The 288358-nt window shown below is 44.0% G+C and overlaps 5 protein-coding genes, 2 long non-coding RNA genes and 1 pseudogene across 12 annotated transcripts; 6 read left to right on the top strand and 2 right to left on the bottom strand.

The window, feature by feature from the left end:
* Positions 1-57745: 57745 nt before the first annotated feature.
* Positions 57746-146077, top strand: LOC120054786 (single-stranded DNA-binding protein 3). Its single transcript, XM_039002409.1, has 18 exons — positions 57746-57801; positions 65376-65448; positions 73435-73496; positions 85932-86016; positions 130764-130853; positions 136822-136905; positions 138475-138534; positions 138619-138685; positions 138774-138841; positions 139484-139548; positions 139771-139813; positions 139935-139970; positions 140100-140154; positions 141164-141234; positions 141348-141426; positions 141952-141980; positions 142216-142317; positions 142673-146077. Exons 1-18 carry the CDS (start codon positions 57746-57748, stop codon positions 142700-142702), a joined length of 1155 nt encoding a protein of 384 aa, XP_038858337.1. The 3' UTR covers positions 142703-146077.
* A 1801-nt stretch (positions 146078-147878) lies between these two features.
* LOC120054785 (peptidyl-prolyl cis-trans isomerase FKBP8-like) lies at positions 147879-160921 on the top strand. Of its 3 annotated transcripts, none has more exons than XR_005477639.1 (9): positions 147879-148025; positions 148653-148899; positions 149007-149176; positions 149388-149476; positions 152600-152820; positions 157818-157990; positions 158064-158141; positions 158224-158341; positions 159585-159696. XR_005477639.1 is itself a non-coding variant. In XM_039002406.1 (9 exons), exons 2-9 carry the CDS (start codon positions 148653-148655, stop codon positions 160010-160012), a joined length of 1200 nt encoding a protein of 399 aa, XP_038858334.1. In that variant the 5' UTR covers positions 147882-148025; the 3' UTR covers positions 160013-160921. The 3 variants fall into 3 exon arrangements, 2 of the variants coding, with proteins under 2 accessions (XP_038858335.1, XP_038858334.1); XM_039002406.1 differs by lacking the exon at positions 158224-158341 and adding an exon at positions 159926-160921 and having other exon boundaries at positions 147882-148025; positions 159585-159719; XM_039002407.1 differs by lacking the exon at positions 158224-158341 and having other exon boundaries at positions 147880-148025; positions 159518-159702.
* Positions 160922-161832: 911 nt separating this feature from the next.
* LOC120054784 (RNA polymerase II elongation factor ELL-like) lies at positions 161833-211094 on the top strand. Of its 2 annotated transcripts, XM_039002404.1 has the most exons (12): positions 161833-162017; positions 187250-187294; positions 198573-198694; positions 201668-201831; positions 203036-203286; positions 203601-203725; positions 205226-205340; positions 206708-207299; positions 209471-209537; positions 209697-209868; positions 210087-210131; positions 210217-211094. In XM_039002404.1, exons 1-12 carry the CDS (start codon positions 161883-161885, stop codon positions 210334-210336), a joined length of 1953 nt encoding a protein of 650 aa, XP_038858332.1. In that variant the 5' UTR covers positions 161833-161882; the 3' UTR covers positions 210337-211094. The 2 variants fall into 2 exon arrangements, with proteins under 2 accessions (XP_038858332.1, XP_038858333.1); XM_039002405.1 differs by lacking the exon at positions 187250-187294.
* Positions 211095-214372: 3278 nt separating this feature from the next.
* LOC120054783 lies at positions 214373-222175 on the bottom strand. The gene is made up of 3 exons (XR_005477638.1): positions 221642-222175; positions 215773-215830; positions 214373-215659 (listed from the first exon to the last, which is right to left on the bottom strand). It is a non-coding gene; the product is annotated as an uncharacterized LOC120054783 (long non-coding RNA).
* Positions 221806-252062, top strand: LOC120054782 (histone-lysine N-methyltransferase, H3 lysine-79 specific-like). Of its 3 annotated transcripts, none has more exons than XM_039002401.1 (29): positions 221806-222216; positions 232323-232366; positions 232487-232561; positions 232981-233044; positions 233237-233465; positions 233606-233700; positions 233809-233871; positions 233971-234026; positions 234166-234248; positions 234675-234743; positions 238010-238116; positions 238981-239022; positions 239193-239279; positions 239391-239613; positions 239788-239901; positions 240009-240100; positions 240389-240490; positions 240602-240739; positions 240871-240996; positions 241167-241582; positions 242832-242937; positions 243051-243200; positions 243553-243595; positions 243717-244276; positions 245019-245221; positions 245324-245397; positions 245516-246181; positions 246933-247628; positions 247916-252062. In XM_039002401.1, exons 1-28 carry the CDS (start codon positions 222136-222138, stop codon positions 247487-247489), a joined length of 4665 nt encoding a protein of 1554 aa, XP_038858329.1. In that variant the 5' UTR covers positions 221806-222135; the 3' UTR covers positions 247490-247628; positions 247916-252062. The 3 variants fall into 3 exon arrangements, with proteins under 3 accessions (XP_038858329.1, XP_038858330.1, XP_038858331.1); XM_039002402.1 differs by having other exon boundaries at positions 221834-222216; positions 234169-234248; XM_039002403.1 differs by lacking the exon at positions 246933-247628 and having other exon boundaries at positions 221834-222216.
* A 1423-nt stretch (positions 252063-253485) lies between these two features.
* LOC120054780 (muellerian-inhibiting factor-like) lies at positions 253486-256842 on the top strand. The gene is made up of 7 exons (XM_039002399.1): positions 253486-253701; positions 254068-254394; positions 254497-254666; positions 254976-255087; positions 255166-255274; positions 255380-255813; positions 255906-256842. The coding sequence occupies exons 1-7, from the start codon at positions 253569-253571 to the stop codon at positions 256325-256327; spliced, it is 1707 nt and encodes a 568-aa protein (XP_038858327.1). The 5' UTR covers positions 253486-253568; the 3' UTR covers positions 256328-256842.
* On the bottom strand, positions 256416-258526 carry LOC120054781. The gene is made up of 6 exons (XR_005477637.1): positions 258433-258526; positions 258015-258135; positions 257582-257623; positions 257351-257485; positions 257179-257264; positions 256416-257054 (listed from the first exon to the last, which is right to left on the bottom strand). It is a non-coding gene; the product is annotated as an uncharacterized LOC120054781 (long non-coding RNA).
* An 8099-nt stretch (positions 258527-266625) lies between these two features.
* Positions 266626-271539, top strand: LOC120054779 (annotated as a pseudogene).
* Positions 271540-288358: the final 16819 nt, after the last annotated feature.

Here is a 288358-nt window from a genome sequence, read left to right as displayed (position 1 = left end):
AATTTATCATCTAGTAGGCTTTGATTAAATTTCCAATATCCTCACCCACGTGGAAATTCTGTAAGAGTAATATATATGCCAATTATGTGATGATCCGACCGCATTCTGTCCCCTATCAACACTTTTTAAACTTTTGGTGCCAGAGAGAATGGTATAAGAATGTAGTCAAGACGACTAGCTTGATTAAGCTTCCGCCATGTATATCTCACTAGGTCAGGGTATTTAAGTCTCCATATATCCACTAATTCCAATAAATCCATGACATTCATGATTTCCTTAAGTGCCTGAGGGTGAAAGTTTGTAGTGTGATTTCCTTTCCGGTCCATAGAGGTATTTAAGACTGTATTAAAATCTCCCACCATAATAATAGAGTCTAGTGTTGCTTGTAGAGTTGATCAATTTGTAACGGCTTTCGTCTTCCTCCTCGTCTGAAGAGGAGAAGTTAGAAGGATTGGAGGACCAATGTGCAGCGTGGTAATTGTTCATCTTGTTTAATAAAAGTGAACACTCAAAATACAAAAAAACAACAAATGTGAAAAACCGAAACAGTTCTGTCTGGTGCAGACACACGAAGACTGAAGACAACCACCCACAAAACCCAACACAAAACAGGCTACCTAAATATGGTGCCCAATCAGGGACAACTGCCTCTGATTGAGAACCATATCAGGCCAAACACAGAAGTAGCAAAACATAGAAATACAAACATAGACTGCCCACCCCAACTCACGCCCTGACCATACTAAATAAAGACAAAACAAAGGAAATAAAGGTCAGAACGTGACACAATTCTTACATATATTTTCAAAGAAGCTTGGATCATCATTATTCGGACCGTATAAGTTAATAAGCCATATCTGTTTATTGTCCAATAATATATTTAAAATAATCCATCTACCTTGAGGATCTGTTTGGACAATTTGCACATTTGGATCAAAATTATTGTCAATTAAAACCATCACCCCTTTTGAATTTCTTTGCCCATGGGAGAAGTATATTTCGCCCCCCCCCAGTTCTTTTTCCACAAAACTTCATCTAAAACTGTTGAATGGGTTTCCTGTAAACAATAGATATTATATTCCTTCTCTTTTAGCCAGGTAAATACTGATTGTCTTTTCTTATTATCTGCTAGGCCATTACAATTGTAACTGGCTATACTTATTTCACCACTTACCATAATGAGACACAACTTTCAATTATTTTTATCAACATATATGTTTGTAAACATACCATTAAAAAGTAACATGATGATTGAGTGTCTATATAGCTGTACCATGACATTTGCATTTCTATTAAGTAAACCTCCAATTGGTGACCACTTTTTTATTGATCTAGTCAATGGTGCTTCCTGCTTTAATTTTTGCTTGTAAGCAGGAATCAGGAGGACAGAATTATGGTCAGATTTGTCAAATGGAGGGCGAGGGAGAGCTTTGTATGCGTCTCTGTGTGTGGAGTAAAGGTGGTCCAGAGTTTTTTTCCCCTCTGGTTGCACATTTAAAATGCTAATAGAAATTTGGTAAAACGGATTTAAATTTCCCTGCATTAAAGTCCCCGGCCACTAGGAGTACCACCTCTGGGTGAACGTTTTCTTGTTTGCTTATGGCGTAATACAGCTCATTCAATGCTGTCTTAGTGCCAGCCTCAGTCTGTGATGGTGTGTAGTAAACAGCTATGAAAAATACAGATGAAAACTCTCTAGGTAGATAGTGTGGTCTACAGCTTATCATGACATATTCTACCTCAGGCGAGCAATAGCTCGAAACTTCCTTAGATATCGTGCATCAGCTGTTATTTACAAATATACATAGTCCACTGCCCCTTGTCTTACCAGACGCCGCTGTTATATCCTGCCGGTACAGCGTATAACCAGCCAGCTGTATGTTGATATTGTCGTCGTTCAGCCACAACTCCGTGAAGCATAAGATATTACAGTTTTGAATGTCCCGTTGGTAGTTTAATCTTCCGCGTAGGTCATCAATTTTATTCTCTAAAGATTGCACGGGGGGTCAATTCGATCGCCTAAGAATCCTCAGACGCAGCCCCTCCTTTTTCTTCACCTCCTCTTCACGCAAATCATGGGGATCTGGGCCTGTTCCCGAGAAAGCAGTATATCATTCACGTCGGGCTCGTCAGACTCGTTAATGGAAAAAAAGGATTCTGCCAGTCCGTGGTGAGTAATTGCAGTCCTGATGTCATTTTCATAAGAGACGTTAGCGGCATCATTATGCACAAAATAAGTATATATTTTTTTACAAACAGCGCAAATAAACAAACAAAGAAACATAATCGGTTGGGGACACGTAAAACATAAGTCTTCTTCTCCGGCGCCATTGTTACATCTCTCTGTATTTTGCTCAATTAATTTTCCATCGATCCTGACTAGTCTCCCAGTCTCTGCCACTGAAACACATCCCCACAGCATGATGCTGCCACCACCATGCTTCACCGTAGGTATGGTATTGGCTAGGTGATGAGTGGTACCTGGCTTCCTCCAGACTTGATGCTTGGCATTCAGGCCAAAGAGTTCAATCATGGTTTCATCAGACCAGAGAATCTTGCTCATGGTCTGAGAGTCCTTTAGGTGCCTTTTGGCAAACTCCAACCGGGCTGTCATGTGCCAATTACTGAGGAGTGGCTTCTATCTGGCCACTCTAGTATAAAGGCCTGATTGGTAGAGTGCTGCAGAGATGGTTGTCCTTCTGGAAGGTTCTCCCATCTCCACAGAGGAACTCTGGAGCTCTGTCAGATTGACCATCGGGTTCTTGGTCAACTCCCTGACCAAGGCTCTTCTCCCTCGATTGCTTAGTTTGACCGGGCGGCCAGCTCTAGGAAGAATCTTGGTGGATCCAAACTTCTTCCATTTAAGAGTGATGGAGGCCATTGTGTTCTTGGGGACCTTCAATGCTGCAGATTTTTTTTTGTACCCTTCCCCAGACAAGCATGTCTCGGAGCTCTACGGACAATTCCTTCGACCTCTTGGCTTGGTTTTTGCTCTGAGATGCACTGTCAACTGTGGGACCTTATACAGACAGGCGTGTTTCTTTCCAGATCATGTCCAATCAATTGAATTTACCACAGGTGGACAAGTTGTAGAAACATCTCAAGGATGATCAATGCAAAGGGTCTGAATATTTAAGTAAATAAGGTATTTCTGGTGTTTATTTTTTTTATAAATTAGCAGACATTTTCTAAAAACCTGTTTTCACTTTGTCATTATGGGGTATTGTGTGTAGAGTAATTGTCACGTTCCTGACCTGTTTTCTGTTAGTTTTTGTATGTGTTAGTTGGTCAGGACGTGAGTTTGGGTGGGCAGTCTATGTTTTCTGTTTCTATGTTGGTTTTGGGTACCTGATATGGTTCTCAATTAGAGGCAGGTGGTTTTCATCTCCTCTGATTGAGAATCATATTAAGGTAGGTGTTTTCACACTGTTTGTTTGTGGGTGGTTGTCTTCCGTGTCAGTACATGTTACCACACGGGACTGTTTCGGTTTGTCTGTTCCTGTTCGTGTGTTCTTCGTTTCATGTAAGTTTGTAAGTTTAGGTCTGTTTAGTTCGTTTTGTTATTTTGTATTTCTAAAGTGTTATTTCGTGTTTCGTCGTTTTTGTCTAATAAATTCATTATGTCAACATACCTCGCTGCGTGTTGGTCTGATCCATGCTCCTCCTCATCCGAGGAGGAGGAATATGACGACGATCGTTACAGAACCACCCACCAAACCCAGATCAAGCAGCGGGTTAACGGACAGCAACGACAGCAGCAGTGGGTCAAGGAGGATTGGACATGGGAAGAGATTCTGGACGGAGAAGAACCCTGGGCAGAGCCAGAGGAGTGTCGCCGTCCCAAGGCGGAGCTGGAGGCATCTAAAGCGGAGAGGCGACGATATGAGGAGGCAGCACGGAAGCAAGGCTGGAAGCCCGCAAGTACAACCCAAAAATGTCTTGGGGGGGGGGGGGGGCTAAAGGGTAGTGTGGCGAAGTCAGGTAGGAGACCTGCGCCAACTTCCCGGGCTTACCGTGGAGAGCGAGAGTACGGGCAGACACCGTGTTACGCAGTAGAGCGCACGGTGTCTCCTGTACGTGTGCATAGCCCGGTGCGGGTTATTCCACCTCCCCGCACTGGTAGGGCTAGATTGAGCATTGAGCCAAGTGCCATGAAGCCGGCTCTACATATCTGGCCACCAGTACGTCTCCTTGGGCCGGCTTACATGGCACCAGCCTTACGCATGGTGTCCCCGGTTTGCCTACATAGCCCGGTGCGGGTTATTCCACCTCCCCGCACTGGTCAGGCGATGGGGAGCATACAACCAGGTAGGGTTGGGCAGGTTCAGTGCTCAAGGGAGCCAGTACGCCTACACGGTCCGGTATATCCGGCGCCACCTTCCCGCCCCAGCTCAGTACCACCAGTGCCTGCACCACGCACCAAGCCTCATGTGCGTCCTCAGAGCCCTGTACTCACTGTTCCTCCTCCACGCACTCTCCCTGTGGTGCGTGTCTCCAGCCCAGTGCCTCCAGTTCCGGCACCACGCACCAGGCCTACTGTGCGCCTCAGCGGGTCAGAGTCGGCCGTCTGCCCAATGCCGCCTGTACTGCGCGTCTGCCCAGCGCCGTCTGAGCCATCCGTCTGCCCAGCGCCATCTGAGCCATCCGTCTGCCCAGCGCCGTCTGAGCCATCCGTCTGCCCAGCGCCGTCTGAGCCATCTGTCTGCCCAGCGCCGTCTGAGCCATCTGTCTGCCCAGCGCCGTCTGAGCCATCCGTCTGCCCAGCGCCGTCTGAGCCATCCGTCTGCCCAGCGCCGTCTGAGCCATCCGTCTGCCCAGCGCCGTCTGAACCATCCGTCTGCCCAGCGCCGTCTGAACCATCCGTCTGCCCAGCGCCTTCTGAGCCATCCGTCTGCCCAGCGCCTTCTGAGCCATCCGTCTGCCCAGCGCCTTCTGAGCCATCCGTCTGCCCAGCGCCTTCTGAGCCATCCGTCTGCCCAGCGCCTTCTGAGCCATCCGTCTGCCCAGCGCCTTCTGAGCCATCCGTCTGCCACGAGCCATTAGAGCCGCCCGTCTGTCCCGAGCCATTAGAGCCGTCCGTCAGTCAGGAGCCGCTAGAGCCGTCCGTCAGTCAGGAGCTGCCAGAGCCGCCAGCCAGTCAGGAGCTGCCAGAGCCGCCAGCCAGTCAGGAGCTGCCAGAGCCGCCAGCCAGTCAGGAGCTGCCAGAGCTGCCTTACAGTCATGAGCTGCCTTACAGTCATGAGCTGCCCTACAGTCATGAGCTGCCCTACAGTCATGAGCTGCCCTACAGTCATGAGCTGCCCTACAGTCATGAGCTGCCCTACAGTCATGAGCTGCCCTACAGTCATGAGCTGCCACCCAGTCTGGAGCTGCCACCCAGTCCGGAGCTGCCACCCAGTCCGGAGCTGCCACCCAGTCCGGAGCTGCCACCCAGTCCGGAGCTGCCATTAGTACAGAGTTGTCCCTCTGTCCGGAGCTACCTCTCTGTCCGGAGCTACCTCTCTGTCCGGAGCTACCTCTCTGTCCTGAGCTACCTCTCTGTCCTGAGCTACCTCTCTGGCCTGAGCTACCTCTCTGGCCTGAGCTACCTCTCGTTCCTGAGTTGTCTCCTCTATGTAGGAGGGGCCTTAGTGAAGGTTCCTGGACCATGGTCGGGGGCGAGGGTCGCCACTCAAAGGACGCTAAGGAGGGGGACAAAGACAGTGGTGGAGTGGTGTCCTCGTCCACCGCCGGAGCCGCCACCGCGGACAGATGCCCACCCAGACCCTCCCCTTGAGTTGTAGGGGTGCGCCCGGAGTTCGCACCTTGAGGGGGGGGTTCTGTCACGTTCCTGACCTGTTTTCTGTTAGTTTTTGTATGTGTTAGTTGGTCAGGACGTGAGTTTGGGTGGGCAGTCTATGTTTTCTGTTTCTATGTTGGTTTTGGGTACCTGATATGGTTCTCAATTAGAGGCAGGTGGTTTTCATCTCCTCTGATTGAGAATCATATTAAGGTAGGTGTTTTCACACTGTTTGTTTGTGGGTGGTTGTCTTCCGTGTCAGTACATGTTACCACACGGGACTGTTTCGGTTTGTCTGTTCCTGTTCGTGTGTTCTTCGTTTCATGTAAGTTCGTAAGTTTAGGTCTGTTTAGTTCGTTTTGTTATTTTGTATTTCTAAAGTGTTATTTCGTGTTTCGTCGTTTTTGTCTAATAAATTCATTATGTCAACATACCTCGCTGCGTGTTGGTCTGATCCATGCTCCTCCTCATCCGAGGAGGAGGAATATGACGACGATCGTTACAGTAATGAGGAAATGTTTTTATTTAATACATTTTAGAATAAGGCTGTAACATAACAAAATGTGGAAAAAGTGAAGGGGTCTGTGTACTTTCCGAATGCATTGTATGTCTGTCTGCAGTGTATGCAAATAGATTAGACAAGTGGTTAGGCATTTTCAACACACAAATGTTTATTTAAAAAACTAGAAGAGAAGTAGTACATTTTTCCTCAACCCTCAACCATGAAATACTATTATGCATGTTGTTGATGTTAGTTCTATGTGTGCAGTTAAGGGCAAGGCGTGATGCTTTGTTTTGAGCCAGCTGCAACTTTTCTAGGTATTTCTTTGCTGCACCTGACCATATTACTGGACAGTAATCAAAATGGGACAAGATCAGAGCCGGAACATCTAGTACAGTTGATCTTTGTGTCAAAAACGCATAACATATTTTTATAACAGACATACCCCTCCCCATCTTCACATTACTTTGTCAATATGATTTGGCCATGATAACTGAATGTCCAATGTTACTCCTAGGAGTTCAACTTCTTTAACTTGTTCAATGGACACAACCTTTATGCACAACTCCAGTTGAAGTTTAGGTCTAAGAGAATGCTTTGCACCAATGTATTTCAGACCAGTTTATTGTTAATTACACATTCTGACACTGACTGTGACTCCTTGCTAAGAGGCTCGGTGAGCGCACTGGCTGTAGGTGCTGATGTGTAGAGTGTGCAATCATCAGCATACATAGTAATTTTAGCTTCTTGTAAGACAAGTGGCAAATAATTTGTAAAAATAGAGAAGAGTAATGGTCCAAGGCAACAGCCATGAGGGATACCGCACTGTACATATCTGATGTTAGAGAAGCTTCCATTAAAAAATACTCTGAGTTCTATTGCATAAGTAACTCCCCAACCATTTAATGACAGGTAATGTAAAGCCATAACAATTGAGATTTTTCAATAACAAATTATGATTAATAACATCAAAGGCTACACTGAAATCTAACAATACAGCTCCAACTATCTTATTATCCATTTATTTTAGCCAATCATCAGTGATCTGAGACAGTGCAGTACAAGTTGAGTGCCCTTCCCTATATGCATGCTGAAAGTCAGTAGTACTCTTTTTTTTTTAAACAGCATTGTATTTGTTCAAACACAATTTTCTCCATCAGCTTACTAACAGGCAGCAAACTGATTGGTCGTCTGTTAGAGCCAGCAAAGGCTGCTTCACTATTTTTAGGTAGTAGAATTACTTTAGCTTCCTCCCACCCCTGTGAACACACACACTCCCTTAGGCTTTGGTTAAAGAAATGACAAATAGGGGAGGCAATACAGTCTGCTACCATTCTCAATAGTTTTTCATCTAGGTTGTCTATACCTGGTGGCTTATCATTAATGATGATCATTTCAATGACCATTCCACACAAACTTGACCAAATTCAAAACGGAAATCCTTCTCTTTCATTATTAGATCTTCAATACACAAATATGATGGTTCACTGTTCAATGTTGTAATTTAAAGTTTGTCCACTTTACCGGTGAAATAGTCATTGAAATTATTGGTTATATCAAAAGGTTTTGTTATGAATGACCCATCAACTTCAATGAACGATGAAGATTAATTTGGTTTTCTGTCCATAATATAATTTAAGGTGCTCCAAAGTCTACCATAATTTTTTTAATGTATTTTATCTCATTTTGGTAATATAATTTCTGATTTTTCTTTTGTTAAGTTTAGTCACAAAATGTCTCAATTTACAGTATGTCAACCAATCAGCTGAGCAGCCTGACTTGTTTGCCACTTTTCTTTGCATAATTTCAAGGTGTGTACAGCAGTAGTTATGTAGGATGTTAGATGATACTGCACTGTTGGAGCTAGAAGCACAACTATTTCACTACACCCGCAATAACATCTGCTAAATGTGTACAGTATGCAACCAATGAAATTGAATTTGATTGAATTTGATGAGCATCTGAAAAAAACTACTATTTGTGCATTTTTCCAGACAGTCTACTTAGTTAGCCTCTTTGCCTTTTCTCAGAAAAGTATTGGACCCAAACCAAGTGCCGCCTGAGATCTGACAATACATCATGCCACAGATCTCCCCTAAGGAACTAATAGCTCTGTAGGAATAAATATCAGATTGTCAACATAGACAAGCAATAAGAGTTTGAATAATCATCTAATTAAGCATTATATTGAATGGAAACAACAGAAGAGTTGATCAAGACAAAGGTCCCTATGGCTGCTGGAGGGAATAAAAAGAAGGTAAAGGACATCCTGCAGTAATCATCAGGGCTATGGACAGAACCTGAACAGTTGGAGGAATGCAGAAGGAGAGAAGGGGGAAAGAGAGGGACAGAGAGAGAGAGAGAAGAGGGGTGTAATGGCTGGACAGCAGCAGTGGTAACAACATTTTGTAGCAGCTCCCTCACTCTGCATCCCCAGGGAATGCTCAGGCCACTCAGGTGACAGAATGGGTTTATAATTACAACCATACAACCTGCTAGTGGAGCTACCACACACACACATGGACCCCCACGGACATACACACACACACACACACACACACACACACACACACACACACACACACACACACACACACACACACACACACACACACACACACACACACACACACACACGAACACACACACAAACGCAACACATGTACACGCACACACACACATACACACACACACATACAGAGACACACCCAAATGCACGCATACAGACACGCACCCACAGGCATGCACACACGCAGATGGAAACAGCACACACACCTACTTAACAATTCATTAATAAATTGCAATTCCAGAACAAGACACAACACAGGGGTCCTATTTCGGGGGTTTGGCTGATGTCTCCACTGATATAACGATATACTGTAACACTGCTACCTTGTACTACTGTGAGCCAAGAAAGTGTTTTGCATCTCACACAAAACATTTCACTATTATAACAGTGTTATAACATAATAATATCAAATCATAAAATGATATTGCTTTGGGAAAGACAACATTACAACAAAATAATTACAGTATTACAATGATCATGACAAATGTACTCAAAAATAGTATGACTGCGAATTACTGTGTGGTTTAATTGGAAAGTGCTTTGTTGATATGCGATAATTGTTAATATCATTATTCTGTGGTGGTCTGGTCATGATAAAAGCATGAAAGGTCAAACCTGGAATATGATAAAAAATCTATAATTCAGGGGAAATCTGCACTTCGGTATCAGATAAGAGCAATGCAAAAGCCCAGAGAATGGTACGTGGCAAAGAACAGCGCTTGACAATTACATTTAATCATATGATCTTTGAAATATACTTTTTGACTGTTCGAAAGGTTGAAGAACCCTTTTAATGATGAATGGTGTTTTTTGCCATTGAGATGCCCCTTGCCTCTCTCTCGCAGCTGTAAAACGGGGACACCTCTTTTGAGGTGTAACAACGTGCATCTGAATGAATTCTCTTGCAACCCCCCTCTCCTCACTCTACTCCCTCCCTCCCTCCCTCCCTCCCTCCCTCCCTCCCTCCCTCCCTCCCTCTCTCTCTCTCTCTCTCTCTCTCTCCTTCTTCTCTCTCTGTTCTGATCCTAAGCCACCACCCATTCTAAATCCAGCCTGCATCTCTGTGCCTGAAAAAAGCCATAAACACGCCAGATTAGGTCAGAGCTGGTTTCATAACCACTTCATGACCTCTTTACTCGCTCTCTCTCTCTCTCTCTTCTCTCTCTTCTCCTTCTCTTCTCTCCGCGCTCCCTCTCTTCACACTGTTCAGCCGTTATATAGCGTCCCCACGCTCCTTTACAAGGCTCCCTGTATTTCTTCTGTCTTTCTTCTTTTCCTCAATCTCTAGCTGAGCCCGTTCTCTCCCTGTAGGCCACAGCAGTCCCAGTCCAGATTAGAAGTGGTGGCCCAGAGTGGCACTGGGGTTCTGTTCTGCTGCAGGCCTAATTTGTTACTCAGAATGAATAAAATACCTATTGTCTGTGATCGACAGAAAGAAGAATAAGACCATAGAAATGAACCTATAGACTTGAGCTTCTAATGAAGACAGTTTAAAATATGATCTAGTCAGGGTTATTGGCATTTTACAACTACACTCGCCAGTGCAATCTCCTTTATGATATCTAGGTCATATTCTATGTGCCTGTGAAGGGATGTGTAAGGGTTGGCCCAGCAATAGGAGGCTTGGAAGCATTAGAGCAGAGGCAGTGGTATGGAGACACTATGCTGCATATGTCGGCTCAATCGGAAATTACATTCAAATGTCAGGCGCACTATGAATTATAACGCGATCTTCTGCGGTCTAGATTGAATCTAGCCCTTAACCCCCTAGAGTCGATTGACACACCTGTGCGTCACACTGTGACATCGTTTTGAATATTGAATAGGTCCACATGTGTTTATGCTTATCGTTTCCTGTATACTGTCCATAATGTCTAGGAACACCATCATATATATACCGTATATATTTATATTCCAGACTTATTTTGGGGATTTACGGAAAGACAGAATGGCGCCGGAGGAGATGGCTGTCGTTTTAAGTCTTCTAACCAAATGTGCTATTGTGTGTGTTTTTTCGCGTTATTTGTAACTTATTTTGTACATAACGCTTCTGCCACCGTCTCTTATGATCGAAAATAGCTTCTAGATATCAGGACAGCGATTACTCACCTTGTATTGGGGTGCCTTGTAAGGATCCGACGGCGAGTGGGAAATCTTCCTCTATCATCAGTCCTGTTAGCCAACGTACAATCATTGGATAACAAAATAGACGAGCTACGATCACGAATATACTACCAACGGGACATTAAAAACTGTAATATCTTATGTTTCGCCGAGTCGTGACTGAACGATGACATGAATAACATACAGCTGGCGGGGTTTATGCTGCATCGACAAGATAGAACAGCCGCCTGTTGTGACAAGATAGAACAGCCACACTCTCCGATTGGAGTAAGATTTTTAAACAGGTCAACATAAACAAGGCTGCAGGGCCAGACGGGTTACCAGGACGTGTACTCCGAGCATGCGCTGACCAACTGGCAAGTGTCTTCACTGACATTTTCAACCTGTCCCTGACTGAGCCTGTAATACCAACATGTTTCAAGCAGACCACCATAGTCCCTGTGCCCAAGAACACTAAGGTAACCTGCTTAATGACTACTGACCCGTTGCACTCACGTCTGTAGCGATGAAGTGCTTGGAAAGGCTAGTCATGTCTCACATCAACACAATTATCCCAGAAACCCTAGACCCACTCCAGGTGGTAAGGATAGGTAACAACACATCCGCCACACTGACCCTCAACACAGGGGCCCCTCAGGGGTGCGTGCTCGGTCCCCTCCTGTACTCCCTGTTCACTCATGACTGTGTGGCCAGGCACGACTCCAACACCATCATTAAATTTGCCGATGACACAACAGTGGTAGGCCTGATCACCGACAACGATGAGACAGCCTATAGGGAGGAGGTCATAGACCTGGCTGTGTGGTGCCAGGATAACAATCTCTCCCTCAACGTGATCAAGACAAAGGAGATGATTGTGGACTACAGGAAAAGGAGGACTGAACACCCCCCCATTCTCATCGACGGGGCTGCAGTGGAGCAGGTTGAGAGCTCTTTGGTGTCCACATCACCAACAAACTATCATGGTCCAAACACACCAAGACAGTCGTGAAGAGGGCAAGACAAAGCCTATTCCCCCTCAGGAGACTGAAAAGATTTGGCATGGGTCCTCAGATCCTCAAAAAGATCTACAGCTGCACCATCGAGAGCATCATGACTGCTTGCATCACTGCCGGGTATGGAAACTGCTCGGCCTCCGACAGCAAGGCACTACAGAGGGTAGTGCGTATGGCCCAGTACATCACTGGGGCCAAGCTTCCTGCCATCCAGGACCTCTATACCAGGCAGTGTCAGAGGAAGGCCCTATAAATTGTCAAAGACTCCAGCCACCCTAGTCATAGACTGTTCTCTCTGCTACCACACAACAAGTGGTACCGGAGCATCGAGTCTAGGTCCAAGAGGCTTCTAAACAGCTTCTACCCGGAAGCCATAAGACTCCTGAACAGCTAATCAAATGGCTACCCAGACTATTTGCATTGTCCCCTCCCCCTCATCTGTTACGCTGCTGTTATTCTCTGTTATTATCTATGCATAGTCACTTTAACTCTACCTATATGTACATATTACCTCAATTACCTCGACTAATTGGTGCCCCCACACATTGACTCTGTACCGGTACCCCCTGTGTATAGCCTCACTACTGTTATTTTACTTATTTTTTACCTAACACTTATTTTTCTTAAAACTGCATTGTTGGTTAAGGGCTTGTAAGTAAGCATTTCAGTGTAAGGTGTTGTATTCAGCGCATGTGACGAATAAAATGTGATTTGATTGGTTTTGTATTGTTAGGTATTACTGCACTGTTGGCGCTAGGAACATAAGCATGTCGCTACACCCGTGATAACATCTGCAAAATATGTGTATGCGACCAATAATAAATTAGATTTTGAAGTGGCTGCAGCTCAATCTCCTCTTTCCACCGATATAAAGTTTGCGCCTATTCCATACAGGGGCTTGTGAAAGCAGCCAATTTCTATACATGAGAGGATCCGGACCAGAAAGTCATCACAAACTTGTCTGTATAACCCAATCCGTGTAAGCTACAAACTAATAAGTTACCACCATCGAACGATGAGCCTCTCACGACATCCAGAAGCCTTTTCCACAAATAACGTGACCAAACATAGGTCTACATTTTTTATCTTTAACATATAGGATGGTCTGTTTTGCCATGTACAAATGTGATATTCAATGTGTTTCTATGGGCTTTAGTAGTAAAGGCCAAATTCAATGTTTCAACAAATAATGTTTTAATATATATATTTTTAAACTTAGAGGTCCTAAAATTCCAAATCAAATGGCTAAATGATACATTTTATGACCATCTTAAAACAATTCCATATGTTAGCTTAGTAGATATTATGGGTCTAGGCCATGTCCATTTGGCTTCGGCCCTAAAAGTTACATGATTCCTCATCAAAGCTTTCCCATGGTCTGCCCAAAGATTCTTTTAACTAGACCAGAGACTGTCGTTTCCAACAGGAGCAAATTAATCATAGTGGGCAGAACAAGCAAGGAGGTGGGCAGAGCTAAGCACGAGCTAGTGAGATCCTATTGGTGCGCTCTAGTGTATATTTGCATATTTCCATTAGGGAACGCCTACTCTGTGAAGTGCGCATGTGCAATAAACAACACCATTTAAAAAACATTGGCACAGGGTAAAGTCTACAAAACGCAGTCCACTCTGTTTGTTACAGATTCTAGTTTTGGAAACAGAAAACTTATGGAGATCAAATGTTTCATCGATGAGAAGATTAGCAGAATTTCAGCCAAAATCCATCTTCTCCCACTGCGCTTCCTCTCATCACCATATTTGGTAGTGAGTGTAAACACCAACCAGATGCTTTACGTTTATACATCCGGTGAAATATCTGTCTCGTTGTTCTATCTGTGGTGCCTGTGGAGCTCTACTCCAGCCTTTATGTAGCCGTAGCTCCTACTGAAGATAAAAAACCAAGGATAGCTAATCCAATCAAATAAAGATATTAAAGGACAAATAACAATCTCCAAAACATAATATCAGGTACCGTAAATGAATCAAAGTAAATGATAATGAAAACAATTCAACTTAAGGGTACTAACACAGTAAAATAGGATAAATTCCAAACTATTCATAAATCCCCACTTCCTTCCAGACTACTTTACCACTCTTGGTTTGAACCCCGGGAACCCCTCTAATCAAATCAAAGCAAATCAAATTTTATTGGTGACATACACATATTTAGCAGATGTTATAGTGAAATTCTTGTGTTCCTAGCTCCAACAGTGCAGTAGTATCTAACAGTTCAGTAGTATCTAAAAACAATTCACAACAATACACACAAATCTAAAAGTAAAAGAATGGAATTATGAAATATGTAAATATTAGATTAGAGCAATGTCAGAGTGGCATTGACTAAAAATACAGTACAATAGAATACAGTATATACATATGAGAAGAGTAAAGCAGTATGTAAACATTATTTAAACATTATTAAAGTGACTAGTGTTCCATTATTATAGTGGTCAGTGATTCCAAGTCTATGTATATACAATTTCTCTTGGACTCTCTCAACTCAGATTAGCCATGTCCTATTTGAACAGACAAGTGTCAAGTGAGTTTCAATGGCGACAACAAACAATTTTGATTTCAATGTTTTACAATACACTTCATCATGTTTCAGAATATAAAAAGTATCAGTGTCTTTCTTATAAACATCGCCCGATCCCACCTAGGCAGGTTGAATACCTATGTGAGAATGTTGTTCATCAACTACAGCTCTGCTTTCAACACCATAGTGCCCTCCAAGCTTGTCACTAAGCTCAGGGCCCTGGGTCTAAACTCCTCCCTGTACAACTGGGTCTTAGACTTCCTGACGAGCCGACAACAGGTGGTGAGGATACCAACAACACCTCCTCCACACTGATTCTCAACACGGGTGCCCCCCAGGGGTGTGTGCTCAACCCCCTCCTGTACTCCCTGTTCACCCATGACTGCGTGGCTATACATGACTCAACAATGAGACAGCCTACAGTGAGGAGGTTAGAGCCCTAGTGCCAGGAAAATAACCTCTACCTAAATGTTTAAAAAAACTAAGTAGCTGATCGTGGACTACAGGAGACAGAAGAGGGAGCACGCCTCCATTCACGTCGACGAGGCCACAGTGGAGAGGGTCAAAAGCTTCAAGTTCCTTGGCGTGCACATCACTGAGAACCTGAAATGGTCCCACCATACCGACACCCTGGTGAAGAAGGTGCAATAGCGCCTCTTCATCTTCAGGCGGCTGAAGAAATTTGATATGGCCCCTAAGACCCTCACAAACTTCTACAGATGCACAATTGAGAGCATTCTGTTGGGCTGCATCACCGCCTGGTATGGAAATTACATCGCCCTCAACCACATTGAGGCACGCTGCCTGCGCTCCAGGACATTTACAGCACCCTGTGTCAAATGAAGGCCAAGAAGATCAGACCCCCGAGCCACGGTCTGTTCACTCTACTGCCTTCTAGCAGACAGAGACGGTATAGGTTCATCAACGCCGGGACCAAGAGACTGAAAAGCGCTTCTATCTCCAGGTCATCAGACTAGCTGGCTACCTGCTCGGTACTCTGCCCTGCACCCTGAGACTAATGCCCCATGTATATAGAGTCATTGAATGCTGGTCATCTCATATTATGTTTCTATATTGTTGTTTACTCACTGTGTAAGTACTGTATATACTGTATTCTCGACCTAGCCCATTCTAATATACCTACTACTGTACATACCATTTTATTTCCAGAATATATACTGTCTATATACACACCATATTAATATTCTGGATGCTGACACATTGTCATGATCGTTTGAATGATTGGACCAAGGCGCAGAAGAAAAACGAAACGTGACGTTCTGGGCTGCTCACAGACAGCTACACAAAACATAGTCAAGATCCCACAAAGCACAAAGGGGAAAATGGCTGCCTAAATATGATCCCCAATAAGAGACAACGACAAACAGCTGCCTCTGATTGGGAACCATACCTGGTCAACATAGAAACATAATCCCCTAGATGACCCACCTCCAGTCACACCCCGACCTAACCAACATAGAGAATAACAGGCTCTCTATGGTCAGGGTGTGACATTACCCCCCCCCCCCCCAAAGGTGCGGACTCCGACCGCAAAACCTGACTCAATAGGGGAGGGTCCGGGTGGGCATCTACCATCGGGGGCGGCTCCGGTGTGGGGCGCTTTGCCGGATGCTCCGGACCGTGGATCGTCGCCGGGGGCTCCGGACCGTGGATCGTCGCTGGAGGAACCGGACCGTGGGTCGTCGCCGGGGGCTCCGGACCGTGGATCTTCGCCGGAGGAACCGGACCGTGGGTCGTCGCCGGAGGCACCAGACCGTGGATCGTTGCCGGAGGAACTGGATCGTGGGTCGTCGCCGGCGGCTCCGGACCGTGGGTCGTCACCGGAGGCTCCGGACCATAGATCGTCGCCGGGGACTCCGGACCGTGGATCGTCGCCGGAGGCACCTGACCGTGGATCGTCGCCGGAGGAACCGGACCGTGGGTCGTCGCCGGGGACTCCGAACCGTGGGAACCCTCGCAGGAGGCTCTGGACTGAGAATCCCCGCTGGAGGCTCTGGACTGAGAATCCCCGCTGGAGGCTCCGGACCGCAGACCGTCGCTGGAGGCTCCGGACCGCAGACCGTCGCTGGCGGCACCTGACCGTGGATCGTCGCCGGAGGAACCGGACCGTGGGTCGTCGCCGGGGACTCCGAACCGTGGAAACCCTCGCAGGAGGCTCTGGACTGAGAATCCCCGCTGGAGGCTCCGGACCGCAGACCGTCGCTGGCGGCTCCGGACCGCCGATCGTCGCAGGAGGTTCCGGACCGTCTCAGGAGGTTCCGGACCGTCTCAGGAGGTTCCGGACTGGGGAACGTTGCCGGAAGCTCTGGACTGGGAACTGTCGCCGGAAGCTCTGGACTGGGAACTGTCGCAGGAAGCTCTGGACTGGGAACTGTCGCCGGAAGCTCTGGACTGGGAACTGTCGCCCGGAAGCTTGGTGCGTGGGGCCGGTGGTACCGGGCTGGTGACACGCACCTCAGGACGAGCGCGAGGAGCAAGCACAGGACGTACTGGACTGTGGAGGCGCACTGGAGGCCTGATGCGTGGGGCCGGTACAGGTGGCACCGGGCTGGTGACACGCACCTCAGGGCGAGTACGGGGAGGAGGCACAGGACGGACCTGACTGGTGGTACCGGGCTGGTGACACGCACCTCAGGACGAGCGCGAGGAGCAAGCACAGAACGTACTGGGTTGTGAAGGTGCACTGGAGACCTGGTGCGTATAGCCAGCATCAATTGTTCCGGAACTTTAACACACTTCTCAGGACGAGTACGGGGAGCTGACTCAGGTGGCACCAAACTGACAATACGTTCCTTTATTCCAAATCCGTGCATCCTCCACCAACTCAACAACTCTCCCATTTCTCTCTCCTCCAAAATTCTCCTTCTTCTCCCAGACTGGCTCTGGTTCACTCCTCGGCTCCGCCGACTGCTCCATGTGCCCCCCCCCCCCCCCCCCCCAAAAAATGATTGGGGTTTCTGTGGCCTTCCTCCCCGACTTTGTCACTGTCCCTCCTTCGCAGGCTCCATGGCAGGCTCTTCTCTCCTGCCATTATGTCGTCCCAAGTCCAGGATGTTCTCTCCCTAATCTCCTCCAAAGACCAGGATGCCATTACCTCCCGGGCACGCTGCTTGGTCCGTTGTTGGTGGGATCTTCTGTCACGATCGTTTGAATGATTGGACCAAGGCGCAGCGTGTGTAGAATTCAACATGTTTAATAAATAATAAACTCACCAAACAAAACAGAAGAAAAACGAAACGTGACGTTCTGGGCTGCTCACAGACAGCTACACAAAACATAGTCAAGATCCCACAAAGCACAAAGGGGAAAATGGCTGCCTAAATATGATCCCCAATCAGAGACAACGACAAACAGCTGCCTCTGATTGGGAACCATACCTGGTCAACATAGACACATAATCCCCTAGATGACCCACCACTTGTCACACCCCGACCTAACCAACATAGAGAATAACAGGCTCTCTATGGTCAGGGTGTGACACACATGCTCACTCTATATCTACTCAAGATTGTTAATTTGACCCGTTCTGTCATTTCTTAATTTCTTGTTTAGATTTTTTGATTATTTGTGTATTTCTATTGTATTTACAAGACATTCTACTGCACTGTTGGAGCTAGTAACACAAGACATTTGTAACGTCCGTCTTCCTCCTCGTCTGAGGAGGAGCAAGGATCGGACCAATATGCAGCGTGGTATGTATCCATATTTTATTTCTTTAAGCGACGTAATGAAGAACACTTAAACAAAATACAAAATAACAAAACGACGTGAACAGACCTGAACTTGAGAACATAAAACATGAACGCACGAACAGGAAGGAACAAACGAACGAACGAAACGAAACAGTACCGTGTGGCGAACAAACACAGACACAGCAACAATCACCCACAAACAAACAGTGAGAACAGCCTACCTTAATATGGTTCTCAATCAGAGGAAACGTAAAAGACCTGCCCCTGATTGAGAACCATATCAGGCTAGTTGACAATGAACCCAACATAGAAACACATAACATAGAATGCCCACCCAGCTCACGTCCTGACCAACTAAACAAGACAGAACAAAGGAAATAAGGTCAGGAACGTGACAACATTATTCTGCCCTGTTGGTGCTAGTAACACAAGACATTCTACTGCCCTGTTGGAGGTAGTAACATAAGACATTCTACTGTACTGTTGGAGCTAGTAACATAAGACATTCTACTGCGCTGTTGGAGCTAGTAACACAATACATTCTACTGCACTGTTGGAGCTAGTAACATAAGACATTCTGCTGCGCTGTTGGAGCTAGTAACACAATACATTCTACTGCACTGTTGGAGCTAGTAACACAAGACATTCTTCTGCCCTGTTGGTGCTAGTAACACAAGACATTCTACCGCACTGTTGGAGCTAGTAACACAAGACATTCTGCTGCACTGTTGGAGCTAGTAACACAAGACATTCTACTGTACTGTTGGAGCTAGTAACACAATACATTCTACTGCACTGTTGGAGCTAGTAACACAATACATTCTACTGCACTGTTGGAGCTAGTAACACAAGACATTCTACTGCACTGTTAGACCTAGTAACACAAGACATTCTGCTGCACTGTTGGAGCTAGTAACACAAGACATTCTACTGCGCTGTTGGAGCTAGTAACACAAGACATTCTACTGCACTGTTGGAGCTAGTAACACAAGACATTCTACTGCACTGTTGGAGCTAGTAACACAAGACATTCTGCTGCACTGTTGGAGCTAGTAACACAAGACATTCTACTGCCCTGTTGGTGCTAGTAACACAAGACATTCTACCGCACTGTTGGAGCTAGTAACACAAGACATTCTTCTGCCCTGTTGGTGCTAGTAACACAAGACATTCTGCTGCACTGTTGGAGCTAGTAACACAAGACATTCTACTGTACTGTTAGAGCTAGTAACACAAGACATTCTACTGCACTGTTGGAGCTAGTAACACAAGACATTCTACTGCCCTGTTGGAGCTAGTAACACAAGACATTCTACTGTACTGTTGGAGCTAGTAACACAAGACATTCTACTGCACTGTTGGAGCTAGTAACACAAGACATTCTACTGTACTGTTGGAGCTAGTAACACAAGACATTCTACTGCACTGTTGGAGCTAGTAACACAAGACATTCTACTGCGCTGTTGGAGCTAGTAACACAAGACATTCTACTGCACTGTTGGAGCTAGTAACACAAGTTATTCTACTGCACTGTTGGAGCTCGTAACACAAGCAGCTATTACACCTGCAAACCTGTGTACGCGACCAATAAACTTTGATTCTCTAAGATATAACAACAAACAATCTGCGTGAGCATGCACTCACCACAATGAATGCATGCCAGTAGGCCTTTCCCGACTACAAACAAACATTCCAAAATGGCCATGGAATAAAGAGCGTGGATTCATGGATTATGTGTGTAGTGCTACACTACACATGTATTTTCGCCAACATGTCATCTTATGTGGATCAAGATGGCGCCGACAGAGATGGTCGCCTCGCTTCAGGTCCTTAGAAAACGATGCAGTTTTTGTTTTTGTATGTATTATTTCTTACATTGTTAGCCCAGAAAATCTCAAGTGTTATTACATAAAGCCGGGAAGAACTATTGGATATAAAAGCGATGTCAACTTACCATCATTACGACCAGGAATACGTCTATCCTCAGGTCAACACAACGCTGGTCTGACCAATCGGATTCCACGCTTCAAGATTGCTTCGATCACGTGGACTGGGATGTGTTCCAGATAGCCTCAGACAATATCATTGATGTATACGCTGACTCGGTGAGCGAGTTTATTAGCAAGTGCATCGGAGATTTCGTACCCTCTGTGACCATTAAAATCTTCCCTAACCAGAAACCGTGGATTGATGGCAGCATTCGCGCGAAACTGAAAGCGCGAACCATCGCTTTTAATCATGGCAAGGCGACCGGAAACACGACCGAATAAAAACAGTGTAGCTATTCCCTCCGCAAGGCAATCAAACAAGCAAAGCTCAGTATAGAGACAAAGTAGAGTCGCAATTCAACGGCTCTAACATGAGAGGTATGTGGCAGGGTCTACAGTCAATCACGGATTACAAAAAGAAAACCAGCCCCGTCGCGGACACCGACGTCCTGCTCCCAGACAAATTAAACAACTTCTTTGCTCACTTTGAGGACAATACAGTGCCACTGACACGGCCCACTACCAAAGCCTGTGGGCTCTCCTTCTCCGTGGCCAACGTGAGTAAAACATTTAAACGCGTTGACCCTCGCAAGGCTGCTGGCCCACAAGGCATCCCTAGCCGCGTCCTCAGAGCAGCTGGCTGGTGTGTTTACGTACATATTCAACCAATGCCTATCCCAGTCTGTTGTCCCCACATGCTTCAAGATGGCCACCATTGTTCCTGTTCCCAAGAAAGCTCAGGTAACTGAACTAAATGACTATCGCCCCATAGCACTCACTTCTGTCATCATGAAGTGCATTGAGAGACTAGTCAAGGACCATATCGCCTCCACCCTACCTGATACCCTAGACCCACTCCAATTTGCTTACCACCCCAATAGGTCCACTGACGATGCAATCGCCATCACACTGCACACTGCCCTATCCCATCTGGACAAGAGGAATACCCATGTAAGAATGCTGTTCATTGACTACAGCTCAGAATTTAACACCATAGTACCCTCCAAACTCGTCATGAAGCTTGAGACCCTGGGTCTCGACCCCGCCCTGTGCAACTGGGTCCTGGACTTTCTGACGGGCCGCCCCTAGGTGGTGAAGGTAGGAAACAACATCTCCACCCCGCTGATCCTAGACACTGGGGCCCCACAAGGGTGCGTTCTCAGCCCTCTCCTGTACTCCCTGTTCACCCATGACTGTGTGGCCATGCACGCCTCCAACTCAATCATCAAGTTTGCAGACGACACTACAGTGGTAGGCCTGATTACCAACAACGACGAGACATCCTACAGGGAGGAGGTGAGGGCCCTCGGAGTGTGGTGTCAGGAAAATAACCCCTCACTCAACATCAACAAAACAAAGGAGATGATCGTGGACTTCAGGAAACAGCAGAGGGAGCACCCCCCCATCCACATTGATGGGACAGTAGTGGAGAAGGTGGAAAGTTTTAAGTTCCTCGGCGTACACATCACGGACAAACTGAAAGGGTCCACCCACACAGACAGCGTGGTGAAGAAGGCGCAACAGCGCCTCTTCAACCTCAGGAGGCTGAAGAAATGTGGCTTGCCATCTAAAACACTCACAAACTTTTACAGATGCACAATCGAGGGCATCCTGTCGGGCTGTATCCTCGCCTGGTACGGCAATTCAAATCAAATCAAATGTATTTATATAGCCATTCTTACATCAGCTGATATCTCAAAGTGCTGTACAGAAACCCAGCCTAAAACCCCAAACAGCAAGCAATGCAGGTGTAGAAGCACGGTGGCTAGGAAAAACTCCCTAGAAAGGCCAGAACCTAGGAAGAAACCTAGAGAGGAACCAGGCTATGAGGGGTGGCCAGTCCTCTTCTGGCTGTGCCGGGTGGAGATTATAACAGAACATGGCCAAGATGTTCAAATGTTCATGGATGACCAGCAGGGTCAAATAATAATAATCACAATGGTTGTCGAGGGTGCAACAGGTCAGCACCTCAGGAGTAAATGTCAGTTGGCTTTCATAGCCGATCATTCAGAGTATCTCTACCGCTCCTGCTGTCTCTAGAGAGTTGAAAACAGCAGGTCTGGGACAGGTAGCATGTCCGGTGAACAGGTCAGGATTCCATAGCCGTAGGCAGAACAGTTGAAACTGGAGCAGCAGCACGGCCAGGTGGACTGGTGACAGCAAGGAGTCATCAGGCCAGGTAGTCCTGAGCCATGGTCCAAGGGCTCAGGTCATCAGAAAGAGAGAAAGAAAGAAATAATTAGAGAGAGCATACTTAAATTCACACAGGACACCGGATAAGGCAGGAGAAATACTCCAGATATAACAGACTGACCCTAGCCCCCCGACACATAAACTACTGCCGCATAAATACTGGAGGCTGAGACAGGAGGGGTCCGGAGACACTGTGGCCCCGTCCGACGATACCCCCGGACAGGGCCAAACAGGCAGGATATAACCCCACCCACTTTGCCAAAGCACAGCCCCCACACCACTAGAGGGATATCTTCAACCACCAACTTACCATCCTGAGACAAGGCCGAGTATAGCCCACAAAGATCTCCGCCACGGCACAACCCAATTGCACCGCCCTCAACCGCAAGGCTCTCCAGAGGGTAGTGCGGTCTGCACAACGCATCACCGGGGGCAAACTACCTGCCCTCCAGGACACCTACAGCACCCGATGTCACAGGAAGGCCAAAAAGACCATCAAGGACAACAACCACCTTGAGCCACTGCCTGTTCACCCCGCTATCATCCTGAAGGCGAGGTCAGTACAGGTGCATCAAAGCTGGGACCGAGAGACTGAAAAACAGCTTCTATCTCAAGGCCATCAGACTGTTAAACAGCCATCAATAACATAAAGAGGCTGCTGCCAACATACAGACTCAAATCTCTGGCCACTTAAATAAACAGACTTAATAAAGATATCACTAGTCACTAAAAATAACGCCACTTTAATAATGTTTACATATCCTACATTACTCATCTCATATGTATATCCTGTATTCTACACCATCTACTGCATCTTGCCTATGCTGCACGCATTCGCTCATCCATATATTTATATGTACATATTCTTATTCATCCCTTTACATTGTGTGTATTTGTGTGTATAAGGTAGTTGATGTGAATTTGTTAGATTACTTGTTAGATTTTACTGCATAGTCGGAACTAGAAGCACAAGCATTTCGCTACACTCGCACTAACATCTGCTAACCATGTGTATGTGACCAATAACATTTGATTTGATTTGATTTATGTGTGCCGGAATGATGTTACTGAGATAGACATGAAGGATTTGACTCAGGTGTGTGTGTAACTGCTTTGGTAGGCCTACTCTTTCTCTATAGGGCACGGCTAGCCCTGTGACATGATATTTTTAAAACCTTGAGGTCAAAAGGAAACTGCATTGACATCTGAACCAAATCATGTTAGTGAACAAATTATAAGAAATTAAGACCATATTTAAAGCAATTAAATTGTATGATAAAACCAAATAAGCTTCACTCAGCCACATTATCAACCCCAGGCCTGTAGTCCTAAGTGTGTGTGTGTGCGAGCATGGAAGTGTGTGTGGACATGCTCCTGTTTGTGTGTGTGTCTCAGTGAACATGGATAAACACTGTGCCATATCCTCCAGCAGAAGCCATCTTACTAAAGCTGCAGAGAGTAGAGTAGAGCCCAGATGAGTAGGGGGGTGGGGAAGTGGAGGAGGGGGGAGGGCGGAGGGGGAGGGGAGGGGGAGGATAGTCGCTGGAGAGGAGAGAAAGGAGCATAAGCATTTACAGGCTGCAATTATGTGTAATTTTCCAACGGCAGCGAAATTAGAGCCACCAAACAAAACAAGGAGGCAAATTTACTCCCCGGATTAGCTTGTCATTGACACGTGATACATGCCAGGGGAGAGAAAAGAGGAGACATTACTAATGCAAATATTGACAAACAGTGGCATCTGGAGACAGGTTGGGCAGGCAGGTGAGGCACACGGCCAGGGAGGCTGGGAGGGCGTGATGGGGAGGAGCTATATGCGGTACGCGGCACTCCACGGTTGCCATGGCACCACAGCCTAATGTCACTGCAGGGCAACAACTGGGCTGGTCTCATTGGTTGGGTAGACCTCAATGTCGTGGAGTACAGGTATACGTTGTTGAGGGTCAATTCACTATTTAGACTGCCCAGCTCCAAACAATCACAAAACTCCACACAAGTGAGTATACATTCAAATGAACACCAGGTGTATTTGATCCTTAAATGGACTTTAACTCTGTGACTTCCAGACAATGAAAAGCTCAGTGCAGCAGTGTGTATACGGTTAATTTACCAGTGCCATGGTGTCAGAGTGGAGCGCTCCATCCATCCAGCCCAGAGCCACCACTCTGGGCAGCACACAGTGGTTAGAGGTTACGTTTTCAATGACATCAGGATGGGAGTCATAAAAGCAGCAGTGAGCGGCATGTAAATAATCCCATCAAAAGGAAACAACATCACAACCTCTGTTTAATCCGTAATTACCCTGGCTACACCCCTCAAATTCTGCCCCCTTTGGCAGTGTTAATTAGCTAGCACAGTGCTAACGAGTAGCCAGAGGTAGGCTACACCACTGCACAGGCTCGTCGGCTGGAGCACTATTGGGCTGAGCATTGCTACTTTACATTGACGTCTATGGAGTCTGTCTGCCGAGAAGGCCTCTCACCCTCAGACATTCACCCTCAGACATTCAGTGCCCAAAAAAGTAATTTACAGGAGGAAAATCCTGAATAAACATAGGTGTTCTTTTAGAAGTAGAGAGAAGTACACCTCTCCCTGGCTGAGGACAAACTGTTCGCTGTTCTCCTCAAATGGATTGGGTTTTTAGACCAGGACTGTCGGGAAATTTAGGCAATGTTGTTGCCATCGGTCTGAGGATGACTCTACTTTGGTCCAACTTGTAGTTCTCTAGGTTCATCCCTGCTCTCCGCTGAGTGTCTTTGTCTCCTTTTGCATCTGAGGCTGCATATTCTTGCAAGTTTAATAAGATTCATGGTTGTAGGGCCTCATTTCTATCTGCTATTGCATTTGTCACCAACCGAATCTAAAATTGGTTTTGTTCCTATATCTTATGAAACTAGTGAAAGTGTACAGTAACATGGTTTGTAGCATAATGCACCTTCAGAGGTATACATAGGATCTCATATGGTACTGTTAGGTACCTTTTGGGGTACATATTCAGATAATCAAGTATAATGACAAATGTTTGTACCCAATCATTTTAATATAGATGTACAATAATCACACATATATTGGAGGTGTGGCTTAGTAGTGGTGTGACTTTCAATTCGCCACCCGTGAGTGGAAGTGTTGTACCAGATTAAGTGGCCTATGGTTAATATGATTATCAGTACTTTTTTTATGAGTGTGGCATGGAATTCTGCAGGTTCTGACATGGTGTTATAAAAGTACTGATAATATGCTAATATCAGAAAGCTCCGTAGTTGTCAACTAGTTCAACCAGAACAGGCTGGACTAGTTGGGCTAGGAGCATCAATACTGCAGCCAAGGCTAGTTACTTGATTATCTAATAGCTTTTCACTACTCCAGTAATAGATGTACAGTACAGTAACGTTGGTAACATTACAGTGCCCTTATTAATGTATAATTATTCCAAAAAAGTACAAGTATTGTTACACAGTACTTACACTGTACTCCTAACCCTAACCCTAGCTTCATGTCCATGTCCCAGTTTCTCCCTAACCCTAGGCTCAACCCTACAATACTTGTTACACTGTACATAATTACACAGTAATAAGGACACTGTAATGTAAAGTGAAACCGTAAAGTGAACATACAGTACCTGTACTAATATATGAGGATGGGTGGACTTTGTAGTGATTAGGGTTGTCTAACTGCACATTTACATGCAGAACTATGTTGCAGCTGATTTGCTAACGGTTACGGCTAGATACTCAATAAGCTGTGTGTGCAAGATATTTATGGATGTGTTGTATAGGGACAATAAAGCTCCACAGGTTATGTGAATGAGAACCTGTGACCATCCAGGTCTGCCAGGGGATCAGTGTCTGGATGTTCCTCCTCCACTGTGAACACAGACAGATCTGCTGAAGCCCAGGAAAACAATCCCATTGGCCAAGGGCATTGAGGCAGCACTGTGTCACAAATGATTCACCCCATTTCAGACCTCCACACACCATTTATCCCCCTGTTCTTCAACCCTATCTCTTTTTGGTTAAAGTTCTTCCTGTGGTCGTGCATTTTGTGCAGATCTAAATATTGTCTACATGAATGGAAATATAGACTGACGTTCCCCACAACACAAAGTGAGGAAATGTTGCCGTTATGGCATTGCTGTTGTGTACTACCAAGGTTTATTCTGGATCCAACTCAGTTTAAAACTGTTCAGGATGATGTGAATCAAATTAAATAAAATCAAACTTTATTTGTCACATGAGCCAAATACAAGTGTAGACCTTACCGTAAAATGCTTACTTCCAAGCCCTTAACCAACAGTGCAGTACAAGAAAATATTGACCAAATAAATAAAGTAAAAATAATTAAAGTAACACAATAAAATAACAATAACGAGGCTATATACAGGGGGTACCGGTACTGAGTCAGTGTGCGGGGGTACAGGTTAGTTGAGGTAATTTGTACATGTAGGTAGGGGTGAAGTGATGATGGCATAATAGTATGACAATTCAATAGTGCATGCACTCGCAAAAAAAAATCACTAAGGATGGCCCACTCGCTTTTGACAATCATTTCAGAAAGCCTTGTGAGAGAGAACTGTCACGATCGTCTTTAGGTGAAAGAGAGGACCAAGGCGCAGCGTGATATAAATACATCTTCTATTTATTTGAAGATGAAACGAACACTAATACAAACTAGACAAAACAACCGTGAAGCTAACAAACGAAAGTGCAGACACACGCTACTAACATCAAACATAGACAATTACCCACAACCTACCTAATGCCTATGGCTGCCTAAATATGACTCTCAATCAGAGACAACGATAGACAGCTGTTTCTAATTGAGAACCAATCCAGGCAACCATAGACTTACATAAACACCTACACTGAACACAACCCCATGAACTCTACCAAAACCCCCTAGACAATACACACACCCTAGACTAGACAAAAAACACACAAACATCCCCCATGTCACACCCTGACCAAACTAAAATAATAAAGAAAACAAAGATAACTAAGGCCAGGGCGTGACAAGAACTGGATTTATTTTTTAAATTCTATAGCCCATATTCTAGCCGCGATCCAAAATGGACTAAATGATCTTGATATGAATTTTAAAAACTACAACCCCCCCCCCCCAAAATATGGTAAACAATTATGGTTGGATTCATATTGTTTTAGGCAGTGACCCGTGAAGGCAGAGAAGTGACTGATGTCTAATCCTATCCGGTTGTGCCTTTTCATTGCCACTCAGTTTGGGGAATGTAGGGGAACCATGCAATTATTTTTGATTTATTTACTTGGACACTTCCAGACATACTGAGTTGATTTCGTCGCTCGTGGCCCAGACATCTTCGCTCGTGGCCCAGGAGGTTTGTGTCCTCATTATTGTTACTACGCTAATCTACACTGAACAAAAATGTAAGCGCAACATGCAACAATTTCAACGATTTTACTGAGTTACAGTTCATATAAAGAAATCAGTCAATTGAAATGAATTCGTTAGGCCCTAATCTATGGATTTCACATGACTGGGAATACAAATATGCACCTGTTGGTCACAGACACCTTTAAAGAAAGGTAGGGGTGTGGATCATAAAACCAGTCAGCATCTGTTGTGACCACCATTTGCCTCATGCAGTGTTACACATCTCCATCACATAGAGTTGATCAGGCTGTTGAGTGTGGCCTGTGGAATGTTGTCCCATTCCTTTTCAATGGCTGTGTGAAGTTGCTGGATATTGACGGAAACTGAACACGCTGTCGTACACGTCAATCCAGAACATCCCAAACATGCACAATGGGTGACATGTCTGGTGAGTACGCACGCCATGGAAGAACTGGGACATTTTCCGCTTCCAGCAATTGTGTACAGATCCTTGCAACATGGGGCCGTGCATTATCATGCTGAAACATGAGGTGATGGCGGCGGATGAATGACAGGACAATGGGTCTCTGGATCTCATCACGGTATCTCTGTGCATTCAAATTGCCATCGATAAAATGCAATTGTGTTTGTTGTCCATAGCTTATGCCTACCCATACCATAACCCCAACGCTACCATGGGGCACTCTGTTCACAACGTTGACATCAGCAAAACCACCTGCCATCTGCTCAGTACAGCTGAAACTGAGATTCGTCCGTGAAGAGCATACTTCTCCAGCATGCCAGTGGCCAGTGAGCATTTGCCCACTGAAGTCGGTTACGACGCCGAACTGCAATCAGGTCAAGACCCTGCTGAGGACGACAAGCATGCAGATGAGCTTCCCTGAGATGGTTTCTGACAGTTTGTGCAGAAATTCTTCAGTTGTGCAAATCAACAGTTTCATCAGCTGTCCAGGTGACGGGTCTCAGGCGATCTCGCAGGTGAAGAAGCTGGATGTGGAGGTCCTGGGCTGGCGTGTTTACCCGTGGTTGTAACGTCCTTCGTCGGGCGAAAGAGAGGAGGACCAAGATGCAGCGTGGTAAGTGTCCATAATGTTTTAATAATAAAACTGAACACTGAAACAAAACAATAAACCGACAAACGAACAGTCCTGAAAGGTGAAACACAAAAACACTAAACAGGAAATAACCACCCACGAAACCCAGGTGGAAAAAAGCTACCTAAGTATGATTCTCAATCAGAGACAACTAACGACACCTGCCTCTGATTGAGAATCATACCAGGCCAAACGAAAAAACCAACATAGACAAACGAACATAGATAACCCACCCAACTCACACCCTGACCATAGTTTGCTTTGTATGTGTCTATGTTAGTTGCTTGTGTCAGCACATTTCTTATATAGCTTCACGTTCGTTGTTCGTTTATTGTTTTGTATAGTTTGTTCAGTGTTCTCTGTTTATTAAATTCATGATGAACACATACCACGCTGCATTTTGGTCCTCCGATCCTTCCAACTACTCCTCCTCAGACGAGGAGGAAGACGAACGTGACAGTGGTCTGCGTATGAGGCCGGTTGGATGTACTGCCAAATTCTCTAAAACGACGTTCCAGGTATCTTATGGTAGAGAAATTAACATTCAATTATCTGGCAACAGCTCTGGTGGACATTCCTGCAGTCAGCATGGCAAATGCACACTCTTTCAAAAATGTCACATTTTAGAGTGTCCTTTTATTCTCCCCAGCACAAGGTGCACCTGTGTAATGATCATGCTGTTTATTCAGCTTCTTTATATGCCACACCTGTCAGGTGGCTGGATTATCTTGGCAAAGGAGAAATGCTCACTAACAGGGATGTAAACAAATATATGCACATTCTTTTACATATATATACAGTACCAGTCAAAGGTTTGGGCACACCTATTCATTCAATGTTTTTTCTTTATTTGTACTATTTTCTACATTGTAGAACAATAGCAAAGACATCAAAACTATGATGTAACACAAATGGAATCATGTAGTAACCAAAAAAGTGTTAAACAAATCAAAATATATTTTAGATTTGAGATTCTTCAAAGTAGCCACCCTTTGCCTTGATGACAGCTTTGCACACTCTTGGCATTCTCTCAACCAGCTTCACCTGGAATGCTTTTCCAACAGTCTTGATGGAGTTCCCACATATGCGGAGCACTTGTTGGCTGCTTTTCCTTTACTCTGCAGTCCAATTCATCCCATACAATCTCAATTGGGTTGAGGTCGGGTGATTGTGGAGGCCAGGTCATCTGATGCAGCACTCCATCACTCTCCTTCTTGGTCAAATAGCCCTTACACAGCCTGGAGGTGTGTTGGGTAATTGTCCTGTTGAAAAACAAATGATAGTCCCATGAAGCGCAAACCAGATGGGATGGCATATCGCTGCAGAATGCTGTGGCAGCCATGCTGGTTAAGTGTGCCTTGAATCCTAAATAAATCACAGACAGTGTCACCAGCAAAGCACCACCACACCATCACACATCGTCCTCCATGCTTCACGGTGGGAACCACACATGCAGAAATCATCCGTTCACCTACTCTGCACCTCACAAAGACACAGTGGTTGGAACCAAAAATCAAAAAAAAAATAATAATCTCAAATCAGACTTAAGGACAGATTTCCACCGGTCCAATGCCCGTTCCTCGTGTTTCCTGGCCCCAGCAAGTCTCTACGTCTTATTGGTGTCCTTTAGAAGTGGTTCATTGCAGCAATTCGACTATGAAGGACTGATTCACGCAATCTCCTCTGAACAGTTGATGTTGAGATGTGTCTGTTACTTGAACTAGAACCTGAATACTGTAAGTCTCCATCATTAGAAACTGTGGAAACTTGGTCTGGGTGGGTATGAAGGGGAGACTGAGTTTGTGTGTGTGTGTGTGATCTCACAGGAATGCCCCTTAACCATTCATGGCCTCTCACTTAATGTAGTGTAAGCCACCAGATCTCCATGGGTCAAAATCTCTCTCTCTCTCTCTCTCTCACTCTCTCTCTCTCTCTCTCTCTCTCTCTCTCTCTCTCTCTCTCTCTCTCTCTCTCTCTCTCTCTCACCCACTCCTCTCTCTCCCTCCATCTCCATCTCTCTCCCTCTCCATACCCCACATCAGCAGTAAGTTGACACAGCTCCTTCAGTACAGGGAGCACGTGTGATTTTTGGTGTTGTACACTGAAAACCACATTGGACCCAAGCGTTTTCAGGAGATGGCTGCTGAGGCGTTGGCGTCTGCATCCATGCCTCTGCCACCGTGGTTTCGATGCGCCTCTTTGTTCCAGCTAATTGCTCATCATCATCTCTGCCAGCTCCCAGCCCCCATCCTCCATCCTCCACCCTCCACCCTCCACCCCCCACCCTTTATCCTCTAGCCCCCACTCTCCACCCTCCATCCCCCATCCTCCATCCTCCACCCTCCACCCCCCACCCTTTACCCTCTAGCCCCCACTCTCCACCCTCCAGCCCACACCCTCCACGCTCCAGCCCGCACCCTCCACCCTCCAACCCACACCCTCCACCATCCAGCCCCCACCCCCCATCCTCCACCCTCCATCTCCCACCCCCCATCCTCCACCCTCCATCTCCCACCCCCCATCCTCCACCCTCCAGCCCCCACCCTCCACTCTCCAGCCCCCACTCTCCATCATCCAGCCCCGACCCTCCATCCTCCACTTTCCAGCTCCCATCCTCTACCATCTTGCCCCCATTCTCCACTCTCCAGCCCCCACCTTCCACCATCCAGCCACCATCCTCCACCATCCAGCCCCCACCCTCCAGCCCCCATCCTCCACCATCCAGCCCCTACCCTCCAGCCCCCATCCTCCACCATCCAGCCTCCACCCTCCAGCCCCCACACTCCACCATCCAGCATCCAGCCTCCAGCCCCCACCATCCAGCCTCCAGCCCCCAGCATCCAGCCCCCATCCTCCACCCTCCAACCCCAGCTAACAAGGCAGTTCAGTTACTGAGGGGCAGTTCATCATGCATGGGGGGGGGGGGGGGGGCTTAGTGATCACCTCTGTGAATATACTCACTGATCTAACTAACCTAGTTAACAGTGACCCAAGACACATCATACAGTACTGTATGAAAGATGTTGCAGAAAGCCACCAATATGTTTATAAAATATTAAAGGTATGTGGTCTGATGTGTTCAGCACCCAGTGATTTGTCATTAGTAGAGAACAGGGAGTGCTGGGTTAACGACCCTATATTCATATTCATTGGAATCCACTGGTCGTCTGAGTCACAAAAGCCTGTAGAAAAGTAATTTAGAGACCCCATGCCAAAGACTGACCAGTATTCCTCCAGCGCCTAATCAAAATGGCTCTTGAGAGTCAGCAATGTGCCATTACACAGGAGCAGTAATTGTTATATTTCATTCTGAACACAGTGTCATTGTGGTGCTGATGCTGTTTTCAGGCAGAGGTGAAGAATAGGTGTGTGTGTGTGTGTGTGTGTGTGTGTGTGTGTGTGTGTGTGTGTGTGTGTGTGTGTGTGTGTGTGTGTGTGTGTGTGTGTGTGTGTGTGTGTGTGTGTGTGTGTGTGTGTGCGCACGCGCCGTGTGTGTGCGCACGCGCCGTGTGCGTGTTCTCGAGCCACAACTAGTGATAAATATGCATGGCACATCTACTGTCTGTACTTAGGCAAAATAGATTGCATTGCTGGTGTGCAGAACATCTATCATTTCAGTCTGTGATTAATAGCTGTCCTGGGGATGACTGCTGCAAACTCCAGCCACATAGAGCCAGGCAAAAAGATAGACAACAGCAAATAACCTCCACGGTCAGGGGGCTGGGAACATTAGGCAAAGTTCAAACATCTCTCAATGTGTCCTGTGGATCTGTGGTATTTGTGTGTTTATAAGATATTGGAATTCAAAGTTGTAAGGGATTATGTGACTCACTATTGTTAAACAGAGATTCCCCCATTTCATATTTACGTATAGGGACATTAAGGTTTATATTTTACCCTTCTTTCTTTTCCTTTTTTGGTGTCTTTTTAGAGTAACAAAACATTGAGGCATCTGATAGATACATTTTTAGTGCTATGTTTATGTGGTCTAAATTGATATAGAATTGTTCATGCTAGATTTGATCTACAGCAAACCGGGAACATTCCCAGGACATTAGCTAACATTCCTATTAAGTTCTAGTTAGGGTTTTATCTGACATTAGGATGATAACGTCCCACAAACATTCAAAGAATGATCACCAAGGCCTCCCGGGTGGCGCAGTGGTCTAAGGCCCAGCATCGCAGTGCTAGTTGTGCCACCAGAGATTCTGGGTTCGAGCCCAGGCTCTGTCGCAGCTGGCCACGACAGGGAGGTCCATGGGGCAACGCACAATTAGCCCAGCGTCGTCCGGGTTAGGGAGGGTTTGGCCGGCAGGGATATCCTTGTCTCATCATGCGCTAATCTATACTCCTGTGGCGGGCCGGGCGCAGTGCAAGCTGACCAGGTCGCCAGGTGTACGGTGTTTACTCTGACACATTGGTGCGGCTGGCTTCTGGGTTGGATGTGCATTGTGTCAAGAAGCAGTGCGGCTAGGTTGGGTTGTGTTGTGTTTCAGAGGATGCATGGCTCTCGACCTTCGCATCTCTCGAGTCTGTACGGGAGTTGCAGCGATGAAACAAGACTGTAACTACTACCAATTGGGGAGATAAAGGGGGTAAAATAAAATAAAAAAGAATGATCACCGTTCTTTCTCGAAAATGTTTTAACTGAAATATCCTTGGAATGTTCATTACACAGGAGCAGTAATTGTTATATTTCATTCTGAACACAGTGTCATTGTGGTGCTGATGCTGTTTTCAGGCAGAGGTGAAGAATAACTAGTGTGTGGAGTTTAGTGAACTAACATTCACTAAAATGTTGTTCACAACATCAGAAAAATATGTTCATTTAACATTCTTGCAACATCAGATGAAATCTTTCTCCACCCTAATACCAACATTTTTCTCCACCCTAATACCAACATTTTTCTCCACCCTACCAACATTTTTCTCCACCCTAATACCAACATTTTTCTCCACCCTAATACCAACATTTTTCTCCACCCTACCAACATTTTTCTCCACCCTACCAACATTTTTCTCCACCCTAATACCAACATTTTTCTCCACCCTAATACCAACATTTTTCTCCACCCTAATACCAACATTTTTCTCCACCCTACCAACATTTTTCTCCACCCTAATACCAACATTTTTCTCCACCCTAATCAAAACAACTTGAAAGATTTTGTGTTTTAGGGGGAATGTTCTTACACCTTTCCCACAACTTAATTTAATATTCTGAGTACATTAATGGTTTGCTGGGTATAGACTTGTTATCACCTAGAGTATAAACTGGTTATCGACCTCCGCCATTATAATATTACTGTCATCATGTAAATTTCTGTCATGCAATTCCCAAAACGGAGCGCTCTCCAGTCAGTCAGTTTCATTTGTCCATTCAGCATGTCACTACGGGCGGGTGAGGTTCATTTGAGTGCTTACCATCTGGCCTGGAGGTGACACGGTTAAAGGCAAACAAAGGGCACAATGCAAATAATGTAAATAGCCTTCTTCTTGCCCGTCTTTGTGACACAAGTCACTGGTTATTATCTGCCTCAGAATTATGTGTGTATGCTAATGAGCAGCCATGTGGATATGTAGGTCACATCAACCTATTTTCCACAAGGCTTCCACCCCCCTCCTCCTCCTCCTCCTCTACATAACACAGATACAGTACACACACACACACACACACACACGTGCACACACATACACACACACACACATACTAGCGCACACTCCGCACAATCACACGAACAACCACACACACATACACATGCAAATACACACACACCAGAGGAGGCTGGTGAGAGGAGCTATAGGAGGATGGGCTCATTGTATTGGCTGGAATGGAACTGTATCAAACACATCAATCCACATGTCTGACTCCGTTCCATTAATTCCATTCCAGCCATTACAATGAGCTCGTCCTCCTATAGCTTCTCCCACCAGCCTCCTCTGACACACACACACACACAAACACACGTACACACACGTACACACACACACAGTCAGACGCAAGCCCCTAAAACCTCTCCTTATTCCCTTGCTTCCTCAGATACCCATCAGTTCCACTGATGCTGGAGCAATGACTACCTTTCTGGCACACACCAGGATGCTTTCACACAGAGCAAAAAAAACACTCTTGTGAAGCCTCCACCCCAGCGTGGGGCCCAGTGTTGCTGGTCCCACGGCTTCCCATGGTGTTATCTCAGCTTTCACTTTTTACTTTTCAAATCCTCGCAATGAGACGAGAGCATATTCCCATAGCCCTACTTTTACCTCCCTGATTTATGTTATGAATGTGTCTGTAAGAGGAAAGGGTTCATATGAAAGGTTGTTTCCTGCAGAGTAACTACTGTAGATACAGAAGCTGCTTTTGTCATTTGAGCACCGAGCACAGATAAAGTACACTACATGACCAAAAGTATGTGGTCACCTGCTCATCGAACATCTCATTCCAAAATCATGGGCATTAATATGGAGTTGGTTTCCCCTCCGCTACAATAACAGCCTCCACTCTTCTGGGAAGGCTTTCCACTAGATGTTGGAACATTGCTGCGGGGACTTGCTTCCATTCAGCCACAAGAGCATTAGTGAGGTCGGGCACTGATGTTGGGCGATTAGGCCTGGCTCGCAGTCAGCATTCCAATTCATTCCTAAGGTGTTCGATGGGGTTGAGGCCAGGGCTCTGTGCTGCCAGTCAAGTTCTTTCACACCGATCTCGACATACCATTTCTGTATGGGGGCATTGTCATGCTGAAACAGGAAAGGGCCTTCCCCAAACTGTTGCCACAGAGTTGGAAGCACAAAATCGTCAAAAATGTTATTGTATGCCGTATCATTAAGATTTCCCTTCACTGGAGCTAAGGGGCCTGCCTGATCCATGTAAAACAGCCCCAGACCATTATTCCTCCTCCACCAAACTTTACAGTTGGCACCATGCATTCGGGCAGGAAGCGTTCTCCTGGCATCTGCCAGGAGATGGTGAAGTGTGATTCATCACTCCAGAGAACGCATTTCCACTGCTCTAGAGTCCAATGGCGGCGAGATTTAGACCACTCCAGCCGATGCTTGGCATTGCATATGGTGATCTTAGACTTGTGTGCAGCTGCTCGGCCATGGAAACCCAATAACAACACTTACAGTTGACCGGGGCAGCTCTAGCAGGGCAGAAATTTGACGAACTGACTTGATTCCAAGGTGGCATCCTATGATTGTGCCACGTTTAAAGTCACTAAGCTCTTCAGTAAGGCCATTCTACTGCCAATGTTTGTCTATGGAGATTGCATGGCCATGTGCTCGATTTTATACACCTGTCAGCAATGGGTGTGGCTGAAATAGCTGAATCCACAAATTTGAAGGGGTGTCCACATAGTTTTGTATTTATATTGTATATCCATGCAATGGTCTGTGTAAGATGCTGGTCTTATCCTTGAATTCTATTTGTGGATGTATTTTGTTTAATCTTTTTTTTTTTTAAACACCCCACAGTCTGGACCACAAAGCGCAACTGTCATCCGGTTGTGTAGGTGTTTGTAAAAAATTGCTGTTTACTTTAAAGAGCATTAGTCATATCAGAGCTCTGGCTGGATAATAATGTTGCTTGCTTCCCTCCCAGCCTTTCATACCGTCCTTTTGTTGACCCCCGCTTTGCATCACATGCACTTTAGTCAAGTTAGTCCAGTACAAACAGCGGATGACTTCTGTACACCAAACAGCAGCCATCTCTTCCCATTGTCTTCACTACTGTTTTCATACACAAACATGTATTTCAAAAAAAAAATGTCAATGTTGGTCATGTGTGTACTGAACAGCAATCTACCATTCAAAAGTTTTCAAAATATCCACCTAGGCAATGTAGAGTATGTGCTATTATTGTATGTGTACTGTAATAAGCCGTGTAAGGATGTATGTAGGACATGTTCCTGGTCCATGCAATAACATAAAAAACATGAATATAATACCATACAGACTTGATTGAAGCTGAGAATGACCCCTGACTGTTTGTATGGGATGGATGGGTTACAGTATATACTGGTGAACAGTGAGGATGAATGGTAGAGGCAGAGTGACAATTTAATACCAGTGCTCTCTGTAGGACAGTAGTAACAGACAAGAGTCTATCCTTGACTCCCTGGTGTGACAACCCCCATTATCCGTCTGCTAAAAACCGGAATCTGGAAACCCTTCCCACTTCACACACACACACACACACACACACACACACACACACACACACACACACACACACACACACACACACACACACACACACACACACACACACACACACACACACACACACACACACACACACACACACACACCCTTCCGGGCACTGGGAGGTCATAGCACTCTATGCTGGCAGCAGTGTATAGGGCGCATGGGAGACAAGCAGTAGAGACAGCCATGGTGGTGGGGAATGTATGCACGCGCTTGTGTGGGCACGTGTGCTGGCAAGTGTGGTCATGTGTATGTTTTGGAAGAGAGAGGGTCAGAAACAGAGAAAGAGTCAGGGAGGGAGGGAGGAAAAGAAAGGGTGTGCAGAGAGAGAAAGAAGGGGGAAACTTGGCACCATTCACATCTTGTGGGTTCTACAGAGGCATTTTGGATGCTGGTTGCCTTTTTGCCAATGATGCAATTTACCATGCCTCTGTGCCTACCATGCTACATGTTTTACCAGCGCTCCTTATCAGACTCTGACTGCGGTTTGCCATGGCCCTCCAGGTCCGGCTTATGTGCGTCTGAGCATTTCGGCAGCACAAAGCTTATTAAAGGAACAGGCAAAGCCACAAACGCTGCCACATTCAGAGCTGCTATTGTGGTCTGCTTTCTGTGAGCATTGAGATGGTAATTCCACTCTGTCTGAGAGAAGAAATGCCAATATACTTGGGGGAGCAGCCTGGAATAGTCTAATGGTTAATGGCTTTTGAGCAGGCATGGGACATGTACACTGTATGGAGCAGGAAGTCTGTTTGCAGTCCCCATCTAACACAGGGGCAGGAAGCCGCAATGGAAAACACTGGAAATTCTTCCTCCCAAATATCACAGAAAATAACGAGGGTCTTTTGGCATCATTACTGCAATGTTTCCTGAGAGCAGCCAAAGTAGCAGTCCATATGGTGTTATTCACTCTCTCCAACAAACAAACCAAACTATCTCTCCGAAACCCCATCTCTCCTTTCCTCTGCTCTCCTCTCCTTCTCCATACTCCTATAGTAAACTGATTGGAAAACGGCAGTGGAATACAGTCATCAATAACATGAACCTCCTTCCTCTGACTGTGAGAGGGTAGAACCTCTCACTAACACACAGTGTTATGCGCATCTGTGTGTGTGTGTATGTCTTTGTGCATGCGTGTTTTTGTGTGCATGTCTGTGCTTCTCTGTGTGTGTGTGTGTGTGTGTGTGTGTGTGTGTGTGTGTGTGTGTGTGTGTGTGTGTGTGTGTGTGTGTGTGTGTGTGTGTGTGTGTGTGTGTGTGTGTGTGTGTGTGTGTGTGTGTGTGTGTGTGCGTGCGTGCGTGCGTGCGTGCGTGCATGCCACATGTGTGTATATGTGTTTGTGCATGCATGTATGCAAGTGTGTGTGTGTGCTGTGGTGGAGCTGTGGCACTTCCCACAGAAAGAAAACACATGAGAACATTACCACTGCTGCGGCTGCCTCTCTGCGCCTCTCCCCGGTCCGGCTCTTTTTGCCTCTTAAAGGAACAGGCGGCCGCTTGGCGAGCAAGTGGAGGAGCTACCGTGACACCCAGCACTCTGTACCACAGCACGCAGTACACAGTGTGCCAAGCAGCTCCCAGGCCTCCTGTTCTAGACACCACAGTGCCAATGGCTTTCACATGGAGGGGGCGGATGGACAGGCGATGTTTAGAGTGAGGTGCCACAGATGAACTTGGTGACCAAGACAAACCAGAGAATCAAATCAAATCAACCCAAGAGGAGGGGAAGACTGGTCCACATCTGGGTTTATAGGCTGCATCATGGTATTATATAAGACATGCTTAGGGCATTAAACACCACTTAAAGAAACAGCGTATTTACAGATAGCCTATTGTCAGTTATTTTCCTGGTTACATACAGCAGATGGGGCCAGGGTTGGTATTTAGGCCTTAGGTAGCGATGTACTTACTGTATACTGTAGATCGGTAGTGACATCTGTGGTGAAATGGTCCTATCAACATGTGAGATGGATCTTCTGACTTCTTAATCCAATCAGCAAGAGAATATCAGTCCAGAGATAATTCACCCCAATCTGGCTCCTATTGTACTGTGTCTGTGTGGCTGAATCCACAATTGATAGATGTTTTTAGTCTATCATCATATGTTGTTAATAGAATGATAATTACTACTTTTTTTACATGCACTGTTACCCCAAGTGTTGTACTTGATTCAATGAATCCTGGGAATCTTGAGTATGTCACCAAGTATGTGCACTGATCTTTTTAAAGTATAGTCTACATAACTTTGAGCATGTCTGACAGTACGCCTGAATATGCTGTTTAAAGCTGGAATCCTAAATGGTGAAACATCCACGTCCATTTGTGATATTATAACAACAAAGAAGTTACTGCAAATAACGAACACCGTTTCTTCCCATCGGACATCATTGCATGTGCGATAGTACTACACAATACAGTATATACTGCAATTGTTTTTACCAAGCTGCGCAACGATCCTCAACTCGGCAACAGAAACAATAACAATGGTGGTGGAGCGGCCAGTGGCACTGTTTCCCCCTTCTGCGGATTCCATCATTTAAGGCCTCAGGTTTGTAGTTTTCCAAGCACAAAAAGGAATCAGAGTCTCCTAAGTGAAGGAGAGAGAAGGATCAGGGCGCCATTTATGAGTCAGGGCTGAGTCAGAGGAGAGCAGGGCGGAGGTTTCAGTACTGCCCTGTGTTTGGTTGTTTTGGGTTCTGTTCTCCCTCTCTCTGGCCCCAAAAGAGGCCGCAGCACCAAACATACACACACACACACACACACACACACACACACACACACACACACACACACACACACACACACACACACACACACACACACACACACACACACACACACACAGGCCCCAGGGACACTCCTAAGGCAGGTGCTGAGAATCGGGAGAAAAGCATCCATTGGCTCTGCATTAAATTATTCAACCTGTGATTAATTATCATTTGGCCCCACAATGGCAGGAGCTGGGGGAATTCCTCTGCTGGACGGCAAGCTATTGTTTTTTATTCCAACTCAGTCGAATATTTGGAAATACAAATAATTTCCAATAGTGCACCTTCGCACACCACAAGGACACACTGCACTGTTGAAATGGTTGCTACACTACACGTATCCATTGTGTTTCTATTGACATTGTATAACAAAGATATAACATGTTTACTACAGAGGAAGGTTGCTCTGTGCAGGGTGGTGGTCTATGAAGGTTATTTTTACCACATCAAGACAATAAATAATTGAGCATGAGTAGTTCCACCCCCAGCCACTTCTTAACGATGGAGTCAGAATTTAGGTATTCAATTAGATCATTAGATGAAACTGTCAATGGGGGAGGGAGGGGCAGTTAACTTTTTAGGTTTCAGTTGAGGTTGCTCAACATGCAAGGGTACAACTGGCCACATTACGGACTTTCTCTTCACTCCCCTTTTGACGTCCTCCCAACATCAGCCTCAGCCAGGGCTCTAAAGTTCAACCATTTTGGTTGCATATGCTGCTAAATATTTTGCTGTGCTACCTGGAATTTTTATTTCGGAGCACCAGTGCGGCTAGAAAAAAATTACCCAGATAATAACTGTTCTAATGATTAGGCTTTGCTCTACTGTTGTTTCCGAGTGCCCTAGAGAATAAAGCGAGTGCATATTAGTTAGCATCATGGTTGTACCTTTACTACAGCAAAAATGGCTTGCTTCTAGCCCAAATGGTTCTATGAAAGCTATGACCCATATTACTGGCGCAATTATTTTTCTTCCTATGGTGGATTGGCGGCCTGCATTTTACATCCATTAACCATGTCAAATAAAATCTAAGTTTATTTGTTGCATGCACTGGTTACTTCCTCAACAATGCAGTTAATATTAAATGTAAGAAAATAGAATATCCAGAATTGTCACGCCCTGACCATAGAGAGCCCTTGGTTCTCTAGGGTGTAGTAGGTCAGGATGTGACTAGGGGGTGTTCTAGCTCAATATTTCTATGTTGGTGTTTTGTATGGTTCCCAATTAGAGGCAGCTGGTAATCGTTGCCTCTAATTGGGGATCATATTTAGGTAGCCATTTTTTCCACCTGTGTTTGTGGGATATTGTTTTGTGTTTGTGCATGTACACCACTACTTTCACGTTTTGTTTTTGGTTTATTGTTTTTGTTTAAAGTTTCACCGTAATAAAGATGTGGAACTTCAATCACGCTGCGCCTTGGTCCGCTCATTACGGCGATCGTGACAAGAATAGGATCTTAAAGTGCACAGAATCAATATTAGGTCAGATATATACAAACACACGAGACGTAAAACACATGAGAATAGAGCCCCACAGTGGACATGTCATAATACCCATGAAACCTAGCGGTCAAACACGGAAATGGTTCCAATCGTTTTTTCAACATCCATTTTATCAATTGTGGATTTCATAAACACTTCAAATAAGGGGTGTGTTTCGTGTAGGCTTACCCTGGAGGTGACGTTTTGATAATCGTGTAAATCTCTCTCAGACAAGGTAACTTTAATCAATATATTCGGCTCGATTTAATCTCAGTTTTGAAAATTCTAATTAGCATCAAAGTAGACATCATGCAAGACTAAAAATCCCTTTACTCCTGCACATCATGTCTGGCTGACACCTTTTTCTGTCAGCTAACTAGCTACTAGCTACGATCCAAAACAAAATAAATATTTAACATTTTAATTTACTGTTGTCGGCCAGCCTGTCCTCCTGATTCCAACCCCAGTCCAACGGCCAGTCGGAGCGAGCCAACCAGGACTTAGAGACGACTCTTCGCTGCCTAGTCTCCGCTAAACCTACCACCTGGAATCAGCAACTGGTATTGGTTGAGTACACTCGCAACACCCTTCCTTGCTCTGCCACGGGTCTCTTGCCCTTCGAGTGTTCCTTGGGATATCAGCCTCCGCTCTTCCCCGAGCAAGAGGAGGAAGTCAGCAATCCCTCTGCCCAGATGTTCATCCGCCGCTGTCGCCATACCTGGAAGAGAGTCCGGGCCGCTCGGTTGAAGACCACTTCCAGGTATAGGCGACAAGCGGATCGCCACCGGACCTCTGCTCCACACTATCGGCTCGGACAGAGGGTATGGCTATCTACCAGGGACCTGCCCCTCTGGGTGGAGTCCCGTAAACTTTTCCCCTGTTTCATCTGCCCGATCCCCATCTCTAGAGTCATTAGCCCCACTGCTGTTCGTCTTGTGTTACCCCGTACCCTCTGTATTCACCCTACTTTCCATGTGTCTAGGATTAAACCTGTGTCTCACAGCCCTTTATCTTCTGTTTCCAGGCCCACCCCTCCTCCCCATGTCATCGATGGCCATCCGGCATACATGGTGAGATGCCTCCTGAGTGTTTGACTATGGGGCAGGGGTTTCCAGTACCTGGTTGACTGGGAGGGTTATGGCCAGGAGGAGAGGTGCTGGGTCCCCGCTAGGGACATCCTGGACCCAGCCCTCATCGCCAACTTCCACCGCCGGCACCCCAGTCAACCAGGTATGCGCCCAAGTAGGACGCCAGATGGCACCCTAGAGGGGGGGGGATACTGTCACACCCTGATCTGTTTCACCTGTCTTTGTGATTGTCTCCACCCCCCTCCAGGTATTGCCCATCTTCCCCATTATCCCCTGTGTATTTATACCTGTGTTCTCTGTTTGTTTGTTTCCAGTTCGTCTTGTTTGTCAAGTCAACCAGGGTTTTTGTGTCTCAGCTCCTGCTTTTCCCAGTCTCTCTTTTGCTCACCCTCCTGGTTTTGACCCTTGCCTGTCCTGACTCTGAGCCCGCCTGCCTCACCACTCTGCCTGCTGACCTGTACCTTTGCCCCATCTCTGGATTATTGACCTGTGCCTACCCTGACCCTGAGCCTGCCTGCCGGTATCATTGCCCCACCTCTGGTTCACTGATCCCTGCCTGCCTTGACCTGTCTATTGCCTGCCTCTGTTGGATTATTAAACCATTGTTCATTTGACATTGTCTGCATCTGGGTCTTACCTTCATACCTGATAGTTCCATATTTAATGTAACTAATATTTGTCTTATTTATGCATTTGGTCTTGTCTTGTACAGAATACTATCCTAGTAGCAGTCAGATATTTATAATGTGCCATGAATGCTAGGCAGGTTTTTTGCAAAGAAGCTATATAGCTAGCTACCTACCTACATGATACTAGCAGCCTACCCTTATTTTTTACCAGATCCTCTTCTCCTGCAGCTGATGGAGGTCTTTATTTAATCCCTTATAGTTTCTGCCAACTATATGAACAAGGTGAAATCTATTTAAATTCATGGTGTCAGAATGCAGTGCTGTATTAAACAATTCAGAACTAACTTGTTGACATATTCTGTTCAAAGCCAGATTAACTCATTATACAATGTATCCAAAACCATGAATGCACCTAGTCACCCATCAATCACGTCAAACACCTGAACTCTAACAATTACATTGTTTTAAATAAATCAATAGTAAACAATGTATACATATGCCTTTCATACATAACATATACACATCTGAATAAAGGTAAACATAAAATGATTTATACATCAATGCCATAAACGTGGGACATTGAAGAGCACCATGTGAAATATTATTACTATCCGAGAGTGCACAGATTCTTCTGCTTTTCCATTATAGGAATTAGACCAGAACAAATAACACAACATGTAAAACAGCATATTTGGATTTTTGGTGGGTGAGTTACAAATGGAGAAACAACTGGATGTGTAAGGTAGGGTTAATATAAAAGGACTTCATTACACAGGTGAAAAAAAAAAGGTAGCAAGAACAGTACAACACAACATTTTTAAATGTGTTCCTGAGTCTAGATGTTATCCAATCAGGAGAAGAACAAGTGAAGGAAGCAGCATATGGAAAATGGGTGAAGGAGGGTTTACAGAGCTAAGATGGAGAGTTCCAAAGTGTCCAAAGTTGAGGGACTATTAAATACGTAGTGTGGAATAAGGGGTAGCTTGAGAGATGGTTGGCCATGGATTAAACATAAAATGTTTCTGCACCCCTTCTAGGTCGTTGTCACAAATATCCGGTCCATGTCCAGTCGTACTCAGGGTCCCTCACGTCATTCCGTCTCAATTGCATCATTCAAATCGTGGTCATCATGGTGTGTCTGAATTACAACATTAAAGACAGCATTTCCACAAACACAATTTAAGCATTAAGGACAACATTTTGTTGACGAAATGGTGGTTTACACTATGTCTACTGTGTGTGAATGATGGAAGAATCTTACCCCGGTTGTAGGCCCATTTGAGTGTGTGGGGTCCCTTAGGCCTGAACATCAACCAGTACTGGGACCGTTGTAGACTTGGGATGCTTTCTGCTTGAATGCATCTATGAAGGCCAAGTACAAAATGGAGGAAGTTAACAGTCTGTGGCTTAGATTTAATTCAAGTTGACACAATGATACACTAAGCAATACAATGCAACAAGCTACTACAATTACAGTTGAAGTCGGAAGTTTACATACAGTTAGGTTGGAGTCATTAAAACTTGTTTTTCAACCACTTCACAAATTTCTTGTTAACAAACTATAGTTTTGGCAAGTCGGTTAGGACATCTACTTTGTGCATGACACAAGTAATTTTCCAACAATTGTTTACAGACAGATTATTTCACTTATAATTGTAACGAACGTCGTCGGGAGAAGGAGAAGAGGACCAAGGTGCAGCGTGGTAAGTATTCATAATACGTTATTTTAATAAATATGAACACTAACAAAACAACAACACGGCAAACGAACAGTTCTGTAAGGTGACGAAAAACACTACACAGAAAATAATCACCCACAACTCAAAGTGGGAAAACAGGCTACCTAAATATGGTTCTCAATCAGAGACAACGATAGACAGCTGCCTCTGATTGAGAACCACACACGGCCAAACACAAAGAAATAGACAACATAGAACACCAGACATAGAATGCCCACCTAAACTCACGCCCTGACCAACAAAAATAGAGACATAAAAAGGATCTCTACGGTCAGGGCGTGACAATAATTCACTGTATCACAATTCCAGTGGGTCAGAAGTTTACATACCCTATGTTGACTGTGCCTTTAAACAGCTTGGAAAATTCCAGAAAATGATCCCATGGCTTTAGAAGCTTCTGATAGGCTAATTGACATCATTTGAGTCAATTGGAGGTGTACCTGTGGATGTATTTCAAGGCCTACCTTCAAACTCAGGGCCTCTTTCCTTGACATCATGGGAAAATCAAAAGAAATCAGCCAAGACCTCAGCAAAACAATTGTATAGCTCCACAAGTCTGGTTCATCCTTGGGAGCAATTTCCAAACGCCTGAAGGTACCACGTTCATCTGTACAAACAATAGTACACAAGTATAAACACCATGGGACCACACAGCCGTCATACCGCTCAGGAAGGAGACGCGTTCTGTCTCCTAGAGATGAACGTACTTTGGTGCGAAAGTGCAAATCAATCCCAGAACAACAGCAAAGGAGCGTGTGAAGATGCTGGAGGAAACAGGTACAAAAGTATCTATATCCACAGAAAAACGAGTCCTATGTCGACGTAACCTGAAAGGCCGCTCAGCAAGGAAGAAGCCACTGCGCCAAAACCACAAAAAAAGCCAGACTATGGTTTGAAACTGCACATGGGGACAAAGATTGTACTTTTTGGAGAAATATCCTCTGGTCTGATGAAACAAAAATAGAACTGTTTGGCCATAATGACCATCATTATGTTTGGAGGAAAAAAGAGGAGGCTTGCAAGCCGAAGAACACCATCCCAACCGTGAAGCACGGGGGTGGCAGCATCATGTTGGGCGGGGGGGGTGCTTTGCTACAGGAAGGACTGGTGCACTTCACAAAATAGATGGCATATTGAGGAAGGAAAATTATGTAGATATATTGAAGCAACATCTCAAGACATCAGTCAGGAAGTTAAAGCTTGGTCGCAAATGGGTCTTCCAAATGGACAATGACACCAAGCATACTTCCAAAGTTGTGGCAAGATGGCTTAAGGACAACAGAGTCAAGGTATTGGAGTGGCCATCACAAAGCCCTGACCTCAATCCTATAGACAATTTGTGGACAGAACTGAAAAGCATGTGCAAGCAAGGAGGCCTACAAACCTGACTCACTTACACCAGCTATGTCAGGAGGAATGGCCAAAATTCACCCAACTTATTGTGGGAAGCTTGTGGAAGGCTACCCAAAACGTTTGACCCAAGTTAAACAATTTAAAGGCAATGTTACCAAATACTAATTGAGTGTATGTAAACTTCTGTCCCACTGGGAATGTGATGAAAGAAATAAAAGCTGAAATAAATCATTCCCTCTACTATTATTCTGACATTTCACATTCTTAAAATAAAGTGGTGATCCTAACTGACCTAAGAAAGGGAATTTTTACCAGGATTAAATGTCAGGAATTGTGAAAAACTGAGTTAAATGTATTTGGCTAAGGTGTATGTAATCTTTTAACTTCAACTGTACGGTATGAAAGACTGTACCACATAGGGCAGTACAATAGCCTACACATGGAAAGGAACCTGAAGGTACATACTGTACCAACCAATACTACTCACGAGACACAAGGCAGGTGTGGACCAGTGCTGCCTTGACTGCAGACTTCTGGTTCGCAGATGCTCCCTTCTTCTTAGCAGCCGCCGCCATGGCATCAGTCAACAACTTCAACTTCAACTTGAGAGTGGCACACACGTTATTTATCAATACCCCCTTAATTCTACTTCAAAAACAAACGTGTGAATACCAATTAATTTAAAACCCACCATAGCAGGTTGAATAGGTTACATAAACTTGCCTACGAGCTATACTAATGATCTGCTGTCCAGAGGGTAACAGCAAAAATATCAATGTTTTCCTGCAGTAAAGTAAGCACACTGTTGACTCAAGAGAGGATGATAATCAGTCCATCTCTGAAACCTCTCAAAAAGCCAGACTGAAATAATACACCTAGCTAGGGGAGCTACAAGTCAAGTAGTACATGTAGTGGGCAGCCCACCCCTCACCCACAAACAATTTTCATTTTATTTAACTAGGCAAGTCAGTTAAGAACAAATTCTTACTTACAATGACAGCCTACCCCAGGCGACGCTGGGCCAATTGTGCGCTGCACTATGGGACTTCCAATCACGGCCGGATGTGATGCAACCTGGATTCAAACCAGGTACTGCAGTGACGCCTCTTGCACTGAGATGCAGTGTCTTATCTTCTTAGGGCTGCAATCCCGTTAACGGGATCGATATGACAATAGCCAATAAAAGTGCAGGGCGCCAAATTCAAACAACAGAAATCTCATAATTAAAATTCCTCAAGCATACAAGTATTTCACACCATTTTAAAGATACACTTCTTGTTAATCCCACCACAGTGTCCGATTTCAAAAAGGCTTTACAGCGAAAGCACCACAAACGATTTTGTTAAGTCATCGCAAAAACACAGAAAAACACAGCCATTTTTCCAGCCAAAGACAGGGGTCACAAAAAGCAGAAATAGAGATAAAATGAATCACTAACCTTTGATGATCTTCATCAGATGACACTCATAGGACTTCATGTTACACAATACATATATGTTTTGTTCGATAAAGTTCATATTTATATCCAAAAACCTCAGTTTACATTGGCGCCATGTTCAGAAATGCCTCCAAAATATCCTGAGAAATTGCAGAGAGCCACATCAAATAACAGAAATACTCATCATAAACGTTGACGAAAGATACATGTTTTACATAGAATTAAAGATAAACTTGTTCTTAATGCAACCGCTGTGTCAGATTTCAAAAAAGCTTTATGGCAAAAGCACAATATTCAATAATCTGAGAACAGCGTTCAGCCACAAAAGGAAGCCATACAGTTACCCGCCAAATTGTGGAGTCAACAAAAGTCCTAAATAGCATTATAAATCTTCACTTACCTTTGCTGATCTTCGTTGGAATGCACTCCCAGGACTCCCACTTCCACAAGAAATGTTTGTATTGTTCGGTAATGTCCATCATTTATGTCCAAATACACTGCTCAAAAAAATAAAGGGAACACTTAAACAACACAATGTAACTCCAAGTCAATCATACTTCTGTGAAATCAAACTGTCCACTTAGGAAGCAACACTGATTGACAATACATTTCACATGCTGTTGTGCAAATGGAATAGACAAAAGTTGGAAATTATAGGCAATTAGCAAGACACCCCCAAAAAAGGAGTGATTCTGCAGGTGGTGATCACAGACCACTTCTCAGTTCCTATGCTTCCTGGCTGATGTTTTGGTCACTTTTGAATGCTGGCGGTGCTCTCACTCTAGTGGTAGCATGAGACGGAGTCTACAACCCACACAAGTGGCTCAGGTAGTGCAGTTCATCCAGGATGGCACATCAATGCGAGCTGTGGCAAAAAGGTTTGCTGTGTCTGTCAGCGTAGTGTCCAGAGCATGGAGGCGCTACCAGGAGACAGGCCAGTACATCAGGAGACGTGGAGGAGGCCGTAGGAGGGCAACAACCCAGCAGCAGGACCGCTACCTCCGCCTTTGTGCAAGGAGGTGCACTGCCAGAGCCCTGCAAAATGACCTCCAGCAGGCCACAAATGTGCATGTGTCAGCATATGGTCTCACAAGGGGTCTGAGGATCTCATCTCGGTACCTATTGGCAGTCAGGCTACCTCTGGCGAGCACATGGAGGGCTGTGCGGCCCCACAAAGAAATGCCACCCCACACCATGACTGACCCATCGCCAAACCGGTCATGCTGGAGGATGTTGCAGGCAGCAGAACGTTCTCCACGGCGTCTCCAGACTCTGTCACGTCTGTCACATGTGCTCATGTGCTCAGTGTGAACCTGCTTTCATCTGTGAAGAACACAGGGCGCCAGTGGCGAATTTGCCAATCTTGGTGTTCTCTGGCAAATGCCAAACGTCCTGCACGGTGTTGGGCTGTAAGCACAACCCCCACCTGTGGACGTCGGACCCTCATACCACCCTCATGGAGTCTGTCTCTGACCGTTTGAGCAGACACATGCACATTTGTGGCCTGCTGGAGGTCATTTTGCAGGGCGCTGGCAGTGCACCTCCTTGCACAAAGGCGGAGGTAGCGGTCCTGCTGCTGGGTTGTTGCCCTCCTACGGCCTCCTCCACGTCTCCTGATGTACTGGCCTGTCTCCTGGTAGCGCCTCCATGCTCTGGACACTACGCTGACAGACACAGCAAACCTTTTTGCCACAGCTCGCATTGATGTGCCATCCTGGATGAACTGCACTACCTGAGCCACTTGTGTGGGTTGTAGACTCCGTCTCATGCTACCACTAGAGTGAGAGCACCGCCAGCATTCAAAAGTGACCAAAACATCAGCCAGGAAGCATAGGAACTGAGAAGTGGTCTGTGATCACCACCTGCAGAATCACTCCTTTTTTGGGGGTGTCTTGCTAATTGCCTATAATTTCCAACTTTTGTCTATTCCATTTGCACAACAGCATGTGACATTTATTGTCAATCAGTGTTGCTTCCTAAGTGGACAGTTTGATTTCACAGAAGTGTGATTGACTTGGAGTTACATTGTGTTGTTTAAGTGTTCCCTTTATTTTTTTGAGCAGTGTAGCTACTTTTGTTAGCGTGTTTGGTAAACAAATCCAAAGTCACGAAGCGCGTTCACTAAAAGCTGACGAATTGTCAAAAAGTTCCATAACAGTCAGTAGAAACTGCAGGCCCAGACGGCATCCCCAGCCGCGTCCTCAGAGCATGCGCAGACCAGCTGGCTTGTGTGTTTACGGACATATTCAATCAATCCTTATCCCAGTCTGCTGTTCCCACATGCTTCAAGAGGGCCACCATTGTTCCTGTTCCCAAGAAAGCTAACGTAACTGAGCTAAACGACTACCGCCCCGTAGCACTCACTTCTGTCATCATGAAGTGCTTTGAGAGACTTGTCAAGAACCATATCACCTCCATCCTACCTGACACCCTAGACCCACTCCAATTTGCTTACCGCCCCAAAAGGTCCACAGACGACGCAATCGCAACCACACTGCACACTGCCCTAACCCATCTGGACAAGAGGAATACCTATGTGAGAATGCTGTTCATCGACTACAGCTCAGCATTTAACACCATAGTACCCTCCAAACTCGTCATCAAGCTCGATACCCTGGGTCTCGACCCCGCCCTGTGCAACTGGGTACTGGACTTCCTGACGGGCCGCCCCCAGGTGTTGAGGGTAGGTAACAACATCTCCACCCCGCTGATCCTCAACACTGGGGCCCCACAAGGGTGCATTCTGAGCCCTCTCCTGTACTCCCTGTTCACCCACGACTGCGTGGTCATGCACGCCTCCAACTCAATCATCAAGTTTGCGGATGACACTACAGTGGTAGGCTTGATTACCAACAACGACGAGACGGCCTACAGGGAGGAGGTGAGGGCCCTCGGAGTGTGGTGTCAGGAAAATAACCTCACACTCAACGTCAACAAAACAAAGGAGATGATTGTGGATTTCAGGAAACAGCAGAGGGAGCACCCCCCTATCCACATTGACGGGACAGTAGTGGAGAGGGTAGTAAGTTTTAAGTTCCTCGGCGTACACATCACGGACAAACTGAATTGGTCCACCCACACAGACAGCGTTGTGAAGAAGGCGCAGCAGCGCCTCTTCAACCTCAGGAGGCTGAAGAAATTTGGCTTGTCACCAAAAGCACTCACAATCTTCTATAGATGCACAATCGAGAGCATCCTGTCGGGCTGTATCCTCGCCTGGTACGGCAACTGCTCCGCCCACAACCGTAAGGCTCTCCAGAGGGTAGTGAGGTCTGCACAACGCATCACTGGGGGCAAACTACCTGCCCTCCAGGACACCTACACCACCCGATGTCACAGGAAGGCCATAAAGATCATCAAGGACAACAACCCCTCGAGCCACTGCCTATTCACTCCGCTATCATCCAGAAGGCGAGGCCAGTACAGGTGCATCAAAGCAGAGACCGAGAGACTGAAAAACAGCTTCTATCTCAAGGCCATCAGACTGTTAAACAGCCACCACTAACATTGAGTGGCTGCTGCCAACATACTGACTCAACTCCAGCTCACTTTAATAATGGAATTGATGGAAATTGATAAAAAATGTATTACTAGCCACTTTAAACAATGCCACTTAATATAATGTATATGTATATACTGTACTCTATATCATCTACTGCATCTTGCCATCTTTATGTAATACATGTATCACTAGCCACTTTAAACTATGCCACTTTTATGTTTACATACCCTACACTACTGATCTCATATGTATATACTGTACTCGATACCATCTACTGCATCTTGCCTATGCCGTTCTGTACCATCACTCATTCATATATCTTTATGTACATATTCTTTATCCCTTTACACTTGTGTGTATAAAGTAGTAGTTGTGGAATTGTTAGGTTAGATTACTCGTTGGTTATTACTGCATTGTCGGAACTAGAAGCACAAGCATTTCGCTACACTCGCATTAACATCTGCTAACCATGTGTATGTGACAAATAAAATTTGATTTGATTAGATTTTTGATTTGAATCAATCTTTAGGATGTTTTTAACATAAATCTTCAATAATGTTCCAACCGGAGAATTCCATTGTCTTCAGAAGTGCGATGGAACAGAGCTCCCTCTCATGTGAACGCGCATGGTCAGAGTATGATCAGCTCATGGCAGACCTTACTCATTCCCGTCTCCTTCGGACCCACTTCACAGTAGAAGCATCAGACAAGGTTCTAAAGACTGTTGACATCTAGTGGAAGCCGTAGGAAGTGCAAACTGACCCATATCCCACTGTGTATTCGATAGGCGATGAGTTGAAAACCTACAAACCTCAGATTTCCCACTTCCTGGTTGGATTTTTTTCTCAGGTTTTTGCCTGCCATATGAGTTCTGTTATACTCACAGACATCATTCAAACAGTTTTAGAAACAGTTTTAGAAAAGTTTTAGAAACAATATTAATAATAATATGCATATATTAGCAACTGGGACTGAGGAGCAGGCAGTTTACTCTGGGCACCTCTGGGCACCTTTTCATCCAAGCTACTCAATACTGCCCCTGCAGCCATAAGAAGTTATACCACTGCACCACTCGGGGGCCCAAACATTCATCATCTAAGTTAGCTAGCTAGTTAACTAGCAAGCTAGACTGTTGGTTTATAAAAGCCAAAGAAAGCTAAAATAATTTTTATGAATTTTCTCTGGCATTTCAATGCCTAGACAAATAGACGGCTAATCTAGCTAGACTAATGTTGCTAACTAGCTAGAAATGAGCTAGCTAGGTAGATAACAGGCCTTTTCAATTCAGATCTTTCCCAGAGAGTTCACAGAATTGTCCATTTAAACAACTTTTGCAAATGTATTAATTACAAAATGTAGCTAACATTAAAGGGAAAGGGGGATACCTAGTCAGTTGTACAACTGAATGCCTTCAACTGAAATATGTCTTGCGCATTTAACCCAACCCCTCTGAATCAGAGATGTGCGGGGGGCTGCCTTAATCGACATCCACGTCTTCGGTGCCCGGGGAACAGTAGATAGTTATTCCTGAGATTCTTACCTTTGCCTCGATTCGGCAGTATCGTCCAGATCATCATGGCTGAGGAGTGACGGGAAGCTTGAGACAGACATTTGTTGTTCTTTATGATAGCCACATTAGCAGCTAATTAGCATTTCATTTTTGGGGGGTAAATACAAGCAAATATATTGATTAAAGTCACCTTGTCCGAGAGAGATTTACACGGTTATCAAAACGTCACACCAGGCTAAGCCTACACGAAACACAGCCCTTATTTTAAGTGTCTCTAAAATCTCCAATGGATAAAATGAATGGTGGAAAATCGATTGGCACCATTTCCGTGTTTGACCGCTAGGTTTATGGGTATTATGACTCATACTGTGGTAGACTATGTACACTATATACAAGGTCAGAACCAGTATCATCAATGTGCAGGGATACAGCTGGAGAAGGGGTAGATATAGTGCCTTGCAAAAGTATTCATATAGTGCCTTGCAAAAGTATTCCCCTTGGTGTTTTTCCTATTTTGTTGCATTTCAACCTGTAATTTAAATTGATTTTTATTTGGATTTCATGTAATGGACATACACAAAATGGTCCAAATTGGTGAAGTGAAATTTAAAAAATGACTTGTTTCAAAAAAATGCGAAAAAATAAAAATTTAAAATTGGTGCGTGCATATGTATTCACCCCCTTTGCTATGAAGCCCCTAAATAAGATCTGGTGCAACCAATTACCTTCAGAAGTCACATAATTAGTTAAATAAAGTCCACCTGTGTGCAATCTAAGTGTCACATGATCACAGTTTATTGACACCTGTTCTGAAAGGCCCCAGAGTCTGCAACACCACTAAGCAAGGGGCACCACCAAGCAAGCGGCACCATGAAGACCAAGAAGCTCTCCAAACAGGCCAGGGACAAAGTTGTGGAGAAGTACAGATCAGGGTTGGGTTATAATAAAATATCCAAAACTTTGAACATTCCACGGAGCACCATTAAATCCATTATAAAAAAAATGAAAGAATATGGCATTATAACAAACCTGCCAAGAGAGGGGCGCCAACCTAAACTAACAGATCAGGCAAGGAGGGCATTAATCAGAGAGGCAACAAAGAGACCAAAGATAACCATGAAGGATCTGCAAAGCTCCACAGCAGAGATTGGAGTATATATCCATAGGACCACTTTAAGCCGTACACTCCACAGAGCTGGGATTTACAGAAGAGTGGCCAGAAAAAAGCCATTGCTTAAAGAAAAAAATAAGCAAACACGTTTGGTGTTCGCCATAAGGCATGTGGGAGACTCCCCAAACATATGGAAGAAGGTACTCTGGTCAGATGAGACTAAAATTGAGCTTTTTGGCCATCAAGGAAAACCCTATGTCTGGCGCAAACCCAACACCTCTCATCACCCCGAGAACACCATCCCCACAGTGAAGCATGGTGGTGGCAGCATCATGCTGTGGGGATGTTTTTCATCGGCAGGGACTGGGAAACTGGTCAGAATTGAAGGAATGATGGATGGCACTAAATACATGGAAATTCTTGAGGGAAACCTGTTTCAGTCTTCCAGAGATTTGAGACTTGGACGGAGGTTCACCTTCCAGCAAGACAATGACCCTAAGCATACTGCCAAAGCAACACTCAAGTGGTTAAAGGGGAAATATGTAAATGTCAAGGAATGGCCTAGTCAAAGCCCAGACCTCAATCCAATTGAGAATCTGTGGTATGACTTAAATATTGCTGTACACCAGCGGAACCCATCCAACTTGAAGGAGCTGGAGCAGTTTTGCCTTGAAGAATGGGCAAAAATCCCAGTGGCTAGATGTGCCAAGCTTATAGAGACATACCCCAAGAGACTTGCAACTGTAATTGCTGCAAAAGGTGGCTCTACAAAGTATTGACTTTGGGGGGGTGAATAGTAGCTCAAGTTTTCTGTTTTTTTGTCTTATTTCTTGTTTGTTTCACAATACAAAATATTTTGCATCTTCAAAGTGGTAGACATTTGTGTAAATCAAATGATACAAACCCCCCAAAGTCAATTTTAATTCCAGGTTGTAAGGCAACAAAATAGAGAAAATGCCAAGGGGGGTGAATACTTTCGCAAGCCACTGTATGTACATGTGGGCAAGGGTAAAAGTGACTGAGCAGCAGGATAAATAATGATAATAATAATAATCATTGTAGCAGCAGCATTTACTGTATATGTGATTGTGTACGTGTGATGGTGTGTGTGTAGGTGTGTGGGTATGTGGTTGTGTGTGTGGCGTCACACAACCACATACAGAGAGAACAGTCCATGGCTGGTGTGGCTGAAGTCTTTGGCAATTTTCCAGGCCTTCCTCAGACACCACCTGGTATAAATGTCCTGGACGGCTGGGAACTCGACTCCAATGATGCACTGGGCCATCCGCACCACACTCTTGCGGTCGAGGGCGGTGCAGTTGCCATACCAGGCTGTGATGGATTGGTGAGGATCTGAGGGCCTATGCCAAATGTCTTCAGGGATCGTGCCCCCCCCCCCACCCCCCACCCCACACCCTGTTTCCTGTAGTCCACAATCAGCTCCTTGTTCTTTCTGACATTGAGGAAGAGATTGTTGTCCCGGCATCACACTGACAGATCTCTGACCTCCTCCCTGTAGATTGTATCGTCGCTGTCGGTGTTCAGGCCTACCAACGTTGTGTCATCAGTAAACTTGATGGTGTTGGAGTCGTGCGTGGCCACACAGTCATGGGTGAACAGGGAGTACAGGAGGGGACTAAGCACACACCCCTCGGGGGGCCCCCTTGTTGAGGGTCAGTGTGGCGGAGATGCTGTTGCCTACGTTCACCACCTGGGATCTGCCCATTAGGAAGTCCAGGACTCAGTTGCAGAGGGAGGTGTTCAGTCCCAGGGTTCCTATGCAAGGCAGTATCCAAATTAGAGTGGGTCCAGGGTATCTGGGATGATGTTGTTGATGTCAAATCAAATCAAATTGTATTTGTCACATGAACCGAATACAACAGGTGTAGACCTTACCGTGAAATGCTTACTTACATGCCCTTAACCATGACGTTCAATTGCACTTCATAATTTCAGATGTGGATGCTATAGGGCTATTGTCATTTAGGCAGGTTACCTTAAGTGTTCTTGGGAAAACGAACAAGTGTGGTCAGCTTGAAACATGTTGTGATTGCAGACTGGGACAAGGAGAGGTTTAAAATGTCAATGAAGATGCTTGCCAGCTGGTCTGCGCATGCTCTGAGGATGCGTCTGGGTATTCTGTCTGGTCACGCGGCCTTGCGAGTATTAACCTGTTTAAAAGGGCTGTTTTAAAACAACTTGCGGGCCATTTGTTTACTTTTTGTTCAGTCATGTTACCTAGCTAGCTAACAACCTGCTAACTTTGCTGGAGTTTCTAAACCCAGAATACTAACAGCTCGACACATCTGGGAACGCTTCTCGAAGCAGACTCGACAGACCAGACAGAGGTTTGGAAAGTCAATGGGAGAAGTGAAAAATTCTTCCTTAGTTGTTCATTTTCTCGAGATTTAAAGGCACATCTAGATTTGAGTCAATGCCTAAAGTAGCTGTACATGTTATTACTCCAACTTAGTGAAAGTAACAAACTGACACGTTTTCATTTTCGTCAAAAACAACTTTATATCAAAGAAGTGCCTTTGATTTGATGGCCTACACATGCGCAGTTTGGCGCGAGACGATCTAGAGACCGATGACATGTTTCTGGCATGAGCTTAGCTAACCAACGTCGCCATGACATCGCCTACAAGCGTGATCAGGGATTTCTTTTGGAGAAGCAATTTCTAGGCATCTTCATACTATACAATCTTTGCTAGTAGGCTGTATCCGAACATTTGGGGGCACAGAAAGAAAGGAAAAGGAATAGCTTCTTCAGAAGATCAATGATCATAGCAATTAATGAATGTCTGATCTCTTGCATGTCATCATACACGTGATGTTCTTAAAGAGGCATTTTACAATATTCTATGTAATGCATATCAATAGGAAAAGAATGCTTTTACACAATGGAGAAATCTAATATGCCCAACAACAGGCATATTTACATCCTCAGTAAAATATATTACAAATCTGTGACTCAGTTGTGATGCACAATACTTAAACTGATACATTTTGTGGATACTGACTTGTTATTTTCATATGTTTTAATGCTGACAGTAGCCTTTCACACAATGGTCAGTTTGGCTATTTGTATAATTCAATTAGCTACCGTGAAATGTATTTGTCCAGCCCCTCACCTCCCCAGGACTGCTCAGTAAATTAAGTCAACGTTGGAGTGCAGCGAAAATGGGCTTGAGCCTTTGGTCAATCCAGTAGAGCCCTTTTGAATGTATGATCTGAGAAATGTAAACCATCAGCTGACAGTGAAATGTAGTACACAAAGCTCATGTACTCTCCCAGTTAGTGAGCACAATCCATTTGTTTCTCTTTCAGGGACTGAACATTTAAGAAGTCTGCATAGGTCTGAGTGAGTGACCTCTCAAAATAAAGCTTGCTATAGCCTACCCAGTTTTCTTAGACATGTTCTCTTCTGAATCGTAGTTATTCATTGCGAAACCTAGACATTTATTTGTATTGATTATGATGGTACATGTCTTACGTATGTTACCCATAGTAGTCTCCTTTTCCCCCAGTCAGAATTGTAATGCTGAGAGCTCTCTAATGGGTACATTATTCAGTTCAGTCCATTCATTGTAACCTGGTAGAAAAAAGAGACATCTATAAAGTAAATACTTTTTGTATCATGGTCAGACAAAATTGCCATTTTGAACATTTATATTCAAACAAGTACGAAGGCCTTAAGCTGAGGGCTTCAGTTAGTCTGTTTTTCATATCTCAATCTCTTACATGTTTCTGAGGTCAGTAAACAAGAAGAGTGTGCGTTCTCCTTTAAGAAGCCCCTACCATTCCATAGCGGAGGGAGTAAGAATACATTCTCGAACAGCGGTTAAGAGGGGAAAAAAAATCCATCAGCGGTCTGTTTCAAGTCCCCCCAATAGAAACTGTGCCTGATTTGTGGCCAATGTTGGAGATGTAAAAAAAAAAAAAAAAAAGGAGGGGGGAGGAAAAACACTAAAGGGGTAGCTATGGAGATAGAACGTTTTCCTGGCTGCTTTCTTTGACAGGTGTTGAGAGGGGTAAAAGTCTTAAAACAGAATCCAGCATGTACGCCAAAGGTAAAGGAGCTGTCGTCCCTTCCGATAGTCAAGCGAGAGAAAAGTAAGTGAATTATGCACCATTTAAGAGTTTTACATGGTTAAAAGGAAGCTCCAACTTTCTAAACTATAGCTACCATAATTTAAAGGTGTGTACAGTACTCGCTCGCTTTCCTGAGTGTTGTTTACCCCTGCCGTGGCACGTCTCTTTAACTTTTTTTCTTGTTAGTTGCACTTTCTCGTTCTTTTAGATTATATTTATTACGAAATTCTCGCACGTTGTGAACGCAACGCACGGAAGAGTTGTTCAGTCTTTTGTAGCTATGTTTCATTTGGGGTTCCAAATGTGTCGCTTTCTGGAATTTAAAGATATAATGTAGCGCGCATGCAGCGATTGCATGAAGTACAGAATTGCTACTGCGAAAAAATATTTTCTTCTTGAGATTCTATTTTAAAATATGGAATATGTCTGATGCCTTTCTAGATGGAGTTGCATTGACGCTGACTCTCACATTGTTTGAATGTGTAAAGTTTTGAGACGTGTTACGAGGGACTTTTCAAAATGCAATCGACCCGTACAGAAGGTCTACTAGATATCTTCTAGACGTCTATGCTACATGTTTTCTTACCATATTCGTGTTTATTAAGGACTTGTGCAGGACATCCCACATGAGGAAATGACGAGGACTTTGTCTTGTCTGTTAAATTAAACTTGTACTTGTCATTAGTTATACCTACATTAGCGGACTAAACTCCACTCCATGGTAAAGGAAGTTTATACATACGTAAACTTTTTTTAGGCATGGTATAAGCAATGTATCATCTATGTTGGAGTGTTACTGTAACATTTTTAGATTATATCGAACTGATACATGTTTTAAAAACCTTGGACTAACACTTATGGAAAAAATTATCTCAATCCTTTCGATGAAATATTTTGTTTCATTATGATGCTTTGAATATTAATAACTGCTATATCAGAGTTCAAACGAATCTTTTATCCTCTTTAGGGGTAAGCAGAGATACTGCCACAACTTTTAAAATGTCAGATGAACGATTTTGATCATAAATGGATACTCTGATTTAAACCAGTGCTTTACATGAAGGCTACATCTTATGTACTTTGTTGCTCTCTATGCTACACAAACTATTGTGTAGGGATTCTGATAAGAGTAGCACCGCTTTCTTCATGGCACAGCATGATTCCAAGAAGGTTGTGATATGAGAAAAACTTTGTTACATATTTACCTTTCACAGACGGTGTAACCGATGACTGACACACAATTATGAACAGAGTTTCTTGTCCCAAGATCACAGTGAATACTGTGCATACGATTAGATCAAGGCAGCTGGATAGCTATGCATGTTGCTTTTTTTCTCATGTATGAATAAATACTTCTTAAAAATGACCAATTTTCAAACTTTTGGAGCGTTTGCTGCTCAGCCAGATGTTAGAATGATATTATGTAGTTAGTTTTCATTGAAAAATATTTAAACTTACTTGCCTAAGTTGCATTCATCCTATTGCTGACTGTGTGGGATCATCATGATAAGTATTACTTGTTGGCTTCAGTTCTGTGTCTTAATTTCACCCAAATTTGAATGTGTGAAGTAAATGGCATATTCTCTCCGTTAGAGAAAATCTTTCCTGTGTATTGACAAACGGAGGCAGCATTGTGTGCTGAGGGAGTATGAATCCTAACTGAAAACAATTCCATGTGGTTCATGTACCAATACAGCAAGAATAATGAGTTTTGAATGGGCATGTGATGCCCAGATATTACCTGATTTTATTATATGGAATCCTTTTAAAAACTTGTGGATTCCTACATATGCATCTTATTTGTTTACAATCAAAGGCAGATCCCTTAGACACAAGTGCTCTTAAAATGTAGTGTTGACAAAATATTTCCTCACCTAGTAATACAGAGACATACAGTAGTTGTGACAGTAGAACAATATTCCCTCCACCCCATCCCTTTAAGTTTTACCTTGAAGTTAAATGAAGATACAGTTGTCCCGTATGTCCTTTGTCTTGTTGTATGTACCATTCCACACAAGAAGTTTCATTCACAAGAAAAAAGTTATTTGATTGATTGGCATCAGTTTAAGCAGTGAACCCCCTGGCACCATCCTCTGCATGTGTGAGTTCTGTCTCTGTGTGTTCTTAGAGTCAGGTGAGCAGGTGATGGCCAGAGTGAGGATGCACTTACCTTCTCACCTAACTAATGACTCTGCCATGCACCATGAGGCAAACGCATGTTTCTCTTTACGCTATGGTTAGTCAGGACGCTACCCATGTTGTCTGAAGTCTTGTTAGATTAACTCCTACTTAATTTGGAAATTGAAATGAAAGAACTATATGGTCTCTCTCTCTGTGCATGTGGAGGTCGTCCATTTCTCACCAACATGTGTAGAATACTTGCTGGTTTAGGTACAGCAGAGGGGAGACCGTAGAGTAAAGGTATCTAGTACAGAACCACTGATAGAGCAGATGGAAGTTATAAAAGTGCACCAAGAATGGGGAGGGTATAATGGCTTATCAAAACCTTGGAGGAATCTAGAAGAATAAAGACTGAACCTGAGCTTGGTAACTTTTTTTTTCTCAAAAATTTCTACAAAATCACTAAGATTTTAATCTGATGACTGTGTCATTCAAGGAAATGCTCGACCTAGAGTTCAAGAGAGATGTAAAGAATGGAAGAGATGTTTGTTTGTTTACCTGTCCTTGAGGAGAAGCGTCAGATGCCTGTGGAAAAATTTAGAACAAGAACTCGTGCCCTTGTGACGAGAGGAATTAATTCCATCACACTCACTCTTTCTGCACTTGATTTAATTTGATTTCCACAGGGTTGAAACAGAGGCTCCAACATTAATATGACCTTATTGTTTGTTAATTACAACGTCATTGAAATGTGCTGAGGAACCCGCTATCACAGGGCCCTTCCATGGAATTCATCAAATTGAATGTTTCTCATCATGATACAGTAGTCGGTCGTGCGTGACCCTGTCACACATTGTAGTCTTTACATTTAAGGCAATGCATACTCTATACATATAGGTTAGGCCTATAAGACATTTCTTTAATATTCAGAGGATAATTGAATATCTTGAATAAAGTGTTTGCTTTGAATGTGTTTCTTTACATCCACACCCTCCCCTATATTCGCATGGAGTTTAATAGAGTTCTTGAGGTCTGAATGCACGGTTTTGATATCACACAGATGGCCCTGCCATATGCATTTTGGACTTTTGAGAAAGACATTTAAGAACCACGTACTCACGTATGCAAAAACATGCCACTATTTTGTGATGAACCTCTGATTTTCTCTGGTTTGCTTTGAATGAATATGCTCATATTCAGAGGTGTCAACAGTCAATTAATTTGGTGCATTGATGCATCCGCACATATTTGTTAGCTTTCTCACTTTTTAAATAAGTGAGACAGTATAAATATTGAAGCTACGTGCATGAAGTCAGTAATCAGGTTGGTCACGGCACAGACAAACTCATGAAGTCTAAGTGTATTCTGTTGATTACACTAGCCCACACATTATATCAATGTTATAGTGACATGATACCTTTGTTTAAGTCTTATGTAGCTAATTTATTAAGTATAGACAGTGTGGAGTAGTCCAAATCACTGTTATTTCACTACACTAGTAGTACATATTCATTATTAACTGATAACAATATCTATTAGCTGCTTATTCCATTTATAAACCATTTCTGCTTGGTATCCTGATGGTATTCTATCTTTCTCATAGAATCAAACTTTTGTTGAAATGAATCAATTTCCCCAAAATGAAGACTCTCAGGTTAGAATACAATGGCGTCCTTTCAAGCGGAGCATGTCCATAATTGTGGAGTCAATTTAGCTCGAGGCTAGCTCCTGGTAAAGAGACAGAGATGACTTTGGCAATGGGAATCAATTTTTGAGTTTATTAAGCTGAAGTGTGTGTGTGTGGATTAACCCATGGCTGGTTTAAGCCATGCGTGTGTACAGTCTTTTGTCACTGTTTTGTGTCTGCAAAAAATGGCCGGCAGTGTAAAAATGTTAATTTAATCTTAGTTTCATCTCATAAACAGGTAGCCTAACACTTGGAGAATGAAATGCTTCCAGAGGTGTCCTTTTAATCTATGCATCCTCCTTTGCTTACAAGACATGTCAGTACTCATCAACTTGCGATCATTATCTTAATTCCTCTAGGCCTAGGCTTTTGTGAAACAAGGAAAAAACTAAAAGGGCATTATGAAAACTGATACAATTACTATCTTGCATTCACCCCAACTCCCTTCTCCATCACTTCTCATGCATACCTTATCTAACCAAGCCCATGCATACCTTATCTAACCAAGCCCATGCTCTCGCTGCTGAATTATTTACATCAAGACAGGAAAGTTAATTTGCTAACTGTCTGTGCTTTAGCTGGCTAAACTTGGCAGAGGTGCTTTCATGTCTTGCGGGAGCGTAGTCTGATAGCCTGGGGTGGGATGTCAGGAGTGTACCTTGGATGAGGTGGAAGATCTCCCCTTGAAGTGTGGACACCGTGTAAAACTCTGGGCTGACTGTGGAGCAGGGGCTGCTGACTGTGGAGCAAGGGCTGCTGACTGCCTCCCTGTCCCTGCCTCTAATGTTAGTCACTACAGAGAGGATCAAACTAAACCACCCACTCAACAGTAGTTCTCTAACTGAGAGAAGTCTACTGGTCTCTTGTCTCCTAACCTTTCCACAGCATGTAATTTGTATGACCATTATCCATGATGATGGGGTTTCAGTGGCCTCAGAGCTCTTTAGCTGGAGTCTGGCACGGAAGAGAGCAGTGGCTTAGAGGGGTGGACTGGACCAGCAGAGCAATGGATTAGGATGTTGAGATTTTTTTGGGGGCACCTGAGACATCACTAAAAATGACAGAGAAGATGACCCAGCACCACTCTTGGTACTCAGGGGTTGTAAATATATTATTATGGAGATGTTCCCTTTGGGAGGTCAGAGGACATGGAGCTTGTGTGTGTCAGATGGAGTCTCGTTTCAGTGAAGGTTTTTGTATGAACGTATGCCTTGTGCTTGGTGTCAGTGCTCTGTCTGTCTCCTGTCATGTGTGGCCCTAGTGTCTCCACTATGGTCGTTATCCTGTAGATCTCCCTTCTCTCATCACACCATCACACAGTTGTCTTAACGCCTAGCAAGTTCCCTCTCTCGATCTCCTTCCCTCTGCTGACGCCATCTCTACCTGCGCAGGGAGAGTCTCCACAACCCTCTTCCCTTGGCGGAGTTACACTCAGTGCTACTGACAGTGCAACAAAAGGTGTCCCCCGAAGCCAGGATTGAATGAGTGTTTTTAAATAATGCATTAGAACAGGGGCAGGTGCCCATCACCAGGGCACAGAACCCCTCAGATCATACCAGTGTAGCCATGAAAATTTCATCAGGGTACTCATGGGAATTTCTGTTCGATCCAGTTCAGTGTGGACCAGCTTATAGAAGTCCACGCATGCCGCTGGGTATTACAAACAGCCATGAGGTAGTCTTCTTACATTTTACACCAGCTGCCTCCCCTCTGTACCAGGAACCTGACAAGTTTTCAGACTGGGAGAGCACAGGTACTTCCTGGTTAAAGGAGCTCTTCGTTTTTTGACTGGTTTCATTTAAGTTCTTTCAGAGCACATTCTCAGTGCTCAGTTCTCACTGGCTGGTTTGAATTAAACTCAGTTGAGACGTGATTACAAACGCCACCAAGCATTTTCAGTGTTACCAGGTAGTGTCGCGTGGTGACACTCCCCTCTATGATGAGATGCGTATGGAAATATTGCAGCCAGCGGTTTGCTCCACCGTGTCATTCATTTGAATATCATGCCATTACCCATAACCCATTGTTCTGCCCATCCTTCTCTTCTACCATCACCCTTGACCTACCCTCTAAGCAAGGGGTGTCAAACATACGGCCCGTGGGCCGGATCCGATGCTCTACACAGACTATCGGTAACATTTCAACTAACTATCTACTAACCCTAAACTTAACCGTTGCCCTAACCTTAACCCGTACCCTAACCCTTACTCTAAACCTAACCGTAACCTTAGCAAGCAGTTGCTTATCAACAGATAGTTGGTTAATAGTATGACCATCTGTAGAGCATCTACAGAAGGACTACCCAAATAAAGTGTAAAAGAAAATGTACAAAGCTGTGGATAGAGGATTTATAATTAAGTGCGACTCTGGACCTCGACACCCCTGCTGTAAGCAGTCACTCCAGCATAACAAATCCACAGCCATAAAACAGACAGACCAGATAAAACACTGTGGCCATGATTGTGTTCGTTGTGTCCAGAACCATTTGTTTACACTAGATTACTGAAATGAGCAGTGAAATGAATACGTCTGATGTAACACTGAGAAATAATTAAGAAGATAGGTGTCCCCTTTAACTAATGTCTAACGTTAGTCAAAACTGTTTTTTTGCAGTCTGTGGAAGAAATGCTTCCCTTGTATAAAGCTGGCATATCAAATGAATGATTACTTTGAGTCGATATCCCTTGTGCTTGGTTCAACATCCAGCACAAGTGTTTCTGAGATAGTAGAACCTAATGTGACCAAACTGACTTTTCTTTCGTTTTTTTTTCTTCACAATTTTGTTATCCAATTGGTAGTTAGTCTTGTCTCATTGCTGCAACTCCCATACGGACTTGGGAGAGGCGAAGGTCAAGAGACTTTGCGTCCCCCGAAAAACAACCCTGCCAAGCTGCACTGCTTCTTGACACACTGCTTCTTGACACACTGCTCGCTTAACCCAGAAGCCAGTCGCACCAATGTGTCGGAGGAAACACCGTACAACTGGCGATCGTGTCAGCGTACATGCGCCCGGCCCGCCACAGGAGTCGCTAGAGCACGATGGGACAACGACATCCCGGCCGGCCAAACCCTCCACTAACCCGGACGACGCTGGGCCAATTGTGCGTCGCCTCATGGGTCTCCCGGCTGCGACACAGCCCGGGATCGAACCTGGATCTGTAGTAACACCTCAAGCTCTGCAGTGCCTTAGACCGTTGCGCCACTCGGGAGGCCCTTTCCCTCTTAGTAGAGTGTGGGTTCATCACTAGTCCAGGAGCACAGGGAGCACAGTAATTGCCAGCACAGGTGTCTAAATGACAGTCATAATGATACCAAAAATGCACAAGGTAGTGGGTTGTCAGATAATGTGACACTGACCCACGCTTGGCTGTCTCTGCTTTCCTCTTGTTTTCCTCAGCATCCATGTTAAAGGAGGAGCTCCGTAAACCACAGATGCTCTTTTTATTTTCTAGAGCCTCCCAATGGCTTCTCCTTAGAGTCCGCATGTTATCTGGCTGTCATTGTGAAAGTCTCTGGCTCCTACTGTAAATGTTAATACTGTGTACATACAACAGGTCTGACCAAAAACACAATTGTATTTTATTACGACATAGCCTGCGTTCTCCTGGTTAACCCCACTGGTCTGTAAGGAGAGATCCAGTACAAATTCATTTTTCACCTGAGCGCCAGTTGGATAGGCTGCCTGCTAGCCCGGGAGAGGGTGAGAGATTCTCCAGAGCGAGGAGGAGGGGATGGAGGAGGTGCGAGATGGAGCCTCGACATTGACCTTTTTCTCTTTGTTTTCCAGGTTAGCTTTATATGTGTACGAGTATTTGCTGCACGTCGGCGCACAGAAATCAGCACAGACCTTCCTGTCAGAGGTAAGAAATGGCTTTAGAAGAACTTCCTGAGGTGAACGGATGAATGGGATTCCTCTCCATTGTATAGCGAGGGATGGAATTTACATTAGCGGTAGCCCTGGGGTCAAGAACCAATTTGGGCGTCTCTGCTTTGTAACACAAGTAATTGGATTCCAAAGTTTTGTATACAATGATATGGATGTAATGGGTCTAGACTAAGCTATAAGTTGATGAATAACAGCAGTATTAGTCTTAAGATTTCTATAAGGACAATAAAAAATGTTTGGGTTCCATATCAACACCTAGGCCATGCTCCTTCCTCTATTAGCCTGATAGCACCTGAACTGTCAATGAGAAATAGCCCATGTAATGTGTTGCATCCTCTTCCTTAATGGACATCCTTCCTCCATAGTGGCCTAGTATTCAGGCCTTCACCTCTCTAACACCTTCACGCCTTAAGCTTGCTACAAGCTTCACTTGCATAGATCTACGTGCCGGTCCATGCATTTTTAGTCTCCCAAATAGCAGCGTTCTCAAGGGGGCAATAACAGAGATTTTTCTGAAGTCTCCCCCTTTTGAGGTAGACAAAGAGAAATCGCGTTGAACTTCACTAAGCTAATTTGAAAGAGAACCAACTGCATATTTAATTAATAGCTAGGCCTACATGTAATGAAAGTTTAGGTTTGATTAACATCTCCTCGTTTTGTGCCTGCTAGTAGGCTGTAGGTTATTCTGCTAGCACTAACCTAGCTTCCCACATCTTCCCCCATGTGAAATAATACAATTTATCAATTTGCCCTGGCAAATATTCTTATAGCCTACTCACCAATGTAACCTATAACATAATTCCAATTTGATATGCTGCTTCAGTGTATTCGCTCCTATGTCAGCAAAACATCTAATGTGGTCATATCACATCTAATGTGGTCATATCACGGAGAAAAGGCATATGGCTACCAGTTGTTTTTACTGTCTAGAAGTAGTTACTTCTCAACAAAATACATTTTTGGGGGGGATTCTAATAAGGCTACAATGTTTGGTCTATTGTTTGAACAGTCGTTGAGACTGTATTTGGTTATCAATGCCGAATATGCTACTTTGACGTATAGCCTATAGATCAGATCAAGTAACAACATGGCGCCGTAAGGAATGATATGGCACGTCTCAATTTTCAAGTTGCACAAAAGTGTGTCGAATGCTCCCGCCCTTTTTGTGACGGGAAAAACGACATTGCAACTACTGCGCTATGCTCCGTATCTACTGTCTCTTTAATGTGTGTAGACCCCTTTTTATGCTGCTCACTAAATATTGTACCGTTATGGCTGTGGAAGAACTTTACTGGCACGCAAAAAATGGAGGACTATATGGTAAAGACAAATATTATTTCTATTATGTATCAGCTGTGCGCTTTCCCTAGGGTCAGGAGGTTCTGTGACCACTTAACTGGTGCAGGAAGCCATAACTAGGGCCATGAGAGGTTACTACTTCAGGACAAATTCCTGGCCCTACTTATACTGCTCTGTGTGCCTTCTGAAAAAGTTGCCTTCTGAAAAAGTTGGGTTAAACTCCAATATCCTCTCTCAGTGATACCCTGGATGCTCATACTAGTCTATTTAACTCCTAGATTATTTATCATTCATTTAACCAGCAGTGAGAGCTCTACTCACACCTTTGGAGTGGTGTATATGCTCATTTGGTTCATAACTGCTCTTTAACACTCCCATGTGTTAGAAGTCAGATTTAATATGTTCATTTAGTTGGATGAATGTGTACAATTGGTTAATAATGTTCTTAACCCCTGGACCTGCTAAAGTGATCTTTTTCAAGTGCAATGAAAGGTTGTGATTTTTCTCATGATTTATTTCATATAAAAAAAACTCTGGCCTGTGTTCAAGCACAGAACTATTTCAGTGGTGTGATTCACCCAGCTTACATCACAGCATTTCCCCTCCTGTATTATAATCTGTTCAGCTGTTATCATGTATTACAGCGTTGATGTTTCACCACTGTTCATGACTGTACTTGTGTCACTGCGTTCAAAAATGTCTGACGCATGGCCCAGACCTACGTATGTTATGTTTTGAAAGATACAGGCGCATTTTATTTATTTTTGCCTCAGCTGGGTGTCCCTTATCAACCACACAGGAAAAGGAACGTTAGATGGCGGTTTTCTAAAGCAGCCTAATTTCCTTAGAGATACAGTCATGACCTGGAATTTACAGCATACTATTATACACAGGCTATATGTATTTTCTCCTCAGTCTTAAACTAAGATGTTGCTCTTTATCTTTCTCAATGAATCACACACATTCCATATGTTCCCTGCCATTTACAGTGCATCCGATTCAGACCCATTAACATTTTGTTACGTTACAGCCTTATCCTCATCAATCTACACACAATACCCCATAATGGCAAAGCAAAAACAGGTTTTTAGAATTGACATAAGTATTCAGACCCTTACCTCTGCTATTTTCAGGTCTCTAGAAAAGTCTGGGCTCTGGCTGGTCCACTCAAGGACATTCAGAGTTGTCCTGAAGCCACTCCTGCCTTGTCTTGGCTGTGTGCTTAGGCTCGTTGTCCTGTTGGAAGGTGAACCTTTGCCCCAGTCTGAGGTTCTGAGCGCTCTGGAGCAGGTTTTCATCAAGGATCTCTCTGTACTTTGCTCCTTTCATCTTTCCCTTGATCCTGATTGGTCTCCCAATCCCTGCCGCTGAAATATATCCCCACAGCATGATGCTGCCACCACCATGCTTCACCGTAGGGATGGTGCCAGGTTTCTTTCAGATGTGATGCTTGACATTCAGGCCAAAGAGTTAAATCTTGGTTTCATCAGACCAGAGAATCTTATTTCTGATGGTCAGAGTCCTTTAGGTGCCTTTTGGCAAATCCAAGCTGTCTGTCATGTGCCTTTTTACTGAGGAGTGGCTTCCGTCTGGCCACTCTACCATAAAGGCCTAACAGGTGGAGTGCTGCAGAGATGGTGGTCCTTCTGGAAGGTTCTCCCATCTCCACAGAGGAGCTCTGTCAGTGACCATTGGGTCACCACCTCCCTGACCAAGGCCCTTCTCCCCGATTGCTCAGTTTGGCAGTGCTGCCAGCTCTAGGAAGAGTCTTGGTGGGTCCAAATTTCTTCCATTTAAGAATAATGGAGACAACTTTGTTCTTGGACCTTCAATGCTACAGACATTGTTTGGTAACCTTCCCCAGATCTGTGACTCGACACAATCCTGTCTCGAAGCTCTACAGACTTCCTTCGACCTCATGGCTTGGTTTATGCTCTGACATGCACTGTCAAATGTGGGACCTTATGTCCAATCAATTGAATTTACCACAGGTGGACTCCAAGTTGTAGAAATATCTCAGTGATGATCAATCTGAGCTCAATTTCGAGTCTCATAGCAAAGGGTCTGAACACTTATGTAAATAAGGTATACATTTTTTGGGTTTTAAAATATAAATTTGCTAAATTTTCTAAACACTTTTTGCTTTGTCATTATGGGGTATTGTGTGTAGATTTTTATTTAATCCATTTTAGAATAAGGCTGTAATGTAACAAAGTGGAAAAAGTCCAGGGGTCTGAACACTTTCCAAATGCACTGTATGTGTTATCAAAATATAACCTGTAATGAGAGAGCAGCCTTTAATGTGACTAAGATAATGTCACACATGGAAATTATAATTTAAAAGGGTGGATATCAGGCTATAGAATATAAACATTAGACATTGTATCTCAAGGTGTGTTTGCGAGGCTAAATCAAGCCACAACCTGTCCAGGTTGACACAACAAAGTCAAACAGTAACCTAGTCTATTACAATGCTGATAAATCAATACATCAATCACCTAACCTGCCCAAAAGCTTTTCCCTCTCTCTGCCCTAAACGGCTCAGTGCAGGCAGCAGTGTTCGACTAACTGCCACCAAGGCACAGAACTGGACTAAAATATTAAGCACAGATCTGGGACCAGCTTGGAGAGATTAAGTAGTGAGGCTGAAGTGAGGCTTGCTGATTGCAGAACCCTCCTGGGCGAATCTCCTCCCTGAGATGGAGTGTTATTGGTGTGCTGCTGGATAGGGGTTAAGTTATGGATCACAGGCAACAGGAGGGAGAAGCTCTGCTCCTCAGTCTATTTCCATGAGGCATGCAGAGGCCTTTTTCCAGGTAATTTGCTTGTACTTTAGTTGTTTTAAATATATGAAATCACATACACCGTATAATGCAGAGATACTTATCAGTGATGTTTTCAAACTATTTGTTCCTGCTTTCTGGTACTCTCATCTTGCCCTTCATATTTTATGATAGAGTAATAAGTAAGTACGCAATATTCAAAATTCCTTTATAGCTCCCATACTCTCAACAATACTCATAACTTTAGCCACAAAGGTCTTAAAAGTTTCTCTGTTCACGTCTCTTTTCATCACATATAAATGTCAACAGTTCTACAGTCAGCCACATCACGCCAATATAATTACTATGCTAAAATCTCAGGACCTCTCCAAAGCATGTTTGGCCCTTTCCAGCCCTCCTGTCTCCCACCTGAACAGATAAGGGAATTCAGTCCCTCCAGATACGCTGAAGCAAAACACACCTGCTCGATGCCACCTAATGAGAGAGCTATCACCTGGCCTCTCTCCTGCCTCTCAATTAACCCCTCGTCCTACCCCTGCACACTCGCCCATCTCCTCGGAACAGTCACTCCCTGCTCCCATGCACAGCAGAACCCTTGAACAGCCTCCACTGGCCCACACGTAAGTTAGTCTCATTCATCAGCTGTGTGTAGGAGAGCCTATAAAACTGGCAAACAGTCCTGATCACCAGCCACGTGCCTTACAACTACATTGCATTGCATTTGGCCTCTATTACATGCCACGTTTCAAGGCTCAGCTGTAGGGCCTGTAGGAATCATGGTGTAATTCTAGGAACTTACAGGAACTGAAGTCATTTTGTTCACCCGACCTAGAATACCTCCCAATTAAATGCTGACCGTATTATTTCCCAAGAGTTCTCCTCCGTCATCGCCGTGGCCGTTTACATCCCACCTCAAGCCGAAAACTCGATGGCCCTCAAAGAATTTCACTGGACTATGCAAACTGGAAACCACATCCTGAGGCTGCATTTTATTGTAGCTGGGGATTTTAACAAATCAAATCTGAGGACTAGGCTGCCAAAATTCTATCAACATATTGACTGTCCTACTCGCGCTACTAAGACTCTCGACTATTGCTATTCAAACTTCCGGGATGCTTACAAGGCCCTCCCCCGCCCTCCTTTTGGCAAATCTGACCACGACTCCATCTTGCTCCTCCTGTGCTATAGGCAGAAACTTAAACAGGAAGTGCCCGTGCTCTGTACTATTCACAGCTGGTCTGACCAATCGGAATCCACGTTTCAGGATTGTTTTGATCAGGTGGACTGGGATATGGTCCAGGTAGCGTGCAAAAAAATAATCTAGACGCATATACGAATACGGTGACTGAGTTCATAAGGAAGTATATAGGAGATGTAGTACCCACTGTGACTATATAAAAAATCTACCCTAACCAGAAACCGTGGATAGATGGTAGCATTCGCGCGAAACTGAAAGCACAAACCACCACATTTAACAATAGCAAGGCGGCTGGTAATATGGCAGAATATAAACAGTGTAGTTATTCACTCCAAGGCAATCAAACAAGCTAAACATCAGTATAGAGAAAGTGAAGTTGCAATTCAATAGCTCAGACACGAGACGTATGTGGCAAGGACTACAGAAAATCCCGGACTACAAAAGGAAAACCAGCCACGTCGCCGAGACCGTCTTGCTTCCGGACAGGCTAAACACATTCTTTGCATGCTTTGAGGATAACACATTGCCACCGACGCAGCTCACTACCAAGGACTGTGGGCTCTCCTTCTCCGTGGCCGACTTGAGTAAAACATTTAAACGTGTTAACCCTCAGAGCTGCCGGTCCAGACGGCATCCCTAGCCGCGTCCTCAGAGCATGTGCAGACCATCTGGTTGGAGTGTTTACGGACATATTCCAGTCTGCTGTCCCCACATACTTCAAGATGTCCACCATTGTTCCTGCAAAGGTAACTGAACTAAATGACTATCGCCCCGTAGCTTTGAGAGACTAGTCAAGGATCATATCACCTCTACCTTACCTGCCACCCTAGACCCACTTCAATTTGCTTACCGCCCCAATAGGTCCACAGACGATGCAATCGCCATCACTCTGCCCACTGCCATATTCCATCTGGACAAGAGGAATACATATGTAAGAATGCTGTTTATTGACTATAGCTCAGCATTCAACACTATAGTACCCTCCATGCTCATCATTAAGCTCGAGGCCCTGGGTCTGAACCCCGCCCTGTGCAACTGGGTCCTGGACTTCCTGACGGGCCGCCCCCAGGTGGTGAAGGTAGGAAACATCACCTCCACTCCACTGATCCTCAACACTGGTGCCCCGCAAGGGTGCGTGCTCAGCCCCCTCCTGTACTCCCTGTTCACCCATGACTACGTGGCCAAGCACGCCTCCAACTCAATCAAGTTTGCAGACGACACGACAGTAGTAGGCTTGATTACCAACGATAACGAGACAGCCTACAGGGAAGAGGTGTGGTGCCTGGAAAACAACCTCACTCAACAAAACAAAGGAGATGATCGTGGACTTCAGGAAACAGCAGAGGGTACACCCCCCCCCCCCCCCCCCCCTATCTACATCGACTGGACCGCAGTGGAGAAGGTGGAAAGATTCAAGTTCCTTGGTGTAGACATCACTGACAAACTGAAATGGACAACCCACACACAGTGTAGTGAAGGAGGCGCAACAGAGCCTCTTCAACCTCAGGAGGCTAAAGACATTTGGCTTGTTACCTAAAACCCTCACAAATTTTTACAGAAGCACAATTGAAAGCATCCTGTCGGGCTGTATCACCACCTGGTACGGCAACTGCACCGCCCGCAACCGCAAGGCTCTCCAGAGAGTGGTGCGGTCTGCCCAACACATTACCGTGGGCAAACTACCTGCCCTCCAGGACACCTACAGCACCTGATGTCACAGGAAGGCCAAAAAGATCATCAAGGATATCAACCACCCGAGCCACTGCCTGTTCACCCCGCTATCATCCAGAAGGCGAGGTCAGTACAGGTGCATCAAAGCTGGGACCGAGAGACTAAAAAACAGCTTCTATCTCAAGGCCATCAGACTGTTAAATAGCCATCAGACCTTTAAATAGCCATCATTAGCACATTAGCGGCTGCTGCCTTTACGCATAGACTAGGAATTACTGATCACTTTAAGGAATGGAACACTAGTCACTTTAAAGTTTACATATCTGGCATTACTCATCTCATGTGTATATACTGTGTTTTATACTATTCTACTGTATCTTAGTCCGTTCCGCTCGGACATCGCTTGTGTATATAGTCTTAACTCATTCCTACTACGATTTGTGTGTATTGGGTGTATGTTGTGTAATTTGTTCGCTATTACTTGTTCGATATTATTGCACTGTCGGAGCCAGAAGCACAAGCATTTCGCTATACATCTGCTAATCACGTGTATGTGACCAATAAAATTTGATTTGACCTGACCAAGAAAAAGTCCTGGCCATAGTTACATAATTGTCCCTGGTCAAGTCAGTCAGCAAAACCCTGGGTCCTAGTCATAACAGGAGAAACCCAGAAAGTTTGGCATGCAAGCGAGGATACCTACAGTGCCTGCAATGTTCTGTAGCTCACACAGCGGCCACAGACAGTGGCAGTTTGAGTTAGCTAGCTACCACACTCTGCCCTTTTAGTGCTATCTCTGGGTTGATCTTATCTCAGTGGCCAGATATGGGGAGTAGAGGTGTATGAAGTGTGAGGAGCTGCTACTGAGATGTTTTTAGTGTCAGATCCACACTCTCTGCACTCCATTCTTACTGCATGTCTGTCTGAGGTGAAGTGGTGTGTATGCATTATGGATGCACATGCGGCAGAGTCTTAACTCTCTCTCTCTCTCTCTCTCTATCTCTCTCAGATCCGATGGGAGAAGAACATTACACTGGGGGAGCCCCCTGGATTCCTACACTCATGGTGGTGGTACGTACATTGTCTTCTATGTAGAGTCGCATTTAAACGCCACAGTCTACACACACACACACACACACACACACAGTGCCATTCACGACATGATGTATAGGAGTGGGGAGGTAATTGCTGGTAACGACAGGTACGTCTTCTGATGTGTGTGCACTGTACTCTTCACTGTACTCTTCACTATACTCTTCACTATACTCTTCACTGTACTCTTCACTGTACTCTTCACTGGATGATGAACTACAATTGTCCTGATCCCATGCGGCTCAGTTGGTAGAGCATGGCGCTTGCAATGCCAAGGTTGTGGGTTCGATTCCCACGGGGGACCAGTGAGAAAATGTATTAACTTACTACTACTGTAACTCGCTCCGGATAAGTGTATGACAAATGTCTCTCTTATAATTTTACCCAACAATACCTTTTACCTCAAATTTGAACAAGGTCGGTATTTCTTTTAAAAGTTAAGCTATGATTACAGCATGTGTACCTGATACTGTAAATAAGTTTTATACTTTCTGTTTGTCGGAGTTGAAAACACCTAACCCATTATGGTCTCTATCTATGGTATTTGTAGAACCAACTTGAGTTGTATTCTTCCTCTTGTAGCGGACTTGTCAGACGTTTTGATACCAAATAAATACTTCAGTGTATTCACGACCTGGATGCAGTCGCCTCTGAACTGACAGGCTGACATGTATTTCTCACTGGATGAGAAGGAAACACCCATGCCTGGGCTCCCCTCTAGCTGACGGAGGGAAATATAGAGAGAGCAATAGATAAAGGAAAGAGCGAGACGGGGAGAGAGGGAGTGAGTTCACAGGCAGTTTTTGTTTGCCCTCTGTCCTGCGCTCCTCATCCTGAGAATCCCCTCTACACTCCACCGCTGAACAGGGGCATTTTTAGCGGCATTCTGCCCCCTGAATTGCTGACCTGTTTTAATTGTGAATGTTTACACAGCTCATAATGGTCCTTAAGAGAGCCTGTGTTCCCTCCGTCTGACAGATTTCACTTTGATCTACCAGAAGCACAGACAGATTGACATACACAAACATACAGTTTTTTGACAAGTTTACTTTCCCGTTGCCTAACCCTCGAAGTTTTAAAGTCTCCGATTGCTGAGGCACGGTTTGAGGGAGCCCCCTGTGTGTGTGTGAGCAGTTGCAGAGGAGAGAGATTATTAGCTGAACAGGGCCCCAGTGTGGTGTGACCCAGTGGAAGGGTGTCTGTCTGGGGCTGCAGCATGTGGACGGGGAGGCTCACTGGGGGGCCTCCCCCTCCTACGTCAACCCCCTCCCCCAAACAAAAGGTCCAGATGGTAAGGGAAAGCCAACCACTCCCCCTCCCTCAACCTTTGTCTGAAGGCCTGTCCTTTGTTTGCGGAAGAGACCCCAAACGGATTAACTCCTTACATTCCAGTCTCCTTTGTGTTAACCCAGGGTGGGGGATTTGGCTGTTTTTCTTCCCTGCTTCTGTCTCAAACAGTTTCCTGTTGGGCCGCGCAGGGCTGAATGAGTTGAGGGAGGGGTTCAGTCATCCACATCTGTTGTTATGGACGCAGAGATAAAGCCAGGGCTCCGAGAGGGGTGCAGGTGTTGATTGTGTCATTAGCTCTCTACATTGGTCGACCAAATCAATTGTTTTAGCCAGTTTTCACTGGACATCCACTCTGTCACCCTCTGAGAACCTCACCACAATAGTATGTACACGGATCATCCCTCAAATTGCTTCCAGCTGAAATTCCTCCTTGCGAGGGGCAAAGAAAACACACCAGCAAAACAGACTTGCCTAGATCTCCTGGTTATTCTTTATAAAAGCAGGTATCAGGCAGGAACCTGGGGCTTTGTGGTTCCTTTCAGCCTGTCTGTGTCAGGCAGAGTAGAGCTGCTATACCTGACCGAGAAAGACACTAGATCATCTGGCCAGAGCTTTCCCCTTGTTAAATAAATAAAGGAGTAATCTGTTCCTCTGTCATCTTTAACAAGAAGCGCACACATTTTTCCTTTATTCTCTTCGCCCATTTTCAGATGTTGAATTTATTAGTGAAATCCGAGGGGAGGGCTCCTGTGGAATTCTAGAACAGATTTACATGGCGTACTGTTTTAAGAGATGGGGAGTGCCTGTTTCTCTTGTGGCCTCACATTGGTACCAGGAGAATAGCAAACTTCAGTGGGGTAATAAAGACCAAACGTTTAATTTTTTTTTGCTTGCAGGTTTTGTCCCATTTAAGAGCAGCTCAGGCTGATAATAATAGTAGTAGCAGCCATAGTCAACATGTCTCCTCTCTTCTCCTGTCCTATCCTCTCCTCTCCTTAGCCTGGCTGCTCTGTGGCTCCAGCCACATCACTGTTGATTTAATGCCCAGGCCCTTACAACCACTTGTCTGTGTTTACTCTGCCCATAATGGCGGAAGGCACATTGTTACCACCAGGCTTTGTCAGAGCACAGTTAATTGCAGTAATTATCACAATGGCATTTCATTTTTGTAATTGTCTTATGAATGTTGATGCTGTGGAAAGTGTGTGTGTGTGTGGCCTGTTTATGCTGCCCACATTTCCACATTGTTTTGACTGGCAGTTCATTTGGATATGGCAGAATATGCATGCCCTCTTAAACTGGAGTATGAATCTCACACCCAGACTAATCTTAGGGATTCCACACAGCCAAGTTAATTTATTTAGAGATTGAGCGGTTCTTTGGCGACTAGTGAGTTTAAAATTATTATTTTTTAAACCTCCTGCTTTGGGCTGGATGTGTCAATGTGTATGTAGTTCATACATGCATATAATTCATGAGCAGAATTACGGTTTTACCTCAATTAGCCACGAAATCCGTAGTTTTAAAAGCTACTGTTTTCTGGAAGCTGCAGCGCCATTTTCCCCCACGTGTGCCAGCCCCCTAGTAATTTGAGTTTCAGCCAATGAGCTTCAGCCCATTGCTATTTGAGTGACACCTAGCAAAAGGCTTTCCCAGCGTTATCCAATGAGTTTGCAGGGTGGGCATAACGGCTCGTTGGACACAGCAGAGTTCGAGTGAGCGCAATGACATGGTGCACATATCTGCACACACTGAGTGTACAAAACATTAGGAATACCTTCCTCATATTGAGATGCACCCCCTTTTGCCCTCAGAATGGCCTCAATTCCTCGGGTATGCTGGCCCATGTTGACTCCAATGCTTCCCACAGTTGTTGTGTCAAGTTGATTGGATGTCGTTTGGGTGGTGTACCATTCTTGTGAGCACTACATTCAAAAACGACTGGCTGAAATTATACAAAAGTTTGACAGTGCATCTTTAAGGAGAGAATGCATCCACAGTATGAACATCTCCAGTTGCCAAAGGTCTGAGCTTTTCAACCTATAGCTAGCTAGTTTAAACTAATCTTGGACTCCTTCAGACATGCTCCAGTGTTGCATGTACAGTCTCACTGAGACAAATCAACTTTGCTATTTGAAACTTTGGAGGGTGTCTGGTTATGATAACCCTGCTCCCCAGTCCCCATCCCCTGGTTTGCACCTAGTTGCAGCTTTTCAGTAACAAACTATAACACGCGTCTTATTTCATTTCCCAGAGAGCTGATTGGATTTGAGATGGTCCCTCTGTCTCCCTTCGGCAAGCGCGGCTCTGACAAAGCTGCAATCTCTTTAACGGCAGCTGATAGATATGATAATGCAGCCTGGCTTTATTGTCAAGTGACTGAAGGGCAGGCTTCATGGGCCCCCTCAACACACACACACACTCGCGCACATGCATAGAGCCACACGCATGAACACGCATACACACACTTCTCTGTTCTCCAGCTTTCTCAACTCTGTTTCTCTGTGCTGTTCATCAGGGAGCACAGGACAGCTGACCCAGACAGTGCACACCTGAGAGCAGAGAGCAGTGGCTAGTAGAAAGTAAAATGTGTTATTATATAAAAACAGAGGTAGTTGTATCTTTGCTATACTTCACTGTGCTTACACTGTAATGAGACCGTAGATATGAATGTACCTACCGTGTACAATAAATACAGAGTTTTAGCACCACTCCTATAAAAGTGTAACAATATACAGTACCAGTCAAAAGTTTGGGCACAAATCAAAATTGTATTAGTCACATGTGCCGAATACAACAGTGAATTGCTTACTTACAAGCCCCTAACCAACAATAGTTAAAAAAATTGAATAAGTCATTAAAGAACAGCTTTTAAATAACAATAGCGAGACTGTACCGGTACCCCCCCCCCCGTACAGAGTCAATGTGCAGGGGCACCGGTTAGTTAAGGTAATTGAGGTAATATGTACATGTAGGTAGACTATGCATAGATAATAAGAGAGTAGCAGCGGTGTAAAAGAGGGGGTGGGTAGGCAAATCAAATAGTCTGGGTGGCCATTTTGATTGCTGAACAATTAATCTTATGGCTTGGGGGTAGAATCTGTTTAGAAGCATCTTGGACCTAGATTTGGCGCTCCACTATTGCTTGCAGTGCGGTAGCAGAGAGAACAGTCTGACTGGGGGGCTGGAGTCTGACAATTTTTAGGGCCTTCCTCTGACACCGCCTGGTGTATAGAGGTTCTGGATGGCAGGAAGCTTGGCCCCAGTGATGTACTGGGCCGTACGCACTACCCTCTGTAGTGCCTTGCCGTCGGAGGCTGAGCAGTTGCAATACCAGACACTGATGCAACCAGTCAGGATGCTCTCGATGGATCTGAGGACCCATGCCAAATCTTTTCAGTCTCCTGAGGGGGAATAGGTTTTGTCTTGCCCTCTTCACGACTGTCTTGGTGATGTGGACACCAAGGAACTTGATGCTCTCAATGTGCTCCTCTACAGCCTTGTTGATGTTAATGGGAGTGTGCTCGGTCCTCCTTTTCCTGTAGTCCACAATCAATTCCTTTGTCTTGATCACGTTGAGGGAGAGGTTGTTGTTGTCCTGGCACCGCACGGCCAGGTCTCTAACCTCCCTATAGGCGGTCTCGTTGTTGTCGGTGATCAGGCCTACCACTGTTGTCATCTGCAAACTTAATGATGGTGTTGGAGTCGTGCCTGGCTGTGCAGTCATGAGTGAACAGGGTGTACAGGAGGACACTGAGCATGCACCCCTGAGGGGCCCCCGTGTTGAGGGTCAGCGTGGCGGATGTGTTGTTGCCTACCCTTACCACCTGAGGGTGGCCAGTCAGGAAGTCCAGGATCCAGTTGCAGAGGGAGGTGTTTAGTCCCAGGGTCCTTAGCTTATTGATGAGCTTTGAGGACACTTTGGTGTTGAATGCTGAGCTGTAGTCAATGAATAGCATTCTCACATAGGTGTCCCTTTTGTCTTGGTGGGAAAGGGCAGTGTGGAGTGCAATAGAGATTGCGTCATCTGTGGATCTGTAAGGGCGGTATGCAAATTGGAGCAAGCCTAGGGTTTCTGGGATAATGGTGTTGTGAGCCATGACCAGCCCGCTATGGTGGTCTGCATAAAACATGTTGGTATTACAGACACGGACAGGGAGATGTTGAAAATGTCAGTGACGACACTTGCCAATTGCTCAGTGCATGCTCACAGTACACGTCCTGGTAATCCGTCTGGCCTTGTGAATGTTGACCTGTTTAAAGGTCTTACTCACATCGGCTGTGGAGAGCGTGATCACACAGTCATCTGGAACAGCTGATGCTCTCATGCATGTTTCAGTGTTATTTGCCTCGTAGCGAGCATAGAAGTAGATTAGCTTGTCGTGTCACTGGGTAGCTCTCGGCTGTGCTTCCCTTTTGTAGTCTAATGGTTTGCAAGCCCTGCCAAATCCGACGAGCTTCGGAGCCGGTGTAGTACGATTCGATCTTAGTCCTGTATTGATGCTTTGCCTGTTTGATGGAGGGCATAGCAGGATTTCTTATAAGCTTCTGGGTTAGAGTTCCGCTCCTTGAAAGTGGCAGCTCTAGCTTTTAGCTCCGTTGCAGATGTTGCCTGTTATCCATGGCTTCTGGTTGGGGTATGTACGTACGGTCACTGTTTGGACGACGTCATCGATGCACTTATTGATGAAGCCAATGACTGATGTTGTGTACTCAATGCCATCGGAGGAATCCCGGAACATATTCCAGTCTGAGCTAGCAAAACAGTCCTTTAGCTTAGCATCTGCTTCAGCTGACCACTTTTTTATAGGCCGAGTCCCTGGTGCTTCCTGCTTTAATTTTTGCTTGTAAGCAGGAATCAGGAGGATAGAATTATGGTCAAATTTGCCAAATGGAGGGTGAGGGAGAGCTTTGTATGCATCACATTTTTATTTTATTTTTTATTTTCTCCCTCTGGTTGCACATTTAACATGTTGATAGAAATTTGGTAAAACGGATTTGTTTCCCTGCATTAAAGTCCCAGGCCACTAGGAGCGCCGCCTCTGGATGAGCAATTTCCTGTTTGGCTTAAGGTGGAATACAGCTCATTGAGTGCGGTCTTAGTGCTAGCATCGGTCTGTGGTGGTATGTAGACCGCTACGAAAAATACAGATAAACTCTAGGTAGATTGTGTGGTCTACAACTTGTCATGAGATACTCTACCTCAGGCAAGCAATAGCTCGAGACATCCTTAGATATTGTGCACCAGCTGTTGTTTACAAATATACATAGTCCGCCCCCCTTGTCTTACCAGACGCCACTGTTCTATCCTGCCGATACAGCGTACAACCAGCCAGCTGTATGTTGATAATGTCGTCGTTCAGCCACGACTCCGTGAAGCATAAGATGTTACAGTTTTGAATGTCCCGTTGGTAGTTTAATCTTCTTCGTAGGTTGTCAATTTTTATTGCATGTCAGCTAGTACAACCGAAGGCAGTGGGGTTTATTCGATCGCCTACTAATTCTCAGAAGGTAGCCCGACCTCCATTCTCTTTTTCTCCGTCTTCTCTTCACGCAAATGACAGGGATTTGGGCCTGTTCCCAGGAAAGCAGTATGTCCTTCACTTCGGGCTCGTCAGACTCGTTAAAGTGAGAGAAAAAAGCTTCTGCCAGTTCGTGGTGAGTAATCGCTGTTTGATATCCAGAAGTTATTTTCGGTCATAAGAGACGGTAGCAGCAATATTATGTAAAGAATAAGTAAAAAAAGAAGTTACAAACAACGCAAAATAACGAACAAAAAAACAGTTGGTTAGGAGCACGTAAAACGTCAGCCATCATCCCCGGCGCCATGATGCTACATCTACTCATTCAATGGTTTTCCTTTAATTTTTACTTTTTTCTACATTGTAGAATAATACTGAAGACATCAAAACTATGAAGTAATACATATGGAATCATGTAGTAACCAAAAAAATCTTAAACATATAAAATAAACGTCCTCTCACTGTCAACTGTGTTTATTTTCAGCAAACATAACGTGTAAATATTTGTATGAACATAACAAGATTCAACAACTGAGACGTAAACTGAACAAGTTCCACAGACATGTGACTAACAGAAATGGAATAATGTGTCCGTGAACAAGGGGGGGGGGGGGTCAAAATCAAAAGTAACATTCAGTATCTGGTGTGGCCACCAGCTGCATTAAGTACTGCAGTGCATCTCCTCATGGACTGCACCAGATTTGCCAGTTCTTGCTGTGAGATGTTACCCCACTCTTCCACCAAGGCACCTGCAAGTTCCCGTACATTTCTGCGGGGAATGGCCCTAGCCCTCACCCTCCGATCCAACAGGTCCCAGACGTGCTCAATGGGATTGAGATCCGGGCTCTTCGCTGGCCATGGCAGAACACTGACATTCTTGTCTTGCAGGAAATCACACACAGAACGAGAAGTATGGCTGGTGGCATTGTCATGCTGGAGGGTCATGTCAGGATGAGCCCGCAGGAAGGGTACCACATGAGGCAGGAGGATGTCTTCCCTGTAACGCACAGCGTTGAGATTGCCTGCAATGACAACAAGCTCAGTCCGATGATGCTGTGACACACCACCCTAGACCGTGACGGACGATCCACCTCCAAATCGATCAGGCATCCAGAGTACAGGCCTGCGTGTAACGCTCATTCCTTCGACGATAAACATGAATCCAACCATCACCCTTGGTGAGACAAAAGCACAACTCGTTAGTGAAGAGCACTTTTGCCAGTCCTGTCTGGTCCAGCAACTGTGAGTTTGTGCCCATAGGCGACGTTGTTGCCGGTGATGTCTGAGGACCTGCCTTACAACAGGCCTACAAGCCCTCAGTCCAGCCTCTCTCAGCCTACTGCGGACAGTCTGAGCAGTGATGGAGGGATTGTGCAACTCGGGCTGTTGTTGCCATCCTGTACCTGTCCCGCAGGTGTGATGTTTGGATGTACCGATCCTGTGCAGGTGTTGTTACACGTGGTCTGCCACTGTGAGGACGATCAGCTGTCCGTGCTGTCTCCCTGTAGCGCTGTCTTAGGCCTCTCACAGTGCAATTTATTGCCCTGGCCACATCTGCAGTTCTCATTCCTCCTTGCAGCATGCCTAAGACACGTTCATGCAGATGAGCAGGGATCCTGGGCATCTTTCTTTTGATGTTTTTCAGAGTCAGTAGAAAGGGCTCTTAAGTGTCCTAAGTTTTCATAATTGTGACTTTAATTGCCTACCGTCTGTAAGCTGTTAGTGTCTTAATGACCGTTCCACAGGTGCATGCTCATTAATTGTTTATGGTTCATTGAACAAGCATGGGAAAGAGTGTTTAAACCCTTTACAATGAAGATCTGTGAAGTTTTGGGGATTTTTACGAATTATCTTTGAAAGACAGGGTCCTATAAAAGGAACGTTCCTTTTTTTGCTGAGTTTATATTTGAGATTCTTCAAAGTAGCCACCCTTTTTTGCCTTGACAGCTTTGCACACGCTTGGCATTCTCTCAACCAGCTACACCTGGAATGCTTTTCCAATCGTCTTGAAGGAGTTCCCACATATGCTGAGCACTTGTTGGCTGCTTTTCCTTTTCGTCCAACTCATCCCAAACCATCTCAATTGGGATGAGGTTGGGTGATTGTGGAGGCCAGGTCATCTGATGCAACACTCCATCACTCTGCTTCTTGGTCAAATAGCCCTTACACAGCCTGGAGGTGTGTTGGGTCATTGTCCTGTTGAAAAACAAATGGTAGTCCCACTAAGAGCAAATCAGATGGGATGGTGTATCCCTGCAGAATGCTGTGGTAGCCATGCTGGTTACGTGTGCCTTGAATTCAAAATAAATCACTGAGTGTCACCAGCAAAGCACCATCACACCTCCTCCATGCTTCACGGTGGGAACCACACATACATAGATCCTCCGTTCCCCTACTCTGCGTTTCACAAAGACATGACGGTTGGAACCAAAAAATCTCAAATTTGGACTAATCAGACCAAAGGACAGATTTCCACCGGTCTCTAATGTCCGTTGCTCGTCTTTTTGGGCTCAAGCAAGTCTCTTCTAATTGGTGTCCTTTTAGTAGGGGTTTCTTTGCAGCAAATCGACCATGAAGGCCAGATTTGTGAATCAGGCTGCCATAGGGCGACACACAATTGGCCCAGTGTCGTTAGGGTTTGGCCGAGGTAGGCCGTCATTGTAAATAAGAATTGGTTCTTTACTGTCTTGCCTAGTTAAATAAAATAATATTTAAAAAACTTAAACCCTGTGAAGCATTTTTTGGGGCTGCAATTTCTGATGCTGGTAACTCTAAACTTTGGTGGTCCTCACGAGAGCCAGTTTCATCATAGCACTTGATGGTTTTTGCAACTGCACTTGAAGAAATGTTAAAAGTTCTTGAAATGTTCCGCATTGACTGACCTTCATGTCTTAAAGTAATGATGGACTGTTTTTCTTTGCGTATTTAAGCTAATATGGACTTGGTCTTTTACCAAATAGGGCTGTCTTCTGTATACCACTCCTACCTTTTCACAACACAACTGATTGGCTCAAATGCATTAAGAAGGAAAGAAATTAGACAAATTTACTTTTAACAAGGCACACCTGTTAATTGAAATGCATTCCAGGTGACTACCTCATGAAGCTGGTTGAGAGAATGCCAAGAGTGTGCAAAGCTGGCACCAAGGCAAAGTGTTGCTACTTTGAAGAATCTCAAATATAAAATGTATTTTGATTTGTTTAACCTGTCTAGGACTGAACCCCGTTCCGCTAGCGGAACCCCTCGCCAACAGCCAATGAAATTGCAGGGCGCCAAATTCAATCAACAGAAATCTCATAATTCAATTTTCTCAAACATACAAGTATTAGACACCATTTTAAAGATACAATTCTCGTTAATCCAACCACAGTGTCCAATTTCAAAAAAGCTTTTCGGCGAATGCAGAACATGTTAGGTCAGCAACTAGTCACAGAAAGCATACAGCGATTTTCCAACCAAAGAGAGGAGTCACAAAAAGCAGAAATATTGATAAAATTAATCACTATCCTTTGATATTCTTCATGAGTTGATGACACTCCCGGGACAACATGTTACACAATACATGTATGTTTTGTTCGATCAAGTTCATATTTATATCCAAAAACCTCAGTTTCCATTTGGCTTTGCCTCCAAAACATCCCGTGAATTTGCACAGAGCCACATCAAATCACAGAAATACTCATAATAAACATTAATAAAAGATACAAGTGTTATTCACAGATTTTAAAGATGTACTTCTCCTTAATCCAACCTCTGTGTCAGATTTCAAAAAAACTTTACGGAAAAAGCAAACCATGCAATAATCTGACTACGGCGCTCAGAGACCAACACAACCCAAGAAGATATCCGCCATGTTGGAGTCAACATAAGTCAGAAATAGCATTATAAATATTCACTTACCTTTGATGATCTTCATCAGAATGCACTCCCAGGAATCCCAGTTCCACAATAAATGTTTGATTTGTTCCATAAAGTCCATCATTTATGTCCAAATTCCTCCTTGTTGTTCGCGCGTTCAGTACACAATCTAAACTCACGACACGTGGGCAGGTCCAGGCAAAAGTTCAGACGAAAAGTCATATTACAGTCCGTAGAAACATGTCAAACGAAGTATAGAATCAATCTTTAGGATGTTTTTAACATAAATCTTCAATAATGTTCCAACTGGAGAATTCCTTTGTCTGTAGAAAAGCAAATGGAACAGAGCTCACTCTCACGTGAACGAGCGTCACGAGCTCAAAGCATTCTGCCAGACCTCTGACTCATTCCCCTCTCATTCGGCCCCACTTCACAGTAGAAGCATCAGACAAGGGTCTAAAGACTGTTGACATCTAGTGGAAGTGCAACATGACCCATATCCCACTGTATCTTCAATAGGGACTGAGTTGAAAAACGACCAACCTCAGATTTCCCACTTCCTGGTTGGATTTTTTTCTCAGGTTTTTGCCTGCCGTATGAGTTATGTTACACTCACAGACATCATTTTAGAAACTTCAGTGTTTTCTATCCAAATCTACTAATAATATGCATATATTAGCAACTGTGACTGAGTAGCATGCAGTTTACTCTGGGCACGCTTTTCATCCAAACGTGAAAATGCTGCCCCCTATCCATAACAAGTTAACACTTTTTTGGTAACTACATGATTCCATGTGTGATATGTCATAGTTTTGATGTCTTCACTATTATTCTACAATGTAGAAAATAGTAAAAAATAAAAACCCTTGAATGAGTAGGTGTCCAAACTTTTAACTGGTACTGTATGTTTTCAAACTGAGGCGATGAATGATTATCTGATACACGCACAGTTATGGGTCATCAGCTCATATTTTCTGCTCCATTTTGCAGTCTGTCATATCAAGTGTCAGGTGTTTCACACGTTAGAAGTCTGGTTTTGCCGCCTCAGCAGAAAGAATGCATATTGTGGAGTATTCGCCTTCGAATGTTTTGGAAAAAGCGTAATGTTTCTCTTGAGCCCCAGTCAGATCAGCAGCTTTTATGTGTTATCCATTAAATCAATATCTTAGGTGCAAGCACAATTTAATGGGGACTAGTTAAACAGGTAATTAATTTCAATTAAGTAATTGGGAGCATTTGGATTGGAACCTGGTGCCCTCTTCAACCCTTAAGGACTGGATTTGCCTTAATTAACAAATATCATAAGTAATTGATCAGTAACCAGCATCTCTGGCCCAGCAGAATGAGAGCCACTGTACATGAGATGGTTCAATTCGATGACACTGCTTTGCTGTAGCTCTGAGGCGGACTACGGGTTGGATTAGAATAGTTTAGGAAAATAAACTGACAAAGTTCTTAATTTAAACCCTGGTTATAAGTAAAGACACCTCTGACATCTAACTTTTTAGCTTGATCATGTTTCACTTTGTCATAGTTGTGGTCTCCATGGATAGATGGTAATTTAGCTTACACTTCACACACCCACGTACTGTGTATACATTCATGCATGTGTCCCATGAGGGAGTCAAACCCACAACTGCATGATGTAGCCAGCACCATGCTCCAACCAACTCAGTCATGTGAACAATATCGGGCTGTTAGTGTAAACTGAAACTATGTCCAACCATGTTCTCTCTCCTCACAGTGTATTCTGGGATCTGTACTGCGCTGCTCCGGACCGGAGAGAGACATGCGAACATTCCAGCGAGGCCAAGGCTTTCCACGACTATGTGAGTCAACTCTGTCAACCTGTCACTGGTGTTGTGTCAGAGGCACAATGGCCATTGTCACGTGGTTGTGTGTGGGCTACTGAATGTCTAACTGTTATCAATGTTAATTTTGCAACATCAAATTGAGACATTTGCGTGCATGATTGCTTTGGTGGTTTTGGTCATGATATGAATGTAGTGTTGCTTACTGCAATAGGTTATATCCTCCTAAGCTTAGTGAAACAGTTTCCTGGCTACCCCTCTCACTTCCTCCCTGTGACCCCTGACCTCTGAGCCTTACCTAAACTGTCTGCTGAACGTGAAATGTCAGGCCTCAAAGGTTTTTATTGGCCTTCAAATGGTTTCAATAAGGGTGGGAGCAAATAAAGCAACTTGGTGAGCTGTTGGCCTGGATTAAGTTCAGTGCTGGGGCCGATGCATGGGGCCCAATTGGGGGTGGCCTAGGGGTCATGGGCTTGTCTTCCCTGACCCTCTCATCTGCAGAAGAGCTGGATGTTCCCTGGTGCTGGAATTGATGTGCTGCCTGAACATGTGGAGGGCCTCCCGCCTATAAAAGGAGGCTCTTTGTTGACGCCAATCTCGGACTGCAAATGGCCATGGTAATGTGCCCACTGATTGTGACCTCTAGCTCATTGGCGGGACCTGAATGATTTGAAGGTTAAGCTGCAGTCCCCTCGGACTTCATCTGCCTCACTCAAGGCAAATGCGTTTTATTTGTTATCACCGCCATACCATAGTGCAGAATTCTCCTTTTTTGGTCATGGTTTGGCTATACTAAATAGTGGTATGACATACCCTTTAAAATGTTTAAAGTAAGTCTTATGCAGCTAATAGGTTATGTTGGTCAGACTGTATTACTACTAGCTTGTCGTTCACCTGGCCAGTTGGGGAAGGAGCTTTGGAAATGGGTCATGATGGTTCTATTTCTGCAGTAGACATTTTAATGTAGCAGGTTTCCCAGTTCTGTGCAGTTCCGCACTCCCATGTAGTCTGACGAGTATGAGCAGACCAGACCTCCATCAGAACAGACTCATTTGTTGTGAGTGTGTATTGCACAAGATTAACCCTTTAGAACCCGGAGCGGCCGTCGACAGCCTTTCTTAAGTTACAATAGCTGCCGCGAACAGCCTTGTTCTTCTAACAATATCTGTGTCAATTTCCCAAAATAACTTGCCAACAGCCTATCGTATTTGCGTTTCTGTTGTCATCAACGAGAAACTGGAAACAGGGTATGCTTTCATTTGACTTTTCAGTGTTTTTTTTTTTACTTCATTACTCAAAATGACAGTGCCGAAGCCGACAGTACTTTTCACTGTGATAGAGGTTTTATCTATGTTGGTTGGTGATACGGATTTGCACACATCCTTGCACTTTGAAAAGCGAGAATGTCCAGGTGAGTGAAATAAGTAAACAGCAGGTATATGTTTGGTGTTGTCGACATTCGATGCTGTGAAACTTGGAGAATTGCTCACAGATTAGCAAGTCATTCATGATAACTTGGTTGGTACAGGCGAGCCCATCAGCGGTGGAGCTCGAATGAATGAATGAATGAATGATTGATTGATTGCTCTATCTCATGGAAATAGTTGGTGTTTAGCTGTGTATATAGTCCGCTAACTAGTTGGTTGTTTTGTCTCATTTCTACCGACGTAATTCAAATGGAAACGGCCCAAGCTGCTTGCTATAGCTAGCTAGTTAATCTGTCAGGCAAGAATAGTTGTGTGTCAACCTCACTCTCACTAGCTAGCCATACAGATAACCAGCTAACTAGCCACCGACATGAAGGCTAGAGTAATTTGTGTTCATCTGTTGGGCATAGGTTATGGTTTGTCATGTTTGCTAGGTGCAGATATTCATAGGCTATACATTGCCTTGTTTTCCTATTATTTGACAGCTTAACTGTCATGTTAGGGTAGAGGCCCGCACAGTGGAGCTCATATGATGAGTTGGATATTTGTTTACGTAACCATCTAACAAGTTGCTTGTTTTGTCCTCTTTCTACCGATGCAATTCATTTTGGAAACCGTCCCAGCTTCGTAACTAATCAGCTAACATTGGCGAACTCTGTAGTTAGTCTGTTAGGCAAGAAATCAAGAGTTGAAATAGTTAAGAAAATATTTACTAAATAAACTAAAGTAACACAATAAAATAACAATACCGAGGCTATGTACAGGGGGTACCGGTTCCGAGGTAAATTAGAAAGATGGTGTGTGCATGGTTGAGGAAAATAGAGGGAAAAAGAGTGTGAGAGGGAGAGATTATGTTCCTATAACTGTATCCTAGTTGTTGCTCCTCTCCCCGTGTTACTCTGTTCCTTTAGGTCAGTGAATGAGAAGGAAGTGATATGGAGAGTCAGGGCTCAGCAGCAAAAGGCAGGAAGGAAGAGGAGTTAGAGATGATTTTGAGGGATAGAGATGTGGAGGGAGAGAGGAGGAGGAGGAGGAGGGAGATGATGAAGCAGAGGGAGAGCATACCTGAGAGGGGAGCCTATGTTTCCATGGCGTGTGTCTGCCCCAAGTCCCACCATTCACACTTGTGCCACACCGCTTGGACCTAAAGTGACCGTGGCAGGGGTTTTGGTAGGAATGTATATCTGTTCCAGAGCTTGTAAGGGATTACAACAAGACAATGGGCAGGGTTGACCATCTTGACCAACTGAGGAGCTATTGCAATGTTGGACGCACAGGCAGAAAATGGTGGTAGTATGTGTTTTGGGGGATGCTCAACATTGCCATCATAAATGCATACATTGTGTGGGGGACCCTGCAAAGGCCCCTTCCCAGAAACCACAGGCGCTGGGCCCTGAAGGCATTCAAAATGCAGCTTGTGTATTCTCTTTGATATGGCTACAGTGGCAGGAAGGGGAGCCAAGTGTGTGGCACCAGGGCGTGTGGACCGAGTTGTAACTCATTGGAAAGTAGGTGAAGTTTGAAGGGCGCAAGTGTGGTGTGCATCCGGAGTGGACGCAGGGCAAAGAGGGGGAGCTGTGTAGAAACCTCCTTTGGGAAGCTCTGTGTTCTGAGCCATTTTGCAGGATGGGGTTGTGCTACAGTGTGAAATATGAATTTGTCCTACAAATCTTTTATTGTCTCTGAACAGTTGTGTTTTCTCTCTTTATCTGACTCAATCTCATACTTGTTGCATTCACTGAATTGATGTTAAAGTAGGCTACTATCTCTTAGTGTCAGGCCTGGTCTGTACTAAATCTTATTGACAGAGGTTACCTACATTTTGAAATAGTGTCCGAATAGGTGTTTGCATTTTTACATTGTTACAGAGGTATGAATCGTTGTTAATCAATTCGTTTTGAAATACTTAATGAATATTGTCCTCTGGTCACATTTTGGATTATTTATTTATATGTAAATACTTATAAGTATAATATATCATACTTGGTACATTTTGAGTGAGTAATTTAGTCAAATTTACTACAATTTAAATACTCTAGTGTTTTTTGTTGTGTTGAGTGTTAATCATTTTTTGATAGTGAGTGTCTTTACACAATGTAGACAAAATGAGGGTTGTTCCTATTGACATGAATGTGGTGTCATATTAAAGGAGAGGTTGTTTTCTTGAAAACTAAGTTAACTTGTAATTGTCACTTGTTCTTTGTTTTTGAGCCATGTCTGTTTGTTTGAAATGTGAGAAAATTAGCTTTATCTTGAAAATTCTCAGTAATTTACAGCAGCGTTCTAGAATTCTATTGGGGTCTAAAGGGTTAATTACATGGTTAATTAAACCCCATGCTTAATTAAAGCTGACATGTGTCCCCAATTAATCCACACTCAGTGTACAAAATATTAAGGACACCTTCCTAATATTGAGTTGCTCCCCCCCCCCCCCCCCACACACACACATACTTTTGCCCTCAACAGCCTACTTCTTATCACTTATTAACCATCATCAAAATATTTGTTGTGTATTACGTTTGTTTTATTTGCTGAATTTATTTTTTAATTCCAAGTCATCTCTATAGAGCTGCTGCCTAAAATCACTATTTTGTAGTTCTTCAAAGTAAATAAGGCATACTTTCATGACTGCTGAATACCAACTATCAATCACTTAGATCATGTATTTTCAGGTAGAGATACTTCACGAAGCAACAGCTGCTCTCTAAATCCCCTCATGATTGCGCATTATTCTTAGTGAAGTGTAGTTCGCGAACGATTCGTTCTTTTTGAACTACTCTTTTTAATGACTCGAGAGTCATGATTTTGGTTTTCCGAGTGATTTGTTCATTTGAGTTGTTCATTAGACCTGCTGGCCGCGATGAATTCTACAGCAGGATTAATATGCGCTCCTCCGGCTCAGCAGCTCCGGAGATGTGCTCCAACAACGGACTGTCTCGTGTGTGAGCAGAAAAATAGATCATGCTGCAGGCAGCATAGAGAAGGAAAATATATGTTTAGGACTGATAAATGATAGTATGGTGCAAAAATGAATGCAATCAATTTGATTATTGAATGTTATTGATGGACACCACTTTGTAGAACAAAAACATGCACAGCCTTCCTCTGCTGCTCAACACTCAAACTCGTGAACAAATTGTTTGGGTGGCTGCTACAGTTCGTAGCCTATTGGGCAAATCTCCCTCGCGGCAGTCATTCCGTTCACAATCTAGTCTGGTTGTGGCCGCAAATAGACCTCGTTTTCAAAGGTATCAATAAATAATTTTATTTTTATGCCTAGCAATCACAGATTACGGGGGAACAAGAGGCTTGTAGAATCATGATTATTTCAAGTTTTTGGTTCATCGTTCGCCAGTAGGGGGGTCCTGCGTGCTCAGGGCATTACTGACTCAAATGAACAAAATGAGTCAAAATATTTTTTCTTTTGACTGTACGAGTCAAAGATCAGAGTCAGTAAAAAGAGCGGAACTTCCCATCACTAATTCTTCTGTCTATTCCGTAGCGGGTGTAAAAGAAGCACCGACCGGACAAGTAGATGTGAAATGGATTATGGTCATTGTAGTTAATTACCAAACTTTGTAGAATATTGGCCTGTTGGAAACTACAACTCCCTACTACATCGCACAGTTCAGGCTGGATCTGATTTATCTCTATAGAAACAGTGCAATGTGTGCATTGAGCTCAGAAAAAAAACAGAACGAAATGGAATTCAAATAATTGAACTGATGTAGGTCAATTAGTTGTTTAAAAAATAACTGAAATTTCAGTTAATCCCTCAGCACCACTCTCGAGGTAGCTAGCTACCTGTCTCAACCGTCAGCTACCCTCCATGCTAACTCTGACGACCCATTCAGCGAGTTTGTGGCAGGACTAGTGGTTAGGACTTCCAAGAAAAGAGTACTTACTTACATCTAAATGTGACATAGGACCTGAACAAAGAAGGAAAGCAATGTCTGCTCAGAATCGTTTAGTGACACGCACACACGTTTCAAAACCGCCATGGTCTTCGTAAGGCACCTAACCCACACACCTAAAGATACATTACGTCCTTAGCTCCAGTGTCCAGATGTGGGGCTCCAGTTGAAGGTCCTCTGAGGGGATCTGTCCTACTCAATGGTCAGCCCAGTGTGGACGCTGTGGGGCTCTGGGGACGGCCACAGGGGCTCAGATGTCCTGCTCTTTTTTTTGTTCTAATTCAAGGATTAATGGCCAGTTTTCCTTGCCCCCTGACCTGGCTGAAGTTCAAAGGGTCAAAGTGTATCCGCTCGTCCGGGCTCTGTGAAGTGGACGTTTGTCTTCCTCACAAGAAGTACATCTATCACTGATCACCAATATCGTTTGACAAGAAATTAATGTTGGTGGCATGACAGTATGTTATAATTCAACGTTTATCTGTATATTTCTACTGGATGGATTGAGCAGATTGGTTGAACTGTATGAAAATGCATAACCCTGAAACTTTTCAATAAGTTTGTCTATAATCAAATCTTCCCATCCCTCAGTCATGTTCATTTCCATAACTCTGTCTGTGTTGCTGGTGGACCCGGCGTGTTTGGGGTTACAGACAGACAGTACACAGGGTTAATGTTGTGTGAAGAACCTTACCTGGGGCTGTGGCGGGGGGACCAGGGTGGGGGTGGAGGCGTGAATCCCCCGGGCCTGTCTCTGTCTGATTAACTCCAGCCGCTCCGATCCCTGTGGACCAGTGGCCTGATGAAGTCGCTGTCGCGGCCCGGCTGATAACAGCCCTATTCCCCCGCCATGTCTCCCAGGATCACAGGGAGAAAAACAACACGACTCCCATGAGTCACACTCCCAGGGGGAACAGTAGACTCTGTCTCTGGTGTTAGACTCTGAGTTTGTATGGGTTCACACATTTTAGATGCCGTCTCTGACTGACTGGTTGTGTTTTGTTACTGTGTCAACTGTCCAAGGACATGATGGTGGCCCTGGCTGGGTTTGAAGGAATCCACCATGACCCAAACCCTCTCCTGTTTCCTTCTCCTGGGGCCTGGGAGGTAGACTTTATAGGCCCTCCAGATTGGGGACTATAATGTTCTATTCCTCAAATCTGGGGGATGGTTCATGGTTAATCACTGGATTTTGGTGGGATTCTGACTCTGGCTGGGCTCCCGGAACTGAAAGACTCTGCACCCCTGGATGGCAGATCCCACGTGGTACAAACCTTCATAAACACACACCCGAAACACACCACACTGGAGATACATGGAACGGAAAAACACAGCCTTTATAAATGTTTAAGAGGAATTTTACTTTATTCCTTATTGTTGAAACCGTTTCATTGATTCCTATTTTGTCTTCACATGTTTACTTACTGAGAGAAATCCACATTCATAATTCTCTTTCCTACTTGAATTTGAATGTTACTCAAAAGAGTGCTTAGAGTGAGGAAATGTTTTATTTTTGTTTTGTTTTTCCAAACATGAGACTTCTTTTGGTAATTCAGAATGAATGATGAAAGGAATAGCGGCATGAATGATTAAGAAAGTCAGAAACACACACACACACACACACACACACACACACTTACAGGGGTGTAATGCACCCCAAAAATCTTAGGAGTCACAAAGTACGTGAGAATGGCTGAAGGGTGAAGTTGGAGAATTTAGAAACACCTGAAATAGCTTTTTCCTGCAATCTACAGCCATAATCATTATGCTTAATTCTATGTATAAAAAATTATAAATAATAATAATATATACAGGTATTTTTTTGCATATCTCATACCTCTTGAGCTGTCTGTACCTGACTGGTGATTATTTAGTAATTGCTACCAAACTTGCCAGCAGGCATACCAGATAAGTTAGATAAGCTAACTACTCTAACTTGATTGATAGACTGAAATGACTTCTTGGTAGCTAGTTATGAGGTAACTACTTATGAATTTCATAAAATTGTTTGGAGGCTAGTAGTATTATAGAGAAAAAAAAAACAAAAAACAGGACAAATCTGGGGGGGCACGTGCTCCTGTGCCCCCTATGGGCATGACGCCGCTACAAACAAACACTTTCAGGTAGTAATAATGCTTCATCGTTAGACTTTGGGTGCGTTCGTAAATTCGCTCTGGCTATCTACTCCGATTTCAGAGCACTCTCGCCTAAGTGTGCCAGAGCGCAGAATAATTGATGAATTTACGAACGCTCAACACCGGTTGAATATGGCCGGTGTCTATAAACGTCTGCAAAAAAGCATAATTAAGTTGTTGCCAGCAACACAGTTATAATCCCCAACACTCTGGATAATATGAAGACAGCCTAACCAGCTCTGCTAGGGTGTGTAAAATGGTCAGAGTGAGCTGTTCCTTCATTTGTGTCTGGAAGTAGCTCGCAAGCTAGCCACGTTAGCCAGTTAGCTTGGGTGGTTGACTGCCGTCGTGAGGTCAGATCGCTCGGATCAACCCTACTCCTCAGCCAGAGCATCCAGTGTGTACTCTAAGCGCTCTCTGGCACTCCAGATTGAATTTACGAACACACCCTTTGTTCTTAGCACAAACTAGAGGTTGTGACCCCACACATCTGCGATTCTTGCCACTGTGACATCAGCGCCTCCGGAGTGTCACTGATTTAGTGACAGAAGTGCGTCATTCACAAAGCCGTGTCTTAATACTCTCTGGATGAGCTTCATCATGCTTGTCTATATGATTTGTTTGGATTGACTATTCTCATTCAGACAGCTATGATGGAGACTCTCCTGTCAGTGGAAGTGGGGACAAGTAAAGGCAGATGCTCATCTAAAAGTCAACTTCCTGTTTAGTTTTTGTTCAACATGTTATGAAAAATAGCAACTGCTGATCATTTGAAAACTGAACTGGCCTGTCTGCTTATGAATATCCATTTCCATTTGTAAGCTTTGATTTGGCCTCTCCCTGAACCTTTTGGTAATGACTAGGAGTCCTTCCCAGCTACACAAAGAACTCCATAACTCTTCCTTTGTTTGCTTCGAGTCTGAAAAGGTCCGATTGCATCAGGTAAAATGACATTCAGGATGTTGGGTCTGTGTGACATGATTTTCTATTGTAAAATATCACTTTGACACCTGCGCTGACTTGAATACTTAAGTGTCATAACCTCTTGTCAGACGAATAGAGGCAGTCAATAGAGCTGATGGTATAATGTAGGGGTTGCCTTGTGTCAGGAGAGTGAAATGATGTGGGATGTCTCGAATGACACTCGTCTATTCTCTTTTATAGTGGGTCGTCAGAAGTGCACTCAATAGGGAATAGGGTGTCATTTGAGAGGTAGCCAAGCTGTGGCAGACTGGAGTGTCCAGCAGGACTGAAACAGGTGGCACGGGGCTGGAGCGCTTCTCTGTAAACAACAACCATTGAGAAGCCATCCTTTGTGTGTACTTTGTCTGACTGTGTGCGTTTCTCTCATCTAGAACAGGTGCTCACTTTCCCCATTTCAATGAGTCAGTTCAATAAACCGTTCGCTTTGCCTCAGCCTTTCCCTTCGTCTCACCTTCTGTCCTTTAAAATAAATATCTCCATCTCATCCTACGCCTTTCTCTTGCCTCGGTTTCTCTTAGGTCTGGTGCACAGTCCTCCTCTCACTCTAACACCCCCTCCTCTCTCCTCCTCGTCTCTACCCCCTCTTTCTTATTCCTCCCCCTCTCGTCTCCCTCCCCCTCTCTCAGAGGAGATTGATTGGGTAATCTGGCTGTGTGCCAGCGGTGCCCGCTCTGCTCAGGGGAAGGAGAGAAGCGGGGGCGGAATGACGACATGGAGGAATTATAATACCATATAGGGAGACGATGTATGGATGGAGAGCGGAGACGGGGGAGGGGGACAGGCAGAGATGAGGTGTAATAGAGGCAGGATTGGCACTGCCATATCTTATTCATATTGTGGTGATATGTACACACTGTAAAGGCATGCCCCATCTCTCTCTCTCCCTCCCTCCTGCCAGCTCTGTCCCTCTCTTGCTCTCTTACTCATTCCCTCCATCTCTCCCGCTCTCATTCCCTCTCCCTCTCTCTGGCAGGTTTTCTCCTCTCCACTGTTTTCTCTAGCTATCAGACCGTTTGTGGCTCTTGGCTGCGGGGCTGACACCCGTGACTGAGCGGGGCTGTCTTTCTGCTCCGTGTTTACTGTTGTTGTCTCCCATCCTCTCTTCTCTCTGCCTGGAATGAAAGGGCCAGTCCACATCTCACGTCTCTATGCATCTCTGTGTAGATGTTTCCTAGCTGAACCTCTGAACAAAGGGTTGAAATCTCTGCCCCCGAGCTGTATGGTCGACTGTGGGTCCGGGAGTGACAGAATTATGGATCTTTTTTGTTTATCATTTGCTTCCTCACAGGATGATTCTGCGCACGCTTAACCATGCGGTTGGCTGGTGGTATTTAATCTCAATAGTTCTAAGAGGGAGGGGTGTAGGTGGAGAGGTGCTGAATTAGGTTTTCACTCTGCAGATTACACATTTTTAATACATGCCACACAATGACTTATTTGGGTCATTATCAGCTTGGTCTCAATAGTCCTCTAAGAAGCTGCACAGATGCATCTCTAAATGATTGGTGTCCCCTTTTGGAGGAGTTTGTGTTACTCAAACTGTATATGGGCATGCTGTTGGAAGTCTACTAGCGTAAGTGTGTGAATTTTCTGTGGGACTGTTGATTATGGTGTGGAGTTGATTCTATAGGAGGAAGCTACCACAGTGCCCTGGGAGGGGGGAGGGCACAGGCTGGCGAGGGTCAGGTTTGCCCCTGAGTCAGAGGTGTGCATGTAGCCGTGCCATCCTGTCTGGAGCAGCCCAGTCACAGCTCCGCTCCTCTCCTGCCACTGTTTGATCTACAGTCACACAAAGCTTTGAAGTCTGGGGGCTGGCCACACTCCAACCACATCTACACACACCATTCTGAAAAAATACCCTGCCTGCAGAAATTGGCATAAATTACTGACATTACACAAATAATGCTGCAGCGTCTGCTTTTGGGAAGCCTCACATTTCCCTAGGCGATGTTCCGACCCAGGCCGGCTGTTTTTATTACGGTGCACCCCCCCCCCCCCGCGCTGAGGAGGGAGATGGGAAGAGAGGGTGACCTGTTTAGGATAGTGGTGAGTGTCCACTCCCAGCTCTTAGGTAGAAGACCCGTGGTCAACCTGGTCATGCTATATATTCTCTCCAACACCTGTAGAGCTTGTTCCTCTTACAGCGAGGCTCATTAGAGAGCTAACACTGATGGTGATATGGCTTGTCAGTTAATTCCACGGGACTGAAATGGATCTCCAGACGTTCACATTTGTTATTGCTGTTGGGAGTTGTAGAGGGAGGCCTTATTTTCTCCCACACAAATCCCCAATCGAATCTACTCACGTTTGAGCTACTGCCTCGGTTAATATAACACACGTTTGATTGCTTGGGCTTTTTATGGTCCTAGAGTACACATCACAATCCAGCTAGGTGTGTGTTTTCAAATGATGAGCAGGGGAATATATAGGTGTATGAAGTAGTGGTTTGCTGCTGATGGTAAACTAGCTAACAAGCGTCTTTGATATTAGCTTTTTGACTCACCTAATTTTCCCATTCTGACCTCGACATCCTTCGCTTTTTTTCTCTTTCAACCTCACTGTGTTCATTGTTCTCTGCTCATCATTCTTGTGCAATCTCTTTTTCTCTTCTTTCTCTCTCTGAGAGGAGTCAGTGGGCAGGCTGTGCTGCTGGCAGGCTGTGCTGCTGGCAGGCTGTGCTGCTGGCAGGCTGTGCTGCTGGCAGGCTGTGCTGCTGGCAGGCTGTGTGTCTGCTCTGCTGCTAGTGCTGCCTGCATTGGCCGGGCTCTGTCACCCAAGGCCTGCCATTGTACCAGTCTCAAGTACCAGCTGGGCACCCCAATTCGTAATGAAAATAAACCTGCCTCTTTTAATGTGTGTGTGTCAGTCATTTGGACACCATGCTCATTGAGTCAAGTGGTGAGACAAACCCACTCCTCCTGAGAATGAATGGCTGAGACGTGCAACTGTCTCAACTCTGCATTACACTGCCGCCCTCCCTGCTAGGATTAAAGACAAAAACAATTACAGTCTTATTTGCAATTTAAATTCTCCCTAAATGCAGACTTAATCCCCCCCCTTTTTTTTAAAAACAGGCAGAATAAACGCAGAGATTCAAGTCTGTCTGGATTTCTTTTCGCTTTATTAACATGTAGAAGTTATAGCGAATAACGCCTGTGCTTTTAGGTTTTTCTATATTTGGAAAACACAATGTTCCTTGTTGAAGGGTTTTGTCAAAATGATGGAAAAAAATGAAAGAATCAGGATGAGAAGTGAGGACCTCATCACTCATGTTTACAGCATCGCACACCATTCACCAAAAATGCTAGTACACACACACACACACACACACACACACACACACACACACACACCCTTGAGGAGAACCTGGGGGTGTTGGCGAGGCATCTCTCCAGTAGGTAAAGGGGAAGCCAGGGGGAGCCACAGAGGTAATCACTGGGTCAGTGGGGAGCCATTACACGCTCAGTGAAAGGCTGGGGAAGTATATGGTATAAAAATAATCATTACTGTGCATTACAGTCACTGTCTGTAAATATGCCCAGGATGGCAGTAAAGGAACACATGCGTGCCGGGGCAGAGCTTCCATCAGCACAGTCCCTTGTCCCCACGCAGACATACAGCCTGTGGGAGCCACTGGGCCGGGTTTGTGTGTGTGTGTGTACTCTCAAGTGTGGGTGTGCAAGCAAGCACCTTTTTTGAGGATCTTTTGGCTCCAATTCATGCCAGGTCAGATGGAAATAGCACAAAAAACATGCAATGTTTTAATTTTCTTTATTAACTCTCCTTGTTCAGTAAGAACCGGTACTCATTACCCGCATAGCAGTGTGTTTTCATCTGTGTGGTGTGACACAGCCATGTGAAGTCCTTTTCTCTGTTCTGTAGTTGACGCGTGGTTAACCTGGAGCCTGTACAGATGTGTAGGAGATGAGGGGGACACATCTGACCCAGGCCAGAGGGTCTCTCTCTGGGCTTTTGTCATGGCTGCCCAGCACCCCCCTCCCCCCAGACTGCAGTTCACATAGAATCTCTCTATGGGCTGGGCTTATGTGAGACTGGCAGGAGACACACATGAACACACACACACACACACACACACACACACACACACACACACACACACACACACATGCGTGAGGACACACACACACACATGCGCACACACACCGATTGAGAGCACTACCCCAGCAGTCTCTCACCAGCATGGTACTTATTTGTCCTCGCCTTCTGTGCTGAAAGCACTGTGTACTGTTCCCTGTAAAGCCAACCACCGTTCTAATGCTGCTGACTACAGACAGGAGGCTGTCTCATCTCCTGGTGTCATAGCACAACACAGCACAGACCTATCTCTTTCACTTGCTCTCTCTCTTCAGTGACATTCTGTTTGATAGAATATATTTTTTTTACTAGATATACAGTAGTATTATTAATACAAAACTATCAGTGTTGTTTATCTCACTTGGTGGTGTTTATGAGAGTGCGTACTGTACTGAAGTACTTCCATAGCACTGTTGCACTGTGTAAAGAGTCATCTGTCATTCGGTGTAGCCAGTCCCTGTGTTTTATTTTGTATTTTTTTCATGTGGTGTTGACTGCTGTTCTGTTGTGTTGTGTCATCAGGCTGGCAGGCCAGGGGTTATCTAGGGGTCAAAGCAGAGCTGTCCCATTGTTAATCTTAATTATTCTAATTCTGAAAGGACTGGAATCCAAAATTCAAATCACACATTGCTTTAACTCTGCCATGTCCTCGGTGGTACATTGTGTCCTCGGTGGTACATTACCTGAACTTTAGGAAGTTGCGAAAGCTTTAGATTAATTAATGTCATTTATACTGCTCCCAAGTGGCGCAGCTGTCTAATGCACTGCATCTCAGTGCAAGAGGCGTCACTACAGTACATCACGGCCGGATGCATCACATCCGGCCGTGAAGGCGCAGTTCATTGTGGGAAACCAGCCCTGACCCATATTACAGGAGCACCAGCTTGTCTTTCTATATAGAGGATCGCCAGGACCGCATTTTTCATTCATAAGCCTTGTCGTTCATAAACTACTCGTGCGTCGTTAACCATTTGTTTACACTTGGTCCCGCCATGTTACCTCGTTGGATAGCTACTTAACCACCTGGTAACTTTACCAGTATATCCAAACTTTGGTTGCACAGAAAGAAAGGACAAGCCTTTTCAGGAGATCTATGATCATAGCGATGAATGAATGACAGATCTCTTGCATGTCATCACCTGTCAGTATACCATTTTCAATGTAATGAATCTCAATAGGAAAACATTACACAATGCAGAAACCTAATATTCCACAAATGACTTTCAATTTCAATGACCGGTATTTGTATCAACATCTTTACAGTGTTAGATATTAGTTTCTAAGGCACAACATGTGCTTCAAAAGTAGCTTGAATTCATATAGGCCCAATGTAGGCTGTATCTCAATCAACTGAAACAGATTTTCTGATTAGATTTTTTAATTTTTTAATATAACTTAGGAGCACCAGTGCTACCAATGGAATGTGTTAATTTAGAGTTCTGAGAACATGGCATTCTTGCATGTTATTGACTGAGCCTTTGCATGACTAAGCTTTGCATGTGTGTTATGGCCTGTCTGACTGATGCTGATCTATTTGTCTCTGTGCTATGCTGGGACCAGCCTGACCTGGTTTGGGGACTGTTGTGCTGTTCTTAGCTAGGCTAGACTGAACTAAGTTTGTCCGGACCAGGCCAGGCTGGTCTTGCCTGGTTTGTGGGGATGCACTGTACTGTTCTACTCTGTGCTTCGCTGTGCTGTGCTGCGCTGTGCTACACTGCTGTGCTGCGCTACGGAGGCTCTAATCCCCTCAGTGCATGGCCAGATTACTTTCTGCTCCATATTGTCTGGGGGCGGGAGGAGGCTGCTCTAAACGGCTCAGCACGGATCTGCCCTCTGCCAGGGAAGATGGCTATTTATTTATCATTCTAACCAGTTCTTTATTTTTATTTATTTGTTTGTTTGTTTATTTATGCACATTAGGCTTGGGCGGTATACCATATATACCGGGGTATTTGGAAATAACATTTTAATATTTGTAGCAACTTTTTAAGTAAATACCTGCAGTCAACTTGTGCAATGCAATAGGAGATAAAGCAGATGGCGTTCCTAATTTCACCTGTCACACTATGCAATCTCCTACATATCCAAATCCACATTCCCATCTACACATGCAAACAGACTTTTACTGATGCTTGAATGCTCATAACGAAGCACAGTTCCCCAGAACAGTTGAGCCAGTCACGTGTTTTGTTTGTAAATAACACAACAGGAGAAAGCAGGAGCAGTTGAGTCCAGCTGTGTATTGACAGGGGTCGTGTTTTATATTAAAGCCAACAGTGTTTTTTTTTTTGCTTCAATAGAGTGATCAGGGATATGCAACTATAGTTTTCCTTCACAGAAAATGCATTACTGCAACACTTTCAGCAGAAAACAGCTTCATTTTCTTCAGATGACAACAGAAGTGCAACGCTATTTGGCTGGCAGCCACACAAGTAAATGAGCTTACAATGAAAAAGCAAGGTATTTTTTGCAAAAATGATGCATGGCCATCCATATTTCTAATGTTTATCATACACTGAACAAAAATATGAACGCAAATTGTAAAGTGTTGGTCCCATGTTTCATGAGCTAAAATAAAAGATACCAGAAATGTTCCATACAGCAAAAAGCTTATTTCTCTAAAATATTGTGCCCAAATTTGTTTACATCCCTGTTAGTGAGCATTTCTCATTTGCCAAGATAATCCATCCACCTGACAGGTGTTGCATATCAAGAAGCTGATTAAACAGCATGATCATTACACAGGTGCACCTTATGCTGGGGACAATAAAAGGCCACTCTAAAATGTGCAGTTTGTTCACACAACACAATACCATAGATGTCTCAAGTTTTGAGGGAGCGTGTAATTGGCATGCTGACTGCAGGAATGTCCACCAGAGCTGTTGCCAGAGAATTTTATGTTAATTTCTCGACCATATGCCGCCTCCAACGTCGTTTTAGAGAATTTGGCAGTATGTCCAACCGGCCTCAACCGCAGACCATGTGTATGGCGTCGTGTGGGCGAGCAGTTTGCTGACGTCAACGTTGTGATGTCAACAGAGTGCCCCATGGTGGGGTTATGGTATGGGCAGGCATAAGCTACGGACAACAAACACAATTGTATTTTATCAATTTTAATGCACAAAAATACTATGACGAAATCCTGAGGGCCATTGTGAGGCCCTTTTTAAAAAAAAGTTTTTTTTACGGTATCTGTGACCAACTTGCATATCTGTGTTTCCAGTCATGTGAAATTCATAGATTAGTGCCTAATGAATTTATTTCAAATGACTGATTTCCTCATATGAACTGTAACTCAGTAAAATCAATGAAATTGTTGCATGTTGCGTTTTATATTTTAGTTCAGTATAGAAAGAATGTAGCTAGCTACATTTCCCAATGTTTTGCTTCATTTATTCTTGCATTTTACTGGAGAAAAGTAGGCTGGCTACACTGAGAAAAGTACCTGAGAAAAGTAGCTACACATCAGTCTGTCTACTGATAGAATGCCCGTTTGTGTATTCTCATCCGAGTGGAGAAGTGCAACTGAATCACAAAATGTGTCTGATGCGTTAATGCAACCCTTAAGTTTAACTTGCTAGTTGTCTATGTAAGTGGCTTAATTATTAAGGTGACAGGGCATCATATTGTTAGCTTTCTGTGGTGTTTGAGAAGTCGAAGCCCTTTTGATGAATTATCTGTATCTTGATTTCCTTGTGTTTTTTCTCCTCTCCATTCTCGGCCAGTCTGCTACTCCCCCCTCTTCTCCGAGCAGAGCAGGCAGGCATGTTGTCCTAGCGACTCCAGACTCCACACAGACACGGCGTGTACACATGCTGCTCCAGAGCCAGTACTGTTGTTCTAAACTGTTCATTTGCATAATGTCTCACGTTCACATTCGCTTGTAAATACGCTTGCAAACTCGCCAAAAATGACATTCGGTAGCTCCTACCTATACATGTATAACTTTATGAGCTGGATCGCCTGTCTTTGCAATTTGTTTATTTTCGTAGTTTTGTTAGCATTCTGGTAATAGACGCCCAATTTTTTTTATATTTCTTGATTTATTTTTGGCGCCCCCTTGTGTACTAAGCCTGTAAATCTCGTCATGTGCAAAGGACGATATTACGATATGAAAATCTGCATACTGCATAACCCTAATGCACATGTTGACTTCACGTCAAATATTCAAAAAATCATATAGGCTATATGGCCTATAGTAGGAGAATTTAGGTTACCACCCTGGTCCCATATTCAGTGGTTCTATGACATTGTACATTGCCTTGACATTCTCCATCGTTTGCGCCAATCAATAGTAGTGGATGTAAAGTAAGTGTGATGGTGATTGAAGGTTCATCCAAACATAAACACTGTTAACATGTAGTTGTTCACCGACTGTGACTGGCACACTAATAAAGCCACAGTAAAACATTCACTTCTGTGCATTTCAATGACAAAGGTGATGCTGTATTTTTATGGCCACAATTATACCTTTGATGTACAATATGTGTCACACTAGGCATGTGAAAGTCATTCAAACCTCATACTCTTGAGGTTAGATGTTCATATGTCTGTAACCTCTGGATAACGGAATAATTCATTGCTTAGTTTTTAGAATATGACCATTTTAATGACTATAGTAATAACAATGCAATCTAAAGTCCTTCCAGAAATTGTCATACGAATTGGTAATATATCCTATACTCTGCACGTTACAGACTACATCTATCTTGTAAATATCTTTCCCCACAATACTTTTATATTATACCAAAGTATTATACAAAAATGTAGATTGATTACACTCCTTCTATCACCCCCCCTCTCCCTCTCCTCTTTCTCTTGTGCGTCCTTCCTCTCCATCTCTCTCGTCTCCTGTGCACTCCATGCAGAAATGATTTCCATTTCTGAATTAATGAGGTTCTGCTGAACTGAGAAATGGCAAGCCACACACACACACACACACACACACACACACAGCATTTAAAGACCAGTACGTGCACACGTACATGCAATCTCCTACATATCCAAATTCACATTCCCATATGCACATGCAAACTGACTCTTACTGATGCTTGAATGCTCAATACAATTTATAACCACATATTATTTCTCCAGAAGTTAAATGTACACATTGCATATAAAATTGGAGAAAGAATATCAATCACGCACATATACACATATGTTTATAGATGGGTTGTAGTAAACCTGAAGACTAATACGTTCACATAGATCCCCTGAATTGCCTAATGATTACTACATTTGCGAGTCTGAGTGTACTGACTAGTATGCATGCACATGCTTAGATCATAGTAACATACATGCACACAGGCAGGCACTGCCTCATGGGTCAGGCCCCAGAACTGGGCCTAGTCACCATGGTAACACTGTGCTGGGTATGTAAAACACTACAGTGCTTTGGGATCGGTGGAGGGTGTTAACCCCCCCTTACACACACACACACACACACACACACACACACACACACACACACACACCCCTCTCATTCCTCAGCAGCCTCTCTTCTCCCCCTTCTCTCTGTTAGGTTCCATAACACAAAGGAGCACTTTCTAAGAAACGCCCCCATGATAAGGAGTTGAAATGATCCACAGCCACTGAGTCTGTATGTTAGTACAGTATGTGTCAGGATGAGATCCCAGGAGGTATAAAGCTGTGTTGGCAAGGTGGTCTTCATTATTGGACTCCCTATCTACATCAGCTATACTGTGGTTAGTACGAGTCTTTAAACACTATTGAACCAGCACACTTGTTCTATCACTCCACATGCAGTATAGTGTGTAGATGCTGATTCAAGAACAGGACCCAACTTCTAATCTAATTTGGTATTTGTCAACCTGCAAAATTTGGGGCCTCTCACGCACACACAGGCACAGAGGGAAACACAGGAGCGCACGCACGCACACACAGGCACAGAGGGAAACACAGGAGCGCATGCACGCACACAGACACTTAGTTATTTTCTGTCCTGCCTCAGTGTTTTCCTATCCCATTCATCATCAGCGATCCAAAGGAACAAATTCCAATTTCATTTGTTTTCATTCCATTATTTGATTTGCTTATTTCTCTCCATTCCTTTTTATTTTGATCCCTGGAAGAACCAGTCAACAGTCAATAATCTGTTAAATGGTATTGATCGCCACCATTTAGTTTCCTGGCCTGCTACTTAGGCTGCAAAGCTGATCAATGCGTTTGAATGGGAACCTCCAAGATAGAGGATTGACTACTGTGCTCGCAGTGCAATCATATCATTTGTCTTCATTTGGCAGTCAATTATTCACAGTAATGGCTTCCGTCAGAAACGGCATCATGAAGCCCTGACACAGACCCACCCTCCTTCCCCACACTGGAATGTGTGTGCTGTGTGCACCCCTCACCCCTTTCCTTATACAACTGCCTTAGAGGTTTCTACTCTGCCCTGTATCGACCAATAACGCCTGCCTGTTACTACTTTACTGACGTGTGTGTGTGTGTGTGTGTGTGTGTGTGTGTGTGTGTGTGTGTGTGTGTGTGTGTGTGTGTGTGTGTGTGTGTGTGTGTGTGTGTGTGTGTGTCAGCCATGGAATGATAAGTGTATGCTTTCTGGTGGAAATGTACTATATGAAAGTAGTTAAACACATGAGAAAAGTGGTGTGTGTGTGTGTCTTGAGTCTCATGAGTGTTATGTGGAGAGTATACGTGTGTGTGGATGAGGTAGAGGCCCTCTGAGCACGTGCAGATGGTGCCGAGGCTGGGCTCTGTGGACTGTGACAGACCCAGACTGGACTTCCTGAGCTGAAGAGCCCTTTCCTGAACCCATCAATCACTGACCGCTGTGTGTGTGTGTTCTACAGCCTAGAATGAGTAGAGAGAACCCCTCAACACACCAGCCCTTATCCACACAACGGGGAGAAGCTGCCCTGCACATCTGTTTGTGTGCCTTTATGTGCTGTGGTGTGTTTCCAGCACTCTGATTTGAAATTGACATTCAAAATACTGGGTCACCTGACGTGCCTCATTTCAACATAAAAGGCCTCCTCTCCTCCCCTCCTCCTCTCCTAGTTCCACCACCCCTGGTTTTATTGGTGTGAAGGAGTATCCCCCTCCCTCTGCCTGTTTCGAAGCGGCCCTGCTCGTATATCACAGACCTTTTCTCACAGGATATCCTCCTACTTCCTGTCTGACTCCCAGGGCTCTCTTTCCCTCTCTCACTTTCTCTCTCCTCTCTCTCTCTCTCTCTCTCCCCCTATCCCCTCCGCTCTCTCTTGTTAAGCCCAGGCGGGATAGAGGTATGGAGGGGTGGGGGCTGAGGGGAATACCTGTTAACTCTATTTCTTCTCCACACTTTAGCACTCTTCCCAAATACCCTGCGGACACGCTCCCACACACAGAGGATGTCTGGGTGAGATGTCTGGGCTATGCTAGTAGGAAGGAGCAGCCTTAGTGCTCTAGTTTTTATTGAAAGTCTATTTTGGTTCCACCTGGGCCCATCTATGCAGTTCATCATTGTTGTAAATGATGACTGTGAACAAGGGGTCTTATGGCTGGTTGAGAGGGGCTAGAGTAGACCTGTTTATTGACTGGCACTAGTTTTATTGTAACCAGTGCTGTATCAATCTATACACTCCTTGCTAAGGACGGACGTCAGGTTTCAATCCAGCCATGGATATACAGTATTTCATCTCTTGGATGCTTGAACACTCTGTTACATGGTCCACAACTGTTATGTGTCCTCCATTTCCAGCGTTCTTCTTGCTCTTCTACATATCTCTGTCCTTCATATCTCTTTTACATAGCATTCAGTATTTTAACCAGTCCTCTTCAATTCCCTTCATTATTGCATCTGTTTTTTTCTGTGTGCCCTTGTTGTCTTTTACCTCCCCCTTCCTCGTCTCCTTCCTCTTTTTCTTCCTCCCTCCCTCTTCCCCTTTCCTCCTGCTTTCTCTCTACCCCCTCCTCCACCTCTCCCTCTCCCCATCCCGCTCTCTCTCTCTTCGGTTGAGGACAAGGAGGTGAAAGCCAAGCGGATTACAGTGGCAGTTTAATCTGGCCGACCCACCAAGGGATTTCTCTCTACTTTCCTGTGAGGCTACAGGGCTACTGGGGGAGGGGCTGTGTTTGGAGTATTCTTCCTGTTTGGGCCAGGGCGGAGAGCCGCAACGCACACCGGGATGGGCCAGGGAGGCAGGCGAGCTGGGGGAGTGGTGGGGGGGTTAAGAGATGGAATATTAATGCTACTTTGTCACTAATTTGTATCCATCTGTTATCAACTTGCCTTCCGTCTGTGGTGCTACGTTCCGTCTGTGGTTCTACATTGCTCAGCTATTACAACAACACCCATAATTAAACCCGTAATTAAACAACACGGAATTTCAAATGTTTGCATACTGTTTTACCCAGTTTATGTACTGTTTTCTAGTATCCTATATAACTACTGCTGTACACACATTTTCTATTCATATACTGTCCATACTGTTTTTACACACCATTATACACCTAGTGTACAAAACATTAGGAAAACCTTCCTAATATTGAGTTGCACCCCCTTTTGCCCTCAGAACAGTCTCAATTTGTCAGGGCATGGACTCTACAAGGTGTTGAAAACATGTTGACTCCAATGCTTCCCACAGTTGTCAAGTTGGCTGGATGTCCTTTGTGTGGTGGACCATTCTTGATACACATGGGAAACTGTTGAGCATGAAAAACCCAGCAGCTTTGCAGTTCTTGACACACTCAAACTGGTGTGCCTGGCACCTATTACCATACCCCATTCAAAAACACTTAAATCGTTTGTCTTGATCATTCACCGCCTGAATGGCACACATACACAATCCATATCTCAAGGTTTAAAAATCCTTCTTTAACAAGTGACATCAATAAGGGATCACAGCTTTCACCTGGATTCACCTGGTCAGTCTATGTAATGGAAAGAGCAGGTGTTCTTAATTGGGGGGTGTTTGTGGGTGTGTGTGTGTTAAACAAATCAAAATTATATTTTAGATTCTTCAAAGTAGCCACCCTTTGCGTTGATGACAGCATTGCACACTCTTGGCATTCTCTCAACCAGCTTCATGAGTCACATGGAGTGCATTTCAATTAACAGGTGTGCCTTGTTAATTTGTGGAATTTCTTTCCTTAATGTGTTTGAGCCAATCAGTTGTGTTGTGACAAGGTAGGTGTGGTATACAGAAGATAGCCCTATTTGGTAAAAGACCAAGTCGATATTATGGCAAGAACAGCTCAAATAAGCAAAGAGAAACGACAGTCCATCATTACTTTGACTGACCTTCATGTCTTAATCTGGAAAATGTCAAGAACTTTGAAAGTTTCTTCAAGTGCAGTTGCAAAAACCATCAAGTGCTATGATGGAACTGGCTCTCATGAGAACCACCAAAGGAAAGGAAGACCCAGAATTACCTCTGCTGCAGAGGATAAGTTCATTAGAGTGACCAGCCTCAGAAATTGCAGCCCAAATAAATGCTTTACAGAGTTCAAGTAACAGAAACATCTCAACATCAACTGTTCAGAGGAGGTTGTGTGAATCAGTCCATGGTCAAATTGCTGCAAAGAAACCACTACTAAAGGACACCAATAATAAGAAGAGACTTGCTTGGGCCAAGAAATATAAGCAATGGACATTAGACCGGTGGAAATCCGTCCTTTTGGTCTGATGTGTCCAAATTTTAGATTTTTGGTTCAAACCGCTGTGTCTTTGTGAGACGCAGAGCAAGTGAACAGATGATCTCCGCATGTATGGTTCCCACCGTGAAGCATGGAGGAGGTGTGATGGTGTGGGGGTGTTTTGCTGGTGGCACTATCTGTGATTTATGTAGAATTCAAGACACACTTTATCCAGCATGGCTACCACAGCATTCTGCAGCGATACGCCAGCCCATCTAGTTTGCGCTTAGTCCCACTATCATTTGTTTTTCAACAGGACAACGATCCTACACACCTCCAGGCTGTGTAAAAGCTATTTGCCCAAGGAGAATGATGGAGTGCTGCATCAGATGACCTGGCCTCCACAATCACCCGACCTCAACCAAATTGAGATGGTTTGGGATGAGCTGGACCGCAGGTTGAAAGAAAAGCAGCCAACAAGTGCTCAGCATATGTGGGAACTCCTTCAAGACTGTTGGAAAAGCATGTCGTCATGAAGCTGGTTGAGAGAATGCCAAGAGTGTGCAAAGCTGTCATCAAGGGAAAGGGTGTATATTTGAAGAATCTAAAATATATTATGATTTGTTTAACCCTTTTGGTTACTACATGATTTCATATGTCCACTATTATTCTAATTTGTACTAAAAAGTAAAAATAAAGAGGAACCCTTGAATGAGTAGGTGTGTCCAAACGTTTGACTGGTACTGTGTATATACAGTGTATTTGGAAAGTAGTCAGACCCCTTGAATTTTCCAACATTTTCTTACATTACAGCCTTATTCTAAAATATATATATATTTTTTTACCTCACCAATCTACACCCAATAACCCATAATGACAAAGCAAAAAAACAATAATATCACTGTTACATAAGTATTCAAATTTTGCAGGTTTACCCTTTACTCAGTACTTTGTTGAAGCACCTTTGGCAGCGATTACAGCCTAGAGTCTTCTTGGATGTGATGCTACAAGCTTGGCACTATTTTGGGAGTTTCTCCCATTCTTCTTTGCAGATCCTCTCAAGCTCTGTCAGGTTTGATGCGGTGTGTCCCTGCACAGCTATTTCCAGGTCTTCTGAGATGTTTTATCGGGTTCATATCTGGTTTCTGTCTGGTCCACTCAAAGACATTCAGAGACTTGTACCGAAGCCACTCCTGTGTTGTCTTGGCTGTGTACTTAGTGTCATTGTCCTGTTGGAAGGTAAACCTTCGTCCCAGCCTGAGGTCCTGTTCGCTCTGGAGCAGGTTTTCATCAAGGATCTTTCTGTACTTTGCTCCATTCATCCTTCCCTTGATCCTGACTAGTCTTGCAGTCCCTGCCGTAGAAAAACATCCCCACAGCATGATGCTGCCACCACCATGCTTCACCGTAAGGATGGTGCCAGGTTTCCTCCAGACGTGAAGCATGGCATTGAGGCCAACGAGTTCAATCCTGGTTTCATCAGACCAGAGAATCTTGCTTATCATGGTCTGTCCTTTAGGTGCCTTCTGGCAAATTCCCAAGTTGTATAAACTGCCTTAATTTTGTTGGACTCCAGGAAGAGTAGCTACTGCTTTGGCAGCAGCTAATAGGGATCCATAATAAATACAAGTGGGCGATCATGTGCCTTTTTACTGAGGAGTGGCTTCTGTCTGGTCACTCTACCATAAAGGCCTGATTTGGTGGAGTGCTGCAGAGATGGTTGACCTTCTGGAAGTTTTCTCCCATCTCCACAGAGGAACTCTGGAGCTCTGTCAGAGTGACCATCGGGTTCTTGGCCACCTCCCTGACCAAGGCCCTTCTCTCCCGATTGCTTAGTTTGACCGGGCTATCAGCTCAAGGAGGAGTCTTGTTGGATCCAAACTTCTTCCATTTAAGAAGGATGGAGGCCACTGTGTTCTTGGGGACCTTCAATGCTGCAGAAATGTTATGGTACCCTTCCCCAGATCTGTGCCTCTACACAATCCTGTCTCAGGGGTCTACGGAAAATTCCTTCGACCGCATGGCTTGGTTTTTGCTCTGACATGCAGTGTCAACTTAAATCGAGGGGTAATGAGGATTATTTCTGTCTGTAATAAAGCCATTTTGTGGGGGAAAACTAATTCTGATTGGCTGGGCCTGGCTCCTCCTGGCTCCTCTGCACCCCTGCCCAGTTATGTGAAATCCATAGATTAGGGCCTAGTGAATTTATTTCAATTGACTGATTGTCTTATATGAACTGTAACTCAGTAAAATATTTTGAATTGTTTCATGTGGCGTTTTTATATTTTTGTTCAGTATATATGTAAGTAATAAGGCCTGCGGAGGTGTGGTATATCGCCAATATACCACAGCTAAGGACGGTTCTCATGCAGTACGCAATGCGGAATGCCTGGACACAGCCCTTAGCTGTGGTATATTGGCCATATACCACAAACCCCCGAGTTGCCTTATTGCTATTATAAACTGGTTACCAACGTAATTAGAGTAGTAAAAATACATGTTTTGTCATACCCGTGGTATACGGTCTGATAAACCATGGCTGTTGCCAATCAGCATTCCGGGCTTGAACCAACCAGTTTATATATATTTATATTCTGGTTTCTGACATTGCTTGTTCTGATATTTCTTAATTTCTTTCAGAAATGTAAGGATTTTATTTATTTATTTGCTAAGAATTACTGCCCTAACATCTGCAAATCACTGTACGTGACCAATAAACTTTGATTTGATAGATATGAATACCTACCTCAGTGTTTAAATAGTCCATTAGATTTGTACACATCAATATAAAAAAGTGTCTTGTCCGAATCATTCCAATTCCACATCAGTCAAACATGTTTTTTTTTATTTTTGTTTTTCCAAATCATTTATAATGACGGGAATGAAGGTTGGAGCTATTTATTTTGGACATTTAGGTGGTAACAGCAATGACCAACAGTAGAACATTGGTTCCTATAGAGAGGTCTGTCTTAATAGCTGCATCAGGTGGCTTTAAACGTTCACAGCAGAGCCTCGTATCCAGGGATGTGTTGGATGGCTGCCCTTCTCCGAATAACTAAATGACTTGAAACATATTTTTCCATTTTAAAGATCTAACTAGCTTATTGTACAGTGGCGCAACACAATGCTGGCTAAACGGTGGCTATGCCCCAGCCTCTTCAGGCTTTCATGTGCCTCATATCACTCCCTCTTTCATCAGCGCACCCTGCTGTGCCATTTTCAGTGGAGGGGTCCGGTCGCCAAACGGGATTAGCTTCCAACTGGTACTTGTTCTGATTTGATGAAAAGGGGCTTAACTAACCTCCAGCCTCAGAAGCTCCTGTGGGAGTAATGTGCCTCTTCAGTTGTTTACCTTGAAATTAATGCCACGGAAAGGCCTCGCCAAGGAGAGTCAAGTGTACACAATTTCCGTTACGCTCACTTCATTTAGAAAACGTTAGGTTATTATTTCTTAGCCTATTGCAAAAGGTAGAGTATAGCACTAACACAGAGAGGGTGGTGACTAGGTTGAGCCCTGCGGGGAGGGGTAGCATGGCTCGCCCCATTGCCGCCACCTGCTCTCTGGCAATGGTGTCCACACTGATGGCCAGATCACTGGGTAGCTGTTGTTGAAATGTTGACACTGGTGCTATCATCTGCTCTGTGTTCCTCATATGCTCTTACTATGTGACGATGGCAGCAATACTGTAGCAGTGGATGATTAATAAGCAGTGTGAATTTTGGGAAATAATGTTCCCTGGTTTCACTGTATGTTGGAGCCCTGTTCCCTGTCACCTGTGCAATAATATCACCATTACCATAGCTTGCAATAATAGAGAAACCAGGAGAATGGACAAGCAGCTATTAGTTCGTATCTGGCTTGGCTAGATGTTCTTTGAAAGCTTTGGCATGGTTAGGCTATGGTGTTGCTGCCATATGTTAGTGCCTTGTGTGTGTTGTATTCCTCTTCATGATGCTGTGTCTGTGATGTTCCGTAGTGTCAGTCTGTGGGTGAGGAGGACTGATGAAGCCCTGGCCCTGTCGTTGACACTGCCCCACTGAGCAGCCTGCCGTCATGCCACGGATCAGCGGCTGGGGACCTTATTTTAGGCAACACCAGGTGCAGGGTGTTTCTGGCTTGTTACATGATCCGGAGCGAATCTGCAGGGGGGGTCCATGTGCGACCCTCGAAGAGGGAGGAATAAATGTGGGACTGGCCCTGTGACTGGGTCAGCTCTGTCTGCTGGAGTTGAGGAAAGGTCAGAGATTGGGTGGAGGTGCCAGGAATAGGGGTGTGAGATGCCTGGGTGTCTGCAGGCCATGTGAGCCCCGCAGCGGGGAGGCCTGCCCGACCTGGCCCACACACCGCCCTCACCACCCCCTGTGCTCCGCCATCCCCAGCCCCACATAAGCAGAACAATAGCTGGTCAAAGTAGGGCAGTTTTATCCCTCCTTCTCTTCCCCCTCTCAGTCCCTCACGTCTATCTCTAGCTCTGTTTTTCTCTCTCTCTGTCTGCCCTCATCTCTCGCGCTCTCTCTCTCTCTCTCTCATAAACACGATGCTTTCTCGATCTGGGATGCCTCAGGGACAGAGCACAGACAGGACCTGTCACCATGACAACGGCTTCTGTGAGCTGCCTGACACCCAGACTCTATTGGCTGAGGGGTGTTGGGGCAGGAGGAGGAGGAGGAGGGAGAAGGAGAAGAGCGGAGGCAGACGACCCTATTTCTCCTCCAGGGACTCTGCGGCCTGCTCATGTTCACATGCAAAATTAGCATAGAGAGAGAGAGAGAGAGAGAGGAGGAGGAGGGAGAACAGGAGGCAGCCTGTGCACTGTGTGTTAAAGGGTATGGGGGAACATGCATGAGGGATCTCCCCTGGGTCTTAGTGCCTGTTCTTGGCCAGACTGAACCCCATAAGCCTGCAGTGTCATTTTAAAACTCATGATATGTTGTAATTTCATGTAGTTATAGTGAATCATACATCGGTTTCACTGTACTGTAAAATGGTACTCTTAGTGCCTTGTAAGCGCAAACTGTTCTGCGTGTGTGTGCATGCTTGTGCATCTACCGCCGTATGTGTTTGTTCATTTAACTGACCCCCATCGACTGTAAAACAAGTGGTCTCCACAGCATTAGTTGGCCTGTGTGTGTTTCAACAACAATAGCTTGTTAATGAGGAGGGTTCCCTTCTCTTAGCAGAATTTTTACTTCACTACCGATACCAGGTTTAATATCAAAATACTCGATACCATCAAGATACGCGATACCAAAACGATACTGCGCACTTGATCCAGACAGATATACTACATTTTACATTTTACATTTTAGTCATTTAGCAGACGCTCTTATCCAGAGCGACTTACAGTAGAGTGCATACATTTTATTAAATTTTTACATTTCATTACGTTTTTACATACTGAGACAAGGATATCCCTACCGGCCAAACCCTCCCTAACCCGGACGACGCTATGCCAATTGTGCGTCGCCCCACGGACTACTCAGCTACTGCTGTTCAATCGTTGGGCATCTTTTGAGTTAAATATCATTACATTTTTTGTAAATATTTCTGAGACATCCATGTATGCATTAATGAATCAATTATACCATCATATCAATTTGACTTTGTTTTTACCAATCTAACTACATCACAACATAATGATAATCATTTATTTGAATAGTACATCTCTTGATAAACTGGGTAAATTCACAATACATGTGAATGCATATTGTGTGTGCAGGCATTGAGTTTATTTTGGCTGATTTCATGGGGCTACAGATGCCAAACAATGACAAAAAATCTGTTTCCCTTACATTTGGGACTTATTTTATTGTACTGATCAACATTTGCATAGAAGTAGCAATTTCTTATTTTCTAAAAGTGTGTGCTGTCTCTAACCCAGTAATGATGTCATTCACAGGCGTTGCACACGGAGTCAGTTGTTTAAGTGAAGGAGGAGACATTTACATTGGACATTTTTGTCATTTTAGCACACACTCTTCTCCAGAGTGACTTAATGAGTGCGTACATTTTTTCGTACTGGTCCCCCTTGGGAATCAAACCCACAACCCTGTTGTTGCAAGCGCCATGCTCTAGCAACTGAGCCACATGGGACGTGAGGCGGAGATGAGTGAGGGAGATGATTAAGTGAATGAACAAAGTTGTGAAAATCTGCATATTTTGCATTATGGCCACATACAAAGTACTGTTGGCTTCAGCTGTAAGCTGGTAATGAAAACCTACAAAGCTGGACGCTACCTGTACCTTACCTTGCATTGTAAAGTGTTCCAGCTTTTATGGACATTGTTTTGCGAACAGTAATTAAGTTTCAACATATTTCTACATTCCGTATTTCATTATTTAAGTGTGTTAACTTCTGTGCAGCATGAGTGGGGCGCTAAACAGGATGCAGTCCAGACTCCCAGTGCAAGTGGTTCCTTGTCAGTCAGGACAGGCTAGAAAGCTAGCTCAAGCAATGAGAAAGTGGAGCAGGCAAGAGAAATGAACGGTGTGCTTGCGCTATAAGGGGACACTGGCTGCGCTGATAGACAGACTTGATCCTCTCTCAATCAGTATACGACGTGAGACTCATTTGATAGAAGTACCGGAAGTAACACATTCTATTACCGAACCGTTTTTCATTATTCTAGTATCAAAAAAGTAATGAAGTTTCAGATTATCGTGCAAAACTACCTGCTCTAGTCCCCTCAGATCAGCCTTCCTCCTCATCCCTTTCACACACCCTTTTTGGAGAAGCATCTGGGATCAGATCTAAATGTACTGGATTACGGGGGAACGCATCATACACTGATCTAGTTTAGAGACACACTGGTAGGATTGCCGAACGTTTGCCTGCCGACAGTACTTAGCACCTATACGGTGTCGACAGCCAATCTCTTTCGTGTTCACACCGCAAAGACCTTGAAGTCGTCAGCCATTCAGCCATGTTAAAATACTCCAATCCAGAAAGTGACAGTAGTGTTGTTTGGCAATGCATTTCCACATGTGTTGCTTAGTTTATGGTCTAGATTCCAATGTTAGCTAGCTGCGCTAATGTTGCTATTTTGTAGAAAGCCCTTACTGATTCTAGCCAGATGGCCACAGCTAGATAACTAACTAGCAAGATGACGAAGAAACATATTAATTCACTCTACGTAATCCCATACTGCCATTGCCATCCCATAGCCAAATGTTTAGCTAACGTTAACATATTCGCTATCCAGCACAACATAGCTAGCTAAAGACATTGCAATAACACAGGCAGCTGTTTCATGGAAACTAATCCATTGTGATTTAATAATCATGTCAATACTAGAAACGGTGGTTAGCTAGCTTGTATTTAGTGTTGTGTGCATTGCGTCTGTGCACTCAGCTGGCTACCATCCCATAGCCTACATTGCATATGAAGTGTGACTGGCTCATGACATTTAACCGTGGATGTACAGAGAAAATTCCCTATTTCCCCCCCTTTTTTGTTGTCACTCCTGTTGGTTCCCCCATGTGGTGGTTTGTGCTCTCTGGTTGGCTAGAAGCCAAGTTGTTGGCCACTGACGAGCGTTGCGATTCAATAAGTAGAAACGGCAGGTTTGTCGCTATCGGGTCGGCACGCAGCAGGTACCGCTTTTGTTCTAGCTAGAGAAGGAAGGGCCTCCCACTGTGATAACGACCTATCGGCAGTGAGATTCTCAGTGTGTTTCATGCTTACTGTCTCTTCCTTTTCAAAGTAAAAGACCCAATGTTCTGGGTGATGGTTTTGCGTTACCTTGGTTATATGTGCTGTGCCTGCCAATTCTGTTTGGGCTGAAAGATCTCTCTTTCATTGATGAAGAAAAGATGGAAGCCTTGACTTCTGAAACATCACCATGGTTTTGACGTGACATGTGGCCACAAACCAAGGAATGTCTCTGGTTCTACATGAGAGCTTATAGGAAACTAACTTCTGTAGCCCTTGAATGTGGGCATTCTTGAATTAAAATCATTACGGTTGTTTCCATCAGGGCTGGGCGACATGGCCAAAATGTCATATCACAGTATTTGTCTCATTTTTGACGTTATTCAATGGTATTTGATGTTTCTGAATAATAAAAGTTCTAAATATGCTTTATGGGTAGTGCATGACCCTAGGATGGCAACAAATTAATTCTAAGTGGTTTTAATGGGCTTTCTCCATTCTGATTGCTTCATACTGATTTAACCAAACTCAAACCACAAATAATAGGACAAAACTGACAGTGAAGTAGTCGTTTGTAGAACATTGCATAGGAATCAAAATCCTATTTTGTAGCCTCTAACTCTGGTACTCGACCAATGGTTGCCATTTGAATTGTTAATTGTTTAAATCCAGAATTCACTTCCAGCATTTTAATACATTTCTTAATTTCCTGCACTAATTTGTTAGCTACACACAGTGTCACGTTTCTTTTGTCTTAGTATGCCTCTATTTCTTCCCAAAATATTTTCCTTGGCAGAATAATTATTTTCCTCTGACTGTGCATTTTTGGCTTATTTTCACTACTAGGGGTAGTTGACCAATTCCCGGCGGTCTTTATTTGGCAAGATTGCCCTCTCAAAGCTAGCAGTTCTCAGCTGTTTCCTACTGGCGATAAAAACAGTGCCATAATTTTTTCAAATCATTACTGAATTATTTTATGTAGCAAATCAAACATTAAAATACTAGAAGGTAAAGTAAAAATCCCAACTGGTCCATGAATGAATACCAGTGTATATAGCTATTTTTTTCCAATTTACTGCCCAGCCCTAGTTTTACATTTCACAGTTTGAATTTGATCTAGAAATGAACACTTTTCTTCAATTATATTATGTTGTGCTATAAATGAACACATGTTCATTAAAACATTCTAATAGGTCTAGCAAGATTAAACTGAAAGCAAATAGCGGCAATGATTCCAAATGATATAGACGGGTTGGTTGTTTAGCAACAAAACTGACACGTGTGCAACTATGGGACAAAACAGACGGGGTTAACTTAGATTGTTGACATGTAAACTATATTTCCTCTCCAAATGTTTGAAAAGATTTGCACAATGAGCACGTGTTGTCTCTCAAATATACAGTTGTTGGTGAGCTAGCTAGCAATTTGGCACATTAGCATTGACAAGAAATCAGTCAGAACACTTCAAAACAAGGCATGGTGTCAAGAACAAGATAAAACTAGCTGGAACGAGCCACCCACAATTCCCCACATGGCAGCTTCTTGTCATTATTGCTAGCTACAGTGCCTTCAGAAAGTATTCACACTGCTTTACTATTTCCACATTGTGTTGTGTTACAGCCTGAATTTAAAATTGATTACATTTAAATATTGTAACTGGCCTACACACAATACCCCATAATGTCAAAGTAGAATAATGTTTTTACAAATTAATTAAAAATGAACAGCTGAATCAATAAGTATTCAACCCCTTTGTTATGGCAAACCTAAATAGGTTCAGGAGTAAAAAATGAGCTTGACAAGTCACATAAGTTGCATGGACTCTGTGTGCAATAATAATGTTTAAGATGTTTTTTTAATTTGACATTTTATGTAACCTTTATTTAATTAGGCAAGTCAGTTGACGGCCTACCCCGGCCAAAACCTAACCCGGATGATGCTGGGCCAATTGTGCGCCACCCTATGGGACTCCCAATCACGACTGGTTGTGATAGAGCCTGGATTCGAACCAGGGTGTCTGTAAAACTTCTAGCACAGAGATGCAGTGCTACTCGGGTGCCCGAGTGACTATCTCATCTCCGGATGTGATCCAGGTTGCATCACATCCGGCCGTGATTGGAAGTCCCATAGAATTTGTTCTTATTTACAATGACGGCCTACCCCGGCCAAACCCTGACAAGCCAGCCCTATGGAACTCCCAATCACGGCCAGTTGGGATGGAGCCTGGATTCGAACCAGGGTGTCTGTAGTGACGCCTCAAGCACTGAGATGCAGGGCCTTAGACCGCTGAGCCACTTGGGAGATAGACATCCTTCCTAACTCAGTTGCCGGAGAGGAAGCAAACCGCTTAGGGATTGCACCATGAGGCCAATTGTGACTTTAAAACAGTTACAATTTAATGGCTGTGATAGGAGAAAACTGGGGATGGATCAACATTGTAGTTACTCCACAATACGAACCTAATTGACAGAGTGAAAAGAAGGAAGCCTGTACAGAATATAAATATTCCAAAACTGCAAAACATTTGGCAAAGAAATTAACTTTGTCCTGAATACAAAGCATTATGTTTAGGGCAAATCCAACACATAACTGAGCACCACTCTTTATGTTTTCAAGCATGGTGGTGGCTGCATCATGTTATGGGTATGCTTGTCATCGGCAAGGACTAGGGAGTTTTTTAGGATAAAAATAAACATAATGGAGCAAATCACAGGCAAAATCCTAGAGGAAATCCTGGTTCAGTAATTTCCAACAGACACTGGGAGACAAATTCACCTTTCAGCAGGACAATAACCTTAAGCACTTGGCCAAATATACACTGGAGTATCTTACCAAAACAACATTGAATGTTCCTGAGTTGCCTAGTTACATTTTTGACTTAAATCGAATGGAAAATCTATGGCAACTTGAAAACTTGACAGAGCTTGAAGAAGTTTTAAAAGAATAATGGGCAAATATTGGACAATTCATGTGTGCAAAGCTCTTAAAGACTTACCCAGAAAGACTCACAGCTGTAATCGCTGCTAAATGTGATTCTAACATGTATTGACTCAGGGGTGTGTTTACTTATGTAAATTAGATATTTCTGTATTTCATTTTCAATACATTTGCTAAAATTTACTAAACATGTTTTCACTTTGTCATTATGGGGTATTGTGTGTAGATGGGTGAGATTTAAAAATATATTTAATCAATTTTGAATTCAGGCTGGAACACAACAATATGTGGAATAAGTCAAGGGGTATGAATACTTTCTGAAAGCACTGTATCTGACCGTTCAGAATCATAACAAAGCACTGCTTCCTGCCCCATCGGTGCGCGCACATCATTTTCATAACGCTGTCAGCCAACCCGTCTATACAATGCTTGCTGATGTGGCTGAAATCTTTCCAGTGTTTGCGTTACCTGCAGAAAGGCTGTGATATGCAATGCACCATGTTTATGTGTAGATTGGCAGGCTGCCGCCTCGGCTCTAAGTGAACATGGCTAATAAACTCTGTATGAGGGAGGGGGGGAAGAGAGGTATAGGAGGAGAGAAGGAAGGAGTTGAGAGTGAGAGAAGAGGGAGGGGGAGGAAGTGGAGAGAGAGGCGAGGAGAGGAAGAGGGACTCAAAGAGTGAGGGAGAGCGACTGGAAGAGAGGGGGATGGTCTCATTGGCTGATCAGGATGGGCTGCCTCTCTGTGATCACTGACATATTTAGACTATTAATCGAGGAGGGGGAGCATGTCTCCATGAATATAATCACGGGGGTTGTGTTGGATCTCTGTTGGTATGTGTCCAAACACACTAGAAGGAATAAACATCTTTAGCTGTGCATGCACACGTGTTAACGTATCCATTTCCAGTAGGCGGCAATGCACAGTGTCACAGAGAGAGATTGAGTTGAGTGAGGGAATTGAAGAGAGGGCAAAAGGGCGGTTGATACCGAATCATCAAAACCAGAAGTTGAAAAAAAGGCGCAGTGACGGAGGAGAGGAGGCACAGAGAGGGGGTCGCAGCACTGCTACAGCACAGCCTGTGGGGGTGGGGAGGCCCAGGGGAGGGAGGGTGCCTGGCTGGGGGAGGGGTGCTGGTAGAGGGGGTAAAACACTGAGGAAACCGCTCAGAGAACAAACCAAACAGCAGTGAACCGTAAGCATGCTTCACTCCTGCAATGAATACTCTCCGCTAAGGAGTCTATTGGGCTTCTTAGCCAACTACTGGAGCCCCTCTCACAACAAAAGGAGGGAGCGAGAGGCTCCATCTCTCTTTCTCTCTGAGGGAGCATGATAGTGGTATTCTCTTTCTTTAAACCTTCATTTAACCTGGCAGGCCAGTTAAGAACAAATTCTTATTTACAATGACGACCTACCCCAGCCAAACACCGGCGACGTTGGGCTAATTGTGCGCTGCCCTATGGGACTCCCAATCACGTCCGGCTGTGATACAGCCTGGAATCGAACCAGGGTCTGTAGTGAAGTCTCCAACACTGAGATGCAGTGCCTTAGGCCGCTGCACCATTCAGGAGCCCTTAACTCGGGAGCCGAGCTCGGGATATATTTATTTATGGCGATGCTGGTGTGAGTTAGCCCGCTTACATGCACGCTCATGTTAAAGAAAGTGAGAAACATTACCACGGGAAACCTTACCACTGCCCCCTCCTCTCCTCTTTTCCTCTCTTCCCCCATCCCCCTTCCTCCATTACGATCATCCTGCAAGGTAAATATTTACCCGATAGTGTCCAAACAGCAGTTGGTCAGGCCCAGGAAGTGTTGGGGTGCTGGCTGTTTGACGTGTGTGTGTATGTTTGCCTGCATGTCTCTGTGTTGTGTATTCTAGTCCAGCCCCACCACCAGCCCAGTGAACTCTACTAGGTAGAGTGAGTATGCTGCGGCTGTATGTCTCTCTCAGCCTGTGGTCCGGGGGATGCTGGCCAGGGTGGGTGGACAGAGATGTGGTTTATGGCCAATCTCAGCCTCTCCTACCATACACAAATAACTCCTGCCTTTTACTCAAATAGTGCTCTGTGGTTGCTCGTGACAGAGACATTTTATAGGACAGTGTGTGTGTGCGTGTGCCTGGTGGTGCGGCACGCAGAACAGTTTGAATTCCTTCAGTTCTGTAATGGTTACACAGGCAGGCAGGTGATGTGACAGAGCGAGAGGGAGAAAGCTGTTCTGTTTCTCAGCTCTCCTCCCCTGTATTCCTGAAAATGAGTTCCCTCCATTTTTTTACCCTCCTATCTCCCTTTTTCCCATCTTATCCTTATCAGTTCCAAGCTACAGCCGTGCCAGCATTCCCTCACTCGTACACTTCGTCCCCTATGTGTCCACACTCTCCTGCAGTCGTTCTTGCTCCCTCTGTTCTGTAGCTCTCTCCGCTCTTTTTCTCTCTCTGCTTCCTTTCTCTCTCTTCTCTCCTCTATCTTTCTATCTCTCCTCCCTCGTTCATTCTCTCTTTGCCCCAGGCCCTCAAAGGTTCAGGCAGCTCCACAGACCCTCCATTGTCTTGGGAATGCGGTTGCTGCCCCCCCCTCTCTCCGGCAGGAGCTCTGGGTGCTGTGCTCCTGGGTCCTGATGGCCACAAGGTGACTGACTCTGACCTGAGAAACAGAGACCTGGAGAGGGAGGTGTGGGGGGGGTGCAGCGGGACATGTTGGCGCTGCAACCTTTGTCTTAGTGCACTGAAAAGACAGCTGCTGTTTATTAGCAGGTCCCACATTTGCCTTTTTCTCATGGCTCATGAACTCCTTGTCTCAATCCTGTTCCCTCTAGCTCTGTTGGTCCTTAAAGTATATGTTCACACACCTACTAGGTAATTTCCACCTGGGACAATAGCTTTCTAAAAGGCATGTGCATTGTGGGTGAGCACAAGAAAACGAATACCTATGCCTTTTTTGTGTTTCTTCGAAAATCGCTTTGTAAGGTTAAAGGTGGAAGACTCTGAAGTGCGTCCCTAGTATAGATGTCATAGCAACACTGACGTTAGACGGTCAACAACAGTTAGCGCCCCCACTGTCCTCACAATAGATGTTCCACACGTACTAACACATCCTCACAAGTGTACTGTTATGTATATGAGCTGAGGGTTAGTCAACAAAGGACTGGTGCCTCTGTTGGGGGGGGGGGGGTGGCAGTGGTGCTCCTGAGTGAAAGCTCGACCCCCGCCCCCTACGCCCCTCTGGATTTGGAGCGGTGGCCTGCTCCCCTGGGAATGCCCTTCCTGCCAGCCAGGCCCGTAATACTCCCCATCTGAAATAGGGTGTCTAGACTGGAACTGGATCAGACTGGACTGACTGGGACCGTTTTAAACGTCTCAGCCTTAAACACGCCCCTCAACCCCAATCTATCTCACTCCCAATTTGTTTGTGTGGCTTTGTGCAGTTGGAGAGGAGTACTGTATTAGCATTCTCAGATAGCACAGTCAACAGGCCCGAGTTGCTGAAAATGGCCACAACATGCAAGTGATACTAGCACCGCCGCCCCCGAAAGTAGCTCTCAGAAACCACACGGTTGAGAGGACTGCTCTCACCTCTTCCCCTTACCTCTCTCTGTATTCTATATTTACAAAGCTCATTTGACTATTTTACCACATTAGCAGGAATAATATATGGTAATTATTTTATTGTTGCGAGCAATAGACGTCTCGTTTAGGCTTTTAAGGTCCAACCATGTCGCCTTTGGCGTTGTGGAATGTGTGTACCTCTCTCTCTAACTTCCCTGCTCTTTCTTTCTCTTTATTTTTTCCCTCTTTCTCCCCTCTAAGCCTTCCCTCCCTCCCTCCCTCCTGCAAAAATAAAATGCAGTTGTACAGGGATAGTAAGAGAAAGAGAGAAAGGGGGCGGGGGGGGGGTTGGAGATATTGGTAACCAGGCTGCCAGAAAGTCTTTTCATTTTTAATAAGTCCCATAGGAGGTCTTGCCCATAAAATGTATTATATTATGAAAACCTTCTGGCCAAGATGGGTACTGGGATCCCGGTTTGGTGCTACGCTGGCCCTTTAAGTGTTGGAGAGAGAGGCAGTATGTCTGAGTGAGGCCTATAAAATGAGCTCTTTGATCAGGCAGCCTGCAGGTAAGGAACAGTGAATCAGAACTGCTGTGATGATCTCATTGACAGACAGGGATTATACAGTTCATTCAGGCTACACTAACTGATGTGTGTGTCTGTGTGTGTGGTATTCAATGCTGTGATGCTGTACTTGTTGGAGATGGTGTTAGTTAATTTATATTGTTTTTTGTTTGATTGTTACCGGGGTTTCGAATTGCGTCATGACTTCATTTTGACAAAGACTTTTGAAAAACCATACACGTACCATTCAAACCATACACGTACCATTCAAACCATACACGTACCATTCAAACCATACACGTACCATTCAAACCATACACGTACCATTCAAACCATATACTGCCATTGACTGAAGTCTTTCTGTCTTTCTGTCTGTATGTCCCTCAGTCAATACTCAGTGTGTTTCTAGAGTCCCTATCAGAGCAGCCCGGATCGGTGGTAACACCTGTGTGAAAGCAGCTGTAAAGGATTTAAAGGAGAGGTGGAGATCAACATCACACATTTGCTGAGCTCCTGTATACAACACACACAGTGGAGTCTCCTAGCGCCAGCCACCCTATTCCCTAATTAGTGGCATTAATAATCTTCAATTAGTCGTGTGTGTGGCTGGTGGCAGTCAGAAGACAGGAGCCTTGTCCTTGTTTAGACTGGAGCTCCATCATGGCAACTTCCTCTAGTGGCTGACACTGGCCTAATGAGGGGAGGAAGAGGAGGAGTGCTCACCGTTCTTCACGCTATGGGGTTGGGGGGGGGGGTGTGCGCTCAGGGTTTGCTGTCCTCACCCCTTAGTAATTAAAGAGCAGGGCCAGCGGGGGGACCTGTGGAAGGCGGTCAGTGGAATGAACAGCAGGGCATCCTCACCGCTGGTCATTAACATCTGACACTGCCAATAAAGGCCTCCACGGCCCGGTGTGTGTGTGTGTGTGTGTGTGCGCATGACAAGGCCAACAGCAGAATCCGGACACATGTTGCACCCCACTCACGCGTGTTTGTGTCAGTTTCACTTAGGTGTAATTTAACCCTGACACACACGCAGGCTGGGAGAGGTAGCTGCTCCTAAACGCCAACGCAACGAGACTGGAGAGAGGTGTGTTTGTTGTTTTTACACCTGTAATGTGCCACACACACATCCCCAGAGAGTCTGTCACACGTTAACCCTACCAAGAACATTCACACACACTACCATCTCATTCATTACTAACTGCCAGTTGGGCTGCTCTACCACTACCACACATAAATTAGCCAGACACTGACAGATGCACGCTGGCACATTGATGGTTATTGTATGTGTTTGTCTGCTCTCAGCACAAGTGTCAGCCAGTTATTATATCTGCATCAGTGTGTCTGTGATGGGGAGATTGCAAAGCAGCAGGAGACAAAGCAGGTGCTCCAGGGCAAGATGGGTGGCGACAGTTCCCCAGCCGAGATGCCTCCTCCTGGGCTGACCGCTCACAGGGCTGCCTGGGAGGCAGCTGGAGACTCCAGGGGCCCTGTTGTGGGATGCTGACGAGGCAGAGGTGTGGGTGTGAGGAGGGGTCTGGGGATTGGGTTGGACGAGAGGGGCGAGGGGGTTCCCTCTTCCCTCCCTGGCAGATTTGTTTACTGGTAATTAATTTACCTGATTGACACAACAGCTGCTGGAGCAGTGGGATGAAAGCAAGCGGTGTGCTGAGCCGGCCTCCTCTCTCCACTTGTCATGGAGGGCTTTCCTGTGTAGCCAAGTTTGGAGTCAGGTTCCTGAGTTCCTGCACCACGCAGCTCCCGCTCTCCCATTGATTAAAAGGCACATCTGTCAGCCAGCAGCCTCTCCAGCTAATCTTTAAGGAGTTGACTTCAGTGACAGAATGATTGGAGCAGTTGAAGCTGGGACTGAAGAGAGGAGCAGAGTGGGAGAGGTGCGAGCAGAGTGGGAGAGGTGCGAGCAGAGTGGGAGAGGTGCGAGCAGAGTGGGAGAGGTGCGAGCAGAGTGGGAGAGGTGCGAGCAGAGTGGGAGAGGTGCGAGCAGAGTGGGAGAGGTGCGAGCAGAGTGGGAGAGGTGCGAGCAGAGTGGGAGAGGTGCGAGCAGAGTGGGAGAGGTGCGAGCAGAGTGGGAGAGGTGCGAGCAGAGTGGGAGAGGTGCGAGCAGAGTGGGAGAGGTGCGAGCAGAGAGGAGGAGGGGGGGCGGTGATGACAGGCAGCAGTCGCGTGGCCACGAATTCAGTGGTTGGTCATGGAGATTGACTGAGGCTTTCCAGTCCCAGCCCATGCAGATGCACAGCCAAGCAGTCTGTCTGCCAGCTACACTCTGTTCTACTGACTGCTACTATGGTCTCACTGCTGGCCCAGTGTATGGCTGTACCCACACACACACACACACACACACACACACAGCACCTTCTATCTGAAATGATTTTATTCCAATCTGTCTGGAGCCTCTCACACCTACTCATCAACCCCAGATTTCTTCTAAATCCTCTCATCTTCCAAAAAAACTGAACTAGGACTTCTTAGTATTACCATTAATGAACTCAGCCAGTCTGCTGTTCATCTCCAGCTCTGATATTCATATTGTTCCTGTAGCAGGAAGAGAACAGATGTAGCATGGGTGAATAATGTAGGTTTAACACAGTGGCTAAATCCACTCCTGGACTGTGTTTATAGCAGTAGTGTCTGCAGGAGTCGAGCGGTCTCTCTCTCTCTCGCTCTGTGTTTGTGTTGTGGCCAGCCAGCCAGCCAGCAAGTGATCTGTGTTTCCCTGCTTGTCTCAGAGCAGATAAGACTGGATCTATTACCCCCTGGAACCCAGGTCTAGATCAATGGGGCAGATTGCAACGCTCACTCACTGTCTCATGTCCAGCTAGGCAGCAGGATGGATACTGATAATTAAACAGCGGTAGCTAATTACTTCAGAGTGCTCACAGAACAATCAATGGGTTTGGGTTGGTTGTGTGTTCTTCTTAGGAGGAGATATAAATACAGACCCACTGGAAGGAACCATCATTGACTGTATTATTTATGGATAGAGGGGAGGGAAGGGAGAGTAAGCAGGACGCAGTGCCGCTGCTGCAGAAATACAGGAGAGAGAAGGAGCGGAGACAATGGTGTGTGTAAAGGGTTAAATACTGTGGGGGTATTGTGTATCTGCGCATGTGTTTGTGTGCATGAGAGAGAGGGAGCTAGCGCTTGCAAACAGGCCAGCTATCAAAAGCCACAGGCTCCTTTAAACTCCATCTCTCTCCCTCTCTATCTCTGCTTCTCTCTCTCTCTCTCTTTCCCTCTCTCTCTCCCTCCCTCTTCCTCTCTCCCTCTCTTTCTTGCTCCCTGGCCAGGCTGATGATTGACGGCCTGAGGGTTTTAATGGGCACTAGAGAGCAAGAGCTGAGGTCGGGGTTGTCATGGCAACAAGGAGAACAGGCCTTTCGCTGCATTACCTGAGAGTGCAGTGGAGCCTCGCTGGCTGGCTGACTAGCTGGCTGTGTGCTTCAGAAACAGGCTCCCCTCCTCACCCCCCCCCCCCTCATCTCTCCTCCCCAACATGAGCAGCCCAGCCTGCCGTCCATGTCAGCTTCTACTGACCAACCGGTCGCCTGAGCTCAGCTCAGCTACCCAGCATGCCACTGATCACACTGCAGATAATGCAGATGAGGCCACCTGTAATTCTCTCTGCTCAGACAGACTTCTGTCTCTGTCTCTCCATCTGTGTACGTCTGTGTGTTTTTATCTCTGTGTGTATGTATGTAAGTTTGGACACACGTACTCATTCAAGGGTTTTACTTTATTTTTATTATTTTCTACATTGTACAATAATACTGAAGACATCAACTATGAAATAACACATATGGAATCATGTAGTAACCAAAAAAGTGTTAAACAAATCAAAATATATTTGAGATTATTCCAAGTCACCACCCTTTGCCTTGATGACAGCTTTGCACACTCTTGGAATTCTCTCAACCAGCTTAATCTGGAATGCTTTTCCAACAGTCTTGAAGGAGTTCCCACATATGTTGAGCACTTGTTGGCTTCTTTTCCTTCACTCTGTGGTCCTTCATCAGAGAAAATGACCTTACCCCTGTACCTTTTGCAGAATATCAGTCTGTCACTGATGTTTTTCCTGGAGAGAAGTGGCTTCTTTGCTGCCCTTCTTGACACCAGGCCACCCTCCAAAAGTCTTTGTCTCATTGTGCGTGCAGATGCACTCACACCTGCCTGCTGCCATTCCTGAGCAAGCTCTGTACTGGTGGTGCCCCGATCCCGCAGCTGAATCAACTTTAGACGGTCCTGGCGCTTGCTGGACTTTCTTGGGCGCCCTGAAGCCTTCTTCACAACAATTGAACCGCTCTCCTTGAAGTTCTTGATGATCCGATAAATGGTTGATTTAGGCGCAATCTTACTGGCAGCAATATCCTTGCCTGTGAAGCCCTTTTTGTGCAAAGCAATGATGATGGCACGTGTTTCCTTGCGGGCAACCATGGTTGACAGAGGAAGAAAAATTATTCCATGCACCACCCTCCTGTTGAAGCTTCCAGTCTGTTATTCGAACTCAATCAGCATGACAGAGTGATCTCCAGCCTTGTCCTCGTCAACACTCACACCTGTGTTAACAAGAGAATCACTGACATGATGTCAGCTGGTCCTTTTGTGGCAGGGCTGAAATGCGGTGGAAATGTTTTTTGGGGATTCAGTTCATTTGCATGGCAAAGAGGGACTTTGCAATTCATCTGATCACTCTTCATAACATTCTGGAGTATATGCAAATTGCCATAATACAAACTGAGGCAGCAGACTTTGTGAAAATTAATATTTGTGTCATTCTCAAAGCTTTTGGCCACAACTGTACGTACACACACACACGCGCACACACACACACACAGGTAACTGCCAGAATAAAAAGGGTTTTGTTGATGGTGGGGAAAATGCTGTCTTAGGCGCCGCTCCAGAACCTCTCATAGGTGTTCAATTGGGTTGAGATCTGTTGACTGAGACGGCCATGGAATATGGTTTACATAGTTTTCATGCTCATGGCAGCAGCTAATGGGGATCCATAATAAATACAAATAGCCATGGTAGCCAAAATAATGTAAAAATAATGGCCTACCCAGCATTTTTATACATGACCCTATGCATGATGGGATGTTAATTGCTTAATTAACTCAGGAACCACACCTGTGTGAAGGCAACTGCTTTAAATATAATCTTTTATCCCTCATATATATACTCAAGTATTTATATTATTTTGGTATATGTTTTGGTTGAACAATAACCGCTATCCAAAATGTCATGACCGTCAGAGCCCTATGTGTCATAGACCTACCTGGAGTCTGGATGAGACAGTAGTCTGCAATGACAGTTCCCGTGTGCCGCCATCATACCCATTTTTGGTTCAGTCCAGTCTGTGTCTCCATGGTTCTTCCACTGGCTCGGCCCTGACATGTTTAACATGCGGAGTGCTGCCGTGTTTGTTTCTGAGGGTTTTCTAGCCTCAACATGATGGCAGTAGTGTGTAAATGGCACACGAGGCCAATCAGCCAACATGATGGCTCCACTGTGCTGGACTAACCACTGCCATTGAGTAAATACGTGCTGACAAACTCTGTTAACCACCTCCGCTCACTCACTCCCCTCCCCTCTGCCCTCTCGCCTTTCACTCTGCTCTCCCACTCACTTCCCCCTCTCTCCTCTCTTTCCTTCTCCCACTCTTCTCTTTTTGTTGTTGTTGAAGCTGCAGAGAAAATTATAATCCACCATTTATACAGTCACTATTTTCTTTTGCCTGCTGAATAAAGCAGAAGGTATACAGCCTCTGTTCAGTGGCACCTGGTTCAACTGTATGTAATGAAAACATCTTCTTTACTACCATTATCTTGCAATCTCATCACACGCTTTTTATATACACTAAGGCGGAGAAGCTGTGTGAGTGTGTTTGTTTGTGTGTCATGGGCTGGCCCCTCTGGGTGTGTTCTGCTCTCAGTCCCTGACGGTGCCCGTGGGGCTTACGGCTTCACACCCTCACACCAGGGGTAGCAGCCATTGTGTGTGTGTGCGCGCTTGTGCATGCGCTGTGCCTTGTGGTCCCAGGGCCCGTTAGTGAGTTTCTGGGCCGATAGGGGTCAGGGATCTGGTTACAGTGGGGGAGAGGAGAGGAGGGGTGGGGGGCTCTGGGCAGCTGTGTAATCCCCTTCACTGGGTGCTGCCTGGTGAATAGACAGCCTGGGAAACACACAACAGACCCAGCCACTGCCTTACATACAGTACATACATTGGGGGAGGGGTCTCCAAACCCAAACCCCATTTAACTGCTTAGGAGAGATTTCACCAGAGCTAGCCAGACACATATACTCCATCCATGCCCTGTGTTTTTATTTCTACTCAGCATAAATGTTCACAGATTCATAGACCGACAGATGCTTGTCTTTTTTTAATATCGTCTTAATGCGGCGACGGAGAAGCAATCTGAGCCAGACATTCATGTTCCAGATAAACGTTACGCTGTAACTGCGTCGTTTTTCTCCGCCAATTCCTCCCGCTGTCTGAAAACGCCAAAACCACCCAAACAATCAATGTCTCGCTAATGTCCTTCCTCGTGTTGAAAAAACACACCAAGCAGTGGAAGCTAGGCCACGTCAGACTCTTGTGGTGAGAGTGTGTATGACGTACAGTACGAGTCAAAAGGTTGGACACCTACTCATTCAATGGTTTTTCTTTATTTTTACTATTCTACATTGTAGAATAATAGTGAAGACATCAAAACTATGAAGTAACACATATGGAATCATGTAGTAACCAAAAAAAAAAAAAAAACATTTTAGATTCTTCAAAGTAGCAACCCTTTGCCTTGATGACTGCTTTGCATGCTTGGGGATGGTGTATTGCTGCAGAATGCTGTGGCAGCCATGCTGGTTAAGTGTGCCTTGAATTCTAAATAAATCACAGACAATTTCACCAGCAAAGCACCATCACACCACCTCCATGCTTCATGGTGGGAACCACACATGCAGATATCATCCATTCTCCTACTCAGCGTCTCACAAAAAGACACGGTGGTTGGAACCGAAAATCTCAAATTTGGACTCGTCAGACCAAAGGACAGATTTCCTCCAGTCTAATGTCCATTGCTCGTGTTTCTTGGACCAAGCAAGTCTCTTATTATTATTGGTGTCCTTTAGTAGTGGTTTCTTTGCAGCAATTTGACCATGAAGACCTGATTCACTCAGTCTCCTCTGAACAGTTGATGTTGAGATGTGTCTGTTACTTGAACTCTGTGAAGAATTTATATGGGCTTCAATTTCTGAGGCTGGTAACTCTAATGAACTTATCCTCTGCAGCAGAGGTAATTCTGGGTCTTCCTTTCCTGTAGCGGTCATCATTAGAGCCAGTTTCATCATAGAGTTTGATGGTTTTTGCGACTGCACTTGAAGAAACTTTCAGTTCTTGAAATGTTCCGTATTGACTGACCTTCATGTCTTTAAGTAATGATGGACAGTTGTTTCTCTTTGCTTATTTGAGCTGTTCTTGCCATAATATGGACTTGGTCTTTTACCAAATAGGGCCATCTTCCCTGACCACCCCTACCTTGTCACAAATGCATTTCAGGTGACTATCTCATGAGCTTGTTGAGAAAATGCCAAGAGTGTGCAAAGCTTTCATCAAGGCAAAGGGTGGCTACTTTGAAGAATATGAAATATAAAATATATTTTGATTTGTTTAACACTTTTTTTGGTTACTACATGATTCCATATGTGTTATTTCATAGTTTTGATGTCTTAACTATTATTCTACAATGTAGAAAATTAAGAAAAACCCTTGAATGAGTAGGTGTGTCTTGTCTGGTACTGTATGTGTATACAGCGTTTTAATCTGTGTTTCTGAGTAGTGTGTGTGTGTGTGTGTGTGTTTCAGAGTACTAAGTGTGTGTGTGTTTCCTTTGTGTTTTACAGAGTGCAGCCGCTGCCCCCAGTCCGGTGATGGGCAACATGCCCCCCAACGATGGCATGCCTGGCGGACCCATGCCCCCGGGCTTCTTTCAAGTAAAACCTCTATTTCTCTCTCTTTGTCCATACCCTCAAACCCACAACATGCTAAACCTATCCCCCTCTCCACCTCCTTTTTTAGTCTCTTTAGCTGACCTAATCCCTGTCCAGATGTCTCGCTCTCTCTGTCTGTCTCGCTCTCTCTGTCTGTCTCGCTCTCTCTGTCTGTCTCGCTCTCTCTGTCTGTCTCGCTCTCTCTGTCTGTCTCGCTCTCTCTGTCTGTCTCGCTCTCTCTGTCTATGTCTCGCTCTCTCTGTCTATGTCTCGCTCTCTCTGTCTATGTCTCGCTCTCTCTGTCTATGTCTCGCTCTCTCTGTCTATGTCTCGCTCTCTCTGTCTCGCTCTCTCTGTCTCGCTCTCTCTGTCTCGCTCTCTCTGTCTCGCTCTCTCTGTCTATGTCTCGCTCTCGCTCTCTCTCGCTCTATGTCTCTGTCTCGCTCGCTCTCGCTCTATGTCTCTGTCTCTCTCGCACTCTCTCGCTCTCTCTCGCTCTCTCTGTCTCTGTCTCTGTCTCTGTCTCTCTCGCTCTCTCTGTCTCTCTCGCTCTCTCTAGCTCTGTCTGTCTCGCTCTCTCTCTCACTCGCTCTCTCTAGCTCTGTCTCTCTCGCTCTCTCTGTCTCTCTCGCTCTCTCTAGCTCTGTCTGTCTCGCTCTCTCTGTCTCACTCGCTCTCTCTAGCTCTGTCTGTCTCGCTCTCTCTGTCTCGCTCGCTCTGTCTCTGTCTCTATCACTCTGTCTCTGTCTCTATCACTCTGTCTTTCTCTTTCTTTCCCATATGTCCTTGTGTCCACTCCCTCCATCAGTCTGTGTGGCCAGGGAGGTTGGGATGGGAGGGAGATGTTTCTCTGGGTTGTGTTGCTCCTCTAATTCCTTCTGTCATCACTGCTCTCTGATGACTGTCTGGGAGGCTAGGGAGATCACCTGATGATGGGGGCACAAACCCTATCTGACTGTGCGTACGCACACGAACACACACACACACCATAGCTAAAAAATATCCTGAAAATAACACTTGTAAATGTCATGAAGCAAATATGGTTTCCACGTTGTCTCGGTGTGGGGGTTTTATAGGGAGGGAGGTAGAGAGGGAGGTAGAGTGTGTGCGTGCTGGGGTCGTAGGCAATGTTAATGATGTATGTGGAGTGATCAGAGCAGGGAGCTGCTATCTGATGGTGTTGCGTGAGTGACATTGCTTTCCATAAATAGTCTGCTGCGTGCATTGGAGGGAGAGAGGGACAGAGAGAGAGGGGGGGGGGGGCAGAGAGTGAGAGAGGCAGACAGACAGACAGACAGGGAGGGAGGGAGAGAGAGACAGACAGGGAGAGTGGAGGCTGAGATGGAGAGAGACAGATAAGGGGGGGGAGGAAGTCTTGCTCCAGTGTTCTCCACTGCAGCAATTCCCTCCCTGCTCAGCGGCCAGTCAGGCAAGAGAGAGAGGAGGGAAGGAGTGTGAAACGAGAGCCTGCAACACACACACACACACACACACACACACACACACACACACACACACACACACACACACACACACACACACACACACACACACACGCTGCTCCCTCCAGAGCTTCATATGTGTGCTATCAAGTTCCCCCAGCAAGTGGACACTGAGGCCGGAACAATGCTGTGGATCAGTGTGTAGTAGTATATAGTATGGAGCAACGATGACACCAGTTATTCCCTTGGCATCATTTTAAACTGGTGTACTGTAGAGGGAAACACACACAGAGAGCTCTCTAACAGACTGCTCCTCCCAGTCATGTAGTCTAATGTTGTTGTTGCCTATGCACAGTAAGATCTTGCTAATCATGTGTTACTTCTGTTTGTACTACTATATGTCTTATCCAAGCTTAGACCTCTGTAGAGGAGTTGTGGTGTTCTGAAAGCTCCCAGTGAAAATGGTAAACACTTCACTGTTATGGACAAGCGCTGTCTTCTGTCTACTAATGACCTTCCTCCTCTCCTCCCTCCATGTGCCTGCTACCTCTCTCTTTTGCTTTCTCGCTCTCGCTCTCTCTTTCTCTCTCTCACACACACACAAACTCCTGTCTCTGCCCCCTCTTTCTTCTGCTAACCTCTCCTTTTTGCAGGATTCAGCTACCTTCCTCTATTCTTTCACCATTCCTCAATCTTCCACATCCTTTCTCTCTCCTCATGTCTCCTGACCTGTCTGACTGTCTCTTTCGGTTAGGGAAGGAAGTACATGAAAAAGTATTCAAAAGTAGTGCATAAATCAGAGCGTTTCAGAAGGTGCTTGCTAGGGTGTACAGTACTGCATACAGTATGATTGTGCATGGCAGTGTGTGTGTGTGTGTGTGTGTGTGTGTGTGTGTGTGTGTGTGTGTGTGTGTGTGTGTGTGTGTGTGTACAGTAGTAGCAGGCAGTGTGTTTTCTAGCATCCGCCCCAGATGCAGAGGAGAGCGGTAATTAACATAGGTGACCCTAGCACTGCCGTGGTAGCAGCAGCCCAGAAAGCGAAGACTGGGCGGGGGGTAAAGGGGGGGGCCCCGCAGCTTCAAGACTCCCCTAATCTGTACCTTGCAGGCCAGGACTCAGTTCAGGCTCTTGCAAGAGAGGAGCGAGAGATGTGTGGAAGGAGGACCACAAAGCCTGCATGTTGGCGTCTGGCCCGGATCTGCGATTCTCCCTGGTATAGCAGGGGTCAGCCCGCTTAATAATCCTCATGCCAAAACTCCACTGCAGCAGCCCCTCTGGGAAGGGCAGGCCCAACTCACACTAGGAGAGGACAAGGAGAAACTGCCGGCACACACTAACAGCATGTTGGCCCAGTGGGGATCGAAGAAAACAATGTCAATCCATTGGTATTACAAACACTGAAGGAGTAAACGGTGGTGATAAATGGAACAGATGCTTTCTAATCTATATGTACTGTTACAGGAATGTCTCTCCATAGTCACTAACTGTCATTGAAGTTGGATCACAATTGAACGTATCGTAGTTCTGTAGCCCGGGTGTAAACTCTAAATCAAGACTAACTGAGTTTGAGGTCAGTTGAATGTGTCTGAGTCGAGGTACCGATAGGTAGACCTGTCTAGCTTAGGTATAGTAGCTACTCTCTTGTTGAGAATCAGGTGCTGAACTCTGAGTTGGACTACCCATTGTGTTTGGAGATGGCTTGGTCTCTGGTAGGTTAGACTGGATCCTAGAGGTAAAAGTTTGAAAATGCTTAGTAGAAGAAGTGATGAGTGAATGGGACCACTGGAGAAGGAATGTTGGCATTCCAGGGCCAACCCTTTCTCTCTCTCCACTACCAACCACTCTGTTGTTCACTCTATCAACGGTCTGTCTGTAGCCTAGTCTGGAAGTAGCATATCGACTGACATTCCTGACCGCTGAGGCAGGAATCATAGATACACGGCAGTGACTCACAGAAACATGCTAAACGACTGTCAGCGCACTGTTCTCCAGTCTCCTCGGGGGGAAAAACACTCGGGGCAGTCTCTCCCCACCGAGCTGACATGTTGCCATGCCATGAGCATGTAGAGCTGCTGCCTCTGCCCGCTGGAATGTAAGAAAGGAATGACAATGAGTGTGCATTGTGCTGTTGTTCATCCAGGCTTTGTTTGTTGCGTTTCAGTTTGGCTTTGTGCTCTGCCTGCCTCTCTCAGTAGTTCCACACTGCCCTCTTGTGGTGGTGGGCGGTACTGTATATACGGTACATGCATACACATGACTGGCTCAGTATAGCCATCCGTTCTGTGTTCAGTGTTACTACCCCTTCAGAGATAGCAGTAGCAGAGGTGTTGTGTTCTTCCTAATGCAGATCTGAGGAGGGGGAGTCTGGGAGTACGCCGGGGGGGGGGGGGGGGGGGGGGGGGTTGTTGATAGGTTTGTGGTACGCTGCCAAGCTGTTATCTCCTTAGCTGGGTTGAAAATGATTGTATTAATTGCTTCATTTACCCCCCCCCCGTCCCCGTCCCCCCGTCTCTCTCTTACAAACACAGACACTCGCACAGACACCCACACGCAGTCCAGCCGCGTTGTTTTACAGACGCGGATTGGCCTAGTCCCTTTCTCTCTCTGCAGGCACACATCGAAGGGACCGCAAACCTCATGAATGCCATATGCTTCCCCATTCAGTCCTAATAGCATGGAGACTGAGGGAGGCCAGAGTAGCGAGTGGAGCTCCATTATAAGGTATTATAGAGGGCCAGATAAAGAGAGGAGGAGCTGGGGGCTGCAGGTTACAGCAGCTGGGCTAGTGTTGCCTGGCTCTGCAGGGGTGGCTTGTTAGAAAAACTGCTACGACAGACTCCCCAACAATAATAACTCTGGGGTCTGACGGATGGACGGCGCTTCCACTGCAGCGCTAGCCCTCCATGCTAACCTGCTGAGGCCAGCAAGCGCAGCTGGTGTTAACCACAACCCAAAACGCTGCTCAGGACCCACCTCAGTCATTTCTAGAACACTTACAGTATGTCAGAGCTACCACTCTATAGATGCAGTCACATTTGTTACCATTTAAAAATGGAATATTTGTCTCCACTCTATATTGGTAAGAATTGGGAATGAAAGCACAAGGCCACTATGGTAAGTGGGTTTTATATACAAAACACATACTTGTGAAGACTTCATGTGAAACGCTCTATTGGGCAACAATTTATGTGGATTCAATACACCACGCTGCAAACACTTCATCTCAAGAGCTCCTCATAGATCCACAGCTATGTGCCTTTATCAACATGGCTCTCGCATGGAGAAGCCTGTACGTGAGGTGGCTGAGGAGGACAATGGCTGACTGCCTACCCCATTTACCATGTACACCTCTCAACCACCCAGGTTTGACTTGCTGCTTGACTTCTCGGGCTGAAGCATTTCTGTACTGCATCTGTAATTCATCTTTTATGAAATAATAGTTGAATGCATTAGAGTCAAGGTTTTTATTCCTTTGTTTATTCTGCTCAAGCAGTGCCCACGGGTTTTCACTGCTCTCCTCTATCAGCTCACCACCATCTCCCCGGTGCCAGAGCTTCTCATGGTGGGTGAGAATGAGAAGATGCTGCTGGTATCTGTGCAGCTGCTGCTGCTTGGTCTGTTGGAACTGAAGAGAGCTTGTTTGATTTACCGAGAATTAGGTTTCATCAGACAGGTCGGATCCTAGTGAGATGACGTTGAATAGTAGAATTGTCTCCTGGCCAGGTGCAAAGACCTGCAAACGATCAGTGTCTCTCTGCTGCAGTGAAAAGACGTTCAGGTGAAATGGGGACGTATGTGTTGGTGGATGGGCTTGGTACTCATACAGGTGTGTGTCTGGTATTGCTGATTTTGAAAGGGCAGGATTACCAGTCTGCAACATTACCTGAAGGCTTCAAGGGTAGTGTGTGTGTGTGTGTGTGTGTGTGTGTGTGTGTGTGTGTGTTGCATGGTTACCTGAGTGCTTCAGGTCTCATGGAGGTTCACAGGCTGGTTGATAACACGTGGCTGTGAACGTGTGTGGTCTCCTCTCTGTACACTGTATGACTCTGGGTTTACATATGGCTTGTTAAAGTCGGAACAGGTCCTGGTTTGAACGTGGTTGCTTAGCAGGTTATCTGAGGTTAGTTATCAGTTGTTCCATATGTCATATGTTTACATAGTTCCTGTATATGATCAGCTCTTTTGTCATCTCAGCCATCTTTTTTTTACACAGATAGATGTTCTGTTGGTTAGAAATTAAGTTTAAGAGATTCATTGTGTTAATTTCATTTCATTGGACATATTATTCAACACAAAGATGTATGATGCATTTAAATAACTATATTGGAGATCCATACATTCATATGTGTTGTGGTAGTGATCTACGGTACAGGCATTATGAACAGTTAGCCATAGTGGTGTATTGTACTGCTGCTTCTGTCCTGTGCTGCTGTTATTGTGAGGTAGACGGAGCAGCTACAGCCAGGTTCAGTCCATGGTCCTCCAAGCATCACTGTATCACTCATCTCCCTCTCTCTTCTCTCTTAAAGGGACCTCCCGGCTCCCAGCCGTCACCCCACGCACAGCCACCCCCACACAACCCCAACAACCCTATGATGGGACCTCACGGCCAGGTAAGACACACTCACACACACCCTGGTCTCTCACACACACTCTGCCCCCTCTCCCTCGCCTTTCGCTGCACAGGCAGGGACAAACCTTTTTTTCGCGCCACGTCGATACAGATACGCCCGGAAGGGATTTTCTTAGCAGGTTAGAAGAGCATTTTCGCTAACCCTAACCCCTTTCCTAACCTAATTCTCCTAACCTGCCACATTCCCCCTACCTGCTGCATAATTTCTCCTAACCTGCTATGAAAACGTAACTTGTGGCGTGAAAAGAGTGTTTCTCACACAGGCAGGCAGTCCCTCTTCCACTTTCTCACTCAATCACTATCTCCCTCTGCCTATCCACTCACACAGAGAGGCCTCTGTTCTCTTCCTCCCTCTCTTCCTCTTCTACACCCACTCACTCCTTATCTTTCTCACTCACTCACTCATCCACACCCCCTCTCCCCCTACCCCCACTCCTAACCTGGCTCCCACCCCCCACAACATATGTCTATACAAACTGCCCTGCTACCTAGTTGTGGACAGACAGACAGTGGCCATGACGCTGTAGATAGGATAAATAATTCAGCTGTGTTGGCCCAGCTGTAGGAAGGAGAGGAGGGGAGGAGCAGGCCGACTCTCTCCTCTTCCTAAGCCCAGCACTCACTATCCCATCTCCCATCAATATCCCATTAATATTGCAGCAGGGCCTGACACTGTGGAGCGCTCGTACACAAACTCACCACAACTTGGCTAAGACAAAGGCAGAGGGAGAGAGATGGAGATTGGGAGAGAGAGAGACAGGGAGGGACCTAAGGGGAGAGAGAGGGGGTGGAGGGGAAACGGCAGTCTTTCCCTTCAGGGCCTGGTCATTATATAAGCTGTCCTCCAGCTGGCCTCGTTTCCCCTCGCCCAACTAGTAGCTTGCGTTTAATTGGCTCTGAAAGCCTGTTTCTTTGTTGTCATGGTGTCATGTTTCGCCTGCCTGTACGCATTTCTTATAGCGTGATAATGTGTTTGTAATGATTTACTGTCAATCACACTGGTTAGTTGCACTCTTGATGATTATATTATATTTAAGTTTGTTATCCCTTGATGGATTAAATTATTTTCCGAATTGTATTGTTTCGTTAGATACGTTGAGCTATTTTCTGTGGTTGCATCACAATGTAGAAATGTTTGTTGTAGCTCTCTGTGGTACGATGGTCAGTACAGTGTGTGGATGCATATGGAAAAACAGATGTAGGTTTGTGTATTCTTCACTACCCTCCTGCACACCCTCCCAACCACATCCACCACCCATCTGTACCCTCATCCGCTACTGTTCCCTCATTCAACATGCTGCGTCACCCACAACCATGTTCACCCTCAGCTATATATCTGTCTCTCTGTCTCTGTATGTTCTATTTGTTTTCAGCATCTGAGGACTGGTCTTCAGAACCCTGACACAACCTTTGCCTTGTGTAGAATGACAACAAAGCACCTTCAAACTTGGAGCTTTTTCTCCAGCACAATGGCTCCCCCTGTTGACAGCTGCAAGTAACACAGTAGCATGATGGATAGGACTAACGTTAACATCTGTCCTCCCCACAGCCTTTCATGTCCCCACGGTACCCAGGTGGACCTCGTCCCTCACTTCGCATGCCAAATCAGGTAAGGTATCTATCTCTGAGGTGTACATTTTTAGGGAGTTGAATGCTCTGTGCTAATGTTTCTCTCTCTCCCGTCTTCCTTCAGCCACCTGTGGGAGTCCCAGGGTCACAACCACTCCTGCCAAACAGTCTGGATCCCACCAGACCACAGGGTATAACTTAAGGATATGTGCTTGTAGAATGTATTTGGTCTGAAATTGTTCCATGCTGACAACTTTCTCTCAATCGTTCCTCCTCCAGGACATCCAAACATGGGCGGCCCGATGCGGATGAACCCCCCCAGAGGGATGGGCGGCATGGGCCCACAGGTACAGCCAGGCACCATCCCTCTCCCCTAAAGTCTGCTGCTCCACCCCTCTGTCCATGAACCCCATGTCCCTTTACAGCACAACACACTGAACACACAAGGTTTTATTCATCTCTACTTTATTCCATACATTTAGTCTCAACCTTTTTCTATCGGTCTCAAAGCAAGCCTGACATAATACCTCTCAAGTACCACTCTCTCCTCGTTGAGTTTTTAATTCCGCTGTCTAGTTTCCAATCACCAAGTCAGTCAGTTTGAGCATCGTGGCCCTCTGTGCCCTGCTGCCCTTCTCCCCGCCTCCCTTACTGTGTGACTTTGGCAGTCAACAATTCAGCAGCTGGTGCGGCATCTGCTCGACAAGTGTAATCGTCTGCTGAACAAAACTCTACCTCTGAGTGGAGCTGCTCTGTGTCCTGCCCCACGCTGCCGTCCTGCCAAGCTCCCACTGTGCAGCCATCACATCACAACTTAGACACACACAAGTCTGCCCCTGTTATCGTTATACACATACATTACTAATCAGGATTGAGTCATTAAAATCTCAGCGCCTGGCTCAAACGGAACAAATGAGAGTGTGATCCCTGGCATGTATTCTCCTCGGTAGTATGAAAGGTTGACGCTGTGTGTTCCTCTCTCTGTGTAGAACTATGGTGGTGGAATGAGGCCTCCTCCCAACTCGATGGGGCCAGGAATGCCAGGGATGAACATGTAAGTACAGTCATTCTCCAAAGGCATTTCATCACCTCCATCTACTTACTATGATGTTTTATTTTGTCCAAATATCTGAATTACTAATACAATTTCTATTAATAGCACTGATGGGACGTAAGAATATTTGACAAGCAACAATATGAGGGAATACAAGCTCTAATTTGTTCTGCAGTGAACCTCTCTCACACAACCTCTTCTCCTCCCCTCTGTCTGTGTCAGGGGTCCTGGAGGTCGAGGTTGGCCCAATCCCAACGCAAACTCAGTAAGTCCTGCTCACTCACCTTCTCAATCACTCTAATGCCTTATTGGTTTTTAGAGCCATTTCTTTGTTGTGAAAGTCACAAGTTTACTGATTGTGTCCCCTTTCTGTTTTCTCTCTATAGATAGCCTATTCCTCCTCATCTCCAGGAAACTATGTGGTAAGTCTCAAGCCTAAACAATGACTAGTATTGTTGGCCATAGCTGACATCTGACTGCTACTTTATATGTCCAGATGTTTTGGGAATATCATTCCTCTAAATCTCTCTCTCCTCTCGTCTTTATCCCAGGGTCCTCCAGGGGGCGGAGGCCCACCAGGAACTCCCATCATGCCTAGCCCAGGAGGTTCGTCCTACTTATTTGTCTCCATGTGCCTCCTCACTAATCCCACTCTAATTAAACTCCCAGTGCTCATTTACTTTGTGGGCACAGCCACACTGACATATTGAGTGATTTGTATGTTAAACAAGCGTAGCTATTTATGTGTCGTCTATACTGGACCTGTGTAAATTAGCAGAGTATTGAGCTGTGATCATCTGACTGTGATCAGTCTGATGTTCCTGTTGAGGACAGCACAGACAGAACAAACCGCTCTGGTCTAACATCCTGTGGATGTGCAGTTTTTGTTCGGGTGTGGAGCGGTTTCTTTTTGTGTCCACTATTTATTATTTATATACATACTTCTATTGTGATGCGTTGCCTGGGCAACCTGTGCACAGTGCTCCTTACACGTAGAGCTGGAACACAGTTTTCCACTGCAGTCGCCAAGGCCCCCCCCCACACTCCGCCACACCCTCCGTCACGACTGCACAACCTGCTGCACAACCTACACCCAGGGCCACAAACAGCCATCAAACCCCACACTCTCTTTCTTTTTCTCCCTTTCTCTTGCTCTCTCACTTGCTCCCCTTCTCTCTCCCTCTTGTTCCCTCTCTCTTTCACTCATTCTCTCTTATCTATCCCTTAATTTGTTATATACATGTATCTTCTACTATCACCACACTGCAATGTCAGCTCAAGGTCACCTCTATCCTCATATTCTATTCAGGATGGAGACACAAGGAGAGCAACATGATGTGCTGGTCTTGTTTACTTTCTACTGTAGTCATCAGGATTTAACCCCAAGTTCATGGAAACATGAGATATGAAAAGTGTGAGACATTAGGCTTTCCCAATCCATGTGGCTAGATTAATTATAACCTGCGTGTGTCTGTATGGAGCATTGTCATGTTTGGTGGTTTTGTAGAGTTCAATCTCAAAGCTGTCCATGCATGTGGCTGAAGGAAATACAGAACAACACTGTGTAGTTGTGCTCAGTTACTGTAGCCTGGACTAACTGTTTCCTTCTCACCAGACTCCACAAATTCCAGTGAAAACATCTACACAATGATGAATCCTATTGGCCCTGGTGGTAACAGACCTAATGTAAGCGGGCTCTTTGTTTTTCATGAGTTTCCTGTTTTCGAATCGGTAGAGGTGATCATTATACAATTGAATATGATAATGACAAAGTTCAGTAAGTTGTAACTTTTTTACAGTTCCCGATGGGGCCGGGCCCTGATGGCCCAATGGGTGGAATGGGAAGCATGGAGCCACACCATATGAACGGATCGCTAGGTGAGTTTTAACAGCAGCGATCAGCTGATCAATCATTTAGAATATTCTTCTCTGTCAGCATGTACAACTTTTGTCTGGAATTTGTTTAACCATTGTGATGAACAGGACCATTTACATTTCAGAAAATTGTGTGTCAATATTAGGCAGTAATTTAGAACTACCGTAGAATCTAGTTAAAATTGTTGAAAATCGGTAGCTGAGTTCTGTGAGAAGTAGCACTTTCCTATTGTGACAATGCCCTCTTGTGGATGGTAGAGGGAATGCTCCCTTCATAGTAGTATTGATTGAAGTGGAAGCAGATTATGTGGGCAGCACGCAGGCACATTGATTATGTAGACAGGTGAGACATGATCGATGAAGCCAATGAAGTTGGGTCTCATCTGTATTTGAAACAAATAGCTTAATTAAAGTACATTAGCTGTGTTAAGTGTTGAATGTGATCCCCAGCCAGAGATGTTGATTATAGCTTTACAGTGATGAGCTTTTCTCTCATGTCAATCTCTCTCTCTCTCTCGTTGTTTTCAGGCTCTGGTGACATGGATGGGTTGCCAAAGGTAAGCCTCTATAAAAGACTCCATATTAGATAGACTTACATTCATTTCAACGCACACCCATCAGCTAAAGTTTATCCAAAGCACTTATAATACTGATGATTTGGTTTGGACCCAAAGCTGCCAGAAATTCAATAATGGCCCTTTATGATGACATCCAGTCACTAGAAAAGGCTGATGATAGTGGAAAGGCCTGTCTTGGTAAATCTTGATTTGTTTCTTTCTCTGTTTTGTGTAGAATTCTCCCAACAACATGGCAGGCATGAATAACCCCCCGGGAACTCCGCGGGATGATGGGGAGATGGCAGGCAACTTTTTAAACCCATTCCAAAGTGAAAGTGTGAGTTCTCCACAGTGGTTCTCTTCCCTAACCTGCAACCATCAGTCAGCGTGCTTCTTTGAACAAATTCTCATCTCACTGCTGACTTTATTCCTATATCCTAAACACTTTCTCTTCGGTCTTTATTTCACGTTGTCGAAATGAGATTTGTTTTATAATGTCAACGTAGAAAATTCCTAATTACCTGGCTGTCTCATAAAGCAGTCTGCTTGTTAACACATTTTTACGTTGACTAAATCGTAATTACATTGAGTGAAGTTGCTTATTGCTTGCATGTTGAATTAGCATCATATAAACAGTGTAATATAGCATTGGCTCATCTATTTCCCCCCCTTCCCTTCTTCTCTCTTTGCAGTATTCACCCAACATGACGATGAGTGTGTGATTTATTTTTTATTTTATTTTATTCTATTTTATTTTGTTTCTTTTTTATCTCTCCCCCTTACCCTCCCACCCCACTGCATCTTGCATTGCCCCCCCCCCCCCCCCCTCCCCCGGGTGGCGTGCTGTGTTTTGCAGTCCCCCCTCCCCCGGGATGTCACTGGAGCGCAGGACTCCCATCTAGATCACCCATCCCAGTGTGTGCAAAGTGGGGCTTCTGAGCAGGAAACAGTCTCAGAGCCACAGGAAGAGCCAGCTCAGTGACTCTCCCTGTCTGCCTGGTTTCCTCACAGGCCCAGGACAGTGAGAGTGGGGGACTCTGGCTGTCTTGTCTGCAGGAACCCTCCTCAGCAACAGTTCTCTCAGCATCAAGGCTGGTGGCGCCACTCTACTTTATCATGTTATTATTTGTTTGTTCAAATGTTGTTTTTGCATGCAGCAGTTGCGAGGTTTGAGGCTCACCTTCATTCAGTTAATGTGTCCTTGTTTTGAAATGAAAAGCTTAACTGGTGATGCATTAGGGCAAGAACAGTTTATTATATGTTTATTTTATTAATAATAATGATATCATTTTCATAATTGATATTGTTGTAATGATGTAGTTATCATTTCCTGTTAAGGGCACATTGTATCTCAACAACATCGACAACAGAATAAGCACACACTCAAAAAATGCACAATGACACTTCTGTTTACATGATTTTAGGTATTTGATGTTTCTTGTTTGTTTATTTGTCTCAACACCCTACGCATACCTCTGTTCTGTTCTTCGCAGAACTTGTAGCCAATGTCTTTACTACCAGAAAACCATGGCACCAAAATGTAAACACTCAAGCAGAGTGTGATAGGAGTACAAGAATAGCTGTTCACCTGCTTGAAATCACTCATCCAGGAATGATCCTTCCTAAGACTCCCATCCATGTTAGCACTGGAGTTCCCCAAAACGTGAATGTGAAAATGGAGGCGATATCATAAACTTCTTTATCCTTTGGTACTCTAGTCTGTCAGTCTTCTACATGTCTGGTCACACGTACCCCTCCCAAAATGTTGAGTCAGTGTATATAAGTGTTTGTTCAGGCTTGTTGCATTACTGTGCAAAGATGGACTGATCAAATGTAATTTGGACAATTGCTAATTCTACTTTCAGTTCAGGTGGCTTTGAACATGTATTATTCTGTCTTGCAACCTGTGTCCTTCCAATTCAGTAAAGACAGAAAGGGTTTTACAGACCCTCTATGTTCTTCTATGGATTTGCTCTTGCCTGTAAATACAACATATTTAGCTTGTATTGTGGTTGTTTATTTGTTGTTTTGATATACAACTTGTCTGTGAATCCTGAAAGTGGATCCTTCTCGTCCTGCATTGCTTCCCTGCATACAATCTCGAGGCTCAATCTTTATTTACTGATTATGTCATACAGGCCACGTTCTATCGGTTTTCATGTCGTTGTTGTTGGTGTACAAACCTCTATCTGCTTCCTTCCAGTTAGGGTTGAACTCACAGATCCTTATGATCCGGTGTCTGACCCCTCTCACATGCAACCATAGTTTAGAGAGGGGCCAACTCCACAGAGCTCCCATCCACCTGTTCCCTCTGTGGGTCTGGGCCTGTCCATGGGCTGCTAGATCCTGGGTATGGGGTGGCTGTAGCACCACTGGTGATGGGAGTGTGAAATGACTGGAGTGACTGCACGGTGTGGCTTAATTCACTCTCCTGCTACAAGAAAGGAGTGCTCTATAGAACCGAGTAGCTTTTAGTCAACCTACTCACACTTGAATATGTACTTTGAGAAATTAGAGAATTCCACCTGGTTGGACTGAATTGTGAGTCAAACAATGTCTTTTATTCTAGTTTTTTGTTTTGTTTTAATTTCTATGAAGTCTATTCAAGAAATTGTGTGCAAAAAAGGCCATAGAATATGTACACCTAAGGAATGAATTGACCCAAGGCTGTTCCTCAAACTTTCATGTGATTTGCTTATGTGTTGTGCTTCTCTAACCTGTTAAGTGGCAGATACCGTTTATTTCAAAAAGTCATTTTTCAACAAGCTACATATTTCTGTTCTTATTTAATATCATTCTGGCCTCTGTCTGTGATTGGTCTTTTGCCAGTGACCTTGCTATAGTGTTGGCAGATACTTTATGGAGTAGCTTGGATTCAGAGCTGAACAGGGACATCTTCTGGGTAAGTTGTTTTGAGGAACGACTAGCTCCAGTGTTCCTCTAGCAGACTGACTGGCACACAGCCCTCTGTCCCCCACCCGCCCTCTACAAGCCCCATCCTCACACTCTTGAGCCCTCCTTTCCTTTAATTTCCTTTTTGTAAATACTGTATAATGCATTTTGATATCATTGACATGTTTTGATATGTCAGTCACTACCAATGAATACAGCTGAAAGTAAATTATAAATGAACTGTCCATGTTTTCATAATAAAGAGACGATGTGCTGGACATTTTGATTGGCCAAAACAAAATTGTGGTAAAAATGAAATATGCATGCAAATTTACTTGAACATGTGAACATAGAGTAACTGCACCCTAAACACTTATTTCTGGTCGGGATACATATGTGAAAATAAACTGTCATCCATTTAGCTGGGTTTGAGGTGTCATTTTATTATCTTGTAAGGACAGAGAGGGCGGTGAAGGGGATGTATGATGTCAATGATGTTGTTTATTCTTGCAATTGGAGCGTCCTCACTCTGTCCTTGTCTTCTATTACCAATAGAAATAATCTCAAATGGTTTCTAAGAATGGTTATTGCCTACTCAAAGGCCATCGTCTCATTAAAACATGTGACCACCTATTATTACAGTTTTTAATATGAAGGATTTTTATCAATTTAAGAACTTTAAAAAGGAAAACATACTTAATGTCATTTTAAATTAAAGAATAGATCAAAAGTAATGCTTATGCGGAAAAACTGTGTCCTTGCTATTCACTCCTGATGAAATAGCGTTGTATATATTGATTCTCACTGATCCTCTCTCAGTCCTCTGTGTATAACAATTGTTGGCCATCTCTGTACTTCTATTGTGATGTATAATACTGTAACATTAGAAGATTTGCGGGTGATGGGATGGTTGTGTGGGGCAGGGGTCAAGGGGAGGGGATATAAATATTCTCCTGTACCGTTCATTGTCCTTTCTGACGACATGGCAGTATTCTATATGAAGCAGTCTGTCCCTTGGGTTTGCTTTGTATTTCATGGTAGGATAGTTCTGATCTTGTCTTAGGGAGTTAGGTGTCTTGTGTAGGTAATAAATATGTCCTTTGTATGTTTCTTTATATTGTAAAGTTTCTTTAGACTGAAAGAAAAACTGATAATTTGCTTATCAAAAAAGAAACTGCATCAATAATAAATGTAATTTGATTTTTCCTCGTTGTTCGAGTCTTTTTTCTGTGCACATCTGATCATCAGTGTGTATTTATTTTATTAATTGACACTTCACACAGCCTGACGCTTTTCAAACTTTTGCAAGGACATCATAAAATATGACAGCTTAATGTAGCAATTAAGAGAATAAAAAGTGATTAATCTCCCAAAGTATCTCGTAAGACAGTAATAATAATTTACTAAATTATAAATAAATGTGTGGTTTGAACCTATTTCAATGTTTTTGGCAACCATATAAATTCATTCAATTTTTTTTGAACCAATTATTTATATATACACTAGATGACTGACTGGGTGCTGTTTTGAAGCTGCCGCGCCTCCATCTTGGCACTCCCCCACGATTGTAAAATTGAGAAGCTATAAGCAGTAAGACCCGAGGAGGTGTGGTATATGGCCAATATACCACATGACGCAATGTGGAGTACATGGACACAACCCTTAGCTGTGGTATATTGGCCATATATCACAACGCCCGAGGTGCCTTATTGCTATTATAAACTGGTTACCAATGTAATTAGAGCAGTAAAAAATGTTTTGTCATACTCTCTCAGCCAATCAGCACTCGGCTCAAACCACCCAGTTTATAAATGCATTTATTATTGTCTACCTTTATTTTTGCCACATTTATTCTATTACAGACACCTTTATGCATACTTTTAAATTATGTGTGCTAAACAAAAATATAAAACAAATATAAATGTTAAATACGAATGTTATTGTCCCCACTACACCAAACATTATTAAATACATTACATTTTGTTCTTTATTTTGATTTATTTAAAATACTGTTGAATTCCATTCATTCCTATGGAGGACTGCTTCTTCGTGTTGGCTTAACCTGTTGTGACGTTTTGATAACTGTAAATCTCTCTAGGACAAGGTAACTTTTATCAATATATTCACCTGTATTTACCCCCCCAAAAAATGAAATGCGGCAGGTAGCCTAGTGGTTAGAGTGTTGGGCCAGTAAATGAAAGGTTGCTGGCTCTAATCCCTGACAAGCTGACAAGGTAAAAGTCTGTCGTTCTGCCCCTGAACAAGCCTACCACTGTTCCCCGGTAGGCTGTCATTGTACATTTGTTCTTAACTGACTTCCCTGGTTAAATAAACATTTAAAAATATATATGTAAATAGCTGCTGATATGGCTATCATAAAGAACTACAAATGCCATGATGAGACTGCTGAATCGAGGTAAAGGTAAAAACTCTGGATTAACTATCTAATGCTAGCTAAACATAGTAATGAATAAATTGGCACCATTTCTTTAAATGAACAGTCTTGTGCAAGTTTTTAATTGGCAATTCAATACCTGTTAGCAAAGGTGTCCTGGCGTGCAGGAGCTTGCGTGGATTTGTAGTTTTGCATGATGTCTACTTTGACGCTAATTAACATTTGCGAATCAGATTAAATAGAGCCGAATATATTGATAAAAGTCCCCCTGTCCGAAAGCGATTTTTGGTTATCAAAACCAGGGTAAGCCTACGTGAAACACAGCCCTTAATTTAAGTGTTTCTAAAATCCCCTATGGGAAAAATTCATGGAACCATTTCCCTGTTTGACCGCTAGGTTTTACGGGTAATATGACACCTTCACTGTGGGATTCGATATGGTGGCTGGTGGCTCTCAATTGCAAATGCAGAGCATCAGCAATCCAGGGTTTATATCATTGGTTTGAACAGCCAATTAATCTGTTTGACTGTCACCTGGATCTACCAATCGCGTGATCGCTTACAGAGGATGAGCCAATAGAAATAAAGGAACGATGTCAGGCCAAGTCTTTCTACGCCTGCTAAATTTGGTTATTGGTTTAGGCCCAAGGTGAACTCAGGAAGAGTCTGCCATCGCATGACAGAAGCATCAAGCAAAGCAAGCTATCGTCACAAACACTTCGATCAGGCATTCTGTCCTTTTATCAAGCATATCATAAGGTAAGGGTACTCACTGTAGCATCGTTAAAATAAACATGAAGGACACAATTACAGAGGGGTAATTTTGTATAAGATAGCAACTAACTAACTAGCCTTCTAACAGGCAAGCTTGGTCGCTAGCTAACTCATAACAACAAACTTCTCAAAGTTCTCAAAACACCCACTGAAATCCTGAACATTATCACCAAAATTATTTAAAATAACTGATACTAGTTTAATTTGAACAGTTAGCTATATAGCTCATGCTAACTTGCTTATGAAATGTGCTAGCTAGCTACTAGTAATTGGCTCTAGTTATGCACAGTGCTAGCTAACTACATTTATTGCTAATTGACTAAACTAGCTACTGTAGCAAGCTAGCTAACTGGCTGTTTTCGAGTTTTTCTCTCTAAGAAACGCAATGAGTCTTCACTGTTATGGTAACGAGCTAACGTTACCAGACCCAGAATCATAGAGGAATCTGGTCAAACCACAGCAATCCATTCTTTCTAAACAAGGTGCACTGTATAATTCCAGTGTGTATAGCAAATAACACCCCTTTATTTGAAAGGCACTGTTTATGCTGTTTACCAAAACATGCTTGTCTTTTCTCTGCTGTATTTCTAACTCACATTGACATTTCAACAGATGACTGACAAGGAGGATGTGACTGGTGCTGGTGATAACCCAGAGGTGATTCTAACAGGGAAGAAGTCAGGGAAAGCCTCGCTGCTGGACAGTGGGGAAGACTTTGAGATGTTGGATGATGATGAAATTGATGATGACCCTCCTCCTTTGGAAGATGCTGGGGGTGGGAAGAAGACTAAAAAAGAGCCTGCAGAGGACCAACATGCTAGCCCTTCATCTCTAGTAGATGAGTGGATGGATATACTAGGTAGCAAAATGACCTTTATATTTCCTATAGGTCAAAGAAAAGACAATGATAATGTATTGACAGTCGTCACCATTTGGTTAAGCTTATTCTCACTTATCTATTTGCAGGTAATGGCCAGCTAAGGAAGAAAGTTCTGCGGGCAGGGAATGGGCCAGACAGCAGGCCCACAAAAGGCCAGAATGTTGTGATTCACCTGAAGACTTCACTGGCTGATGGGACTCTAGTAGAAGAGCAACCGGAGCTGTCTTTCACTCTGGGAGATGGTGATGTCATCCAGGTACATTCTACTTAGTCTTTTAAGTGAAGGCAAATCTGATCTGATTCTATACAATGCAGTGATGTGAGTAGATATGAGAAATGTAAATGGAACAAATGTATGTTTATGTTCAGTGTTGCTTTTATCCACCAGCAATGCCTCCAACTTTGATCTTTGATTTAAGATGAGAAGTATAACTATCAGGCTTTAACTCTGGTGTGCTTTCTCGCAGGCTCTGGATCTCACAGTGCAGCTCATGGAAATGGGGGAGAAGGCCCTCGTCCAAGCCGACGCTAAATATGCATATGGTGCCCTGGGGAGGTATGGAGGGTTTCTTAAGCTTGCTGGTTCTTTGTGGTTTCACTGGCATGTCTCGTTGTTGCCACAAGCCATCTATTCTAAGATAACTCTGAAATGCTTGCTATGCTTCATGACATCAGAGTAGATATCATTAACCCTTGTGTAGTCTTAACATTCTGTATACTCCCCTTGTCCTAAGGGACAAAAAAATGACCCGCCTTCACTAAACCCCTAAAATAAAGCAGCTTAATTGAATTTTAAACCCCAAATCTATTTAGCATGAAGAAACAACCTGTCATTTATCACAAACTTTGTGAATATCTGGGTTTTCCCTTTTCACAATGCAGAAAGACTGCATTTAATTAGTGGACACCACTCGTTTTTATTACAACACCTGTCATAAGAGGTTTTTTATTATTATTGCTAAAGGTACTGCATAGGTGTAAACACATTTTTTTTTTTGCAAGAGATGGCACTTGTATAGCTTAAGAAAGTAGCAGAAATGTGCAGAAAGTAGTTTTGAATGCATTTTATTTAAGGGAAAATAAAAGTCTCTAATTGTTTTGGCAACATAATGATATATTCTTATATACTGTACAATGAGGAATTCGACTACAAAATACTAGTCTTCTCCCATTTTTGGAACCATTTCCTCCACCTACAAGGTGTATAAACAATAAATAAGAATAAAATAAGGTAATAGCTACAAAACAAAAATGTGAAGAATATCAATCAACTCTAATTAGCACATGTAGGACAGTATGCAAGTGTGTGTGCATGGACTTTGCAGATGTATTTCTCACATGTGCAGCACATAGTATTTGTTTTACAGTCCTTCTTTGGTGGGCAGAATTGGCATCTCCTCATCTTGCCTGCTGCAGCCTCAGGTGGCTCAGGACAATATTTCGCCACCTGAACAGCTTTCACAAGCGCTGCTGTGCGAAGGAGGCGCTCCCTCCTTTGAATTTGTGGAGTTACAAGTGTCTTTCCCAGCTGCTCCAAGAACAACACCCTCTTGTTCCGCTTGTCAGGCATCCAGGTAGGGTTGATCTTGTTCCATATCACGAAGGCATTGTATGAGGACACATCAATGATGTTATGGAAGATTGCCCGCTGGCCTCTGGTCGTCATCCTCCTGCAGCTATAAGTTCTAATCACCTTGTCCAGGTTGTCCACGCCTCCTTTGTTGTGGTTGTAGTCCAGGATGATGGCTGGCTTCCTGTCCTCACGATCACTGATCTCAGCCGTTTTGTGCAGTGTGCTCAGGAGGACCACATTTTTGTTCCTCTTTGGGAGGTAAGAAACTAGCGTGGGGGTGAAGGCGAACTTTGATGAGAAGGCCTCTCTCCCCCTTGCTGCGAGGAGTGCAGGGGGGAGCTCAGGCTTGTTCTTCCTAACTGTGCCAATCATGGTGATCTTCCTCTTCAGGAGCTGCTGGCTGAGTTCATAAGAGGTGATGAAATTGTCACACGTGACATTGTTCCCCCTCAGTCCATCTGTCACATCAAGCACAACCCGCATCCCCTGGTTCTTCTCCGGGCCTCCACTGGTTGGCTTCCCTGTGTAGACTAGCATCTTCCAAGCGTAGCTGGATTGTGTGTCACAGACCACCCATATCTTGATGCTGTACTTTGCTGGGCATATACTGCTGGAAAGGACTGACCTTTTGACAAAAGAGATTGTTTTCTGTGACGCTGATACTAATCACATAAATCAATGATATTACAGCAATACATTATACAATTAACAGTGAAAATCACTTACATTACAGATATGAAAATAAAAATGTACCTCTGAATGAAACCAGCTGCTCATCCACTGTTACTGCAGGCCCAGGGTTGTACATGTATGGCAGACGCTCCCCCAACTTCTCCTAAACCTCTCTTATGGCCGCCAGTTTGTCTCCCACACGTCTTGCAGGTCTTGACTCACGGTTATCAAATCGTAGCATTGTTGAGAAAGTGTGAAAGACTTTCAGTGGCATGGAAAATCGCCCTTCCACTCTCTGGATCGCAGAGACTACATGTAGCCTCGCCTCGGGACCTATACACACCCGCTAAGATTAGCAGCCCTATGTAGGCACGCAGGTCAATCTCATCCATCCTTTTCCAGTTGTCTCCATATTTACGGGAACCCTCCATCTGTAATCTCCAGGCTGATTTTTATTTTTTTCGATGGCTGGTGTGATGAACATGTAGAATGTTGAGGCGATGTCCTGGGCATGGGCAACTGCATCTCTTGTGGGCCCTGGTGTCAGCCTTATGACATTTTGTGCTGCCATCCTGCCCTGGTTGTCATATGGTAACAATGGCCATGTTATTTTTCTATTCTAATTTTTCTATTTCTATTCTCTTCAGCTTGGGTATTTCTTCTTCATCTGAAGATGATGCATCGTGCTCTGGGTTGTATTATTCCCTATCTTCTACAGATACCTCTTCTAAATCATTGTTCTCTTCTTCCTCCTGGACATCTGAAAAAATCATATCTACGACCTGTTGTGCACTGAAACGTGCACTTATGGCTTCAGCAAAGAGAGAACTGGGGGGGACTGTCATCTGCAGCACCTTTATAGCCTCTGACTGCATTCCACATTAGTAAACCATGTTTATTTTCTCTGAAATAGTTTTTTTTGTCTGTGAACTTGAATCATGTGGAGGGGAGATCATGCACAAGAACGTTTTAGTTTTGTCTGTGTGCTACTGATTTAACACAATCTAAATTCCGTGTGTGTTTGTGGTGTAAATGATTTTTAGAACTGCCGGGTCAAAAATAACCATAAGATAGTCTTTGTACCCTGGTGGTGTACAGCTTTAATGGAAATATGAGCAGAGGCAATGTTTCCCTTTTTCTAATGTTGGGATCAATAGGAAAAGTCATCACATTTCAAGTTGAAATAATATAATTCAGGGGGATTTCTCTGTTAAACAGTGGTGGGTCATATTTTTTTTTACACTTAAGACAACACAAGGGTTAACTTGTGTTCCTCTTAATGGGAGCTAAACTCCTCAGCACTCTTCCCTTTTTAAGAAAGAGCCGTGAGTGGAATGGTGCTGTCTTGAGCTCACTGCTTATAGTACACGACCTGACTTTGCTCTCTAATTGTGTGCTCCCTGCCCTGGCCTTCACCACTGTCTCCACTGGCAGCCTTGCCCCGGAGGTGCTTCCCAGTGCTGATCTGGCCCTGGAGGTACAGCTGCTGGATGCCACTGAGGCCCTCGACCTTGAGCTCCTCTCCCCCCAGGAGAGGGTCGCCCTGGCTGGGCAGAAGAGGGAGAGGGGGAATGTCTACTACCAGAGAGGAGACTACGCCTTCGCTGTAAACTCTTATGGCTTTGCCCTGCAGATCACCGAGTCCAGCTCTAAAGGTGACCGTGGTGACAGATTTTTTTTGTTATTTGCGAAAGCACTGTTTTTGGATGGGGCCTGGGCACAAGACTCCCTGTAATTTACTAATCAAATGTATTTATATAGCCCTTCTTATATCAGCTGATATATCAAAGTGCTGTACAGAAACCTAGCCTAAAACCCCAAACAGCAAGCAATGCAGGTGTAGAAGCACGGTGGCTAGGAAAAACTCCATAGAAAGGCAAAAACCTAGGAAGAAACCTAGAGCGGAACCAGGCTATGAGGGGTGGCCAGTCCTCTTCTGGCTGTGCCGGGTGGAGATTATAACAGAACATGGCCAAGATGTTCAAATGTTCATAAATTACCAGCATGGTCAAATAATAGTAATCACAGTGAACAGGTCAGGGTTCCATAGCCGCAGGCAGAACAGTTGAAACTGGAGCAACAGCACGGCCAGGTGGACTGGGGACAGCATGGAGTCGTCAGGTAGTCCTGAGGCATGGTCCGAGGGCTCAGGTCCTCCGAGAGAGAATTAGAGAGAGCATACTTAAATTCACACAGGACACCGGATAAGACAGGAGAAATACTCCAGAAATAACAGACTGACCCTAGCCCCCTGACACATTAAATACTGGAGGCTGAGACAGGAAGGGTCAGGAGACACTGTGGGCCCATCCGATGATACCCCCGGACAGGGCCAAACAGGCAGGATATAACCCCACCCACTTTGCCAAAGCACAGCCCCCACACCACGAAGGATATCTTCAACCACCAGCTTACCATCCTGAGACAAGGCCGAGTATAGCCCACAAAGATCTCCGCCACGGCACAACCCAAGGGGGGGCGCCAACCCAGACAGGAAGACAACATAAGTGACTCAAGTGACGCACCCCTCCTAGGGACGGCATGGAAGAGCGCCAGTGACTCAGCCCCTGTAATAGGGTTGGAGGCAGAGAATCCCAGTGGAGAGAGGGGAACCGGCCAGGCAGAGACAGCAAGGGCAGTTCGTTGCTCCAGTGCCTTTCCGTTCACCTTCACACTCCTGGGCCAGACTACACTCAATCATAGGACCTACTGAAGAGATGAGTATTCAATAAAGACTTAAAAGTCTAGACCGAGTCTGCGTCTCTCACATGGGTAGGCAGACCATTCCATAAAAATTGAGTTCTATAGGAGGAAGCCCTGCCTCCAGCTGTTTGCTTAGAAATTCTAGGGACAATTAGGAGGCCTGCGTCTTGTGACCATAGTGTACGTGTAGGTATGTACGGCAGGACCAAATCGGAAAGATAGGTAGGAGCAAGCCCATGTAATGCTTTGTAGTTTAGCAGTAAAACCTTGAAATCAGCCCTTGCCTTAACAGGAAGCCAGTGTAGGGAGGCTAGCACTGGAATAATATGATCAAATTTTGGGGTTCTAGTCAGGATTCTAGCAGCCGTATTTAGCACTAACTGAAGTTTATTTGGTGGGTTCTGCATCATTTTTGTACAGAAAATTTCTGATTTTTGCAATGTTACGTAAATGGAAAAAAGCTGTCCTTGAAACAGTCTTGATATGTTTGTCAAAAGAGAGATCAGGGTCCAGAGTAACACTGAGGTCCTTCAGTTTCATTTGAGACGACTGTACAACCATCAAGATGGTCAGATTCAACAGAAGATCTCTTTGTTTCTTGGGACCTAGAACAAGCATCTCTGTTTTGTCTTGAGTTTAATAAAAGTAGAAAGTTTGCAGCCATCCACTTCCTTATGTCTGAAACACAGGCTTCCAGCGAGGGAAATTTTGGGGCTTCACCATGTTTCATTGAAATGTACAGCTGTGTCATCTGCATAGCAGTGAAAGTCAACATGTTTTCGAATGACATCTCCAAGAGGTAAAATATATAGTGAAAACAATAGTGGTCCTAAAACGGAACCTTGAGGAATACCGAAATTTACAGTTGATTTGTCAGAGGACAAACCATTCACAGAGAGGAACTGATATCGTTCCGACAGATCTAAACCAGGCCAGAACTTGTCCATGTAGACCAATTTGGGTTTCCAATCTCTCCAAAAGAATGTGGTGATCGATGGTATCAAAAGCAGCACTAAGGTCTAGGAGCACGAGGACAGATGCAGAGCCTCGGTCTGACACCATTCAGGTCATTTACCACCTTCACAAGTGCAGTCTCAGTGCTATGATGGGGTCTAAAACCAGACTGAAGCATTTCGTATACATTGTTTGTCTTCAGGAAGGCAGTGAGTTGCTGTGCAACAGCTTTTTTTTTTTTTATGTTGAGAGGAATGGGAGATTCAATATAGGCTGATAGTTTTTTATATTTTCTGGGTTAAGGTTTGGCTTTTTCAAGAGAGGCTTTATTACTGCCACTTTTAGTGCGTTTGGTACACATCCGGTGGATAGAGAGCCATTTATTATGTTCAACATAGGAGGGCCAAGCACAGGAAGCAGCTCTTTCAGTAGTTTATTTGGAATAGGGTCCAGTATGCAGCTTGAAGGTTTAGAGGCCATGATTATTTTCATCATTGTGTCGAGATATAGTACTAAAGCACTTGAGTGTCTCCATTGGTCCTGGCAGAGTTGTGCAGACTCAGGACAACTGATCTTTGGAGAAATATGCAGATTTAAAGAGGAGTCCATAATTTGCTTTCTAATGATCATGATCTTTTCCTCAAAGAAGTTCATTAATTTATTACTGCTGAAGTGAAAGCCATCCTCTCTTGGGGAATGCTGCTTTTTAGTTAGCTTTGCGACAGTATCAAAAATACATTTTGGATTGTTCTTTTTTTCCTCAATTAAGTTGGAAAAATAGGATGATCGAGCATCAGTGAGGGCTCTTCGATACTGCACGGTACTGTCTTTCCAAGCTAGTTGGAAGACTTCCAGTTTGGTGTGGCGCCATTTCCGTTCCAATTTTATGGAAGCTTGCTTCAGAGCTCGGGTATTTTCTGTATACCAGGGAGCTAGTTTCTTATGACAAATGTTTTTAGGGGTGCGACTACATCTAGGGTATTGGAAGAACATTAAGATCCACAAAATGTATTCCATGGGACAAAACTAGGTCCAGAGTATGACTGTGGCAGTGAGTAGGTCCGGAGACATGTTGGACAAAACCCACTGAGTTGATGATGGCTCTGAAAGCCTTTTGGAGTGGGTCTGTGGACTATCCCATGTGAATATTAAAGTCACCAAAAATTAGAATTATATCTGCTGACTACAAGGTCCGATAGGAATTCAGGGAACTCAGTGAGGAACGCTGTATACGGCCCAGGAGGCCTGTAAACAGTAGCTATAAAATGTGATTGAGTAGGCTGCATAGATCTCATGACTAGAAGCTCAAAAGACGAAAACGTCTTTTTTTTTTTTTTGTAAATTGAAATTTGCTATCGTAAATGTTAGCAACACCTCCGCCTTTGCGGGATGCGCGGGGGATATGGTCACTAGTGTAACCAGGAGGTGAGGCCTCATTTAACACAGTAAATTCATCAGGCTTAAACCAGGTTTCAGTCAGGCCAATCACATCAAGATTATGATCAGTGATTAGTTAATTGACTATAACTGCCTTGGAAGTGAGGTATCTAACATTAAGTAGCCCTATTTTGAGATGTGAGGTATCACAATCTCTTTCAATAATGGCAGGAATGGAGGTCTTTACTCTAGTGAGATTGCTAAGGCGAACACCGCCATGTTTAGTTTTGCCCAACCTAGGTCGAGGCACAAACCGGTCTGAATGGGGATAGCCTAGCTGACTACACTGACTGTGCTAGTGGCAGACTCCACTAAGCTGGTAGGCTGGCTAACAGCCTGCTGCCTGGCCTGCATCCTATTTCATTGTGGAGCTAGGGGAGTTAGAGCCCTGTCTATGTTCGTAGATGAGATGAGGGCACCCCTCTGGCTAGGATGGAGTCCGTCACTCCTCAACAGGCCAGGCTTGGTCCTGTTTGTGGGTGAGTCCCAGAAAGAGGGCCAATTATCTACAAATTCTATCTTTTGGGAGTGGCAGAAAACAGTTTTCAACCAGTGATTGAGTTGTGAGACTCTGCTGTAGAACTCATCACTCCCCCTAACTGAGAGGGGGCCAGAGACAATTACTCGATGCCGACGCATCTTTCTAGCTGATTTACACGCTGAAGCTATGTTGCGCTTGGTGACCTCTGACTGTTTCATCCTAACATCGTTGGTGCCGACGTGGATAAAAATATCCCTATACTCTCTACACTCGCCAGTTTTAGCTTTAGCCAGCACCATCTTCAGATTAGCCTTAACGTCGGTAGCCCTGCTCCCTGGTCAACAGTGTATGATCACTGGATGATTCATTATAAGTCCTAATACTGCGGGTAATGGAGTCGCCAATGACTAGGGTTTTCAATTTGTCAGAGCTAATGGTGGGAGGCTTCAGACCCCGTAACGGGAGGAGTAGAGACCAGAGAAGGCTCGGCCTCTGACTCCGACCCGCTGCTTAATGGGGAGAACCGGTTGAAAGTTTGTCGGCTGAATGAGCGACACCGGTTGAGCATTCCTACAGCATTTCCCTCCAGAAGCCATGAGAAAGTTGTCCGGCTGCGGGGACCGTGCGAGGGGATTTATACTACTATCTGTACTTACTGGTGGCACAGACGCTGTTTCATCCTTTCCTACACTGACATTACCCTTGCCTAACGATTGTGTCTGAAGCTGGGCTTGCAGCACAGCTATCCTCGCCGTAAGGCGATCGTTCTCCTGTGTATTATGAGTACTGCGACTGCAATTAGAAGGCATCATGTTAATGTTACTACTTAGCTTCGGCTGGTGGAGGTCCTGACGAACCATGTCCAGATAAAGCGTCCGAAGTGAAAAGTTGAGTGAGGGGAAAAACTAAAAATATAAACGGTTAGTAAAAAACGTAACGTTGTCAGGTAGCAAAGTAAGGTTAGCAACAAAACGCACAGCAGCACGTAAACAAGTCGCAAGTTGTGACCGGAAATGACACGTATCAAACTGTGTCATGTGGCTCCAACTGATGGTGTGTGTGTGACTGCTGTTTCAGTGGACATTAGCCCAGAGGAAGAGGAGGAGCTGATGGACATTAAGGTGAAGTGTCTAAACAACATGGCAGCTGCCCAGCTCAAGTTGGATCACTACGAAGCAGCACTACGGTCCTGTGTTTCAGTGCTGGCCCACCAGCCAGACAACATCAAAGCCCTATTCCGCAAAGGCAAGGTAGGTATCACACAACTGAATGTATTTGAGTGTGCATGTCTGAAAGCATCACCATGGACTTCTGTATCTGTAGGTATTGGCCTTGCAAGGAGAATATGCTGACGCTATAAGGAATTTGAAGATGGCCCTGAAGTTGGAACCAAGCAACAAGGTACTGCACTCAACATTCACAAAATCATTATTTAGAAAGATGTGGAATGAAAACAAATTCTCAGGACCACATGTTTTTGCAGTTCTTTCTGACATCCACCAGGTGGTGCCACATTCTCTAATATTGGTGATGAAGGAAACCAGGTGGACTGCAGACTCATCATTTTGGTGGATCTGATTTCGTGTTGTTGCTGTAAATAGGTTGGTTTATCGATGCCCAGGTGATATCTAAGCATTGCTTAGACATGTTGCTCCCTGCACAGGGAAATCTGACAGAGCGAACCACAGCGCGTTTGCTACTTGGACCAGCTGCATGTTAATACTTAACACTCATGCCCCCCCCCCCCCCCCACTCACTCCTGCCGCCCCTGTATTTTTTCAGTCCCACACACCAATGTGAAATCATGCTCTGACAGAATGCCTTGTACAATTGTCCCATACAGTCTTTTTCTTCTTCTTGGACACTAATGTAGTGCATGAGTGTGTTGGGCTGGTAGTTGTTCATATGTTGACATTTTCTATTAGCATTAGACAAGCTCTTGCATTCTGGACTGGGCTGCAGGGTGCACCACAGAGTTGGTTACACCATCTCAAGTGTGGCTGCCTGGGAATGTTTATGGTGGTGTTTTTGCTGAAGTGTTTTAGATTAGGAGCAGTAAACCATTGCAAGTAGAATCTCAATGGTCTAGATTAGAAGATTGCATATTTAGATGCAAAAATTGTGGTCCACTCCCTACTTTATATTTTTTATGGATGTTATCGTTTTCTTGTCTGAATTGATTCATTTAATTAACACAATTTGCCTTTATCTTCTCAATACAAAAGTTTTTGTAAAATGGGGAAAGATGACAAGAACTGCAGCAGTTATGTAATTTCTGTCCTCAAACATTACTGTTGTGTACATGACCAGAAGTATTGGCTGATTTGAACATGGGAATGCCCTGTAGAAACCTGATATTGTGAAGCACCCATTTAATCTTAGCAGCAGTGGGAGATGAGACCCTAAGAGCAGAGACTTACCCAAACTCTCTACCCCCCTCTGTCCACAACACAGTGCCTGTAAGTAGCTCCTTGGAAGCTGTAATGGACATTTTGGCCAGTACTGTGAAAATGTTCTAAATTTCCCACTCACAAACCCTTGAGAAAAATGACTAAGACTTGATATGAAGGGGCTTGCTCATGCAGGGAAGCTGTTAACTTACTACCCTTTTGTTGGCTGGATTTGTATTGGCACGAATATTCATTTTACAATGACATCAATTGCTAATAATCAAGCCACCTGCAGTTAACAGAACACCTGACTATTATGGTGCATAAATGATGCCATGAGGCATTGGGAATGGGTTGTCATCAGTGAATGTGTTTTTATATACACAGGCTGTGGGAAGGGGGTAGAGTAGTACGCCTGCAGCTTATTCTCACACTTTGCTGTCTCCTGGGGTAGACCATCCACTCAGAACTCTCCAGGCTGGTGAAGAAGCACTCGGAGCAGAAAGGCGCAGAGCAGGCCATGTACAAGAAGATGCTAGGCAACCCAGGCAGCGATGGCATGCAGAAACACCAGGCCAGGTCATCATGGGTGAGACAGTCCTCACATGAGGCTTAACCTGCTCATGTCAACAAACTGATGCTAGCATAAAATGTTATTTGAACCCAGCTGGGGATCAGAAATATATGTTTCGAGGTGTACATGGATGTCTTACCTTTTTGAATGTATGTCAAAGTGATGAAACAGTCTTCCAAGTCAACATAAAGCCTCACATTTTTCTTTTCTTTTGTCCCCAGGGTGTCAGCTGGAAATGGCTGTTCGGTGCCACGGCTGTAGCCATCGGAGGTGTCGCCTTGTCAGTTGTCATAGCTGCCAGAAATTAGATTAGACCAATACATTTTCTGGTGATTGCCTGCACCCTCCACAGTGGGACCCCACAAAAAGCAACTGGACATCTGGCAGTGCCTGTTGGAACTGGTAAAAAAAAAAAAGGGGGCACAGAAATGGCTTTATCTGCCACAACCTTTAGTGTGACGGTCCATAAGTTTCTCACACTGTTCTGTCACTGCTTGGGAGAATTGTGACAAATACTATACAATAAACATTTGTATATGAAAAGTACTTACCACTTTTTAAATGTGCATATGGCCATTTATTTCCAGAGACAAATTGTTAATTGCTCCTATATGGTAATGATTCTAAATATAAATTGATTGAGCACTCTGAAATGAGAATTCTATGAATGATCGGTCAAAGTTATTTAAAATTAGCGAATGTGATATGGTCCTATATTTTTAAAGCATATGATTGTGCAATTATTTTATTGCTGATCATTTTTTCTTCGTATTCTGCTTTTGATCTTTTACTGGGACAGTGCCAATGATGGGTATGAGATTAATCTAGATGCTGTATTATCTGGCCCTGGGATCCACACAATCTTGGTTGACGGGAACTGTCACATTCTTTTAAATGGCAGAAAGAAGAAACTCTAAGTCAATGGAGAATACCTCACTTTTGATAATTCTGAGAACAAACTTTGAAGGGTGTACCTTCTAAATCCAATTTTAGTTTAGGTCAGTTTAACAAAATGGCTATTTGATTATCATTTTGTTATATTCAGGATACTTGTTATATTCATGATACTTCTCACCAAATGAGAAGTATCATGTTTTCTCTACAACAGACTATATGTAAAAAGACAGTCAAGTGTTGCAGACATAGTTTGAGTTTCTCACATTCCTTTATTTGTTAATTTTGTATTTATTTCAATAAAAGTTTTGTCAATTCTGTTACTATGAGCCACACCCTTTTTTGTATAATCAACCTTTTGGTATCTAATCTTTAAGTTGTCTTGTCACCTGTACAACTGTCAATCTCTGTTTGACAGGTTGGGAGCACTTCATCACCTCCTGTTATTACAGTACATGGACTCCACGCCTACACACTTAAGTCAAATGAGAGCTTGTTACTGTCAAAGTAAATGGATTTATAACACTACAGGAGGTAGAAAACACTGATTTTGTTTGTCTATTTTATATTTGACACTGCTCCTTTTCAATATAAACTGTATATGTGTCAGACAACAGGTACTCATTTTCTTAGAGCAGGGGTGTCAAATTCATTCCGTTGAGGGCAGTGCTTTTTCTTTCAATTTGTGTCCAATTAAGAGCTATACAGCCAGGTGAGGGGAATTCCTAACTAATCAGTGATCTTAATTCATCAATCAAGTACAATGGAGCTACCCTCCATGGAATGAGTTTGGATCTATTTTGCTGGTTGGCTTTACAGCTAGCAAACTAGAGCATTTCCTCTCATGTCCAATTTTATTTATTTTTTTGTACCAATTTGTTATTGACTGGACATTCCCAACTCATGGATTCAGTCAGACATTGACGTCTCGTTGACGTTGTCCAGTGACCGAGTGTTTCTTCCTTGCAGATCTCTGGTGTGTATCTGCTTTACTCTGGTAGCCACTGACCAGACATGTCTCATGTTTTTAATGATTCACATTCTATTCTCAATGCCTCATTATATTGAAGTAAATAAACAGTTTATGATTAATCCTCCTTATAAATGTGTCGACCTTATGTCACGTGGATATGTTTATATATATTATTTAGCGTGTTTCAATTTAACTTGTGACTTCATCACGCAATGCACGTAGCATGAATATTCATTGTTAAGCTAATGATAGGTTTGTGCGTTTACGACACAGTGCTGTTCGTGCGTGAGCGTGGAGGAAATGGTAGCAAGATGGCGGCGTTGAAGGAGGAGCAGTGCTACGGATTGTCTTGTGGACGAGTGAGCAATGGCAGTAATGTCTCCGTCTTTCACGTAAAACTCACTGACAGCGCCTTGAAAGCATTTGAAGGTTATCAGAGCAGCAAGGTAAGTTAACTCAAGTACATTGTTATTTAACTACACGTTGGGTCTATTTTGCTGGGTGGCTGACAGAGCTAGCAGTGGATATGGTAACGTTACTTCACTGCCAAACCATGCCAGCTCAACTAGAACTAGCCAGCAAGCTTATTTGGTTCGATAGTCACTTAGCCAACGTTTAGCTATTTTATTTACATGAGTTAGATGGTAGTTAATTACTCACTAGAAAAGTTAGTCCTTTTTAGCTAGGCAACTGAGCAATATTTTTTAAATTATTTTTATACAGATTAGTTAACTTTTTTAAACCTGAACGTAGTGGCAAAAGAGGCTGGTAGCTACCAATGTGTTTCAGATAACACTAGGTAGCTTTATCCCGAAGGCTCGCTAACTCGCATAACAAGTGTTCTTGTCAGCATAGGTAGGAATTCAGCTATTTAGTTTGTCGTTACAACCACTAGTCGGAATCGATTAGTTAACGGTCAACTTCATTAACTAGCTAGGTAGCAATGTAAGCTAGTTAGCCAACATTAACTAACCAATTTGTTACCTAGATTTGCTGTTAATCCTTTGATTCGGGGTCTGTAATGGAGCTAGATTGTACGTTATAACAACCATATATTTTATGTAGTTAACTGTTTTTAGCTAACTAGACTGCTAACGTTAGCTAGTGGTGTAGAACAGCTAACTTGGCCAATCGATGACATTTGGAAAAGTTTAGTAGCTAGCTAAGTTTGCCGAGTTAACATTAAACTCTGGCGAGCAATGTCATCAGCTAGCTACCTAGCCAGCTATGCATGAATTGTAATCCACAAGTAAAGTGCAATAAAAATCCCTAGTTTACGTTGCTTTGCTCTGTTGCTTCTGACAGTCCTGAAAAGTGAGCTTTAAGGCTAGAAATCAGTAGCCCAAATTGCCTGCTCGATCTTGCAGTTTTGGTCAGTTTAACCTTCTCCCATTTACAGCGATTATCATTTTTAAAAGCTAGTAAATAACAATGTTCTTGTGGTGATGATAGTCAGTCATGGACTTGGAGAATTATGTTAGCTAGCAATATAAAAGGTCCCCTCCCTACCTTTTTTTTGATTCTACTCCTCCCTTGCTTGATTCTAATTGGGGAGCTGGCTGGCTGGCTCATTAAATATTTGACTGAGAAAAGCCTGGTCATGCAAGCTAGCTACAGTATAACAAACAAGTTTTATAGGTAGTATGGCAAGTGTTTTTATGATTGTCTTTAAATTAAGTTAGGGAAGAGGAAGTGCCCAACAGCCAGTGATATTTGACATCAGCTACCTACCCTGGTAACACTTAACAGTGTCCTTGATGTAGGTAATAAGAACATGAATGATATCCTGCTGTGCTTGTCTTTGAAGCACATTGCCTATTAGTTTCATAATTCTGTTGCATTGTCTTGCCCACTAAACAAACATTAATTTAAAGACTAGGCTACATTGTTAGGAGTACAATGCAATTAGTCTGGGTAGCCCTTTGATTAGCTGTTCAGAAGTCTTATGGACCAAGACTTGGTGCTCCCGTACTGCTTGCTGTGCTGTAGCAGAGAGAACAGTATCACTAGGGTGGCTGGAGTCTTTGACCATTTTTAGGGCTTTCCTCTGACACCGTCTGGTATAGAGGTCCTGGATGGCAGGAAGCTTGCCCCCAGTGATGTACTGGGCCGTACGTGATGCAACCAGTCAGGACGCTCTCGGTGGTGCAGCTGTAGAACCTTTTGAGGACCCATGCCAAATCTTTTCAGTCTCCTGAGGGGAAATAGGCTTTGTCGTGCCTTCTTCATCATTTAAGTCATTTAGCAGACAGTCATTTCTTCATGACTGTCTTAGTGTGTGTTGACCATGATCATTTGTTGATGTGAACACCAAGGAACTTGAAGCTCTCAACCTGCTCCACTACAGCCCCGTCTATGAGAATGGAGGCGTGCTCGGTCCTCCTGTAGTCCACAATCGTCTCCTTTGTCTTGATCACGTTGAGGGAGAGGTTGTTGTCCTGGCACCACGAGGCCAGGTCGCAGACCTGCTCCCTATAGGCGGTCTCATCGTTGTTGATCAGACCTACCACTGTTGTGTCATCGGCAAACTTGATGATGGCGTTGGAGTAGTGCCTGGCCATGCAGTCACGAGTGAACAGGGAGTACAGGAGGGGACTGAGCACGCACCCCCTGAGGGCCTACTGTGTTGAGGATCAGAGTGGAGGATGTGTTGTTACCTACCCCTATCACCTGGGGATGGCCTGTCAGGAAGTCCCGGATCCAGTTTCAGATGGAGGTGTTTAGTCCCAGGGTCCTTAGCTTAGTGATGAGCTTTGAGGACACTATGGTGTTGAACGCTGAGCTGTAGTCAATGAATAGCATTCTCACATAGGTGTTCATTTTGTCCAGGTGGGAAAGGGTAGTGTAGGGTGTAATAGAGATTGGGGCGGTATGCAAATGAGTGGGGTTAGAGTTTCTGGGATAATGGTGTTGATGTGAGCCATGACCAGCCTTTCAAAGCACTTCATGGCTACAGACGTGAGTGCTACGGGTCAGTAGTCATTTAGGCAGGTTACCTTGGTGTTCTTGGGCACAGGGACTATGGTGGTCTGCTTGAAACATGTTGTTATTTCAGACTCAGTCAGGGACAGGTTGACAATGTCAGTGAAGACACTTGCCAGTTGGTCAGCGACTGCTCAAACTACACGTCCTGGTAATCCGTCTGGCCCTGCAGCCTTGTGAATGCTGACCTGTTTAAAGGTTTTACTCACATCGGCTGCGGAGCGCATGATCACACAGTTGTCCGGAACAGCTGATGCTCTCATGCATGTTTCAGTGTTACTTGCCTCGACGTGAGCATAGAAGTAATTTAGCTTGTGTCACTGGGCAGCTTGCGGCTGTGCTGCCCTTTGAAGTCCGTAATAGTTTGCAATAGGCCTGCCACATCCGATGAGCGTCGTAGCCGGTGTAGTAGGATTCAATACTAGTGCTGTATTGACACTTTTCCTGTTTGGTGGTTCGTCAGAGGGCATAGCTGGATTTCTTACAAGCTTATGGGTTAGTCCCGCTGCTTGAAAGCGGCAGCTCTAGCCATTAGCTCAGTGCAGATGTTGCCTGTAGTCCATGGCTTCTGGTTGGGGAATGTACGTACAGTCACTGGGGATGATGTCATCTATGCCCTTATTGATAAACCCAGTGACTGATGTGGTGTATGGAAGAATCCCAGAACATATTCCAGTCTGCTAGCAAAACAATCCTGTAGCTTAGCATCTGCTTCATCTGACCACTTTTTTTATAGACCGAGTCTCTGGTGCTTCCTGCTTTAATTTTTGCTTGTAAGCAGGAATCAGGAGGACAGAATTATGGTCAGAATTGCCAAACGGATGGCGAGGGAGAGCTTTGTACGCGTCTCTGTGTGAAGTAAAGGTGGTCTAGAGTTTTTCCCTCTGGTTGCACATTTGACATGCTGGTAGAAATGTGTGGTAGTTAAACTGGAGGGATTGGACCGCTGTGATCTGTGGCGATGCGGGATAGCTTTTCTCTTTTATTGCCCTGCCTGAGCTTGGCGCTGATTTCAGAGGATGCAGCTTTGTAGTTGATGAATAGTGGCATTTTTTTAATGTCTTTCATCCCAAGGCTCCATTGTCCACTGCTGAGGGAATTACGTTTTGAAATGTCTCTCGTAGAGGTTAAGAGCGTTGGGCCATTAATCCAAAGGTTGCTTGTTCGAATCCCAGAGCCCGCTAGGTGAAAAATCTGTCTGTACCCTTGAGCAAGTCCTCCCGTACAGACATGCCGAGTAGTCCCTTAAAGGGATATTCACCCAAATTACACAATGACATATTGGTTTCCTTATCCTGTAAGTAGTCTATGTACAAGGTATGAAAGCAATAAATGCTTTGGTTTTATTTCCCTTACTCTTCTTCCAAATGCTAAAGTTTTAGCATTTGATTCACATTCAAATCATGGTACCGATATTAGCATTGTCTTAATCATCTGAAATTATCTAACATTTGAGTCGCTACAGTCACTTATAGATTTGAACATGATGTGTGAGAAATGCTAATATCGGTGTCGTGACTTTAATATGATTTGTGTTATATGGGATTTGGGCAAATGCTTTTGGCGAAGGTGCCAGGGAAACCAAAGCATGGATTGCTGTCGTTTTGGTGAACTATCCTTTTAAGCTATGTCAGTATGTAATAGTATAAACCTCATCCTATATTCACTGGTATTAGACCACAAAGGCGTCCTCATGCTTCCCAGCCAGAACAGTTCGGAAGAGTTTGTGCATATAATTTGTCCATTTGATGATAGTTTGGCAAAAACTTCAATTAATGACAGATTTCTTGTTATCTTAGATTATTTCTGACTCTTTTGGCTACAGCGTCTCAAAATGGACAGACAGTACTGAACTCAGCAAAAAAGAAAAGAAACGTCCTCTCACTGTCAACTGCGTTTATTTTCAGCAAACTTAACATGTGTAAACATTTGTATGAACATAAGATTCAACAAATGAGACATAAACTGAACAAGTTCCACAGACATGTGACTGAAATAAATGGAATGTGTCCCTGAACAAAGGGGGGGGGGGGTCAAAAGTAACAGTCAGTATCTGGTGTGGCCACCAGTTGCATTAAGTACTGCAGTGCATCTCCTCTTCATGGACTGCACCAGATTTGCCAGTTCTTGCTGTGAGATGTTACCCCACTCTTCCACCAATGCACCTGCAAGTTTCTGGACATTTCTGGTGAGAGTGGCCCTAGCCCTCACTCTCCAGTCCAACAGGTCCCAGACGTGCTCAATGGGATTGAGATCCGAGCTCTTCGCTGGCCATGGCAGAACACTGACATTCCTGTCTTGCAGGAAATCACGCACAGAACGAGCAGTATGGCTGGTGGCATTGTCATGCTGGAGGGTCAGGATGAGCCCGCAGGAAGGGTCCCACGTGAGGGAGGAGGATGTCTTCCCTGTAACGCACAGCGTTGAGATTGCCTGCAATGACAACAAGCTCAGTCCGATGATGCTGTGACACACCGCCCCAGACCACGACGGACCCTCCACCTCCAAATCGATCCCGCTCCAGAGTACAGACCTCGGTGTAACGCTCATTCCTTCGTCGATGACGAACGTGAATCTGACCATCACCCCTGGTGAGACACAACCACAACTGATCAGCGAAGAGCACTTTTTGCCAGTCCTGTCTGGTCCAGCGATGGTGGGTTTGTGCCCCTAGGTGACGTTGTTGCCAGTGATGTCTGGTGAGGACCTGCCTTTTCAACCTGCCTACAAGCCCTCAGTCCAGCCTCTCTCAGCCTATTGCGGACAGTCTGAGCACTGATGGAGGGATTGTGCGTTCCTGGTGCAACTCGGGCAGTTGTTGTTGCCATCCTGTACTTGTACGTTCAGCTGTCCGTCCTGTCTCCCTGTAGCGCTGTCTTAGGCGTCTCGCAGTACGGACATTGCAATTTATTGCCCTGGCCACATCTGCAGTCCTCACGCCTCCTTGCAGCATGCCTAAGGCACGTTCACACAGATGAGCAGGGACCCTGGGTATCTTTCTTTCTGTGTTTTTCAGAGTCAGTAGAAAGGCCTCTTTAGTGTCCTAAGTTTTCATAACTGTGACCTTAATTGCCTACGTCTGTAAGCTGTTAGTGTCTTATCCTCTCTTGGGTACGTGAGACGTTAGCGTCCCACCTCTTCAACAGCCAGTGACACTGCAGGGCGCCAAATTCAAATACAGAAATACTCATTATAAAAATTCAGAAAACAAAACATATTTTACATAGGTTTAAAGATTAACTTCTTGTGAATCCAACCACGGTGTCAGATTTTTTTAAATTCGCTTTACGGCGAAAGCATACCATACGATTATTTGAGAACATAGCCCAGCAGACAAATCATTACAAACAGTAACCAGCCAAGTGGAAGAGTTACACAAGTCAGAAATAGAGATAAAATGAATCCTTTACCTTTGAGGATCTTCATATGGTTGCACTCAGCAGACATTCATTTACAAAATAAATGTTCCATTTGTTCGATAGTCGCAGACAAAAAATCCTAATTGTATCTGTAAAGTTCATAGAAACATGTCAAACGATGTTTATTCAATCCTCAGGTTGTTTTTAGCCTAAATAATCGATAATATTTCAACCGGACAATAACGTCATAAATGTGAACAAGAAAGGCACCCTCTCGGTCTCGCGCATGAAAAAGCTCTGTGACACTTTAGGGTCCACTCATTGACTGCTCTTCTTCATTTTTCAGAATACAAGCCTGAAACAATTTCTAAAGACTGTTGACATCTAGTGGAAGGCATAGGAACTTCAATTTGAGTCCTAAGTCAATGGATACTGTAATGGCATTGAATAGAAAACTACAAAACCAAAAAGAAAAATACTTCCCAAATGGATTTCTCAGGTTTTCGCCTGCCAAATCAGTTCTCTTCTACTCAGACACTGCAAAGAAAGGAGGGAAGTTAAGATGACAATGCCTTGTGCTCCAGTTTTGATATCTGTGCCCAGGACTCCCGAGTGGTGCAGCGGTCTAAAGCACTGCGTCACTACAGACACCCTGGTTCGATTCCAGGCTGTTTCACAACTGCTGTGATTGGGAGTCCCATATGGCAGCGCACAATTGGCCCAGCGTCGTCTGGGTTTGGCCGGTGTAGGCCGTCATTGTAAATAAGAATTTGTTCATAACTGACTTGCCTAGTTAACCTCTTTGGGCTCAAGGGGCAGTATTGAGTAGCCAGATAAAAGGTGCCCATTTCAAAAAGGCCTCGTACTCAATTCTTGCTCGTACAATATGCATATTATTATTACTATTGGATAGAAAACACTCTCTAGTTTCTAAAACCGTTTGAATTATTTCTCTGAAACAGAACTCATTCTGCAGCACTTTTCCTGTCAGGGAGTGAGATTTCAGAAATCCAGGTCCCTGTTCTGAGATCAGTTTATAAGTCCCCATGCAAGCTATGAGGGTACATGCACTGCATACGCCTTCCTCTAGATGTCAGTAAGCGGTGAGACTTTGAATGGAGTCGATTGTGCAATCTGGGACCTTATATTAGACCGTGGAACAGGAAGTACCGTTCTTTTCAACAGTGCGCTTGACGCATGAAGACATCAGAATGGCGTCCTGCAAACGCTTTCGTTTTAGTATTTCTATATCTCCGGTCATGTTTTTATTCGTTATAGGTGTTAAAGACATCATAAGGTAGTTAATTTAAACCGACTTATAGCAGTTTATTGCGATTTTCTGGGATTTCTTTGCCATGCGCTTTCACGAGTTGGACACCACTCCAGTTGGCGGCTAACGTTTAGCGGCTAATTCGACCGGACAAGAGGATATCTTTCAACCCAAAGACGATTGTTTTGAAGAAAGGACACCTTGCCCAAGATTCTGATGGAAGCTCAGCTAATAGTAAGCAGTCTTTATGCTGATAATTCATTGTTCTGTTGAAAAATGTCAAATGCATGAAACGCCATTGCTTGCAGTGTAGCATTGTGTTATCGCAGCCTGTATTGCGCAGTAAGGTTAATTTTAAAAATGTAATTCGGCGATTGCATTAAGAACTAATTTGTCTTTCAATTGCTGTCCAACCTGTATTTTTTTAGTCAAGTTTATGAATAGTTTTCGATAAGAGTAGGTGGCTTTCCAAGATGGCGCCGGACAGATTGCTTGACGTTATGGACACTATTCTCATTGTATAAGCACAATTTGTGCCGCTAAATATGCACATTTTCGAACAAACTCTATATGCATTGTGTAATATGAAGTTACAGGACTGTCATCTGAAGAATTCTGAGAAGGTTAGAGAAACAATTATTAAATTTTTTGGTGGTTTATACGTGTTAGCTATTTTTGCCTTGAATCAATGCTGTTGTTATGTTTGCTATTGTGCTAAGCTAATATAACGCTATATTGTGTTTTCGCTGTAAAACACTTGATAAATCGGAAATATTGTCTGGAATCACAAGATGCCTGTCTTTCAATTGCTGTACACTATGTATTTTTCAGAAATGTTTTATGATGAGTATTTAGTTATTTGGCGTTGGTGTCTGTAATTTTTCTGTCTGCTTTCGGTGCAATTTCTGACTGTAGCTGCAATGTAAACTATGATTTATACCTGAAATATGCACATTTTTCTAACAAAACATATGCTATACAATAAATATGTTATCAGACTCATCTGATGAGGTTGTTTCTTGGTTAGTGGCTATTTATATCTTTATTTGGTCGAATTTGTGATAGCTACTGATGTAGTAAAAAACGGATGGAGTAAAAATAGTGGTGTCTTTTCCTAACGTGGTTAGCTAATAGATTTACATATTGTGTCTTCCCTGTAAAACATTTAAAAAATCGGACATGTTGGCTTGATTCACAAGATGTGTATCTTTCATCTGGTGTCTTGGACTTGTTAATGTGTGAAAGTTAAATATTAAAAAAATATATATTTTGAATTTCGCGCCCTGCACTTTGAGCTGGCTGTTGTCATAAGTGTACCGGTGTCGGGCTTGCACGCCAAACAGGTTAAAAAAAAAAAAAAAAAAAAAAAAAAACAGCTATGAAGTGAGTTCCCAAGGTCTGGCTGGTCCTGTTTTTCCTCTGTCTGGGGACTTCTGTCTATTCCAAACACACAGCAGAATGACTAATCTTTTATTGCTTCTTGCTTTGTGAAATTAAATATTGGTTGTAGATGGAATAGAGTTGAGCACTGCCAGTTCATTTAGGCCTCTGGCCCCATGTTGACCAGGAGGAAAACCTATAAGATGGTATATAGAAAGTATTGTTTTAACACATCCTGTTTCACCATCCAATAATAAATTATTTCCTTTTCTAGGTCTAGTCCTCCTCTGAGAATGGTATTATACAGTAGGCGTGGGTGGTATCCAGATTGTCATACCGACCTTGTGCCATACCAGGATATTCGATAACACCGGCAATGAACTCAAGGGGGTGCCAAAAAATGGCCTTCTTACCAAAATGCTAACGAAATTAGCACAAGTATTAGTGCATTTTTCAATGGAGGCTGCTAGCTAAATATGCTAACCAGTGCAAATGAAAATAAACTAATTGCAGAGACATTCAATCCCGCTCCATAAAGTTATGCATGTATAGGTAGATGTCATTTTTGTTGAGTTGGGACATTGACAAGAGATGTGAATGAGAAACATTGTGCAAATGAACAGTTTTGACAAGTGCTTGTCTGAAGGAAGGCTCGAACAGAATGTGTAGGCTTCACGCTGTCTTTGTGGAGTCTGGCGTCGCTAGGGCAACAGGCCTGCCTGCTCTGCTCGGAGAAAACGGAGAGGAGAAGAAACGTAAGGAAATCAAGATCGCGGCTACTATACATGTAACTCATCCAATGGGCTTTGACTTCTCAAACATGGCAGAAAGCTAACATATTATGCCCCATCACCTTATTAATTCAGCCATGTACTTGCAAGTTAAATGTAGGGCTCACGGTTTTCACGCAGGATAAAAAGAATGCGTAAAATATCTAGTTGCGCTTTTATAAACGCTGAATTAAAAAGCTTATTGTGATTTCTGCTCGGCATCAGACTAATTTTGCGCTTCAGTTGCACTTCAGCACTCAGAATGCCGTTTGCAAATTCTCATCTATCAGCAGACAGCACTCGAAGTTATTTTCTCCGGTAAAATGCAAGCTAAACTAAGCAAAACATGAAATGTAGCTGGCTGCAATCTTTCTATGACAAACATTACAAATATGATGGCTGTGTATTTTTTGGGCTTTTTTCATAGTAAGCTCATTTATCTGTGGCTACCAGCCAAATAGCATTGCCCTACTGTTGTCATCTGATAACAGTTAAATGTTCTGCTGAATGTGTTGCTCTAATGCATTTCTTGTGAAGGAAAAATATAGTTGTATATCCTTGATGACTTGAAGCAAAAACACTGTTGGCTTTCAATATAAAACGGGACCCCTGTCAATACACAGCTGGAATCCCTGCTCCCGCTTTCTCCTGTTCTGGTATTTAAGTGATAATGCCCTAGAAGCCGGTGGTTGGAGGATTATATTGGCAAACGTATTGCACAAGTTGACTGAAGGTATTTACTAAAGTAGCTACAAATATAAAAATGTATTGAACTAGTTTAAATGGTATTTCCAAATACACCGGTATGCCGACCAAGCCTAAACAGAGGCACTGTTTTTAAACCTCACTGAGGTTCTGTAATCCGGAAGTTAGCAATGCTAACAACTACATGTAAAATCACAGAGAATGCGAACAAGCACATCAAACATTTTATACAGTCTCTGACCTAAACTGTACAAGGAACTTAAATGCTACTCAGTTTGCTACTTGTTTAAAACAGACATCACGGCTTTTGATCTAGGAGCGGATTCTCTGCTGTTACCAAGCAGAGACTGATTTTGAATAAACTAACCACTTTAGCAAGATGTCTAACTAGCTACTAAATTAGCAAACTGAAAACAACACCAGTGCATTTTTAGCACCTTTTAGACAGTTAACTTAATAGTTAAGGTACATGGCTGGCAAATTTATTTGTTAATTCCATACTAGATCACCTCGTTGTTGTGTGCTTGTAAACAAACACCACATGACTCGGGACTACCTGTAAGCTTCATAAAGAAAAGTAGTGACCGATGAAGTGAGTAATGTGGTCTAATAACATATTGCACAAGTTGACTGCAGGTATTTACTTGGATACAAATACTCAATTGTATAATACAAACGGTATTGAAAAACCTGTTATTTTCCAAATACCCCGGGAATACGGTATACCTCCCAATCCTATTATACAGCATTTAGAGCTTTGTGCTGTTTAAGTACGTTGTGCAATAGTCCTCAGGTAGCATGGCAGACTGTTATCCATGTATGACTTGAGCAGTGCCAACGTCAGCACGTTCCTCTGCTTGTACATCTGAGCGGAAGTACATAGTGAACTCGAGCTCCATTCTGGGGATTGCCAATCTGGAGACTAACACACAAGGAAAAATATGCCCTAATGCGATATTTTATCCTTTGAAGCTTTGATATAAATGTACTGCAATGTGTTAAAACGTGGCCTCTTTTATGATGCAGTCGTCCTCTACCCTACATATCCCCCAATTGTCAGACAAGCGCAGGTTGTAAAGAATTGAATACCATCCAAGACCTTTTCAGAACATTCTATTGCTGTACCATCTTGTTTTTTGATAGGCAGTGTTTATTCAAACGGCTGCTGGTTTTCATCAAAGTATATTTTGCCGCCAGATGCCTCCAGTTACTAAAGCAGTAACCTTTTTTAGAAAAGCAATCAGTGTATGAAATCATGCCAAAACCTTCAAGATTGCACCTACAATAGGCTATTTCAATAAAATGGATAGAAATTTAGTTAAACTTTTGGTGTTCCTTTGTGGGATGATTGACACTGTTTTGGCCCAAAGCCTTTTGGTTTCAATGGCCAAGTTATTCTTGGTTTCTGTGCAGGTAGAATGAATTTTTTCATGACGTTCCTTACACAGCATTGAGCTCTATGTATGATAAAAGGATGAAGATAAGTTTATAATTTCTAACCAGTTTTTCATTGATAAGCTGAGTTAAAAACATGTTTCTCACATGTGATCCAGTCTTGCTAGTACAGAGATGTTTGTCAAGTAGCTTCACAAACTAGCAGAGCAGACACGCCTCATATCTTGTCATTGGAGAGCCTGTTCAGTCCTTTTAGTTTGCTGGCGGGCACAATGAGAGATGTTAATGCTCTGGGTTGACTTTTCCCCTTGACACTAGAGACAAGGGACTGATTGAGCTTTAATGAGCTGTCCTCTATCCTACTTTTTAAGTTGTCAGTTAAGAACAAATTCTTATTTACCATGACGACCTAGCGGGGTACAGTGGGCAGAACGAAAGATTTTTGCCTTGTCAGCTCGGGGACTCGATCCTGCAACCTTTCGGTTTCTGGCCCAACGCTCTAACCACTAGGCTACCTGCCTCACTTAGTATGCACGTTTGTTGCCTCCGGTGAAGGACTTCGATTGGCTGTCACTGGAATTGATTGGCTGTCACCGATGTATTCCAGCCTCATAAAGACGTTTCCTCCAAATCGTGCAATCCGTCAGTTGAAATAAGCCAAAATAGAATGTACTTTCTTACTGCTTGTTGCCCATTTGTTAAACAGTAGGCCATATTTTGCGTTGTCTGAAAATCATGTCATTTTCTTATTTGTCAAAGAACGCACTTTGAACGTTTTTGTCTCACGCTATCTGGGATGATACAGGGAAGGTTTCCGACCCTATGGGAAGTAACAGCGACTGGTCTGGATTTTGTTGCTTCGTGCTGGTCAGCCAGCCCTGATGCCATGGATTTTTAAGGAATGCTGACTCCCCAGTTTGAACAGAATGAATGGGGCGCTAGCGAGACCATAACCACAGCCATATGACTGCCGTGGGCTAGTCACACTGGACGGCCTGGTGTCAATGTGTACAGAGCAGACCTAACCTGCATTCTTGCTACGTCTCGTGTCTAGTCATTGCACTGTAAAAGACATGACCCAGTAGTCAAGTGTTGGGAGCTGCCCCAGATAATGTCCTGTCCTTCTGACAGCTGGTCTGGTGCTGTTGTTGGATCTTAACACCATGTCTGAGGCCCTGGGCCCACATGGGGAGCTTCTCTGTTCCACTGCCCTCTGACCTCCTCACAGATGAGTCCTGGACAATTCAGAAGGATCCTGATCCTCATAACAGCATCTGTCATTACTTTTAGTTCCTTTGTCACAGGTTAGTTAATGTCCCATAATTGGATGGCATTATGTGGGTAATTTGACTTGTGCTGATAAACACACACCCCTGAGGGGCCCCTGTGTTGAGGGTCAGCATTGAGGTGTTGCCTATCCTCACCACCGGGGGCAACCTGTCAGGAAGTCTAGGATCCAGTTGCAGAGGAATGTGTTCAGTCCCAAGGTCCCGAGCTTAGTGATGCTCTTGTACTTGACTATTGTGTTGAACGATGAGTTGTTGAACATTGCGGGTAACTTGCTACCAGAGAGAAACACAGGAAAATAGTACCAGAGAAAAGTGTACCCATCAGTCGGAGCGCTGTATGGTGATCAAAGCCTGTTCGTGAATGGTGGAATTTGATTGGTCAAGACGAAAGCAAAGATGTATCTGACCCAGAGAAGTGCAACTGAAACACAAAATTTGTCCTTTTACATTCATGATTTGGAGCAAACTCTGACTGACGCCGAGCAGTATTTCCAATAAGAATAATTTTAGATCTGTGTTTTCTGCCCGAAAAACGCAGAATCCTGCCTTAATGCGTCCTCTGTGGAGCTGTCTGTCACATCTTGAATAGTCTTCCCCACTTCAACCTACAACTGGAACTCCCAGCAAAGTGTTCCTTTTTAATGCATTGAGATTTTTCAAAGTTCAAGTAAGGTGTATGTATCTCAAGTTCCAATTTCTGCTGTTTGTAGAAGCTTCATAGAAATGTCACCTTCACTTTCCGACCTGAATTTTTCTTTCTTAGGAATTTGATTGCTCAGTTCCTCTACAGACAGCTGTTGCAAACTAGCCTAACCTCGTAGTATTTTGATTTCGTTTTCAAGAGTGGAACAATGGTGTTACGTCGTCATTATTTTCAAACGTCACTGGTACGTGAGAAAAATTCAAATTATTATATCTATCCATGTGGAAACAGCCTCTTCTGTCAATCATTAATTTAAGCTGTTTTAGGCCTATGTGGTTTAATACATTAAGCAGTTTTATGTAAAGTAGTACGTTTTTGTTTCAAAGAACTGTGGAGACCCCTTTGACGTGATTCCAAATAAGCCAACACAATGACCCTCATTGATTTGTGAGCGTTTGTTACATTGAGTTTAAACTTTAAACCAGTGTTTTATAGTAGTGCAAATATCTCCCCAGAGAGATGAGGGAAATACACCACTGCACTGTTATCTATAGGGATGTTTATTTGGTGAACATTGAGGCCTGCAATGTTTTAGGAGTAGCCCTCCTACCGACCCTGACACATGACATGCTAGTGTTGTTACAGGCAGGTTCATGTGGATGGGGATTAAGACTAACTATTCTTGTCTCTTATATTGCAGGACTGTAATCCAAATAGAATGTAGCCCTAATGTTAAAAGGGGAAAGCACCAGTGAAAACATTGTGCTTTTGCTTTGGCAGGAATGGGTCTGTGCATATGTCTTCTCTTCGCATGCAGGTAACACGAGACTCAGACAGCTGACACTTTGCCAACTAGTCTGCAGGTCAATAACTTCCCAGTGTCCAAACCACTCATTAAACTGCCAACAACAGGTGAATGTTGAAGGAACACCATTGCTCAACTCTCTATTCTAACCTCGTGTTATCAGTCTTTGTCTTACAAAGGTACTCCCCGGAGAGTAGAAATCTTGGGCCTAGACTCAATCAGATTTGTCTCTTACTTTGTTGCATGACACCAGCTGGTGGCCATTCTCTGGTGTTGTGTGAACTTCCATGGCCCTGTCATTGAGTCACGGTCAGAATTAGGGCTGTGACTTTACCAGTATTGCAATATTTTTCCATGGCAAAAATTAAAACACAAAGCAGGCAACTCTTTGGTCCTTTAAAAACCTGCTGTATGTAAAATATTGTGTGCTATAGCTTGGAAAGTAAATGTCATCTAGTCACACGTAATATTTGTTTCCAGGATTGGGGCTGTTTTCCTAAAGAATTTCAATGTGCTTTGTTTTTTGTTACCTTGCCGCAACACTAACGAGTATTGCAATACTGCTATCGCCCCAGACCTAGTCAGGGGGCACATTCTGTCCTAAGGTTAGCTCTGTAGAACATTCTGGGCTCCAGTCCCAGAGAATAGTGACATGTCAGCAGCCCATTCAAATGAACAGGCTGAGTGTTGCACTCTGTCAGTGGAGGGGGATGGGGGAGCTAAATTCGGTGCTCTGTTTTATATTCCAGTGGTGGGGGGGGACTGAATGTGCAGGCTCCATTAAAGGTCTGGCTGGCTAGTTGGACTGAGCACATGTCTAGGTGAAACCAGAGGGGATCACTTCCCAGGAAAGGGATGGGTTGTATTGGAGAACATCTGGGAGAAGATCTCTATTCTGTTGGTTAGAATATGAAGTGCCTCTTTCAATGACTGTTTGGTATCGTTACTTGTGAAATTAAAATTTTCACATTGCATCACACATTCCAAATCATTCACTCAAATCTGACCACGGGTGTTGGTTTTATTACATTCCTTGTGCGTTGTCTTTATGCCCAATTTGCACTGAATCTGCATTCACCACATAGTGTGTTCAAGTTAGCACCTCATTCTCATAAGGATGTGGCAAAGGAAGAACCTGAACCTTTTTGATGTGTCAAGTCACCCATGATTTGAGAACACTAAAAAAACATAATTATATGACTAATGGGAAAGTACGCATGCCAGGGGCTACCCTGTTCAAAGTGCTATGTTCTCAGCTACCAGTGTGAGCTCTGTGGCTGTTCAGTAGGGCCCTATAAAATCCGCATTGCGGAGAACGTGGACGGAATCCAGACATTAAAACAGAATTCGACAATATAAAATAATGTATGGAACTTAGTAGGAAATCAACTAAATGTATTGAACTTAATCATGACAAGGAAAGGCATCAGTAATTTCATATTTTCTAGCCACTATCTGAAACCTGTGTGTGTAGCCGTTAGTGATGCTAATGATAACCTTCTGGGAGATGGAAATGCTTTCCCAAAAGCGTTCTTAATTAAATGTTAACTTCAAAGTAACCTATGCCTACCTGGCAGAATGATATTATGACTTGACATAAATTGAATTTTATTTGTCACGTGCCAAATTTAAGCAGGTGTAACTCTGCCATCACAGGAGCGCTACAGAAACATCGCTAACCAATGGTCTTTTGCTAGTGCTCACTTGCATTAACCCTTAACCTACAATGGTCACGCCCCTGTGAAAATCCAAGCTGCGTCTCAATCCGCCGATATTGCCGCATCTGCGGTGAAACGTGGCAGAGCTAAAGCGGTGTTTGTTAAACCATGAGACATCCCGAAAATCGGTCTTCTCACAAAATTGGATGTAGCATCCAAACGGTTTGGCCTACAAACTACACTCTATTGAAAGATGAGATTCTCACGAACACGATGTTCTGTTTTGCTCTAGGGCCTCAACTCGTCTGAAGGTTCCCGGTGCCAGTAACATTTAAGCATAGATAAAGATTAGTGCCTAAAATAAGGGCATAAATGCATGTAAAAAATTAACTGATCATATCTCTCAGATATAGGACAGACGCATAATAAAACATTTTGTAGGGCTCTCAGTCAGTGGTTGGGTGTTCTGCAGTGCCAGCATCCCCTCAGTTGCAGCGCGACCCTGGTCTTTCCAAAGGCTGTTCTGGGCAGGCTAGCCTCGCTTTATGGTTCACGTGAGCTCCAGACGTGTCAATGAGGAAGGAAACCAGATGGACTTCCTCTTGCTTGTCAGTTGTCGTCAAGCATTTTCCCTCCGAATATTGTTCATTACATAGGCAGGCTAACTTATAGAAGCTTGGCACTGCTTAGTGGAATACATTTTTGTGCTTTGTCTCCCATCAGGAAAATCATGTTATGCTCTTAAGTCTCATCATGCAACCAAAAGTTTCCTCAGTAGTGGTATGTTTATGGCTAGGTCTGCTTGACTTGGATAGAGTAGGCTATACACTGACATTTGCCAAGCTATCTGCTGTGCTGCTACCATGGCTTCTTTAGCAGTAGCAGTTTACACCATTGTGTAATAGGTTTAAAGCTTTACCTAAGGTGAAAGGGGGAACTTGTTCTTCAATCTTATTTTTCTCTCACACATTCGTACACGGTCAGGCTTTGTTGTAGGTTGAACGGATGATTACACTGATGGGGCTCCAAAACCCCACATGCTATGGGTGGAAGTTTGTGTACAACTTGTTTACCAAAGTTATTTTGCTCATAACATTAAAGAATTTGATCACAACTTTTGTTTATAGTTCTATTCGGCTTTTGATTAAGTATTTCTCATGCCAATTCACACAACTGATGTCGGTTTCTTAAGTCTGCCTATGTCATTCGATATAATTTGGCTGTGCTGTTGGGTACATTGTGATCTAGGGTTGGGTGGTATCCAGATGTCCATACCTTCATACCGTGCCATCCCGGGATATACACTTTTACCGGTAGTGCACACAAGGGGCGCTATTGTTATTTTTTTCCAAAGTAAAAAAAAAAGTCCATAAAACTTACCAGAATGCTAACAAGTACTAAGGAATTCTCATAGCGGATGCTATGTAAATGGTAATGAACACATGCAATCATTTACTACTAGGACAGGCAACCCAGCTCAAAGTTATGCAAGTATCTCAAAATGCAGTTTGCAGCACACACAAAACAAATATTAGACCGCAGGGATCTTAATCCAGGAGGGGATTGTCTCTGCTACTGTTACCAAGAAGCTTTATCTTGCAAGTTAACGTTAGCCCCTTAGCTAAAGTTAGAAAACCCCAGCTGAAGAGAATGTATTTGGCACATTAACTTAAAAGATATATAGTTGGCAAACATTAGTATTGAATTTCAAGTGTAACTTGATCACCTCACTTAAGTTCCCCTGCAGGAGTGACTCACCTCACAAAGCTCCCATTTTGCTAATTTTGCTTCTTTGTAAACAAACACGCATGACTGCCTTAAACTGTTGTTTTTTTGGGAAACTAGTACCTGTAGGCTTCTTAATGAGAACTTCATCGTAAAAAATTATCTAGCGGGCAAAATGAACGTGTTCTGCATTATCTATTACCTAGTGCACAATTTGACTGCAGGTATTTAGAAAAGTATTAATATTCAAATCCCCAAAAACATCACTTACCAACAAGTACAAAGGCAGTGGTTCCTAAACTTTTTATAGTCCCGTACCCTTTCAGCAAACATTCAACCTCCAGCTACATATGCTTTCTAGCACCAGGGTCAACATGTTCTCAAATGTTGTTTTTTGCCTTCATTGTAAGCTTGCCACACACTATACGATACATTTAGTACTCATAAGAATGAGTGAGGTTGTGTCACAACCCGGCTCGTGGGAAGTGACAACGTGCTCTTATAGGAACAGGGCACAAATAATAATTTTATTTAACCTTTTGTACATTGAAAATGGTCAATAACTCACCACAGGTTAATGAAGGGTGTGCTTGAAAGGATGCACATAACTCTGCGATGTTGTATTGGAGAGAGTCTGTCTTAAATCATTTTCCACACAGTCTGTGCCTGTATTTCGTTTTCATGCTAATGAGAATCCACTCTCAAATAGGTACGTGGTTGCAATGGGCATCTGTGTCTTTAACAGTGCAATTTGCCAAGGCAGGATACTCTGAGCACAGCTGATTTTTTTTTTTAAATTCACAGAACCGCTTGTTGCAATTTCTGAGGCACAATTGTTCAAATATCAGTAAGTGGACTGGAGGCAGGGCATGAAAGGGATAACGAATCCATTTGTTTGTCATCTGTTTCAGGAAAGTACCTGCGTAATTGCGCACCCAACTCACTCGGGTGCTTCGCTATATCACATTTGACATTGTCCATAAGCTTGAGCTCATTTGCACACAAAAAATGATGGAAAGACCTGTTGTCCTTAATGCAGACCGAGAAGAGCTCCAACTTCTTAATCATAGCCTCAATTTTGTCCCGCACGTTGAATATACAGTTGAAGTCGGAAGTTTACATACGCCTTAGCCAAATACATTTAAACTCAGTTTTTCAAAATTCCTGACATTTAATCCTAGTAAAAAATGTCCTGTTTTAGGTCAGATAGGTTCACCACTTTATTTTAAGAATGTGAAATGTCAGAATAATAGTATAGAATGACTTTCAGCTTTTATTTCTTTCATCACATTTCCAGTGGGTCAGAAGTTACACTCAGTTAGTATTTAGTAGCATTGCCTTAAACAATTTAAATTTGGGTCAGATGTTTCGTGTAGCCTTCCACAAGGCTCCCACAATAAGTTGGGTGAATTTTGGCCCATTCCTCCTGACAGAGCTGGTGTAACTGAGTCAGGTTTGTCGGCCTCCTTGAACGCACTCGCTTTTTCAGTTCTGCCCACAAATTTCTATGGGATTGTGAGGTCGGGGGCTTTGTGATGGCCACTCCAATACCTTGACTTTGTTGTCCTTATGCCATTTTGCCACAACTTTGGAAGTATGCTAGGGGTCATTGTCCATTTGGAAGACCCATTTGCAACCAAGCTTTAACTTCCTGACTGATGTCTTGAGATGTTGCTTCAATATATCCTCATGATGCCATCTATTTTTGAAGTGCACCAGTCCCTCCTGCAGCAAAGCACCCCCACTATGATGCTGCCACCCCTGTGCTTCATGGTTGGGATGGTGTTCTTCTGCTTGCAAGCCTCCCCCTTTTTCCTCCAAACATAACGATGATCATTATGGCCAAAAAGTGCAGTCTTTTGTTTCATCAGACCAGAGGTCATTTCTCCAAAAAGTACAATCTTTGTCCCCATGTGCAGTTGCAAACCGTAGTCTGGCTTTTTATTGGTGGTTTTGGAGCAGTGGCTTCTTCCTTGCTGAGCGGCCTTTCAGGTTACGTCAGTATAGGACTCATTTTACTGTGCATATAGATACTTTTGTACCGGTTTCCTCCAACATCTTCAAGGTCCTTTGCTGTTGTTCTGGGATTGATTTGCACTTTCGCACCAAGGTACGTTCATCTCTAGGAGACAGAACGGGTCTTCTTCCTGAGCGGTATGACGCATGCGTGGTCCCATGGTGTTTATACATGCGTACTATTGTTTGTACAGATGAACGTGGTGCCTTCAGGCGTTTGGAAATTGCTCCCAAGGATGAACCAGACTTGTTGAGGTCTACAATTTTTTTTCTGAAGTCTTGGTTTATTTCTTTTGATTTTCCCATGATGTCAAGGAAAGAGGCACTGAGTTTGAAGGTAGGCCTTGAAATACATCCACAGGTACACCTCTAATTGACTCAGGCTAATTGACATAATTTATCAGAAGCTTCTAAAGCCACAACACAATTTTCTGGAATTTTCCAAGCTGTTAAAGGCACAGTGAACTTAGTGTATGTAAACCTCTAACCTACTGGAATTGTGATACAGTGAAATAATCTCTGTAAACAATTGTTGGAAAAATTACATGTCATGCACAAAGTTGCTGTCCTAACTGACTTGCCAAAACTGTAGTTTAACAAGAAATGTGTGGAGTGGCTGAAAAACAAGTTTTAATGACTCCAACCTAAGTGTATGTAAACTCCCTGTAATCCTAGATTCAGATCCTTCAAGTGAGGAAAAAACATCACCCAGATAGGCCAGTCGTTTGAAACTCAACATCATGCAAGCGGTAGGACAAGTGAAAATTATGGTCTAAAGAACTTTAAACTCGTCTCTCAATTTTAAAAAATCGTCAGTACTTAGCCCCTTGATAACCAGCGCACTTCTGTATGTTGTAAAGGCATGACATGGTCGCTGCCCATATCATTGCGTTGTGCAGAAAATACACGAGTTCGGTGGCCTTGCTTTACAGTGAAAATGGTTAACTTTGTTAGTGTCCAAACGTCTGTCAAGCATTGTCTTGGCAGCAAGAGCCTCTCGGATGCTGCAGTGTACCCAAGTGGCGTCGGGAGCAACTGCTTCCACGCGCGTTACCACTCCACTATGCCTCCCTGTCCATGGCGTTTGCACCATCAGTACAGATACCAACACATATTGACCACAAGTCCATTTGATGTCACAAAGCTATCCAGTACTTTAAAAATATCCTCTCCTGTTGTCTCGGTTTGCAGAAGGTGTCTTCCTTAATTGACCCCCCCCATAAACGTAACGGACAAATACCAGGAGCTGTGCCAGGCCCACCACGTCTGACTCATCCAGCTGTAACGCATAGAATTCACTGGCTTATAATAGACGCAGTAATTGTTTCAAAACATCTCCTTGTCACTGATGCGTCGTGAAACAGTGTTTGAAGGCTTTGTCTCTAGTTTTTTGGCCTTTTCCCCCAAGATTGTCCCAGCCATATCTGTGGCAGCAGGAAGAATTAAGTCCTCCACAATGGTATGGGGCTTGTCTGTCTAAGCCATTCGGTAGCTCACCATATAAGATGCTTCTAGCCCCATCTTATTAATAGTATGTACATTTTAGCAAATCAATTAATGAATTGTTCATCAGTCTAATTGCTTGGGGGTAGAAGCTGTTTCGGAGCATTTTGGTCCTAGACTTGGCGCACCGCTTGCTGTGCGGTAGCAGAGAGAACATTCTATGACTTGGGGTGACTGGAGTCTCTGACAATTTTATGGGCTTTCCTCCGACAACGCCTATTATATAGGTCCAGGATGGCAGGAAGCTTGGCCCCAGTGATGTACTGGGCCGTTTGCACTACCCTCTAGCGCCTTACGGTCAGATGCTGAGTAGTTGCGATACCAGGCGGTCATGCAACCGGTCAGGATGCTCTCAATGGTGCAGCTGTACAACCTTTTGAGGATCTGGGAACCCATGGCAAATCTTTTCAGTCTCCTGAGGGGGAATACGTTTTGTCGTGCCCTCTTCACGACTGTCTTGGTATGTTTGGACCATGATAGTTTGTTGGTGATGTGGACACCAAGGAACTTGAAGCTCTCAACCTGCTCCACTACAGCCACGTCAATGTTAATGGGGGCCTGTTCGGCACGCCTTTTCCTGTAGTCCACGATCCGCTCCTTTGTCTTACTCACATTGAGGGAGAGGTTGTTGTCCTGGCACCACGCTGCCAGTTCTCTGACCTCCCTATAGGTCGTCTCATCGTTGTCGGTGATCAGGCCTACCACTGTTGTCGTCAGCCGACTTAATGATGTCTTACTACTCGAAAGTCGTCTTAATTCTCACTCAAACTCCCGTGGCTTATTTTTCAAATTGGCATGTTTTTTTTCTAAAATGTCTGTGCAAGAGTCAAGGTTTCATTGATGTGAGTACTTTCGCGCACAAAACACGGGGAAGGAAAGGCACTACTCCCAATATAAGTGAACCCCAAATCAATGTAGTTGGCATATTTGCTCCTCTTCGATGGTCCAACTTCCCTGTCCGTTCGGTGCTTTCCCGGGTAAGGGGAGGGGGTAGCTCTTCGGCTGTATCAGATTCACAACTGTCAGTGTCCGTGCCTGCTGGGCTAACAACAAATGTACAATTACTGATGCTAGCATTGGTTGTGCTCGTGAAGGCAGAACAACTTGCCGTCAACAGGTGAAATACTGCTGGTAGTAGCAGTACTACCAGTAGAGCTGGTATGTGTTTCTATGGACTTATTAAATGGACTATTTGAGGATTTAAAAATATATTAAAAAATAATAATAATAATGAATCACATTTTTATTTGGGGTACCCTCAACAGCATTGCGCGTACCCCACATTGGGAATACCTGTAATAAGGAATCGTTAGACAACGCTAACTAAATGCTAAAGAGCGCATTGCCAACATTTTGTACGTTATTGACCTAAACGATAAAATTCTACTCAAACGCTACTTAATAACCTTTTATGGCTGCAGTCCCGTTAACGGGATCGATATGACAACAGCCAGTCGAAGTGCAGGGCGCCAAATTAAAAAAACAAATCTCATAATTAAAATTCCTCAAACATTCATGTGTCTTATATCATTTTAAAGGTAATCTTGTTGTTAATCCCCAAGTGTCCGATTTCAAATAGGCTATTCAGCGAAAGCACTACAAACGATTATGTTAGGTCACCACAAAACCACAATAACCACAGCCATTTTTTCCAGCTAAAGATAGCTTTCACAAAAACCAGAATAGAGATAAAATGAATCACTAACCTTCGATTATTTTCATCAGATGACACTCATAGGACTTCATGTTACACAATACATGCATGTTTTGTTTGATAAAGTTCATATTTATAACAAATCTGAGTTTACATTGAGGCGTTAGATTCACTAGTTGCAAAAACATCAAGTGACTTTGCATAGCCACATCGTTTCAACAGAAATACTCATCATAAATATAAATGATAATACAAGTTATACACATGGAATTATAGATATACCTCTCCTTAATGCAACCGCTGTGTCAGTTTTCAAAAAAACTTTACGGAAAAATAAACCATGCAATAATCTGAGACGGAGCTCAGATGAATAGCCAAATTAGCCGCCATGTTGGACTCAACAGAAACCAGGAAATACATGATAAATGTTTCCTTTGAATTCATCAGAATGCAGTCCTAGGAATCCCAGGACCACAATAAATGCTTGATTTGTTCGTTAATGTCTTATTTATGTCAAATTAGCTACTTTCGAATTGTTTACCAAACACCCTAACCAAAGTCTCAAAGCGCGACCACTATAACGTGACGAAATGTCCAAACGTTCCGTTAGTCAGTAGAAACATGTCAAACGATGTACTGAATCAATCTTTAGAATGTTGTTAACATACATCTTGAATAACGTTCCAACCGGAGAATTAGATTGACTTCAATTGAGAGATGGAACGGAGCTGCCTCTCACGTGAACGTGCGTGTTGAATGCATGGTCACCTCACGGCAGTGATTACTAATTTCTGTCTCCTTCGCCCCCCCCCCCCCCCCCCCTTCACATTAGTCATCAGACTTAGTTCTATTGACTGTTGACATCTAGTGGAAGCCGTAGGAAGTGAAAACCCATCCATATCTCTCTGTATTTTCAATGAGAGCTTGGTTGAAAATATGGCACCCCCAGAAAAAATCCAAACAGGAAGTGGAACTTCTCAGGTTTTTGCCTGCCATGAGTTCTGTTATACTTACATACATAATTCAAACAGTTTTAGAAACTTCAGAGTGTTTTCTATCCAATAATAATATAATACTCTGGGCACCTTTCATCCACGCTACTCAATACTGCCCCTGCAGCCATAAGAAGTTAACCAGCAAGGCTCTTGTTCCAGGAGGGGATTCTCTGCTGTTAGAAGAAGCAAACCACTTAGCTAGATAACTAGCTACTAAATTAGCAAACCAAATACACAACTGCAGAGCATTTAGAATGTAAACGTAATATTTATAAGAGATCTAGCTGGCAAACATTTTAGTTGTGAATTCCATACTGTAATTAGATCACCTGGCGCAGGCTGCACAACAGTGTGACTCACAAGGCACCGGTATCTTGTCATTGTGTGCTTGTTAACATAGTGACTGGGGACTACCGTAAGCTTCTGTACGTAATGTGACAGATGAAATGAAGAACACAATGTTCTTTATCTCCTAATGTATTGCACAAGTTGACTGCAGGTGTTTACTTAAAATAAATAGTTTTGGCGGTTTTGCAAAACCATCCTGTGGCTTTTTCCAAATACCCCAGTATACTGGCCAAGCCTATGGTCATCAGGCTATGCTCATCTGATTTTATGGGTGTGCTTAGTGAAAATCTAGAGGATTTATTGACAGTGTTTGTACCCCGTAACTTCATTTATCAGCCTCATCTGGGGGGCTGCTAACAGCTGAAAATATTTTGAAAAATGTCAGCACCTTGAACACTATACTGATTGACTGGCTGTTGTAATGAATAGCATGTGTGATATAAAACAAATGACTGCCCAGCTACTGGCATGCTGCTTTTTATGCGTACAGATTATCTGATGAATATGCCTGTATATCTGTGTGTCTATGTAGGTGAACACATGAAAAGGAGGAAGGAAGCTCTGCTGATTGAAGTTGATAGCCTGCTGCTTGCTTTGCATTTCAATCCTGTCACCCTCTAAAGGGATGGTTTAATGGGTTGAGCGATAGCAAGGCCTCAACGTTTAGAGATAGTTTGGAGCGGCATTGTGAGGCAATTTCCACTGCACAGGGGCAGGTCCAAAATGAACTCTAATCTGAATGCTTGATGTAAAATACAGACAGTTGTTACCCCCTCATCCAAAAATGACATTTTTAAAAGCTCATGCTGACAGTGATCCACTGTGAGTTAGTATGCACATGGGAAATAAAGGGACTACTTCCTCACCTGTTGCTGCTTGACATATTAGTTATATCATAATGTTCAAAGGACATTAGCTAGATTATCAAGATTACTCTTTTTGTATGCCTAGACTTTTTGAAGATTCATAACAAGGGTAATACGATGGTAATTTCGAGATGGTTAGATTTCTCTATTGCACAGTGCTTTGTTCAGTGTGCCTGTCACTTGAATGGGCCTTACTGAACAGTCCACTACATTTCCCCACCAAACAGGATCTATGAAGTTTCACCCACTAAATGTACTTGTTCAGTATGATTATTTTTCAATGTGACTTAATTTGTCCTCGTCCATCTCTCTCAGGGCCTGTCTTCACAACCGCTGATCCGATTTACTGGAAGCCAAGGGGTAAGTGCATTTGTAGTTTTTATAAACCTTTTAATTTTGTATCTGTCCGAGTGAAATTGGGATCACTGTCTTCAAATTATATGTTGAGTTTGTACCAACTACTACATTTTCCTATCAGTAAAGAATGATTAACTCAGTGACTGTCCTGTGTGTATAACCAGGCACTGACTAAATTGCCTCTGTCGCTGCAGTGAGCTGTATTTGTTGTCTGCAGGTGACTGGCAGGATTAGATTTTCCTGTAATTTTAGAGTGGCTGCACTGAGCAGGAAGAGCACGGCTATACTCGGAGCCCTGGAGTAGGGGTTCCCCTCCCAGGGTGGACAGACAGGAAAGCTATCTGAGACAAGGACTCAGACCAGCCCATCACTCTTCCAGTTCTAGCAGCAATAGCATGTACAATTCACCCATACATTCTGCAGTAGCATTAAAATAGAAAAAAAAACTACGGTGAGCGTTGTTGCATTCTCATTACGAGCAGCATTGTATGCATTCCAGACATTTAGCTCTGCTAGTCCAACGTTTCTCCACCAAACGAAAGCTTACTAATGTGGTTCACAGTGGAGCGGCCTCAATGTCAGAGGTAACACTTTTCAAACAGGTGTCATGCCTTGCCTTAAACCCTGTGGTGTTTACTGTGTAGATGAATCTATTATCATGTCAGAGGTCTCCAGAACTTAAACTGGAGTGGTGTCTCAGATCTTGCTAACATGTCTAATTTATTGGTTTGGATAAGCTACGTAGGCCGTATGTCTCAGTACTGTTTAGGACTAGATAAGCTAAAGCTAGGTGGGCTGCCTGAACAGTTGCATGTAGAGAAGGAAGGTGGGTCCTAGCAATCCAGTGGGTTATAGAAAGGTTTGTGGCCATTGGATTGTTCTTTTTAACTTCTGTCTCTTGAATGTCTTTAACCCTCAGTCTGTAATATTTGATAAAGCTAGAGAGTATTGAAGGTGCAGCTGATTTCTTCTTATTGTGGTATATCTCCATCAGATGCCTGCATCTTTCCTCCCTGGCTCATTTCAAATGCTTGTAGTGGGAGAGGTGGGATCAGTAATTGGTCCGATCAACTTGAGAGATCAGAGGGTTAGAAAAGATGGTGTTTTTCCGTGATGAGTTATGGCTGGGCTGGGTGTGAACCTTTTTAGAGTTCACTGGAACGCTAATGAGCGAGGGGAATGAGGGGGAAAGCTGCTAAATGATGTCGGCTGCTCCGTGAGTCCCATAACATTCATTCATATTGGCAGAGCTTTCATTCACAGCCACTTCCAGGGTCAAGGTGGCATAATAGAACCAGCTCAAAGAACAGCCAGGAAAGGTAAACATCCTGTTTGTTTGTGTCAGTGTTCCTCAGGCTGTGTGTCTGGCTGTATTTGGCGAGGACCGGTATGTGCCAGAGATGATGGCCCCCTGCTGTACACAGCCTCTCCTGCCGCAGTTTAATTAATTTTAGCGCTGAGGATGAGACCAGAGGAGCTGCTGTGAAGGGCCAGTCCTCTCGAGTCCCCCCGGCCTGAAAAGAGGCTTTGTTTGCAGGACACCGTGCCAAATAAGAGAGGAGAAGGGGGTTGAAAATGGCTGTTAAAATCCACTTGCTTTTCAAATGTTAGCGGGGTAGGGTGGGGGACCGTGTCTGTCTGGGCCAGAGGGTACACTGGAGTGTGCCGTTCATTCAGCTTTTTGTTGAGGATGAACTTCCCTTTCCATGCACCCATTTCATTTGAACACTTGCTCCATGTTTTGGTAATGACTAATTTTGTTTTAGCATTTCCTCTGGGAGATGGCTGCTTCCAAACTTTCTGGTTTGGCTAGATGCAGTGGTTTTATGGGGGGACACTGGTGTTTGTGGATTAATGAGGCTTTTAAAGAGGGTTGTCAGTCACCACCTGATGGTAACATGTCTACTTGAAGTTCCATTGTACATAGATAACTGCCAGTATGCTCAGCCAGTAGCCCATTACTGCAGCAGTACTTTGGTTGGCCCCATGCCTGCAATGGGAACAGGGCATCTGTTACGTGAAGTCTGTCAGGCCTGGCTCTGTCATCCTGTACTGTGTCAGACTGACTCACCCCTCTGCCTTCGTGAGTTCCATTCCTTCTTAGTCATCTTGGGTTACACACACACTTCCATTATACGTTGTGTGAGGGTAACATACTCCTACAGCTGAGGAAGATTTCAACGTAAGTGTCTGGTGTGCACATATGCAGAGTCACCTCAGTTAACAGGAAGCGGTGAATGTTGATAACATTCAGCGGAACCTTTTGAGTGAGGAAGCATGACTGTTTTCCTGTATTTGTTTTGTTCTTGTGGCGTACGATTAATGTCTATCAACAGGCTACCTCAACTGGACATTTAGTAAATGGGGCTAATCCCATTGAGTTTCAAACATACAAGGCAATCCGTTGATAACTTGGCACTGTGAAAGGCTAGATCTCTTCATGTGGAGCATGTAAGGCAGGGTTGTACTGGAGCTGAGGCTCAGCATCTCAGGTAACAGAGCCCTTGGCTCCCAGGAAGGCGGGGACACAGTGTTTATTTATAGATGGCCACCTGCAGGCTTCACATGTGTTGGGACCTTGGGTAAACAGAGCCGAGCAGTGAATCACTGCTCTCCAACACTGCAGGGAGCCGCCAGGGGTCTGTCAGCCAGCCAACTACCCCAACACAGCCCTTGCCCTGCCTCACTCCTCTCCTGTTAGACAAGACAGACTAGCTCACATACCCAACTACCCTCTACCCCAGCAGGCATAGGTCCAGGATCAAATTTAGAAAATGTGTTGATTTATCTGTTCCTATGTAGGAGAAGAGGGACGTTTATGTCTGTTCATTCACCACTAAGGTCTAAGGGGCCTGGTTTCTACTAAGTGTGCGTTGGAAATTTGCAGAATAATCGATTAATTTACAAACGCTCCACACCCATTGAAAATGGCCGGTGTCAGTAAACTTTGACAAAAAAGCATAATACAATTTTCAGCCGCACAGTTTGGATTACCTGAAAACAGCCTAACCAGCTCTGCTAAGGCAAGTTAAATGGTCAGTGAGGTGTTCTCATTTTGTGTCGAAGTAGCTATCAAGCTTGTCAACGTTAGCCAGTTGGCTTGGGTATTTGACTGCCGTTGTGGGGTCAGAAAGCTCAGATCAACCCTACTCCAGTGTGCGCTCTAAATGCTCTGAATTTAAGAACAGACAATCTGACAACGGTCTGAATTTACGAACGCCCAGAGCGCACTCTGAGCACACACTGTCACTCCAGATTGAATTTACGAACTCACCCTAAACTAACATATGGAATTGTTTTAAGATGGTCATTCCAAGGATAATTTACCTCTGAGTTGGAATTTTAGTATAAAAATGATTTGTTTGATTTTGGCCTTACTGCTATTAGCCCATAGGAAAGCATATTCATACATGGCAAAACAGATGGTCAAAATATCTATAAAAAAGAAAGTATGTTTTGAAGGGTCTGTCCTATATCAGTTTATTTTTTTTACACTGGTACTTCCATATACACTTCCATTATTTGTTTTAACTTGTACCGAGCTACCTTCAGACCAGGCTTGTGGGCATCCTAGAGAAAAACGTGTTTGAGAATCTTACCTTTCGATGGTGGCGTCCTATTAGTGTGTAGCCCAAACTGTTAGGACGCTTCAGACAGAAGGTGGTTGTGGTGGTACCAACTTCAGACGAGTCTTGTGGAGTTCGTAGTGTTTGAGTCCTATTAGTTTGTCGGCCAAACCGTTCGGAAGCTAAAGAATGTTTTCGTGACGAACCGATTTTCGGGATGTCTCCTGGTCTGACACCACTGTAGCTCTGCCACCTTCAACTGCAGATGCGGAAGGCCGACATCGGTGGATGCGGTTGATTTTGAGACTCAGTCCATGCAAAGAACATCTCTAGATTAAACAGATATTTGCTTATGCTAATTAGATTTCCATGGGGGCGTGGACATCGACTCTAGGTTAATGCCAGTTTAGCCTACTCACTGTTTCTCTAAGATTGTGGTGTTTGTGTCCTAAATACTGAACTCTGACGGCTCAACAACACCTGTCTAAATGAATATTGGTATTTTCTTGTTGCTTGCATTTTACAAATAATTTTCCCTCTTTAAAAAAAAAAAAAAAGTCTGTGGCCCCTGTCATTAGATGCAGCTGGGCCTCAGCGCTGGGCGGTAGTCTTTTCCAAGTTTGCCTAGAAGTAACACCTGTAATGTTGGCGCAGCAGAGCAATGGTCTAAGTGGGGGGGGGGGGGACTTTGGGTTGCGTCTAGCTGCCTGTGTATTTGCTTTTACTAAGAATGTTACAGCACGGAACAGTGGGGACATGTGGGCTAACCTAGCTCGGCTATGCACCCCTTTATTAGCTTGAAGCCTCACCCTGTTACTCATAATCCCACACCGCCACCATGCAGTCCTGAATGACACACATACCTATACTGTACATTTGTTTGTATAGTACACATACAGGCAACTTCCAAAATAATAGCACAGCTTCAATGGCACAGATTCTACAAGTGTCTGGAACTCTGGAGGGATACAACACCATTCTTTCATGAGAAATGTTATCATTTGGTGTCTTGTTGATGGTGGAAAACGCTGTCTCAGGCGCTGCTCCAGAGTATTCAATTGGGTTGCGATCTGGTGAGACACACACACACACTTGAAATCCCCTATGCTCCTTTGAAACCCCTCTTTCGAAGTCCCAGATCTCTTCTAGCCATGGCAGCCAAAATAATGGGCAACTGGGAACTTTTATACATGATTATGAGATGTTAGTTGCTTAATTCACTTAGGAACCACACTTGTGGAAGCACATGCTTTAAATATACACGGTGTACAAAACATTAACACCTTGCTAATATGGTGTTAAACCCCCTTTTGCCCTCAACAGCCTCAATTCCTTGGGGCATGGACTCTACAATGTGTCAACCGTTCCACATGCTGGCCCACGTAGACTCCAATGTTTCCGCAGTTGTCAAGTTGGCTGGTATTGGATCTCTACTCTGAATAGCTTGTTCCATCTCACAGATGCTCAATTGGGTTGCAATCTGTTTACTGGGCAGGCTACTGCAGTAAGCTGAATTCCCTGTCATGTTCATGGAACCATTCCTGACAATCCTAGCCTTGTAGCATGGGGAAGTTACCCTGCTGAAAAAATTTATTCCCAGATGGATACACTGCTGTCATGATGCAATGATGTTCCGCTATCCTGTGGCACGCAAACGTTGCTCCACTTATCAAGGGGCACAATGTGTTCCATGAAAACACATCTAACACCACCACCAGCCTGCGACGTTGACACACGGCATGATGGATACATGTACTCATGGATTTCTCAATACCCTAGTCCTCCCATCAGCGTGAAACCGAAGGAACCGGTATTCATCAGACCAGGCCATGTTTTTCTAGTTCTGCGGTGTCCAGTGTTTTCATTCCTTAGCCCACTGCAACCGCAGTTTCTTGTTTTTTACTGAAAGAAGTGGAACTCTGTAAGGTTGTCGGCTGCTATACCCCATTCATGTCAAAGTACCATGAGTTATGTGTTCTTTTATGGGTCTTGGGCATCAATGTTGTACTGGACTGTCAGTTGACTGTAGCCCATCTATTGCGCTGCACAATTTGTGTCACTGTCCTCTCTCATTAATGACCTGTTTTCAACCACTGGCCTGCCATTGGCTGGATGTTCTTTGGGTGGTGGACCATTCTTGATACACAGGGGAAACTGAGTGTAGAAAAACCCTGCAGCATTGCAGTTCTTAACACAAACTGGTGCGCCTGGCACCTACTACCATACCCCATTCTAAGGCACTTACATCTTTTGTCTTGCCCATTCACCCTCTGAATGGCACACACGTACACAATCAATTTCTCAAGGCTTAAAAATCCTTCTTTACCCCTGTCTCCTTCCCTTCATCTACACTGATTTGACTAGGGCTGACTTGAGGCTGTCATGGTCATAAAATTGTCAGCCGGTGATTGTCAAGCAAATAACTGCCGGTCTCACGGTAATTGACCGTTTAACTCTTTTAGCATCTCCTGGCTTCCACACACAGCCTACAAGCCATTGATGTAGACCTTTTGGAACATCCATTTTTAAAACGTTTACATCCATTTAATATAGCTTACACATCACAATAAATCCATTTTATTGTAGACAGACTTTTCTTCATGTTTCTTTAGACCTATTTCAGAAGAACAGAATAGCAAACAGAGGTGTCCTTATGTTAGGCCCTGATATGGCAGTGGGCTACACTAGTTCATTTAACAGGCAAGATTGACTTAGAATTCCGTGGCATTATTTTAGTCAGAAGAATACAATTGAACATGGCTGAATACAACAGAATGGATATTTTCTCCAGACGATTTCTAAGGAAGTGCGCACATGTGGCTATTGTGTTGAGTGGTTAACAAAGAAACAGCTACTCCTATATGCTTAATTTGGTGTTATTTATGCCAACATTGGGCTATATGTATTGAATATTTAAAAATATATATATTCTAAGGCTGTATGATGTGACTAATGATCAAATTTTTTTGCATGAAAGGCATGAGCTCTGATTTCTTGTGCGGGCTGCACACACTTCATCAGTCTCTCTCTCATTCAAAATTTGACAAGCACTTCATAATAATCTCACCAGGCCTCACATTTTCCCACAGCATCCCCCTTGTGTGGCCGTAATGCCCCCTTTTTTTAAATCCATGCCTTTTGCGGCCAAAGTGGCCGTTGTGCCCTTGTGCTGAATATAATTAGAATTCCCGGCTGCCGTTTTCTGAAGCACCTGACTCGCATGGCTCTCTCAGATCACCATTCTTATTAGCAAATGCCCATCACGTGATCTGGGTCCTTCTCACAGCTAAGAAGTAGGCTACAAGTGAAGACCGACACATGGGGGACGCAACTGTGCGCGTCCCTCTTATCAAATTCCCAGGCTTGTATTGAAGATGTTAAAACTGTCTACGTTTGGCCTACAAGATGAGTAAGCCTAACAAACAGCAAAAGCACTAGTCTGTCAATCTACTATCCCCATAGTACAAAAGTTGACAAATGTCCTTCTGTGCAAAAAATGTATATTCCAAACATATGCTGGGACAGTTGTGGGATGCAATAGATCCCAAATTAATACAACAAAACTTTTAAAAGCATTGAGGCTGATGCAACAGATCAGAATGATTAGCTTAAAATGTTAAATATTAAAGCATAGAACTTTCACTAAAATCATCAGTCATACAAAAGTTATACTTAAATCCAAAATGGTTCTCTAGTAAATTAGTAAGAATGTCTCACCCCATTTTCAAGAATGGCCATTTTCCCTTTATTCAGATTTACAACCGGTTATTTGAAAATGAAGTCATCTCAAACTTTTTATTTTTAATGAGCCATAGAAAGTTGGTTGCAAGTTCAGTTTAATCCACCAGAACAAAGTGGTTACACTCAAATACAGTAATTGATATAAAAAATAAAACTTTCAATAATGTTTTAAAGGTATAATTTTTGTAAATTATATCATAAATAGGACTGCTGGAGTTGTCACACATGCAGCTAACACACCTATGGAATTGTCTGTTCTACCCAAAATTACAACCAACTAATTGCAGCATTACCACAAAAATGGAAGTGGCAAGTAAAAGGGGGGGGGAGATGAGATTTTCGATGTACCGATTCCTTGGCACATGGTTTATGAATTGACCCTGTCTTTCAAAGATAAATCCAAATAACTTCACAGATCTTTGTAAAGGGTTTAAACACTGTTTCCCATGCTTGTTCAATGAACCATAAACGATTGATGAACATGCACCTGTGGAACGGTCGTTAAGACACTAACAGCTTACAGACGGAAGGCAATTGTCACAGTTATGAAAACTTAGGACACTAAAAAGGCCTTTCTACTGACTCAGAAAAACACCAAAAGAAAGATGCCCAGGGTGTGAACGTGCCTTAAGCATGCTGCAAGGAGGCATGAGGACTGCAGATGTGGCCAGGGCAATAAATTGCAATGTCCGTACTGTGAGACAGGGAGACAGGACGGACAGCTGATCGTCCTCGCGGTGGCAAACCACGTGTAACAACACCTGCACAGGATCGGTACATCCGAACATCACACCTGCGGTACAGGATGACAACAACTGCCCGAGTTACACCAGGAATGCACAATCCCTCATCAGTGCTCAGACGGTCCACAATAGGCTGAGAGAGGCTGGACTGAGGGCTTGTAGGCCTGTTGTAAGACAGGTCCTCACCAGACCACAACAATGTTGTTTATGGGCATAAACCCACGTCGCTGGACCAGACAGGATTGGCAAACAGTGCTCTTCACTGACGAGTCGCTGTTTTGTCTCACCAGGGGTGATGGTCGGATTTGCGTTTATCGTCGAAGGAATGAGCGTTACACCGAGGCCTGTACTCTGGAGCAGGATCGATTTTGGAGGTGCAGGGTCATTCCCCCCCCCCAGAAATGTCTGGGAACTTGCAGGTGCCTTGGTGGAAGAGTGGGGTAAAGTCTCACAGCAAGAACTGGCAAATCTGGTGTAGTCCATAAGGAGATGCACTGCAGTACTTCATGCAGCTGGTGGCCACACCAGATACTGATTGTTACTTTTGATTTTGACCCCCCCCCCCTTGTTCAGGGAGACACTCCATTTCTGTTAATCATTTGTCTGTGGAACTTGTTCAGTTTGTCTCAGTTGTTCAATATTATGTTCATACAAATATTTACACATGTTAAGTTTGTTAAATAAATGCAGTTAGCAGTGAGGATGTTTATTTTTTTGCTGAGTATATATCTTCCCTGCTCTGCAGATTTTGCTGCGAGGAGGCAGTCATTAGATCATTTATTTTGGTACTGCCCATATGTTGCTTGTTTTTGGTCACAGGTCCAGGAATGGCTGAAGAGTTGAACATTTACCTAGATTTAACGCTGCAGATAGCAATACTGGGTGATTTTGAAAAGTCCCAGTCAATCGATTAATATAATTATTTTAGCAAAAATGTTTATTTTCGTTTACAATCTGTAGAAACTGATAATAGAAAGGTTCAGTACTTTTGTGAAGCATCACAGCACAGTTGAGAAATATGGCAAATAGAAATCCAAAATGGATGGTGTTAAGAGCTTGGTGGGAGGGGTTGAATGAAGCTGAAGGGTGGGACTAATAACAAGAACAAATGTAAAACATACGGTGTCTTTAAAATGTATATAGGTTCAGAACTTCTGTGAAATGGCAATTACAAATATAAATCAAACTGGATGGACATCAGAAATAAAGGAAGGCCAGTACTAAACAAAAAATATAACTATTGTGTATAAACTGAAGGTAGAAGCCTAAGTGTTATTGTTTATTAGTTTACTCCAAAATGGGGAGGGGTGGTAGTGTTTGCTGGGAATAAGAAAGGTATTGTAATGAAACCGGCAGGGAGCAGGTCTCGAACCCTCGACCTTCTAACCCGAAGTCCAGCGCGCTATTGACTGCCGCAAAAAGCATGCTCCTGCAGCAGTCGATATCCACACTTATAAACCCAGGGTTGTTACAGTATATAAAAAAAAAAGTGTATGGGGGATTGGAAATTATGCAGACAATTACATTGATGGAAGCAACAATTTGCAATATTGAAGCTGATCACCCCCTCATTTTTTTAATGTAAAAAGTTGATAAACATTAGACTATTTCTTCACATAAGCGCAGCAGTGCGCACACGGCAGTAGGTTATAAGCGTGACTCTTCCAAAATGCAATCAGTTAGCATGAGAACACTTCTCATGTGAACACATGTGATTATGCATGAATTTGACTGCGGTCATGACTCATGACCACCAGTGTGGCGGTAATATGGTCACCGTAACAGCCCTAGGCAGACCCCATTTGGTCGTTTAGGCTGTTGGTCTACGGATCGTATTTGTCGCAGTTGTGAAATGTCTTTTTTGTGGCATGTCTTGATTGACACCTGTCTCAGTGGACTAATCCATTGCGGAGGCGCAGGGATGTCACCTGTAGTACATTTAACCTTAATTCCCATAATTGCTAATCTACAATGTTTGTTAGGTAAGTAATTTTAAATGAATGCTTATTATTCTAGAAGTAGGCCTAGCAAGGCCTAAAATTAACACCAGACACGTTGGCGGGTGGTCAGGGCTCCACAATGCGAGCGTTACTCACATTTGTGAATAAAAATAGTAAAGTATGATCACATTTATAGTAACATAAATGCTGTAATAGCGGTTTCTAAAGTATTTCTGCCGTTTTGTTTCATAGCTGGTAAATGAATCACACAGTCAAAGCACTACTAATAGGCTACAATATCGTGCTGCAACACTGCCTGGCTAGGGGCTGTGCGCACAAACAGAGCTGAGTGAAATATTCATTTTTAGAAGAGCTGCGCACAGGCATAAATTGTTCTAATTTACATGAAACCAACGTCTACTAACGTGAGACTTAGTCCTTGTGTTTCTTGGCTATTTACATTGTTTTGTTCTACGCTTCTACTAGAGACTCCATCTCACAGCAGACACGAACGTGATTTGAGTCATGCTACCACTGTAACCTCCCGCCCTTAAAGGGGCAGGTAAAAATGTTTGTCATGTAACATTTTGGTTAAGATTTTGATCACAAAATGAAATTAAACAATATACCACATTACTTCTTACTGGTAAAACATTTGTTTTAGTAACATTACAAAGCATGCTCATCTTTTTTTTTGTATGTGTGTAGTTTTCGTGGGGGAAAATATTTTGGCTGGTAAAATCTGGGTGGTTGGTATATTTTATCTTCCTGCCACAGTAGCTGGTGTACCAAAAAGTAAGTTTTATCCCCTGAGGCCTAGGCTACCTAGTCTGTGTGCAAATATAGGCTTATAAATGTGGCCTTTTTTGGGGATCTGATAGTGTTACTGATTGTCACAACCACCTCATGAGTTGTGGCACTTTTTTAAAAACTTTATTCACTGAACATGTCAGAACACCAGATGGGCCTGGGGCATGCTTAGTGGGTCAACCAGCGTTTAGAGCTTTGCAGATATTTGTAGTTTAATTTCTAAAGCTGATATGGTTCCCCTATTGGAGACCTACTGTACTCCACACCAGTACACGAGATTGCTCATAAGTGGTTTTACTGTATATGGAGGGCAGTGAGACTTTCGACAAACAATGCTGTAAGATTTATTCTCTAAACCTGTCACAAGCTGGTGGCTGTATTGATTGTAACAGATTATGGATGACCTTTCCTATATTTATCATTAAATGCACTCTCAGGGAAGAATGTTAACCATTTGATTTATTATTTTCTCTGTCCACAGAAAATCTCAATACCGTGGTCGAAAAATCCGAATGAGCTGCGACTGTTTACTTTCTACTTGTCCAATGTGGGTAGGGACAACCCACAAGGCAGTTTTGACTGCATCCAGCAGTACATCACCAGGTGAGGGACCACAGAGGAACTGGCCATAGGCTGGCCTCATCCCCTCTGACATATAACACATGCACAAATTCATCACTCATTCACACATTATATATACATTTAAACACCCTTTTAAAGAGTTGTGTTTTGGATTGAAGCTTCTGTACCATGGCCCCATGCGGAGGAGTTTGTTAACATGGTTAACTTCTTATGGCTGCATCCCGCTAACGGGATCGATATGACAACAGCCAGTGAAAGTGCAGGGCGCCAAATTCAAACAACAGTAATCTCATAATTAAAATTCCTCAAACATACATGTCTTATCATTTTAAAGGTACTGTAATTTCTGGACTATTAAGTGGACCTGAATATAAGCCGCACCCACTGAATTATTTAAAAATATGTATTTTGTACATAAATAAGCCGCACATGTCTATAAGCCGCAGGTGCCTACCGGTACATTGAAACAAATGAACTTTACACAGCCTTTAAACGAAACACGGCTTGTAACAAAAATAAAAAAAATAGCAGTAAACAGTAGCCTACCAAGAAAGTCATTGGTCACTATCTTCCTCCTCCTGTGCACTGAAACCACTGAAGTCATCTCCTTCGGTGTCGGAGTTGAATAGCCTCATTTTCTAGTTCGGGCCATCTGCTTGCTTTTCTTCCCTCTGAAAGCTTTTGTTGTCTTTTTGCACTGAGTCAGTTCCTCACGCTGCTGTTTCCAACGTCTTATCATCGACTCATTAAGGCCAAGCTCCCGTGCAGCAGCTCTATTTCCTTTTCCAACAGCCAGATCGATCGCCTTCAACTTGAAAGCTGCATCATATGCATTTCTCCGTGTCTTTGCCATGATGAGGGTGACAAAATGACTACCGTAATCAGAATGATGGGAAGTTTGAGTGCGCTTGATTTACGTCACATTATGTGATGGTGCTCAGTTTTTTGGCGGCATGAATCTTGTGAAAGCGGGAAAAATCCATAAATTAGCCGCGTCATTGTATATGCCGCGAGGTTCAAAGCGTGGGAAAAAGTAGCGGCTTATAGTCCGGAAATTACGGTAATCTTATTGTTAATCCCACAAGTGTCCAATTTCAAATATGCTTTTCAGCGAAAGCACTACAAACGATTATGTTAGGTCACCACAAAACCACAATAAGCACAGCCATTTTTCCAGCGAAAGATAGCTTTCACAAAAAGCAGAAATAGAGAAAATGAATCACTAACCTTTGGATTATCTTCATCAGATGACACTCATAGGACTTCATGTTACACAATGCATGCATGTTTTGTTTAAGTTCATATTTATAACAAATCTGAGTTTACATTGAGGCGTTAGATTCACTAGTTCCAAAAACATCAAGTGATTTTGCATAGGCACATCGTTTCAACAGAAATACTCATCATAAATGGAGATGATAATACAAGTTATACACATGGAATTATAGATATACCTCTCCTTAATGCAACCGCTGTCAGATTTCAAAAACTTTACGGAAAAAGCAAATCATGCAATAATCTGAGACTGAGCTCAGAACAATAGCCAAATTAGCCGCCATGTTGGGGTCACCAGAAACCAGAAAATACATGATAAATGTTTCCTTTGAACTTCATCAGAATGCAGTCCTAGGAATCCCAGGTCCACAATAAATGCTTGATTTGTTCGATAATGTCTGTTATGTCCAATTAGCTACTTTGGTTATCGCATTAGCGGTAATCAATTCCAAAGTCACAAAGTGCATCCACTATAACGTGACGAAATGTCCAAAAGTTCCGTAACAGTCAGTAGAAACATGTCAAACGATGTACTGAATCAATCTTTAGAATGTTGTTAACATACATCTTGAATAACATTCCAACCGGAGAATTAGATTGACTTCAGAAGAGCGTTGGAACGGAGGTCCTCATGTGAAGGCGCGTTTTCAATGCGTGGTCACCTCATGGCAGTGATTACTAATTCCTGTCTCCTTCGGCCCCCCTTCACATTAGTCATCAGACAAAGTTCTGTTGACATCTAGTGGAAGTCGTAGGAAGTGAAAACTCATCAATATCTCGCTGTAATTTCAATGAGAGCTTGGTTGAAAATCTGCCACCTCAGAAATAATTCAAACAGGAAGTGGAACTTCTCAGGTTTTTGCCTGCCATATGAGTTCTGTTATACTCAGACATAATTCGAACAGTTTTAGAAACTTCAGAGTGTTTTCTATCCAATACAAATAATAATATGCATATATTAGCAACTGGGACTGAGGAGCAGGCAGTTTACTATGGGCACCTCTGTGCACCTTTCATCCAAGCTACTCAATACTGCCCCTGCAGCCATAAGAAGTTAAGAGCTGAACAGGATTATGTTTTTAGGAGAGTACTATCTGCTCTAGTGCTGTCTTCGGCTTATCTGCCTCTGGAGTCTGATCGAAGAACAATGTTGTGCAAATGTATTGAATTGGGTCAGATGTTTGCGTATTGACGTAAGGATTGGAACTAAGTCCCGGCTCTGACTGTCGTATTTGAACACCTATCATGTCCTCAACCATTTCTAATGAGATGTGTTTGGCTGGAGTTCACCCATCACCCTGGATGCTTATGAGCCCCTAATTCCAATATAAACCAGAGGCAGAGCTGCCAACTTTATTTCATCCTCTGCCAAACCATCATCAAAGTTAGAAGGAATTAAAGGAGGAAACCAAGTCAAAACCAGGAAAGATTAGGGTTTAATGCAACGTTGGTTTGTTAATGTGGGAATCCACTGTTGAATAGAGTATCAAGTTATAATGCCCTCAATGCAGTGGTATGTTATGAATATTAACCCGGCTAGGAGCGTTGGGCATAAAACGTTTACTGAATGTTCTTCCTCACTAGTCTTTATAGGCAGTAATGTTTCACCTAAGATTATTCTTTTTTTTTTTTTTTCAGTGGTGTTAAGGGTAGGGGGTCACTTAGTTGACCTGTTGGTCTCTGTGTCTGTTTAACCCTTTCTCCTATGTGTTGTCTCAGTGAGGGGAGCATTCAGCTGGACTGCCTGGGTGGAATCCAGGACAAGATCACGGTGTGTGCCACGGACGACTCTTACCAGAAGGCCAGGCAAAGCATGGCTCAGGCAGAGGAGGAGACCCGCAGCAGGGGTGCGATCGTCATCAAGCCTGGGGGGAGATACGTGGGTAAGGCCCTTAGACATTGTCTACACTGAGAGCTGTGGTCACACCCAAATCAGTCAAAAACATGGGTTACTAATTTAGCCCTAGTCTAGGATGGATGCATACAAGATTTATGAAGTTTATTTTTTGGGAAATGTTCCCTCATGTCTGTTTACATCCAGGGTGAGTGAATGCTGACTCAGTGGGAGGGACATTTTCATGTGAATGCTGCTCCCCAGTAAGCTGTCTCATATCAGGGTGTGGAGCACAGCAGGCAGTCAGAGCAGTAGCATGCTCATCAGCCAGGCTCTTATTGAACATGATGTGGGTTATTTCCACATCAGTTAAGCGCTCTGACCTCCTAGTGTGGCCCTGTCCAGTGGGAGAGATTTTAGACTCTTATCCAGCCTCCTCCAGGGTAGAGATGCCATTTCCACACTGAAAACACACACACGCAGGGCTGTTTCAAGTGAACATCAAACATACTGTGTGGGCTTTTTACTAGTCTCAGGAGAGCTGCATACTGAAACTGGTTCTGCTGCAGTTCAGTAAAGGCCTTAGCAGCCCTGAACAGAAACAAATGTACCTAGAAATCAAACCGCATAATCTCTATTATACATTGTTTTTGATTACGCTTTTAGGATACACTGCAATTTACTTGTTGGAGAGGAAGTTAAAACTGTGTGGTGTCATTTCCGTCGAGCCCCAAGCTGTCTTAGTCACACTCTTATCTCCACATGACCTTAATTCTGGTGAAAAGTGGCTGAGCTCAGTGTATGTGTAATTGCAGGCTCATGGTTCCCTGTGTAGGGCCCAAGGGGCTGACTTGGCAGGATGTTTAGGAGCTCAGAGCTTCACAATGTCACGCCTGTGACTCGGCACCAAACCAATTGCCTAACTGCCCAGTCGCCACAGAAAAGCCATCATAGGTTCACAGATGTTTAATGTAGCTGTTTGGCCAGGAAGCAGCTTGTTCAACTATTTGTACTGTGGTGACTTTATAGACTAGTTGGGTTCATTTATGAAGCTCACCCTGATATTATAACAGGTACTGCTAGATGTGTACTTTTGTCTGTTGAAGAGAACATTTTGATGGCTTTTAAGTGCCTTTTTGAAGATGTACTGTAGGTTGATTACGAACAACTTCTCATTACAAAGCCAACCTCTCATGGTTATGTCACACAGGCCCAACCTTTCTGACACACAGCCATGTCTCTGTTCTAATCAGGTAAGAAGGTGCAGATCCGGAAACCGGCACCTGGGCTGTCTGACATCGCTCCATCGCGGCGGACGTCGCGGCCTGTCATCATCTCTAGCAGTGCGGCAAAGAAGAGCACGGCGCAGCAGAGGCCCCTGAGGGAGCGCCTCACCCACCTGCTGGCCCTCAAGCCTTACAGAAAGCCTGAGCTCATCCTGCGCCTGCAGAAGGATGGCCTCTTGCCCTTTGACAAGGACTCTCTGGACAGCCTCCTGCAACAGGTTAGTTAAGTCAGTCACGCTCCTAGGGTACGGTGCCTTTCACAACAGGTTAGTTGAACTGGAGCTTGGCAGACCCATGGCCCTTCTGAGCCCAGTGTCCTCAACAGATAAGTTAGTCACAGGACCCAAACCTCCTACTAGAAGTCCCTTAGAGCCAGGGGCTTAGCCTGTGGTTACAGGCCAGCCCACTGCAAACAACTCACTGCCGGTGTTGCAGGGTATTAATGGTGCGTTTCTTGAAGATAGGTTTAGAAAATGCATTCCTCCAGAATACTGTCATGGCATTAATGTCATGTATTGATTGCTGTCTATAGGTGGCTAACCTAAATGTGAGAGACAACACCTTCACATTGAAGGACTCTTTGTTCAAGGACATTCAGAAGGATTGGCCAGGCTACACTGAGGGAGACCAGCAACTTCTGAAGAGGATCCTTGTTCGGTATGTGCTAGGTGGCGCTATATTACTATATTGCATGCCATATTAAAACCAGTGCTTTTGTGTACAGTCCACATGTCAACTGCCAATGGCATGAACCAGCAATAATGGAATCCTCCTAACTTTGGTTTGTGTACTTTATCACCTCAGCTTTGTGTGTTAGTTTAAACAAATTTCCTTAGAATCTCAGGTGCTGTAGTTCCAGATATCCTCAGGAATAGTACAGACTCAAGTCTGAAACCAGGCACTGCTTGCCATGTGTGGTTTTCTCTCTGCCCTGTGTTCTTGACAGGCCTAACTGGATTTTTTTACTGGTGGGACCAGGGGAAAAAATCTGGTTTCTCAAGATCTGGGGCAGTAAGGAAATGCAGCTCGTAGCTAAATTTAGAACAGGCATTACAGCGTGCTTAGTTGGGTTTACTGAGTTGACCCAAAATTGTTGGACTCAATATAGCAGGGAATATTTCACATTCTCAATGATTAAATGTTTTTGTGGAATTCATCCAAAAGCAAGAGATTCCTACCGTATGTCTTTTTGGACTGCACTTTGAGCCTTGGGTAGCTTATCAGCTGAACACTCTCCCACAATGTTTGAACACCAGTTATGGTCACGCAAGTGTAGTGCAGAAAAAGTATTGGAAGACCTGTGATGCAACACTGTTCCAGCACATGCTGATCCACATGTGAGGTGGCACTGGTTCAAGGTCCAGGCTCGACGCTTGAGTCGAGGCTCCTTAGGCTTCGGCTGTGACAGGACCACTGCACAGCAGCCAGCCTCTTCCCTAGGCTGTTCTCCCCACCCCTCTAGCGTTTCTTACTCTTTTGCATTTTTTTTTCTCCCTCTGTAGGGGCAGGACTTGGATAATTCCCCACTGTATCCCACTGCCCCCTACTGTCAACACTCTACCAACATACACAAATAATATTCTGTTGATGTACACATCACACAACCTCTGTATACCGTGTTTTTATTTAGCAGCTGATACTTAGCATCTCACCCAAGGCTTTGCCAGATATCTATTTATGATGTCTGACTTGTTTAACCAGGTCAGTTAAATGTGTATGTCTGTCTGAGACAAGGAAAATAACAGAATGTAGAGCAAGGCCACCATAATATGGTCATGTGCCAATGTCACAGGTCCATTGGAACTGTGAGTCAAATTGTATTGGTCACATACACGTGTTTAGCAGATGTTATTGCAGGTGTAGCGCAAATCTTGTGTTTCTAGCTTTAACAGTGCAGTAATATCTAACAATTTCACAACAATGCACACAAATCTAAGGTAATGGGGAAAAATTAAGAATTGTCCTTCGAGTTGGTGCTTTGAACACACTGACTCAGAACTAGTTACATGGCAGACTTGCCAACTCAATGAATGTACTTGTGCACTAGATTTAACCTGAACCTATTTTGGAAGTTTTTCCAAAATAATGAATGTCTGAATTGGGCTCACGCAATGTATTTATGTCTGTGGTGACTCAGCTTCTGACTTGTTTTTTTAGGAAAATGTGTCAGGCCCAGAGTCAGACTCCGAGCACCACCACAGTGGCTCCTCCAGCTGAGGTCCAACTCCCAGTGAGCCCTCCCAAAGAGCTGGCTAGCAGCTCCCCGTCGCAGGTGAGCCGTCTCTTCTACTTCTCCTTGTCTCCATGCTCCTCCCCTTCTTAACCACTTACTTCCCACTCCTTACAGAGTGTCCTCATATGGCCTTTCACTGTTTGTGGTCCCATTAAGAGGAGTTACTGTAGATTTTGTTTGCTCCTTCCCCTCTGAGTTTTCCTGAGACACCGCATGTCCTTTACTTTCGTTTCCTCCCTTCTTACGCATTAGCAAATACACACCCTCCTCCGTACACACAGTTGGTTCTGGTGTTCATTGAAAAGAGGGTGTTTTGGAACACTCGCTGTAAACAAACCCACCGACGAGCAGTTGTGTATGTGGCCAGTCTGGGTTTGGTGAGAGAAGTTCGAGGAGTTCTACCAAACTAAACAGGTTATGGAGCCGTGAAGGTCCACAGGGCTCCAAACTGTACCCAGTGTTATTTCAGAACCAAGGACTTTCTGCTCCACTGTGATTAGGTCAGCCACTTCCAAAGTTGTTAGTGTAGGTTGGGTCAAATGTAGTCTGTTAGTAATACAGTACCATGCATTGTGTGGAAAGGGGATGGTCATCCTTGGGGATGGGCACTGTTTTCCAGATATCTGAACAGACGTTAGTATTCTATTACTTGAGAGGGTGTTCATTTTTGCAGATATTTTCATTTAAGGCCTATTTTGACAATGAAAAAGCTTTGTTATAAATTAAATTACGTTATCCTTGTGATATTACCCACAAGGATATACCATGACATTTTGAAATACATAATCTAATATAGCAAACTTTTGAATGTAGTTTTTATAACTGTGCGTTGATCTCCTGCTGCGCATTTAGCCCTCTACTCCAGTCTGCCCTGACATTGGTATTCTATTTTCCCCACTTCAAATGGTAAAGGCACACACCTAACAGTTTCCACAAGACCTGACACAGATCATTGCAAAACACCTTTTTTGTGACTGAATCAGTTCAATCATGGTGAAAATCAGACTTCTCTTTGACTGTTGCTTTTAGTGAAAAACTACAGAGAAAAGCAGCCTGTCTGCTGTTTACTTCTGACATATGCATTTGTCATTCTGGTCAAGAGAAAAGCATGTGTTTGGGGGGGGACTATCCTGCTATCGGGAAAGAGAAGTCATTGAGATTATTTGAATAGGGAAATGCCCATCCCTAGTCATCATACTGCCAATGTGGCTGAGATCCCGTTCACTCTGACCTTCTCTGCTTCACACCAGCACAAGCTTAAAGTTAATAATTGGGATTTTAGTAGATATTCTTTATCTTAATCTGTCAGTGATGGTTATCTGCTCATGTTTTTTCTCCGAATCCTTAGTTGAAGTGAGTCCATTTTCCCGTTTTTAATTTTCTGCCTTAAACTCTGTTTATGCCAGAAACGACCTGCTGCAGATTTCATCGATCCTCTGGCCAACAAAAAGCCCAGGATATCACACATGGCTAACAAAACAGCGGTGCCAATAAATGGCAAGCCGAGTTCCTCCAATGGAAAGGAGGGGAGTGGGGCAGTGGTTGCGGCGCCAGCGGTTGAAGGCGTGACGTCCAGCTCCCAGCTCCCCCTACTTGACATCCACCGGCCCTTCGACCCACTCTCCGACGTTAGTAACGACTCCAGCCACAATGGCCGGGACTGTGAGGGCCAAGAGGCCGCTGTAGCTGAGAGACTGAGCCAGCCACCAGTCTTCTCTGGGCCTGCAGCGCTGTCCGTACCAACCCTGGGCCTCTCGTCCCTCGGACACACCGGCCTCGATGGGCCCCAGGGCAAGAGCACCTTGCCCTCCCTGCACGGCAAGTCCAAGAAGAAGTCCAAAAAACACAAAGACAAGGAAAAGTCCAAAGAGAGGGAACGGGATAGAGAGAAGGAGAGGAAAGGAGCAGAGGAGCGTGTTCCTGAGCCAAGAAAAGCCTGTGACATCACCTCCAGCCCCGAGAACCTGAAGAGCAGTAGTATTCCACACAGCAGCACAGGTGAGATGTGTACAAGCTATGGTGTGGATCTCAACCTCTCTATAAATTTACAGAGAGAAGTCTGTGTCATTGTACTATTAGATTAACGATTGGCAGAAGGGAGACCTGTTAAGCATGATTCCATCTCATGAATTTCGACCTTGGTGATTGAGACATTTTGCAAGATGGAAAGATGACATTATGCACCCAATTTTAAATGAATTGATAAAATGGATGAATGAATCCTATACTTACAATACCAGTCAAAAGTTTGGACACCTACTCATTCTTTATTTTCACTGTTTTCTACATGTAGAATAATAGTGATGACTTCAACTATGAAATAACACATATGGAATCATTTAGTAACCAAAAACCAAAAAAGTGTTAAACAAATCAAAATATATTTGAGATTCTTCAAAGTAGCCACCATTTGCCTTAATGACAACTTTGCACACTCTTAACCAGCTTCATGAGGTAGTCACCTGGAATGCATTTCAATTAACAGGTGTGCCTTAAGCTAATTTGTGGTATTTATTTTCTTAATGCGTCTGAGCCAATCAGTTGTTGTGACAAGGTAGGGGTGGTATACAGAAGATTGCCCTATTTGGCAAAAGACCAAGTCCATATTATGACCGCTCAAATAAGGAAAGAGAAACGACAGTCCGTTACTTTAAAACATGAAGTCAATCCGGAAAATGTATAATAGCTTTGAAAGTTTCTTCAAGCGCAGTAGCAAAAACCATCAAGCGCTATGATGAAACTGGCTCGTGAGGACCGCCACACGAAAGGAAGACCTGGAGTTACCTCTGTTGCAGAGGATAAGTTCATTAGAGTTAGCAGCCTCAGAAATTGCAGCCCAAATAAATGCTTCAGAGTAAAAGAAACAGACACATCTCAACATCAGCTGTTTAGAGGAGACTGAGTGAATCAGGCCTTCATGGTCGAATTTCTGCAAAGAAATCATTACTAAAGGACATCAATAAGAAGACTTGCTTGGGCCAAGAAATACGAGTTATGAACATTAGACCAGTGGAAATCTGTCCTTTTGGTCTGATGAGTCCAATTTTGAGATTTCTGGTTCTAACCTCTGTCTCTTTGTGAGACGCAGAGTAGGTGAACGGATGATCTCTGCATGTGTGGTTCCCAAGGTGGAGGAGGTGGTGTGACGGTGCGGTAGTGCTTTGCTGGTGACACTGATATATTTAGAATTCAAGGGCACGCTTGTTCTGCAGTGATACGCCATCCCATCTGGTTATGGCTTAGTGGGACTATCATTTGTTTTTCCACAGGATAATGACCCAACACACCTCCAGGCTGTGTAAGGGCTATTTGACCAAGAAGGAGAGTGATGGAGTGCTGCATCAGATGACCTGGCCTCCACAATCACCCGATCTCAACCCAATTGAGATGGTTTGGGATGAGTTGGACCGCAGAGTGAAGGAAACGCAACCAACAAGTGCTCAGCATATGCGGGAACTCCAAGACTGTTGGAAAAGCATTCCAGGTGAAGCTGGTTGAGAGAATTCCAAGTGTGCAAAGCTGTCATCAAGGCAATGGGTGGCTACTTTGAATAATCTAAAATAAAAAATATTTAGTTTTAACACTTTTTGGTTACTAGATGATTTCAAAGTTTTTAGATGTCTTCACTGTTATTCTACAATGTAGAAAATAGTAAAAAAATAACGAACCCTTGAATGAGTAGGTGTCCATACTTTTGACTGGTACTGTATATTACTGCAGTCTGCATTCTTCTTGTGAATGGAAGCCCAAATTGATCAGTGAGTTTATTAGCTTCAATTAAGAAAGTAGGGCTGGGAATTGCGAGGGACCTCGCACTATATTATCACGATACTTAGGAGCAGATACGATATGTATCGCATTTCGATTCTTCAATTTTATCGCAATTTGATGTTCATAAAATATTGCTCACTGTCGGCTGCAGATGAACAAGCGGGCCATAAAACGAGTTTTGATCAGTGAAAGTGCTGAAAACATGTTGGCTCTTTTTTATTTTTATATTTGAGGACACGCTATAGGAGGAGAAATACCTAAGCTTTGTCACAGGTACAGTAGACTAGCTGTAGCTAATATTAACTACCTAGCAAAAAAAGTTTTACTTGGAGTCATAGAATCGATATATTGTTAAACCTTAAACTTCACTTACAAAGTAACCTTGTACTTCCTTTCAGATCTCAATGGAATGTGCAACAACACCAGTGTTCCTTCGTCATCGACTGAGATGGCAGACTATTTATCGTAAGCACTTCCTACCTCTTATAAAACCACAATACATATATTAGGAAATTACCATTTGTTTCAATGCAACAGATTCTGATGACATGGAAAGTGTGCAATTGAAAGCTATTTCATTGAAGTACTCCACTCTTCTGCATTCTGTTTCCTCTTTCTGAACAGGGAGTATACCGTGATTGGCTCTTCCGAGCAGCGTCAAACATACAAGAATTACTTTAATACTGAGTATAGTGAGTACCGGGGCCTCCACGCTCGGATAGAGGGCATCACCCGGCAGTTCACTGTGCTCGACACTGAGCTTAAGCAGCTCCAACAAGGCACAGACAAGTACAAGGTACGACCCCTTTGGCCCACTGACGCATACTGTCTACGGTTCTACCTAAGCTGCAATATGGTATTATTATTGTTCCAATGTTCAACTTCAGGATTCAATATGGTGTTGTGTTATTATTATTCCAATGTTCAACTTCAGAATGAATTTGTAGTTAATGTTCTGACAATCACTGATTGACACGTTTATTCATTGTTTTGCCATTTTGTCTTTTCTTTTAGACAATCCACAATCAGATACTCCAAGAGTATCGTAAAATAAAAAAGGTAATCTTTGCATCTGACAATTTTGTTTCTCATGAAGCTGCTCAGGTAATTTTTCAACAAATACTGATTTTGTTTTACTTCACAGACGAATCCAAACTATAGCCAAGAGAAGAACCGCTGTGAATATCTACACAGCAAACTGGCACATATAAAGAAACTTATAGCAAAGTATGATCAACAGCAACTTCAAAACTGGACTGGTTGACATTTTCTCTTTTCTCTCTGCAAACCGAAGAAAGAGAAACTCTGGATTCTGTTAGCTCTAAAATAACTTATTAAAGATGCCATGAAGGGAGGGATTATTCCTAAAGATGCCATGAAGGGATGGATGATTCCCCTCATTGGGGCCAAAAGCACTAGTGAGGACAAAGCAGACCACATTTCTTTTTTTTGTGACACTGGCATGTTTGGCCAGATCTCTGTGTAGCTACACTGCATCCGGAAAAGCTTTGCGTGCTGTTTCTCATACTCTGTCCTAAGTGCACAGAGATCTCTCAATGGAAAAACCACATTCTTTGGAGATCTCCAAAACAGCCTTTCCTGGTTTGTAGACTGGGCGGTGGTGGTGACACTGAAATGGAGTCGGCAGATCTTATGCCAAATGCAAATAGTTTGTTTGAGAACAGATACAATGTAATGAATTATATGGTATCACATTTTTCCCCATATATTGAAATGGAAGGTTCTAAACTCTATTTGACTGTTTTTTTATTTATTATTTCATTTTTGTTCTTCCATAGGAGTAACAAGTTCTGTTATTTTACACTCCTCAATATCAGTACTACAAAGCAGTGTCTCTTGTTTTTTTCTTCACATCTTGAATGTTAGTCAGTATTTTATGCAAAAACTGCCTTGGCAATCAAATTGTCCATCTGTTGCAGTTCATTATTTTCTTTCCTTTTAAAGAGATGCACCTATCCCCATCAATTTAATAAAGACAATGCTATAAAAAATCGTCAGGCATAGGTGCCTCGGCTTGGCTTTTCTTACATATTGTTCAAATGTCTTAACCAGAAGGACATCATCATGTAAGAGCAGCCTCAGGTGATAGGAGCTTACTGAATTTAAAGGTTTAACACAAGCTGGGAAAGTGTGTTTTTTCACCACCAGTCATGGCAAGCTCTGATTTGTTTTTATATGGTTACGGTGATGGTACTTGGCTATGCCTGGCATGTACACCAGGAAAATTTGGATCCTTGTATTTTTATCAACTAATGCATACAGGGAAGATGAAATAATCGGTGCTTTGACCTAACGTAGTCTGTTTAATCACAAGTTGGAAGATACAGTATTAGTATACCCCATGCAGCAGCTTTTACCATTGTAACTTTTCTCTTTGCGACTGTTTTAAAGTGTACTAGAATATATTGTTAGTATAATTTCCTTCTAATTCATTCAAACAATTGGCTCTTAAACAAGGATTTTATTTCCTATATCTAGTACTTGTTCATCTACATGATTGTCAAGACTGTTAACCCAAGACCAGCCTCACCTATCTTCCAAATGGAGTGGATGACTTATCTTTGTATCTGCCAGGCTAAAGTATTCCAGATCTTTTGTGTCCTGAACCCCTGAAATGATCAGGAACGCTGTAATGTTTTTGGAATCTGTCACCGAGCTCTCCCGAAATCACTGTTGTAAATTTTGGGGTAGTCAACTAATGCCTTTCTGATTGACCTTTCTATGTGAATATGAAAAATCGTTAATCTTGTTCCTCTTACATGGGTTTTATCCAAATGAGACATTTCCCTTTGTCCATCAGAGTTCGTGCTTTATGAATGTTACAATGACCAGTATTTGTATCTTTACTTAAAACTGCTGCCTAAAAAAATCCAAAGGCCTGATAAAACCTCAATATGGAAATTATTTCTGACCAGCATTAATAGCAAAACAATGCTCTCCCATGAATCGAGCAAACGGCAAAATCATTTGAGTATATTCTACTTACCATTGGCGATAAAGAATTGTTGATTTAGTTGACATGTCATTTTAATTCCAATTTGCCCTATGAAATTTCAAGTCTTTGGTTACGACGTGAGAGAGGGCTCTTATTCACTTCAAATGGGATATTATGCGCTCAGATGTTTCAATGTAATGTATCATCACCTCCTGAAATCCAAACACGGCCAACGCTCAGAGATTCATTTATCACAATGCTGATTTGAGATTGCTTCTGGATTGAATGTTTTGTGACAAGAATCAATTCTCAGCATCACCCAGTACCGTGGAACCCTTTAAATAAGTGACTTCATCTCGGAGTGAGTTTTATAGAGACGTTCTGATAGGATTACTGTATACATTTCTCTTGCGGTCAAATCAATTTTGATGCCGTTCTCATCAATACAGATGGTTAAGGCATTTATTTGCTCAGATATGGAGCTAAATTGTTTTTAGTATGAATTGCCAGTACAGAACACTATGGTTTGAGTTGAATGTGCCAAATGACCTGTTGTATAGGTTTTCATATGACTACAAATGGTGCTGTTTTAGCAAAGAAATGGCTTCGGAGGAGAGTGGGATATTGGCGCTTTAAACCCAAAGCACGCTTTTTGAAACCGTAAGGGATTAGGATTGAAATTGACATATTTCAATAAAATTCTTTCAAATCCTTATTTTGGGTCTTTCTGAGGCGGTTATTGCACTTTATTGTATAGCATTTGAAACACACAAACCACACATTGAGTTTGAGGGAAGATTTGTTAAATATTACAACTGTCAAATGCTAAACATTAGTGATAATGATTTTCCCTACCCCTTTTCAGTCGTAACCTGAGATTTTACTGAATACGGGAAAAGGGTTACTTTCTATAGCAGTTCCTTTGGTTCTAAATTGTTCCTCCTTCCTGGTACTTTAATTGCCCCGGGTCGTCAGTTGTGTTACTGATAATTGTAGTGTTTCCTGCCCCATTTCTAAATATGATTTCCCCATGATAATTTGCCAGGAAGCCTATATTTAGCCCTGTGGACATGAATCATTGGAGCCTGATGAGAAATTGTGGCAGACGTTTGACTTTTCTATTGACAAAACAGTATCTAAATTTGTTGAGCTCCATTGTATCTTGTCTCACCTGTCCTTGATTAATATGAATACCATTGTAAAGAAGCAACATCATGGCATATTGAGACAGTACAGTATTGACGTCAACAGTGAAACTGGATATATTGCCTAACAATCCTCTTGGGGGCAGCAGTACTTTGTTTATAAATTGCAGTTTGTGTCCATGACTATCAATCAGGAGAAAGCTTCTATGTGCAGCAACAATACTATTTGGCCTTGGAGCGAACACTGAGGCTACATTAGTGTGAGAGGTTCCGTTACCACAAAAAATCTGTCTCTTCAATATCAAGGGTCTTCAATATCAGGTTGGTAAAGCCCAGGAATGCACAATCATGTACTTATCAGAATACCATTCCATAGGCCGTATGTATGCTGTGTATTTCTGGTTCTGTTGAGCTTCATTATATCCCACAGGAATGTTTAGTTTTCCTGCCTGATACACTTGAAATTTGGCTCCAATAAAGGCATTGACATGGCTGTGTGGGCAGAAGATGGCTATGTGTGGCTAACAGGAGGGCAGCAATCTGACGCACTGTGTGAAAGATCTCAGAAATCCATACATTTATCCAGTTGGCCAGGCTAAGCTGCCTTTGGCTCCCGTCCGAATGTTGGCCTCAGCTCAGGGAGCTGGAGGGGTGTCAGCGAGTTCAGTTTGGCAGCTTGCCCTGTTCCTGGTGGACTCCAGGCTTGCCCCCTCCCTCCACTCAACAAACACTACCACACTATTCAGCCTCTCTACAGAGCCCCTGATATGTTTATAACTACACCAGAGATTAAGGGCTTTGCCTGTGTGTTCATTGGTCTGTCAGTAGGGCATAATCCTCTCATTTGTCTGTCCTAAAGATAGGGCTGAGATATGTTCTGTAGATTAGAAGTACAGATCACCACGCTAATTTGGGAAAGTAGGTAATGTTTGAGTGTATCTGGCTGATTTAAATTACCTCTACACCATATTTGATCATTACACAACGGGTCCATGCATATGTACAGACTCAACACTGTTGGAGGAAGAGGTTACATAAGTACAAAGTGTTGATCATTTTAATTTGGAAACAAAAATGAGCTTCCATCCCGAGCGTCCCATTCCCCCACCCATCCAACATGTCTCCATCCAACCACCCTTCCCTCGCAACCACCACTTATACACTAAGCCCCCCCCCCCCCCAAATCCACCCCTTCCCTGTGGAAGCAAAGAACGTAAAAAAATATATATAAAGATGTGCGTGGCTGTCCATGTGGGTGCTGGAGTGAGAAAGACACAAGTGAACCAATCAGTAAAAAAAGCACAGCCCTCTTCATTAGATGCATTGTGCCTACAACATCAAGGACCCTTTCTAGACTCTGAAGTCGGGAAGACTTCGAGTTTGGTATCAGCCAGACTAGATTTCGGACCTGTGCTGTTGAGTGTATGTGCGTTCATGCTTCAGCACTGCAGAACTGGCAGGAGTACTCCTCATACTTCTTGTGTGTACGACAATGCTGCAGGTAGGTTGAGCGATGGCTGAAGCTCCCTCCACAGCACTCCTCTGGGCAGACAAAGGTCATCCCACCCTTGTGGAAATGCAAATTGTCCTTTAGTGACACCTACCATTTAAAGTTGCACCCACAGATGGTGCACCCAAAGGGATCTTCTGTGGAATTTCTGATGCTTTGTCAGGCAGGCTGCCCGCTTGAAGCCTTTATCACACTAGGCACAGACGAAGGGAAGAATGTCTTCATGCAACACCTGATGCTTGTTAACATCAGCTTGAAGCTTTTGCCACAGATGGGGCAGGAGTATGGTTGTTGGTCAGAGTGGACCAGTCTGTGCTTGATGAGGTCAGAATTTCAAATGAAGCGCTTGTAACACTGAGCACTCATATGGCATCTCTCCACTATATATCTGTGGATGATCCAACAGGCCATAATGCAAAAGAACATACACTTTTTGACAAGGAATCTACGGGTGTGTTCTAAATATCCCATAAGCAGGATTAAAATGTTTTACAGTAGCATCCATTTTCTATTGCTACTGTGATCTCTGCATAATGTAAAGAATCTCTCTCCCAGATGACCATTATAATTTTGTCGTGCACTTCTTGGGAGTTCCACGTCTTACATTTCTGGTTCTAGTTTTAGTGGTACTACAGTGACCATTTCTCACTCTTTTACTCTCTCATTTTGTCCTGCTGCATTTGTTGAAAGTTCCAAGTCTTCCTTTTGAGGTTCTAGTTTTACAGTGACTCTCTGATTCTAACTATCCTTTTGTCCTGTATACCTAGGTCACATTTGTTGTTTGAGGTTCTTGTTGTGGCACTACAATGATGTGGAATTTCTGATTACTCAATGACACAAGTGTCCTGAGTGTTTCGTTGAAATTAGAATATAGTGACCTTCAGGTCTGTTTCACTGGGGTATATTTTCTCAGTGTGACTATCACAACTATTTCTGTTGATCACATTCTTCCTCTTCGCTTTTCACCTTCATTATCCTGCAAAATAAACAACAATTTGTTAAATACTTGTTTAAAATGAATTATTATATTGCAAATAACTAACCGGTCACTGGGCGTTAATATCATTCTCTTCCCTATGACAAGTATACCTTGAGGGTCAAAATCACTGGGTCAGGGTACTTCTGTTGGCTCTCCCACGATGAAATGCTGTAATATAACAGTTCTCAGTCACTGATTGGTTGTTAAATCCCAATGTAGACAGATGGCTATACACTGAACTACAATGTAGTTTACGAAAGTTCAACAGAAATGCTGGTCTGAATGCTCATTTAACTTCAGTAAGAATAACAATTCACTTTGTTTCCTATTCTATGGGCATAGTGGGAATGAATACAAACGTATCAGCATAGCATCTTGTTTCTTATTTTTCCTGTTACCCATGTTAGGAATGTCGTTCACCTTTTAACCTTATAGCCTAAGCACGGCACAATAATGCTCCTTCCTCATGCTTGCTATTTAACCTATGGGCTCACTCTGGCAATTTTCACCTTCCTCAAGCTCAACCAATAGGAGTACATCTTGGGATGTATTTGTATGTCAATTTACCCTTTTGTTCTCTCACTTGCTGATTATCAGCAACAGTTTTGGACAACCCCACCACCTTAAGGCCAGTCATTGGAACACCTTTCACCCAGCATGGCAGTTTGGATGCCAGCAGCCCCACATAGGGATACATGCCTTCACCTGACTGAGGATCTTCCCTCGGAAATGAGACCGTTCCCAAAACTGTTTCATAAAATGTCATAATACATTCAGTATTTGTTGTTCATTCAGTTAAGCCTATACTTGACTGAAATTACAGTGAGGCTCACAGTCAAATCTGAGCAGTAAAATTGGGAGTCAGGATTAGAGCCCTGGAAACCCAGCAACATTGGTCGTGACACTCAGACCCTGATCCTGTGTGTTGTGACGGAACACGAAGTATAAAAAAATGGAACCTAATTGCAAGCAAGGAGCAATGGGGAGGATGGTATGGCGGAAGCAGATGTGGAACGTTAATCGGATGGGGGTGGGAAAAGGATGAATTGACTTTTGTACAAAATAAATGGGAAAAGGAGCCAAATTGCTGTGGAAAATGTCAAGATCTGTTCATACTCCATATCTGGTAGGAGTGCGTTTTTTGTAAAAACAATGTATGCCAGACTTGGTGAATCTGTTTGAAACATTTAAAACAGTGGAGAACGCTTTGGGTAAAGTGAAATCGGTGAAGATCACGAGCAGTGGGCTTGTTTTCATTTTGTGTGTTTCTGCGGATTAGAAAAGGTGTGTGTTGGGTCTCACACAAATTGATGCATTTTCTTTGATCTACGGAGCAGGGCACCTGTCAAAGGAGTAATTTCTGGAGTCTCGAAATGAGGTCACTAGCTGTACGGTGTTTCCTCCGACACTGGCTTCAGGGTTAAATGAGCAGTGTGTCAAGAAGCAGTGCGGCTTGGCGGGGTAGTGTTTTTGGAGGATGCATGGCTCACGACTTTCGCCTCTCCCAAGTCCGAACGGGAGATGTTGATGCACGAAGGACGAATTGTGTGGTAAATGGCATGAAGTTTATCTGTTCTTGTTTTGTTTTTATGTGTAGTGTCTCCCTACCCGAGTGGAGCTGGGATATGTGTACTATCCTGTGGGAGCCTTTATATCCAGGCCTTTACAATGTAACTGCTGTAAAATGTTTGGACATGTAGCGAGTGTCTGCACATGGGAGAAGCCAAGCTGTGGGAAAGATCACTATGATGGAGACTGTTTAGCAGAAGAGAATAAACAAGGAGCAATGTGTTGTAACTGTGGAAGAGAACATGAAACAAAGTAAGGGCAGTTCAGAGAGTCTTAAGCAGAGGCTGTCAAAAAGGTTGAAAGAAGAAATGGTCTCTGAAGGTCCCATAGGGAATACTGTAGGCCTACAGTACTGTTGATCATGCCATTTTATTATACCAGTTGTCCTCGATTGGCCTGAACTCTGACACCTGTTCATCTTAGTGTCAGAACTCGGGCCATTGTGATTGATGGGTTTAAGTCAGAATTTCTTGAAGTACATAAAGGTGTTCCGCAGGGGTCGATACTAGGACCTGCTCTTTTCACTATATATACAATTCTATTGGTCAATCTGTTTAAAAATATATATAATTATTATATGCGTATCATACTTATGTACTCAAACGCCCCGACTGCTGACCTGGCTGTGACAAGGCTACAGTCTGATTTTGCAGTTGTGCAGGAAGCCCTTACTGATTTAAAACTCATACTTAATACGGGCAAAACTACACTGAACAAAAATAAACATGCAACAATTTCAAAGATTTTTAATAGTTACAGGAAATCAGTCAATTTAAATGAATTCGTTAGGCCCTAATCTATGGATTTCTGGACTGGGAATACAGATATGCATCGGTTGGTCACAGATACCTTTAAAAGAAAAAAGGGAGGGACGTGTGTAGTGGCTTCCTTTCCTCTTTACCATAGCCACTGCCCTCGCCTGAAGAGGGGTTGTTTCGTATGCATACAGTCCACACTCAAGGTTTCCAAACAGCCAAAACATTCAATGAGATCCAGGGATATGGTGCAACAAAAAGGTTTATTCTTACATCTAATTTTAAAAAATGATTCTCCAATCAACTTAAAGCAGAGATTACTTGACATGGAAAATACATAATATGACCTGTTTGTATGTCTGTATGGTCAAAAGACAATACTGCTCCAAAGTCTAGCTAGGACTCCTCCCCCCGAAGGCCCAACTTCCTGCCTTTATCCTAACACACTTACCACAGTACAATGAATGGGCAAGAGGGGGGGCCAAAAACTAACAACAAATGAATATATCTCAATCAGGTAAATATAAATCATAAAAGGTACGCACCTAATATTTCATATACATTCATATTTAATATATTGCACAAATGTACATGGAGCTCTGTATGTTCTGTCTTTTATACAAATATGTCCAAATCGGCTCTAACATACCGACCCCTAATTGTTAACTGCACTGAATGCACAACAATTACTTAATATTCAAACGTAGAGCCAATAGACAAAACATTCTATACCAGAGCACTATTACAGTTCATAGCTATATACAAGGTCCCATATATGAAAAGAGTCCATAGATCTCAGTCTGAGTTGAAGTGTTCAGGTGTTCAACTTCCAAAAAATGTCAAAAGTTTGACGTCCAAAAATGTATGACTACGACATCAAAGAGAGGTGCACATGATTCAAAGATGGAGCACTGTGTGTGTGTGTGTGTGTGTGTGTGTGTGTGTGTGTGTGTCTCACTCCGCCGCCTCAAGGAGCAGACAGAGTTTATTGATAGATCTCTAAGATATTGGTTTTGGTCTTAACCATGACGCTCCGGACAAGACCATTGGCCCCTGGCAAAGCCTCCACCACACGCCCCATTAGCCAAGAGTTCCTTGGGGCGGTGTCATCGACGATGACCACAAGGTCACGAGGACTGAAGTTTCTCTTAGTTTTGATCAGAACAGTCTATATCTGGTGTGACCACCATTTGCCTCATGCGGCGGGACATCCTTTGCATAGGGTTTGTTTAGGCTGATGATTGTGGCCTGTGGAATGCTGTCCCACTCCTCTTCAATGGCTGTGCAAAGTTGCTGGATATTGGCAGGAACTGGAACACGCTGTCGTACACAATCAAGAGCATCCCAAACATGCTCAATGGGTGACATGTCTGAGCATGCAGGACATGGAAGAACTGGGACATGTTCAGCTTCCAGGAATAGTGTTCAGATCCTTGGGACATGGCGCTGTGCATTATCATGCTGAAACATGAGGTGATGTCGGCAGGTGAATGGCATGACAATGGGCCTCTGGATCTTGTCACGGTATCTCTGCATTCAAATTGCAATTGTGTTTGTTGTCCATAGCTTATGCCTCCCCATACCGTAACCCCACCGCTACCATGGGGCACTCTGTTCACAACATTATCAGCAAAACGCTCACCCATACATGCTGTCTGCCATCTGCCCGGTACAGTTGAAACCGGGATTCATCCGTGAAGAGCATACTTCTCCAGCAGCCATCGAAGGTGAGCATTTGCCAACTGAAGTCGGTTACGATGCCAAACTGCAGTCAGGTCAAGACCCTGGTGAGGACGACGAGCATGCAGGTGAGCTTCCCTGTAAGAAGGGCTTTATAAATAAATTTGATTGATTGGTTGTGCAACCCCACAGTTTCATCAGCTGTCCGGGTCCAACAAGTGAAGCAGCCGGATGTGGAGGTCCTGGGCACACGTGGTCTGCAGTTATAAGGCCTTTTGGACGTACTGCCAAATTCTCTAAAATGGAGGTGGCTTATGGTAGAGAAATTAATATTCAATTCTGTGGCAACAGCCCTGGTGGACATTCCTGTAGTCAGCATGCCAATTGCACGCACTCTCATCTTGAGACATCTGTGGCATTGTGTTGTGACAAAACTGCACATTTGAGTGACCTTCAGATGCAATCGTTATGCAAGTGCAGGAAAGAATGAAAGTGTCTGTGCCACCAGTAAGTACAGATAGTAGTATAAATCCCCCTGCATAGTACCCGCAGTCGGACAATTTTCTCAAGGCTTCTGGAAAGAAATACTTGTCAGCATGCTCAACCGATGTTGGTCATTCAGCCGACAAAAACTTTAAACTGGTTGTCCCCATTCAGCAAAGAGTCAGAGGCCGAGCCTTCTCAGGTCTCTCCTTCACCCGTTACGTGGTCTGACCCACAGAAGCCTCCCACCATTAGATCTGACAAATTGAAAACCTTAGTCATTGCTGACTCCATTACCCACAATATTAGACTTAAAAAGGATTATCCAGCGATCATACACTATTTACCAGGGGGCAGTGCTACCGACGTAAAGGTTAATCTAAAGAGGGTGCTGGCTAAGGCTAAAACTGGCAAGCGTAGAGAGTATAGGGATATTGTAATCCACGTCGGCACCAACAATGTTAGGATGATAGTCATAGGTCACCATGTGCAACATAGCTTCAGCGTGTAAATTAGCTAGAAAAATGTGCCGGCATCGAGTAATTGTCTCTGACCCCCTCGCAATTAGGGGGAGTGATGAGCTCTATAGCAGAGTCTCACCACTCAATCGCTGGTTAAACTGTTTTCTGCCCCTCCCAAAATATAGCTTTTTTTAGATAATTGGTCCTCTTTCTGGAACCATCAAACCTGGCCTGCTGAGGAGGGACGGACTCCATCCTAGCTGGAGGGATGCTCTCATCTTATCTATCGACATAGACAGGGCTCTAACGCCACAATGAGATCGGGTGCAGGCCAGGCAGCAGGCTGTTAGCCAGCCTGCCAGCTTAATGGAGTCTGCCACTAACACAGTCAGTGTAGTCAGCTCAGCTATCCCCATTGAGACCGTGTGTTTATAACTAGGGCTTTATAACTACATTTGATTTATTTATTGATTGTCCCCAGCACAAGGTGCACCTGTGTAATGATCATGCTGTTTAATCAGCGTCGTCATATGCCACACCTGTCAAGTGGATGGATTCTCTTGGCAAAGGAGAAATGCTCACTAACTGGGATGTAAACACATTTTCTTGGGGGGGCAGCGCCTGGGGAACCCCTGGGGGTCCCTGAACTACAGCATTCCCTCTCTCTACATTGGTTTGCTACACTGGTGGCAGCAGAGGGATGCCTATAGGCATTTGTGTAGAACCTTACAATGCCTAAAGTCAAGCAACATAGGACCTCTTGGCATAATTGGCAGTGACAGCACAGATACAGTAATCTTTGGTGACAGGGACCATGGTTGAGCCTTCCCCACCACCACCCACCCTAATTTGAAACACTGGTGTTAGAAGTGGGATTGCACCCAATTGAGTGTGTCTCTTGTACAAGATCCATCACCACCTCTGAACATGAAATAAGGAACGCAAACTACTTAGAGGTCTGCCCCTCTGCTCCATAACAACAAAAACATTACTTTCGTAATTCACTGTGACCATTTTACTTGATTACTCACTGTATTTCCCGCCAGTTGGCCGTTATTGCTCCCGGGAAATCCCAATTCAAACTGTCTTACATAAGATAATGACTCGTTGTTTTCGTCATGGTCACCGTTCGAAATGTAACAATCCGGTTGTACACTCCGGGTAACCGTATACTTCCCAAGCTCCGAGTCCCCCCTCCCTGACGTTGTCACTTTGGTAGAGGCCGCTTTGACTTTTTTTTCACGCCGAGCGGAGCAAGATGGCGGCTGTACTGCCGAGGACGAGGTGTAGTAGCCGCTCGGCATGAACATTTATTTTTGAAATAAATTGATTAAAATCAAACGGAAATATTTCAACGTCGGACTACAAGGGGCGTGCACTACTTCACTCCATTACAATAATCGACATTTTGTATATTGTTTTAAGATTTTTTTTCTGACAACATGATCACATTGTAGTAGCTAGCTCACTAAACTAGCAAGCATAGCCAGCCTACCACCGTAGCAAACGCAGGAGAAAGTGTAGAATGGGAGAAAAGCTAGAACTCAAGCTGAAGTCGCCGGTTGGAGCCGAAGCTGCTGGCTATCCGTGGCCGTTACCAGTATACGTAAGTATTTAATCAGACCAAACAATTTGCCAGCTAACGTATAACTTGGGCAACCAAGTCAGTACTGGATTTATTAATCTATGTAATGTTGCTAGCTAACGTTAATTCGCTAACGGTAGCTACTAGCTAATGATCCGCTTGCTAGCTAAGGTTACTTACTAAGCCAAGGCAAGCCATGCAGGTCAGACAGACGGCACACCAGTCTACCACCACTGAGTTAGCATACAGTGTAGATAATACATTTTCGGAGCTATCCAGAAGCGACAAATGTGCACGTGGAGTGAAAGTAGATATTGCATTACGGTATAACGTTATCCATCCACTAAGTGGGATAGGCACCTAATGTGGCTACATACTGAACCTAAAACCAAGGCTAATTAACGTTACTATAGTAACGTAAACTCGTACATCGCCTTGGTCCGTACAATTGCCCTTATTTTAACGCCCCAAAAACGTAATACTTCCAGATCAGCTGTAATGTCAATACCATTGTAAAGCACAATTTCTCCCCTTTCCAACAGAATCAATTACATGACCTAAACACTGCCCGTTTCTGCATAATTCAAGCAGGCAATGAGCCCCGTCGGGTCTTTTTAAAAATGGCAGGTGGGGAAGCGAATCTAATGCGTGATAGTGAGAAGGAGAGATGTCGTGTGGGAAAATTGCTTTTTTTCCCACTCGATCTGTCCAACTTATCACCTTATTGCCTCTAAAATGTAAATAAAGCACTATAAAGAGTTTATATAATGTGTGATTACATACCTATTTGAAGTTTTTTGTCGAATTTGAATCGGGTTTTTAGGGCGGTGCTAAATTGATCTTAGAAGTTAACAGCGGCTTTGAGAATGATGATCGCATACAATGATGACGCAAAAAATGACTAGGTATCCCCCCGTCACTGTCCATTTCTTGTTTTTAAAGGATGAGAGAAGTGCTACACCTGGTGGAGAGAGATTGTAAGACAGAAATAGTTGCTTTATGCGTGCTGTACGTTACGACATGACACGCCACGATGTAACGGAGGGTCCGTTTTTTTCAACTTTTCTCCAATACTATAGAGCCATTACCATGTCGATCAACGCTTGAATAGAAACCTAGTTCACACCCCCGATTTTGACGTCAACACAGTCGCTGCAGTCCCATTAGTTGTCTTTGTAGCCTCGTTTGAATGTTGCGGTTGCGCACATTTGTACGGAATGGGGTGAGTTTACGTTAGTGTACACAAATCATTAGATAGGAGGATTTCACAAATCACACGAGAAACATTGCACACTTAGCTAACTACATCGGTTCCTTGTTTTCATAAGTCTAGCTGACATTCCACGTTAGGTCATTAGCTTTAACAGTTTTATGTAACTCTCGTTATAATTCTGTCTAAAATGCTGACCAGACCGCGTGTATAACGCGTGCATGTTGATTTTGTCCACCCACAGACGCGATCAGGACACGCAGGTTGAAATATCAAAACGAACTCTGAACCAACTATATTAATTTGGGGACAGGTTGAAAAGCATTAAATATTTGCCAATTTAGCTAGCTTGCTATTGCTAGCGAATTTGTCCTGAGATATAAACATAGTTATTTAACAGAAAAAGGTCCTCTACTCAGACAATTAACCCACAGATAAAAGGGTAAACCAAGTTCGTTTCTAGTAATCTCTCCTCCTTCAAGCAGCTGCTGCTTCTTTGGACTATATATGGCAGTTGGCAACTAACTTTAAAGTGTATTACCACTACTGACTGGAGTGTGTACCTCAATTCCTGTTTCAATCACATATGTAGGTATATGGTCCTAAAAACCAATGAGGAGATGGCACGTGGGTATGTGCTTCTAAAAACCAATGAGGAGATGGCACGTGGGTATGTGCTCCTAAAAACCAATGAGGAGATGGTACGTGGGTATATGCTCCTAAAAACCAATGAGGTGATGGGAGAGGCGGGACTTGCAGTGTCACAAATAGAACCAGGTTCTATGAAAAGCCAACTGACATTTATTCCTGATTATTATTTGACCATGCTTGTCACTTATGAACATTTTGAACATCTTGGCCATGTTCTGTTATAATCTCCACCCGGCACAGCCAGAAGAGGACTGGCCACCCCTCATAGCCTGGTTCCTCTTCCTAGGTTTTGGCCTTTCTAGGGAGTTTTTCCTAGCCACCGTGCTTCTACACCTGCATTGCTTGCTGTTTGGGGTTTTAGGCTGGGTTTCTGTACAGCACTTCGAGATATTAGCTGATGTACGAAGGGCTATATAAAATAAACTTGATTTGATTTTAGCGGCTGGTGACGCAGATGCTCGTGAGCAGTGTGGGTGCAATGATTGAATAACATGTATGTGTATATTTATTTTGCAATGCTCACGCACGCAACACGAGCGGTGTGGTCAGCATGTAACGTTAAACATTTAACAAACATTAGCTATCTCGCAAACTTTAGCACCTGACCTACTTACTAGTACATGCATAAAAATGGGTTGGTTACCAGTAAGTTTCTTTGCTAACTACTAGCCATGTATTTATGTTAGCTAGCAAGTCATCTTTTTTACGTGTGGGTCAGACTGTGGGATGTTTTTAGTGAGACCCCAAGTGGTGTATTGTTAAAGTACTTAAGTACTTTACCTTACTAGTACTTTACTTTCCAATTTATATTTTTGACAACTTTTAATTTTACTCCACTAGCGTTACATTCCTAAAGAAAATAATGTACTTTTTACTCGATACATTTTCCCTGACACCCAAAAGTACTTAAATGCTCAACAGGACATGAAAATGGTCCAATTCACACACTTATCAAGAAAACAACCCTTGTTATCCCTACTGCTTCTGATTTGGTGGACTCACTAAACACATGCTTCATTTGTAAATTATGTCTTGAGTGTTGGAGTGTGCCCCTAACTATCCATAATTTAAAAAATATATAAATAAAAATCGTGCTGTCTGGTTTCTCTAATATAAGGAATATTTTTTATTTAACCTTTATTTAACTAGGCATGTCAGTTACGAACAAATTCTTATTTACAATGACAGCATGGCAAAAAATGATTTGGTTGACGGTTTTATGTGTGAATTAATTGTCGGAGTAGAGGACCTTGTTATTTTACCTGAAATGCACAACTCAATGTTTATATCCCAGGACAAATTAGCTAGCAACAGCAAGCTAGCTTAATAGGACAAATTAGCTAGCAAGCTAACTAGCTAAATTGCCCTAAATGTTTAATGCTTTCTGACCTGTTCCCAAATTTAATGTAATTGGTTCAGAGTTTGTTTTGATATTTTAACCTGCGTGTCGTGATCGCGTTTGGTGTAGGGGGACAAAATACATTTATGCACGATGGCGGTTTGGGTTCCGTGTAAGAGAGTTTTATAAATAAGCAACAACCAGTGGGTCTTGCGACGGGTATACAGAAATGGCCAGTTTACAGAGGAGTATAGAGTGCAGTGATGTGTCCTATAAGGAGCATTGATGGCAAATCTGATGGCCGAATGGTAAAGAACATCTAGCCACTCGAGAACACCCTTACCTGCCGATCTATACATTTTGTCTAGCATGGGTAGGATGGGCATTTGAATCAGGGTTAGTTTGGCAGCTGGGGTGAAAGTGTAGCGATTACGATAGATGAAACCAAGTCTAGATTTAACTTTAGCCTGCAGCTTGGATATGTGCTGAGAGGAGGACAGTGTGCCGTCTAGCCATACTCCCAAGTACTTGTATGAGGTGATTACCTCAAGCTCTAAACCCTCAGAAGTAGTAGTCACACCTGTGGGGAGAGGGGCATTCTTCTTACCAAACCACATTACCTTTGTTTTGGAGGTGTTCAGAACAAGGTTAAGGGTAGAGAAAGCTTGTTGGACACTAAGAAATCTTTGTTGTAGAGCGTTTAACACAACATCCGAGGAGGGACTATCATCTGCCTGAGCTATGTTGTTGATGTAAATTAAGAGCATTGGGCCTAGGATTGAGCCTTGGGGTACTCCCTTGGTGACTGGCAGTGGCTGAGACAGCAGATTGTCTGAATTTATACTTTATACACTGCACTCTTTGAGAGAGGTAGTTAGCAAACCAGATCCCTCAGAGACACCAATACTCCTTAGCCAGCCCACAAGAATGGAATGGACTACCGTATCAAAAGCTTTGGCCAAGTCAATAAAAAATAGCAGCACAACATTGCTTAGTATCAAGGGCAATGGTGACATAATTTAGGACCTTTTAGGTTGCAGTGACACATCTATAACCGGAGCGGAAACCAGATTGCATACCAGAGAGAATACTATAGACATCAAGAAGTCCAGTCAGTTGATTATTGGCAAGTTTTTCCAACACTTTTGATAAACAGGGCAAAATAGAAATAGGCCTATAACAGTTAGGATCAGCTTCATCTCCCTGTTTAAATAAATCATGAACATTGGCTGCCTTCCAGCAATGGGAACCTCCCCAGAGAGGAGAGACAGGTTAAAAAGGTTGGATATAGGCTTGGCGATGATAGGGGCAGCAACCTTAAAGAAGAAAGGGTCTAAACCATCTGACCCAGATGTTTTTTGGGGGTCAAGTTTCAGGAGCTCCTTTAGCACCTTGGACTCAGTGACTGCCTGCAGGGAGAAACTTTGTAGTGGGTCAGGGGAAAAAGAAGGAGAAGCATTGGGGATAATCTCATTAGAAGGGGTGGGAGATGAGGAAATGTTGGCTGGGCAAGGAGGCATGGCTGAGTCAAATAGGAATCCTGACTTAATGAAGTGGTGAAATGGTTTATACTTTTACTTTTTGATATTTAAGTATATTTTTGAAATTACTTTTACTTTTGATACTTAAGTATATGTCAAATGAAATACTTTTAGACTTTTACTCAAGTAGTATTTTACTGCGTGACTCCCGTTTACTTGAGTAATTTTCTATTAAGGTATCTGTACTTTTACTCAAGTATGACAATTGGGTACCTTTTCAACTACTGGAATCCCCCCTCATTTGCAATACGTGGAATTCAACTCATGTATGCATTTAATTTTGCCAAAACTTTCAGCAATGTAACGTTAGCTATACAAAAAGAAGGGAATTTGTTTAGCAAAATCTTGTGCAGAAAAATTACAGCCACTGTAGTAGCTAGCTAGACTATAGGTGACTAAACTCAACACAATGGTGAAGGAAGTTTCTGATGAACTCCACCAACAGAGTTGATCAGAGACCAGGCTTTGTGGAATTCAGCTCTGACTACAAGATCAAAAGTATTTCCTTTTACTTATGTTGGTCCTCTGTATTTAGATGCCTTTCTTTGTTTGCTGAAATCATATTTTTTAATAAAATGTTAATCAAATACAACCACCTACTGTTTCATCATTGCTGTTGCTCTAAGATGGCAACTTAGCATGAATGTCAACAAGGAAACATTTAGTGGCTGTATTTGATTTAACGTTTTATTAAAAAGTATGAATTCCAGCTAACAAAGGCACGCAACTACAGAGGACAAACTTAGGTACAGGGTATGCATTTCATAATATAATATATTGAAAGTATTGACCTTGGGCGAATAGATGTAGTCGGAGCTGAATTTCACAAAGATTATTAGAAACTTCCTTCACCATGGAGTTGAATTTAGTCAGCTAGCTGGAATCCAAATGAAATGGCTCTGCCTGGCGGTCACTGCCTTTAATGACGTCTACTGTTCCTGTTATTACACACTCTTTGGGAATCTGGGGGATAGCTGGCGACTGGGCTTGAACCGTTTTGCAACTTGTTTGGATGAATTATTACACCCCTGCACTCATGGGACAAAGCACCTTCTGTGCCAATAGGAAGAATGACCACATCAGAAGCTATAATTTGCAACTGCATAGAAGGTACGATACATAATTCCCCATAACTGTAGTTCCTTATATTTGTGTTTCAAAAGGCAAGTTGTGGATGGCAAAAGTCTGCACCCACTATGGATATATTTTGCTTTTTCACTGGGTCACAAGAAAACAATGAAAATTAGGGATATACCATCCCATGTCACTCCCACGTGTGTCTCAAATTGTTTGATCACAAATATCCATCCCAATTTTGAAACCAGTGCAGCAAATTCAGGGAATTAGCTGAAAGAGTTTAACTTGGAACCTAGTCACGAACATAAACGTGAACACCCAATACAATATTGCTAACGAAGTTTAGTCTCCTCAAACATGTTTTAGTGCAGAGGCGACTACTAACAGCCAGCAGCAAGGGTGTGTTAGACTGATTACTAATTACAACTCTTTTGGCATCCAGAAATAGCCTATATAGCTTGAAAAATATATGGAGGACTAGGCTACGTTTGGGTTGTTAGATGCAAATGCCACTGAATAAACCTGTAGGGTAGGTTGAATGTGGACAATAGTCTATTGCATTCCATGGGTTTTTTAAAGCTTTTGCAGACTGGTGATCCTGGGTAGATTTAAAAACAGTTGATTTAAAAACAATGAATCAATGCTGAGTGTTCTTTATGATGTTGGCACCATGTAGGGTTGGGCGGTATACCGTATCTTACGATATACCGGTATTGATACACGGACCGGTTTGGGTTTTTACTTTACCTTCTATAATGCTATTTGAATGTTTGGTTTGTTAAATGTGATGTAACTTCCATTTTTAGTTTACTTCACTACTTGAGTCAAATGTAATTAGAGCAAACGTAATTAGCTATACAGTCTGATAATACCAGTGATGGTGTTAACCTAAATCAGTATTTTGTTTGTGCAACAGTATCTTTTTAATCAAAGAGGAATACATTAAGCACGAATGTTAGCTACATGAAGAATCTAAGAGAGAACATTAAATGTAGCCAAAAATTATAGGGTCCCCTAGTTAACACTTATCAACACTTTGGTTCCTACCCTGTCACAATAACTCCTCCTTGGCATTTTCATTCGTTGTCATGTCAAACACTGTATTCAAAATGCCAACTATTTATATTCTAACTATAGAATTGGAATAAACATTCTATTTCCATGATTCCAACAGTTCATCCAAGTTCTTTGATCTAATTTGCAAGTAAACAACATTTGCTTAAAAATAAGGCCTTTATTGTTTGCCCTCGTGCAGCCCTAGGTAGCAGTGTGGAAATGATCTCAAATGAGTGCCTGAAATGCAGAAATGTATGACAATGCTGAAAATACATTTTGGTTGAATTGAACAGTCTAAAACAATCAGAATGGAGAAAGACCCATTGAAATCACTTAGAATATATGTGTCGCCACCCTAGGGCCACACACTACTCATAAAGCAAATGTAGAACTTTTATTAATCAAAAACATAAAATACTGTCAAATACCATCTTACCGTCCAAAATGGTTTTTATACCATGATGTGGTATTTTGGCCATATCACCCAGCCCTTGGACCATTACCAAGCTTCTTTAGATTTTGCATCAATATAGTTAAAAATATTTTAACCTATGTTGAACTTACTAGATAGAACATATGTTGAAAATATTTATCCTAGTTAGGGCCCTAGTACAACTCCAACAACACATTTGCTGGCAGATTTTTGTTTTTTAGACCTAAAAAAAAATGAATAACCTGAAACAGAATTTCTCAGAACAGCACGGTGGAGTGTTGTCTGTTTGGGACCTGTAGTGTCACACTGGGTAATGCTCCTTTACGTCAGAGTACAGGAACTAGGCAGTGCTGCTGCTGACGCAATCCTCCACAGTTGGACTCGGCTGACTTCACTCCATTACGCCAGAGACCGATAAGAGCACTGTTGCATGACTGGCCGTTTCTCAGGAAAAGGCATTTTGCAAACTGTTTAGAGCTGCTGGTGCCTCAGTTATTCTGTCGAAGTTGGTGTCTTGATATCATAAATATAGACTTAAATATCATAGGCATGTCCTGCACTGAGTAACGAGGCAGCCAGTGCTCATTATCTGTATGTGTGGCGTCCCAGCACTGTTTTCAATAAGGACCTCCTAGACAATTCCTCAATATGCACTTTGAGGACATGAAGGGGCGTTAAATAAGACTAGGTTTACAAAACACTTAAGTCTGCAAACCACATGCCCTTGATGTTTCATTGTGGCTATTTTTGCACAGTTTGATCTATGGAAGAGGTCTGTCACTGTAATAACGCTTGAGCAAACTACTTAATTTCCATGAGTATGTTACTGTGCAATATGTCACTATTCAGATGAAGTTGTATTAATAATGCTGCCCACTGCTCTCCACCACAAAAGATACATCACACATACTCCAGCACTTCTGACTCCCGAAGTGCAACCCAAATCGCCCCATTCACCCACAGATAAACAACGCACACTGTGCTCTTGTGTTGTGCAGTGAACAACAGAGTTGTAATATATGCTGCCTGCGTGTCTCCCCACGTCGAAGCTGTTACCACCACATGCTTGAATACTCTTTCTCTCACACACCCAGTCACCATCTGCAGATTTAAATCATCCGTAACTGCTTCCATATGAAGTACACCTCTTCTGCTGCAGAGGCCTTTGTTCGTTTTTTTTTCTTGGTGCTTTAACTAAAGCCAGAATGCCTTTAAACAAGACACTATTTGAATCAATGTCATCTTGCCTAGTTTGTGTTGTCGATAGCCTAGCTAATGGTGTTCATGTGTTCCTCTCAAGTGTGTTTGAAGTTCAACTTTGTAACAAGCCAATCACTCCTTAGACAAACCATGTGACCTGTGTTGTTATCAGTGAATAGGATAAAGAAGACAGGCATGTATAAGGCAGTTCCACCTGCCTCCCTCACCTACTGAACAACATGCGGGTGAAAACGGATACTGATAAGGACAATAAGTCACTGGACCATAGTCCAACGCTATAGAAGCCTGTCACCATGTTCTAGGACAGGCAGCGTTTTGATGGAGTCAGTTATCTTTCTCTGTGGTAATGATATCACTGTTGCACACGGTTAGTTATTTGATTATTGGCCGTTACTAATGCGTAGTGAAGCAGGCGTTATGCCCGGCCGTCCGGCTGTGTGTCATGGTGAGGTGGAGAGAGCGTGAAAGAGAGGGGGAGGGAGGGAGTGGGTGGGTGCGTCAGTTCCGTCGTGTGCCCACAGCAGGGGGTCAGGAGGAGCGGAGGAGAAGAGAGAGTGTGGGATTGGCTGAGAGCTCCTATCTCATGTGCCACACGCTCTCTTTCTCTCAGCCAGAGTTTATTTTTAGCACCACAGTGGGTGTTGCTGCGTGCCGTCTGTGTGAGCGGCAGGAACACCCCCCTCTCGCCGCCTCCGCACACTCACGCACACACTGCTGTCAGTCTGGGACTAGCGCGTTAACCCTCGTTTTGGCTGCATGTATTCTGTGATGGTTGCATTACTAGGCTATTCATAGCAGCGTTTGCTCCTCTTGTGAAACGCTTTGCCTCCCTTGTGGCGGGAGATTTTATTTCATATCCTCTGTGGTGCTATAATCTCAGGCCTGGTGTTATTGGCAGCGGTGCCATGGCGGGAGTTGTGGCGCTGTTGAGCGGGAAGCGCTGAGCCTAGTAACTGGAGGCTGCTACTGTGTCAATACCAGACCAGCTGAAAGCAGCTGGGCCTGGCTGTCTGGAGGTCGCTCTCTACCTTCTTCCCTCACTCCCACCCTCCTTCGTTCCCTCACGCCCAGCCCCTCCCAGGCCCCGCGCTGGAGCAGGACACACAAAGTGGGTCACTGGGTCAGCTCAGGCTGCCAGCAGCCAGTGTGACTGAAATCCTGCAGTTCCTCTCATGCTGCAGCAGTGCTCTGACAAAACCCAGCAATCTTAAGTGACAGAGTGCTTCACATGCTCACAGTCTCCCAGACCACATCCAGTTAGAGAATGTCTGCTTGATAACAGTGATACACTCAGTGGTGTCTCCTGAATTGTTATGCTGGCAGTCATAACTACTATGGTTTGCGCTGTGTGTGGATTATTAAGTCATTGAGTGCTGCTGGCCTTATCTGACCCGGCTGTCTGAACTAGTGTTGGTAGCTGTTAGCATATTTGTGTACATTTTTGGGGTATCCGTATTTAGCTTTTGGTTACTGCCAGTCTGTTATATACTGTAGTAAGTCAGTATTTTTATTGGCTGTCAATAAATGCTTTTTGCATAAACAAATCGTACTGAGAGTATTCAATCTCGCTTCTCTCCTGTGTTCACTTTCTGTCTCCAGGACAAACACCACGATGCTGCTCATGAAATCATTGAGACCATTCGGTAAGTAACTAGCACCTTTCTCCTATCAATCTCAAAAGCATGGTGCAGTGAGTGACTGCACTTCTTGACTGAGTTAGACTACTAGATCAAAGTGAACCATGTGTTGACCATTGTTCTCAGGTGGGTGTGTGAGGAGATCCCAGACCTTAAGCTGGCCATGGAGAACTATGTCCTCATCGACTACGACACCAAGAGGTGAGCCGAGGGTCAGACGATGAGGAACAAGGATTATGATGCTGCTCTGAAGCACAGTCTAACAGAGCACCTGTAGTCACAGTCAAACACCATAGTAACATAACACTTAGACATCCAGAGTATGAACCAAATGGACCTCCCCTCCACTTTACATTTGAAGGATAATTATTCCCAGAAGGTAATTAAGATATTAATGGCAGCGATGCTAATTTAGGAATATTTTTATTTCCCGTGGCAGCAGCCCAAAAGAGATGAGAAGGAGTCTCGTAGAGGGATGGCAAACTGATATGCAATTAGCATTCCTGTGTCCAGGGTGCTGGACAAGCTCACAAACATCAGCACAAACAAAGTCATGGGCTGTTGGTTTCTTGTCATACGATGTTGATGTTATTTCTTTATTTCTATGTGTGTTGTTACAGCTTCGAGAGTATGCAGAGACTTTGTGACAAATACAATAGAGCCATCGACAGCATCCACCAGCTGGTGAGTTGGAATGTCTCCAGATGAGTTGCGTCGAAAGCTTATTTGTCCACACATTAATTCAAGCAGACGTCTTTCTTGTAGACGTATTGTCACCGAGGGTAAAACCTAGCTCACTTCAGCCCAGCAATATGTTTATATCCTAGCTATGTAATATACTGATTCTAAACCTCTTCTCCCGTATGTGTGTCACAGTGGAAAGGCACAACTCCGCCCCTGAAGTTGAACAAGCGGCCGTCCAATGGGCTGCTCAGACACATCCTGCAGCAGGTGTATAACCACTCGGTCACGGACCCCGAGAAGCTCAACAACTATGAGCCCTTCTCCCCCGAGGTGTACGGCGAGACCTCCTTCGACTTGGTGGCCCAGATCATCAACGAGATGGAGATGATGGAGGATGACACCTTCGTAGACCTCGGCAGCGGTCTGTGTTTGTTTACGATGTCAATGTTTACTTCTGAATGAGATAACCAGTCTTAATGTGTGTCTCTGTGTGTTGATGTGGGATGTGTCTAAATAAGCAGGTTGGTGCTATTTTTGACTCGCAATTATCTGTAATTGCAGGGGTGGGACAAGTGGTGCTACAGGTTGCCGCAGCAACGAACTGTAAACACTACTTTGGTGTGGAGAAGGCAGACATTCCAGCCACTTATGCTGAGGTAAGTTCCCACATCTAGCTTAAGAGTCTTGGTTATCTTGATGATTGTCAGTCAACGGAGAAGGAACAGATTTTAGAATGACTGTAATGTTTGCGGTTTGCCTTTCAGTCTATGGATAAAGAATTTAAGAGGTGGATGAAGTGGTATGGGAAGAAACACGGGGACTACACGGTATGTGGTATTCTGTTGTCATGACAGACGTGTGTCACTCAGAAATTGTCCCTGAGTAATCGATGTGCAACTCATGTTCCTCTTTATTTTATTTTAAAGCTGGAGAGGGGGGATTTCCTGTCTGAAGTGTGGAAGGACAGGATCGCCAACACAAGGTGCATTATCTCTATGTACACTGGATGATACCACTGTGTATTTACACACATCTGAACATGAAGAGAAACATCAGCACAGCTTCAACTCTAAATCTTTTTCTTCCTCTTCCCCCTTTTCTCCTGTTCCCCGTTTGTCTAGCAGTGTTATTTTTGTGAACAACTTTGCCTTTGGTCCAGAAGTGGATCACCAGCTGAAGGAGCGCTTTGCTAACATGAAGGAAGGTAGGTAGAAAATGGCCCTTTTGTTACCCAGTGTCAAGGACACCCTACCATATTGTTGTTATAGCAAATGAAGAACCTGGGATCATTTCAATATGTTATTGAATCAGCTGCTTTCATTAGTGATAACAAGAGAGAAGGTAACATGCTGTAGCTAATGGCAACTGTGTCAACTCCACGCACTTCACCTCTGACCCCTCAGCTGTGTGACCTCTCCTCCACATGACCCCGTCTTTTAAAAGACAGATATGAGAGGATCTATGATCTATGCTACCATTGATAATGTATAGCAGACACACACAGATCAATGGTTTGATCTGGGACTCATTATAGATCAGTGTTTGTATTGTTTACTTTTAATCTGTCAATTTCAAACAACCTTTTGTGAAGTGCCTTCATGAAAAGTTCATCTTTTTTTCTCTCTCTTAGGTGCGAAAATTGTATCATCAAAACCTTTTGCACCTCTAAATTTTCGAATCAACAGTCGAAACTTGAGTGGTAAGTCTTCATCATGGAACAAGTTTATGTTCAGGGCAGACCCCGGAAATGGAACTGAAGAAAAGTCAACAGAATTATGTAAATAATGTTATTAACATGAACACTGTCTGATTCAAAACTAAAAGTTGCACATACATTTTTTTCTTTTTAATCATAGTTGAAATATTTAGCATCAATTATAGCGCATCTTGGGTCATTTCCCTTGCAACGTTCCGACATTGCTATGTTTAACCTTAGTTACATTTGTTGCACACCGGTGTTCGGTGTTTTTCGTTTCGCCAGCTCAAATAAGACGTTGCCTTCACTGGCTGAGATGAGGAAATACACTGCATGACCAAAAGTATGTGAACACCTGCTCGTCGAACATCTCATAACACAATCATGGACATTAATATGGAGTTGGTCCACCTTTTGCTGCTATAACAGTCTCCACTCTTCTTTACACCACGCGCTTGGCATTGCACATAGTGATCTTAGGCTTGTGTGCGGCTACTCGGCCATGGAAACCTATTTCGTGAAGCTCCCAACGAACAATTAATTTGCTGATGTTGCTTCCAGAGGCAGTTTTGAAGTCGGTAGTGAGTTTTGCAACTGAGGACAGACGATGTTACCGCGCTTCAACACTCTGCTGTCCCATTCTGTAAGCTTGTGTGGCCTACCACTTTGTGGCTGAGCCGTTGTTGCTCCTAGACGTTTCCACTTCACAATAACAGCACTTAAAGTTGACCGGGGCAGCTCTAGCCTGGCAGAAATTTGAGGAACTGACATGTTGGAAAGGTGGCATCCTATGACGGTGCCACGTTGAAAGCCACTGAGCTCTTCAGTAAGGCCATTCTACTGCCAATGTTTGTCTATGAAGATTGTATGGCTGTGAGCTCAATTTTATATATCTGTCAGCAACAAGTGTGGCTGAAATAGCCGAATCCACTAATTTGAAGGGGTTACCACATACTTTTGCATGTATAATGTATGTTTTAACCATGTACAGTGGTTTTCTCAGTTAATAGATGATGTTTTGGCAGTGGTATTTAGCCTACAAGGGCCATCATTGCTTTCGCCTGCTAGCCGAACTAAAGAAGGCACAACGTTTGCTAGCTAGCACAGCTCTCAAAACAATCAAGGTCTCGACAACTAAATAAGCGATGTTCTGACATCTGAGAAAAATCTATTTAGTCTGTTTCAACAGCTTCTTGTATTATTTGGGAATTTGTCCGGTGCATGCGTTTTCTTTCTGCAAGCATGGACAACAGAAGTTTACGTAACGAGTGTAACAATTCTATCCAAGATATAACATGGAAACATCATGTTGAGGTTTACCCAAATGACCCAAAATGCACTATTATTTCAAAATGCTACCCTTTTTGATTTATAATATTTAATTAATGTGCAACTTGTATAAGTTGGAGAACACAAAATGATGGGTCACACATTATTCGGATAGTCCTTCTGTAGATGCTCTACAGATGGTCATACCAATAACAAACTATCTGTTGATAAGCAACTGCTTGTTAGGATTAGGGTTAGTACATAGTTAGTTGAAATGTTACTGATAGTCTATCCGAATGTAGCAGGCATAAAAGAAACGCTTTAAACTATACTGAACAAAAATATAAATGCAACATGTAAAGTGTTGGTCCCATGTTTCATGAGCTGAAATAAAAGATCCCAGAAGTGTTCCATATGCACAAAAAGCTTATTTCTCTCAAATGTTGTGCACAAATTTGGTAACATCCCTGTTAGTGAGCATTTGTCATTTGCCAAGATAATCTACCTACCTGACAGGTGAGGCTGAATAAACAGCATGATTATTACACAGGTACACCTTGTGCTGGGGACAATAAAAGGCCACTCTAAAATGTGCAGTTTTGTCACACAACCCACAGATCTCAAGGCTTGAGGGAGCATGCAATTGGCGTACTGACTGCAGGAATGGCCACCACAGCTGTTGCCAGATCATTTAATGTTCATATCTTTACCATAAACCGCCTCCAACATCGTTTTAGAGAATTTGGCAGTACGTCCAACCGACCTCAACCGCAGACCATGTGTAACCACTCCAGGCCAGGACCTCCACATCCGGCTTCACCTGCGGGATCGTCTGAGACCAGCCACCCGGACAGCGGATGAAACTGTGGGTTTGCAAAACCAAAGAACAAATTCTGCACAAATTGTCAGAATCTTTCTCAGGGAAGCTCATCTGCGTGCTCGTCTTCCTCAACAGGGTCTTGACCTGACTGCAGTTAGGTGTCGTAACCGACTTCAGTTGGCAAATGCTCACCTTCGATGGCATGCTGGAGAAGTATGCTCTTCACGATGAATCCCTGTTTCATTGTGAAGAGCAGATGGCAGACGGCGTGTATGGTGTCGTGTGGGTGAGCACTCCGCCGTCATCGCCTCATGTTTCAGCATAATAATGCATGGCCCCATGTCGCAAGGATCTGTACTAAATGTCCCACTTCTTCCATGGCCTGTACTGACCAGACATGTCACCCATTGAGCATGTTTGGGATGTTCTGGATCGACGTGTACGACAGCGTGTTCCAGTTCCCGCCCATATCGAGCAACTTCTCACAGCCATTGAATAGGAGTTGGACTACATTCCACAGGCCACAATCAACAGCCTGATCAACTGTCGGGCTGCATGAGTCAAATGGTGGTCACACCAGATACTGACTGGTTTTCTGATCCACACCTCTACCTTTTTTTTAAGGTATCTGTGACCAACCGATGCATATCTGTATTGCCCATCATGTGAAATCCATAGATTAGGGCATAATGAATTTATTTCAATTGACTGATTTCCTTATATGAACTGTAACTCAGTCAAATCGTTGACATTATTGCATGTTGCATTGTATATTTTTGTTCTGTATAAATCCCCTACATACTGGTCTTGATGATAAGAAGAAAAGACTGTCTGGGGAGGTTCTCTTCTGCACCGTTCAACCAATTCAGTAAATATGGAGGAGTTAAGATGGAGTGTGGCTTTGTTAATGTCTCGCTCCATTTCCCATGAGAACCAAACCATCCAGTTGTTGGGGACTCGGGAGAGGCTCCTGATAGTCTGAAGTTGTAGAGCATCTACAGATGGACTGTCCAAATAAACTGTTACCAAATGATGTTGACATTTTCCATTTCCGCTTCCTACCTGGGACACACCACCTTTTCTGAGATAGTTTTTGGTGGGTGGCCCTTGGACAACATATCTTAGTGTGTATTTCAATGAACTAAAACATTTAGTTGATTTCCTTTGTTTCTCCCTATAGACATTGGCACAATAATGAGAGTCGTTGAGCTGTCTCCGTTGAGGGGTTCAGTGTCCTGGACAGGGAAGCCAGTTTCCTACTACCTGCATACAATAGACCGCACCATAGTGAGTCCTGCTCTCCTCTTTTATACTCACAAAACGTCTTCTCTGTCCCACACACAATGTTGCAATGGCAGTTGCTCCATTTAAAGAAGGGTAACCTTGAACTGAATGAATGGCCCACGCTTCAAAGGTCTCCATCAGTTCATCTGTCCTTATTCTGTATGTGTATCAAATACCATGGTAAATAACAAACCCACGTGATATTTTCTGACAATGCGTACGGTAGCAGTACTCAGAACATGTTTAGTCGGCCATATCCCTGCAGGAAACAACTGCAACTGCTGGTATAGCCCTGCAGTGGACAGAGGAGATGTGGTACAGCGACAGGTGATGGAGCAACCAGCATTCCTACTACATGTTGTACCATGAGTGTTTTCAACTTGTTTAGAAACACTGAAAACAAGACTTAGTACTTTTTTTGCAAACAGTTAGCCTAACTGCAAGCAGAAAATCTAACATTTTCTGCCTGTCTGTTGTGGGGGGCATATTTTGCCAATATAACCTAGAATTTTCTCTCTGTTTGAATGTTTCGTTTTGATACTTGTCTATACTGGCCCATAACAGTCTGCTTAAAAACTTAGCCAGTTGTTTCACTTGCGCATTCAAGCAATGAGACGGTTCTCATGTCTTGAAAGCGCAAGTGAAACAACTGGCTGTTTTGAATGTTTCCATTCACTTGAGGCAGTGGAAACGGTGAGGTCATCGCTGCATTGTTTCTGTACCCCCCCACTCACATGCACGTGTTGGAGGGCTTATGGATAGTGTCACACAAGGTGACTGCATTAAAGAGCGAGAGGGGAGAGTGACCTCTGCTGTCTATGCCTCTGTGTCCATGTGCAGTACTTGATATTTTCTTTTCTTTTTCAGCTTGAAAACTATTTTCATAGTCTCAAAAATCCTAAACTCAGGGTAAGCTCCATTTTGTTCCTTTGGTCACTGTATTCCATGTTGCCCACAGAGTATGTGTAATGACAATCTTAGTCACTTCCGGTTTGTCTTTGCAGTTACACCCAGTTTATATGCCCTCCTGAACTATTCACATGGTGAAACAACACTAAGATGTTCCTATGTGTTTTTAGGAGGAGCAAGAAGCAGCTAGGCGTCGACAAGAAAAGAATATGAAAGACAATAAGAACACCACCCCAACCAAGGCAAAGGAGCACAAGGTAAGTCCCTTTATTGTCTTTCACGTCTCTATGCTCAGTTCTTCTCCCGATGAGATCACCACTCTATCTTTGGTTTGTTTTCACGCTGGCCTCTCCCTGTGTGTGTCTCAGGATTCCTGCGGGGAGGATGAGCAACCGGGGCTATTGGCAGTCGTGAAGGCGTCACCCAAACCCCGCCGCGCCAAAATCCTCAGCAAAGGCCGCAAGCTGAGCGCTCGGAAGCGCGGGCGTCCCAAGAAGGCTGCCGTGACCACAGCCGAATGCAAGAGCAAGAAGAGCCAGAGTGCCCTGGAGCTGCTGCACGCCAAGACCATCTCTGCAGCACCCCCCCAGGGTGAGCCACCTGCTCACTCTCTCACACACACACACACACACACACACACACACACACACACACACACACACTCCTACTCAGGACTGAGTCCATATACCCTTGTGCATTTGTGTTTATTTAGCCTTAAACTTCATTTTGGTCCATGTTTGTTTAGTTGACTTGTTGTTTCTACAGATGCATACAGGTCACCTCAAAGTCCCTTCTACCAGCTACCTCCCAAAGTTCAGCACTATGCGTCTGGGCAACTGCTGCTGGGCCCCACTCCTCCTGGCCTACAACAGCTTCTAGGTGAGCCTCGCTACCCTGACCCCACCCTTCCTTATCACACAGACCTGTCTATTAGTCACAGCCAGCAGAGCTGAAGGCCAGTCCTCTCTGTGTCTCTCCCCCCACAGACAACATTAAAGTCCAGTACCTCCAGTTCATGACCTACATGAAGACACCTCAGTACCGCAATCACCTGCAGCAAGTCCTGGAGCAGGAGAAGGTAAATAGAATGTCCAAATCACTCAATCCATCTTGTAAATGCGAATAATCCATGTGACAACAGTATCGCCACCTCGTTAAAGAGTAATAGATGATATCATAAATTACTGCATTCAGATTCAGTCCCTCAGGCTCATACTTCAACTCTCAACCCTCCCTTTATCAGTCATGTTGAAGGAGACTAACCCCCTGGGAATGTTGCCTCTGCTTTAGTCTCAACCTCTAAACCTTTCCCTTTTCTCTTGTGTTACTCCTTCCCTCTTCCTCCATCTCTCCTCCACCTCTGCAGCTAAAACACAGAGAGCTCTCTGGGCAGGCGGAGCAGCTGCAGACTGTGTGTCAGACCCATAAAGAGAAGATCAAAGGCCTCTTCCACACCAAACTGGATGAGGTAGGCAGATAACGTGGTGAATGTCTAATGAAACCAGCTGGTAATGAGAAGCCAATGTTGGGAGTGTACTCGATCGCCAAACGTCTTACCCTGTCTCTGTGTTCCCCTCAGCTGGGAGTGAAGGCCCTAACTGTGGAGGACCTGCTGCAGGCCCAGAAGGAGATCTCAGCCCACAACCATCAGCTGAAGGAGCAGACCAAGCAGCTGGAGAGAGACATGATCGAGCTGAGGGACCACAGCCTGTTCCTGGTGAGACAACCTCGCTACTCCTGGGTGCCATCTCTGGCCCTTTTCACATTGGGGTTGATCTGCGTGTTGGGCATTCTGTCAGACATATAGCCAGAGACTTGTAACTCACTAACTATAACGGTCTGTTTCAGTTGAAGTCTCGGTGTGAAGAGCTAACGCTGGACTGGAGCTCTCTGTGTCTTGAGAGCCTGCTGAAGGAGAAGCAGGCCCTACGTAGACAGATCTCCGAAAAACAGCGGCACTGTCTCGAGCTACAGGTACACACCTCTGTGCCCCTTCCTCTCTCTTCCACCTATCTCTACCGACAAACTTAGAAACAGTGGAGGAATTGGACATCTACTGTTGTTGTGAAGCATAGTTTTTGTTAGCAAAGTGATGTTCCTATTCCTTACCTTGTGTAACGGCTCCCCCTGGTGTTGGTTCTCAGATCAGCATCGTGGAGCTGGAGAAGAGTCAGAGACAACAGGAGCTGCTCCAGCTCAAGTCCTACAGTCCCTGTGAGGGTTCCCCTTACCGAAAGGGCCTCCCTCGCCCTACCCTGGACCACGACACCCCCAAACTGAGCCTGGTCGTGGCCGGCCTCAGCCCCGAGCTGTCCATCAATGGCACCGCCTCGCCCTGCTTCGACAGGAGGGGCACCAAGGGAGAGCTCCTCTCCCGCTACCTGCCCATCTCGCCTGACCACGAGATCGTGCCCCCCACCCCGGACGCCCGGCACAGGCAGCTGGGTCACCCCCTCCCTGACTACACCCGCTTCTCCCCAGCCAAGATCGCCCTGCGCAGACACCTGAACCAGGACTCTAGTACTGCACACTTCAGAGGCTTGGGCTTCACTGGTCTCAGGTAGAGTCCTGCACGGGTCCGTTTTTTGGAGCCGCACCCACCCCGCGCTGGCCACATCAATTCGGAGCCTCACCCGATATCCGACATCAGGACAGATTTTTCTCCGCAACCTGACCCATCCGCGTAGAATTGTTCCGAGAAGCGATCCGTGACCCGCCAAAATAACATCGACAACTAACAGAGTTGTAGACTATTCCCATTCCCTGCATGAATTCATTTGTGTCTATTTATGTCTATTAAAAATGGTTATAAAAGGAAACTATGCAGAATGCGATGCGGCACATTGACAACTCAAATCACTTTGAAAAAGAGCTTTCTAAGTAACCTCCTTATTCCTTATCTAATGTAAGTCTATTGCCAACACAACAATACCTTTACGTTCAATATTGTTTCGATAATCAAGTAGTTAAATTGAAACTTAAATGAACATTTCCCAGAATCAAATAGGCTACATTTATTTAGTAGGCTATTGGCTACTCAAACTTTTACCAGCCGCACAGGTGTAACATTTCCTGCGTATATGGTCTAAATGCACGAAAGCCTGAATTAATGTAATAATTAACTGAATTATTGTTAACAAACACCTGCTTGCACTTTTGCAGGCTGTGCATCCATCTACTGGGTTGTTGTCCTCCTTGTCCACAATGACTCCAAAACCGAGGATTTCACTCGTGCAGCACCTGTTTCCACGATGGTGTATTCATCTTAACCTTTTTATTTCTCCTGTTACGTTAACCATTTTCCCGTGAGCTAGGAGTCCGGGAAAATAAACTTGCCAATGTATCGTTGTGCGGCAGAAGGGAACATAAGCTCTGCACGTGGACAAATTAGGAACGTTTCAGCACCACACAACAAATGGACAGTTCCTGCTCCACTCTCTCGCTGCGTGGCTGGTAGCCTAGGCTTGTCTGCCTCACCACTAACATAGCCTAATTGAATTCACAAGACACAATTTAACAGAACAAGCTCCCCAAAAATATTATCTTTATTTAAAACGTTAAACGCAGTATAATTGTTCTGAACCGCGAGCCGACCCGCTGGTTGAAAGAATGTTTTCATTCCACCCGCCAGCTGATTTTTTTTTTTTTTTTGCGGATCAACCGCGAGGAACCGTGGGTATCCGACCCGATGCAGGACTCTAGTCTCAGGTTAGTTATCAACAGACTGACAGTAGATTGTCCTGAAAACATGGAGATGTGTTCCATGTTTGTTGAGGACAGTATTCCTGACTGTTTTTCTACTCCTGCAGGGGGGATATGGGCGCCATCACCTCTCCACTAGGCGCTAAACTGAGCTGCCTGTCTCCCAACTCATCAGACAGTCAGCAGAACAACACACCCAGGAGTGCTGAGAGGGTAACTGTCTGTCCTCTGTCCACACACTGACACACAGCCTACCCTGTTGACTCACACACAGTATGTACTCAGTCTGTCTGACTGGTCCTCCCGTGTGTCTGTGTGATGTCCAGGGGGGTAAGGAGAAGAGTCCAGCAGGGGGTCAGGGTGACGCCATCACCAGCCTGCCCATCAGTATCCCCCTCAGCACGGTGCACCCCAGCAAACTCCCCGTTAGCATCCCCCTGGCCAGTGTGGTGCTGCCCAGCCGAGCAGAGAGACTGGTGGGTACATATGTCTCCTATAACTCTGGCTTAGAGCAGTGGTTCCCAAACGTTTTCACTCTGGACAGTTGATCTGGATATTTTTGAAGTTATAAATACTGTAGCTCACGAAGGTCTGCAATGACTGACATGACACGAGGAAAACTGTTGATTCACTATCCAATTTCGAAGTTGCACCTTGTGCATTCTATGATTACAGCTTTCCAGAGTAAGTTGAAAGGCTGACTGACTTTGGGAACCACTGGCTTAGAGAATGGCAGGGCTACAGGTAGATTTCTGACTGGGTAGTAAGGTCATGTTTGCTGTAATAAACCACTGTGTTGATTCAAGTGCTCCGTGTTTGTTTTTGTAGAGGAGCACACCGAGCCCTGTGTCCCAGACAGGCCAGACCAACGGTAAGCAGTCCCAAATACACTCTATTACCTTGTTTACCGTATTGATCTCATCCATTGAATCCTGCATGTGTTGAGACATATCATGACTGACCAGTGTCCAACCCCCTCTGTTCTTCTTCAGGGTACTCCTCTAGCTTAGGGCTGATGAACGGAGGCTCTCACTCTGAGGACCAGGAAGGGGCTGCCCCCTCCCCTCCCCCTCACGGTGCCCCTCCAATGGGACCAACACAAGGCCACAGCCCCCCCCTCAGCACCGGAGGGGTCCTCCAGTATGCTGACGGCACCCCCAGAATCCTCCCTGAGGACGGGGCCGAGCGCCAGGGCGAGTCTGACTCGGAGCCCCAGGACAGCGAGTCCAGACGCCGCATGTTCTTCTCTTCTTCCTCTTCGTCGTCTTCCTCCTCCTCTGGGGGCGCCGCGTCTCGCCTCCGCCTCGGCTCGGCCAGACAGAGCCAGCATCACCTAGGTAGCCACAGTAACCACAACAACCACCACCACTCGCCGGGCTCCCAGCACACAAACTCTCACGGCCATGGGTCTCAGGAGGAACGCAAGCGTGGGAGGAGGAAGCGCAGCTCAACGGGGGCTCAACCTGCCAGTGGCTCCCCAAAGAGGAAGTCCTTTCCTGGGCTCAGCTCCACCAATCACCCATCAGGATCCCCACTCAACATCAACTCCATGGTGAGTCGAGCTAAGTTCAGGTTGCTTCCCTGTTCTTTAAAACGTGGTACACGGCTTCAATGGCTAAGTTGGTTGCAGTGCAGTACTTGCGACGAGTTGTATGTTTGATTCCTTAATATCTAGGCCCTACTGAATACATATTTTAACTGTAGGCTAAAGATGCACAATGTAGAAATCTCTCCGCCAATTCCTGGTTTCTAAAATTCTAATAGTTCGCCTAATTTCGGTTTGTGACAAAACAAGGAAGTATAGAGTAGACAATCATTGTACCATCCAAACCAGTGTGAAATATATTTTCCATAACCAAAAATAATGTTTTTTTCAGCTTTTTGAAGCTGGTGTACAAAACCGAAAGTAAGATGCAAAAACAAAACTTAAAAACGGAAGCATAGAAGTAGCGCACATAGAACAGATCTACCGCTTCTTAGACTTGCTTTCTTTGAGAATGACATATCTATAACTTATATTTCTTTGTGAATTTTGTCAGGTCGACCAAAAAGTTACATATTGTAGCTTTAGTGTTAGGGCAGGGTTTCCCAAACTCGGTCCTTGGGACTTCAATGGGTGCGCATTTTGGGTTTTGCCTTAACACACAGCTGATTCAAATGATCAAAGATTGATGATTAGTTGATTATTTGAATCAGCTGTGTAGTGTTAGGGCAAAAACCAAAACGGGTCCCGAGACCGAGTTTGGGAAACCCTGGGTTAGGGCTAACCCTGTTTTCTGTGTTTGTTGTGTCAGGTGAACAACATTAACCAGCCTCTGGAGATCGCTGCCATCTCTTCCCCGGAGCAGTCTGGATGTAGCCCCTGTGGTCCAGACATGGACCAGCCCCCCGTATTGAAGCGAGAACGCCCTCTGGAGATGAATGGCTCAGGACGCTACTCCTCCGCACCCAGCTCTGATGACGACTCTGGCTACCCCGCTGACAGCTCCAGCTCAAGGTATAGTAAACGGTGAAGCAAAAAAAAACATGTGGTTGCTCACTCATTTCTACAGAAGAGTATTTTTTGAAGTTGAATTTTCTTGAATTTGTCTTGTTTTAGAATTGAAAGGAAGATTGCCACTATTTCCTTGGAGAGCCGAGATGGGCCAGGCAGATCAGGGGACAGGGAGCGCGGTAAGGAACGTCCAAAAATGTGACTGCTGAAGCCTGCATAATTAACATCACTGTCAGCTATCTACTGTGCTTTTTCTTTTGCTCTTTAAAAAAAATAAAATCTCTATTGGGTTAACAGGAAGGAAGTCAGGAGGCAGCAGCAGTAACAGCACAGGAAGTGAGGTCTCCTCATCATCTTCCTCCTCATCCAACAGCAAGTGGAAATCCACCTTCTCCCCCATCTCCGACCTCAAACAGCCCCTGTCCGAGGTGAGGCAAGGGGGCTCCCCCTTTGGCACAGGGAGAGAGCCGCGGGGCACGGGTACGGACTCAGACTCTGATCACAAACCGCAGCAGCAGAGGAGGGGGGGCGAGGGGGCCGGGGGTGAGCCCTCAGGGTTTCAGGACATCCCCCTTAACCCCTTCCTTAGCCAGGAGTCTGGGGGCCGGCCGGGGGCAGGGGCCCATGGAGGAAGCAGCTCTGAGAGGCAGGCCATGCCCAAACAGAAGCCCCGGGGTGAGTGGGAGCTGAAGACATCCAGCAGCATGGGCAACAGCCAGAACCTCTTCATCTCTGCAGCCGTCAGCGGGGGTATCCTGAGCGGCAAGGTGGGGGGCAGCCCTGTATCTTCAGCCTCAGGGGCCTCTGTGGGACATTACCTGGGGGCCCAGTTCCCCCTTGGGGGTGCCTCTGTCCTCCAGTCCCTGTTCGGAACCCAGACGCCCGGAACCTCGGTGAGCGGGGCCCCGCGCCTGGTCAACGGACACTCTTCCCTGGGGAGCTTCTCCAGCGCTGGGCTGGCAGGTGAGGCCCACTGACACACCCACTCTAACCAGTCTCCTTCCATTCAGCAGCACCATTGGGTATGGTTTGGGGTAGAGTGAGATCAGAGTCCTCAGATTGGGTGTGTTAGACAGTGGTACAGAGGAAGTCAATCGGAGAGGCATACTGATGGACACAGGTAAGTGGGAGCCCTGTCCTGATGCCTGTCTGAACGCCCTTGCTGCTTTGCTTTGCCATGGACTGGCTGTACAGATGCTGAGTTGGACACCCTTGGAAAATGCCTAACATTTTGAAGAGAGCAGATCTTAAGAATGATATACTTGGCCACAGGCATGGTTAATGCCCTTCAATCTGTATACTGTGATATAGCCTACAATTGTCTGTGTTGGTTAGCTATACTGTAATACTCTGAAGTATTTACAAATTACAGTGATTAGTAATTAATTAAAGGAACTTGATCTGCATTTTCTTTGGGTGTTGGTGTTAATGCTGCTGGTCATGTGTGTGTAATTCAGAGACGTTTCACTATGATTAGACTTGTTTTATTTGCACAAAACATTTAGTTCATTTCAGAGGAATGGCCTTTGGTCTATAACAGTTGATTCAGTCAACCATTTTATAGTGACATGTCTCTGTTTGCTTTCTGTGTGTCTGTCTGTAAGACTCGCTTGGCGCTATGCAAATCCTGGCTGAGTGTCTGTCTCTCTCTCTCTCTCTCTCTCTCTCTCTGTGTCCTCCCCCATCTCTCCGTCTCTCGCTGTTTAATCCACAGGCATGTTTCACCACGTGGTGCCCTCAGTGTCCTCCCATCAGTTTGGGGCTGCGCTGCCAGCCTCAGGAAGCCTCAGCTCTCTGCTCAGTCTCTCCTCCTCCCAGCAGCACCAACACCCCACCCCCCAGTCAGGCTCCTCCTTCCTGGCCTCTGTATCCTCCTCCCTGCCCCTCTACCATTCCCAGCACAGCCGCACCCAAACAGTGCTGCACACCCCTCCACCCCCCACGCTCTCCCTGCCCCCTCCACCACCATATCTCAACGTCTCCTCATCCTCGGTATCGTCCTCTGACCCCAGTCCCTCGTCTCGCTCTGAGGCCTTCCCCTCTTCCCTCCAGCAACAGAGAGCACAGTCCTCCTCTCTCTCGGTCTCCTCCTCTGCTTCTGTCTCCCCCTCTTCACCTTCCTCTCGTAGCTTCACAGTGCACTACCCCCCTCATCTGCCCCCTCCAACCCAGGCCAGTAGCTCAGGAGGTGGGGTCAGCATGTGGAGGACTCTGGGCTTGCCTGCTTCCTACACGTCGTCCTCTCAGCACCCTGGCTCCCGGCCTAGATAGGGCATAGGGTGAGGGATGTTGTAGGGAGGGTTTGGGTCAATCAGAGGGATAAGAGGGAGAGGTAGGGGACTGGTAGGGAGAGACACACAGACAACCTGGTTTTCCTGTGCTTCCAAAGCTGCTATTCAGTTCTAACAAGGTAAGTTATACTCCTCTTTCCCGCTGGGGCCACCCATACGAAAAATGTATGATGCATGACGCTTTGGCTAAAAGTAGCTTTGGATAAAAGTGTCTGCTAAATGGCATTTATTATTATTGTAGGTTTGTGAATAAATCATAACAATACCTGTTAAAATCTAAACATGTGTTTTTGGTGCTTTTTAACTCTGACAAATCCACTCTTCAGGAGCAGTCTCCTGTCCTGCTTTTATATATGCTAATTGCCAGCATTTGGTTTTGACCCTGGCTCTTTCCTCTGCCTGGCAGGTAACTGAAGAATATCTACCTCAACCCAACGTAACCTATGCAAATGGACAGGTGTGGACCAATGGACTCTACTATCTCACTGGTGCTCCTAAGCCTGCTAAACCGCCACTGTACTGGGACTCAACACACACACACACACACTGCTTCGGCAACTCACGCTGACACACACTGGCAGCATGGCGTCCTGAGCAGAGTTGAGCGGTCACGGGGGTGTTTGTGTTGTGGGTTGAGGCTAATAGTAATCACTGGGCTGTGTTCATCCCATCCTTAATGAATTGGCATGCTGCCTACTCTTAACATTATAGTGACACATGAAACGCACTGTTTCCATGGCAGTAACTTGTAAAGGTACATCACTGTCACCATGTAACGTGGTGCTAATAAGATTTACTAAATATACATAGTTATTTGTTAAAGACTCAATTCACACATTTGACTACAGAAGAAGTCAGTCAGCAGTGTAGTTTTACATATCACTGATGCTGTTATATTTGTAAAGGCAGACAGTGTGTACAGTGGGAGATTCGTGTGGGTCTGTCATCCTAGTAGACCGCACTCTCCTCTTTGTTCTGTCATTATCTGACTACCGGGTGCTATATTAGACCTCACCCTCCACGCACACCATCACACACACGCTAGACCAGTCTAACCCAGCTCTGATCAGGACTAGGGACCATGCAGCTGTGCCTCACAGCATCTCTAGCACCCTGCTACCTAACCTTGAACCCTGATCATTTGTTCAGTGAATGAAATATAATTTGAACACATTAGCTTTTGGCTACAGTATAAAACAGGGGGAAGCTGTTGGTTCAAATGCACTGGGTAAAATATCTGTGTACCCTGTTACAATGTCCCTGGTGCAGGGACAGCACTATAGTCAGCTGTCAGCCCAGAGTAAAAAGTTCTTAGTTATATTGGTGTAATTATGGTCCTTGTCAAGTCAAAGGATCATTTATATGAATAACGTTCGTGTCTGGAAATGAAATAGTAGGCCCCGAGGTTCTCATTCACTTAAGTGCTGCCGGCTGAGCTGTGCGTCAACATGTATGATGTGAACAGCAGAAGGACAGGAGGATAGAAAGCGGAAACAGGATTCAGTTACTGAGACAGTCCGTTTATAATCACTACTTATAGAGCCAGCTGGAGTGCTAGAGCGTAGGGACCCGCAACGCAATGTGCATTCTTCACAAGTAGGAATCTCAACTACTCTTAATCTAAGCTTCTTTGTTATGTTTTTTTATCCCTGCCGAAACACTGATATGATGATGAAAACGCAGGTGTAATTTTGGGACTCAAATGTTGTTTGTGTTGTATTCAGGCAAGTCTCTGGAGTCATATCTCACTGAGTTCACAGGGTTGGGTAGAAATGCTGTCTGTACGTGTCACCTGTTGTCCACTAACACTGTAGTGGCGCTTTCTGCAGCCACTTCAACCTGCACACACTGATATACAAACACCGCTCACACACTGGGAAATGCATGACTAACAACTACTGGGCCATTTTCACAGCTTTTGATTGGATTTTATTTTTCATTTTTGTAAACAGTATTGTACTGTGAATAAGAGACATTCTCTGACTGTATAATTGTGTATAATTTAGATTATTATATTTATGCTGTCAAGTTTCTCCATTTTGTAAAGTTTTGTTTTTGTTTTCCTGAAACATGTGTAACAGTGTAGAATGCAATAGGTTTAAGTGTGTACTTGACTCAGTCTGAAATCAATGGTGCTACAATCTGTATAACTCTGGACTGTGCCTAATATTATTTATACAATATTAAGAACATCAATAACTGTCAATACTTGGTGCTTGTTCACAGTGACATTTTAAATGCTATTTTCTGGCATTCTTTCTCGTATTTAAAATGTAATTATCCAATTGAATTGTTTTAAGCCTAGTGTACAACTGTAGTCACTGCACGATTTGATAAAGCTATCTTCAACCTACGGCTGACTCAGAGTTATGAAAACAGGTAAAGCTCTCATTAGATGTGATTTTTCACAGTATTTTTGGCATACTGCGAAACACCCTTTTGCTTTCAGAAACTTGCAAATTGTTCAGGACTATTTGTAAATGCATGTGACGCTGTGTTTTGTACATATACGTTTGTGTTAAGAATGGTGTGTAGGTGAATAAGAAATGCCTAGATTGATTTGGGGTATTATATTTGTATGTTTTTTTTTCTTTTGGTGCTGATGTGTGACCCACATCTACAGCCTGTCAAACAGGTTGGGCTTGGACCCAAGGGAAACAGCAGTGCAGAGTTGTTAAACCAGGGCCTTAATAGAGTGAAACACCATGACTGTTCAGTGTCAATGAGGGCATGCCAGTCACATGGCACCATCTCCTCTGATATACACAGAGAAACTCTATGCTTCTACTATTATGTGGTTAACACATACAGAGGGAGAGATTTGTACTGCAACTAGACTGTCTTGATTTGTTCTGGATTGTAATCAGATTTACTTCATGCTTTTTAAGGAGAAACTTCTACTCTGTGAAACAACATGCCTTTCAGTCATTGTAAAAAATATTTTAAACTAGAAAAGAGAAGGTGCTGTTTCAACCATAAAAACTGATTTCAGATAAGGTTCTGGGTGCATCCAAAAGCCAAATCTCATCTTTCACTTCTGCCTGTCCTGGGATATGGCTTAAAGCCGCCTCCTTCCCATAGTATGAGCATAATACATCTGTTGTAATTACAAGTTCATTGTTCCAATATAACTGGTAGTAGAATAACTAGTATGTGTTACGTGGGTTTGCAACAACCAGGCTCCATTTTGATCTGATTGTCATTTGTCAGTCCTTACTAATTGAGGATGTGAAGCAGGATATTCATTTATCTTCATTGTTTTGTTTGTTTCATCTGTGTCCTTGAGGAGAAATAAGACATCACAGCTTTATAGTCACAATGGTGTCCAGTAGACAACAGTACTTTGCAATCAGGAATGAGGACAATGATTTGCTCATGTCAGTCATGACCAGAGAAGCTAGTCCCCTGTTATCAGCACTGACAGGTCTTTTGTAATTACTGTTATTGTTGATGTTTTCATAGTTTTTTTTATTGTTTGATATAATTGCAGTTGGTATCAATGATGCTTTTATTATGACATAAGATTCAGATCAAATTGGAATACTCTTAGACAGACAGTACGGTGCTCTCCTACACTTAAAACAAGGAAAATGCAGCTATTGATTAAATACACTTCCTCTCCTGTTGTGCTAGAGGAGGGAAAGGTTTAATAAACTTCAACACAAGCTCGCTTGTTGACTTATTATTAATGTCCCATCTGAAAATATACTTCCTAGTTGGCTGGAGTGGCAATGTGTGTGGGAGAGAGAATAATATTGTGTAGTGAATATTGTTACTTCAGGTTTGAACAGTTCAATGTACCCCATTTTAAATACGTCCCCTAAAGAAGTACACATGATCTCTGGCAAATTTGGATACATATTTAATACCGTAGTGCAGTATACTGCTCTATTAACTTTACAGTTAAGACTGTTTCACATAACAAGACTCTGAATCCTGCCAAAGGTCTCTCAGGAACATAGCAGATATCTTGAAGCGATATAACACTACTGTATACGTCACACTTATCTATAAACTGTGACTTCATTATTTCTTTCCCTAACTCAGGACCAGGGACCTCTTATATTTTGATGTAACTTGAAAATTCATATTGGTGCTTGGAGTTGACAGACTTCCTCGAAGATGTATGTTTGTCTCCTCAATTTCTCACTGTCGCACACATCCAGCCACTCCAGCAAAAGATTGCAGCTTTGTGTTCGACTGGTCTGACAATGTCGTGGAAAATCCTCTTCTTACACTCTCACAAATGCCTCGTCTCACTCCCTCTCTCTGAAAAGGAATTAATGTCCTTTTTTTAAGTGTTGTGATCCCTACATAGGGAGAATGCTGTGTAGTTGGACTGAATTTTAACTCCACATATGGATCAGTAGAACTAAGGGCAGATTTGAGGTGCAATAACAGCAAACCTACTTTCCAAAACGCCTTGGGCTGTCATGGGAACTCTTGTTTGGTGTTGGTGCTATTATCTTAGATGTTTAATGACAAATTGAAATTTGTTTCTGTTTTTTTGCCTTTTTATGATAATTATTAATAAAATGGTTTCTTATAAAGTATTTAATTTGCATCTCTGCTTATTGGTGATATTTTGCATGTTGAAAATGTGATTTTATTCAAAAAATTGTAGGATTTGTATATGGTGCATGATATTTTAGTTTGTTATCAGTGAATGATTCAGACTATGTAGGGGTGGGATGAGTGTCATTTTTCTACTATCATTATGGTAGTTCTGGTACATTCTGTACTAAAGCTAGGCTTATCACGGTTTTGACCAAAGATGGACAGTAGTGTTTTGAGAATTGTTCTTCAGTTCTGTCTTTAGTGGGGAATACACATTTAAGTCCAAAATGTCCACTATTGGTGGAATAACTCAACATTCAATGTCATCTTTATGAATACTCTCTGAAATAGTGTTCTGCAATGTTACGTGCATGTTTTCAAGCCATTAGAAATGATAAACAATTCTTGTAATTTTTAGTGGATGATTTGTGAATCCTTGACTTTATCACTTGGCGCTGTTGTCCACCAAGCAGGACAGACTGAACTGAACGACCTTGATCGTGTGCAAAACAAAGCTGCAGCTGTTGGATTTCTCCATGAAACCAAGGCCGTGAGGCACTTTTCAACCCGAGAAGTCTCAACAGCAGCATCTCATAGTCTGTCCATAGATCCTTTAATCCGTCAAGAGCTCTTATTTAGCCAACACTTGTTCTGTATCCATCTGGCATGCAGCACATCCATATTCGATCCACTGTACTTAGTCCAATAACTGCTGAGAGAACTTTTTAAAGCCAACGTGTCTGTAATCAATCGTCAATTTGCAATTGCATCCTTAGAATTGCATCACAAATGGCTACTTTTATGAGGACAACTGGTGGGCCGAATTTGGCCCCCAAGTTTCCTAAGCATTCTCTTGTATTTATTATTTTGGAAGTCTGTAAAGTATTCCTACGCAAAGTGTGAAATTAGCATGTTTTAATCAAATATACCTGTTTGGGCTTCTTGCGGTCAATTTGCAGTCTACAAATGATTTCGTAATTTGTGTATATTTTGTCTCGCTGCTGAATCTAGTTGATCATCCCTGAAGAAGAACTATGTAAGAAATGGCAAGACACAGAAGCAATAAGATAGTGTTGATATACTGTAATAGACCAGACGTTACCTATGAAAGGCCTTTATAGAAATGTCATTACACGCATGGTTTTTCTGTCTCCTTCAAACATCCTCCCTTTTTTGAGGTGCTTCAATCTCCAGTCTTTTCTCACCCACAGGGAGGGCAGGTGTCTGTCTGCCACACACAAAACACTCCATTGTCTGTCTTGTGCTTCCTTTCCCTAGCCTTATCTCAACCCACCGTAGTATTCGCAGCATTCACTGTCCCTCCACATCTTACAACATAGGATAGTTTCTCAAGGACACATCACATAGTATGAGCTGCGTATTTGGCAGCCTGTCCTCCTTAGCTGAAAGAGGGGCGGTGTACTACATAAAACCCATCTCCCTCGCTGACCTGACCCAAAACAAGTGTTCGATCCAGACGTGACTGGACAGACAGGGTTACTATGAGGCTATGGTGCATATTCTGCTTGATACTGCTGCTGCCCAGCACAATGGTCACTCTGCCACACCAGGGCAGACTGAGTGACAGCCGGTGTCAGGAGGACCCCACACCAGACCACCCAGGAACAGGGCCAGGTCAGTCACACTATTCACCATCCCAATTACACTGTCCGTACTGCTGTTTGTAACTTGTTGCCTTGATATGAATCTGTATGCCTGGGACCTGGCCATAGCTGTGACCATACATGGATTCATTAGCATTTGCAAGAAAATATTGTATGCATTGTAATGCACAGTTTTTACTTTGTGCTCTATTTGTTAATTGCATTAACTAACTGCTTATTAGAATTTTCTGTAACTTAATTTATCAAATTGTGAATGATGCAATTTCATCTCTGAATAAGGTCATCATCTTTTGGCCATCAAATTAAACATTTGTCCAAATATTGTTATGGGAATACAGCCTTCTGTGACTACATTTAGTCTGTTCTTTCATCCAAGGAGACAACAGTTCAATGGAGGTTGGAAAAGGTTTGGGAGAGAATGCCTTAACAGTGAAGGAGACCATAAACTCCCATCCCAGCGCTCCTCACCTACCTGGGGACACTCCATGTTTCGGAAGGATACCGTCTCATGGAGAGGTTATTGAGGATATGCTTTCAGCACTTCGTGAAGGTTGGGGCCAGGAAAGCAACCTGAGAAAGGAGGATTTGACTCGATTTGGCGTTTGCTCACACTCTGATGGTGCTCCAGTACCTGCCTTATCCACACTAGCTGAAGAAGCCAAAAAAGAGAAACATGGGCTACATGTTTGGCACCCAACCAAAGGTACATTTTTGTCTCTTTCCAGATTTCAGCTTTGAAGGTATGGCACAGATATGGATATGATTCTGAATGTACTGAAATGGGATGTTATGTCTTGTCTATCAGAGCTCATGGAGGGTGAAGTGGAGGGAGGGGGTCTTGTGTTGACCCTCCACCTCCCCCGGCCTCCCCTCTCCAATATCAAGCCCATACTGCTCCTTGCCTTTAGAAACCCCAGAACAGGAGCGCTCGGTGCCATCACTTTCACCAGTCACTCTCTGCAGCCTTACAAACAGGTTTGAATTCATTACCTGCTCAAGAACAACATTCCTGAACTTCTTACTTGTCTCTCACATTTTACAAGTCTTGTCTTACCATGATGTTTATAGACCATTAAAGGAAAAGTCCACTGTTGATACAGTCGCAAATGTTTTGTATGTCAGCTGTCAAGTTTTCAAGATATTGTGCTTTCAAGAAGCAGTGTCACTGGCCACATCATCACGATGATGCATTTCTCATCATGATAATGTGGCCGGTGACACTTTGTTTCTTTAGTTTTTGATGTTCTGCTATTATCTGACTCCACCTTTTCCCACTTCTCCCAGACAGTATGCATTTCAGAAGGAACACAGTTCCTCATCCTAACAGGAAAGCAACCCGAGGGCAAAAGTCAACTGAAATGGAGATTAAATGTTGACACAAAAACACCAGAGACAGGTAATAACAGCTTATCGCGTTCAAGTTAATATGCTTTCCTTCCATCAGCATGTCTCAAGATTATTCACCTTTCGGCAGGACAAAAGCTTTCTGAACTACGAGGTATCCTGATTGGTGACGGAACAAGAAGTGATGTCAGTGTCATTCCCCTGGTGCTTTTCTCAACGAATAGAGGAACTGATGAAAGGTCAGTTAGCTTTGTCTTTTTTCAAATGCGGCACCTATTACTGTCTTTTTCTTTAAGTGATTGAAGCCATAGAGATTCTTAAATGAGTGTAATTGTCTTCCTCAGAGTGACAGAAAAGCTGAGTCCCTCCCCTGCTCCCTCTGGGACCTACACGTTTCTGTGTGAGCTGCAGAAGTTCCTCAGTGACGTCATGCCACCACAGACGCAGTCACAACCATGGGCTGCTTCGGTCCCTCTGTACTCTCTGGACTCTCTTCCCCCCCTGTCCCTTGGGGTGTCGTCCAGTGAGACCCTCCTTGCCAGGCTGCTCAACTCCTCAGCTCCCACCCTGTTCTCTTTCCCCACACAGGGCTCTGTGCTCCAGGGGCATCGCGGGGAGCTGTCCCTGCAGCCCGCCCTACTGGAGGTGCTCAGGCAGAGGCTGGAGGAGGTTCTGATCCAGATGAGGGCGGAGGAGGTGGGCAAAGCAGGTATGGACAGACTGAGGAGACTCCAGGAACTCTGTGTCCTTCCTAAAGAGGGCGAGGAAGCACCAGCAGGTGAGCAGGCCTCAATGTAAATTCATGATAAATGTCTGGGAATTAATTTAATTGCTAAGTCATTTAAACCTTTTTTTCTTTCACTCACATAGGTGTTGGGAGCCCCAGTGAGACGCAGTACCGAGCCCTGCTTCTGCTGAAAGCCCTGCAGACAGTAGTGGGAGCCTGGGATGTGGAGAGGGGGCAGCGGGCCACCAGAGCAGGCCAGAAGGGCCCAGGGAACCGGCACCTCTGTCGGCTGCACAGTCTCACCGTGTCCCTGGAGAAATACCTGCTGTCTCCTCCTGAGGCCACCATCTACAACTGCCAGGGAGTCTGCAGCTTTCCCCTGACCAACGGGAATAACCATGCTATCCTGCTTAACAGCCACATCCAGAGTGGCCTGGCCCTGGAGCGCTCACCCTGCTGTGTGCCTGTGGACTATGAGGACCTCAAGGTGGTGGAGTTGGATGAGCATGGAACCAATATCTGCTACAAACCAAACATGGTGGCCAAGGAGTGTGGATGCCGCTGACTCCTCCATGTGGTGCAATGATTGGTATTAAAGGGCCAGGGCACCTGCATTGTTGCACCATTACTCAATAAAAGTCAAGTAGAATTGCATGTTTTAGGTCATCGAGTGCATTTATTTTGTTTATTGTAAATACATTATCACATCTAGTTCTCCACAATATTAGCTGATTTAATACACATTTTGTCACTCAGCTATGTAAATAGAAAACTCATTGGCACAGTGCACATTGGATCTTTCAAATACAATTTGTGCATTATCAATTTGCACCACATGATCATATTGAAGGCTGAAAGAATATATTGATCATCAAATACGAGATAGAAACCAGCTAATCTTATTGATTTCTGTATACCCTTTAAATATGAAGAACATTTATGCAAACAGATTATGCATGATCAGATAAGACTGTATGGTGCATTTAAGATCATTGTGATGTACTTTTTTTTACAGTAGTAACATTTTAACTACAATATATCCTTATTTCAATATAATAAACACACTTTGATTATTCCTTCAGAAAATGTTTTCCTATTTTGTTGTACGATCCTCCTCTTTCCCCTCGTTTACCATTCTCCATCATGTTATCGCTCTATCATTCCTTTAACAGCCCTTTGTCAGACACATCTCTATTTCTGATCCTCAAGATTCCCCCTCTTCTCTTTGGATTTCCTTTTCTTCCATCGTCTGATCCCCAACTCAGCAAGCTGTCCCACAGAGAGGCTGCAGGCTGCAGGGAGAGAACAGGAAACACCCAGGATCATTACATAAGGTTCCAAAGCCGAGCACGTAATTATTTGTTATTCACTGTGTTAGTTATAAGAGGGACACGTGAAGAAAATAAGCTATGATACCTGAGCTGTGCCGTCTGGTTGTAGACCGGTGCCTCCAAGTAACATCTGAGTAAGATCATTCTCCTCTAGAAGTACATCCAGAGCATCTAAACCACAACAGACGCATGAGCTAGTCTGTATGCATTGAGGTTATGAGAAATTGACAAATGTTTCACAATGTTTCAACACTCACCATGTACTTCATTCACGCCTGAGCTCACAAGCACAATGATGATGGCTAACACTATGCAACGGTTCAGAGTAATGCTTTTCCATGGGTTCTCAACCTCACTCAAACTTTGGATGGACAAAATGCGTTCATATGACACTAGAGGTAAACGGAGAGAGTAATAAGTCAACATGGGACAAAATATATTATCACTGAATGTAGAAATGTAAATATATTGGAAAAGGATTGTATTACTGCCGAGGCTCTCAGATGATAATGTTCTGGGTCTGTTGCGTCCTGTAAAGTCAGGTAATATTGAGGTTTTGCTACTGCAAGATATTTAAAGACTCCTAACACATTGTGTATTCAGCATCTTAGTAAAGGTTATGACTAAATCTCACATTTTCAACTGAAAATTCACTCTAAAACCACATAGGCTACAAGGATAGAGCTGAGTACACACGTGCATTGGGTTACATAGCATGTTTATGCTGAGGCAGTGGACATGTTCAGTCCGATTTAAAGCATATGTGGCATAGACCATGTAGCATTGCTAGAAATAGACATCTTGCTGAATCAACAGAGGAAGAGTAATATACAAACAGATAGTCTTTGTCAAATAAATGATTCCCAAACTAGATTATAATGCAAACCTTTAAAAACCCATACATGACAGATTGAGTCTTACCTGGGTTGACCTTTTTCTCCTATGGAAAGCAATTGATTTCCGTTCACTGGTGTCGGAAAGTGTCTTATAGCCTGCCCTGCTTCAGATGACATGGTCCCTGACAGGCAGGCACAGCTGAGAGCTTATGACAAAAATAAAAATACATCACTGGAGGGATTGCTGCTACAGACTATGCTATGGCCTGGCCACCCTCATAAACACCATACCATTCTGATATGATCCCTATCTTTGAAGTGTGTCATTGTCGGCTATGGTGAGGTGAAATAGGCAGTATAGCTACAGTTTGTATGCCAGAGATGTGATAACTATGTTTCTATTAAAGGGCATTATGTCGCTTGCATAAATTATCAGACTGGGTTTTTGTCATAAAAAAAATCATAACGACAAAAATAGTACAAAATACAATAAATGTAAGTACCTGACGATAGACACAAGGAAGTACATCAGCTGTGCAGGACAACAGTATATTGATGGCTGTAGATTCGTGATTCGTCTGTTAGCATGGAAATACCTGTGAATTAGCAGTTAGAAAATGCGACCATTACAATTAGAGCATGCTACATAACTCATCTCTTACAGCAATAACATACAAACGCACATCCCAGGATGCCCCCGATATCTAACAAGTACCGTACACAGTGGCCAGTTTATTAAGTACACCACCCTGTTCACCAAAATGACCGCAAATGAATTACTTAAAAATCATACAAATGTGATTTTCTGGATTTTTGTTTTAGATTCCGTCTCTCACAGTTGAAGTGTACCTATGATAAAAATTACAGACCTCTACATGCTTTGTAAGTAGGAAAACCTGCAAAATCGGCAGTGTATCAAATACTTGTTCTCCCCACTGTATGTCTGCAGTGGCAAGTGGAAACATAACCAACCCTGTTACACAAGGAACCTCTTTGCGTAGTGCAACACATGAATTTAACAATTCTAGGTTCTCTTTGGTTTTTGTAGAACCTCCTGCAACTGGAAACGGACATTTATAAGATAGCCTTTTCCTCCAATTCGAGAACGAAGACAGTATCACCAAGAGCAGGTTAGTTGAAAAATCTATAGCTGCGTTTTGCATAAGCTAACCTGTAACGCCCAGTAATGGAGACATAGTTATCACATGTATGGTGTACAAACTGCAGCCAAGGCAGTAGCCTATGATAATATCTGCAATGTGTTAATTATAACAACAAAGTGCTCTCCAACCATTAGATATAGCCACAATCCAAAACATGATCATCATCCACATGTCTAAACTATACAGTTTCATCAAAAACATGACTACAGCATACGGCCTAGAGGAGTAGTACAGTTTGTTTGTTTAAAGGCCCAGTGCAGTCAAACGTGATTATTCTGTGTTATATACACTGCTCAAAAAAATAAAGGGAACACTAAAATAACACATCCTAGATCTGAACGAATGAAATATTCTTATTAAATACTTTTTTCTTTACATAGTTGAATGTGCTGACAACAAAATCACACAAAGATGATCAATGGAAATCAAATTTATCAACCCATGGAGGTCTGGATTTGGAGTCACACTCAAAATTAAAGTGGATAACCACACTACAGGCTGATCCAACTTTGATGTAATGTCCTTAAAACAAGTCAAAATGAGGCTCAGTAGTGTGTGTGGCCTCCACGTGCCTGTATGACCTCCCTACAACGCCTGGGCATGCTCCTGATGAGGTGGCGGATGGTCTCCTGAGGGATCTCCTCCCAGACCTGGACTAAAGCATCCGCCAACTCCTGGACAGTCTGTGGTGCAACGTGGCGTTGGTGGATGGAACGAGACATGATGTCCCAGATGTGCTCAATTGGATTCAGGTCTGGGGAACGGGCGGGCCAGTCCATAGCATCAATGCCTTCCTCTTGCAGGAACTGCTGACACACTCCAGCCACATGAGGTCTTGCATTAGGAGGAACCCAGGGCCAACCGCACCAGCATATGGTCTCACAAGGGGTCTGAGGATCTCATCTCAGTACCTAATGGCAGTCAGGCTACCTCTGGCGAGCACATGGAGGGCTTTGCGGCCCCCCAAAGAAATGCCACCCCACACCATGACTGACCCACCGCCAAACCGGTCATGCTGGAGGATGTTGCAGGCAGCAGAACGTTCTCCACGGCGTCTCCAGACTCTGTCACGTCTGTCACATGTGCTCATGTGCTCAGTGTGAACCTGCTTTCATCTGTGAAGAGCACAGGGCACCAGTGGCGAATTTGCCAATCTTGGTGTTCTCTGACAAATGCCAAACGTCCTGCACGGTGTTGGGCTGTAAGCACAACCCCCACCTGTGGACGTCGGGCCCTCATACCACCCTCATGGAGTCTGTTTCTGACCGTTTGAGCAGACACATGCACATTTGTGGCCTGCTGGAGGTCATTTTGCAGGGCTCTGGCAGTGCTCCTCCTGCTCCTCCTTGCACAAAGGCGGAGGTAGCGGTCCTGCTGCTGGGTTGTTGCCCTCCTACGGCCTCCTCCACGTCTCCTGATGTACTGGCCTGTCTCCTGGTAGCGCCTCCATGCTCTGGACACTACGCTGACAGACACAGCAAACCTTCTTGCCACAGCTCGCATTGATGTGCCATCCTGGATGAGCTGCACTACCTGAGCCACTTGTGTGGGTTGTAGACTCCGTCTCATGCTACCACTAGAGTGAAAGCACCGCCAGCATTCAAAAGTGACCAAAACATCAGCCAGGAAGCATAGGAACTGAGAAGTGGTCTGTGGTCACCACCTGCAGAACCACTCCTTTATTGGGGGTGTCTTGCTAATTGCCTATAATTTCCACCTTTTGTCTATTCCATTTGCACAACAGCATGTGAAATTTATTGTCAATCAGTGTTGCTTCCTAAGTGGACAGTTTGATTTCACAGAAGTGTGATTGACTTGGAGTTACATTGTGTTGTTTAAGTGTTCCCTTTATTTTTCTGAGCAGTGTATATATATTTACACACGTTGAGGTTGGAATAATACTATCAAATGGTGAGAATGCCCTTTTGGTGTAAGAGCTGTTTGAAAAGACTCCCTGAAATGTCAGCCTGTTTTGGTGGGATGGAATTTTGGCCTGTCTGGTGACATCACCAGGCGGTAAATTAGTTAAAGATAGACTCATCGAAGTGACGATGCTACGAGTACCGCAGATATTGAGATGAGCTTGATGCAAGACTTTTCTCTCAGTCACACACAGTATCTGCAAGTGGAGCAGCGGTCTAATGCACCACATCTTAGTGCTAGAGGCGTCACTACAGACCCTGGTTCGAATCCAGGCTGTATCACAACCGGCTTATTGGGAGTCCCATAAGGCGGCGCACAATTGGTCCAGCGTTGTCTGGGTTTGGCCAGTGTAGGCCGTCATTGTAAATAAGAATTTGTTCTTAACTGACTTGCCTAGTTAAATAAAAAAACAGTGGAGAAGTTGAGCCTCGCGTTTCAACACTAGTAGTTGTGGAAATGAATCCACTATGCTGTTTATTTTCTACGTCATATCGCTGAGTCTACCTTTAATATAACCTAGGGAGTCTCTGTCTAGGCTTGATGTGCATTACCGTCGACCGGCTTGTACATAAAGCATCCTCCATTCAAGCTGAAAAGGCAAAACATGAAGCATGACATTATACAGAACATTAATAGACAAGAACAGCTCAAGGACAGAACTACATCAAAAAAAAAATTAAAGGCACACGTAGCCTAAATATCAATACATACACTAGGTCAAATAGGTGAGAGGCGTTGTGCCGTGAGGTGTTGCTTTGTCTGTTTTTTTAAACCAGATTTGCTGTTCATTTGAGCAATATGAGATGGAATGGAATTCCATGTAATAATGGCTCTATTTAATACTGTATGCGTTCTTGAATTTGTTCTAGATTTGGGGACTGTGAAAAGACCCCTGGTGGCATGTCTGGTGGGCTAAGTGTGTGTGTAAGTTTACTATGCAAACAATGTGATTTTCTTCACATTAATGTTTCTTATAGAAAGAAGTGATGCAGTCAGTCTTTCCTCAACTCTTAGCCAAGAGAGACTAGCATGCATAGTATTTACAATGAAGAGCAAGACGTGGCGCACTGTTCTGGGCCAGCTTAACTAGGTATTTCCTTGCAGTACTCGACCACACGACTGGACAATAATCAAGATAAGACAAAACTAGAGCCTGCAGGACTTGCTTTTTGGAGTGTAGTGTCAAAAAATTAGAGCATCTCTTTATTACGGACAGACCTCTCCCCATCGTTACAACCATTGAATCTATATGTTTTGACCATGACAGTTTACAATCTAAGGTAACACCAAGTAATTTAGTCTCCTCAACTTGTTCAACAGCCACACCATCCATTACCAGGTTCAGCTGAGGTCTAGAACTTAGGGAATGATTTGTAACAAATACAATGCTCTTAGTTTTAGAGATGTTCAGGACCAGTTTATTCCCTACCACCCATTCCAAAACTGACTGAAACTCTTTGTTAAGGGTTACACTGACTTCAGTAGCTGCGGTTGCTGATGTGTATATGGTTGAATCACCAGCATACATGGACACACATGCTTTGTTTAATACCAGTGGCAGGTCATTGGTAAAAATAGAAATGAGTAGAGGGTCGCGAGAGCTGCCCTGCAGTACACCACACTTTACATGTTTGACATTAGAGAAGCTTCCATTCAAGAAAACCCTTTGAGTTCTATTAGCTAGATAGCTCTGAATCCACAATATTGCTGAGGTTGAACATTTGTTTACAGAGAAATAGCATTGTAATTGCTCAAACAACTGATACTAACTGCGTTGCGGAATTGACAACCCCCCATTTATTTATTTGTAATTTTTTTTCACACAATGCTGCTACGGGCTGTCGTTCTGCCCACAAATTTTCTATGGGATTGAGGTCAGGGCTTTGTGATGGCCACTCCAATACCTTGACTTTGTTGTCCTTAAGCCATTTTGCCACAACTTTGGAAGTATGCTTGGGGTCATTATCCATTTGGAAGACCCATTTGCGACCAAGCTTAAACTTCCTGACTGATGTCTTGAGATGTTGCTTCAATATATCCACATCATTTTCCTGCCTCATGATGCCATCTATTTTTGAAGTGCACCAGTCCCTCCTGCAGCAAAGCACCCCCACAACATGATGTTGCCACCCCTGTTTTTCACGGTTGGAATGGTGTTCTTCGGCATGCAAGCCTCCCCCTTTTTCCTCCAAACATAACGGTGGTCATTATGGCCGAACAGTTCTATTTTTGTTTCATCAGACCAGAGGACATTTCTCCAAAAAGTACAATCTTTGTCTCCATGTGCAGTTGCAAACCGTAGTCTGGCTTTTTTTATGGAGGTTCTGGAGCAGTGGCTTCTTCCTTGCTGAGCGGCCTTTCAGGTTATGTCGATATAGGACTCGTTTTACTGTGGCTATATATAATTTTGTACCTGTTTCCTCCAGCATCTTCACAAGGTCCATTGCTGTTGTTCTGGGATTGATTTGCACTTTTTGCACCAAAGTACGTTAATCTCTAGGAGACAGAACGCGTCTCCTTTCTGAGCGGTATGACGGCTGCATGGTCCCATGGTGTTTATACTTGCGTACTATTGTTTGTACAGATGAACATGGTACCTTCAGGCGTTTGGAAATTGCTCCCAAGGATGAACCAGACTTGTGGAGGTCTACAATTTTTTTTCTGAGGTCTTGGCTGATTTCTTTTGATTTTCCCATGATGTCAAGCAAAGAGGCACTGAGTTTGAAGGTAGGCCTTGGAATACATCCACAGGTACACCTCCAATTGACTCAAATTATGTCAATTAGCCTATCAGAAGCTTCTAAAGCCATGGCAGCATTTTCTGGAATTTTCCAAGCTGTTTAAAGGCACAGTCAATTTAGGGTATGTAAACTTCTGACCCACTGGAATTGTGATACAGTGAATTATATGTGAAATAATCTGTCTAAACAATTGTTGGAAAAATGATTTGTGTCATGCACAAAGTAGATGTCCTAACCGACTTGCCAAAACTATAGTTTCTAAACAAGAAATTTGTGGAGTGGTTGAAAAATGAGTTTTAATGACTCCAACCTAAGTGTATGTAAACTTCCGACTTCAACTGTAAGTAAGCATTTCAAGGTAAGGTCTACACCTGTTGTATTTGGAGCATGTGACAAATAAAATGTCATTTGAGCCAAACTTAAGTTAGCGAGCTACTAGGTCTCTCTTTATGTAGTGTTGTGGTGTCTCTCTTGTCGTGATGTTTGTTTTGTCAAATATTTACATTTTTAATCCCAGCCCCCATCCCTGCAGGAGGCCTTTTGGTAGGCCGTCATTGTAAGTAAGAATTTTTGATTAACCGACTTGCCTAGTTAAATAAAGGTTCAAACAAAAAATAAGAAACTTTTCAATACAATTTCTAAACAATAAACCGAGCTCTCCCTCGTGCTGCGTTTAACAGCAATGAGATTCATTCTACTTGCATGTAGTCCAGGGCGGCTAGGGCAAAAACCAAAACGTGTACTCCTTGGGGTCCTGATGACTGAGTTTGGGAAATGCTGATGGAGTCTAGTTAAGTTGACAAGTTCTACATGTGCTTCCTCGATGCCGGGTGTCTTTTGCTGCCATTGCATTGCTGCTCTAACTAGGTGTTGCTCACTATGCTTGCTGTTTTCTGATATCCCACCACCCCATTCTCCACTTGTCTAGGTTCTGTGTTTCTTCCTTCAGGGAATTTGGTATAGAATATCGTGCTCACTGCCTGTAGTTATTTTATCATATTTATATGATGCTTTGCTCTGGCAGTGAGCTACCCTGAAAGAGCAGAGCACTAATGCCAAGACTATCATGTTTTATGGAAGACCCAGATGCAGACAGTGTCAAAGTAACAAAAGTTTATTACTAGAACAGGGGGCAGGCAAAACGACAGGTCAAGGGCAGGCAGAGGTCAGAGTCCAAAAGGTACAGAACAGCAGGCAGTCTCAGGGTCAGGGTAGGCAGAGGTCAATAATCCAGTGTGGTGTGACAAGGTACAGAACAGCAGGCAGGCTCAGGGTCAGGGCAGGCAGAATGGTCAAAACCAGGAAAACTAAAAAAACAGGAACTAGCCACAGACAGGCGCAAGGGGAAAACCACTGGTAGGCTTGACAAACAAAACGAACTGGCAACAAACAAACAGAGAACACAGGTATAAATACACTGGGCATAATGGGGAAGATGGGTGACACCTGGAGGGGGGTGTAGACAAGCACAAAGACAGGTGAAAGAGATCAGGGAGTGTCAAAGACTATGCATTGTAACCTTTTCTAATAAATGGTTAAAGGTACACTTGGTGTTTCCTTTATGAACCCTAGTTGTCAAAAAATATGAAAATGCTGATGGAAAATGGTGTCCCATAAAGTATGCATATTTAGCCTTCTTGCCATTAAAGCTAGTTATTCTTAAGCCTAGGCGTCCCGCTAACGGACAACTTCCGGTGACACTGGAGGGCACGCAATTCAAATAAATAATCATAAAAATTATGAATATTAAACATTTAGGTACATACAAGTGTCTTATATCGGTTGAAATCTTAAATTCTTGTTAATCTAACTGCACTGTCCAATTTACAGTAGCTATTACAGCGAAAGCATCCCATGCGATTGTTTGAGGATGGCGCCCCACATCAAAATATTTTTACACCAGCACAGGTTTCATAAATTCACAAATAGCGATTAAATATTAACTTACTTTTTGACAATCTTCCTCTGATTTGTCATCCAAAGGGTCCCAGCTATAACATGTAGTGTCGTTTTGTTAGATAAAATCCTTCTTTATATCCCAAAAAGTCAATTTAGTTGGCGCCATCGATTTGAGTAATCCACTCGTTCAACATACAAAGAAAGGAGTCCGAAAATCTACCCCTAAACTTTGTTTCAACAAGTCAAAATGCGTTTCTACTTATTCCTCAGATACCCTAACATGTAATCAAACTATAATATTTCTTACGGAAAGAAGTATGTTCAATAGGAAACCGATTTTAGCAGGTGCGTCTTGTCTTTGTCCGCGCAAACACGAATTTTCAAGCCGGTGTCCTTATACTAAAACTGTTTTTTCTTATTCGTGCAAGTTACAAGCCTGAAACCTTGAACATAGACTGCTGACACCCAGTGGAAGCCATAGGAATTGCATCCTGGGAGGTAGAATTGAGTATGCCCTTATACCGGCCATTGGAAGAGCATGGTCTCTCAAAAAAAACGTCATTCAGACAGAAAGTGGAGAAAAAAGGGGTCTAGCCTGATGAAGTTTTAAGAATGGAAATGATGCAGTTGCAGCCTTAATGGATGATGCTTTATGTACCTAGGTTACCTTTAACAGACCAATAAGAAATAGAGTTCCAAACCTCTCTGCCAATAACAGCTAGTTTTCAGTTTTCCCCTCCCCACTCCCAGATAGTCCTAGCAAAATTCTTGCTCAAGAAATTGCTCTTTGCTAAGAAGCTATTTTTGTTTCTTTTTGACCATTTTAATTGAAAACAATCAGAGTAAGGTACTTAATTGTTACCAAGAAATGATTTGATATTAAGATAAAAACGGCTGCATTGGACCTTTAATTCATCAAACGTCATGTATTTGGGAAACTCCCTCTCCTTTGGGACCTCTGTCTCGAGCAGCCCTCCCCTTGTGCTCTGGCAGCCTGAGCCTAGGTAAAATCATTTGGTGAGGAGAGAATCAAGAGGGATCTGCTGGCTTGGACGTTGGCCTTATGGTTAAATCCAAACGCAAGACGATATTAAATAGCCACTGTTTTGTCAGAGAAAAAGAGAAAACCATATCTACAATGCCAGTTATCGAACTGCCCAGTAATAACCCAGAAAGTGAAAGGTGAGTTATGATAGTGTAATTTAGCTAGTAATTTATAGCTAGCTAACTCCAGAAGGGCTAAGCTAATTCATTAGCCACAGAGGCCTACGCAGCTAACGTTAGTATATACATGCCACTTGTTTACTCTTTTTACTGGGGATATTAGCTATGTATCTAATAACGAGTCCGTGGAACAATATTGTTCTAAACTTACTTTCGTTATTTATCTTAAAGTTGAATAACTATATTTAGCTTTGATCGATGTCTGTATAATTGTGGTTATTAAAGTTGGCTGCGGTTTTATTTCGAACAATAATTTGTCATTTAGCATTCTGCGGTTGTTTTTGGCTAAGGACAGGTGTTCGGTAGCTAACTAGCTAGCCAGTTTACCAGCTAATGTTAGTTTACTAGCTTTGTCGACAATGTACTGTTTACTTGCTTCATATGTGAGATTAAGAAACAAACGATCTAACGTTACGGCAATATGTTTCTCAATAATGGTGGAATAAATGGACTGACCCATGTTATTTCGTCGAATGTTCTGGGAGATGTTAGTTAACTAGTTAGCCAGCTGGCTAGTGATTTTAAAGCATTAGGCACATCCATGTTGTTGTCTATACCCATTTCAGACAAGATGTGGTATGTTACCAGTAAAAAAGGCAATGTTTCCTAAAAAATTTTTTTTTACTCCATACATTTTCCCTGACACCCAAAAGTACTCGTTACATTTTGAAAGCAGGACAGGAAAATTGTCCAATTCACCCACTTAATGATCGAGCAGACTCACTAAATACAGATTTTTGTCTGTATATGAAAAGGATACTAGCTACTGTTACTAGCCATTACAGCAAATATTTAACTTGCAACCCTTCAACACTTGTTAGCTGCTCACCTGCCGGTATCAAGATCATATCTGTTCACTCACACTCAATGTGATTTATTAACCAATATTTGTTTGGCCAATTAAAAGCCTTGATGGCTTGACTGACTGTTATCCTAGTTTAAGAATAACATGAGTGACAGCTAGCTAACTTACCAATTGGTCAGTTCCCAGTCAGTACTTGTGCCTAACACCTAAAGTACTGGATGTACAGTCTCTAAAAGTAGGCAATTTAACTAAAAAAAACTAGCTATTTGCACATTTTGTTTTGGTTAAGTCTGTTCCCAATGGGTGTAAAATGCTGTTATTTATGGTCTGTTATGTTGGTGGGGCATTGAGCAGCAGTCTGTTTACTAGATGAAGAGGCCTCTTGAAACTTAGTCCCCACCATTTTAAGTGATTTGAGTAGAGGTTAGGTGTCCCTGATTGCCTCAAAATTATTCCCCTTTGGCCTAATATCTAGTGTATTTTTCTGCGAGACAGTATTTTTCTACATCACATTCATTCAACTGTTAATGGCTCTTATGCAAGTGGTGGAGACTCATTTCCCAGCTGACTAAGCCAACTGTCACAATTTAAGCCTATTCATGAATATTGCCTACTGTGTAGCAGAGTGTAATGGGGATTTTAAGGAGTATTGTGAAGAGGCTTAACTTGGCATAGAATAGCAGTGCTGTTGAATCTGTGGGAACAACGTGCAGGTGGAATGCGAACGGACAGGGATTTGACATAAGGATGCTAGTTGGATATTATTTGCGATCTGGTCATGCAGTTTCCAAAGGAACCTTATTCACTAGAACCACTTATTAGGGATTCCAGTCAATATGCCGCACAAATGATGAGCCTATGACGCCATCTTGACGATGGTTGAGGGATATCACTGTTACTCAGAGGTTGAGCTCCAAGGTTGACACAATGCTTCTTACTTTGCTTTCACATGCCTGCTCCACATATAACGCTGGAGTGGTGTTTGCGTAAGAGCGCGTCCATGAGCAGTATGTCACCCCTAATGGGGTTTGTTCACTTTTCAACCTCTGAGAATTGGCATACTCACCTCTGCTAGCGCAACCCCCACACAAAAGCTTATTCTGAATCTTAACTAGAACACACACTCACGTTGTGGCTTCAGCAAAATGGCTGATCGGTGGTGGGTAATCTGGCACATGTCTCAATGACGTAAGAGGTTGGTGTTTTTGTCCTCAGTGCAGACTTGAATTAGGCCAAAAACGACACTATTTTTACCACCCTCATTTTTAGCTGAAATTGTTCTCAGTATTTTTCCATTGACGTTGTCACCACCTTTTTTGCCACAAGTAGCAGTCATCTCTCCCCATAGGCTACTCCTACTGTGACAGTTCTCTCTGATTAATCAGTGATGTCAACTGTAATTGATTCCCAAAGGTAGAAATCAACCTGATTGAAGGCAGTCATTTTGTCATAACTCATTGGGACATCCTGTTACCGAATGTGCTTTGTTGCCAACAAAGCAAATAAAATGTCTCCTGCCTGTTACTTATTTAGCCTCAAGCAAAGTGTTCTGTTCCGACATGTAAAGATTTAGTCAGTGGAACAGTTTGAACTTCAATCCTTTGTCCTGGTTAGGGTACCTATTCAAATGACAATGTTTTACCATATTAGTCATGTGAGTTACATGGACTAGAATGATGATACATTGACTTCCAAAGGTACATTTTCCCTGGTCTCCAGTTAGGCTCGCTCATAGTCAGTGAATCCTTGAGGAATAATGGCTCCGTTCTTCTGTGTCCTCCAGTCCGAGGCGGTGTTCCCGCTGTTGCAGTAACCCGTGTCCGGGGCCTCTGTGGTGTTCCTGATGCCCCTCACCCACCCCTAAAGATCCCAGGTGGGCGAGGGAATGACCAGCGGGATCACAATCTTTCAGCTAAGCTATTCTACTCTGTGAGTCCACTCTCGTATCTTTCTCCTTCATCCTCTGGTGTTAAGCTACCTGTATCAAACCTCTCTTCATACCTGCTAATTTCTCCATTCTCCTGCAGGATGCTCGGTTGCTGGTTCTTGAGGAGCCGCCCCCCGCCAATGGCAGAGTGCGTTTCCTGCTCTTTGAGCCCCGTTGCTCAGAGGGCAAGCACTGTGTCTGGAGGGGGGTGCTGAAAGGGGGGAACATCTACATCGAGATCCCCCCTGGAGCTCTGCCCGAGGGCAGCAAAGACAGGTCAGTGATCCAATGCAAGAACAACCTCTCGTTGTCCTCTGGTTTTACTTTAGACTGTTTTTGTTGTCTTTTAAAGGCGCAATATGCAGAAATCACTCTGCCATTGCTGGTGTGTAAAATTCTAAAATGTTTGCCGAATTTCAGGTGACAACTAGTGTGGAGAGTCATTGCACCAGCTAAACTGCTGTGAAATCTTTTCATTAACCAAAAATATAGTATATAGTATATCCAGATGCAAAAAAATGAAATTTTCGGACAGGGACGCATAGAAATGGCACGCACAGAATGGATCTACCGCTTATCAGACTTGCTTACAATGAGAATGACAGCTCTATAACTCAAATTTCTATGTGAATTTGGTCTGGTCGCGCACAAAGATACATATTGCGTCTTCAACTAGTTTGATGTTGTTTCATGGTAGATGGACTTAGTTTCTATTGCTTGCTGACTGCAATGCACTACCTTCATAACTCATTGACTTACTTAATCTCTCCAGTTTCGCTCTCCTGCTGGAATGTGCGGAAGAAAAGCTGCAGGTTGACCATGTCTTCATCTGCTTCCACAAGAACCGAGACGACAGAGGTAAGTCACTGTGTGTGTCTGCTTCCAGTCAAACACCTCTGTTAATACTTTATGTGCTTTGTTATGAGGCAGTTCTCTCACTGTCCTTTTCTCTCTTCAGCATCTCTGCTGCGTACCTTCAGCTTCCTGGGCTTTGAGATTGTGAGGCCGGGTCATCCACTCGTCCCTACCCGCCCCGATGCTTTCTTCATGGCTTACAGCATCGAACGAGACTCCTTCGACGATGAATAATGGATCACAAACATGCCACAAATGCATACATATACACACACACGTTAGCTTTTACCTACCCTTCCCCATCCCACTTCATCACTTGGGGAAAATAAATATGATCAAAATTCAGTAAGGTCAAGGTTTCCTGTGAAATAGTTTATTTACTTTGATGTGAAGTATTACAATGACATTTGAACTAGTGTGTAATGTTAAACCAAGAATGTATCCTTATTAAATTTGGGAAATGTTTCCTCAACACTGTACTAATTTCCACGTGTAGTACTGATTTCCCCCTTCCCCATCCATTACAATGATCATCTCTAGGCTGTACAATTTATGGTGAAAATGTCCATGCTGCATATTCATGTTATGCTTTGTTTTCTTGGCTATTTCCTGTTGATTTTCATGTTTTATATTGATTTGATTTTAATGTGTGCATGAACTTTGATTTCTAGTTTTGATCCACTTGACTGAAATCTGCATGTTGTAACAAGTGCCCGAATAAAAATGCTCACCTTAACAAGTGGATTTTTGCCTTATGTTTATGTGTGTAGGGATTGGGGAAAGGGCATTGAAATATGTGTAACAATTTATAAGACGTATTTTGTGGGCACGCGTACCAGAGTTGTAGAAGCATCTGTTTAAACTTGATCAGTCGGTGTTGAATTTAACCTAATGCACTTTAAGTTGATATTTTAAAATCTTTACTGTGATCTAATGGGGCTCCTTGGATCCATGAAAAGTTAATTATAGAACACAGTGCATATACATTTGATTTGGATCTGATATGTAATTTGCTCAATATCCTTGGTGGAAAGCAATGCTGTGGAAAAATGTTTAATAAAAAAGCTAACCTTTTATTCATTCCAGATGTTCAAGATAGATTCTGACAACATGAATGTTAAATATCATCCACATTTTACATTAGATTAGAGCAGGGTATCCCTAAGTCTGTCCTGGGACCCCACCTGGGTGCACATTTAGTCTTGCCCTAGCACTACACATCTGATTCAAATAATCAAAGCTTGATGAGTAGTTATTTTAATCAGCTGTGTAGTTCTAGGGCAACAAACAAAACATGCACCCAGGGGGGGCTCAGGACAGAGTTTGGGAAACCCTTGATTAAGACTTCAATTAACAGATATGAAACAGACATGAGTAATCACAACTTCCTGTCCACTGTGTTGTGGAGTCCTAGTTGTGCTGTGGCCCTCATCACAGTTTCAGAGTCAGTGAAGGAGATGTACTGTATACACAGGCAGTGCTCCCAGTCCAGACTGGGCAGGTCCTGGATCAGCCCTCTCTCTGCCAGCTTCAGCATTAGAAGGGCCTGCTTGACTGACAGCCAGTTGTGCAGAGTGGAAGGCACGGTGGGATTTACCCTGAAGAGCTCAACATGTGGACCCCAGAGCAGAGCCTGCAGGACCCCCACTACGTCTGCTATCTGTAGCCCACTACCCCCATCCTGAAGCCAGGAGGCTAGCTGGAGAAGCCCTGGTAGATATGGGGAGCTCTGGATGGTGCCATCTGAACTCTGTGTATGTTGAGAGGGAGCATTGTCAGAGAGGTACAGGCAGTACTCTAGCAACACTCCGAACTGAGACTGTATGGATGGAGCAGCATGAGCAGGCTGAAAGAGACTGGGGTCACTGTGACTGGTGTGATTGGTCAACGCCACACGAGGGGTTCCCCACTTTCTCCATAGCTCCTGAATCTCTCCTTTTATCTTCTCTTTTTCATTCTCCAATAACTCAATTTCTTCACTTCTTCCACTTTCTTCTGCTTTGTCTGCGTCTGTTTCCCCCCCTCTCTCCCTTGGCCATACCAGCAAGATGCCTTGAGCCTTCAGCTCAGCGCAAGTGGCTGCATTACTGCACAGGTGTTGTAACCCCAAGGCTAACTGTAGCAGCAGAATACTCAGTTGCCTTTCATACACTAATGGTTTAAAGGTCTGCAGGAACCTTCCCTCTTGTACAAAGTCTTCCAAAGTAGCCTGTGGTAAGTCTCTCTCAATTGTCACTGCATATCCCTTGAGCAATAGTGAAGCAACTGTAGGTCCACTGCTCTCCTCAGACTTCGCTTGACTTTGGTCTGCCTCAATTCTGCTCTCATCTGGTGATTCTGTCCCTGTCTGATCAGACTGTGAGGAGTCTGAAGTGGTTGTGTTTTTGGTTCCAGGTTCTTTCTCCAGTGCTGGGCATGATGGGAAAGATACAATGACCTGCTGGATGTTGACATTGGGCGGTACTGAGGTAGGTTGAGACAAGGGGCCAACATCACTGCTCACCTGGGAATGAAACCAGGGACGAAATTAGAACATCCAAAAACCTTTCACTTCCTTAACAAGGCTTAGTCACATTAAAATATGTTTTTCTCCTCTATTGTACAGTCATATCCGATTCATTCACAGTCTTACAAAAGACACCTAATCTAAAATTAGGATTCCCATTAGCTGCTGCTAAAACAGCAGCTACTCTTCCTCATGCTAAAAAGCCTTTCTAAGACATGGATGTTTGCTGTTGTCTGTACAGTCTGTTAGGTTGCTCAACACCCATTGACAGTTCAGAGGAAATGTGTCACTGGAGTCGGGGGTTGCCAAACTCGCTATATAATGGTGCAGAACATGACTGTTGCTTGAGGTGGAGCTTAGAAATGAGCCCTTTTGTTGAGTATCTCTTATCTTTGGCTGTTGGCCTTATCGTGGCTTTTTACATTTGGTGCAGCTGTGTTTGCATTCTACTTGACTTTTGCATTGTGCACAACTCAAGTATGAATACTGCTTGAGCATGATGCATAAACTGCACAAACTTATTTACAACCACAGACAGATGCTGGCACTAAGACCGCACTCAGTCAGCTGTATAAGGAAATAAGCAAACAGGAAACCACTCACCCAGATGCGGCGCTCCTAGTGGCCGGAGACTTTAATGCAGGGAAACTTAAATCAGTTCTACCAAATTTCTATCAACATGTTAAATGTGCAACCAGAGGGAAAAAATTCTAGATCACCTGTACTCCACACACAGAGACGCGCACAAAGCTCTCCCTCGCCCTCCATTTGGTAAATCCGACCACAACTCCATCCTCCTGATTCCTGCTTACAAGCAGGAAAATTAAAGCAGGAAGCCCAGTGACTCGGGCTATAAAAAAGTGGTCAGATGAAGCAGATGCTAAACTACAGGACTGTTTTGCTATCACAGACTGGAACATGTTCCGGGATTCTTCCGATGGCATTGAGGAGTACATCACATCAGTCACTGGCTTTATCAATAACTGCATCGAGGACGTCGTCTCCACAGTGACTGTACGTACATACCCCAACCAGGAGCCATGGATTACAGGCAACATTCGCACTGAGCTAAAGGGCAGAGCTGCCGCTTTCAAGGTGCGGGACTCTAACCTGGAAGCTTACAAGAAATCCTGCTATGCCCTGCGACGAACCATCAAACAGGCAAGGCATCAATACAGGGCTAAGATTGAATCATACTACACCGGCTCCGACGCTCGTCTTATGTGACAGGGCTTGCAAAATATTACAGACTACAAAGGGAAGCACAGCCGCGAGCTGCCCAGTGACTACAAGACGAGCTAAATCACTTCTATCTCGCTTCGAGGAAAGCAACACTGAGGCATGCATGAGAGCATCAGCTGTTCCGGACGACTGTGTGATCATGCTCTCCGTAGCCGACATGAGTAAGACCTTTAAACAGGTCAACATACACAAGGCTGCGGGGCCAGATGGATTACCAGGACGTGTGCTCTGGGCATGTGCTGACCAACTGGCAGGTGTCTTCACTGACATTTTCAACATGTCCCTGATTGAGTCTGTAATACCAACATGTTTCAAGCAGACCACCATAGTCCCTGTGCCCAAGAACACAAAGGCAACCTGCCTAAATGACTACAGACCCGTAGCACTCACGTCCGTAGCCATGAAGTGCTTCGAAAGGCTGGTAAAGGCTCACATCCACACCATTATCCCAGAAACCCTAGACCCACTTTTATACCGCCCAAACAGACCCACAGATGATGCAATGTCTATTGCACTCCACCATGTCCTTTCCCACCTGGAAAAAAGGAACACTTATGTGAGAATGCTATTCATTGCCTACAGCTCAGCGTTCAACACCATAGTACCCTCAAAGCGCATCACTAAGCTAAGGATCCTGGGACTAAACACCTCCCTCTGCAACTGGATCCTGGACTTCCTGACGGGCCGCCCCCAGGTGGTGAGGGTAGGTAGCAACACATCTGCCACGCTGATCCTCAACACTGGAGCCCCCCAGGGGTGCGTGCTCAGTCCCCTCCTGTACTCCCTGTTCACCCATGACTGCATGGCCAGGCACGACTCCAACACCATCATTAAGTTTGCAGACAACACAACAGTGGTAGGCCTGATCACCGACAACGACGAGACAGCCTATAGGGAGGTGTCAGAGACCTGGCCGTGTGGTGCCAGAATAACAACCTGTCCCTCAACGTGACCAAGACTAAGGAAATGATTGTGGACTACAGGAAAAGGAGGACCGAGTACGCCCCCATTCTCATCGATGGGGCTGCAGTGGAGCAGGTTGAGAGCTTCAAGTTCCATGGTGTCCACATCACCAACAAACTAGAATGGTCCAAACACACCAAGACAGTCGTGAAGCGGGCACGACAAAGCCTATTACCCCTCAGGAAATTAAAAAGATTTGGCATGGGTTCTGAGATCCTCCAAAAGGTTCTACAGCTGCAACATCGAGAGCATCCTGACTGGTTACATCACTGCCTGGTACAGCAATTGCTCGGCCTCCGACCGCAAGGCACTACAGAGGGTAGTGCGTACGGCCCAGTACATCACTGGGGCTAAGCTGCCAGCCATCCAGGACCTCTACACCAGGCGGTGTCAGAGGAAGGCCCTAAAAATTGTCAAAGACCCCAGCCACCCCAGTCATAGACTGTTCTCTCTACTACCACATGGCAAGCGGTACCGGAGTGTCAAGTCTAGGACAAAAAGGCTTTTCAACAGTTTTTTTGCAAATAAATAAATTCATTAAAAATCCTACAATGTGATTTTCTGGATTTTTTTTTCTCATTTTCTCTGTCATAGTTGAAGTGTACCTATGATAAAAATTACAGGTCTCTCTCATCTTTTTAAGTGGGAGAACTTGCACAATTGGTGGCTGACTAAATACTTTTTTGCCCCACTGTATGCATAGTCACTTTAACCATATCTACATGTACATACTACCTCAATCAGCCTGACTAACCGGTGTCTGTATGTAGCCTCGCTACTGTTTTTCACTGTCATTTTTATTGTAGTTTTTATTTCTTTACTTACCTATTGTTCAACTAATACCTTTTTTGCACTATTGGTTAGAGTCTGTAAGTAAGCATTTCACTGTAAGGTCTACACCTGTTGTATTCGGCACACGTGACAAATAAACTTTGATTTGATTTGGAATACTGCTTGAGCATGATGCACAAACTGGTTTACACATAGAGTAGGCTGGGCTGGCCCTTGCCTTTTGGGGGCAGGGATAAAACATTTAAGTGGCCCCCCCTCGTGATGGCAGAGGGTTTTTGCTGTAGATAATTTCCTGCAATTATATACAATTTGCCATGGGGTGGAGAGAAGATTTTGCAATTTTCGAACACATTTTATGCAATTCTACAAATTGTGCCATGGTGCGGAGAGAAAAATGTGCAGTTTTACAGCGAACTTCCTGCAATTCTACACATTTTACCATAGGGTGGAGAGATATTTGAGCAGTTTAAAACCACATTTTCTGCAATTCTACACATTTTGCCATGACTTATGATATCTGAGTGAGAGTTACTAACAAAATCAACGGGGGCCCACTGGTGGTCAGGGTCCCTGGGCTCGTGCCTCGCATGCCCTGTCAGTAATTAAACCATGATTACTAGCTACAAGTTTAGATAACTGGCCAGACTAATTTACAATCTAATGAAAAAACGAATTGTGAAACTGCACCTTGTGTATTCTACTATTCTAACTCTCAACAGAGTTCCTAAAAACATTTAAAATAATTTGGGTCGAGGGCCCCCTAGCGGCCTCTTAAATCACTAATGCCCTGAGATCATGAGCATAACCTTACCTTAGCTGCGATTATCCTCCCTGGAAACTTTGGGCTATGCAGGCTGTAGTACAGTGAACCTGCTATTTGCTTGGGCTGGTCGTTTTCACACAGTAGGAAATCTTGGGGCTGAAATGCAACAACGCCTTCACCGGACACTCTCATCAGGAGAACCCCAGCCTCCATGCGCTGTTCCATACTCCTCAGGAACAGTAGGTGGCGATGCTGAATACCTTGAGAAATGTCCCCCTGGTTGTAGAAACTGCTGAAGAAGTAGGTAAGCTGTTCATCAGGTGTATCGAAGTCAAGTTGAGATAGCGGCTGCAAGTTGAGAGGGCTCTTCTGGACTGGTCTTTCTTCGTCTCTCTCTACATGGGGCTGAGTGCCTGCGATGGGGACCAGCATGTAGAGAGGGTTGTCATAGTTTTGGTGACTGCAGGGTAGTGGGGAAAGGGGACACAGATAGACCCCTGGTAGGGAAAGGGTTCGAGCCAGCCTCTTCTTGGGCACTGGTGGCGGGGTGGTGCTATCTGAGAAAAACCTCTCTTGATGACAGTAAGAGGGGTCTGAAAGATAAAGGGAAATACAGACCATGTAATAGACTTTCCAGAGAAGTCATTGTCTAGTTCCACGCTTTGACTCTCTATGATTATCGAGAACTTCTTTAGAATAAGGTAGAGAAATTACAGAATAATAATACTAAACTCTGCAACAACAAAAACATTTCAGACAATGTTTATCTCAAACTGTTGTTAGATACGTAGATTCAATATTTGACAGGAGCTACTGTATTCAGTTGAGCTTGTGACAAACATGTGGACATAAATGTTGTGGCTATGGCAGGTCTTTATCAGCACAGGCCTGGTTTCAGGTGTCACTTCCTCCCATTCAATTCACATGAGAAAAGGGAAGCAGGGCAAGAGAGGACAAGGAAGGAAAATGAGAAAGTGCTTTTTATTTAATATTTCAGCTGGGAAAAAGCAAATGCCTAAATAACTTATATCCTTATCCATTTTATAATTGAAATCAACAGGATAATATATACTACAGTGTCTGATAAAGGTAGATGTGTGTTGTACTCACCATAGCGCTGGTGTATGGGACACTGGAGTGCATGGCAATCAGTGGCGGCAGAGAACACATCTGTACAGGTAGAGCCCTGGTGCTGATGGGGTCCCAATGGGCTAGAGACACTCCCATCCAACTCCAGGTCCACACTGGAACCCATACTAGAGCCTCGCGAGTAGAGACTCCTGAGCGCACACACACAATCAGATTCATTAATTGATCTGCTGTCCTTTGAACTAATTACCTAAAATAAGTGCATACAGTACAGAAGCTGCATAGCACTCAGATAGACTCTATGCAGTGTCTTGATAGTTTTTCTGACGAAGCTCACATTTAAAGGTTCAGACGAACTGTCAAGACGCTGCATAGACTCTATCTGAGTGCTATGCAGCTTCTGTACTGTATGTTTTTGTCTTACCTGCGCTGTTTGATAGGCAACACTGGGGGTCCACTCTGTCTCTCTGCTCCCTGAGTTGCACAATCCATCGCTGCACAATCCATTGCCTGGTTACGGTGTCTCTCACTCAGAATAGCAGTCTATCAAACTCAAATGGAACTTGAGGTCTCTAATATTATTGCTCAGGTTCACGTTAATATCCTCTCTCCCTCTCTTTCGCTCGCTCTCTCTCACTGTCTGTCTGTCTGTCTGTCTGTCTGTCTGTCTGTCTGTCTGTCTGTCTGTCTCTTTCTCTCTTTCTTGTGAGAATATAATTATCTGCTGTTCTGATCTTTGCAGTCTGAGGTTGGTACCGGAAAGTAGTGCCTGTGTGAGGGCATATCTGTACTTATGCAGTAACCTCAACTACAAAATGAGGAAGAACACCAAAAAGACACCCAACTTCACACACTCTTTTTTTTCTCTCACTTTCCTTTTAAGTTAGATCCATCACACACTTGGTCTCTGCCTCCCTGGTACTTTGTCTTTTATGGATTGCATCTCAAATCACATTTTTCTTCTTCAATGTGCTCGCCCCCAATTGCTTTATGATGCATCTTCTTGGTCAAACACGTGTGAATGCATGTTGTAGAGTCTTTTTTTATCCCCGGGAGGCAATTCATTTTGCAGCACATAGTAAAAACAACAATTAAACATAATGAAGTTTATGATCTGTGTTTTGTCAACCCTACAACTGTCTTATTGTAAGTACCCTGACATTCAACGTGTGTGTGTTCATTTTCATGAGACACTTAATGCATAATGTTTATGAGTGAGTGAGCCTCTGCGTAGGTCTGTGATAGAGGCTCATACGCACAAGGCCACTATGCGTGGTTGTGCAGCCCAGAGTGTATGCTTGAGGCTGAGTGAGCAGTCCTGAAGTAGCCCTCTCTGATTAATAGAATGAGTGAGAGACAGGCTCTTGGCAGAGACCCATGTTTCATTCAATTACTTTCCATTTATCAGGTTTGTCATCATGATCACTCTAATTTTGTGGGTACCTTTATGCCTATTAATAATTATATTTGACAAACATCAGTACAGTTCATCTAGGGTTGCAGAGATTCTTTGATTTATCATGGAGAACAGAATTGAAGCTATCTGGCTGACTTGTATGATATTTGTATTTAACCTTTATTTAACCAGGCAAGTCAGTTAAGAACAAATGATTATTTACAATGACGGCGTACCAAGAGGCAAAAGGCCTCCTGCGGAGGTGGGGGCTGGGATAAAAAAAGAAAGTAGGACAAAACACACATCACGACAAGAGAGACACAACAACACTACATGAAGAGAGACCTACGACAACAACACAGCATGGCAGCAACACATGACAACACAGCATGGTAGCAATACAACATGACAACAATATAGTAGAGACACAACATGGCAGCAGCACAACATGGCAGCAGCACAACATGGTAGCTGCACAAAAATGGTACAAACAATGTTGGGCACAGACAAAGGGAAAAAGGCAGAGACAACAATACATGATGAACCCAGATGGTTTTTTGGGGTCAAGTTTAAGGAGCTCCTTTAGCACCTCAGACTCAGTGACCACCTGCAGGGAGAAACTGTGTAGTGGGGCAGGGGAAAAAGAGGGAGGAGCATCGGGGCTAATTGCATTAGAAGGGCTGAGAGATGAGGAAATGTTGGACTGGCAAGGAGGCATGGCTGAGTGTTACGTTCCCCAGTTTCTGTGTTGTATTTGTGTGTGTGTTTCAGGAGATAGATTCCTGAAAACTCCCCAAGCAGCTGATTGGTCGACCCCAGGCTAATTGATGATTGGAGCTGACCCCGCCCCCTCGTCAAGAAGCAGCTGACTCTAATCCCCATTGCCACCAGAAGATATAAAAGCCAGTGTTCTGTTCAGAAGCAGTCAGTAGCAACCCCATCATCAACATTAAGGGACATAGGCAGCTGTGAGGAGGAGGGTTTATTCTCCAGGTCTTTCACCATTTTCCAGAACTTCTTGCGATTAGACCCACAGAGAGAGAACGGCTATTTAAAGTAACTAACTTTGGCCTTCCGGATAGCCTGAGTGTACTTATGTCTCATTTGCCTGAACGAGAGCCTGTCAGCCTGAGCATTTGTGTGCCGAGCCTTTCACCAAATGGTGTTCTTGAGGTGGAGTAACTCTGCCAGATCACGGTCGAACCAGGGGTTGAACCTGTTTTTAATTCTCATTTTCTTTATGAGGTTGTCTGTTAACCACACCACTGAAAATATCAAAAAAGAAGGTTCAAGTGTCTTCGACAGAGGGGATCAAGCGGCTTCTATACCAATTTACAGAGGCCAGGTCATGAAGGAAGGCTTGTTCATTAAAGTTTTTAAGCAAGCATCTATGACAAATCAGGAAGGGTCGTTTAACATTACGAAAACAGTCTGTAAAACTGTGATCACTAAGGTCATTAAAGAAAACACCAGACTGATACCTATCAGGAATATTTGTGAGGATCACATTGAGGAGAGTAGCCTTTTCTAGGTGTTTGGAGTCATACCTTGTGGGATTGGTAATAATCTGAAAGGGATTTAGGGAGTTGTTTTAGGACTTGGTCAGGTAGTTTAAGCATGTCCCAGTTTAGGTTACCTAGCAGGACAAATTCAGACTATGTGTAAGGGGCCAGGAGAGACCTTAGGGCAGGTAGGGTGCAGGCCAGTGCTGATGGTGGACGATAACACCCAGCAACACTCAACAAAGAGCTATTTGAAAGCTTAATGCTTAAAACCAGCAAATCAAATTGCTTGGGGACAGACTTGTTGGAGACAACAGAGCACTGAAGGCATTATTTGGTAAATATTGCCACTCCACCACCTTTGGAACATCTGTCTTGCCAAAAAAGGTTCTAACCAGAAAGGTTAACATCAGTGTTCAAAACACTCTTTCTTAACCACGTCTCAGTAACACATCTGGATTGGAGCTGTGAATCCACACGTTCAATTGATACATTTTAGGTAATAACATTCTTGTGTTAACGTGCAGAAAACCCAGGTTTTTACGAGAGCAGAAATCAGTGAAGAAGAAATCAGAGCACAAGTAAGAATTGGGGCTAGCAACAGTAGACGGGCCAGGGTGTACATGCACATTTACAGATATCATCAGCAGTAATACAATCAGGGCACGGCAGAGGACAGGGAGAGCTCTGCAGTGTTGATTTTTTATGACATTTCAATGTGCATCAGATGGCAACAAGATCCTATTGTACAGCAATTTCATCAGGTAACATGAATACAAAGCCGGCGAGATGTGGTTAGAATAGGATGGGAGGCCAAGAAAACTTTTTCAGTCCCATGGTTGGGTAAGCTATCAAGTTCCTAGTCAACAAAGCACGCAGGAGTCATGGGGCAAATAGCATAAAGCACAATAATTCTTTTTACAGCTTGGTGCAATCCATTGTAAGTTCAAAGAGTCACTCGCACCAACAAGATAACGTGAGAGTAGCGCTCTATGAGTCCAATATGCTATAAAAGTCTGAGATAAAATAGTAGGCTTATAGTAGTTAATTAAAGTGTTTCTGAGTAAGCTCATGTAATAAGCATCACAGGTTAATTAGCCTACATAAAATTATGATCAGTCCAAAGTCTACAGTGTGTGTGTGTATGTGCACTGGAGGCAAACAAAAGCTCAGGAGAGAGGGGGGAATGTGGCGGGGGCAAGCCAGGGCAGATGTCGGGGAAAAGATCGCCGTGTGGGATCCAAGTAGCAATGCAGCAGGTAAGGCGAGTACATTTTTACATTTTAGTCATTTAGCAGATGCTCTTATCAGAGCAATTAGGGTTAAGTGCTTTGCTCAAGGGAACATCGGCATATTTTTCACCTAGTTAGCTCGGGGATTCGACCCAGCAACCTTTACGGTTACTGGCCCAAACCTGAGGCTGAGTAGGAGAGGAGGCGTTAAACCCTACTTGGACATTGTCTTTGGGACATGGAAGGTTGTTGTAGTGCAGAGAGGGATTAGAATTCATACAGTTATATTAATAGCACACTGTAGGCCTATTGGTTAGCATGAATAGATTTAAACAATAAGGCTTGTAAGTTCATATATTTACGTAGACGCTCTTATCCAGATCAACTTACAGGAGTAATTAGGGTTAAGTGCCTTGTTCAAGGGCACATTGCTAGATTTTTCACCTAGTCAGCTCAGGGATTCCAACCAGCAAGCTTTCAGTTACTTGCCCAACGCTAGGCTTCCTGCTACCATACTTTCTTACTTTGCAGTAAGCATTATTCTGAAAATGAGTATCTTGTTCCATTATATTAGGTCAAGTGCTCTTCAGACAAAGGGGTTTTGTGATCTGTTTTTAGAAGTAGGTTTCATCTTTCATCTTTATTCCACAGTGAGGCACAATTCCTCTTCATGATCTATGAGAGAGGCGGCATAATGAGTATGTCACAATCGTCGTTGTAAGCACACTCAGACCAAAGCGCAGCGTGGAATCGGTTTGACATCTTTTTATTTCAGTGAAGAGGAAGGAGGAAGGCTCCGGCCTTGGAGCGGGACTGGACGTCGTGCCTGGACTGGACATCGGCGCAGAGGAAGGCTCCTGCCATGGAGCAGGACTGGACGCCGTGCCTGGACTGGGCACCGGCGCAGAAGAAGGCTCCAGCCATGGAGCTGGAGGTTCCGGACTATGGACCGTCGCAGGAGGTTCCGGACTGTGGACCGTCGCAGGAGGTTCCGGACTGTGGACCGTCGCAGGAGGTTCCGGACTGTGGACCGTCGCCGGAAGCTCTGGACTGGGGACCGTCGCCGGAAGCTCTGGACTGTGAATGTGCACTGGAGGCGAGTACGAGGAGCAGGCACAGAACGTACCGGACTGGGAAGGCGCAGTGGAGGCCTAGTGCGTGGAGCCGGTACAGGTGGCACCGGACTGGTGACACGCACTTCAGGGCGAGTGCGAGGAGCTGGCACAGGACGTACTGGGCTGTGGAGGCGCACTGGAGACCTGGTGCGTAGAGCCGGCACAAATTGTACCGGAACGATGACACACTCCGCACAGTGAGTGCGGGGAGCTAGCACAGGACGTACTGGGCTGTGGAGGCGCACTGGAGACCTGGTGCGTAGAGCCGGCACAAATTGTACCGGAACGATACACACATCGCACGGTGAGTGCAGAGACCTGGCACAGGAAGTACTGGGCTGTGAAGGCGTACTGGAGACTTGGTGCGTAGAGCCGGCACACATGGTACCGGACAAATGACACGCTCCTCAAGGCGAGTGCGGAGAGCTGGCACAGGACGTACAGGGCTGTGGAGGCGTACTGAAGACCTGGTGCGTGGAGCCGGCACAGTTTTAACCAGACTGCTAGCACGCTCCCCAGGACGAGTACGGAGAGCTGACTCAGGTGGCAGCAAACTGATGACACGCTCCTTAGGGTGAATGTCGTGCATCATACACCAACCCAACAACTCTCTCATTTCTCTCTCCAGTTTCTTCATCAGCTCACTGACGGTCTCTGACTCTCTCCGTTCACTCTCCTCCAGTTTCTCCCTCTTCTCCCAGACTGGCTCTGGCTCACTCCTCGGCTCCGCTGACCACCCCGTGTGCCGCCCCCCCCAAAAAAAATTTGGGCTGTCTTTTGGGCTTTCTATGTGGCCGCGAACCCCGGCGTTGTCACTGTCCTCCCTTCTCTCCTTGCGTCTGCTTCCACGGAAGGCTTTCGTCTCCTGCCATAATTTCCTCCCAAGTCCAGGATGTCTTCACCTCCTTTATCTCCTCCCAAGCCCAGGATACCTTCTCCTCCCGGGCATGCTGCTTGGTCCTGTTGTGGTGGGATCTTCTGTCACGATCGTCGTTGTAAGCACACAGACCAAAGCACAGCGTGGAATCGGTTCAACATCTTTTTATTTCAGTGAACCGCGCAAAAAACAATAAACGAAACGTGACGTTCTGTAGTGCTCACAGGCATCAACACAAAAACAAGATCCCACCAAACACAGTGGGGAAATGGCCGCCTAAATATGATCCCCAATCAGAGACAACGATAACCAGCTGCCTCTGATTGGGAACCATACCAGGCCAACATAGAAATAAAACACCTAGATAGGAACACCCCCCCCCCCTAGTCACACCCCGACCTAACCAAAATAGAGAATAAAAAGGCTCTCTATGGTCAGGGCGTGACAGAGTATCAGTAGAAGGTTGAAGAGTAAATATCATTAGGCCCTAGTGTCCTTTCTCTTAAGAGCCCCTTCATATGCTAAGAGCCACAGTGAACAGGGTCTCCCTACCTCAAATACAGCAGATGTTGCATCAGCACACATTGAACAACATGCACTTCAGCTTTACAGACTGTTGGACATGTGGCCCACGCAATCTCTCATCTGGAACAGATTGAGTTGCTCAAATACAGTACATCATCCTTTTATGATATGTAACTTTAAATTGTCATCTGAAGAGTGTAATAAACCATTGAATATATTCAGGTATTATATGTGTTGTTAATGATAGTGTATGGTGGATTAGGATTTCTGTTAAATTCAGTTGAGAGGATTAAGGTTTAGAATACGCCCCTTAAATAAAACATACAGATGTAAGGCTAGCCATAGCGGGGATCTACAGTATAGTATTCTAGATTTCATGAGATATTGAACTGTCTTGAGAGGAGAATGTTTATGAAAGGATCAGCTTTCCTATTCATACAAATGTTTCAATGAGGAGGTGGAGGATGAGCCTGAAGAGATGGTTCGTAGTATCTCCTCCTTTGGCGCTGCCTCAGTCTGTGATATACTATATTCTATGGACAGGCGTTGGACAGTAGTTGACCGTCTGGAGGCATTGGGTTTAATGTGAATGGCCTGTGTCGTGTGGTGGATGCTGTCTTTATCCTTGTGTAGGAGCCAGAGCCCAGCTTGGAAGAGCAGAGCCTCCTCGTAGGCCATCTGCGGGCTCTGACTCAGGGCGACAAAGCCATATGGTCTGGTGACCTTGGCAAGGTGAGGCAGAGACAGGGCAGCTCTGGCGGTCGGGTCGAGCTAGTGCTCATTCTCCAGGAAGGCACAGGGGTAGGATCTCACCCTGTGGAGGGAAGAACGCTTGTAGGTGAAGGGGTCTGAGATGGTCCAGTGGGCTTTTCGCTCAGGTGAAGACCCAAAGCTGGATGATGACGTTGATGTAGAGAGTGAAGAGGATGGTAAAATACATAAACAGCAGGTGTCCACTTCAGGGCCCCCAAAGCCTTCCTATGCCTCCTCTCCATCATCGCCTTGGGAATGGTGAAGACTGGGAATTGTAAACTGTTGAACGCTGCCAGGCATCAATCAGTGTATTGCTAAAGATATCCTTACTTGTGTGGCAGTCTGATATGACGGAACTCCCGAGAGAGCGCACGCTGGAGGTGGCTCACAAAAGTGAATGCATCCCTGCGCAACTGTGCCTGCACGGCGTGGAGAAATCCCACATTTCTGCAACATTAAAGTGTTTTGTGCTACTGTCAATAGTTTCAATGCTGATGGTGCTGTCATGTTTCTCTTCATTGTGGCTGTTGTGTGTGTGTGTGTGTGTGTGTGTGTGTGTGTGTGTGTGTGTGTGTGTGTGTGTGTGTGTGTGTGTGTGTGTGTGTGTGTGTGTGTGTGTGTGCGCAGGCTAGCCTATGTGTCTCTCTCTCCCTTTCAGCAGTCCTATTAGTTTGTGTCTTGGGTAGACTAGATTGGTCTGGAGAGAAAACAGTGGGGCTTTATACCTGTGACTTCTCCCTCACCCCCCTCTCCGGAGTACCGTTGGAGAGAAAAACGATTTTTCCCAGTCGGCGCTTGTTTTCTTGTCTTCGATTTCCCAGTTGTTTTGAACGTGGCAAGTGTGTGCGTAAATGTTACGTGTCTGCCTAGTTGCGGAAGCTCTAACCAAGTTCGGTTATCCCTGTTCAGATGGATGGACACCACAAAATAAAATAAACAACTTACTGTTTACAAAATAAAAACAAAGCAATAATTTCCCTTGTAAATATTATAATTAGTAGTTGTCATTTTCGTTCAGTTTATTCTATTTATTCAATTCTCACTTTCAATAACATTAGGCTGTGTTTACACAGGCAGCCCAATTCGGATTATTATTCCACTAATTGTTCTTTTGACCAGACAGATCAGTTATTTTGTCACTAACTGGGCAAAAGATTAGAACTGGGCTGCCTTGCCTGTGTAATGCTGTGTTCAAGTGCTAGTCGAAACTCTGAAATGTCCGACTTGCTAACTGGTTACCTAGTTATACACATGCCGCATTCAACAAGTTAGCAAGTCTGACATTTCTGAGTTTAGTTCCGAATAGCATATGAAGGAGGCATATTTTGCCTACTGTATGTTGTAATATTTGTGTTGTGGAGAAATAACAAGGCAGGAGACGGAGTACAGTTAGTTTTCGTTTAGTCAAAACCTCTCCTGCTCTACAGTTCTCCCGGGCACACTAGTGCGCATGTGCATTTCCTATTAGGTGTAGTAACGTAACACTGTCGTAATAATCACTGCTTAGTAACAGCATAGTAACTAATATAAACAGATGTAGATCCCAGATACTACACTCCTCCCCCCATAGTTTTTAACTCCCAGAGAACAAGGTAAATATGTTAGGGAACTACTAATGCAATATTTGAACAATGCATTCTTAACATTTTTCAACTACTGGGTTGAAGCAGACTTTTCAGAGCCCAGCACAAATCCAGGGGATTATTCTGCCCCGAAGATGGAGTTTGTGTCCTAATAACTAACCCAGGTAATGTCCGTTTTCTTTCCTTTTATCTAGGACATATTAAAGTGTTTGTTTGTTTTACTGTCTGTTACCTTAAACAGTTCAACTCACAGGTCAAGCTTTTGAGGTGCCCTTCGCTGTCGAATAGGATATCTCCGCTCCTCCTGGGCTTCCGGTAGTGGGCCAGGTTCGGGTGGAAGGTCAGGCTCTGTCTCTCCCGTACGTCCACAGTCAGGAGAATAGTCCTGGGGGTCGTTATTGTTCTCTCGGCGTGTCTCTGCTGGGGCGTTGGACCGTAGCAGATGATCCACATGAACGTTGACCTGGCGATGACCAATTTGGACTTGGTAAGTCAAAGGTCCTTTGCGTTGCAAGATCACACCTGAGTTCCACAGGCTCTTGGGGTGTCTGAAATCACGTACCATCACCCTCTCTCCCTCTTTGAATCCTCTGACAGTCTTTGAGTGTCTGTCATGAGCTTTCTTCTGCTGTAGCTGGTGCTTTGCCACAGTGCTTGACAAGTCTGGTTTCAACAATGTCAGGCGGGTACGTGGTTGGCGTCTCAGAAACAGTTCAGCTGGTGTACATTCCGTTACTGTGTGTGGTGTGTTGCGGTAAGTAAACAGGAACCGGGGAAGCCTTAGGTGGGTGGGCACAGACTGAACCTCGAGTTTAGTCCAGGCCTTCTTAAAGGTTTGCACGGATCTTTCCGCTGCTCCGTTTGATGCCGGATGGTAAGGTGGTGACCGGATGTGCCTTACCCCATTGTTCTTGAGAAACATTTCAAAATCGTTTGACGTGAAAGGAGGGCCATTGTCCGATACGAGCTCCTTGACTAGTCCAAAGGATGCGAACAGGTGTCTGAGAAGATTGATGGTCTTCTCAGCTGTGGTCAGTTGAGTAGGGAACACTTCCATCCACTTGGAATGGACATCGACGACAACAAGGAAATGTTGCTTGTCAATCTCGGCGTAATCCACATGGATGCGTTCCCAAGGTGTCGCAGCCCAGGACCATGGATGAAGAGGTGCAGCAGCAGGCTTGTTGCGAACAGCTTCACAAGGTGAGCAGTGGCCTACATGCTGTTGAATGTCCTGATCCAGTCCAGGCCACCACAGATAACTGCGAGCGAGTGCTTTCATTCGAGTGATCCCTGGATGTCCCTCATGCAGGTCAGATAGCAGTCTCCTCTGGAATTTTTGAGGTACCACCACCCTTGATCCCCACAGAACACATCCTTGATCAGTGGACAACTGGTCTTTCTTGTCGATGAATGGACGAAGGTTATCGTCATTTACGAAGTTTGGCCAACCTCCTAATGTTAAGTCCAAGACTTTGGAAAGCACTGGATCTTTCCTTGTTTCCTCTGCTATGTCTGAAGCAGATATGGGCAGTTCGTCAATGAGAGAGATCT

The sequence above is a fragment of the Salvelinus namaycush genome, chromosome 10, assembly GCF_016432855.1.
Source record: "Salvelinus namaycush isolate Seneca chromosome 10, SaNama_1.0, whole genome shotgun sequence".
Classification (NCBI taxonomy): Eukaryota; Metazoa; Chordata; class Actinopteri; order Salmoniformes; family Salmonidae; genus Salvelinus; species Salvelinus namaycush.
Note: the sequence above shows the minus strand (reverse complement) of the source record. Positions and strands in the feature narration are given on the sequence as shown.

What these genes read in the sequence shown, in the direction of transcription:
- LOC120054786 (XM_039002409.1), top strand. Translation starts at nt 57,746, where the DNA reads ATGTACGCCAAAGGTAAAGGAGCTGTCGTCCCTTCCGATAGTCAAGCG. An exon ending in TTCCTACACTCATGGTGGTG is followed by an intron (nt 73,497 to 85,931) that starts GTACGTACATTG and finishes CTCTCCTCACAG; the next exon opens with TGTATTCTGGGATCTGTACT. An exon ending in CCAAGGCTTTCCACGACTAT is followed by an intron (nt 86,017 to 130,763) that starts GTGAGTCAACTC and finishes TGTGTTTTACAG; the next exon opens with AGTGCAGCCGCTGCCCCCAG.
- LOC120054785 (XM_039002406.1), top strand. Translation starts at nt 148,653, where the DNA reads ATGACTGACAAGGAGGATGTGACTGGTGCTGGTGATAACCCAGAGGTG. An exon ending in GAGATGGTGATGTCATCCAG is followed by an intron (nt 149,177 to 149,387) that starts GTACATTCTACT and finishes GCTTTCTCGCAG; the next exon opens with GCTCTGGATCTCACAGTGCA. An exon ending in GCATATGGTGCCCTGGGGAG is followed by an intron (nt 149,477 to 152,599) that starts GTATGGAGGGTT and finishes CTCCACTGGCAG; the next exon opens with CCTTGCCCCGGAGGTGCTTC.
- LOC120054784 (XM_039002404.1), top strand. Translation starts at nt 161,883, where the DNA reads ATGGCGGCGTTGAAGGAGGAGCAGTGCTACGGATTGTCTTGTGGACGA. An exon ending in CTAGCAGCTCCCCGTCGCAG is followed by an intron (nt 205,341 to 206,707) that starts GTGAGCCGTCTC and finishes TGTTTATGCCAG; the next exon opens with AAACGACCTGCTGCAGATTT. An exon ending in AAGGCACAGACAAGTACAAG is followed by an intron (nt 209,869 to 210,086) that starts GTACGACCCCTT and finishes CTTTTCTTTTAG; the next exon opens with ACAATCCACAATCAGATACT.
- LOC120054782 (XM_039002401.1), top strand. Translation starts at nt 222,136, where the DNA reads ATGGGAGAAAAGCTAGAACTCAAGCTGAAGTCGCCGGTTGGAGCCGAA. An exon ending in TGGCCTACAACAGCTTCTAG is followed by an intron (nt 239,902 to 240,008) that starts GTGAGCCTCGCT and finishes CTCCCCCCACAG; the next exon opens with ACAACATTAAAGTCCAGTAC. An exon ending in GGGACCACAGCCTGTTCCTG is followed by an intron (nt 240,740 to 240,870) that starts GTGAGACAACCT and finishes GGTCTGTTTCAG; the next exon opens with TTGAAGTCTCGGTGTGAAGA.
- LOC120054780 (XM_039002399.1), top strand. Translation starts at nt 253,569, where the DNA reads ATGAGGCTATGGTGCATATTCTGCTTGATACTGCTGCTGCCCAGCACA. An exon ending in TGTTTGGCACCCAACCAAAG is followed by an intron (nt 254,395 to 254,496) that starts GTACATTTTTGT and finishes CTTGTCTATCAG; the next exon opens with AGCTCATGGAGGGTGAAGTG. An exon ending in CACAAAAACACCAGAGACAG is followed by an intron (nt 255,088 to 255,165) that starts GTAATAACAGCT and finishes ACCTTTCGGCAG; the next exon opens with GACAAAAGCTTTCTGAACTA.